The sequence below is a fragment of the Halichoerus grypus genome, chromosome 10 (assembly GCF_964656455.1).
Source record: "Halichoerus grypus chromosome 10, mHalGry1.hap1.1, whole genome shotgun sequence".
Taxonomy (NCBI): Eukaryota; Metazoa; Chordata; class Mammalia; order Carnivora; family Phocidae; genus Halichoerus; species Halichoerus grypus.
In genome coordinates this window covers 24096778-24382765 of record NC_135721.1, presented here as the reverse complement: position 1 = coordinate 24382765, position 285988 = coordinate 24096778, and the positions used below count along the sequence as shown (strand labels likewise).

General features: G+C 41.5%; 1 protein-coding gene and 1 pseudogene across 2 annotated transcripts; one reads left to right on the top strand and one right to left on the bottom strand.

The window, feature by feature from the left end:
* Window positions 1-65476: 65476 nt before the first annotated feature.
* Window positions 65477-257460, bottom strand: LCLAT1 (lysocardiolipin acyltransferase 1). Of its 2 annotated transcripts, none has more exons than XM_036119140.2 (6): window positions 257293-257460; window positions 190855-191023; window positions 183483-183681; window positions 147468-147614; window positions 141993-142109; window positions 65477-69419 (listed from the first exon to the last, which is right to left on the bottom strand). In XM_036119140.2, exons 2-6 carry the CDS (start codon window positions 191017-191019, stop codon window positions 68917-68919), a joined length of 1131 nt encoding a protein of 376 aa, XP_035975033.1. In that variant the 5' UTR covers window positions 191020-191023; window positions 257293-257460; the 3' UTR covers window positions 65477-68916. The 2 variants fall into 2 exon arrangements, with proteins under 2 accessions (XP_035975033.1, XP_035975034.1); XM_036119141.2 differs by lacking the exon at window positions 257293-257460 and adding an exon at window positions 257091-257236.
* Window positions 226072-226746, top strand: LOC118552615 (transcription factor BTF3 pseudogene; annotated as a pseudogene).
* Window positions 257461-285988: the final 28528 nt, after the last annotated feature.

The following is a 285988-nucleotide window of genomic DNA, read 5'->3' as shown; positions in this document are numbered from 1 at the left end:
ATTAATTCATTTATTTTTTATTGAGCTATAATTGATATTTAACAATGTGTTAGTTTTAGGTGTGCAATATAATGATTTGATATATGTATATATTGTGGAGTGATTACCACACTAAGTTTAGGTAACATCCATCACTACACATAGTTACACATTTTTTTTCCTTGTGATGAGAACTTTTATAATTTACTCTCTTAGCAACTTTCAAATACATATACAATATAGTATTGTTAACTATAGCCATAGTGCTGTACATTACATCCCCAGGACTTAATTATCTTATAGCTGGAAGTTTGTACCTTTGGACTACCTTCACCCATTTTGCCCACCACCCCCACCCCCCACTTCCAGCAACCATCAATCTATTCTCTGTATCTGTGAGTTTTGTTTTGTTTTTAGATTCCACATATAAGTAAGATCATACAGTATTTTTTTTTCTCTGATTTACTTCACTTAGCATAATGCCTTCAAGGTCCCTCCATGTTGTCACAAATGGCAAGATGTCCTTCTTTTCTATGGCTGAGTAATATTCCTTTGTATATATAATGATGTAATGTATGGTGATTAACATAGCAATAAAAAAATTTAAAAAAATATTCCTTTGTATATAAAATACATTTTCATTATCCATCCATCTACTGATGGACACTTAGGTTCTTTCCTTGTCTTGGCTGTTGTAAGTAACACTGCAGTGAACATGGGGTACACATAACTTTTCAAGTTAGTGTTTTTGTTTCCTTCAGATAAATACCCAGAAGTAGTTGCTGGATTATATGATAGTTCTATTGTTAATTTTTTGTGGAAACTCCATACTATTTTCCAGAGTGGCTGCACCAATTTACATTCCCACCAAGAGTGCACAAGTGTTCCCTTTTCTCTACATCCTTGCCAACACATTATCTCTCGTCTTTTCTATAACAGCCGTTCTAACAGGTGTGAGATGATATCTCATTGTGGTTTCAATTTGTACTTCGCTTATGACTAATGATGTTCCACACCTTGTCATGTACCTGTTAGCCATTTGTATGTATTCTTTGGAAAAATGTCTATCAGTCCTACTTGATTATTTTTGCTTTTGTTGTCTTTGTTTTTGGTGTCAAATCCAAAAAGTCATTGCCAAGATCCATGTCAAGGAGCTTATTCCCGATGTTTTCTTGTAAGAGGTTTATGGTTTCAGGTCTTACATTCAGGTCTTGAATCTTTTTTCAGTTGATTTTTGTATGTGGTATAAAATAGCAGCCCAGTTTCATTCTAGAATTCCTAATTTGAAATTCCAAAGAGGAAAGGCAATCACTCATCACAGGAAAGGCTAATGTGTGGAGCAACAGAAATGATAAGACCCTGGGGAGATGAGGGCTGGGTCCAGCCTCAGATCTACCATTGCCTCACTATGCAGCTGTTCACACATCTGTAGGCATCAGTATCTATACCTCTAGCATGAGTGTGCTGAAAAATTAATGCCCATGTCACATTTCTTCTACGTGTTTATGTTCAGGGAACAGACCCTAGAGACACATAGTCCATACCCTACACTACTGTAGCAGAAGCCCCAATAGTCTGCCAGAATCTTCCAGGACTGGGGTGCTCAATATTTGTGCTCCCCCTGATTGGACATTTCTAGGTGCTAGGTATTTTTTTTTGTCTAGGGGCAACAATCTACTTCCCTGGAACTTTCCACCCATGCTTCAAGTTCTACTCTGGACCACTGTAGAAAAAAGACTGCACAAGCCAGACCTTCACATCCCTGCAGATAGCTCTGCTGCCTCACCGAGGCCTCTCTTTTTACTTATTCCTGCTGATTCTCATCTGAAACCTATTGGTGACCATTTCTATATGCCAATGTCCCTTTGAAATACACAGTTCTGCTATGCAGCGGTCCTGTGATCAGCATATTTGGGGACCCGATAATTTTTGTAAACAGCATTTGTTTAATCTCCCAACTGTGTACCTCAAAATCAAGAGACAGCACTCTCTCCATAAAGAAATGATATTTTAGCATAAATATTTCCTGATGAACTCTTGGTGCTTCTTACTGAACACAGGTTAACAAACATTTCAGAGATCAAAGTTAATTAGATTCACCTGTATTTTCTTGAATTCCCCTTTCATTTCTTTTTAAAAATAGGGCATGTGAGTATTTCCATTCTGCCTGATTCCTATTCCAATCTGCATGATTTCTAATGTCAGGAATGATTCTAAGCTAATTCAACATGCAGGACCTAAAGTTTGAAATTTTGAAATAACTGGACTCTTTCTCATTATCCTTTCTCCTACACAGGGTCCCAATTCCCTCTTAACTAATTTTTCTACACTTCCTTTTCTGAACATTATGTAAGAAGGAAGTATGATATAAGATGTATGGTTATGTGTGTTTCAGTCTCTTTCACTAATGCCTATCATCATCCCTAAGAGTGTTCCCTTGTCTTCCTCATTAATCACAGCCCTCTGACATCATACGCTTAAAGTAGATCTACTCACTCTTGGCTGATGGGTTGCTGTGCAGAATTGGAGGCAGGAGGGTAAAGAAGTTCTGCCTCCAAATCTACAAACTCACTTTCATCTATAACCATCTCCCACCTTCCTCCTATTATGCTAGGGGGCATATGTCTCTGAGGATGTTCTGGATCTCATTACCTTCCCCCTTTACAAGGACCTGATAGAATGAATTCTCTCCTCTGGGTTCTGAATACTAAATCTTTCTCTCTCTCTCTCTCTCCTGGAGTCTTCCAATTCCCATTGAAACATGTTTATCTTTTTAAATTTCCTCCATCTCCTATTCCCTTCCAGCCACAACTCCATCTCTTCCCTTTACAGCCAAACTTCATACAAGAGCTAATTGTTTCCACATCCTCACCTCCCACATTCCCCTCAAACTTCTTCAATTTGGATTTTTCAGACATCGTCTCTCTCCCTGACTTTTGCATTGGCTCCCTAACTGATTTTCCTATATCCACCCACTTTGCTTGAGTCAATTTCTGCAGTCTAAGAACACTTTTTTAAATTCACATCCAATCACTGTACTCCCCAGGTTAAAACCCTTCAATGTCTTCCTATTACTATTTGGGAAATGTCTGAAGTCATGAATGTGACCTGTATTATCTGGCCGCTGCCCACTTACCTAACCATACCTTGTATCTCTCCTCTTTCCTGCGCTCTATTCCTACCATGCCAAAATTACCTTTATTTCCTCCAATGTTTCATTCTCTTCCCAACCTCGTGTCCTTTGCCCCTATTGTCTGCTCAGCCCTGGGGTTAGTTACCATAAGTCCCGATCCTTTGTGTCTTAACCCCATTGGGTTCTCGTATTATTTACTCACTATCACACAACCCTGATCATAACATTCAAAACTCTTTGTTGTTGTTGCCTACTCCTTACATTTTTTTAGGGTCGTATTGAAATGTAATTCACACATCATACAGGTTATCCATTTGAGATACAGAGTTCAGTGGTTTTCAGTATAGTCACAGAGCTGTGCAACCATCACCACAATATAATTTTAGAACATTTTTCATCACCACACAAAGAAACCCATGCCCAATAGCAGTTACTTCCTATGTTTGCCCCACCCCTCTAGTCCTGGAAAACCACTAATCTGCTTTCTGAATCTATAGATTTGCCTATTCTGGACAGTTTACATAATTGGACTCATGCAACACATGGTCTTTTGTAACCAGTTTCTTTCATCCATGTGGTAGTATGTATCAAGACTTCATTTCTTTTTAGTGTCAAATAATATTTCATTTTGTAAATATACCATCTTTGATTCATTCATCTGTTGATGGACATTTATTTAGGTTGTTTCTACTTTCTGCCTATTGGGGATAATTCTGCTGTGAATGTTTGCATACAGGTTTTTTCATGGATGTGTGCTTTCATTTCGCTTGTGTGTATACCTAGGAGTAGAATTGCTGGGTCATTTGGTAATTCTATGTTAACATTTTCAGGGACTGTTTTCCAGAGCCACTGCACCATTTTACATTCCCACCACCAGTGAATGAGAGTTCCGACTTGTCCACATCCTTGTCAACACTTACTATTGTCTGTAATTTTTATTATAGCCATCCTAGAAAGTGTGAAGTGATACCTCATTGTGGTTTTGGTTTGCAGTTCCCTGACTGCTTATGATGTTGAGCATCTTTTCAGTGCTTACTGACCATTTGTATATCTTCTTTGGAAAAATGTCTATTCTGGTCCTTTGTTCATTTTTAAATTGGTTTATTTAACCCTTTGTTATCCACTTGTAAGAGTTATATATATATATGTATGTATATATTATATATTCATTCTATTTACAAGTCCCTTATCACCTATGTGATTTGCAAACATTTTCTTCCATTCTATGGGTTGTCTGTTAAGTTTCTTGGTTATATCATTTATAGAACACAAATTTTTAATTTTGATGAAGCTTAATTTACCTACTTTTTTCTTGTGTCACTTACATTTTCAGTGTTGTGTACAAGAAATCATTGCCTCATCTAAGATCATGAATATTTACTCCTGTGTTTTTCTCCTGAAGTTTTATAGTGTAGCTTTTATATTTAGGTCTTTGATCCTTTCTGAGGTAATTTTTGTAGGTGGTGTGATATAGGAGTCCAGCTTCATTCTTTTGCAAGTATATATCCAATTGTCCCAGCACGGCTTGTTGGAACGACTTTTCTTTGCCCCATTTTATTATCTTAGCACCCTTTTCAAAAGTCCATTTATCATAATGTAAGGATTTATTTCTGAATTTTCTGTTCTGTTTCCATAATCTATACGTCTATCCTTATGTCAGTACCACACTGTGTTGATTACTACAGTTTTGTAGTAAGTCTTGAAATCAGAAAGCCTGAGTCTTCCAGCTTGGTTTTCTTTTTCAAGATTGCTTTGGTAATTCTGGGTTCCTTGCATTTACATATGAATTTTAGGATCAGCTTGACAAATTCTGTAGAAAACAAAAAGTAGCTGAGATTTTGATAGCAATTACATAAATCTGTAGATCAATTTGGGGAGTATTGCCAACTTCATAATCTAAAGCTTTTTGAGCGATGAACATGAGATTTCTCTCCATTGTTTTAGATCTTCTTTAATTTCTTTGAGCATTGTTTTATGGTTTGTGTCCTGCACTTCCTTTGTTAAATTTATTCCTAAGTATTATACTTTTGATGTTATTATAATTTCATTTTCAGATTTTTCATTGCTAACGTATAGAAATAAAAATGATTTTCATACATTGATCTTATATATTCTGCCACCATGCTGAACTCATTTATTAGTTCTAATGGTTTTTAGGGGATTCCTTAGGATTTTATATCTACAAAGTCATGTTATCTATAGAACTACAAGTACTTTTATTTCTTCCATTCCAATCTGGATGTCTTTTTTATTTTTCTTATCTAATTTTCTTGGCTAGAACTTCTAGGACAATGGTGACTTAAGGTGAAGGAAGCAGACCCCCTTATCTGCTTGGTGTTCCCGATCTTGGGAGAAAACACTCAGTCTTTTACCAATAAGGATAATGTTAGCTGTGGGATTTTCAGAGATACTATTTGTCAAGCTGAAGAAGTTCCCCTCTGTAGTTTGCTGATTCAACACACTTTTAATTACCTGCTTCATATAGGTATTCCCTGGTGGACTGTAAGCTTAGGTATGTCTTTTTGTTGCTATCTGCTTGGCACGTAGCAAAAAGCCTGGCATAGAGGAACCACACAATAACAGTTTCCCAAATGACTGAGAGAAACTGCCCTTTCAGCTTCATGCCTTCCTTTGTTTGTTCTTGTCCCAATTTTTGTAAATGTTGTCTTCAACCCAGTTCTTCCTGCTATCCACTATTTGTCTAGTTTCTTGCCCGTCAGGAGTACTGGAAAGCAGATAATTAACATTATCTTGTTATAATCTCTAGTACATCATGACCTATATTTTTTTTATAAAAGGCTTATTGTCTGACCTGTTGATCCTCTCAACCTTTTGAAATCTGCTTTCCTGAGACCAGGGCACATTTGTTTTTCCTTTTCTTTTTTTTTTTTTTTTATGGTTTTATTTATTTTTTTGACAGAGTGAGAATGAGAAAGTTAGAGAGAGAGAAAGAAAGCAAGCATGAGCAGGGGCAGGGGGCAGAGGGAGAGGGAGAAACAGACCCACCAGTGAGCAAGGGAGCCTAATGCGGGGCTCAATCCCAAGACCCTGGGATCCTGACCTAGCTGAAGGCAGATGTTTAACCAACTGAGCCACTCAGGCGCCCCCAAGGCACATTTCAACTCCGCCCAACATTCCCTTATTTTGCTACTACAAAGTCAAAGTTACTTTCCTCCAGGATTTCCATCACTCCCAGGTTAGCAAAGAGACTCTCACTATTGGCCAACATCCAACCCAAAAGAAAATTCCCTCCTTGTTCATCTGGCCCTCTGGGCAATGAAGCTGTCCCTGGAACAAGTGAAGGCCTTGTCAGATGAATTAAGTGAGCTTCTCCCCAGAGGCTGGGGTTGCTAAAACCCCCTCATCAGTCTTTTTGGACCCACCAGGCAAGCTGGCATGTACCCCCATTAGGAGAACACTTCTGTTCCTCTCTCTCTCTTCAACCCATCCTTTCTGCTCTCACTTAGTAAACTAGGGTATAGAAATATGCAACCAGACAACTCCTCTTCCTCCCCTCCCATCATACCTATTTCTTTTGAATGAAGCATGTATCCCCATTGTCCTATTGCAGGCAATGTTTATGTTAAAATTGTTTTAAAATATCAAGTTCATACTCAAAAAATGTTAATTGGCATATGGTGCTTGGAGAATTAAGGCTATGTTGATCTTAATTGATTTCAAGTCTAGAGGTTTAATGTACTGTAAGTCACACTCTGCTGAGAGTTTGTCTAGCTAATGTCATCTACATTCATGTAGATCTACTCTCAATATGGTATCAAAGTGCCTTACTCTAACAAAGTCATTATTTATAACAATTTACCACCATTTGGAAGTAAACTGTCCTGAGGAATGGGCCACTTTCTCCTACTCAGCATGAAGGTGACATATGAGCAGCAGTGGTCCTAATCTTGCTGATCTACCAACAACAGTTTTCTCCTATCCTAATAAATCCATCTCTCCTATCCTGCAGACCAAAGACATTCTTTCTGAGAGTTGGGAGTCTGGATTTCCCTCTAGAGGGGTGAAACTCCCTACTTGCTTTGGCCAACATACACCTGGTGATTACTATAGAATCCAGAATATCCAGCCTTCCAGATATGGCTTTTAAAGAGAACTGTATCCAACTAGAAAAAAATGACTTGGATACTCCAAGGGCATAAACCAAGAAGGAGGAAGAGTTGGCATCCAGGAAACAAGATCCAGCACTGGACGCTTCACTAGCTAGGGAAGCCCCACAGAAAGAGAGAGGAAGAAGACCAACAGGGAGCAGGAAGAGTAATCTTTGGGAAAAATGGAACAAGTAGTTTATCTGATTGCTTAATCATGGGTAAAATTGTGCTCAGAAGGATTTTAAAATTTTGCTGGAGAGTTTTGGAAGAATTATTAGGATAATGACATAGACTAAGCAGATTTTTCAAATGAGGCAATTATTAACTCCTGGAAGAACAAAGAGTTATAGAAAAAAAAAAGGAGAAGTGATCCTAGAGTATTTTTTCACTCAGCAGTGAACAGTACATACATAATTGTAATAAAAGAAAAATTGAATATTGATTTAACAAAAAAGATGTGATATAAATATATTGGAGAAAGGAGGAGAGAAGTGCAGGAATGGAATGTGTTAGGAGCATGCCAGCCCAATCTTCCAGCATAAGAAGTCAGGCATTTAACATTGACAAGTCCAGACATAACTGTGCAGGCACATCACCTGGAAATATGGGGGTAGGCATCAAAAGAAAGAATCTGGAGAGAGGAATTTAGGGCATGAATGGGACAGGAGACTGCTGTTTTTTCTTCCTGCCTTGTTATACTATTTGAGTTTTTAAATTTTATATATTAGGCTGGACTTTTATGAAAAATAAGCAAACTAGTAAATAGACTAAGACAAGAGTTTAAGACTCAAGAGAAGAGGAGGGAGATAGAGAAGAAGAATTAAGTCTTTACCTCGTGGCCAGGAAAGTTAGCTGATTATAGTTGTAGAAAAAAATGTCCATGCAAGAATATCACTTGAATCCAAGAGATGTACACTTGAGAAAAGCCACCCTTCTACAGGAATCCACAGCCAGCAGACCAGCACTCTGCCGGAACAGGGGACAGAGCTGTTGTCATTGTAGCTGCTCCTGGTCTCAGCCCTTCCAACCAGCCCAGGGGGTCAGAAGAACATCTCCCAAACTTACCCTCTACTTGGCCACAGGCATTCAGGTGCTCAATGGGCTGCAGTTTGGACTAAGGGCAGAGTAAGTTTGTAGGCTGCCTCAGAAGAATTTTGGAGAATGAGGTGGAGATATTACTGTCCGCTGGGGAACGATGGGTGTGATGGAATTGGTCTAGCCTCACCAGCATAGGGTCCATGTGCTTCCTCTGTTGTCTGCTGGTCCCAAACTGTATCTGTGGGAAGGGGTCTAGGCCTCTGTGGTCCCTCAAAGGAAGGAAAGGAAAAGCTTCTTTACCCTCCTCTGGCCTTCTGCATTTGAGCATCTGTATCTTTCTCTAGGACAAGCTCCCAGTGATCACTCAAGAATCTGGCTCTCCTTGCAACGGGAGGTGCTGCCCCCATGATTGGCATACATTAAAACCTGGCCTGCCTAAAATGTAGTCAAAGCTGCCTTCGAGGAACCCGGGCCAGGTCCTCAGCTCGCTCAGGCTCAAGTAAGCCCAATGTCACAGAGCAAGTCCTCTGACCACTTCGGGACACCAGCCTGGGACGCCTTGGAAGATGAAGCAGGAGGTGTTCCACTGTGAGAAAGAAGGGGAGAAGCTTCATCTCGGTCCCCTCCCTCCAATCCAATTCATTTCTAGGAAAAGCCAGAATGAGCCAGGCTGCCCACCCACAGGGTGCTGGGGGGGTGACCTGGGAGCGGTCCTCTGGGTGTTGCAAAATAATCGTACTTCCCACTGTCTGTATCCTGATTGTTTCAGAGCCAAATGGCAAAATAAAACACAGTTCCCATAAAGGTCTTGGACTCTGTGATAAGTAGGATCGTAATTCTGGATTTAGAAAAAAAATATTTGGGGAAGGAGAAATCCAGCCAGCAAGCAGGTATCTCCCTCCCTCTTTATCCATAAAGGTATCTCCAGAAGAGCATGGTCCCCTACAGCATATAAGAGTTTCCAGAGAGTGACCAGGCCAGACACCACTCGGGAGAATTTGTGGTTTGAGAACGCATTCCCGGAAGCATACCCCAGTGGGAGAATCCTTACAAATACGTGTGTCAAGAGGACAGTAGGGTGGAGACTTTCTGAGCGGACCCCACCAGAAGGCAGATGGTATGGGGTGGCGGTACACCATTGCAAACACCTGTGCTTGGGAACAAGGTCAGCCTTTGGAAGTGGACACATCCTGGCAAGAAGAACAAAGGCAGCCAACTAACCTGTGTCCCACAGGGACTGCTGCGAAGGGTTTATGATCATTTCAGCAACTATAGCAGAGACAGACACACAGCAAAGCTTGGGCCAGGTCATTTTGCCTCCGGGCCCTCCTCTTAGTTAACCAGGATGGACGGCCACGGTGCTCAGCATGGACTTAGGAGGCAGACAGAGTGAATGCCTGAGGACCCGGAGTCCTGGGCTGTCAGCCTGCTCTCTCACGTAAGGTTTTCTGCATGCAAGACACCGGTACCAAGAGATCAACACAGACTCTGCTAAAAAAGAAACAGGGTAGGGGGACTGGTGCCCAAAGGAGTGAATGAGCCCCCTCTCGCAGGAATTCACCTGAACGTCCAGGTGGAAAACCCAACAGACCTGCCTACTTTGCTGCCCCAACTGAATCACTCCAGACTTCTTCCGGAAGGAATTTTGCAGCCCTAGGCTTGGCGGTGAGCAGCCCAGGGGCGGCCGTGGTCCCTGAGCACTGCTGGAGTGCCGTCCACGGGATGCAGAGTAGTCTCCTCCCTCACAGGGCTTTGCTCAAGAACCAGTCTTTAATTTTCTCTTTAAACTAACAGGATAGAAGGGGAGAGTTGACTCAATTGATTAATAGAAAAGCTGGCCCTCACGGCCACACCGGGGCTGGAGGGCTTCCATGGCCTCCTCTCTGCGTGGAGCTGGGGGGACTTTGTCCCCATCTCCCCACGGGAGGGAAGGGCCTGGATCCTTAGCCCCGGCCCAGGGCAGACCAGGCTGCTTGTCCCCAGGCTGTATCTTCTCAGGGCCCCCCACATCCTTCAGCCAAGGTCAAGAAAGTCCCCCCCACCCCAAGCAGGGCTGAAGACGTCCTGGCTCGGCTACCTTCTGCTGTGGGTCCTGGGAGCAGGTTAGGTTGTGTCTGGAGATGCGGCAGCGGGCACGGAGCCCAGCTAGGGCCAGAAAGGGGGCCGGGGAGGGGAGGGAGCCCTCAAGGAACGAAGGGGGTGGCCTCCGACTCCCAGAGCCTCCACAGCGGCAGCCACTCAGTGAGGGAAGCAGGGCGGCCAGGCTCTCCTTGCCATTCCATAGATGAGACCCCCGAGGCCCAGAGAAGAGGTAGCCACCCGTTGCGGGGGGCAGATACTAGACTGAAACCCTCGTCCCTCCCCTCCGCGGCTGGGCCTGCGGCAACAGCTGGGCCAGGGCTGGCCCGGCCTGAGCGGGGAGGACAGCCTGGCTCCTCGGCGCTGGGGCTCTGCCCAGTGAGGGGGCACATTGGACTGTGGGTGCATGCACATGCACGCACACGCACGCACACACACACACACACACACCAGGGAGGCCCAGCCCCAGAAAGCAGCTCCACATGCCCACCCAGTGGCTTGGGGTGGTGTCAGCCTTGCTTCTATCCAGAGCAGAAATGGGCCCCTTTGCCGACTTGCTTCTTGCCACCTCCAGGCCCCAGGGGGACAGAGGCAGGATTTAGGGCGGGAACTCACAGGGGACTTGTCATGCCCGTGCTCTGCCTCTTCCCCACCCTGCTCCTTCCCTGTTGCTCCCTCGAGGGCCCTGAACTCCTTGGATAGAATCCTTGGAGAAGCTCAGATATCAGCTGCTCAGTTCAGTGGGGAGTCCTCGACCTCGAACGGTCAACTCGCCTATGTTTGACATTAAGAATGGAGATAATATAACTTATCCAGAACTAAGCATTTTAAACTTTCCATTCCATAGACCAGCTGGTTGGGGGGGGAGGGGTGGGACTAGGAAAAGGGGCGAGGCCTGGAATAGATGTTAAATGGGAAGAACAGAGTGTAATGGATGGCGTCAGGCAGGAAAAGGGGAACCAGTCTGTTCCTGTTTTAACAGGATTTAACCCAGGGATGGAGGTGCTTACAAAGCTGCTGGAGTGGCCAGAGGGGCAAAGACCAGAGAAGGGGGACAGTGACTCCCAGGCTTACCACTAGCTCTCAGTGCACGGGGACCTGCTGCCGCCCCCTGAGCCAGACATAGCAGGGAACGGCTGCCCACAGCCTTCGGTGGGGGACTTGCCGGACAGAAGCTCACATCTCCCGGAGCCTGCGTGCCTGCCCGCCCTGCTGGAGGCAGAGGAATAAGCTTCTGCCCCTCTTCTGTCTTCCAAATGTCACATAAGTGCATCTCACTGGGGGGGTCTTGATGTGTCTCAGGACCTCTCACGCTTCCAGCCCCTTCCAGACAGGAGAGGATACAGAAGGGGGTATAAGGAGTGCCAGGCGCCAACAGAAAAGAGAGCTGGGAGGAGAGAAAGACAAGCCGATGGATATGGAGAGCTGGGAGAAGGAAGATTCCAGGAGTGGGGCAGACAGACAGGGCGTGGCAGGGAGCAATAGAGACGGCTGAGTAAGATGGGAGAGGCAGAGGACAAGACCGAAATCAGGAGATTAGAACAAAGGATGAGGACCAGGGCGCATGGGTGTGGACGGGGTGTGGACGATGGAGCCCAGTCACTGGAAGCCGACTGCCAGCAGAAAGGACTTGCCCAACACTGATCAGGGTTAGGCCTGTAACTCTCAAACTTTATTGTGCATAAAAATCACCTGGAGTAACTTTGTTTAAAAAAGATTTATTTGAGAGAAAGAGAGTGCAAGCAGGGGGCGGGGCAGAGGGAGAGGGAATCTCAAGCAGGTTCTGTGCTGAGCACAGAGCCGGACGCAGGGCTTGATCCCACGACCCGAGATTACAACTGAAGGTCACTTAACCGACTGTGCCGCCCAGGCGCCGCACCTGGAATAAATTTTTAAAAAAGTTTCAGAGATTCTGACCCAGAAAGCCTGGGGCTAGGCCTGGGAATCTGCTTTTATTGAAAGCTCCCAGAGCGACGATGCCTGTGGTCCTTGGACGACCTTTCAGATGTCACTGCTTTTGTGACAAGTGCTCTTGGCCGCATCCGCGGTATAGCTGTGAGATGCCTCATGAATCCCAGCTTCAGAGCTCCCTCCGCACCACCCCGGCCACACTCTGCGCCCCGGGTATCTCCCGGAGTCCTTCCTCCCGGAGTCCTTCCTCCCCGCTCCCAGAGAACTGATGTTCTGGTTTATTTTTACCTCCAAACAAGCTAATTAAGCAATAATCCTAGAAGAATCCATCACTCTGACAAGGTTGTTGATTAACCATCCCCCAGCCAAGCCAAAAGTGCTTAATATCCCCGCGGAATGGTCAATAACGGTAGGGCAGCCCCGGGCTGCCGCTGAGCAGGTCATGGCTGAATCTGAGAAGACAGAGGCAGACGGGTAATTGGACCCGACTTTGCAGCCCGGAGAAGCTCAGAGGAGAGGCAGGGGGACTGGCTTGCCGCTCCACAGGCTGGGGCATCGCTAACGAGATCCCACGCCATTCTTTCCGAGACTGCCAAATGCCCCCAGAGCCTGCCTCGGGTTATGAACAACTCTGGACCACGGGATAAGAGCCAGCGGAGAGGGGGTTGGACCCCGAGACATAATTCTCCAGCTTTAGAGCCATGTCAAGTGTAAAGCTGCGGGCGTGAGACCAGAGACAGGTAGAACGATGAAGTCACTTTGAGAGATCATTTCAAGTCCAGACGATATATCTTACTCTTTTCCACACTTAGACTCTTATTGTAAACACCCCTCTCTTCCCTAAAAGATTTACTTTCTTCCGTCCTGGGAAAATAGGCTCTCTGCCGGCCCAGGAGGTGATGGAACACTGCCCCCTGGCGGCCACGGTGGTCGCAGCGTCTAAGCATCCACCTTCCAAAGGCTCTTTCCCACCCAAGCGGCCCCGCCGAGGCTGCAGCCAGCCCCACCCGAGCCGGCATCACCTGCGTGAGCTGCCACATCTGTGGAATGGTCCCACCGTCTGTCCGACTCCGTTTTTGTCTGAATTCTGGTCTCCTTTCGGCCGTGTTTTGCAAAAAGGGTAGATGATGTTGGCAAATTCTCTGGACCAGGGGGAAGGAAACGAACCCCAGCTGGGCCATCCTGCTTTGGTCACTGCCATGCCAGGTCATCTTACATCTTTAAGGGTATCCAATTCTGTTCAGCCACAAAAAAAAAAAAAAAAAGAAAAAGAAAAAGAAGAAAGAAGAAAGAAAGAAAGAAAGAAAGAAAGAAAGAAAGAAAAAGAAAAGGAATGGCATCTAGTAAGTGCTCAGTAAATGCTAAAGAGAATGAACGAGTGAGCCTATGTAAAGACAGGGAGGGTGGTGGAGGGGACAGAGCACTGGACAAGGAGTCCGAGTGTAAGGCTCCCGGTTCGGCCTCCAGCCAGCTGTGTGTGTGTGTGCTTCAGGGAATGGCCTTCTCTTTCTGGGCCTCCTTCTCTAAAGTGAAGGGCCTGAAGCTGGAGGTCTCTAAGGTCCCTTCCACATCACACTCGAGGAGCCGGGTCCTAAGGATTCGAATCCATCATCATCATTCAGGGGGAGCAAATAGCCAGGAAAAAAGAGGCCCCAGCAGCAACAGCTCTTACTGGGACCCACCCTCTGGAGAAAGAAACCCAACAGTGCTCTCCTCTGTCGGCCTGGGAGTCGCTGCTCTTCTGACAACTTGGTGAGCGTGGACATTCAAAAGCCCCTTCTCCCACCCCGCGTTGGCCATTGACCTTGGTATTTCTCCGGGCAGGTAGAATCAGGCCCCAGTGGGGCCGTGGATGGCGGTGGGATGGTGACCCCTGGTGGCCGACTCCAGGACTCACAGCCTGGGTCTGCGGCTCAGCACTTGCCAAGTCCCCACCTCTAAATGGGCAGCAGTGACCCCCAACGTGAGTAGAGCAGTGCCCTGGAACTGTCTCTCCATCTGACCTTAGTCAGGAGTTTGGCCTTTACGTCCTTTTTCCAACTGCCTTGTCCTCTGAGACTCTGGGACTCCACGGCTTATGGCTTACACTCAGGGATCCCAGGCCCCCCGTGATGGGCAGGCCATCCCCACTGGGAAGGCACAGCCCAGAGTTCACCACTGGAACCCTGGAGCTCCACCCGTGCGGTCATGCCCAGTCCTGCCACACACCCACCTCCACCCCGAACCATGAGACGGGACGGCACAACCAGGCTGCAGATGCTCCATGCCAAGGACTGCTCCATCCCGACCTGCAGCTGCCAAGGTGAGGGGAAGTAACAGAACCAGCCAGAAGGAAGCTTCACTGAGCTAACTTTCTTTTCTGTTGGGGGTGGAGGGCAGTTCAGCTGGCTTTGCCCACTTTGGGTGCCAGAATCTTGCCCTATTGATGGGGTCCAAAAGGGTCATGTATCCCCAAAGAACAATGCAGATGGGTTCTTTTTAACACACCTTCCTCCCTAGACTAACTCCACAAACCACAAAGAGCGGGAAGTGGGTTGTGTGCAGAGACACTCCGCAGGGCCCAGGTGTCACCCCATTGGGTTACGGCTGAGGACAATGAGGCTGAGCTGGTTGGGTCTTTCCTGAGTCCCACATCATTCTGGTCCTGAAAGAGCTGGGCTCCCTGCCTCTTGAGTCATGGCCCTTATCACCCATTTTTGGTCTTCGGTTTATTCATTTTTCTCAAAGTATAATCTTTGAGTGGTGCATGACTTCCACAGAAGACCTTGTTTGTTTGTTTTTTTTTTTCCGATATGCAAACTGCAAAAATGCTAGACGAGGCTGTCCCTTAACTCCTCGTGGCTTCCCCCATGCCGTCCCCAGGAAGTATAACGTGGTAGCACTCCGCAGTCCTTAGAAGAAGGAAGTTCACATTGGGGATGCAATTTCTAGGGTTGTCACAGCTTCTGGTGGTGTGTGGTAATCTTCCCTTGTCATGTGAAAACGCTTTCTTGGAGATGGAGAGCAGGTGAACTACTACTAGATATTAGTCACGGTCCAGTCAGGAGACAAAAATCACACCAGCTGTTTGCATAGGGAAAATTTAATACAGAGAATTATTAGCTAGTGAAAGGTGGTTAACCACTAACAGGGACCATAGAGCTCTAAGGAAGACAGGTGTGGAAGATGCAGGAATCAGCTGCCCCCTCCAGGGCTGAGGGACAGTACCCAAAGAAGGAACGAACAAGTTGGATGAGATTCAGACCACGCTGGAGAGCGTGCAGGCAATTGGGTGGTGGAGAAGTTCACTGGGGCACCAGCGGGGGGAGTGGAGCGCAGGAGGCCCCCCTGCTGGGTGCCGGGAAAACTCGTTGGAGAGAGCACCCCTGGGTGCGGGAGCCCAGATACCACCTGCAGTCACCCCGGAGGAGAAGGAAGAGAAAGGCACCCTGGAGCCAGGAGGGGGCGCTCTTGCTCCGTAAGCCTTGCAGTGTCCCTCTATCACCCTCTTCTGGCCACGCCTGGCATTGCACCAGCTGACAAAAGACCTTTACAGAGTCCAGAGTTACAAAGTAGGGCCAAGAAGCTGGGATTTGGAGTTAAACACCTACTCTGTGCCAGGCCCTGTGTTGTGCATTTCCCTCAGGAACTTCATATACTCTCAAGCATAATTCCTTGAAATAGATATTCTTCCTATGTTAATGTTGAGAAGGCACTAAAATCTAGGAGTAATCTGAGAAGGCTACGCTGCTAGCATAGGTGTGGGATGTGGCGTTTAACCTGATGTGTGGGTGGTTCTCCACCACGCTAACAGGACCTGTTTCTGTAAAGGGTAACGGACCGTAAGATCCTGTTCTCCTCCTCCATGAGCTCACCTCGCAGCCATTGCTTCTTGGACTGTCTCCCTAGGGAGGCAGGTGCCCAGTGGATGCTCTAAGGCAGAGATTCCCAAACCAGAGACACGGGGAGGGCTGGTGAGAATGGAGGCTCCAGGACCTACCTCTGCACTTTCCAATGTAATAGACTGGGGGAGGCTGGACTCTACATCCAGCGAACTCCCCAGAAGTCCGATGCAGTCCAAGAGAGGAGCGCCACCTCCATTGGGCCGGAGGGGGAAAGTGAGGAGCCGCCTGGCCTTTGATGGGGGAGGGGGCCTTCATGCTAACAAGCTCCTCACAGCCCCAGCACCCCGTGGAGAGGTCACTATTGATACCTGGTTTCTGAAATGAAAATCAAATACGGCGCATGGATCCGCGGCAGAGGTGATGGAGTTGTGGTCAGCTGTAACCAAGACGGAATTGATTCCGATTTGTCAGCTGGATAATTGAAGGCTGGGCTCCGGGCCCCCTTAGCCCCTTTGTCTAGCAGCCCCTTTGGGCATCTTTTCTAGACGGGAGGTATTTCGGAGCTAGAGCTGGCCAGAGGTATCCCATCTGGCCCGGGAATAGGACCACCGGCTTTGGAGCACCTGCCGCGGGCCGGGAACTCTGCGCCACCACCTCCCATCCTTACGCCTGGCTGGGAGGAGCAATGCCGGCTGGGAAACCGGAGGGTCTCACCCAAGGCCACACGGACGCAAGAGGCAGGGCTGAGATTGAGACGCTGGGGGGGTGTCACTCCAGAGCCGTGCTCTTTCCGTGGACCCACCTGACCTCGGGAGAGGAGGCAGCTCCGGGGTCGGGGTCCTGCCGGGGGGTGGGAGGGGGGGCAGCCAGGCCAGTCCCAAGAGGGGCTGAATGTTTGCTGCCCTGGGAGGGCTGGTCCGGGCCACTGCAGTGGGGAGGAGGGGGCCTACCTGGACACCCCAGCAGTGAGAGACGCAGAGAGGAAGCTGGGGGCGGAGGCTCCTTAGGGAACAGTAACTCAGTTCGGCAGAAAGTGGGGCCCATGGATGTTACAACACCTCGTCGGTCCTTCCGAGTCACTGTAGAAATGGCCACCTGTCGAATCACCTCCAGGAAGGGGGACAATTCAGACACATCTCGGGTGCCAGCCTGTTGAATCCCACAAAAGGGTGAGAACAGCTTAAACCCGACCACGTCACACGCCCGACCAGGGAGATGCAAGAAACTCCGTATGGGCTGACTGAGGCCTTGTACTACAAGGAAGGCTAGCTTTGGTGCCTCTGGGGCGCCCCCCCTCCCGTCTCTTCCCCCCCCTTCCCTCCCCACCCCTTCCCCACCAGCTCAGCCTGCTCTGGAGCTCCGCCTGCTCAGGCTTCTCACCAGTGGCCGGCTCTGCCCACAGCAGCTCCCTGCAAGAAGCCCTGTGGCCCTGTATCGAGTGGGACAGACCAGGCCCAGATTCCTGAGGCCTCTCGTCTATGCGGCCTGACCCTCACTCTCTGGGCCCAGCTGCCCTCCTTTGGAAACAGGTGCTCACAAGTACCACCTCTGGTCCAAACTCAGAATGTATGACACCAAGAGTGGACCCTCATGTCAACCTCAGACCCTGGGGGATGATGACACGTCAGGGTAGGCTCGTCGACCGTAACAAAGGTCCCACTCTGGTGGGGGGTGTTGCCGGTGGGGAGGAGGGGCGCGCATGGGGCAGGGGTATGGGGGAACTCTCTGTACTTTCCCTTCAATTTTCCTGTGAACCTAAAGCTGCTCAAAAAACTAAAGTCTGTTTGAAAGGGGAAAAAAAAAATACTTCCCCTTAAGCCTGTGGTAAGAATGAAGTAAGGTAGTGATATCGGAGGGCATGGCCCGTGGGGCCCACAGGGGGGCCCATGGTAGCTGAGAGAGGGGGGTTGCCTGCAGCCCGGCGCAGACCAGGAGGACCCTAATGCTCATCTCCATCACTCCCTCAGCTCCCTCAGGGAGCCCTCTGGGGGCTGGGGACAGGTGTAGGAATTGAGAACCAGACTGGGCCAAGTGACCTTGTTAATAAATCAGGAAACAGGGCAGCAAGTGTAGCCCAGGGCTGGACCTAATAACAGGCCTGGGCCCTAGGATTTGTAAGATCAGTTCCTCCCTCCCTCTCACCTGAAAAAGTTTTTTCATAGCCAAATGAAAGAACAGGAAAGGACTTGGCTATGTGGCAAAAGCATAGTTCTGGCTAGCAACTCCACTGCTCTAAAATCCTCACTTGCTCCCTGGTGCCTTCGCCTGGCACACCGGCCCTCCCTCCACCTGCTTGACCCTGCAGCCACTCTGGGTACCGTTCAGGGGGTGGAAAGAGAACGGGCAGGTATCGGGAGACCCAACTCTGTGGTAGCTCTGTGACCTTGGGAACATCTCTCTCCCTCTCTGTGCCTCAGTTTCCCTGGATTCCTTCCTTCCTTCTTTTACTGAACACACTACTGAGTGCCGACTCTCAGCCAGACAATCTCCGAGGTCTTTGCTGGTGATATTATTTTCCATATGATGCAGTTCAGATGCTCTGGGAGAAATATCACACGCAGAGAGACACAAAGCATAAACAGGAAAACTAAAAGGTTTCCTTAATCACGGTTCCCAGAGATGTGCATTTCCTTCCAGGCTGTGCCTTGGAATCCACATTTCTGTGCCCACCATATGTACATGGGACACTTGTTTGGAAACTGCCCCACTGACTTTGGAGATTGTAGGGCTGTGACCTCGAGCTCAGTCTCTGTCCAGGGCTGATCGTGGACAAAAGCAGATGCTTCCCGACCACAGCTCTTGAATCCCCTTGAGTCTCTGTCATGGTGGGACCTGTCCTCCCTGCCAGACCCCCCGTCCACCTGGCCCAGAGCCTGTGAAAGGATCGGGAGACTCTCTGGGGAAAGCATGTGGGGCCCAAACAAACATGAGCTTGGCTCCAAACAGAGAATGGTGCCAGTCCTAGCTCTGTCATTTCCTTGCTGTGTGACCTTGGGAAGTTACTTAACATCTCTGAACCTTGCTGCCCTCTCTTTGGTGGAGAGACTAAATCTTTACCCGACAGGGTTGTAGTGAGGATTAAGTAAAAGAACAGGAGTGCTGTTTCTGGCCACAAATAGCAGCACTTTATTCGCCGTGAGATGTTAGGTGTCTTGTCCTCAGACGAGATGCTCGTGGAAAGCATTATGGGACGGTGTGCGGGGAAAAGCTCCACATCGGATAGCCTTATCATTTCATCCTTTTGGATCACTGTCATTTCCTTCCCTGTGACCACCAGGTGGCAGCATGGGGTCGCGGAACCTTAGGCTGTCCCCTCCCAGTGTGTGAGCGGCATCCTTGACGACAGTCACCACGGGGCTGTTGATTGAGCTCTTACCGTGCTGGGCGCAGGGGAGCCGAAGGGACGCGTGGAGGGGCACAGGTGTCTGCCTCGTGCAGAGGAGGGACAGTGAGCGCAGATGGGGGATCTGCAATGGGGGCCGAGCTGGGGGCAGACGAGCACTGTGAGGCTCAAGGAGGGAAGGGAAGAGGAGCCAGGGCCCCGACGCCCTAAAGGTGCCCTGTGTGCAGAGCCCAGTCTCCAGCAAGTGTCAAGGCTCCCAGTGCCCAGAGGCCCAGCCTGGGCCCCGTGAGGGGTGCTGAGGACCCTGGGAAAGCAATGTCCTCTTGTCTCTGCCCCATCCAACAGGACCTCTTCTGATCCCCGAGTCATCTTCGCCACCGGCAGCCGCAGTGATTTGTGGGAAATTTCCTCCCAATCCCAAGCTAATCCTCCTTTGACTGAACTCCTTTAGCAATTACATTTGGGCTGGGTGGCCTCTAATCCCTTCAGCCCCAAATGTCCCCGGGAAGGCAAGTGTGCAGATGTGTGTCCTGCTGGGGCCTGGTGGCCAGTGGGTCTGGGCCAGAGCATGCCTGGGGCCACCAGCTTGCCCCCCGCAGAGTCTACCTTCTTTCCTCCCTCCTGTGGCCCAGTTGACAGCAGGCTGAGGAGAAGCCGCGTGTGCCCGTGGCATCTGGACAGGGCAGCGGGCCAGCAGCCGAGAAGCCGGGGCCCCCACCCTCCACGCTGAGCAACTGTCAGGGAGATGCTCTTGTTTGAAGTTAGGGCCTCGGTTTCCTCCTCTCTGACATGGGGCTGAAAATAGTTCTGCCTCGTAGGGATGCTTATGATGACTTACTAAGGTCATTTATGTAATGAGCTTAAATCAGAGCCTGGAGCCCAACAGACGATCAGAACTAGTTAGCTCTGGTTAACCCGGAGTGTCCACCTGCCACCCCCACCCGCTTCAGGGACGACCCCGACCCTTGTCTCTTCCCCACCGCTGGAGGTGTGGACCCCAGGGGGACAGCAGGTCTTCACAGAGCCACCAACATGAGAAACCTCTTTCCGTTGATCAGGAAAAGGTCTCTGAAACATATATTGCCAGGTGCAAACAGCAAAACAATAGAGCAGTATGCAGAATGCATTATCACTTGTGCAACAACGAGCAGGGAAAGAGTAGAGTCATTCTCCTGGGGTCACATAAAATACTCCTGAAAGGTTAGGAAGCAAGTTGTAACCCTGGCTTCCGAGAGAGAATTTGAGTGGGGGCGAGGGGGTTAGGGAAGGGAGGGAGACTTGTTATTGTCTGCTACTGAAGAGTGACCCACGGGGTAGCGTATCCTATTCAGAACTGAAATTAAGTAGATATACAAGAACGAAGAACAAAACGAAAACAGTCGCATGAGATAAACGCTAAGACCTGTACCAGTTTATTGCTTTAATGACACAGGGAGATTTGTACTCTCGAAGAACCCAAAACGTCCAGTCATCCATTCCATTTTTAAAGATGTCCCCACGTCACTCAACAAATTAAACTTCTAGACTCTTAATCTCAAAAGACTGGAGGAGTGCTGGCTTTTGCTTAGGGTCAGAATTCTGCGAAGCGCATAGGTCTGACCCTTATCAAAAGAAAGGCCAGATGCTCTACAAGATGCCCCCTTTCCTTGAACTCACCCAGGAGCTGAGGTGGAGGACAATCCGCTTAGCTGGAATCTTAGGGAAAGCACGTCCCTCTGAGAGACAACACAGGTACTCGCTTACCTGGTTCAGGTGTTGGACACCACACAAGTGGGAAAGAAGAATCCAACCCAACTTCTGAGCAGATTGCTAAAGGCAAAGTGTGGGGCCTGCAGGACGGTGCAGCCCCCTTGGGAGGCACAGACAGGAAGCCAGTACAGAGCTGCGGGCACTTCCTTCGCCCTGGACCACCCCAGGTGCCACAAGAAGGACTGTGGGGGAGCGGGGTGGGGGGCAAACAAACCTCCTGGGTCCCGTCTGGGGCAGGAATGGTTCCTTTAGGAAAAGCACAAAGCCTGCCCAGATCCTTCTCCTTGTATCCCTTAGAGAAATAATATAGGCCATTGGGAAAAGGACAGCAAGCACAGTCGCCCTTGGGGCACAGGTGAGGACCCCCTGCAGCTGGGAGAAGGGAAAGTAAACCCTGGGGAGGGGGTGGAAACACAGGGACCAGTAATCTCTGCTGGGGCACGGGCAGGGTCACGGAAGCAGCCCCCCTCCAAGACACAGGGATGCGGCACCTGCCTAAGGCTGAGCTGAGCAGAGCTGAGAACATCTCCCCACCCCCACCGGCAGACTTAGAAGTGGTGAATACCAACCAACAGCAAGCAATCGTGAGGGGGGATCAAGAGCGGAAAGAAAAACTTTCTCTGAGATACAGGCAGGAGGAGAAGTCCTAAGGTGGGGGCTTGTGAAGATGGGGGGTCACCCCAAGACGATGTGTGGGTTTAATGCAGTTTCAGTAAGACTCCCCCCTGCAAAACTGTGACTATAGACGGACAAGCTAATCTAACACTTCTATGGGAACGCAAAGGAACTTGAATAGCCAAACCAATTTTGAACAAGAAAAGCAAAGTTGGAGAAAACAAATGATCTGGTTTCACGGCTTCCTAGACTTACTGTAAAGCTACAGCAATGGGAAACAGGATATCCTGTTGAATGCACGAGGCTGAAACAATTGAATATCCATATGCAGGGGAAAAAAAGAGCAAACCTCAAGCGGAAGCTCCCACTTTATGCAAAAATCCCCTCAAAATGGATCAGAGACCTAAGTGTAAAACCGAAAGTTATAAGACTTCTGGAAGGAACTTAGAAGAAAACCTCATGACTTCACTCTCCGGAGACAGCACCCCGGACCAGTCCACGATGTAGCTACAGAAGCCAGATCCTGAGTGCAGGCTCCTACCTCCCCGATTTACTTCCTGGTTGTTGGTTATTTGAATTTAAAAGCAGAACTGAAGGTGTCACCCTTGTAAAGGGCAACGTTGTATTTCTCAAGCTCACTGGGCCATCCTGGGTCTTCCTGCAGATTTCTCACTCAGTGCTTGGCTTTGGGTCAGCTGCAAGCATGGGACGTCCGTCTGCTCAGCAGCCTCACCGAACCCAGAAAGCGAATTGCTCACTGAGACCTGACGCCTCCCACCTGCCCCACCCCATCCCCTGCCTCCCAGCCTGACAGGTGGCTCTCGGGGCCTTCTCTCCTGCCCTTGGCCCATTTCCCTCATCCTGAGTGAGTGTGCAGTCAAGTTGGAAGAAACAAATAAATTAATGATCAAGCCCACAATTTCTCCCATGCTTTTCTCTCCATTCCCTCTCTCTGTCTTTCTATCTGTCTGTCTGTCGTGCTAGATAGGCATGAGTCAACCACAGAGAGTCCTGGGATAGTAGTTGTTGAACCAAGGGTCTGCCTTTCTGTGTGTGTGTGCATGTGTGTGTGTGTGTGTGTTTGTGGGTCTGCGTGTGTGTCTGGGGGCATGCGTATCCATGTGTGCATGTATGTGTTTATACAGAAGAAGTGTGCGAGAAGCAGAGGCAGAGAGAGATGAATAGGAATGAGACCTTTCTTTTCGAGGGAAAGAGCCAGAAATTACATCCATTCAAAAATATCCTGTCTCTCTCACCGATAAATGGAGCCCCACGCGTCGATGTGTCTGTCACCAGACTCAACTTTCCAAACAGATCCTTGAAGAGACTACCACTGCTGGCTGCTCCCTGGCTCGCCCAGGGCTTCCTGGGGGCAGGGACACCTGTGCCCGGCCTCCCCGAGCATTCTGGCAAAGGGGAGGAGCAGGAACAATGTGCTCTTTTCTAAAGGGCCGCTGGCCAGAGCGGCCAGGTTGCCAGCGGTCCCCACGGCGAGGAAGCTCTCGAGAGGCTACGTCCGTCTGCTGCAGGGGAATGGAGGCTCAGCACGGGAGGGAAGGCCCACAGGGGCACATGTGCCAGGTGTTGTGGCTGGAGCAGGTAATGGGAGCTAAGATCATGTGACTTGGACCCTCCACCTGGGTGCCATCAAGATCATTTGGCCACCGTACAACAGAGGCACCGACCGGCCGGGATGGGCTCCGGCGCCTGACAAAGGGGAGGCCCAAGGCCCCGGGACTGCTCAGCAGCTGCGACTCGGCTCCCGTTCGACCCGCAGGCAACCGACCCTTCCGGCAGCCCTGGGTTAGGCATTGTCTTCTGGTTTTTCCGACCGGGAAACTCGGTGATTTATCCCAGGTCCCGTGGTTGGCCACGCAGAGCCGGGCTTTGCTCTTCGGAGAGTGTCAGGGAGGGCCACCGTGCCTCTCGGCTGTTCCAGAAGCTGTGCTGTTGGCCCCTCCAGCTGGCGCTGGGCACGGTGGGGAAACACCTGGGTCCTAATCCCTGTGGGAACACAGAGTTGCAAGTCCTCCAGGAGGGCGCCACTGGAAGTTGTGAGCGTCTCTGGCCTAACAGCGTCTCACCTCCTGACTCAGCCTGGAGCCCCCTCCTGGGCCTCAAGCATCTGTCCCTCCACCTCGGCTGCCGGCCCGGCCGCCTCCCTGACCTGGCCAAGCAAGAGCCCCTTCAGCTCCTGGGCTCCAGGCTGTGATGAAGACTTTCTTGGCATCTTTTGAACCTGTGGAGACAGACAGACCTGGGTTCAAAGGCCACCTCTGCCACTTCCAGCTCTGTGGCCTGGAGGAAAGCAATGCCTTGTAGATTCTCGTTTTTTATTGCCACTGAAACAAATGACCTCAAACTTCGTGCCTTCAACAACACAAAGTTATCACCTTACAGTTCTAGAGGAAAGGCATCAAAATCAATCTCACTGGGCTAAGATCAAGGTGTCTGCAGGGCTGTGCTCCTTCTGGCCTTAGGGGACGATCTATTTCCGTGTCTTCTCCAGCTTCTAGAGGCTGCCCATGTTCCCTGGCTGGTGGCCCGGCATCACGGGGACGTCTGTTTCCATCACTGAGCCTCTTCCTCTGACTCTGGCCTCCTGCCTCCCTCTTATAAGGATGCCTGTGATGCCATGGGGTCCAGCTGTATAATCCGGGATAATCTCCCCATCCCGAAATCCTTCATCACGGACGCAAAGCACCTTTTGCTAAGTATGGGAAACTATTCGCAGGTTTCGTGGATTAGGACATGGACATCTTTGGGGGGAGGGAGCATTATTCAGCCTTCTGCACCTCGGCTTCTTCATTTGTAAGATGGGGCGACGATCTGTACCTCGAGGGTCTGCTGGAGGACCAGCCGTGTTGCAAAGTGTCAGCTCCATCCCTGACAGCAAGGGTGGCCTCTGCCCTTCCCGCCGTCCGTGTCGGCTTTCTGCGGGACCCCCGGTGTCTGTCCCCAGGCCTGGCTCTCAGTGGGGACTCAAAGAATCCCTGTTGAAATAAACCTCCTGTCGATGGATGGCTCTGACCTCCCCAACGCTGGGCAGGGCAGCTTGCAGAGATAGAGGCTTCAGGCAGCCGGAGGAGGATTTGAGCAGAGACATGGAACCGTATGTGCAGGGACATAAATTCCAAGTGGTTTTTGTTGGGAAAGCTGAACTGAAAACCATTCCATCTGCTTTCACCATCAACTGCTGTCCTACGTTGGCTTATCCGAGACCCCTTCCGGCCACCAAGCTCCTCTCACTGGGGGCCGAGTGAGGCTCTCCTCGAGGGAGTGGGCTAGCCTGAGGGCTCCGTGCCCACTCACCACCCAGGCCTGGGAGGGCGACAGCTCCGCTGACAGGGGCTGGAGCCCAGCCTGAGCGTCCCCATCTTCTGGGAAGGCAGTCAGAGCATGGAGGGGGCTGTGTCCTTCACGGGGGGAGGCGTGAGGCAGGGAGGGGGGCAGATGCCGAGAAGCCCTCCTAGCATTCCCTCCAGCAGGAGGCTGTCACTCAGCACAGTTTAAACCCATCTTCATTCAATACTCTCATTTCTGAAACATCTTGCAACATGCCCTCCCATAAATGCATATTTATTTCTAAGTTAGACGGCATAAATTCCTGTACAAATCGCTTATGCACATCCAAACTTTCAGGAAATAGAAACAGAGTGAAGTAAAAGGCTATAAATACACATAAATAGAAAAGCAACATTTTGCTCCCACATCGTAGAACAAACGAACAGGTGGACACGCGCTCTCTGGAGGCCGCCGGTAGCAGAGAGGACGCTCGCACGAGTTGCTCTTCTTTCTTCTTTCTTCTTGTTTATTCATGTGTCTGATTCAGTGAGCACATCTCCTGCCAGGCAGGGCTGGTATCTTGCTTCTCTACCTGGCTTATAGAGCTGCCAAAGACAGGACATTTATGCTTTAGACAGCGCAGAGTGCATAGTACAGAGCTGGTGCGTAATAAAGTCATCCAGTCAATATTTTCTGAACACCTACTTTGAGCCCAGCTTTGTGGCAGGCGCAGGGGCTTCAAAGAGCAGGACGGGGTCCCGCCCTCGTGGAGGGAGCCCCACAGAGTAGCCGGTGTTTGAACCAGGCTGGGGATGGCTAGGCCATTTGAGGCAGATGAGCAAAGGAACAGCATCGAGCAGGAGAGGCATGTGTGTGAAGGCCCACGGTCCTGCAGGGGGCTGGTGTGTCGGGGGGGCTGTCGCTGGGCAGTTACGGCCGGAACCGCTGAGGGAACGAATGGAATAGTGAGTGCAAAGGCGAGGAACTGGGAGGAGGTGGGCCCGGAAGCTTCTAGGTGGGAAGAGTGTGCGGTCAGTCCTGCCTCTGTGGCTTTCCCAGCTGGGGGCCCACTCGAAGCACCCTTTCTACCATGTATCTCCAGCCCAAGAGGAAGAGGACCAGAGGGCTGGTGTGGAGGTATCTGGAACCACATAGGAAAGGAGAGGGTCAACCCTCTGTCCTCACCCAGTGCAAAGGCAGGTGTGGACCCAGGCCAAGGCCGGAGGATCTGGAGGTCAGGGCTTCATTCGGAGGCTGGCCCACGGCCTCCACAAAGCCTCCACTCACCACCCTGTGAAGCCACCAGGCCTCTAGGTTTGAACGAGGGGCTTTGTGTGGCTCTAGTAGGGGTTTCCCTCATGGAAGGCCTGCTTCAGGGCCAGTGAGCCCCACCCCCCACCCTCTGGTGAGTCCATGGCTCCAAACCCCTTCCCTGCTCCCCAAGGTTGGGGGCTTATGTTCTTTCCATTTTCCTCAGACCCCTGGGCAGTCTCCCAGAGCTGGGGGAGCTCCGAGCTGAGCTGGTCATGTCTGTTTTGGGTGAGGGAGCTTTAAATGCTTTCATGGGAACAAACCTCACAGGCCGGGGGGGACAGTGTGCAGACACTGGACGTCTAGAGTTGGGGGTGGGGGAATGCATAAGGGAAAGATCCGTAAAGAGGGAGTCAAGGGCGTCACACAATCCTCCCTGACACACTACGTGGCCTTGGGCCTGGAGAACTCGTGTGACCACCTGCCGCAAGCCCCAGACCTCAGTGGTTTCAGGTCTCAGAGTCCGGACGTGTGGCCAGAAGTGGACATGAGGTGTCAGATTGAGCCTCACTCCAGAGGCCGGGGGGAGTTGGGAGAAAGGTGGTTTACTCTCTACTCCCACGTGTCCATGCAGAGTCTGGAGGAGCATGGAGAGGGCAGGAGAGAAGGTCCGGAGGAGCCTGCCGGGGTGGTCAGTATAAGCAGCTGGTTCTGTGTCTCAAGGAGCTGAGCGGACTTGCAGACATTTGCAGGTGGCCCAAAATGGAGGGCTGGAGAAGGAGGTCTTGTGTGAGAGCCATCTGGAGCCAGGGTCGGTATGATCCATGCAAACTCAAAAACACAGGACGGAGGGGCCCATGCTGGACACCCCCAAACTATAAAGCCCCCGGGCGAAGTCACCTTGGCAGGGGGGTGGTTTGGGCGCTGGCTCTGGGCGGTGCTGGGACAGGGTGGGAGCGCCTCTGGCAGGACCACAAGAAGACAGTGGGCGCAGCACCGGCCCCGGCGCCTGAGGCAGGGAGAGATGCGGGCTAGAGATCTGTGGTCCCCGTACTGAGAGCCTCAGGGTGGGCAGGAGCTACTACACAGCCCAGAGGGTTCGCAGAGCCCTCGGGGGTGGGAGCCACCAGACGATCGGGCCGGGTCAGGCCAGAGGAGAGGGGGTCCCGGCTGCCAGTGTTGCCTCTGCCCGTGACCCACCGGCACCCAGCTTCCAAGTTCTTATCTGGTCAACAAGGAGAGTGCAGCCCTCCGGGATTCCTTCCAAGTCTGCCATTCTTGACACCAGCTGGGCTTCTCCAGGCCCTACTCGGCCCTTTTGCATCTTCCAGCCTGAGCCACAGGCCGTCAAATGGTGGGCCACCCTCCGGGGGATCCAGCACCACCGTGGGTTTTCCAAGAAACAGCTAACAACTGGCAGTTTCCTTCCTGAGAAGTAGGGGAGGCGTGCGGAACCCTGTTCCCCTACCTCACCCCACTGCGGGCCCTGGGGAGGAGGCACCCCCCCTCCTCAACTCCTGAGGCCTCTGTGGCATTCTGTGAATGAGCCTGGAAACAAACCGTCAGACCGAGAGAAAATAAGCCACTCATCCCAAAATAGCTCCCTGAAGCTCTGCCGGCTGTCTAACCCCACGCCTTTGCAGCAGCGATGTTCTGGTATTTTGATAGAGCAGAGAGGGCCCACCTGATGGATCCTTCTGGAGTCTCTCTCGTGGGGAATGAGTTTGTGGTGTGTGCGTGAAAACAGGCTATAGGGCAGGAGTGAGTGTTCTGGTCTCAGGGCGATGGGTCAAGTTCCGCAGACCTCTCGCAGCTTTCTCTGGCGGAGAGACGGATTAAGGGGCAGGCTCAGGGCCAGAGGCACGCGGATCAGAATTCAGGGAGGAGAAGTTGGAGAAATGTTCCTCCGCACTGGTCACCAGGGCTTAGAGCACAGAGTAAGCACTAAGGGCCCAGCTGAGCCAGAAGAAAATACCAACCCCCCCCACCCCATAATTAGGGGTAATAATTTGAATAGCTCACATATCCTGTGCTGACAGGTTTACTTTAGGGCCTGTGGGCAGAATTCAAAGAGTCGGTGAACTTGGATGGGAAAGGTTTTTACATCTTCATTTTCACTAACTTGACCAAAACGTAGCTTTCCCTGCTGTTATGAAGGTTCGCAAGGGACCTCCGACATTTTAGCAGCATCTATGATTTGTCACCGGTAGAAATCCCAGATACAAGCACCCTTGTTGCAGATAGCTGAAATGATTGTTTAGGCTCATCACGGCTTCAGAGTTACGGCAGTTGATAGACCTGTCACTCGATCTTGCTGACATGTTAACAAAGAAGCACGTGTGATATGGTATCACAAAATTGAGGTTTTAAAAAATATTTTGATGACTGCATTTCAATATAATTGGTTTCCTTTGTAATCTGATTTATTCTCTTCCATGCATTTAAAAATTTGACTCTGCAGAGGGGTTCATAAACTTTACCAGATTGCCTTAAGAAAGAAGCTAAGGACCCACTTCCCCCGGATAACCTGGCATCACCCTCCCACCCAACCAGCCAGTGTGGTGGGTCCAGGGCTGATAGGACCCACATGGATGTACAAATGTTTTGGGGGCACAGAACCCTCTATTCAAAATAAAGTGTGTCAGAAAACCCAGCCCATCCTGTGAGGGTGGAGCTAGCTGCTGGATTGGATTGGAGGGAGGTTTCTTGAGCCGCCTTACCCTTCCATCCACCCCTCGTCGGCAGGTGTCCTTCCTTTCTTTTCCCCATTCCAGAAAGCTCCTTGGATGTCCTAGGTTTGCACAGAGCACACCTGCAAACCATCACCCTCATGCAACCTCTCTCTGGAGGCCAGAAGAACATCACTAAGGTGTTGTCTTGGGTGGCGTGCGCACCTCGTCCTGCCCAAGGAAGTCCTGCCTGAAGGCAAGTCTGGGGTGCAGTCGGGGGGTGTCATTTATCAACGCCAAGTGAGGCCTCCGCGCGTGTGCGTGAAAGAAACAGGAGAGAATGGGAATCCTATCCCAGGGCACTCTGGGATGGAGCACAGGCTCCACCCCTTACTAGCTGTGGGGTCGCAGTTTTCACATGATAATCAGTAATACTAACCCCACTTTAAAAGGTTGTTTGGGGGATTAGAGGAAGCACTGCATGCAAAGAGCTGAGCTGGCTCCATAAATTCCCACTGCTATGCTTTCTCTGGGGAAGAGGTCTGTACCTGCCCTGGCCTCCTCCGGCCACGGCCACGGCCTCCTCCGGCCACGGCCATGGCCTCCTCCAGCCACGGCCACAGCCTCCCTCCCGTCCTCCGCCTCTGAGGCAGCTCCCTGATGGTGGTGAGCTCAGAGCTGGTTTTTACTGTCCAGGCCCGAAACCCTTCGTTCTTCCCCTCCTTGCACGCCTGTCCCTTGGCCTCCACGGGTGTTTTGGCAGTGGCCTGGCTCACCCAAACAGCACACACTGGGGCCACTGTCTCATCATCTAATAATTGGCTTGACATGTACAATGGTCCTCGAGGGCTCTGGGATGATGGTGCTGTTTTCAAATGCAAAGATACTGTAATTTTGCATCTGTGCTAGGCAAGATGCAAGCAGAAAGGAAAAGGGAGATAATGAAGTCTCATCGCAGGGGACCACATTGCAGTCCCCTGTTTTCTGCGAAATTTGCAAGAGTAGTACATGTTTTCCATAAAGACACTCTTCAAAATTGTATAAATTTCAGGCTCCACAAAACCTAACCCAGCCCTGGGTTCTCCCCTGGGTCTGTCCTGCCTGGAAGTGGACCCCTCCTACTGTTGCCATTCGGGACTGGCAGATAGATTTGGGGGTGCAAGTCACAGAGAGCATTGCACTTTGGGCTAAGGAATTTGATGATTTGCTGGAGCAGAAGGGGGCGCCATCCTCAGGGAAGCAGAGTTTCCCTCCCTGCTCTGCGGGTGGCTCTGAGCCTAGGAGTCCCCCCTCTGTAGAATGCCGCTGAGAAGCCTGACCCACCCACAGGCGCAAGATGGGTAGAAAGAGCAAAATGTATCCATTATCTGTCAGTGTGCTGAGGTGCCAATGTCCGTGATGATTGCAAAAACACACAAGACATTGATTTAAGGATGAAAAGGCCAGAGGTGAATCCCCCACCTCAGCCCCTGACAAATCACGGAACAAGGTGCGCAGCCTGTGTGTGCCTCACTCAACTAAGAAATAAAACGGGGAAATGTGCAACAGGTCCCTCACGGTTATTAGTGGGAGTCCAGGGGCTGGGAGGGGAAAACAGTCATCTCCCGTTTCTGCAGGCTCAGACCTCTTGGAGTAGCGCCTGGAACAGATGACCAGGGAAGAGCATGTGGGTTCAGGCAGGACATGGAGGAGAAAGGTGAGAAGTGAAGGACAGCTCCCATAGCAACAAGGCTGGGCTTTGTCATTACTTCTGTCCGTGGCCCAATGTCCCATCTGGGCTCACACCCCACAGCCCTCTGACACATTCCCTTCCTTGTTCCACACATCTCGTCAGTTGTTAAAATCTAAAATCCCTACCCTCGATCTGCTCTGCATGGTCCCCTCCTCTTACATCCTACAGGCCACCATTCTTTCTTATCTGGACAAGTGCCACAGACATCTCATGCAGGGCTTCCAAACAAACGGGCCAACAGGTGTGCTGTGAGTTCCATCTCCTCAGCCCTCAGGGTGCCCGACCAGGGCTGGGAAGACCAGAGCCTCCAGACCAGCACTTTGCAGCCGCAAGAAATCTCATTTGTTAATCTCACTGTGCAATTCGAATGTTGTCATTTTTTGTGTGTGTTGCTTCCGTGGGGGGAAACCAGGGGAAGCATCCATCTCCCAAGGGCTCCCCTCTGTCCACTCAGACCCATGCTAGGCACTGTGGTCAGATTCATTCATCTCCGTGGGGTCCAACTTCAATAGTGTAGCTTGCCTTCAGTGTGGCCATCAAGATTCTGAACAATATGAAAGTTATTGAAAGCTACAAGGGCGGGCCAGAAGACCCAGCCCCAGCATGAGGAGATGTGTGGAGAAAGGCAGCCTGGGAGGACATCTGGAAAGGTCACACCTGCTCCTTCGGCTGGGATGGTAGTTCTCAGGCTCCACAGTGTACAGCTGTCGCCTGCTGTACCTGTGAAAAATGCAGATTGCAAGGCCTCCTCCTGCCCCACTAGAATTTTCTTTCATTGTATTTGCAACCAGACCCAGAGGTCTGCATTTTTAGGAAGCACGCTGATTGTGCACACAGGGGTTGCACAGACCTTACTTTGAGAAACCGAATGGTCTCAGCTAACCGACACACTTCACCCAGTCAGCTCATATGTAAGATAAAACAATGGCATATGGGCAGGAATTCGTAGTAAAAACCTGGGTTTCAGCCTAAAACCCCAAATCAAACGTATCACTTTGAAAAATATATATATATATATATATACGAATAAGGGATCATTAAAATATGGAAAGCAGTTGAAAGGAAGACCATCTGGGCAAACCAAAGTTACTCATCCCTGAGAACATTCTCCCAGAAAGGCAAACTGCATGGAAAAGATTAAATGTAATCCCAAAGGAAAAAGAAAGTCTTGCAATTCTGGAAAGAAATCTTTTATCATCTATAACTCAGGCAGCCCATCGGGCAGATGAACACCGCAAAGTGCTCTCTAAAATGTACCCACACGGAAGTTGTACCGAAGACAAGGACTATGTATGTGGCTGAAAGCTGGCTGGGGGGACGTGCACATGTCCCTTTAGGTTTCCAGAACGGAGAGAACTTTCTTCATGGCATCATTATCTTCAGCGTGGGTGATGCCGCAGGAACAGTTCCAGCCAGCTCAGGAACCTGTCCCCTTACTCAGCTGGATGGTTCTACGGGTCGTCACGACTTGTTCTGATTCCCAGATGGAGGCATGGTAAGGCTTATAAGTGTGCCAGGAACTCATCAGGCAAGTGGCACCGAATGTTTGAAATCCAGGCGGACTTGAAAATATAGCTTGCCTATTCACCATGATTTTGGAGAGGTTTGGATTTTCCATCCCTTCTTCCTCCTCTGTCTCCTTGGCACACCTCTAAAACCATTTCCTGACAGGTCAAGACTCTGCTTAGAGCCTGGAGTGGAGCGGAAGACTCAGGAACTATTCTGAGCTGCTGATAGGCGATGGTAAAATCGAGACCCGGGAGTCACTGCTGGCTTCCTTCACCCGGGACAAGAGGCGTGGTCCTTCCTCTTTGCTGGAGGAAGACAAGGAGGTGGTTCTGGACGGGGCAGCACCATCTGGCTTCATAGACCTGATTTGGGCTGGCTGGACAGCAATGGGACAGGCACCCGCGACAGTTTCCCCAGAGGAAGCGTGGGATTTCTTGGCTTGCCTCTCCAAGAGATCTCAGTGAACTGGCTCAGGGATGATGATTCAGGAGGAGGCTGAGAACCAGCGTGAGGAAATGCTCAGAGAAGAAGCCTGTTCTCAGCTCTTGTGTGAAGAGCTATTTTTAACTGGGGTAAAATATCTGTCAAGGAAAGAAACACAAAAAGCTCAATTAGATCCTTTTAGAGGTGCCTGCATCCTCATCTTGGCCAAATGCAGAATGGCCAAGTATTAAAAACATTGAGTTGGGGCCAAGTGTTGCCATTATAAATACCCTGTGGGATACAATCACGAACAGGAAATGTTATTTTAAATATGTAATTGGTGCTGTCCTTTTGTTACAAAAATGTTTAACGTCCGGATTTCTAGTTTGACTCTAGAGGGCAGGAACAGCAATGCGGCCGCGCCGTCTGCTGCTAGATGACTCTGACCTTCACACTGCGATGCACACTTAACCACCCTCAGCGGACACACTTGTCCGAGCTCGTGATGGCCACGTCGGCCGGCCTGCCGAGCTAGGCTTTTTCTTCACCTGTAACCGGCGCAGGACAATTCCTCTTCCGACTCCTGGATGTAAAGAAGTCTCAACCAGGACTTCCTGAAAAATTCATGGTACATACAAAATTAAATATCAAAAATTTAATTAATGGAGCTTTTAAGGGCTAATTTATTATTTTACCAAAGAATTCTATCAGGATTAGAATTGTAATCTATTCTACTATTCTGCCTTGTGTTGTTAGTGTAATTGTTCAAAGGGCTCTACAGCTGGCCCCAATCAGATCCACCAGTCAAGATCATTTCACCACGTGCGGGCTCAGGGAGGGGCAGAGGGTGAGGCCTCAGGGGTCAGTCCTGCGCTGGCTTGGAGCGCAGAGCCCAGCCCCCAGCGGGCTGCCTGCCACTGAGCGGGCCTTCGGCACCCATTTGCTGAATGGTTCACTGGCTAAGTGAGCGAATAAGTTAAGGAATGGAAAGAGATACAAGTGGGAGCCAAGGGAAGAGGGGTCTGCACGTGAAGGCTATGCATGCACTAGGTAAGGTGAGGTCAAGGGGCAGACCTAGCGCCGGCAGCAGGATAAGGTCAATGCTGTTGGGAAGCCAGGATGCATACGGAGAAGACGGGACAGGAGGAAGGCTGTGACAGGGCAGTGTGGCCACAGGCCCGGGGTGAGCCAGCGTCCTGGTAGGCAGGTCAGTAGGCGTTCCGAGAGCAGGAGACACGGGCCTTGGGAGCAGGACTCCAGGCCCCAGCCAGGGTGAGTTGTAGAAGGAGTAGAACTTGGGCCAGCTGTCAAGGCCCAGAGCCCCCAGATGGCACCTAGACCAGGAGCTGGAGGCCGGGCTTGGCCACGGGAAGACAGCCTGTTAGTAGACCTGAGACCCAGGCCAGCAGAGGAACCTGGCCGGGCCAGCTCCAGGGCAAATCCCCTGAGCCACTCAGCTTTCATTTCTCCCCAACTTAGGAAAGAATCCACCCAGGGAGCACCGCAGGGATGGGCCCACACAAAGGTGATCCAGTGGTCCCGGGGAAGGAGTCTGGGAGGCTAGAAAAGCACGGAGCCAACAGGCCACGGCGCTCCGCAGAGAAGGTAAGCCTAAGCTTTGCAAGTTACTTTAGGCTTTGATTTGAACATGTGACCAGCTGTCCTGAGCCCTGAATGCTTTAACTGATAATTAACGGACCAACAATGATTTGGTTGAGACCTGCAAGGTGGCTAGCTTTGTGCTTCCCCTGTTAGGGGACTGGAGGCGTGAAACAGTCATGGAACGAATGAGTGTGTTCTAAGTATGCATACTGTGTCGCCATACACAGAGAAGGAAACAAGGGTGCAAGAGGGTTACAAAAAATGCTGCAGGTGAGCGTGATCAGGGAGAGCTTTCTGGAGGAGGTGCTGGTTCCTTGGGCCTGCTCTGGCTGAATTCCATTTCGCAGGTGAAAACCCTGAGGCACAACAAGGTCAGGGCTAGGAGCATCCAATGAGCGAGGGCACGCCAATCCTGGAGGCCCCAGGATCTTTCCTAACACAAAAGAGCTGCATTCCTTTCTCCTGCTAATTGGAGAGCTGGCTTTGGCTTTAGGGTGAAGGTTTTAGTTGGGTTTGTTTGGGCTTTTCCTTTGTTTTGTTTTGTAGGGGTTACAGAAGGAAGGAAAGGGGAGGAGATGACTTTTCTTCCTCCAGTGGTAGGACCGGTTCTGTGCTTAGGCACCGCGTGAGAAGGCCCGGCTCTGGGCCATGCCAGTGAGCAGGGCGAGACAGGTAGCCTCTGGCTGGGCCCCTCCCCACAGGCCAGCGCGCGTGATGGTGGTACCGGTGTCCTGTGGCTCTAGTCCGTGGTCACAACCTCAGTGCCTGAAACTGACGCAGATTTATCGTCTTAGGTCCTAGGCCAGAAGTCTGACTGGGTGTCGACAGGGCTGTGTTCCTTTCTGGAGGCTCGTGGGGAGAATCTGTTTCCTTGCCTTCTCCAGCTTCTGGGGGCCACCGACGTCCCCAGAGCCAATAGCAGCCGGTCGGGTGTTTCTCACGCGGCACCACTCTGCCCTTCCCTTCTGAGGACCCTGTGACCCCACAGGGCCCACACAGATCATCTATCCTACAGTCTCCCTGTCCTAAAATCAGCTCGTGAGCAACCTTAACTCTGTCTGCAACACTAATGCAACGTAACCTGCTCCCCGGTTTCTGGGATTCAGGCGTGGGCCTCTTTGGAGGGCCACTGTTCCGCCTCCACCTTGCCACGGTCAGAGGATCGAGTATATTCTATTTCACAACCTGCTGGCTGGGCTTATAATTGTCAGTATCTGGAGATCTGGTGTGTGTAGGCTTCTGTTCGTGCTCTTCTCCCGGCCCCAAACACTAGTGCTGCTCTGGGGGAGGCGGTGGCTGTCTGAGGCCCTCGGCGCCTGGGGGAAGCACCCCGTATACCCAGTACTCGCCTCTGGCCGGAAGCCGCCCCCCAGGGCACAGTGTCCAAGGCTCCCCCCGGCCTGTGAGTCTCCAGGGAAACGCGTCACCTTCCTGTCTTACCTCTGACTCCCAACACTGCTCTCCTTACAAGAGCATTCCTCCCAGCACAGCTCAATCTCCAGCTCTTTCCGCCTTTTACATAAGAAGGGCAGAAGCAAGGGAAGCAACCTCCTAATCATCCGGGCTCCAGGAGTAGACACATCAAAGGACTCCGAGCCCTCAGAAAACAGGAGCGGAGCCCCGCTTACATCATCCTGCAGCACATCGCTAAGCAACTGTGGGATCCACACCGGTTTCCATGGAGATGTCACTTCATCGCCATTCTCCAGGCCAAGCGGAGAAGCGCATCCAGGAGGAATGAGTACACTGGCCTGGGCCAGAGAAGGACAAAATCTGGTAGCACAAACCTATCAAGGTGAAAGGTTGATGCGAGAGAGCTCTAGAATGAGAAGAGGAAGGAGGATGGGCACCGGATGGGTCCTGGAATCAGCTCCCGGTGCACCTCACCTGGCCCACCCCTCTCAGCACAGGCAGCAGCCGAGAGAGGCCCCAGACTCCTGTCCAATCCTGCACAGTGGTTCAGAGGCCGAGCTGAGGCCAGAACCCAAGCCTCCCCGCGCAGGGCCCAGCCTCCATGGAGGAAGGCACCAGGGAGCAGGAATAAGCCTTTCTCCTGTTCGTTCAGGCAAGCAAAGATGGCCTTGCCCCTCCTGCTCCCTGTCTAGCTCCGGCCTGCCTAGCACCGACCGTGGCTTCCATGGACACGGCCCCCTCTCAGCAAACCCTAAGGCTGCGAGGGGCGGCCGTGGGAAATGACCACAGCGGAGGGGAGCGAGCAGGAGGGAATTCATGTTGACCGAGCGCTCGCCGTGCACCAGGCTTGCGCTTCGTGCTTCGTCCGGGCCACCTCCGCTAACGCTCAGGTTCCACCCATGGAGCGGGAGAGCCTACTTCACAGCTCGGGGCGGTGGCATGGCTTATTCAATGTGATGATAAGAGCAGACTTTCAGAAGTCACTTCCTGCGTGCCGGGCATTGTTTTAAGTTCTTTGTAAATATTAACTCATTTTGTCCTCCTACCAAACCTAGGGGGGACGGGGGCAGATGATTATCTACCCGCTACTAAGTGACAGAGCCAGGCTCTGAAGCCTGGGTGGCGTTTCTGCTGCGTATGCTGAGCCCACTGTTGATACTAAAGGTAACAGCCCAGGAGGTGCAGGGACAGGCACACACGGATGAGCTGGCCACGGACGGCTTGCTGAAACAGGATGCCCAGTGGGGTTTGTCTTCATGTTCCAGAACTGCAGCCGAAGTCCAAAGCTAAGGGTAAAAGGCACTAAGGATCCCATGTTCTGGGGTCAGAAATCCACCTGCAGTGGTGCCAACCCCTCCCTCAGACTCAGGAACAGAACTGTCTCCCACCAAACACCAAGTGCTCTGCCCACCCAACCTGCCGGAGGTTCCAGAAGGTGTAGGAAGAGGCCTGGGGGAGGATGGGGGAGGCAGGGCCTCTGGGGGTAGGCGGAGCTCACGGTGAGAGGTTCCTCCCCTGCAACCCGGCGAGGGGATTGTCAGAGACTCCCTAGTTCCTTGAGTGTCTGCGTCAAGGGGAGGATGCTGGCCTGTTCCGAGGCTGGGCTGATGTTCTCTGAGCTGCAGATCCCAAGCCATCCGTGACTCTGCTGCTGGAGTCCTGCAACAAGAGGAGTGCTGGGCTGTGTTCTGGGAACACTTGTCCGATGTAGATCCTCCCCTACTGTGGGGGAGCAGGAGGGTGCATGGCAGGTTCCTCTTACCCCCAAGATTAGTGCCAACCTTTGTCGAGATTTCCAAAGGCAGAGTCCTTATAACTTTCAAAGTTTCCCCATTCTACTTTGTAATTCCTCCTTCCTGCTTTCCCTAATCCCTATCTCCAAGAACATTTCCCCATTGATCTGTTTTTTAATCACTATACATTAGCTTGTGCTTTCTAGAATTTTTTGTAAATGTGGTCATAGATTGTATACTTGATATTGTTTAGCTTCTTTCATTCCACGTAATTATTTTGAGATACACTCATGTCTGTTCCTTTTCCTTGCTGAGTAGTAGTCCATCATATGGATATACTTTCTTCATCCGTTCACTTGTTGATGGGCATTTATTACAAATAAAGCCACTGTACATATTTGTATACAAGTCTTTGTTGTGGACATATGTCTTAATTTCTCTTGCTAAGCACCTGAAAGTAAAATGGTTGAATCACATAGTAACTGTAGGTTTAACATCCTAAGAAACTGTCAAACTGTTTTCCAAAGTAGTTATACTATCAGATTCCTACTACTAGTATCCCAGTTTCTCTGCATTTTCACCAAAACTTGACATGATCAGTCTTTTTTTCTTTTCAGCCATTTGAATAGATGTCTAGTAGTTTCTTGGTGTAGTGGTTTTCATTTCCATTTTAATGTAGTTTTAATTTTCATTTACCTAATGACTTCTGATGTTGAACACGTCTTCATGTGTTTATTTGCCATCCATGTGTCTTCTTTGTTGAAGTGTCCAAGTCTCTTGCCCATTTTTAAATTAGGTTGTTTGTTTTCTTATTACTGGTTTTGAGAGTTCTTTTTATATTCTGTATACAAGTTCTTTATCAGATCTATGCTTTGCAAATATTTTCTCCCAGTCTTTGGTTTGCCTTTTTAGTCTCTTAACAGTATTTGATTTTGATGAAGTCAAATGTATCAATTCTTTTGTTCATGGGTCGTGTTTTTAGTGTCATATCTTTAAAAAATTTTTGCCAAACCCAAATTTACAAAGATTTCCTCCTGTTTTCCTCTAGAAACACAACAGTTTTAGGTTTTACGTTTAGTTCTATGATCTATTTTGAGTTAATTTTCAGATATGGTATGGATTAGAGTTTGTTTTCTGCATATGGATATCTGATTATTCCAACACCATTGAAAAACAGAGTCTTTATTCTGTATTTAATTTTGTATACTTTCTTTTGCTAAGTCTTGAAGTACTCACATGCTCTTTACCATGACCCTCCACTGACTGCTTTCAGAAAGATTGGGGGGCAGGCAGAAGACCTTATGTTGGTAGCAATAGGCATGAAACCCAGGTAATCTGCCTCCATAGAGGACGGGCACGAAACCCCATTCTTATCCTGGACTCTTTTACAAGGAAAGAGCCTTAAGCCACTGGAAGGGCAGGTAACTAAATATTCTAGGCAAAAAATCCATGACCTTTGGAAGAAGATAGAAACAAAACCATTTGACATTGGAGAAAGGGTAGGAAACCCGTCTGTCCCCTGTCTAGTGCTGGTGAGTGGCAAGAGACCACTCAGTTCCAGGACCCCGCACTGATACAAAATGGACGGAGGTCTGCTGTCAGTGGGGGTGGGGCAAGGGGTGGGGTGACGCAGGAAGCCCTTCCCTGCCCAAGATGTCCCACAAGTACAGGCAGGGTTTGGTTTCCACAGATGTGAGAGGCAGCAATACTGAGGGCCAAATGCACACAGTCTGCCAAGGACAAAGGCAAGATCAGAAACCTGGGGACGCCATCTGCCCCAACAGGAGCCGCACACCCAACACTGAGGAATTACAGTCTATAGCTGGGGAAGAGTATAGAGAGTCTCCCTCTATGATTCAGGCATGCAGGACCCCCGGAAATATTGGCTGGTAGGAACACTGAGAAAAACTTTATAGCACACAGACATCCTACTAAATGCAAGGTAGCAGGTGGTCCACCACTGGAGGAATTTGAAGTCTGTGCTGCAATGAGGTAAACTATAATAATTACAGAACTAAAACTCAACACAACTGCTGATTATAATTGGTTCACCCACACACACTAACAGCCTGACAGAAAAAGAGGGACACCTACTTCCTGTCATAAATTCTATTTACCTCGGTCTTTACTGTTATTCGATACAGTGTTTGAAATACATTTAAAAATTATAAATGCACACATACATAATTATGAGACAATACAAAAGCCAGAAAAAGATACCAGCCTATTATCAAGAGATAATAATAATAATAATTCACAGAAGCAGACTCTAAGATGACACTAAAGTTGGGACTATCAGAGGCTTTAAAGTAATTATTATTTTGTGGAAAAGGATCTAGTAGAAAAGGTGGACAACATATGTGAACAAATGGAGAATTCCAGGAGAAAGATATAAATTATAAATAGAGTCAAACAGAAATATTAAAATTAAAAAAAGATAAAGAATTCCTCTGGTAGCTTATAATCGGACTATATATGATAAAGGAAAGAAACAGTGAACTTAAAGAACTTAAAGATAGTTCAATCAATAGATATTATCCAAACTGAAACACAAATTAGCAAATTATGGAAACAACAGATGAGGAAAGCATCCAACAGCTGTGGGCAATGTCAATATCAATGATTCAAAATCGGTATTTCAGAAGAGAGAGAAAATGGGGCAGAAGAGGTATTTGAATATATAATGTCCAAGGGTTTTCCTAAATTAGTTAAAAGCAACAAACCATAGTTCATAGTTCTGTGAAAGTCAGAGAACAATATGGATAAATTTAAAAACAAAACAAAATGAACAACAACAACAACAACAACAACAACAAAAAACACCTAGGCCCATCAGTCAAACTGCTGAAACCCAAAGATAAAGAGAAAATGGTGCAGGCAAACACAGGGGAGAGATATGACACATACAGGAGGGAAAGATTCGCATTACAGCAAACTTGTCTTCATAAATTCTGCAAAACCAGAAGTTGGTAAAACATCTTTAAAGTAGTGGGTCGGGGGGGCACCTGAGTGGCTCAGTTGGTTGAGCATCCAACTCTTGGTTTCAGCTTAGGTCATGATCTCAGGGTTGTGAGATGGAGCCCCACGTCAGACTCTGTGCTGGGCATAGAGCGTGATTAAGATTCTCTCCCTTCCTCTCCCTCTGTCCCTCCCTCCTCTCTCTCTAAAAAGAAAAAAATAAAGTACTGGGTGGGGAACAGAAACTGTCAACTCATAATTTTATACCAGTGAAAATATCTTTTGAAAACTAAGGCGAAATAAAGACTCTTTGAGGCAAACTTGAGCAAGTTCATTATCAGCAGATCTACACTATAAAAAATGTTTAAGGAAGATTCACAGATCAAAGGAATACGATATCAGATGGAAGTTTACATCTCAATAAATGAAGATTCCTGGAAATGGTGAAAACAAGGGTAAATATAAAAGACTTTTAGTTCTTATTTTTAATATCTTCACAACAAGTAACATGCATGAGAACAATAGCACAAGGATGGGAAGGGGGGAAAGAAAGTATCCTGTGACCCTCTTACACTATATGTGTAATGCTGCTATATTACTTGAAAGCTATTTATGATAAACCCTAGAGCAATCGCTATTTCAAAAAATTGGAGATATGAGTCAAAAATCAAAATTTAAGTAATACATACCCAATATACAGCTGATACAATTATTTTAAGTAAAGGGGAAAGGTTCAAAAGACTGAAAGGAGAGTAAGTTTGCTCATAGCCTCCTCTGTCACCTGTGGTCAGGAGAAGTCTGTGCATATTTAACGTGGCAAAGATAAATTCAAAAAGATACTTTTAAAACTCCACTCCTGGGGATATACCCAGAGGAAACAAAAACACCAACTTAAAGAGAAATCTGCACCCCCATGTTCATAGCAGCATTATTTACAAGAGCCAAGACGTGTGGAACAACCTAAGTGTCCATCGATGGATGAATGGATAAAGAAGTTGTGGTTTATAAATACAATGAGGAGCGCCTGGGTGGCTCAGTTGGTGAAGGGTCTGCCTTCGGCTCAAATCGTGATCCCAGGGTCCTGGGATCGAGCCCCAAGATGGGCTCCCTGATCAGCGGGGAGTCTGCTTTTCCTTCTCCCTCTGCCCCTTCCCCTGCCTGTGCTGTCTCTCTCTCGCTCGCTCTCAAATAAATAAATAAAATCTTTAAAAAAGAGAAAAAATAAATACAATGAAATATTATTCAGACTTTAAAAAACAAGGACATCCTACCATTTGCAACAACATGGATGGACCTTGAAGGCATTACACGAAGTAAAATAAGTCAAACAGAAAAAGACAAATACCATACAATCACTATTATATATGGAACCTAATTAAAGAAAAAAGACCAGATTTGGCATTACTGGAGGTGGAGGGTGGGAAAAGAGGGAACTGGAGGAAGGTGGTCCAAAGGCATGCACTTCCGGTTACAAGATGAATAAGCACCAGGGCTAAGACGTAGCACACGATGAGCACTAGACAGCACAGCTGTTAAGAGATTCGATCCTAAGAGTTCTCATCACAAGGAGAACTTTATTTTTTCTTTCTGTTGCATCTATAGGAGATGATGGATGTTAATTAATTAAACCCACTGTGGCATCATTTCACAACATATGTAAATTAAACCATTATGCCGTACGCCGCCTACAGTGATGTGTGTCGGTTATTTCTCAATAAAACTGGGGGGGATGCTCTTTTTAAAGATTTTATTTTATTTATCAGAGAGAGAGGGAGAGCATAAGCAGGAGGGAGCTGTGGGCAGAGGGAGAAGCAGGCTTCTCGCTGAGCAAGGAGCCCGACATGCAACTCGATCCCAGGACCCTGTGATCATGACCTGAGCCGAAGGAAGACACTTAACCGACTGAGCCACCCAAGTGCCCCAGGGAGATGCTTTCATTAACCAATGCAGTGTGGCAGAGGAAAGGGAGGATGGGAAGGGAGAGGAAGCCTGTTGGTTTTGTTCTTGTTTATAGAAGTAGATTAATATATTCTGTCTAAAGAAAGTTAAGGAAGTTACATAAAGTTTTAATCATAAAGATAAACACTAGAGAAACAAACAAATCACCTTTCTTACGTGAGAAGAATGACACGAAAAAAAACAAGGCCAAGAAAAAAAAAGGATAAGAAAAGGAAGCTAGTGTGTGAAAGACCAGAAGATAGATAAATAAAACGGAAAAGAAAAAATAAGAAACGTGACATAAAATTGCATGACAAAACTTGGAGCAATTATATTGTCATGTCCATAAGAGCAAACACACTAAATTCACCTCTTAAGAATATTTTCAAATAGGTGCACAAAACAAAACCCAATTCTGTACCACATACAGAAGACACACCTAAAACAAGGTGGTTCTGGAAGGCTGAAAACAAAAAAATGGGTGATGTTATGCCAGGCACATGCCAATAAGAAGAAATCAAGAGTCACGAAGCTAAAACAAAGGTCAAAGAAATCATCAAATAAGTCAAGAAAGCCAGTTCATAATGCTAAAGGTTATAATTCACTCAGATTAATTATGAATATTTATATGCTAGTCCACATACCAGAAAATTTCATACAGAAAAATTCACAGAGACTAGGAGAAAATTGACAACAACACAGGAGGATATTTTTATCTCAATCCTGGGCAGATTAAGAAAACAATGAAAAGATTAAGAAAACAAATGAAAAGAAATAGATCCAGTTACAGTCAACCTTAGTTAAATAATAGGGCAAACTCTGTACCCTGATAATAGAGAACACACCTTCTTCCCGATACCCAAGCAAGTATGAACACTCATGAAAATCTTACATAAAGCCACAAACATCAATATATAGAATAGGTGATATTCTCTAATCCCAGTGTAATAAAACTAAGAATTTGTAGCAATATCAGGAAAAAAATCCTTTTCATCTGGAAATTCATAAACTCCTTTTAAAACTACTCAGAGGTTAAAGGTGAAAATACAAATAGAATTTCTAAAAAAGCAATGAAAAAGCACATATATTAAATCCAGTGGAGTTACAAATAGAGCAGATCTCTGGCGAACATGAATAATGTTTGATCACTATATCAGTTAAAAATAATTAAAATAGATGAATTAAGAGCCAACTTCAGACAGATAGAAAAAGAACAAAAGATAAAGCAGAAAAAAGGAAAATATAAAAACCTGAAAGTAATTTGATGGCAGAGAAACATAGAACTCATCCATGAATCCAAAAGTTGGTGTTTTGAAAAGAGCAAATGAAATACATAAGGTATTAGCTAACCTAATTGCAAAATTAAAAAGAAGGCACAAAAAAAGCAAAAAAGAAAGATGGTAATAAATATAGAAGAGAATATTAAAACAGTCATGTGAAACTGCTTTGCGTAACTATTAAGTAAATATGTCTTAAAACTTTGTAGAACGGAAGTCGGCTCTGGCTTGGAGGGATTGCATGAGTAACGGGTAGAGCAGAAACGGTCCCCCAGTCTTGTGACTCCCAAGTCAAGGCTTTGTTAACACATCCACTGACCCCTGCCTCCTTCTTGGAACTCTTGGGCCAGAGGCTGCCCAGCCTCTGCAGGAGGGACGATTGGCAGGAAGGGGTGGCTCTGGATTTGTAGAGCCAGTGAAATAAAATCATGCATTATTGTCCCAGGGGACCCAAAGACCCAGCCAGGCAGGGTCCCCCTTCCTTATGGCAGCCCCAGTCCTGTCCACGAGGATCAGCCAGCAGCCTGGCAATAGAAGACTCTGCAGGTCACAGTGTACCCCGTATGACAGCCTTCACTGCATCCTCCATCTGCCTGGGGTCCTCCCTCAGACACAGCCCTCACCCCGCTACTTCCTCTGGCCTCCCACTTTGAGGGTTAGGTCCCAGCTGGCTGCCAGGCAGACCTTGGTCTCCCCCAAGAAGCTGACACAATAGCCCAGAGGTGAGGGGTCCCACCGGCATTCCCAAACCCAGTGTGGAGTCCACCCCGCAGACAGCAGGCTCCAACAGAGCCTGGATCAAGGCAGTGTAGACAGACACCAAACATGTTCCCCATATGTTACTCCGTGGAAGGGAAAGCTGGAACAATGTGATTAAGATGACCCACTTTGTAAACTCTTCTTCTGCTCCTTGTAAAAGCAAAATGGGGAGAGAGAGACTGAGGAGGGAGAGAAATAAAAGTATAAAGTGAAAATGAATTTTCTTATCACCCCAGGTTCCTATCCCCAGCCCGTGTGTCCAGGAAGCAAGCTCTTGTATGAATGTCGCATGTGTCCTCATTTTTTCCAAAGATATTCCATACATAAAACAGCATGTACGTGTATATCAACAGGTTACACACAGACACATTCTATTAAGTGTTAACACCAAATGGAGTCATTCATTCATTCATTCATTCATTCATTCATTTCAAACAGATGAGATGCTAAGGATACGGCGTGCCCAAAACCAGCCCAGCCCCTGGCTGTCACAGAGTCCAGGCGCTAATGCACACGATCCCCAAATAACCACGCAAATAAAGGCATGATTAGGAACCGAGACCTGGTGAGGAAATGCGCATGACTACTGAACTGAGAAGCCCCGCAGGTGACAGCCACGGCTGTCATTGTTTAAGGGACGGTCACCAGCGAGCTGGACGCCCGGACCTGGCTGCGGGCACATTCTCTTCGGGGCTCTACTATGCTTCCGATTAAGAAGCAGAGCTGTGACTCACTGCCCTCGGCCATCTGCTGCGCAGGACTCACATGACTCACGCCCCCGCCCCACCCTGTCCCCCAGGAGTGCTGCAGAGGGGACAAGAGACAGAATTATTCCATGTGACTCAGGCAGAGAAAGGCACAGCCTGGCCTGGCTCCCGCCCACTGCTCCCTCCCTGCCTGGGAAAAAACAAAAAAACAAAAAAACCGGGCGGTGGGCATTGCTCTGCCTGGGCCTCCCAGGGACACACGTTTTCCGCATGGTGCTGATGGAGGGACCGTCCCCTCCCAGCAGGGGTCCTCAGAACACAGGTCGTGATGAGTTTTCCAGCACCGGAGCTGATCTGGCCGGGGGAGAAGGGAGGGTTCCTGGTTCCCGGCCACCTCCTGCCTCTGCAGGACCCTCCCCGGACCACACCCTTCGGCCGAGAGTCCCCCATCTGGGGCTCGGCTCTGCTGGCCCGCCAGGCCCAGGCTGGTGCAGCCGTGCGTTTGCACCGGGCTGCCCCTGCCCCAGCACCTCAAACGCCAGACACCCCAGCAGAGCTCACCATCCTCTCCTCTGCCTCCTGACTTACTCCACCTTCCGTCCTGCACATACCTCCTCACTCCCTCACTCCCGGTCAGCCCTTCCTCCCATTCTCCTGCTTCTGCCCTTGTTCGTGCCCTGCCCTCCCCACGGACTCTTTCAGGAACCCCCTCACTGACTCCAGGCTACAGACTTCTCCTCGCTGGCCTCAACATACTTTCCTAAACACATTTGGTGGCAATCCCCCACCCTCCACTGGCCTCTCCTCCCACGGAGGGCAGGCAGGTCACATGGGAGGGAAGTGGACAAAGGGCCACACAATAGGGAGTGGTGAGGACTGCGGCAGACTGGAGAATGCTTGTCCTGGTGAGGGGCAGCCACCACCCAGTCATAGGTAAATGTGGCCACAAGAGAGCCAAGGTTTCAAGATACCAGACCTTCCAGGCTTTCACAAGAACCCAGATTTGCTCATGAAATCCCTGGATTTATAAAAGTTGGTACCTAAATCACATTTGAAACACTCTTAATGATTTGCCTATTCCTGTACTTCGGACCTTCCTCTGTCTTGGTCCCACCTACTCTTCCAGAACCATCTCCCATGGCAGCTGTCCTCCCTGCTCATGGCACAACCATACCATGCTCCAAGACGCACCTTGCCCGTCACACCAACGCTGTTCCTCACATTGTCCTCTGCTTTCCCTTTGATGTCCATCCAAATCCTCCCCACCTATGAAGGTCACCTTGTTGCCACCCCTTAGCAGAGTCTGATGACTCTGTCCCTCTCTGCTTTGGTGCCTCCCCTGCGTGTTATAGCTCCGTCCTTGCACGAGACACAGTCCAACCTGTGTTACCAGATTCGAGATTTTCCGATATAGACATGGTCCTAGTCACAGAACTGGTACGCATCAGGCGCAAAGAGAAATTTCAGGAACTGTGACAATTAGAAATGACGAACAACACAATGTGGGTCTGGGCATTTGGGGATTTGGTGTCCCAAACCCATTGCACACCTAGGGTCTCCTTCCTTGGCACAATGTCCTGGGCACACACCCAGTTTCTCTGGGGCCTCAGGCCCTTAGCCCCAGCCTTGAGCGTGAGCATGGAGACCTTGTCATTAGTAACCTGGCACACATCTTGCTTTGCCATCCCCCGAGTTTATGGCGAAAAACATCTGTATGAAAACGGGCCTTGCCAGAGTGTTTGGCCCTGCTCCCTACCCTTCCTCCTGCACCTGAAGTCCCGGTCCCCTTTGGGCTGTTTACGACTGCTTGCTGTGGCCCAGGAGGGAGCAGGTGCAGAGGAACAGGGAGAGCACGTGAGTCCCTGCAAGTCAATGAGCCTCCTTCTCGTTCTGACCCTGAGGAGGAGTGGCGAATGTGGGCCTGAGCAGCCAAGGGAGGATGTGGAACACAATAAAATGCGGGCTGGTTTTCCGGAGGTGTGAGCTGGATGTGAGATGGCCTCCAGATGTGGGTCTGAGAGGTCCCCTGAAGTTTGCAGCAGGGCTTTTGCCAGTCTTCCTTCGGGGAACCAGAGAGCCCTCAAGAAGCAGCAGCTTTGTTTCTTTGTGCTCAGACCAGGTGTCACGCTCTCCACCGTTGTGTGCCGCGGCTGGGCCCTGGGTCCTGGCCATTGACCCAGGCCTTGGTCTTTGAGACACTGGCATCTAGAAGGACACAGAGCCGTCCCACCCCCCACCCCCGTCAGCTCCCCTGTAGGGGTCCCTTTTGCCCCGGGTTTGGTTCACATTGACATTAGAGAAAAGATGGTGTGGGGACCAAGTGAAAGGCTTGATGGGCACTGGGGGCCACTGTTTCTTATTGGTGGTGGTATTCATAGGCCAAGGAGCTACCAAGGAGAGAAAGGGACCAGGGCCCACTAGCAAATGCTCTTATTCCAAGTAGTATTCAGATCTGTCACCCAACAGGCTCTTCTCAAGTTGCTCCTGTGTGCTGAGCCCAGTACTAAGCTCCGCAGGGGACAAGGTACCAGCCAGGGGTCCTCGTCCTAGGTGCTTACAATCCCTTAGGGGAGATAAACCAGACACATCACTGCAAGTGCTGCAGGCCCTAAGAGAAGAACTCAGGGGGAGAGGAGAGCATCTACAAGGACAGCAGACACAGTTGGAGCCTCACGTGCAGGTAGGTGCTGGGCAGGGGTGCCAGCAAGCAGGTGCCCAATGGCAGCGGGTGGGATGGGAGCAGAGTTCGAGCACATGAAAAGGGCCCTGGGAAGTCTGCCTTTTCAAGCCCACCTGGCCAGTGGCTTTTGTGTCTTTGGGAATTGGGGGGAGTCCTGCTTTGTGGGGTTCCCTGAATAGTCACAGGAGCTTGTGGTCAGTAAAGTTGGTTGATGAAAATGGGGGTCTCCTTCTTTCGGGCCAAGAGGCCGTTTCATAGTTACCATGAAATCACAACCCAGTCATGGGCAAATGAAGGACTCCAGTCCCACCAGGAATATCTGCTTTGGGACTCCAACACTATCAGTCCCTTGCGACCAGGGCACTGAGGTCACGGCAAGGCCCTGCAGCTTCCTCCTTAAGGAGATGGTCAGCTGCCAGGCTCTGCTTCCATGACTTTGGCCTTGACATTGCTGGTTCTTTCTGCTTTAAGAGGAAGGTTTTCCCTCCAAGCAAATAATCCCCTGGTCTCCATTGTTAGAGCCTCTGTAACTTCACAAAGTCATACCCTTCCTATATGGGAACTGCGCATCTGCCTGGATTGTTTCAAGGTCAAGACTCGAGTTACACAATAAGAACTTAGCCAATTTCTTGTTGGTAGTTGGGAGTCATTACCTTGAACAAGGGGAGACACTTGTCTTTAGCTACACCCCACTCCCCACACCCTCATACCTTCATGGTAAGTTCCTTGTCTTTTCTGAAGTACTCTTTCCCCAGATGTTGAGGGGCTAACTTCTGTTGGGGGTAGCAGGGGATTCCTAATCATGACATTAGAGGGCTTGATCACTGCTTCAAAGACTCCTTACCATGAGTTCCCATAAGGCCTAGGAGGTTTATGCAAATTTGCTCTCCCTCCAGCTCCCAGCCCTCACCACATGCCAGAGTCCTCAGGCAGGTTGGCAGATCAGGTGTGACTTTGACCCAAGGCCACATGTCTAAGGAGCAGTATCATGATTCAAACAGCATTTGTGTTTCTTGACTTAATGTCTCCCAGCCGGGCTAATAAAAGTTCTACCCAAAGAGGAGCCTCACGTGTCCTGAACTAACTCACCTAGCACAACAGCTATCAGGTCAGAGGAAGACGATATTCTATGCAGATTTCTTACTTCACGCTAAGAATATTCTAGATCTTGATTAGCTGCTTTTGTTATCAACTGCATACTTTCGCGCAAGCCCTCAGTGGGAATGATTAACTGCATGGAGTGTTCACATCAGAGGGAGGCCAGGTGTTTTTCAGAACAATCCCTTCTACCCTCAGGGAGGTGAGTACCGTTAAGGTCTGTGCCCCACATAGAGCTGTGAATGACCAAGATTCTGGGAGGGTCAGCATGCTGCCCATGACCATTGCACAAGCCAAAGGAGTCATGGACATCATCAGCCACACCTCTCTGCCTTCTTGCCATTTCGTATCCTTTGCCAGGTGCCCTTTTTCAGATCCGGAGCTGTACTACAATTCCGTTAAACCAGGACCATAGATTAAAAGAACCGCAGGCCTGGGCTGGACCTTTCTTTGGAAGGATACCAAAGGATGATTGTCAAACAACGTGGGGCCTCAAATAAAAGGAGCTGTTCCTCATTTCTTTTCATAAAAAGCCAACATTCGCTTTCTGGGAGCACTCAGAGTTGGAGCCTGGTTGACCAGATGGTATAATGGGCTCCATAATTTTATTTCCCTGACATGGAAAAGAGCCTTTTATTTTCTCTCCCTCCTACTTTCCAGGCTCTACTGGTGAGCAAGTTCACATCCACCCTATCCAACCGTACCTTTCATGATTTTTTGTGCACCTTAACCATCTTCCCCCTCGTCCTTCCTCTTCTCGTCACTAAGGCCCTAACTGCTCGAGCTCAGAAGGTACCAGCAGGAAATGCTGAGCATCTGCTGCCAGCCTCCCTCCCGAGGCATGCCGAGCTCAGAGTGCCTGGGTTAAGACTCGTCTCTATGGCTTGATGCAATGGACGCCTTCCTGCCATTGAGGCCTAACTGATTCTTCCTGGGTTTCTGGAAGTCCTCCAACTCCAAGGAGACATTGGCTGCTGTCTTCTGGCTCTGTGCCTTGTCCCTTCCTGGAGGATGATGCCAGAACCTGGGGTCCCCAGTTCACGCCAGTCTGACCTGGGGGAAGCAGGATGGATGAGCCCTAGGCCATGACTTTTGGGAACCCATGTGAGCCCAATCGGCACATCCCTTTGGGAGCCTGGCTTCCATCTGCCAGCCTCTCTTCCACCCTGGCTTCAGGGAGTTCATTGCCCTGTTGCTCCGGGGGCTTTTGCACTGGGCCCCCAGAGGTCTGGGCTTCAGCACAGGGGCTTTCTCCTTTGCTACGGAGGCGGGGCTGAAGGCCCTGGGCCTTTGGGTCATTATGAAAACAAAGTTTCTTCCAGAGGTGATCCCATGCCACAACTTAAATATAATGATCACAATGTGCACCCTTGCCTTTCCCCTGTGGCAGTGGTTAGCGAGGCACCTTAACTCCTCTGCGGTCTCTGAGCCTCTCAGAAGGCCTTTCAAGTGATATTCGTGTCTCTGCAGGCTTATTCTTTCCTCTCCCTGCATCCTGTCTCTACCCCTTCAACTCCACCTCCTCCCCACCACTCCTCCACCCAGAAAACGCCTCCTCACCTTTCAAGACCCAACTGGAAGCTGTTGCCACATCTTCCGCCTCCAGAAGGCATAGGCAGTGACCGCCTCCTCTGTGGCCCCTCGGGGGTCTGTGCCCACCCTCTCCAAAAGCCCTTACCACGCACTGATTGACGTGTGTGGCAGCCGGACTCCAAAGATGGCCGCAAACAATCCTGCCTCTTCCTGCACACACTTTCTCCTGCCCCCACTGAGAACTAGGGCCTATGTCCTCTCTCCTTGAATTTTGGCTAGGCCTGTGGCCGCTTTGAGGAAAAGACCCATTCCAGGACGGGCACCTTCTGCTCCTTCCCTCTTCTTACATTTGCTGTGGGGGTGCTCCTTGGAATCCAGCCGCCATGCCTCGAGAAGCCCAAACTGCGGAGCAGGCCACAGGTGGGCCCTCTAGTTGACCGTCCCTGTCCCACTCTCTGCTGCCAGCCATGCGAGCGAGTCATCTTGGACGTCCCCAGTCTGGCCCCCAGAGGACCAAAGACCCAGCCAACATCATGTGGAGCAAAAGAGGGACGGGGCTGAGCCCAGGCAACCCACACAATCATGAGAGATAATAAAATAATTGTTCACAGCCACTGCATTTGGGGTGGTTTGTTATGGGCCATGGATAAGTGAGACATTGTATCTCTATCATTTACGAGACTGTAAACCCCGTGAGGACAGGAGCTGGGGTCTTGGTCATATTCGTATGCCCAGCACCCAGAACAGTGGTGTAGCTGAATGGTTAGGAGCTCAGAATCTATGTTCAAGGGGCCTGGGGTTGAACCCTTTCTCCAGCCCTTACCGGTTAGGAGGCTGTTATCAGGGTTCAGGTGGGGCAGCAGAGCCACTAAAATGATTAGAGGACAAAGGGACTTATTATAGGGATTTGGCCTGAAACGAACACGAGCTGGTGAGACGGAGGTCTGGAAGGGGAGTCAGAGGATCAGAATCACTGAGGGGCCAGCCAGGACTTCCCAGGAAACCCGCGCCGCCCCGCACACCTGGCCCCTACGCTGGAGGCCGACGTATGCAGAGGTCTGTCGAAAACTGCCGCCTCTGTCTAGCTGCCACCTCCGGTTGAGAGTGTGGGGCCTGTCTTGGTTAGGAGGATCCGAAGCCAGAGTGACAAGCCTGATAGGAAGCCAAGGAGAACGAGAACAAGCTGGGACCTGCCAGATAGCTGTGGTCCAACACCACAGGATTCATGACAGCCTCCAGCGATCAGTGGCCACTGCCCCCCTTCCACCTTCCAAATCTCACACAGGCTGCTCTTCTGGTCAACTCTGTCTGGCTCCTCTAAGCTAGAGCCGTACAGGGAACGGAATTCACCTGACACAGCACCAGGCTGCCCAACTGCCTTCAGCAAATGACTTTCCTCTGAGCCTTGATTCCTTGTCAATAGAATAGGGAAATTAACACTTCCCAAATTCAGATTGTTGGAAAGGTTAAATGAGGAATAGAGGCATGGTTCATCAGATTCTAAATTGTCAACGCATACTAGCTATGCTGCTTGTCATGGAAGGGTGCGTTCGTGCTGATGCTTGTCAGAGGAATGAATCGGAACTCTTTGGAGGCGTACAGGGGGCAGGAAACACGGCATGGCCCAGAACTTCAAGGCCAAGCTGGAGAAGCCTGGACCTCTCCTGGGAAGCTTCACTTTCTATCTTTAGTGGCTTGAGGAAGGAGAAGGGGGAAGAAGGTAAGCACTGAGGTGGCTTCGTGGTCCCCCCAGGGCTGCCCTGCAGGCTTTGCTCTATAATGGGAAGTTTGGCCAATATGGAATACATCCTCCCCTGTAATTCTCCAAGCCTGCCCAGTTTCCGACACGCTGGCTACAGTGTGTCACCCCCAGGGTATCTACCAGCAGTGGCTGAGGTGGAGGACAGCTGTGGGTGTGAAGGCAGGGGCTCTGCCTTTGCCTGGGTCTGCACAAAGCTGATTTTGCCACATAGCAGGGAGTTATCTAGGTGGCTGGAGAATGGGTGAAGTCACCAGCCCACAGAATATCTAAGGGAGAGAGCTCAGAGCACGTTTGGCAGGGGATGGGGGGATGTGGGATGCTGGTGCTCCTTTTTATATGGAAAAGAGGTACCTTAGCCCAGTGGCCTCCCCTGAATTGATAAGCTGCTCACCCCAGTTCTACTCTTAACCCCTAGAACCCATCCTTCATAGAGGGCTAATGTGAGGTCTTTATTTAAAACATAAGTCAGGGGCGCCTGGGTGGCTCAGTCGTTAAGCATCTGCCTTCGGCTCAGGTCATGATCCCAGGGTCCTGGGATCGAGCCCCGCGTCGGGCTCCCTGCTCAGCAGGAGGCCCGCTTCTCCCTCTCCCACTCCCCCTGCTTGTGTTCCCTCTCTCGCTGTGTCTCTCTCTGTCAAGTAAATAAATAAAATCTTAAAAAAAATAAAAGCCAGACCATGTTCCTCCCCATGCCAACTCTCCAATGCACATACGAGGATATGCCATGGGCAGCCCAGGCTGTGGCCTGCAAATCCTGTGTGAAGTGGCCTTACCCCCCTCCCCTCCCCCTACGCTGCACCTCAGTTTCGTGCTGCAGAGCTGCTGCCCCTGATCCCCCCGTCCCCCAGCCCAGAGCTGACTATACAAATGCAGGCCAAAGTGGGGGGTGAGCACGCACATCTGAGCTGCTGACTGGGTCACGTCTGCCCCCTCCTTTTCTTTTCTTCCGGCTCTGTTGGAATATGATTAACATACAAAACACGTAAGTTTAAGGTGTACAACATAATGATTAGACACAAGTATATGTTGCAGAACGATTACCACAGAAGGTGAGTTAACACCTCCACCCTGCAGGGCAGCCCCAGGGGGACCACGAAGCCGCCTCAGTGCTTACCTTCTTCCCCCTTCTCCTTCCTTGATTTTGTGTGACGTATATTTACAATCTAATATAACGCAGTGCTGTTCATTATAGTCACCACACTGCACATTAGATCCCCAAAGTTATTTATCTTATAGCTGGGAGTTTGTACCCTTTGAACCGACGGCCCCCTATGTCCCCCACCCCCAGCCTCTGGCAACCACCATTCGAGTCTCTATTTCGATGAGTTCAGCTTTTAGATTCTGCATATAAGTGAGATCATACTGTATTTGTCTTTCTCTGTCTGACTCATTTCACTTCGCATAATGGCCTTCAGTTGCATCCATGTTGAAAATGGCAGGATTTCCTTCTTTCTGATGGCTGGGTCAGTTCCACTGTGGATATACCACATGTCCTGTATCCATTCATCCCCTGATGGACACTTGGGTTGCTCTCACCTCTTGGCTATTGTGAATAATGCCGCCGTGAAGAGTAGAAACTATCCATCTACGTGGGAGTGTGGATATCTATTCGAGGTGGTGGTTTTATTTCCTTTGGATATATATCTAAAAGTGAGAATGCAAATTCAAATGGCAATTCTATTTTAAATTTTTTGAAGATTCTCCCCCATACTGTTTTACACGGCGGCTGCACCAACTTACACGCCCAGCAAGGGGTCCCTTTCCTCCACATCCTCACCAATACTTGTCAGCTCTTGTCTTCTTGGTGACAGCCGTTCTGACAGGTGTGAGGTGATATCTCACTGTGGTTTCGATTTGCATTTCCCTGATGAGGAGTGAGATCAAGCATCTTTTCATTACCTGTGGGCCATCTGTGTGTGTTCTGTGGAAAAAATGTCTATTCAGGTCCTCTGCCCATTTTTAGTCAGATTGGTGGGGGGTTTGTTTGGTTTTGCAGTTTGTGTTGTATGAGTTCCTTGTGTATTTTGCTTATTAACCCCTTGTCAGATAGTAGTTTATTTTCTCCCATTCAGGAGGTTGCCTTTTTATTTTGCTGATGTCCTTTTGCAGGAGCCCCTCAGTCTTTTCCAACCCCTTCCTTCTGAGCAAAGGGACCTGACTTTGGGGATGTCCAGTTCTCCGCTGTTCTCTGACTAGGTTTGACCAAACTCCCACTCACTCCTCCCAGCATCTAGAAGTTCTTAGAGAGGCTCATCCAGCCCCATCTCTGTCACAATACAGTGAGCGTTTGAGTGCTGGAGCCGGAAAGTGAGTCGGCCAGGGTTAGGGAGAGGCAACACTGCCGCCTGGAGGGCCGTGCCCCCTGCCGCCCCCTGGGCTTTAGGGCCTGGGCTGCAAGATCCGGGGAACAGCTCCTCGTCAGTCCTCGGGCCCCCTGGCAGGCCATGACCCCGCCTGGGCTGCAGCCTGGCCTCTGCATGGCCTGGTTGCTGCAAGACTGCCTCTTGGCTGACCCTGAACCCCTGCTGCCACATGGGGCTTCCGGAAACATCTCGAGTCAGCCCCAAGCAGGATGGCCTTACTGTTCGAGGAGCAAGAGGGGAGCAGGAAGGAAGCTGAGGAGGATGCTGGAGAGGGGAGGGCATCTGAGCTCCCTGTGAGCGGGGAGAGAAAGTGGTTCCAGTGGGAGCATTTCACAGCCAACCGGAGAGAGGGTGTGGGGTGGGGGGTGAGGGAAGGGGACGCAGCCGCAGAATGGAAGCTTGCAGGCAGCGCACTGTTCACACCCCGCCAGTCCAGATAGGAGGGGGTAAAGCGGGGCCCTGGAGCCAGATCTGCCAAGCCTTCCAGCCTCAGCGATAAGTCAGGGATCTTGGCCAAGTCACTTGGCCCCTCTCAACTCCTTTCCTCCCTGGAAATGGTACCTAGACTGGAAAGTCAGCGCGGCAGTGGTAACCGAGGCTAGAGTAGACCGTTATTGGGTGAGCCGTGCTCCTCCCCTGGTGAAATCCCCTTCCATGCTGACTCGGGGTGGCTCGGTGAGGAGCTCCGTCCAAAGGCGCTGCCACGGGGCGGTGCACATGGAGGTCTGCCGAGCTCTTGCACATCGGAGCTCGTCCCCTTGGAACACTTCTCCGTGGGGCCCAACTGCCAGGCCGGGAGGGAGCTCAGGCAGGCATGCCGAGAGGCCCACGTGCAGGAGAGGCAAGATCCTGACCAACAGCCCCCCTGGGCTCCCAGCCGGCGGCCAGCACCACCTGCCAGCCCTGTGACCGCACCCCACTGAACAGCACGTGAGGCAGAAGAAACGCCTCGGCGGCCTACGGAACCGTGAGAGCCTGTGCATGTTGTAGATACATGTAGGGCTGCGGAGGTTTGTTACCCAGCGCTGGAAACCCAAACACCATCTCGTGGAGTTACAGTGCGGACAGCGAGTATGCAGCAAGCGCTCCATAAATGTCGCTGTTATTGGTCCCGGGGCCTACGCTCATCCTAGCAAGCCATGAAGTGTGAACCCTTGCTGCTGTCCACACGCACACACTAATAAGTAGCGGGCATCATAGTTTGCAGTTTGCAAAGCACTTTCTCAGGCTTGATCCCCATTATGACAACATGAGCCCCAGCGGGATGAAGGGCCATGCCCAGGATGACTCAGCTCCTGAAGGGCTGAGCCGGGACCGAAACGCAAGCTCCACATTCCAAGTACAGCGCCATTTAACACAGGAACTTCCTCGCGGGCGGCAACAACAGGTCCTGGCAAGAGATACAACAGCGCAGAGACTTAGCAGTTCCCTAGAAAAAGTGGACCTGGGGCCACTTCCCACCTGTGTGGTCTTAAGCAAAATACTTAAGGCCAGCCTAGGTCCCACATCTGGGAGATGGAGGTAACCCCATGGTCTGGCTTTGCCCCACCAAGGAACGCCATGAGAATCACAGCAAAGAAAGGGTGAGAAGGGGCAATGGGTTCTCCGCAGTTTCTGTAGAATTCTTTGACAGGTTCCGGTCCCCTCCCATCCCTACAGTGGTCATGCATCTCTCACAGGACAGTTTGGGGTGCACAGTACGCCGTGCCCTCTGAGCGCTTGGAGCCTGGGAACTTCTGACCCCCGCTGGTGGCAGGGGAAGGGTGCTGTTGGCCTCAGTCACTGACAGGGCCTGGTTCTGGCCCTGGGCCCTGACCAGGAGGAGTGGTGAGCAGAGGCTGCCCTTTGTTCTGCCTGATAACACCCCATTTGGACATTTGCAGGCCGCACTCAAGACTACTAACCCTTGACCTTCTTTTCATCCAGTCAAGAAAGATGACGCCCTGGCCCAGCCTCTCCCACCCTTGATATTTTCCTTCCCCGTCTCAGTAGGAAGATTGTGGGGATGTTTCCTAAAAAGTGGATGGGGCGCTCATGGCTTGGTTGAATGGCACTCTCCCACAGTGAAAATCCGATGACATCGCGAGCCTCGGCCTGTGTGCGTCAAGACCAGAAGGGCACGAATGGACAGGCCATGTGGCTATCGGGGGAAAGAGAGGTCTCAGCAGAAGGAACCACGAGAAGGATCCAGGCCTCCTCCAGCTCCGCGCCCCCCCACCCCCGCCCCGGCTTACCATCTCACATGACCAGGGCACAGGCATTGAACCCAGGAACCGAACATGGCTGCGAGGATGTAACGGATTCACAGCACATAGTCAGAATTGGCTGGGATCCGATCCACGATCCCACCTTGTGTTTAGTTGTCTCCAGTTCCCCAACCTGCAGCCGCTTTCAGTCTTGTCTCTCATGACCTTGACACTGGCTGGTTAGTTTGTAAAATGTCTCTCAACCTGAGATGGTCTCCAGTTTGCTCATGATTAGATTAAGGTGGTGCATTTGTGGCAAAAACGATGCGGGGCCCTTCTCAGGGGGTGCATGATGTCGGTGTGTCTTATAGCACCCTAGACCACCTGGCTAAGGCGAGGTTTTCTGGACTTCTCCGCTACAAAGTCAGTATTTTTCCCTCTGTAATTACTGTCTTATGGGGAGAGACTGTGAGGCTCTATGGATTTCCCATTTCTCATCACATATGTTTTACTCAGTGCATTTAGTATCCATCCGTGATCCTCACCCGCAATAGGGGCTGATGGTGATTTGCTCTTCCCATCCTTTCCTCCACATTTACTCACCGGAGTACTACTGTAAGGGAGCGAGGCCCGCTCTCCTATTTATGTGCGTATTCAATTGTTTATTTATACCAGGATGAACTCGGGAGCAAACCTTGACTCTGTGGGTTATCACCCATTTCTATCGGTTTCTCTGTTGCTCCAATCACTCCAGCTTTGACATCTGGGTGCTCCGGGAGGTTGGCTCCTGTGTGCTTTCCCCTGCCATGTGGGAACGTGTGGCAGACCTCCTGGTGTCATTGTTCTGGAGTGGGGCCTGGCTGTCCGATGTTCTTGCTGCTCTCCAGGTGGCCCTACCGTGCAGCCTGGGTTGAGATCTGCTGATGGGGGGGCAAGGCCTCATTCACAGACGAGGAAGCTAAGGCTCAGAGTGGGGAAAGCACTTGCTCAGAGTTAAGCGGTTGAGTCAGGGGGCCCCTGGGACCACAGGCCTGGGTCTGCCCACTCCTCCCTGGCTGCCAAATCACATGCCAGAGCAATCAGACGTTCTGGACAGTGGTGCCTATATCTGGGGACCCCGTCAGTCATTTCAGAGAGTCCATCAGGTCAAGGCGGTGTTGGTTCCTGAATGCCCCGCCCCCTGATCGGGTGCCATCTTGGAACAGCGCTAAGCCACTCTTCACTGTTTTCGCTCCCCCTCTTGCTCACGCAAGTGTACAGTGGGGTTTCCCAGAGACTACATGACAGGTGATATTCAACAGACTGGCTACAGCAGCAGATAGGGAAATTCAGACATGAAAGAGATTCGAACAATAAAACAACACCATGCTTCTCACTGATTTCTGTTTTGGAAAATATAGTTATCTGTCATAAGAAATGCATTATATAGGTTTATTATTTTGATGAATGAATATGTGAACATCTTAAGTATCTGTCACAGTAAATATAGATAGAGCCCATACAAAGTACTTTGGGCTTATCAATTTTTAAGAGTGTAAAGAGGTCTCAAGACCAAAATGGTATTCTAGAGTATTCTAGAAAGGGTTTTCTACTTTTCTAGAATATTCCAATCAAATGGGCTATAACATTAAAAAAAAAAAAAGACCTACCCTCTACCACCGTCAAATTCTCTAGGCACTGGTGGAATGTCAAGGGCTTTCTTGTCGCCTGCCTCACCACATTGTCAGGGACGTAGGCTCCTTCTCTGTGACTTCCACAGAAATAAACATAGAACTTCCCAGAACACACCCAAGCAAAGGGCAGCATGCCTCACGCGTTGTGAAAATAATGGAGATTTCAAAAATAAATGTCAATTTTATGTTTATGAAAAATAGTAGGATAACTAAAATATCTGCTAAGGAGTTAGTCTTTGAAGGGACTGTGATGCAGATGGAATTCTAGAGTTGTAGCTGATCCAGGGAGAATGGAGAAATCCAGCCAGAAGCCCGAGGCCGCCTTTATTGCCCTGTACTCTGGAGGTAGGAGCAGCATGCACCGGGGAGTCTGTGATGTCTTAGCCCCAAGGTTTCAAGAGGCAGCGATCACAATGGAGATGGCATGTGGGTTCTTAGTTCAAAGGATTTTAGGGGGAAGAGGTGTTTGAGCACCAGCTGTGGTCGGTGCAAAGATTAATGAGACCCAGTCTCGGCCTTCAGGTATGTGTGGTGTCCGGGGAGACGGAAGGGGTGAGGCTTTCATCATGTGGTGATGCTGCAGGGCTGCAGAGGCCCTCTGTGAGAGGAGGTGCTCACGTCTCAGCCGGGACTTCCTGCGGGCTGCGGGCCTGGGTGAGCTGGCCTCCTGGTCTGCCTTCTGGGTAACCTGGCTGTGCATGAAAACCACCAGGGAATCCAATGCAGATGCCCGTGCCATGCCCATTCTGGGGAGGACTGGCTGCCTGTAGTTTTTAAAAAGCATCTGGTGCTTTCTATGTGCAGCCAGGCCTGAGGACCATGATTCGGACTTTCCTGGGTCTGCTTATGGCCTCCAGCAAGGACTGGCCGCAACATTCATGGGGCCCAGTGCAAAAGGAAAATGTGAGGCCCCTTGTTCAAGAAACTAGTAAGAGCTTCCAGAGGGTGACAGCAGAGCACTGAACCAAGTGTCGGACCCTCCCAAGCCCAGGATTCCCTGCAAGTGCCCAGGGTGCACGCCTACGAAGCCACACCTGTCTCTGCCTATTACTTCCCTAGCAACCTCCTTAGAGGGACCCATAGCTGACTTGCCATCCTCAGTGACTGTCCCGCGTAGAATCAGGGGCTGGCTCTTCAAGGCAGCTGGCCCTCCAGTCCCATGTATCCTCAGAACAAATGAAATCACCCCCAAAGCCTGAGGCAGGCGGGGAAGCGCTGGGCTCCGTGTCCACCCACTCTCCTTCTCAGAATGATCTCATTCTTCCTCAGAGCCCCGTGCACGGTGGCATCTGGCTGCAGCCCCAAGCATGCCTCTGTCACTGTGCCCTCACACCCTCTGAGCAGCCCGGCCCCTTCCTTGGCTCACTCCCTGGACCCAGAGGGGCCAACCAAGGGAGCCGAGTCTGCTGCTGGAGTCCCTGGCAAGGGCCGGCCACTGATGGCTATTTCCCAGAGTGCAGAGATTAAGAGAAGATGGGCTCTTTTTCTAGCTAGCCCATGGGATGGAAAGTTCCCATTGTGGGCTGTGGCTGTCATTTCACCAGAGTCTCTGGAAACTGAACGGCCAGCTGCTGTGCGAATCACCTGCTGGGGCCTATGCACAGTGGACAGAGCGCTCACAGGGCTGGTGCTTCTGTTTGCCGGCTGTGTTCAGGGAGCCTCCAGTCCCGTGTGTGCCCAAACTTTGGCACCAGGGACAGGGCTATGCCTTGGACAGGATGACTTCTCTTATTTACCCTCTTCATTTCTGTCTGGTTTGCTTCACACCTGGAAGGTGGTGCTTCATAAACAGTGGTTTTGGGGAAAGAAAGAAAGCAAACATGTATGTGGTCAGGAAGGGCAAAGAATAAAGCTTATTTATCTTGGCTCCCTCCCCAGTCCTAAGCCTGGGCTCTACATCCATCCAGTAAGTAGTTAATAAATATTTACTGACTTAAATCACCTCATAAATCATCCCAGATTTCCAGAACATCTAAGACCAAATGCTCATTTTTTGGAGGAGGGCACTGGGGCCTAGAGAGTGGATGCCCTCAGTCTGAGCTCGAAGAAGGTAGATGCACTCATTTCAGTCACCTGGGGGGCTTTGACAGCTCCTAATGCTCAGACTGCACCCCTGACTGATTAAATCCGAGTCTCAGGGGGCGGGGCCTGGGTACAGGTATTAAAGCTCTGCAGGGATCCAGGTAACCTGGTTGGAGAGGCCTGGCCTCAGAGGGAAGCCGAGGCAGAGCCTATGCCTGGGGACCTGGCCAGAGGGAGCACTGTCCGCGTGCCTGCATGCTCCCAGTGAGCAGGGGTGCCTGGGAGGCCACTGCAAGGGGACTTCCAGGGAGAGTGCAGGTGGACATCTTGAGGCAGAAGAGCTGGGTATATCAATGCACACTCATCTTGTACCTACCTGGCATTTTGGCTGGAAGGCCCAGGACAGGCTGAGGGGCAACAGCTTGCCCTGAGACAGGCCCTGAGCCTTAGAGTAGGGGATGTGCTGAGAGCCCACTGCTGCGAAGAAGCTTGTACTAGATGGGGCCCCTGCACGCCACGCCCTGTTTTCTTCTTTAGACTCATGCTGCTTTCTTCAGTCAGTCAAGGAAGCTGAAACATGTATGGATCTCTTGAGGTGGATTATCTGGCAGCAATTTCTTTTAATCGTCTATATTCAAAGTGGACACAATTTAGAGGGACCAGACAGATGCACACTCGTACACCCATCACGAGATACATGACCATCCGCTCAGGGCTCTGCTGATCCATTCATCATTAATTCATTCTGATTATTTTCAGTTCAAATTTAGAATTATGGGGATTTTAGTTAAATTTAAAATTTTTATATCTATGTATTTTTTCTTTGACAATGAAAATTTTGGTTCCAAGCAACATCATCATAATTACGCGTATGATTTATCTTAAAATAAATGCAATAACTTCAGAAAATAGATATCTCATTACTACCAATATGATGACGACAACAATTTGAGGTTTTTTTTGTAATTCTTTTTGTCCTTAAGATATATTCTATTAAGGATATACCCCATAATTACCTGAAGTAATTCCTCTCTGCAAAATTAATCCACAAACTTAATATGTTAAGTTCATTTGCTTCATGTTCCTTTTGATTTTTAGAAATTGCTTTCTTATTTTTTAATTTAATTTTATAATTATGTAAGACATCAACTTGGTTCCCAAGTCAAGCACACAGTATAAAATACAACTCAGTCAAAGAAGTCTAGTGTCTACTGCAGTCCTACCCATCATGTTCCCTCCTTCCTTCTGTACATTGCCATTTTTACTTCCATGATTTATATTTTAAGATTATTTAGTAACTAGTTTGTAACGTAAGCATATGTGTGTGTATCTGTGTGGCCTCACCTTCTTCGATAAAAGGCAGCATGACTATACATATTGATCTCTACCTTTCTTTTTTTCACTTAACAGAATATTCTAGAGAAAAGTCCCCTATCAGTGTCTATAGATGTTCCTCATGCTGCTGGACAGTTCCACAGAACTCAGTCATATAATCACGCTCTACTCGGTCATTCCCAACTATGGGCATCTAGGTCGTTTCTAGTATTTTATTCTCACAAATGGAGCTACCATGAAAGTTTTGTGCATGCATATTACCATTCCTTTTGGCCAGTATTTTTGGGATAGATTTCTCAAAGTGGGATTGTGGGACAAGGGTAAATGCATAATCATTATGTTAGATGTTGGGGAAGTTTCCTCCATAGGTGTAGTTGGAGGAAGATAAGATTAGTTGGACATCTTCTTGAAGATGTTACAAGTTTCTACTTTTAAGAGTTAACATGCTAATATATTTTGGTAAATCATATCCTCAATCAAAATGATTTGATTCTTGTTAAAAAAAAAGAGATGGACAGGTTTGCATTTCAATTTTTTTTTGTTATTTTAAGTTTGTAAATTTTTGCACACAGCTTTAGTTTAGAACAGGATCCTTTCTGAATGACTTCCAAGGAATCACCAGTAAGAATTTACTGTGCAAGAAGAATGGATAAGGTGGTGGGCTAAATGCTGTTTGGGATAAGAGAAATGTGAAGCATCCTTATCTTGGCTTTCCAGAAGTTAATACTCTGGCTGAGGTGATAAGGCTGAAAAATAACTATAACATAAGACAGCCTGTAATGTAGTCAAGTGCGAGTTGCAGAGAAATGACTCCGTGGCCGGAGGACATGTCAAGCTAGATTGATTGGGACAAACTTCAGAGAAAAAGTGGGATTTGACTGGCTGTGGGCTGATGACAGAAGAAGCTCTCACATGGGAGGGCTCTGTGCAAAGCTGGGAGAGGGCAAGGGTTCCCTGAGGTGTGGGCAACCAGCACATTCATATGGAAAGGTTCATGCCTGGGGACTGGCTGGCTGGGTTGGGAGGAATTGGGAGAGGTTGTTTGGCAGTCAGCCAGAAGCTACTGGGGGCTGTGAGGAGCAGGTTCCATGATCAAACTGGGTCGGGTGTTCTGAGGTCGGCGTGTGGAGAACTTGGAGCAGGGAGAGCTGGGAGCCGGTCCCCGGACTTGCCCAATCTAATGCACCAGGAAGGAAGGGCACACACGGAGGCAGGTGAAGGGAGGGATGAGTCACTGCAGGGGCAGGTGCGGTGCCGGGAGACAGAGAGATGGGAGAGCTGCAGTGCTGATACTTCGGCAGATCCCGATGGAAAGAAAAACGTTGTCAACACTGTGTTGCTTGAGTCTGGGTACTCTGTGGAAGCAGTGACTGGAGAATTCAGATGGACCATTGTTGATGAGATGGTCTATGCACCACTATGGAGAACACCTGGGTTCCCAAATACCCCCTGTGTTGATGGAGAAGGCTCCCATGGTGCAGGGCTCGGAACCCTGTCTGGAAACCACGCTGACCTGCTCCATCTGCACTGGGAGGTGTGGGAGGTTTCACCGTTGGGGTGGACGTCCCACCATCCAGCATCATTCCATCCTAACAGTCCTCTTCAAATCTGTCCTTCCTCGACACTGGTCCCGGGGACCAGGGAACAAACTCCATCCCTGCTCCAGGAAGGAGGTGGCAAACAACCAGGGACACAACCCATATAGTATTTCTGGGCAAGTACGTGGTTCAGGAATGAGCACCGAAACCCAGTTTAGGGTTTTTGTTGAGCCACTGGGGCAACGGTCCCCTCCCTTGGCTCCTCCCCACTGCGGTTGCACCTGAGCGGGTACAGGGATGAAGCAACTGCGGGCATCAAGTCACCATGGGGACCCTGTGAACCACGTCAAACAGCCAGGAGAGCGTAGGTTGCCTCTTCATAATTTATTTTAAAAATGTTTCGGCCTGAAGAGCGCATTGCACATGTGTAGATAAGCTTCTGTGCACATCCTAGGGCTTACTAGCTGGCATTTGAAATGCATCAGAAAGCCACACTTCACAGGGAGTTTCTTAAACCCTTTCTACAATTTATCAGTGACGTGAGCAATGTGGAAGACGAGTGGGCATCTACAGAGACTATGCTCTCCTCTCTCCCCTTTGCATAAACAGAGTATAGAAATCGCCCTAATCTGTGTGTTAGTAGTGTTACAAAGACTGGACCAGCCTCCTGGCCCAGTCTTTGAAGCCAGCTCTCATGGCCTGGGCTCCTCGGGCCCTGCGTGCCCCTTTCCCAGAGAATGACATTGTGGGCTCCCCTCAGAGTGAATCCTTCAAGCAAAGTGCTTGTAGAACCTGAAGACAGAGTGGGGGGCATGGCAGAGCATACAAAGATAGGTTCTGCAGGGGAGGAGAAATAATTTTCCCTCTCCCCTTCTGAGTTCTTGGCTGAGACTGGTAATAAAAGATTAACAAGAGGAAGACAATCAGAAATTTATTAACATGTATTCCTCAGGTATACATAGAGATAGCCAAGGAAAAATGAGTAACTCCCAGAGGTGGCTTAGAATTCAGGATTAGAAAACACCTTCCCTGGGAAGGGAGAGGGGAGGGAGGCCTCTTAGGGGAGAGTAAATGACTTTGAGGAAAGATGAACTGGCCCTTAGAAGAACAGATGGGAAGTGTGATGCTTTGTGACAACATTTATCTGGGTGTGGTGTTGATTTTTATCTTCTCTCCTGCGACAGGAATCTATCCTCGCTGGTTGATGAAACTCCCAGGGAAGGAATTTATGGTCATTGAGTCTTTTTTTTTTTAAACATTTTTTTATTTAAATTCAATTAATTAACATATTATTGGTTTCAGAGGTACAGGCCTGTGACTGATTCATCAGTCTTATATAATACCCAGTGCTCATTATATCACATGCCCTCCTTAATGCCCATCACCCAGTTACCCCATTCCCTCAGCAACCCTCAATTTGTTTCCTGTGATTAAGAGTCTCTTATGGTCTGTCTCCCTCTCTGGTTTCATCTTGTTTTTTTCCTCTCTTCCCCGATGATCACCTGCTTTGTTTCTTAAACTCCACATATCAGTGAGATCATATGATAATTGTCCTGATTGACTTATTTCGTTTAGCATAATATGGCCATTGAGTCTTTTTGGAGAACTGGTCTTCAGGCAGATGGGGGCAGTTCAGAGAAAGCCTTTCCCTCCAATTGCTGCTTTTCAAGTGCCTACAGCTCAAAACCAATATACCAACATGGTCTATTTTGGGTGGCACGTGCTTAACTAGTCATATTTTGGGGTGGCATATTCTGCTACCCTTCAGTTCCATGATTTTCATGTGCGTGTGTGTGTGTGTGTATTTGCTAAGCACATTTTCATGCATCTGTCAAGCTTTGCTAGAAGATTTGCTTTCACAGTTACATACTCCCTGACAGTCACGGGGGATGCATAGAGTTCCATTTACCTCTTAAATCTGGTGGTGCTGGTATTTGCCATTACAACCCCACAACTGTGAAATGACCAAATTGCCCTCCGGGCTGAATTGACAGAAATGGAAGAAAACCAAGTTCTCATGACATTCATTGAGGCCTGAATTCAACTGTGGCCCCTAGACTTTTTCAATTATGGAAGCGGTATATTCCCTTTTCGTGTGTGCATTTGTTTTTTTTAAACATCTGTGAAAGAGTCCTAACTGATGAGCTCTTCCTTAATACTACATACAGTAAGGCTGTAACAATGTGGGAAAACACAGGAGCACGCAGTCATTCGGGCAAAACCAGAAACAGGATACACGGGCAAACTCGATCTGATTCATTCCACTTTATTCTGGGATGTAAATTACAGATACCACAACTCGTAAACATACTAGTGGACATTGAAAACTAAGGCCATTCTGTGAGTTATTTTTAAAATTTGTTTTGTACATAATCTTTTAAAAAATAAATTACCAAAACCGAGATTCTCTTCTGAAATAAAAGCTTAAGGTTGGTACAAGACAACTTTTGGGCCATCTCCAATCTGAAGCTCATCGTGTGACAAGCCCGTGTTTGTTTCCTACAGCATAAATAATAGCTCTAAGGCAAAGGCTCTCCTCTCCAGATGTCCCCACAAAGTAGTGTTTACCACAGTGACCAGTGTTTACAAACCATTTTCCTCCCAGTGAATAGCAAAAAGACTTTTACCTAAGAAACACATTGTAAAATTCTTGGAACAAGAAAAAGAAAGGGACCCATAACTAAGGCACTGAAAGCACATTATTTATACAAAGAAATGTAAACAATTTAATACCAACAGGCTCCCTCCATTAGAGTCTCTATTATAAAAGTGCACAGGGGCATCGCGGTTGGGCCCAGAGCCTGCAGGCCAGGTGCAATGGGCATGTCACCCTTTCTGCAGAATTCAGTCTTGGCCTCCAACATACAGCTCCTGACGTGGTGCTGGGAAGTGACTAATGTCAAAGTGATGTGAGTGGAAGCGGGTATTTCTCCCTAATCTGTGTGTTAGTAGTGTTACAAACAAGGAAGGGTTTTAATAGGAGTTTGAAATTATGGCCTCTGCTTAACATTTTCCTCTGGTCTTTTACCACGTTCGTCTGATTTGGGCCTCTCATCAGAGCTTTCTGGTGGAAGAACCTGTGACCTCGTCAGCGCCCTTCCCCGTAGTTTCCTATTTTAAGTATAATGGTTCACATCCCATACAAACCACATTTGCTTTGTTTACAACGTTTCTGAACGGTAAAGACTGAACAGTTGGAGAGATGGTACTGTAAACGTTTTGCAGCCCACTGAGCTAATCTTCAAAGGACCGAAAGAGCGTCCAGTGGGAAGCGTGGGCTAGACTCAGCCGCACACGCAGCTGCTCTGAGTGCAGAGCGATGAGGTGGGAGGGGGTGGAGGGCTCATTCCTGAGGTGGATCACAACATTAAAGTTAATTTCTACTGAACATTTTTTTTTTTACCATTTTTACAAAGCTTAAGTTCCAAATCATTCACTGAATATTTCTTTAAAAATTTTTAAAAGAAAAAGGCAAATACGTAGGAACATAAAGAATTATGACTTTAAAAGAAGCCTTACTGCAAAAACACAAGACCCCAAAAAACAAAACCAGAAAAAAAACAAAAAGCAACTTTTTTCTCTTTGAAGTTATCACTTTTGATTCTGAAAGCAGGTACGATGTCTGTATTCCCCAGTTTGGGTACATATGAATTTTGGGTAGTAAAACAACGTTTGCATTTTATCTTAAACATGTCTTTTGTGATCCAAAGAAAACATTTTTTTAAAAAGGAAAGAAAAGAGCTTTCCTCTTGTACAGGTTTCCTGCCATCCTATGGAGGTTACGCCTCGAACGAGGAGCCGAGAAGCGGCTGGGGGGGCTACAGAGTCAACACGTGTGGGGCAGAAGACGCGGCTTTTCTCTAGTGCCCAGGACAAATGCAGGGCTGGTTGTAAAACTGTGTGTTTCCAAATATAACCAAAAGGCGGTCTGAGAGAGACCTCAATTAGAAACCTCTTTTATTCAGGAAAAAAAAAAAAGGTTAAAAAAGAAAAACACCTTAAAAACCATGGGATTAGCCCACTGGGTCTGGAGCAGATGTGCGTAATAACTCCTGAGGAGCTCCTGGCAGGCGTGGCAACGGCCTGGGGGAGCGGTTAAATACAGGCTGGGGCCTGTCGGCGCGCTCTCGGTCGTGACGTGTCAACGGAGTTCTGCGCGCAACCTGGACCTTCTCTGTAAGTTCGGCTCACCGTGTGCTTACCTCTCCTGGCAACGCACGTTTCAACTGTTGGGTAAAAGTCACCATTGAGCAAAAATGGGCTGTAATGAAGGAGAAGGCATCCATGCCAAAAGGGTACATATAGCAATAGCCTCTGAGGCTGGTTGAAGGCAGGAGTAAAGCAGACAGGTTTGCGAACAGCTCAAGGCTTTTAACTGCCTCGCGTTTCCTGCCGCTCTGACCAGCGTCCCCATCATAGGACAAAAACATTAGTGCACAGCTCCTCCGGCGGGGTGGAAACCATGACCACGCATTTCTTCCGCCTCAGAAGGAGACTGGTGCTGTTAGTTTGCTGGATTTTCCATGGACTCCAAATGCCAGAAATATTTCGGCAAACAAGTGGTCAAAAGTGGATTTAAATTTTAGTACTGAAACAGGAAGGCTGGGACTAAAAAGAGAGAGCGAGAGCCCTCATCATTAAAAAGGGGCTCATTTTCCTGTTATCAAATCTGTCGAGGCTGCGAGGGCCGAGTAATTGAGGCTAGGCCATGACTACCCGGGATGCAAGCGCTGTCGCTGTTGCTTTAACACAGATCTCAGATACCCGTGCACCTACAGAAAATACAATAACCTTCCTTTTGGGGCAGGTTTTAAAGAACTATTTCAAAGGACACCACTTCAAGAATTTCTGACTGCAGTAACAGGACCTTCCACACATTCCTTTAGAAAGGTAAGTGACATGATGTCACGCGGTAAAAGCTACCCCTGCCAACGAGCGGTAAGGAAACCAGCTGGGAGCATGCAAGAGTAAGTAGAAGTGAACTAAACTGTCTGCATTCCTATCTGTACAAATCCAAACTAAGGTTTCCAAGTGGAGAGCCTGTGGTTGCTCCCTGAGAAATGTCCAGGTCTTACTATCCATGGGAAGAAAGGGCACAGGTGGTCTTCTGATGTCTCAGTGAGTGCAAGGCTGAAGGCCAAGGTTTTATGAATAATGAAGGGCTTCCTATCAAAATGGGTCGTTGGTTGAAGGACGAGGGATTTCCGTTTTCTGGCCTTAAGGAAGGATGCACTGGTTTGACTGGCAGAGAAATGAGCCTGGGGAGGGAACTGGGAGGAAGGGCTCTTACCTCCACAGTCAAGTGCCAGCACTTGATCTGAGCCCGTGCTCCCAAGCCCCGGATCTGCCTCTTGTCTGGGGAGTTTGTTAGGAAATAGGATTGGGCCTCTAGGAAAATCTTGTGTCCCTTGTCTGCTAACAGCCTGGTGGTTGCTTAGGAATACTCTGGCCCGAGTTATTTTATAGCGATCGCTCCCTGCTATGCGTATTGAAATTACATTCAGAGATTAAAAAAAAAAATCATGTATGTAGCAATATTTTCCCACAAAACTAAGTGCAAAATATCTTTAACAAATAATGATGGTAGTAGAAATATTTGACATAGTCATGCAAAAATGCATCTCCGTTTACAAAGGCTCGACACATTTCCAAAACATCCCCTTGGTTGTTACACTGTGAACCTTATGATCTCACTCATTTTTCCTTACATTTAAACGTGGCTGTTTGTGCAAAAACCGGTAACATGCAAGTTCAACGATCTCCAGTCCACCAAATATTCTCTCTAACAGCACAAAGATAACCGTGGTGATTATAAAATACCACCGAACAGGACTGCACAGATACAGGAGCAGGCACATTGCAGGGCTGAACAGGGTCCAGTAAAGTATGGAGAGCAATTTGAGCACAAGGACCCTGAGCTCAGACTTGCAAGGTGGAATTACAGTCTCTCCCGTAAACTGAAAGTTCTTCTCCCCTTGATAGAAGGAGCGCAGCCTCTCTTCCTTTTCCTCCCAGCGCCTGTGGCACCAGAGCTGGAGGTCCTCCCTGGACTCAGGGAGGGCGTCTACTGGGTACCGGTGCACGTGGAAGTGGATCTCCTTGGGGAAGTCCCCGAGGAGGAGGTGCCTCTCTGTCTGAGGAATATTGTGCGGGTATGCCACCGTGATGTCGTGGACGGCGTCGAGGTTCTTACCTAGGTTTCAGAAAAGATAAAAATACAGACTAAGGATCAATGGGGGCAATAAGGCTGATTCAAACGACAAGGCAGAACCAAACCCAGGAAAAAAATTCAGGACAGAGTGAACAAGCAAGGGCTATACATACTGGCGTTCCTAGGCATTGGGGTCACTATGTTCCAGTCATTTTTAGTTTTTTATTTGCTTGCTAATTACCACAAAGACCTTTAGAAAGAAATTATCTTCATTCATAGAAATAGTAACCTGCCATTCTAGGACTAAATGGATAAGCACATTAAGTCAGGTTTGAGGTAGAAATAAATTTTAATTTAAATTCAATTTAATTAACATATAGTGTACAATTAGTTTCAGAGGTAGAATTTAAAGATTCATTAGTTACATATAACACCCAGTGCTCGTTCCACCAAGTGCCCTCCTTAATGCCCATTACCCACCTCCCCTCCAGCAACCCTCAGTTTGTTTCCTAGAGTTAAGAGTCTCTTATGGTTTTTATTTTTCCTTCCCTTTCTTAATTCCATGAGTGAAATCGTATGATATTTGTCTTTCTCTGACTTAGTTCACTTAGCATAATACCCTCTAGTTCCATCCATGTTGTTGCAAATGGCAAGATTTCATTCTTTTTGATGGCCGAGTAATATGCCATTGTATATCTATACCACATCTTCTTTATCCATTCATCTGTCAATGGACATCTGGGCTCTTTCCATAGTTTGGCTATTGTGGACATTGCTATAAACATTGGGGTGCAAGTGCCCCTTCGAATCACTGTGTTTGTATCCTTTGGATAAATACCTAGTAGTGCAATAGCTGGGTCATAGGGTAGTTCTATTTTTAACTTTTTGTGGAACCTCCATACTGTTTCCCAGAGTGGCTGCACCAGTTTGCATTCCCACCAATAGCATAAAAGGGTTCCCCTTTCTCTGCATCCTCTCCAACATCTGTTGCTTCCTGAGTTAATTTTAGCCATTCTGACTGGTGTGAGGTGCTATCTCATTGTGGTTTTGATTTGTATTTCCCTGATGCTGAGTGATATAGAACATTTTTTTTTTTTTATGTGTCTGGTGGCCATTTGTATGTCTTCTTTGGAGAAATGTCTGTTCATGTCTTCTGCCTATTTCTTGCTGGATTTTTTTGTTTTTGGGTGTTGAGTTTGATATTTTTTTTTTTTAAAGATTTTTGGATACTAACCCTTTATCTGATAAGACATTTGCAAATATCTTCTCCCATTCTGTTGGTTGTCTTTTAGTTTTGTCGACTGTTTCCTTTGCTGTGCAAAAGCTTTTTATCTTGATGAAGTCCCAATAGTTCATTTTTGCTTTTGTTTCCCTTACCTTTGGAGACGTGTCTACCAAGAAGTTGCTGGGGCCGAGGTCACAGGGGTTGTTGCCTGTGTTTTCCCCTAGGATTTTGATGGATTCCTGTCTCACATTTAGGTCTTTCATCCATTCTGAGTTTATTTTTGTGTATGGTGTAAGAAAGTGGTCCAGTTTCATTCTTCATGTGGCTGTCCAATTTTCCCAACACCATCGGTTGAAGAGACTTTTTTCCATTGGATATTCTTTCCTGCTTTGTCCAAGATTAGCTGACCAGAGAGCTGAGGGTCCATTTCTGGGCTCTCTATTCTGTTCCATTGATCTGTGTGTGTGTTTTTGTGCCAGTACCATATTGTCTTGATGATTACACCTTTGTAATAGAGCTTGAAGTCCAGAATTGTGATGCCACCGGCTTTCGTTTTCTTTTTCAACATTCCTTTGGCTATTTGGGATCTTTTCTGGTTCCATACAGATTTTAGGATTGTTTGTTCTAGCTCTGTGGAAAAACGTTGATGGTATTTTTAAAGAGACTACATTGAATGTGTAGATTGCATAGACATTTTCACAGTATTTGTTCTTCCAATCCATGAGCATGGAATGTTTTTTCCATTTCTTTGTGTCTTCCTCAATTTCTTTCATAAGTGTTCTACAGTTTTCAGAGTACAGATCCTTTGCCTCTTTGGCTAGGTTGGTTGTGCTGCTTTTTTAATGATTTTTTTAAGTCTTCTGTAAATGTCCACTATCTGTCTCCTTTACTCCGTGATTTACTTCAGTCCAGGTTTCAATTTGTTTTCATAACAGTCTTATAAATATAATCAGCCCTTGATAAGGACTATAGTCTGAAAAATGAAAAGTACCTATGTCAACAAGGCTTAGAATCAGAATTGAAGGGATAGTCTGGTTGGGATGCTGAGCCTTGTTTACATGAGTGGAGGTAGACACAAGGTCCGTGCGGGAAGGCTGTAGTGGAGGTGGATCTGAAGGCCTCGAGGAAAGGGGAGGCTGGACCTCTCGGACTCCAGCAGGGAGTCCACTTCGTCTCACAGTGGAGGAAACGTCACTTCCTGTCACTTGTCATGCCGCTTAGCCTCTTATTCAGAACTAAGTGCTCGTTTCATTTACTTTCAAAACTCCCCTGCAGTCAACATTTCTGCTTCACCTTCTGCCTGGACCCTTCTCCGAAAGGGCTGTGGGTCTCCTCAGACTCGCTGGTCCACAGCCTGGAATCAACCCCTTCCCCAGGCAGCTCCCACCATCCTCCTCCTCAGTCACAGCACCTTCACACAGCTCCTCCTCAGCAGCTGCTCATGGGAGCCAGCCTTCTTCCACAGGTGGTTCTTAATGTTCACAAACTGCTATCAAAAAGGTTAGGGCTGTTGTAGTAAGAAACCAAACTGCTTTTGCTTTCCACTTTCTTCTGGACAACCCATAGGGGAGGGCGGTGTGCATAAACACATGTCTGTTCACAACAGAAACGGCAAGTTTTGAGACCGTGTCAGTACCACTTAAAGAAACGTTCCTAAGTGAAAAATTCTAGAAACACTGCTGTGTGGAACATGGAGGGCTGTGGAAGCAGACTGCCCACGTTCACATCCTGGGTTCTGCCTCTTACTGACTTGTCTCTGTTGCTTGCTTGGTTCCTGTACCTACAAATACCTCAGAGTTGTGGTGAACATTCAGTGAGATAGTACATATAAAAACACATGAATTAGGGTCTGATACATAGTAAGTACTCCATAAATGTTAGCTACTAACATTGCTTACTGAATCCTAATACTAGCATGTTGGGTTCTAATCTGTCCCTCTAACTTTAGCTCCTATTAGCCCACCGACGTCAGCATGGTATTTGCGGAAGGGGGGGGTGGGAACGACGACACCTGCATTCACATACCATCTCTATACTACTGTTCAGGCTGTTATTAGCCTGAGCCCCTATGATGCCAATGAGGGACCTCATGCCTTCTACACAAGACAACTATTCAAATTGCTATTTCACAAAATTGCCAAGAATATTCCCTTCGCCTTAAATGTACAGCCTGTTTCCCTGAAATCTTTTCTCTCCACTCTCTTCAAAGTCCATCTCCAATCTCAAGGAGATTGCATTCTAAGAATAGCTTTCTTTGAGTATCCAGGCCCATAGTGGTCTTGTCCCCTGACATGCTCAGGACACATGTTCTGTGTGTTTGTTTGGGTACTCATCTGCCATCCTGTCTACTATTACTGGAAGTTCACGGAAACCCCGTCTCCCAGGGCATCATAAGTACCTGAAAGGGAAAGGACCAGGTCTCTGCTTTAGATCCTTAGTACCTAGCACAATGCCCTGCACTTAAAACAGTCTCCAGAAATGCTTGCTTGACCAATATTTTTACAGTCTGATATCCTCTCACCTAAAAATACAGGAGGGAATTATAATGCCTTCTACATGAGGTTGTCATAAAGCAGTGAACTAATGTACATAAAGCGCTTTGCATAGTGCTGGGCAAAAAGAAAGTTCTTAATGTTAGCATGACTACAACTTCTATATTGGGTTAATGAGACCTACCTACTGCATGGGATTTTTTTTTTTTTTTTTTTTTTGTATGTTATAGATTCTTGGTTTTGAAAGGTTTACAACAATCTTGGGTAGTGGGGTGTCACCTTACAAAAAGGCAATATTCCAAAAAATTTCCAATAGATTGTTTTTTTTTTTTTTTTTTAATTTAGAACTTTGGAATGACAGAACTCAACATAACTAAAATACTATTTATATTACAAACAAGAGCAACACTGTAATGTGAGAAACTAAAGGCAATGAAGTGTGAAAGGAAGAACAGGGGAGGGGGAAGGAGAGACAGCTTACACTTTGTTGCTCACTGCCCTGAGCTGTACTGGATCCTTAAGCATTAGAGAGACTCAGAAATGCATTCAAACCAGAGCAAGAGAGGAGGAAAGGGACAAAGGCTTTTATGCCCTGAGGTATCTTGAAACTTGTAAACTTTACATTGTTTCTTGTCTCCAGACAACCCAAGGCCACACAGAACTCTTTATTGCTAAGAGAGGAGCTGACTTTTCACATTACCCTCTCAAGACTTCCTGGCCTCATGGCCTCAAGCCTAGAGGAGCTGTTCCTACCAGAAAGTTAGTTTGCTCTTATAAGGTAACAGGAAAGGGTGAGCAGGGCTTGCTTCATTCCCAAGTGACGGTAATGAAATGGATATTCAGAAGTTGAAATGTGCCTTTATTTCATTTACCAGCTTGTAAGAGGGCTAAAATAATGCAACAGAATTAGAATAAGAATAAGAGAAGTTCCTTCAAGGACACAGGAGTTGTAGTCTTGAAATCTTTTGGTATGAAAACAACATCCTCTTAAATATGCAAAGTAAGATGGCTGCCATCAGTAAAAGCCATTTTTAAAAAATCTCATTGCTTTTTAGATAGCATCTAGATTTGTAATCTCAACTATCTAGCCACCTGTCATCTGCCTGTATGGTGCTTAGAAAATGATCTGTTCCCGATTCTGTGTCTTCTGGAAAGTTTCAAACTTTATTATTATGTTAAGCTACCAGTATGTTATTTATTTATTTTTTTATTATGTTAGTCACCATACAGTACATCATTAGTTTTTGATGTAGTGCTCCCATGACTCATTGTTTGCGTATAACACCCAGTGCTCCATGCAATACATGCCCTCCTTAATACCCATCACTGGGCTAACCCATCCCCCAACACCCTCCCCTCTAAAACCCTCAGTTTGTTTCTCGGAGTCCAGTCTCTCACGGTTCGTCTCCCCCTCCAATTTCCCCCCCTTCTCCTAATGTCCTCCATGCTATTCCTTATGTTCCACAAATAAGTGAAATCATATGATAATTGACTTTCTCTGCTTGACTTATTTCACTTAGCATAATCTCTTCCAGTCCCATCCATGTTGATGCAAAAGTTGGGTATTCCACTGGGTTAGACCAACCACACTCATGTGGGCCTATAAATGTTTCTTTTTTCCCCCTGGAAGAACAGGACAAACACTTATTATTTCACATCTTAATTTTTAGTCTAAGACTGAGACTAAGGGAATTTTTAATACTTCTGTCAGGTTTAAGTAACCAACAGAGGCTTAAAAGATATGACTGGAATTTTCAAATGTAATATGCAGAAGGGAGTGTCTCCAAGCACATCAAGTTGAGCCCATGATTATTACAAGAGGCCTATTCAATATGAAAAGCTCACTGGGAGTGGGAGAGAACCAATTCTTTACACATTTGTATGTTTCAAATGAAAGAACTGCATGAAGAAATCCTGGTTTGCCCAAAGCTGCTAAAGAACACACATCCAATTATATAGTTCAGTGGCAGAAAAACAGAAACACAAACTTTTTCTTTTTCACCCAAAGTGGTCTTAAATTTCAATTATCAACTCTATTATTTTCTTTCCCCATTCTACAGTAAAACATATGCAAAATACACAAATATAAATTATTTTGATTTCAACTTTAATACTTTAAAAAAAAAATACACATAAGCCTATTTTCTGTTAGCCAGATCTAAATCCATAAATCTACATATATTGGAGGGTTTTAAATAAAGTAGCTTGTCATCTAAGATGCATTTTTGTTAAAAGGAAATGCTGAGGCTGCTGGATTTGTGCACTGTTTCTCAGATTAAAAAAAATATTACCCCAAAATGATAAAAGTTGGATTTAGTAACTCAACACTCACTCACTGTGTCACTTTAACACTGACCTATACTAGTACATGGCTAATAATAAGCATGACAAATTGGCACTCGTCAGTACACTTTGAAGAATGATTCAGAATGGACAGATTTAGATAGACAAAAAAATACCAATAAATAAGACACCTTTCAGCTTCAAAATAAAAGGGTATGCATGAACCACTTAAAATCAGCTGGTATTAGGACTCAGAACCATTTTCTTAGGGGAAAAAACTGCTTCCTACTGAGAACATTATTCATTTGTCCTTCCGTATAAGCAGAGTACTTACTTAAGAGACAGAAAGGAGAGACAGACCACTGCTGGTCCTGCCCCACATCAGCTCTCTGACCTTAGCATGTTCACCATAAGCCTCATCTATAAATGCAGATAATAACACTACCTACCCTCCTAGGGTTTTGTAAAGATCAACTAGGAGAAGGGCTGTAAAATGCTCGGAGAAGTGCCTGACATATGGTATGTGCTCTGATTCTTGTTTTTATTCCTCCAGGTGGGTGATAACCTATAGCACCTGTAGGGAGTTGAGGTTTAAGCTGCTACTTTTGACCGTCCTCTGTCTCTGGACTTGCTCTTCCTCTGGGGGAGACTCCCGTCTGCTGGGGCATACCTTGTGGTTCATTCTCTGACTGCACTCACGCCTCTCCCATAGCACAGAAGCATAGCGTTGAGGAGACTGGCCTTGGCTCTAGGGGTAGGCTCTAATTCATCACCCAATACACATTTCTGTCCACCCCTACCAACTCATCCTCAGGCATTTTCAGCTAAATGTAGATATTAATCCTTTGATGGCATTCAGAATTAGAAGGTGATGATCTGTGCTCTCGGACTGTTGGCCTCCTGCCCCATCTTGCTTTTATTTTTTTAAAAGTCAAAATTAGTACCTCCTCTTTTTCTAAGAAAGAACCATCCTGCGCTTAAATATCAACTTTCAGCGGGAAAGGTGAAACTAAAAATGGTATTATTTGTGAACAGTCTTGCTTATCCAACCTGAATTTGGTTCTTACAGGTAATTTCAGGGACATAGATTTTCACATTCCTATCTTAAATCTGCTGAACTTTTGGTGTTTTGTATAATTGAATGGATCTTTTCAGTTCTGAAAATCTCTCCTGATTGGCATCGATTCTGAGTCTTCAAAATAATTTTCTAGATAGAATGAAAACATGTTGACGTTTCCCACAATTTACAATATTGGTGTATTAATAGATCATCAAAGGCAAGATCAGAATAGTATATACTTGTTGAGGCCATATTCACATATATACACACACATATGCATATAAAACATATGTCTTGAAAAAGAGATCTATAAACTTTTAACAAATTAGACCACATTATATGTACTCTTTGATAACTTGTTTTTTCATGCATCTTTACATACATGCCATTAAAGATTTTCTAAAATGTCACTTTATGGATGAATAATATTTGCCTATATAGAACTCTTAAAAATTCCTTTGTTTTGAAATTAAGTTGTTTCCATATAAACATTTAAACTGATCTATTTGTAACTAATCCTAGTGATTTTTCTAGGATAAATTCCAATAAATTGAATTGCTGAATCCAAAGACATAATCACCGTAACAGGCTTTTTGCTACATAAAAGAAACTGCCCCCTGGAATGTTCAATTTAAACACAAGAAATGTATGACAGGGGCACCTGGGTGGCTCAGTCATTAAGCGTCGGTCTTCGGCTCAGTCATGATCCCAGGGTCCTGGGATCGAGCCCCGCATCGGGCTCCCTGCTCGGCAGGAAGCCTGCTTCTCCCTCTCCCACTCCCCCTGCTTGTGTTCCCTCTCTTGCTGTCTCTCTCTGTCAAATAAATAAATAAAATCTTTAAAAAAAAAAAAAAAAAAAAAGAAATGTATGAAAGGGCTTTCTTTTCACACTTACTAATGCTTGGTGTTATAATTTTTACAAAGTTGCCAAAAGTATACCATTTTTGTTTTAATTTGTAGGTCTTTGATTAGCTAAACAAGTCCACTGAAAGTATATACTGGTAGATTGCCTCGCTCGCCTTTTTGAAAATTCAGTTTTTTTACCTTATGGTTTGTAAAAACTCTACCCTCTACACCATATGTTATAAATCTCCCACAGTGATTTTTATCAGCTGGTCACTAGTGTTTCCCTGGCCACAGTGAACTGATTTTGTTGGATTTGCTGCTTTGTGAAAGCAGCCTTATTTCTTCTATCCAGTCCCTATATGTTGTTTGTCTCTTTTAGTCCATTTGCAAAGCTCCTTTATCATGAATTATTAATCCTCTATATTTTTTGTTGCAAATATGTTTACAAATCCATGATCTATTGCCTTTATTTATGGCATCTTTTCCAATACTTGCGTGCGTGTGTGTGTGTGTGTCTATACAAGTTCATTTCTTTTTCTATTATAGCTTTTGGATGCCTATTTTTATCTCCCCTTGCCTCTAGATTGTATGTATAGTTTTCATTTTTCTGCAAGATGAAAAACCCTTTTCCATTTAATTATTTATAATTTTATTTTCTTTCGGTAGATGTCAGTTTTTCTAGCATCCTTTATTAAATAACTCCTCTTTTCTCCACAGTTTTGAAATATCAACTCGATCATATATTAAATTCTCAAATACGGAAACCTCTAATTTCCCTTCTCCTGTCTGTCCCACTTATCTGTGTTGATTTCTGCTCCAAGATCATATTGATGTCCTTAGTGACTTATACCTGGTAAAGCAAATCTGCCTCTTTTCTTTTTCATACTATACTTGATTCCTGCTGGCAACTATTTTTGCAAGATAAACTTAACATTTAATTCAATTCTAAAATAACCACCCCCCTAACTTATCCTGAAATTGCATTTGCATTATATTTACATTATAACTTTGAAAGAATGGATGCTTTTATATTGTCTTTTCCTCTAAGAAAAAAGTATGCTTTTCCATTTGCTCAAATCCTATTTTAGGTCTTTCAATAAGATTTGTTTTCTTCACACAGCTTCTGTGACTTCCTTTTAAAATTTATTCCTAAATAATTTAAGAATTTTTGCCATTGTGAATGGAGTATGTATTCTGCTTTTAGGCAATCACTGCCTCAGTAGAGAAAAATCTGTTTGCTGAATATTTATATGTAGCCATCTTAACACATTTTCTTATTTGGTTGTTTCTTTTTTACTACATTCTTTTTGACTTTTTAGATTTTATATCAGCAACAAAAATTTTATGTTCAATTTTCTCTTCAAGGTGCTTAGTGCTTTCACTAGCATTTAATTTTAATAAAAAAGACAGTGGGTTTAGGTCTTGAGTAGGAGATCCTTGTTGAGTTTTGGTTAAAACAGTAGTCTGTTTTATTAATTTCTATTAGGAATGGCTTAAAGTTTATCAAATATCTTTTCAGCATCTATGGATAAGATAAAACTTCTTCTTTGTTAAAGAAAATACTGGTCAAACATCTGTATGAACCAAAGTCATGGATATTACTAAAAGGAAAAATAGAAATGCAAAGAGAATTTAAAATTATAGTGTAGGCTTCTCTGCCTTTCATAATAGGTCATCAGTAATAAAAATCAATTACATAAAATAACTGAATAACTTGATAAATGTGACTTAATAAGATTATATAAATCTATGTCTTTCAAAAATATTTTAGAGGAGGGTAGTATCCATGGAACACTAATAAATATTTGATTATTGGTGACAAGATTTAGACACATTTTGTAAAAGCTGAGATATAATCTACATTCTCACATCAAAATCCCATAAAATATGTGTGTATAAAAATAAGTGTCCCCCTTTAGAAGAACACTTTTAGATACCCCTTGATGAAAGGTGAAATCAATAAGAAAATTATGAACTACTTTTAAAAGAATGAAAAATGGAATCAATGGGATAGAGTGAAGGCTATACTCAATAATAAATGCTTCCTTATTAAAGAGGAAAAATGAAAAAGAAATTACTAATGTTGGAAATGGCAGGGGGCCAGTGCAGGGGGTGTACCACAGGGAGAATCCAAAGGGAAATATAGGGAAAAAAAATATTACAGATAAAAAGCAATAGTTAATGAAACAAAACTAAGAAATAGTGAAAATAAGTAAAAAAGCTAGTTATTTGAGATCAATAAAATACTAAACTCTATGAATGTGATTAAGGGAGGAAAAGAGCATGCATATTTAAGCTTACAGATAGCAAAGGAAACAAAATCATAATACAGAAGAGATTAAGTGATGTGAATCGACACATGATAAAACTACATAGATTTGCATACTATATACACACAAACTAGAGTATGCATGTGCGAATGTACTGTGCTTGATATATAGTATAGTGCTTGATAAAATTTTGTGTTCAATTAAAAAAATTATCAAATATCATTATCAAGTCTACTTTCACCAGAACTGCAAACTATTATGTCATTACTGTGTAAGAGGGACAAAGGGCACAGGTGCTAGATTTATAGGCAGGCCAACCTAGCAGCTGTCCTCACGTGCCACACCTCCTCAATCACAGGGATTTTAGTGCAGAAATTACAAAGCAAAAATAGACAGCAAGGGACAAAACAAAATAATCTGCTATGAAGTAAAGGAACAAGAATCCTAGTTCCAAATTCATTCCAGGACCTATTAAGCATGACTGCCACTTATACTTGTGCATCTGTAGATTGTATTACTGATGACATGAACTTATTTTGACTATTCTTTGAAAAATTCATACTCTGTTCATTACTCTTCAAAAGAAAAATATGTGCTAAAACGATGAGAGAAGCCATTCAAAATGCAATGGGAAAAACAAGAGCAATGACAAAATAAAATGTCATTGCTAAACTCAACAAACTTTAGATGTTCCAAAACCGCGGGATGTGAATCAGTAACAGATTAAAAGATCCAAAGTGTCAGCACATGCACACTCTACTAATTTGCTGGTCTTCAAATTAAATGAGACCAAAGACCACACATTATTAGTCTCTACGCTCTGATATTAGGGTTGAAGAGGACTGATAATGCACGTAGACGTTACTATTTATTGAGTGTCTTCTAAGTGCCAGGCATTTTTTTTTTTTTTTTTAAGATTTTATTTATTTATTTGAGAGAGAGAGTGAGAGAGAGTGAGCACAAGAGGGGGGAGCGGGAGAGGGAGAAGCAGAATCCCTGCTGAGCAGGTAGCCCAATGCGGGACTCGATCCCGGGACTCCAGGATCATGACTTGAGCCGAAGGCAGTCGCTTAACCAACTGAGCCACCCAGGCACCCGTGCCAGGCATTTTTAATTCAACAAGCTCTCTTTTGAGCACATACTCACTATACCAGACACAGCTGTAGGCTTTGGGGTTACACTGGTGAACAAAAAGGAAGATTTCTGCCCTTGTGGAGCTTATCAGGATACAGTCACTTTAAAATACCATGATCTTTAACAACCCTTGTGATATTATCCCTCTTTTATAGCTGTAGAGACTGAAGCACAGAGAAGTTCAGTCACTTGCTGAAGATCACATTTAATCAGCAATCAGTTGTGTTTGACTCAAAGCCTTTCCATTACCCTACTCTGCCTTCTAAGAACTGCATTTTATTTTCTTTTTAAGATTTTATTTATTTGACAGAGACAGCGAGAGAGGGAACAGAAGCAGGGGGAGTGGGAGTGGGAGAGGGAGAAGCAGGCTTCCCACTGAGCAGGGAGCCCGATGCGGGGGCTCGATCCCAGGACTCTGGGATCATGACCTGAGCCAAAGGCAGACGCTTAATGACTGAGCCACCCAGGCGCCCCTAAGAACTGCATTTTAAAAACAGGAGCTACAGACCTGGTTTTATACCTAGGCACAGTGGTTTTGTACCTAGGCACAGTGACTTATTAACCATGTGACCTTGGGGAAGTTATTTAACCTCCGTGGGCCCTGAGGCTCCTCCTCTTCAATCTGGGAATAAGACCTCCCTTGGAGAGAGAGCAGAAATAAGAGAAGGTGTGTCGGTCAGCAGTTTATAAAGGCAGTCTACTGTACTCAGTAATGAAATCAATATTATGCAAATGAAATCTTCAAGTTTTTATTCAAGTTTCTTTTAATATTGCACTATTTTCATCTCTTAAGCACATCATATACATGTTTTGATGAAGAGTTTTGCTATGGTTTTATTCAAAGTATAAATGATTGGATCTTACGTGAAGTTCTGTTATGCACTCCTGGAATAAGTTCAATTGACTGATCCACCCAATCACAGGCCAGGCCCTACCACCCACTCTGTGGCAGCTAGCGAAACTACAGTGGAGTACCTAAGTTACAATCTTGTAAATCTTTAAAAATTTATGCTAATAACAATACAGCTCAACTTGGAAAAAAAGATGCCCATAAAGCAAAGGCTAATGTTACTACTCTTGCTATATCTTTATTGTGTAGGTGATTTTGCATAGAACAGAGTCTTCTCTGCAATTTCATACTTCTCTGAGACAAAAGTTTGGCTGAGGATGGGGTATTATTAATGGGGTGTAGGGCAAGTTGCTGTCTTCAAGAGCAAGACAAATCTTAGAGTAGAAGGTGCAGGTCTCTGGTTGCAGATGAGTTCTGTCCTTTCCCTGGCCCTGGGCTCTGCGTCTGGAGCCACACTGGTCTGTCAGGTGGCTGGGAAAGTCCCTTAGCCTTGTGCCACACCTCCTGTGTCACACCTTCTCCTTAGATGAGCCAAGAACTAAATTACCTTGTTTTTAATCCCTTAGGAATCCGAATTCCCATTCAGTGAGCTTGACTTCAGCCTAAGGTTTAGGGATCTCAGTAAAACAAGGCTTCCCTGACCAACCAGGAGTGATCCAACCACAGCTGTATGCACCCCACAGTAGGGGCTTATTAAACCACAAGACCCTCTGGCTGATGGAAGGCATGTGGGGAGAGATTTCTGGGCACAGGGCTATGTCTGTGCCTGTTCTGAAGGCTGTGTCCCACTTCTTCAATCCACCACAGACTGCTCATACTGTGTTCTCCCAAATTAAATATTCCACCAAGGAATATATTTTATGGTCTTGTGCTTTTTAGTAGAAATAGTCATAATTTGTTCTTTCTTGTCTTTGTACTTTGTTTTAACAAGTCCTGTAAGGTGAAGTATAAAGCAAGGTGGTGGTAGTGGTGGTGAAGAAAATGGATCAATATGGGGAATACCTGGGGCACCTGGGTGGCTTAATTGGTTAAGCATCTGACTCTTGGTTTCAGCTCAGGTCCTGATCTCACAGGGTTATGAGATCGAGTCCTGTGTCGGGCTTTGCGCTGGGTGTGGAGCCTACTTAGGATTCTCTTTCTCTCTCTTTGCCCTCCCCACCCCTTCTCTCCCTCTCCCCCCCTCTGCTCCTCCCTCCCCTCAAAAAAAATATGGGAATACTCAAAACTTCAAAAGATGAATTCTCAACTATAGGTCTTCTGTATGCACAGTTCTCACTTGTGCAAAGGGTACCACTACTGGGATGCAAGGGTAATCCGACAGGACTGTAACCTCCTTTCTACTGAGAGGATAAAGAATCAGGCTGTGTGTAGCTCAACCAAAGAACAAAAGTCTCAGGTTCTTCCAAGATGGCAAAAGAACAGGAGGCTCTATTCTTATACAGTATATGGAGTATCTTTTGAAGTTTACAACAAAATAAGAAAAAGTAAATAGATTTTATGTAGTTCAGAAGGATGTGTTTCAAAGAAGGAGCTGACCTATTGATAACATTGTATACCATTTTGATACTTCTGGCCAAAAGAGATTAAATTTTTCTCTTTTTTGGCATGCTGTCTTCCTTTTTGTACTTCTTTCTTTTTAAATTATGTGGATAAAGCTCAAAGACAGATGGTAACATTACACAGAATTGCACACTAACCCAAGTACTCTACGCCTTTTTAAATGCTCAGAATACTATATAGGTGGCAGTCTACATCTGTAGACTTACATTCTTGGTTTTGAATAACTATGGCTTGCTATGTGCTCTGCCAGGCAGAAAACTCATTTGCTTGCATCCCATGGAGTCTGCTAGAATCTAGTGCTGATTGGGGAAGGGAATATTCCATGTAACAATGTTCTTTCTCTGTATTTTATGCCTTAGATGAGAGAGGATCAAAGATTCTTCTAAATATTCCCCACACTTCAACCAGAACTTCCTTAGTGTTGACCAAATTCTCAAAGCAATACTCTCCAAAGCATCAATGAGGACTGGGGGTAGGGAAGAGATATTAAGGGTGAATTTATTTTCTAGTAAACTTTGTTGATTTTCATCAGAAAGCAGAGGTCAGGGCTGATAATCAAGCCCAGTTGTTTGGTAAATAACTCTATTACATTTGAGCAGCAGAGGGCTGAAATCAAGACTGGGGGCCAACAAGGTAAACCAAGTATTAAGAAGCAGATGCTTTCTTTGAAACAGTCATCAGGAGACAGGAATTAGAGGGTGAAAAGAGTTTCTACCTAGGGATCAATTCCTATGAATCAGCATAAAAACAGTCACTGGAATAATAACTGGACTTTCTGTTTAAAGTCAGTTATAAACACACTCATCACCAGGGAATTGCAAGTCAAAACTACAATGAGATATCACCTCACACCTGTGGGAATGGCTAAAATAAAAAATACAGGAAACACCAAGTGTTAGCAAGGATGTGGAGAAAAGGAACCCTCATGCTCTGATGGTGGGAACGTAAATTGGTGCAGCCACTGTGGAAAACAGTGTGAAGGTTCCTCAAAAAAATCAAAAATAGAAATATCATATGATCTAGTAATTCCACTACTGGATATTTAACCAGAAAACGTGAAAACGCTAATTCAAAAGGTTATATGCACCTCTGTTTATTGCAGTATTATATACAAGAGTCAAGATATGGAAGCAACCTAAGTGTCCATCGATAGATGAATGAATAAAGATGTAGTGTATTTATATACACAATGGAATATTATTCAGCCACAAAAAATGAGAACTTGCCATTCATGATAACACGGATGGACCTAGAGCATATTATGCTAAGTGAAATAAATCAGACAAAGACAAATAACATATGATTTCACTTTTATGTGGAATCTAAAAACAAAACAAAACAAAGAAGAAACAGACCCATAAATATAGAACTAGTGATTACCAGAGGGGAGAGGGATGGAGGATGGGCAAAATGGGTGAAGGGAACTGGACGATACAGACTTCTGGGTAGGAAATGAATCAAGTCATGGGAATAAAAGGTACAGCATGGGGAATATGGTCAATGGTATTGTAACAATTATATGCTGACACATGTCAGCTACACTTGTGGTGAACACACCATAAGGCAGAGAGCTGTCAACTCACCGCTGTACACCTGAAACTGATATAACCTTGTGTGTCGACCATACTTCAATAAAGTTGAAGAGTCAATATCTGGATAAATAGCTACCAATCCTGAAATTTAAACTGGGAGAATAACAATATATTAGGGAAGCAAATAAATATATGTAGTGGGATGAATAGTGTCTCCCTGAAAACTCACATCCACCAGAACTTCAAACAACCTTATTTAGAAACAGGGTCTTGGCATCTTGGCAGACATAATTAAGGACTGAGATGAGATCATACTGGATTCAGGTGAGACTTAAATTCCAATGGGAATGTCCTTAGAGACAGAAAAGGACACAGAGATACGGAGAAGATCTTCATGTGAAGAAGGAGTTATGTAGCCACAGGCTAAGGAACACCAGGCGTGAAGAAAGCTGGCAGATGGAAGGAAGAATTCTCCTATGGAGCTCTGGGAGAGGGGTGGCCCTGCCAGCATTTGATTCCGGGCTTCTGGCCTCCAGAACTGTGAGACAATAAAGTTTCAGGGTTTTTTTTAAGCCACCAAGTTTGTGGTGATTTTATTAATGGCAGCCTAGGAAACTAACATAGTATACATTAAGAAATATCAAATGTCAAGGGTTATTTTTTTCATTTAAAAGTTTTATTTTTATTTAAGTAATCTCTATACCCAGTGACCCCAGATCAAGAGTCATATGCTCCTCTGCCTGAGCCAGCCAGGTGCCCTTGTTTTTTCTCTTTCTTTTTCTTTTCTTTAAGTCTTCATTTTGGGGAAGAAAAAGTTTTTCTCTAAAGTTTCATTTGCGTTCTGAGTTATGAAGTAGCGTTTTGAGAATAAAGAGCAAAGTCACCTGTTAGAAACAGCTGCACAGAAAAGGAAGACTTTATTTTCCAAATTTATCTGAATAGGTTGACTGCAGGTTCCTATGGAGAATGCAGAGTTAAAATTTTATGGCCGTTCTTACAAACTGCAGAGATGCATTCCTTAGTCGAGGAAGAGAGGCTATGACAGTGGTTCTCCACCTTCAGTGGTCTAAGAATCACCTGGGAAACTAGGTGAAAATGAAGAGTCCTGGGCTTCATTCCCAAAGATTCTCATTTAGCATGTACGGGTGAGATGAAGAAATCCACATTTTAACAGGCACTCCAGGAGTCTGACCTGATGGAGAGGGCTGGAGGACCACACTCTGGAGAACACTGGGTTACAGGGATGGTTCTAAGCAGAGGAGGCCATGGGGAATTATGTTTAAGAGGTGGGTTCTAGAATCAGATAACACTGTGGGTTCTTTGTCTAATTACACTCCTTGTTAAACGTGTGGCCTTTGAAACACACACTACCTCTGGGAGGATTATTTGAGGTCATCCTTAGTGATCAGTGAATGTTGTCTATTACAGTTATTTTTAAATTTATTTAAGATGAAACAGTTTACTCTAATTCACATTACACAGTGACTTACTTATAACAGTAACTGCCTTAAGTTGTGTCCCTATAGGAGATTTAATTAGGGTACTGAAAAGAGTTTATTCTTCCTTTGGGGCACTGGAGAAAGATCTTGCTGGATTAGGGGACAGTGAGAGGGCACAAAATGACTGGGACTGGGCAGAAAGAATTTTAAAGGGAAGAAGGCAAAGACCAGCTCTGCCCAACATTGCAATTTTGCCTGAAAACTCTGGTGGCTCCTAAATTTACCACAGAAAATCCTTTCTCACTGCAGTTGACCCAGTCAGGAAGTTATGAACCTGGCTGGACTGGAGAGAGTTGCCTGCCTGAACTCTAATTCAGCCGAGTTTCTCAGTCAATCCCAATACCTTCACATACCAGGAAAAGAACAGGAATTTTTTAAAGAGGTGCGTGAGAAAAGTCCTTTTCATTAGTAGAACACCTAAGTTTCCTATTTGTAGAAATCTGCAGCAGTGGGATAATGGGGGCTAGGGGGTGCTGCTGAACTTGAGAATGCAGAGGCCTAATAGAGGTTTCCTGATTATGGCACGGGGCGCTGAACTTCTGCTGGTCTGCACCCTCAGGCTAAGGAGAAAGCTGTGGCCCGAGTCTTAGAGCCATGTGCTAGACAGATTACCACTTTCCAACACCGGTATTCACTCAGCTGAGGCTATACTTAATAGCGGGGTCTGGCTTTTTTACATTCCAGTGTTTGTAAGTAGTATGTAAAGACCTAAAGTTTTAACGTATGATAAAAACCAGTGGTTCTCACCTGTTTTCCTAGACCTAGCTAGAAGCTCACCAGCACAAAGAGGCTCAACAAGGGGTTAGGTAGGGAGGGGTGTCTGAAAAATCAACCCAAATTATTAGAATATTCCTGGTCTCTCAATTGCACATACCTAATATCTGTACTTCATTCATATGATAGCACTTATTACCACACATGTGGTATTAGAGGTCCTAATCATTGCAATAGGCAAAAAAGAAAAGGCATACAGCTTGAAAAGGAAAAAGTAAAACTCTATAGGCAATATAAAAGACTGTGGAGTATCTTTAGGATTCTACAAAAAAGCTACTGGAATAAGTGGATTTAGCAAAGTGGCAGGATATTTGTTCGTACTGGCAATGAACTATTAGAAATTCAAATTATAAAGATTGTCATTTATAATATCAAAAATATGAAACACCTAGAAGTAAACTTAACAAAATAGGTGCAAGACTGCAAACTATAAAACATTGCTAATAGAAATTAAAAAGACCTAAGTAATTGGAGAGATATACCACGTTCACAGATTGAAGATTCAATGTTGTTAATGTTTCTCCTCCAAACTGACCTATAGATTCAAAGCAATCTTAATTAAAATGCCTAGCATGCAACAATTGATTCTAAATATTATAAAGATATGCAAAAGAACTAGAAAAAAACAATTGTGAAAAAGAACAAAGCTGGAGCCTTCCACTAACTGATGTCGGGACTCGACCGTAACGGTTTGGTGAGGTACTGGAAGAGGGTTAGATGGACAGATCAGTGCAAGAGCGCAGAGTCCAGGAACAGAGTCACACTTACACTGTCAATTTCATTTTCAACAAAGTTGTATGGGTGACTCAGTGGGGGAAAAGATGGTCTTTTCAACAAATGGTGCTGGAACAGTGGTATCTATGCGCAAAGGCAAATCTGATGCTTACCTGACACCATACCTAAAAAGTAACTCAAAATGCATCATAGGCCTAAGTGTAAAAGCTAAAACTATAAAATTTCTGTAAGAAAACATAGAAAATCACTGACTTGGGGTAGGCAACAATTTTAGGATAAAAAAACCACAAAAACCCAAAATTTAAAAATGGAGAAACTGTACTTCATCAAAATTAAACACTTTGGCCCTCCATAAGACAACCTTAAGAAAATGAAAAGGCAAGTCACATATAGTTTGCAGATATTTTTCTCCCAATCTGTATGAGAAAGGACTTATAACCAAAATATATGAAGAACTCTTACAACTCAACAAGAAGACAATCCGGTTTTTAAGAATGGGTAAAAAGACTGGATTTGACACCTCTCCAAAGAAGACACATGAAAGGCAAATAAGTCCAAGAAAAGCTACTTAAACATCTTTAGTTATTAGGGAAATACAAACTAAAACCACAATAAGACACCACTGCACATTTATTAGAATGGCCAGAATTAAAAAGGCTTTTTTGGTGAGGTTTTGGTGAGGGTGCCAAACAACTGGAACTCTCTGGTTCTGCTGATGGGAATGGAGGAGAGCACAGCCACTTTGGAAGAGAGTTTGGCAGTGGCCTAACAATCACCCTCCTAGGTTTCTACCCAAGGAAACATAAGCCCATACAAATTCTTATACACAAATGTTCATAGCAATTTTATACATAATATTCTAAAAGTGGAAGGAACCCAAATGTCTGTCAGTCCATGAATGGGTAAACAAATTGTGGTATATTCCATATAGCAAAATACCACTCAGCCATAAAAAGGAGTAAACTGATAAATGCTGAGTGAAAGAAGCCAGACACAGGAGACTACATACTACTTAATTCCACTTATATAAAAATCTAGAAAAGGCAAAACCAGTGACAGAAAGCAGATAAGCAGTTTCCAGCAACTGGGGTTCAGGGGAGATGTCTGACTGTAAAGGGGGGGAGGGCATAGGAAAGAACTTTTGGGGGTGATGGAATGTTCTAAAATTTGACTATAATGGTAGTTATGTGAGACTCTACATTTATCTAATGCATCTAATTGTACGCTTAAAATGTACTTGCCATTTTACAGCAAGTAAATTGTACCTCTAAAAGCTGTTGTTTTTTTAAAGCTTCTCAAATATGTGCCCTAAAAAATACTTGAAGTGATAATATATCATAAATTTGTAAAATTAGTCTAAATAAAGTCTAAACAGAGCTTTACTTAGGCTAGTTGGAGTCTAACCAAAATGTTAGAAAACAAAGTATTTAAAGTTTGAAACTTGGCCAAAACTTATTCTCATGCACGAATTTTTAATGATTTTTTTTTTTTGGTATTAGCATTTTGTTGGAAGCAGAACATTTTCCTATTCATTCAAATGAACATTAACATATCCATATGCTTTGCATTATTGTTTTGTACCATTTTTTCCTTTCCTGGCTAATACAAGATATAATTTCCTAATTAAAAGATTACTCTAAGTGCAACCTGACATTTTAAAATTTCTACCACCCTAATTTCTTTCCAGTCCACAAATAATACCTAACATGTTTTCTTGCTGCTATCTAGAAAGGAAAAAGATCAAATCAACCTGCCTCTGAAAAAGTCACAGATAATTCAATTAGGACTGACAAAGAAAAAAAATAAAGATAACAGACAAAGACAATGTGTCTTGAGATCAATATTTTAGAAGCAGGTATCTCTAATTCATTAGATTACCACAACAGCAGGTTTATCAAATGAAAACACACACACACACACACACACACACACACACACACACACACACACACACACACACACACCCACCCCCCCCTGGTGCCCTTCAATATTATAGTAACAGTATAGCATCTAATCTGCTTAACAGCTCAGATTTTGGAGGATAGACTTCTGCTTTTAATACTATGACACAGAAACTTATAAAACATTTGGGAACTAGTTTAACACACCCCCCGTAAGCCCCCCCAAACACTCCCTCCTCCACCACCCAGAACAGCAATCCCTTCACATCCCACAGCAGCTCAGTAGCAGCGCTCTCTTGGCTGTGCACACGGTGTGACACGTGTGTCCAGATGACCCTGCACAGCTTCAAGGACTCTTGCAGGGCGGCTGCGGATGAGGCTGGGCAGACTGCGAAGATGCCTCCTGCTCTGTAACTAGCGCCCTTCCCTCTACTACACAGCGAAGGTCTCCTTTCAGTCCTTTACACAGTGATCAATGACTGATTATATTTTTTTATGAGTAGATTTTAAGAAGTCCTAACCATTCACTTAGGCTTAAGACCTAGCCAGAAAGTAATCTGATTTTGTCCCCCTGATGTATAATTTACCATTCTTTCCCTGGTAAAAATTCTCCACTGTACCTCCACAAAGCAAATAAATGAAACGGAACTGGGGCGCCCAGTTCCTAAAGTTTTATCTCCTTTCACTTCACCCATTTCTGTAACCCCTCTGGCTGCCGAAGGTTTTTGAGTTTGCTGCCTCCCCCTTCGCCCAGAAATTCACTTGAGCCTATTAGGTCCATGTTTCGGTGGGCGTACTTTATTTGATTTTTTGGCTGGGAATGGAGACTAGTGGAAGGAAGTCCTTGGTAGATTACTGATGACTGGCCAGAAGTGGGCCCCCAGTACTGCTTGGCAATCACACATGTTTCCGTAGACCATTCTGTGTTCTATCTGCCCAGATTTGAAGAAAAGCCTTAGCTTTTCTCTCAAACCTCCATTACTTCCTCACCATCTCTCATTCTCATCCTATTTCTCTGAGAAAATAATTAAGAAACTTCTACAGGCTCTTACCACTCCATCTACCCACCTACTTGCACATAAGTCCATGTACTTACTTTGCCTTCTTTTCTTTGGATGATGATACTTGTGTTTAGGGCCAATCCCTTCCCCTATATGCTTGATCTTATCCCCTCTTGTCTACTCCATGATACTGCTCCAGCAAATTTCCCTCTCTCCTACATCATCAATTTCCCCTTTAATCAGTCATTCCTGTCTTACTTATTAACAAGCTCATATTTTCTCCCATCGTTCATGTGATGCACATCTCCTCCCAGCTACCACTCATTTCTCTGTTGCCCACACAGCTAAGCTGCTTGTTGTCCATACTCCCTGGGTTCAATAATCCTCTCTCATTTCTCTCTTAAATCCAAGCCAGTTCAGCTTCTGCTCTCACCACTCCACCAAAACCATTCTCATCAAGGTCACTGGTGGCCTTCATATAACCAAATCCAATGATTCCCTCCCTCCTTGAAAGACCTCTTTACTTGGCTTACTGCCCACATTACTCTCGGTGCCCTTCCAGCCTCACTGGCCACTCTCCAGTCTCCTGTGCGGGCTGATCTCTAAATACTGGAGCACCTCAGGGCTTGGGTTTTACTTCTTTCTCCACACTCCTTCCCTAGGCTACCTTATAGCTTTGAATTTCAAATGTGTGCTTATGCCTCCCAAATCTGTATCTCCAGCTTGTCTCCCTCCCTTGCAGACTCACATCTGTGACTACTACATCTCTTGGATGTCTAATTAGTATCTCAAGTCTAACAGGGCCTAAACTGAACTTCTTCCTGGTCTTTCCCCCCAGACCTGTGCTTCCCACAGTCTTTGCCTCAAGGGCAAAGCTGTCCTTCCTCCAGTTCAGGCCAATAACCCTGCAGTCATCCTTGTTTCTTCCCTTAAGCTCCACATCCAATCCATCAGAAAGTCCTGTTGGTTCTACCTTAAAATATACCCGGGATTCAGCCAATTCTTAACACCTTACCAACTTTACCTCAAGCCACCCCCTCTCTCACCTGGCTTATTGCAAAAACCCTTCTAATTGTTTCCCTGTTGGCCCACTCTCCCCTCTACAGACTTTTTCAACATAATAGTAGAAAACAGAGTAATCCTTTTATAATGTTATCACTGCATTACAACCCCCTTCATCCCCTCACCCCAAAGGCTGACCACCTCACCCAGAGAGAATGCCAAAGTCCTTACCATGCTCGATGCTCCACCAAGCCATACACTCCCTGGTCACCTGTTACCTTTCTGCCCCTCCTTTTCTATGACGATGTACCTACCTCCCTCTGCTCTAGCCACACGGAGTTTTGTGTCCTTGTTTGAACACACCAGGCACATTCCCATCTCAAGACCTGTGCTGTTCCTGTACCAGAGATGTTCTTCTGTCAAATTCACCTTTTCAGGGAGGCCCAAGTACCCCACTGAAAATGGCAGGCTTTCAGGGCTCCTGGGTGGCTCAGCTGGTTAAGCGGCCAACTCTTGATTTTGGCTCAAGTCATGATCTCAGGGTCCTGGGATCGAGCCCTGCAATGGCTCATCAAATTTAATTAAACCCAAGCCAGTTCAATGGCAAATAAATGTCATTGGCAAATCAAATTTATTTATTTGAGGAGGGGAGAGGCAGAAGGAGAGGGAGCGAGAGAATCTCAGGGAGCCTGCTTGAGATTCTCTTGCTCCCTCTCCTTCTGCCCCTCCCCCCTCAAATAAATAAATAAATCTTTAAAATGGCAGGCTTTCCTCTTTCCTGATTTATTTTTCTCTATAGGCTTTGTCACCATCTGACATACTATATATTTTACTTATTTGTTTATGGTCTGTGTTTCTCCTGCTAAAATGAAAGTGTCACAGGGTAGTAATTATTGTCTATTTTATTCACTGATGTATCCCCAGTGCTTCCTCAATGTGTTCAGTAAATACCTGTTTACGAAATAAACTGAATAAGCAAAAAAAAAGAGAAACTGAGCTGATTCCCTCTCTGGCAGATTTCCGCTTAGAAGAGAGCCTGAGATTAGAGCCTTTGCTCACCAGGTACAGGAGAGGGGCACTGAAAGACTGTGGCTGGAGAGTATTGTGACTAATGGTCCTCCAGAGCATAGAAGGCAGACCAGAATCTATGCTTCTGTTCTTCAGCCCTCAGACACTGTGCTTCTGCCATCCTCTACCTCTGTCTGTGCAACCGCTATCTTATTGTTAGAGCACCGGGGTGCATGAGCTCTTCATGAGTTCTTAGGCATATCTCATTATCATGAGATAATGAAAGGTTACAAGTGATATATTGGGAAGTCAAGGTCATGAGTGTGCTAACAATAGGTCAAGGGAGATAAGCGACCAACAGCAGGACTCCTACAGGGTGCCACAAGGATAAGAAGCTAGGGAATCTATCCAATGTGGACTGCACGTTTGAAGAGCTAAGTGAGTTTGATATCCCCCCTCTCCCACTACCTTCAAACCCCCAGATGAATATTTTCTAGTTGATGGCATATTTAACAGTGTTAAATCCATGCTGTTTTTAAACTGAAATTCTTTTCCTGAAATTCGGAATGCACTGCTGAGTGCTTTCTGTATCATTTCTCCCTAATAACAAAAGACCCTTCGTTGAGCATGCTGGAATGCAGTCTCTTCATTAAATGAGGTTATTATCGTAGAAGTATTTGTTTCCTAATCAATTCTCAAAAATAGGTCTTGAAATAGAAGAATGAACCTCCTCAAAGAAAGCCTTGTAATTCTCTACCGTGCTGTTTTTCTTTCTGTCCGTGAGACACATGGAGTTCCCACCAGCTTGAAAACTCTGAGAGCCGGCAATTCTATCAGTGCAGACGTTCTTCTTAACCAGTACTTGCTGCCTTACTTACAGGATGCTCTGTTTCTACTTTGGTTCCAGGATGGAGGCGGGGGGTTCTTTGCAAATGACCAGAGTATTTCAGCAGTTACAGTTTATCATTCTATTGGTTCATGTGGTCTGCTAACCGGTTCATCAACCACCTCCCTCTGCTGACTCAGACAAGAGGCCCCTTTGCTGCTGCTGAGCGGCTCAGCTGTTCAAACCATGCCCAGACCTGTGAAGAATCTTAGCCAGACTTGGTCTGAGACCCCTCAGCTTCAGTCCTGACTCCAAAGCACCTCCCATCATCCTTTGCCCTACTGACTCAGGTTCCTCCTTGCCACTGTTTTCAAATGGGCGAAGGGCTCAATGGGGGCAGAGTGAGGAGAGGGGGAAGGGAAGAATCAGCTACTCTCAGGATACTGAGGGCTGAGGGACAGGCTGGAAATGGGACCTCAGAAAGTTCAGGATGTGGAATGCCTTTCTTTTCCTTTCATGGCTTTCCTCCTCCCCCTCCACTGATAATTGTGTACACACACATATTTTCTCTCTCTCTCTCTCTCTGCCCCCAACCCCAGGATTTCCAAAAACTGGAGCAAAATTGTGATCAGAACACATCATTTAGTTTGCTTCATAATGGACTTTCTTGATAACACCAAAAAAGACCATATTTTCAGGATTTTTTTTGACTGCAACAAATGAGAATCTATGCTTTGGCTCCCTCTGATTAGTTACTATAGCTGTAGTCTATTCACATGCAGACAACGGTGCAGACTTTTTCCTGTTCACACAGCAGGGAAGGAGGAAGGACTAAACAAAAATAAAAATAAGTTGGACAAAGGGATCAGAAGAAAAAGGCTAAAAGTGTAAGAGTGAATGGTGAGGTTAGACTTGAATAAAGTATGGGGGAATGTTGGGGGAAAATGGTTAAGAAAGAAGTAAAAAAAAACCCAAACAAAATTAAATTCAATACTTAATATCTATTAAATACTCATCATTGGAAAATAGAGGAAAAGCTGAAGAAAGGTAAAAGGCAAGGAGGCAATAAGGAGTCCAAGTAGTTAATACAAAACAAGTTGCATTCATGTCCATGGAGGCCCTTCATTAAGCATATTTATCGATGGTCTGCTTGCTTCTAGTTATTAGTTAACCCTGAAGTTCTGGTAAAACCGAAAAGGCACATTTGATATGTCGAACCAACTAGTTGGAATGAAAATTGAATCCCAAACCTAAGAACACAAGAATGTCCTAAGTCTATGTGCAATATTTTAATACACAATAGAATCAGTGTACTATTTTCAGTAGTGGCCCATTACAGCACTTGTGACACACGAGAATTTATTAGCTGAGACATCAGACCTAGGTGGACAGAACAACTCAAACAGCAACACCTTAAATACTTGAGAGATCTGTGAATATCAAGGTGATCTTAATATTCTTAATCCTCTGGTGTTAAAAACAATTTCCACCAGACCTTGATACACAAGTGGATAAATCACATTAAATCAGTCTGTACTTGGGGAGCTATCTTAATCAGAAAGAGATTTAATGAAAAGCCTTAGCTTAGATGAATACTCTAATTATTACAGGCTAATATTTGCCCACAAAGAAGAATTTGTTTCAGGATTAGTCAGAGACCAGGAGAAGCCAGAGACACCAATTCAATAATGGAATGCCTAATTAAATGATAATGGAATCCTAATTATAATGTATTGTTCTCCCTTGCACATGATTTATTTACCACAACTGCTTTTTGCTCAGTTCATTAAGGAAAACTAAATAAAACGCAATTACTAAAAATAAAGGGGGGGGGGGAGAAAAAAGAATTGTAAATTAAAACTTTTTTAATATGGAGAAATTGAGATAAAACAAAAAGTCTAATGTTGGAAAAATCCTGCCACAGAAGATATGGTACATTCAATTAGTGCATGTCGACACTGTATATTTGTGCTCGGTCCTTCGTAAGTCAGTCCCTGCCTGTATATGCTTATGGTTCTTTTTTAAGGAGACACACATCCGGGCACCTGGGTGGCTCAGTCGTTAAGCGTCTGCATTCGGCTCAGGTCATGGTCCCAGGGTCCTGGGATCGAGTCCCACATCGGGCTCCCTGTTCCGCAGGAAGCCTGCTTCTCCCTCTCCACTCCCCCCTGCTTGTGTTCCCTCTCTGTGTCTCTCTCTGTCAAATAAATAAATAAAATCTTTAAAAAAAAAAAAAAAGACATCCATCAAATCAAAAGTACTGATGTAAAGTCCAGTATTACAGATCCTATGCTAGTTACAACTACGATAGGAGGTATAAAGACGTGTAAGCAATCCTTGCCTTTTGGAAGTTTATAATCTAGTTGGAATATGTGAAAGCATATGAAAAGTTAAGCAGTAACACAGGAAATAAAAGTTAATACAAGGGGGCGCGAGGCTGGCTCAGTCAGTTAAGCGGCTGCCTTTGGCTCAGGTCATGATCTTGGGGTCCTGGGATCAAACCCCACGTTGGGCTCCCTGCTTGGCGGGGAGTCTGCTTCTGCCACTCCCCCCGCCCCTGCCCACTCGTGCTCTCTCTCCCTCAAATAAATAAATAACATTTTTTATATTAAAAGTTAATGTAAAATTTTAACAGAAGTGAAGTGAGTATAACAGAAGAGGAGTATTGCGAGTTCAGAGGACAAGATCACTGTGGGCTGAAATGCCTAAACAGTGAGAGCAAGGAGGCTATTCTGGTTTAATACATGCATAAACTAGTTCCTTGAGAAGAAACAGGATCTTTAATAAGGAAAATACATTCTAAAAGAATCCGTTAGTTAGGAAAAAACAAACACCAGATATCTCTTGAAAAAGGACAAACTAATGCAACAGAATAGAGTTCAAAGCCATTCTGATGATGTCTGGGAACTTAAAATGATAAAGGTGACATCACAAAGCAATGGGGGAAAGACCCATTGCTTAATACATGGTGTTGGAGAAAAATAAAACTCGGTCCTCATCAACAATAATGGAGGTTTCAAGATGGATAAAAACTAAATGTAAAAGGTAGTTCCATAATTAACAGAGAATAGAAACTGTTTTTATCAGAAATGTAAAAGGTAGTTATACAATTAAGAGAAACTAGAGACTGTTTTTCTGATAAGTAGCGAGGAAGATTTTCTTAAACTTCAAGAGCATAACTTCTAAGGTAAAAAAAAAATTATGATTTTGATTACATTAAGAATTTCTGTTCAATGAATATGTAACTGGAGAACATATTTGCAATGTCTCAAACTGAACACGGAATTAATATCTAGAACATAAGAATTTGTACAAATCAGTAAATCACTATGGTAATCTCAAAAGAAAAACAGGAGTTATAAACCTAGAAGAGGAAACCCAGAAACATAATAGGCACATGAAAATCCTCTGTAATCCAATAAAAGCAAATCAAAACAACAGGGTACCCACTTTATACATATTCAACTGGCAAAAAGGAGAAAGCGGGATAACACCAAATGTCTGTAGGAGTGAGACCAGATAGGCACTTGCACAGATGGCCAGTGGAAGTTCAGAGGGCAGGAACTCATCAGGTTGGAGAGCAATCTGGAGCTAGCCAAATTAGGGTCTCAAAGTCCTAGGACTCAGCAGTTCCACTCCTGGGCATCTATCCCTAAAGAAATTCCCACATGGACATCTAAGAGAGCCTTTATAACATACTCACTGTGGTACTCTTGTGATGGTGAGAACCGGGAGCTTCCTGGGGGTACATCTTTGGGACTGTTGTAAATGAGATGTGCAAAGGACATGCCATGGAGAAGGTGGCCAAGGATTAGACACACACATAACAACACGAATGTATTTTAACAACAAAATGCTAAGTGAAAAAGTAAGAAACAGAATGAGATTTAGAAGAGTCGTAAAAATATAGGAACATAAAACAAACAGAAACAGAATGAGATTTATCAGTCCTTAAAAATATAGGAACATAAAACGAAGTTTTATGTTTGCCTATGGAATGAATGAAGAAGAAATGGGAGTAGGGTACAGGGGTAAAGTAGAATAAATAACAAAAGAGAAGCTTTGCCCAAGACCAATGATAATATCCTCATAAACTGAGTATGATTAAATCAATCATCTGAACCTGAGGTCTTCATTAAGTAATACAAGTAATCTTAAATAGTTAACAGATACTAGAAAATACAAATCTGGCCCTTTAAAATAACACCCCCCCCCCAAATCTTTAAACTAGCTACCCTATCCAATCAAATAATAGCTAGCAAAACATTTTTGAAGCAGAATTTAAAGGTCAATCCTCATTGCCATGGAATGCTCTAATTTTAATACACATCATGGGATGGGGAGAAGGAGGGGATGGTTTGTCTTGGCCGGTAAAACCTGTTCTAAACTGGCATACTACAAATTCTGAGAACATTATTTGGATCTCTTTGGTTTTTATGTGCATCATTTTATTTTTCTGGTCGTGGGTCAAATGAAACCTGTCAAAAAAAATTTTTAATTTAGGAACAGCTTTGCTGTGACTGCTCAGCTTCTCTTAATCCTCCTGTATAAATCTAAAACAGATCTTTACTTGAGCTATGTGAATCTGCAAAGGATTTATACTATGAGGATGAATTACCTTGCTGTTCTTTTTAAATTTATTTTGAAATAAATTCAAGCTTATAAAAAATATTATGAAATACTAAAAAGACTTCCAGTAAACTTGACCTTATATGCCTTCTATATGTTAACATCTTCTACAACCATAATACAATTAAGCAAAATGAGATTAACACTGAGACTTTACCAGTAATCTAGAGGTCAAATTTTATTCAAATTTTGCCCATTGTTCCACTATTGTCCTTTTTTTGCCTAAGGATCCAATCCAGGAACCAACGTTGGTAGTTATTTTGTGGACTCTCAGTTTGGTTTGTCTGATGTTTTCTTGTGACTAAATCAAAGGTATGCATTTTGGCACGAATACTTCAGAAGTGATGATATGCTCTTCTCAGTGAATCATGTCAGGATCCATTATCTTTTGAGTATCAATCGATGCAGCTCAGGATGGGCAATATCCACCTCTTAGGTACACATCGCCATGGTCTGGGTTAATAATCACAACATCAGAGACCATGTTTTATTTCCTCGCACTCCTCTAATCTCTGGGATTTCATGATATTGTATATATTGTCTTCCTTCTCTAAACTCCACAGCCCTTTATGTGGCCTTCGCCCACAGCCACTTACCATTTTTCTAGTTTATACTAAGTGTTTATTCAAAACCAGAGGTGATTACTCCATTAGAGCAGGCTGCATGTCTTTCTCATCTTTGTATTCTCCACATTGCTTTGAACATACTCTTCATACAAATACCTGTTAGAAAAATGGTTCCTCTGTATTACAAAGACTTAAAAAAAAAAATCCCACTGAATGCCAAATGGTAAGCTGGGTACTATCCGGTATTATTCAACACTCATAATAACCCCACGAAGTGGGTCTTGAGACTCAGGTTACCTGAGTAATTTGTCCAAGGTTAAAAGCCAGTAAGGGACAAGATGATGGTTCTAACCTAGATCAGTCTGATTCTAAAGCCCCAGGGTTGGGGTTAGGAGTTTAATATTGGGAGACAGTTGAGGATTTCTCATTGTCAGTTTGGTAAACAGAAGATGTGAGAAATTAAGTAAATGTTCAAATAGGCTTAGAGTTGGCTGAATAAATGGACTACATTTAGGGGTGCCTGGGTGGCTCAGTCAGTTAAGCATCTGCCTTCAGCTCAGGTCCTAATCCCAGAGTTCTGGGATTGAGTCCTGTGTCGGGCTCCCTGCTGAGAGGGAAGTCTGCTTCTCCCTCTCCCTCTGACCCTCCCCCCTGCTCATGGTCTCGCTCGATGTCTCTCTCAAATGAATAAATAAAAAATCTTAAAAGAACTACATTTAGAAGCCTGGTTTCCTGCCTCCCAGCGGTAGTGTTTTCCACTGCATAAAAGGACTGGAGTGAAGGCCCCAAAATTGTACTTTGCTATTCTCAATAAGCACAGGTTTTAAAATCTGAAAGAATACAATTGGTCTTTACATTATCTTTTTAAAAGTCTCTTAAAATGTTAAGTTTGGCAGCAAAAGCCCTTTAAATAAACTTAAATATCTTAATTTTATTACACTGCAAATATAACTGAAATTCTTTCCATTTCTGAAACCTATTACAAACAAAACATCAATTAATCAACATTTACCCACAGCAGAAAAAACACACTGTTCTAATTGAGAATGTGTCCAATGGAAAAGGACAGGGCTATGGTATGCTTTCTTGCATGCGGTACTGAAATGGCAAGTTTCCATTACTCTTCTAAGTATGATTATGAATACCTAATTCAACTTGAAAGAATAATGGGCTCACATGTAAATTTTTAAATGCTTCCTTCATTGACCTGTAATAAACTGAGAAATGGTACGGTCTATCACATTCCTAGGGTGAACCAGGGTTAGCTTTTATTTCAGTGAATTTACTTTGCTTGGAGTACTTGTTACTTTACTAAAGGAGATTTATTCATATTATCTTTTATACCCAGCCTGAAAGAGAAAACTAAAAGTTTTTAAGTGAGGAGGGTGACCATATAAATGAATATTCTCTTGTGGATCATTTATCTCGGTCTATAGTTTTATCTTTATGGTGCTATACTACCATCCATCATTCTCAGGAAAATCTATCAGTGACTCTTGGGCCAACATTTCCTTTTCCCTCTGCAGACCTAGCAACAGAGCTACTCTCTTGTAGTTGTGTTACAGCTGGCTCAGCTATGGTCACAGTATGACTTCAGGTCTCTCTGACTTGACTCACTCCAAGACCCTCCCAGACGTAGCCTCCACCTTTCTAAACCACAGGTATATAGGTACAAAACTACTGCCCACACTGAGAAAGTCAGGCAAACCAACTAGATAACAGAAGTACATTCAATAAGACTCCCTCAGAAGCACTAGCTTGCACATTTAAAATGAAGGCTAAACTTAGGCTCTGGTATATTTGTCAGTCTAGAAAAACAGTTCAGTCACTGTAAGGCTATTTATTTGCCTCATATACTGCTGCGGGTACAGCTTTTAGAGGCTGTGTGTGTGTGTAGGGGGGGGATCATGCCCTAAGTTGCAAGGTCAAAGTTCATTTCAAAGTCAAACTAAGCTGTCCCTGTTCTAGGGCGGGGAGGGGCTAAGAAAACATCATTCCTGATCCTATTAGTGTTTAGAATGGCTTAAAAGGAGCTCTTCAGAGAGAGGGGCAGAAGGTATAATGGAGCAAATTATAGCAGAGAACTTCCCTAATTTGGGGAAGGAAACAGGCATCAAAATCCAGGAAGCACAGAGAACCCCTCTCAAAATCAATAAAAATAGGTCAACACCCCGACATCTAATAGTAAAACTTACGAGTCTCAGAGACAAAGAGAAAATCCTGAAAGCAGCTCGGGAGAAGAGATATGTAACCTACAATGGTAGAAACATTAGATTGGCAACAGACCTATCCACAGAGACCTGGCAGGCCAGAAAGGACTGGCATGATATCTTCAGAGCACTAAATGAGAAAAATATGCAGCCAAGAATACTATATCCAGCTAGGCTGTCATTGAAAATTGAAGGAGAGATAAAAAGCTTCCAGGACAAACAAAAACTAAAGGAATTTGCAAACATGAAACCAGCCCTACAAGAAATCTTGAAAGGGGTCCTCTAAGCAAAGAGAGAGCCTAAAAGCAACATAGACCAGAAGGGAACACAGACAATATACAGTAACAGTCACCTTACAGGCAATACAATGGCACTAAATTCCTATCTTTCAATAGTTACCCTGAATGTAAATGGGCTAAATGCCCCAATCAAAAGACAAAGGCTATCAGATTGGATTAAAAAACAAGACCCATCGAAATGCTGTCTGCAAGAGACTCATTTTAGACCCAAAGACACCCCCAGATTGAAAGTGAGGGGGTGGAAAACCATTTACCATGCTAATGGACACCAAAAGAAAGCTGGGGTGGCAATCCTTATATCAGACAAATTAGATTTTAAACCAAAGACTGTAATAAGAGATGAGGAAGGACACTATATCCTACTTAAAGGGTCTATCCAACAAGAAGATCTAACAATTGTAAATATCTATGCCCCTAACATGGGAGCAGCCAATTATATAAGGCAATTAATAACAAAAGCAAAGAAACACATCGACAACAATACAATAATAGTGGGGGACTTTAACACCCCCCTCACTGAAATGGACAGATCGTCTAAGCAAAAGATCAACAAGGAAATAAAGACTTTAAATGACACACTGGACCAAATGGACTTCACAGACATATTCAGAACATTCCATCCCAAAGCAACGGAATACACATTCTTCTCTAGTGCCCATGGAACATTCTCCAGAATGGATCACATCCTAGGTCATAAATCAGGTCTCAACCAGTACCAAAAGATTGGGATCATTCCCTGCCTATTTTCAGACCACAATGCTTTGAAACTAGAACTCAATCACAAGAAGAAAGTCGGAAAGAACTCCAATACATGGAGGCTAAAGAGCATCCTACTGAAGAATGAATGGGTCAACCAGGAAATCAAAGAAGAATTAAAAAAATTCATGGAAACCAATGAAAATGAAAACACAACTATTCAAAACCTTTGGGATGCAGCAAAGGCAGTCCTAAGAGGAAAGTATATAGCAATACAAGCCTTTCTCAAGAAACAAGAAAGGTCTCAAGTACACAACCTAACCCTACACCTAAAGGAGCTGGAGAAAGAACAGCAAATAAAGCCTAAACCCAGCAGGAGAAGAGAAATAATAAAGATCAGAGCAGAAATCAATGAAATAGAAACTAAAAGAACAGTAGAACAGATCAATGAAACAAGGAGCTGGTTCTTTGAAAGAATTAACAAGATTGATAAACCCCTGGACAGACTTATCAAAAAGAAAAGAGAAATGACCCAAATCAACAAAATCATGAATGAAAGAGGAGAGATCACAACCAACACCAAAGAAATACAAACAATTATAACATATTATGAGCAACTATATGCCAGCAAATTAGATAACCTGGAAGAAATGGATGCATTCCTAGAGATATATCAACTACCAAAACTGAACCAGGAAGAAATAGAAAACCTGAACAGACCTATAACCACTAAGGAAATTGAAGCAGTCATCAAAAATCTCCCAAAACACAAAAGCCCAGGGCCAGATGGCTTCCCAGGGGAATTCTACCAAACATTTAAAGAAGAATTAATACCTATTCTTCTGAAACTGTTCCAAAAAATAGAAATGGAAGGAAAACTTCCAAACTCGTTTTATGAGGCCAGCATTACCTTGATCCCAAAACCAAAGACCCCATCAAAAAGGAGAATTACAGACCAATATCCCTGATGAACATGGATGCAAAAATTCTCACCAAAATACTAGCCAATAGGATCCAACAGTACATTAAAAGGATTATTCACCATGACCAAGTGGGATTTATACCTGGGCTGCAAGGTTGGTTCAACATCCGCAAATCAATCAACGTGATACAATACATTAACAAAAGAAAGAACAAGAATCATATGATCCTCTCAATAGATGCAGAAAAAGCATTTGACAAAGTACAGCATCCTTTCTTGATCAAAACTCTTCAGAGTATAGGCATAGAGGGTACATACCTCAATATCATAAAAGCCATCTATGAAAAACCTACAGCGAATATCATTCTCAATGGGGAAAAACTGAGAGCTTTCCCCCTAAGGTCAGGAACGCGGCAGGGATGTCCACTATCACCACTGCTATTCAACATAGTATTAGAAGTCCTAGCCACAGCAATCAGACAACAAAAAGAAATCAAAGGCATCCAAATCAGCACAGAAGAAGTCCAACTCTCACTCTTTGCAGATGATATGATACTTTATGTGGAAAATCCCAAAGACTCCACCCCAAAAGTGCTAGAACTCATACAGGAATTCAGTAAAATGGCAGGATATAAAATCAATGCACAGAAGTCAGTGGCATTCCTATACACCAACAAGACAGAAGAAAGAGAAATTAAGGAGTCAATCCCATTTACAATTGCACCCAAAACCATAAGATACCTAGGAATAAATCTAACCAAAGAGGCAAAGGATCTGTACTCAGAAAACTATAAAATACTCATGAAAGAAATTGAGGAAGACACAAAGAAATGGAAAAACGTTCCATGCTCATGGATTGGAAGAACAAATATCGTGAAGATGTCAATGCTACCTAGAGCAATCTACACATTCAATGCAATCCCTATCAAAATACCATCCACTTTTTTCAAAGAAATGGAACAAATAATCCTAAAATTTGTATGGAACCAGAAAAGACCCCGCATAGCCAGAGGAATGTTGAAAAAGAAAAGCAAAGCTGGCGGTATCACAATTCCAGACTTCCAGCTCTACTACAAAGCTGTCATCATCAAGACAGTATGGTACTGGCACAAAAACAGACACATAGATCAATGGAACAGAATAGAGAGCCCAGAAATGGACCCTCAGCTCTATGGTCAACTAATCTTTGACAAAGCAGGAAAGGATGTCCAATGGAAAAAAGACAGTCTCTTCAACAAATGGTGTTGGGAAAATTGGACAGCCACATGCAGAAGAATGAAACTGGACCATTTCCTTACACCACACACAAAAATAGACTCCAAATGGTTGAAAGACCTCAATGTGAGACAGGAGTCCATCAAAATCCTAAAGGAGAACACAGGCAGCAACCTCTTCGACCTCAGCCGCAGCAACTTCTTCCTAGAAACATCACCAAAGGCAAGGGAAGCAAGGGCAAAAATGAACTATTGGGACTTCATCAAGATAAAAAGCTTTTGCAAAGCAAAGGAAACAGTCAACAAAACCAAAAGACAACTGACAGAATGGGAGAAGATATTTGCAAATGACATATCAGATAAAGGGCTAGTATCCAAAATCTATAAAGAACTTATCAAACTCAACACCAAAAGAACAAAGAATCCAATTAAGAAATGGGCAGAAGACATGAACAGACATTTTTCCAAAGAAGACATCCAAATGGCCAACAGACACATGAAAAAGTGCTCAATATCGCTCGGCATCAGGAAAATCCAAATCAAAACCTCAGTGAGATACCACCTCACACCAGTCAGAATGGCTAAAATTAACAAGTCAGGAAATGACAGATGTTGGCGGGGATGCGGAGAAAGGGGAACCCTCCTACACTGTTGGTGGGAATGCAAGCTGGTGCAGCCACTCTGGAAAACAGTATGTAGATTCCTCAAAAAGTTGAAAATAGAGCTACCATATGATCCAGCAATTGCACTACTACCCCAAAGATACAAAAGTAGGGATCCGAAAGGGTACGTGCACTCCAATGTTTATAGCAGCAATGTCCACAATAGCCAAACTGTGGAAAGAGCCAAGATGTCCATCAACAGATGAATGGATAAAGAAGATATGGTATATATATATACAATGGAATATTATGCAGCCATCAAAAGGAATGAGATCTTGCCATTTGCAATGACGTGGATGGAACTGGAGGGTATTATGCTGAGCGAAATAAGTCAAACAGAGAAAGACATGTATCATATGACCTCACTGATATGAGGAATTCTTAATCTCAGGAAACTGAGGGTTGCTGGAGTGGGGGGTGGGGTGGGAGGGATGGGGTGACTGGGTGATGGACACTGGGGAGGGTATGTGCTCTGGTAAGCGCTGTGAATTGTGCAAGACTGTTGAATCTCAGATCTGTACCTCTGAAACAAATAATGCAATATATGTTAAGAAAGAAAAAAAAAAAAAATGTAGCAGGAGGGGAAGAATGAAGGGGGGGAAATTGGAGGGGTAGACGAACCATGAGAGACGATGGACTCTGAAAAACAAACTGAGGGTTCTAGAGGGGAGGGGGGTGGGAGGATGGGTTAGCCTGGTGATGGGTATTGAGGAGGGCACGTTCTGCATGGAGCACTGGGTATTATGCACAAACAATGAATCATGGAACACTATATCTAAAACTAATGATGTAATGTATGGGGATTAACATAATAAAAAATTAAAAAAAAAAAGCTCTTCAACAGATGAATGGATAAAGATGTGGTCCATATATAAAATGGAACATTACTCAGCCATCAGAAAGGATGAATACCCACCATTTGCATCGACATGGATAGAACTGGATACTATATTCATCACTGAACCATATGGAAGCAGGAAGCTTTTAATCTCAGTTTTTTTTTTTTTTTTTAAACTCACCAACTCAATCAGGAATTTTACTAAATTGTATAGGTTCCTCAAGAGTAATGTCTGAATATTATAATGCCTTTAGATGTCATATATCACTTAGTTCAATGCTATCTCATTTTAGACATTCAATAAGTATTTGTTGAATGAATGGATAACTGTTATAATTGGTCTAATAAAACTGTCTCAGTCTTAACTTCATTTTCATTGAAGTATCAGTGAGAGAAGTTAAATTATATCTTAAAATAATGGCTTTAAATTCATGACTTGTATGTCCCAGTCATCTGGGACAATCACTGATAATGATGTCAGATGGACCAGAAAATTTGGTATACTCACTCTTCTTACTGAATCTGTATTATAAACCCAGTTGTATTTGATCCTCAGTCATGTACTGAGAAAAGAGTTGCATGAGCCCCTCATCCAAGAAACAGAGTGGAACGTCACTTACTAAACTCCTATTTTAGAAAGTAACTAGGGGAGATCTGTTTATAGCCAGTAAGTAGCCAATAGCTCTGGACTGATGCTTTGGGCCATCCTTCATCTTATGATGCTTGAAAACAGTGTAATTTCAGGACCTTCTGGGAATTTTGTCCATTTTAATTAAAACTTCAAATGACTTAGAAACTGTTGATCAAACTAAATCTCTATCCTCCATGTCTAATGACAAGCACCATGAATCTCTGCATGGTGGCCATGGTGGAAGTTGAGGGTGCCTGACTGAGGGCTAACTATAATTTCACTGGGTCATTATTAATGGAATTGATACTCATGGGTATGCTTGGGCTGAGAAGAAAATTCTATTCAACTGGCCTTCAACAAGACAAATTTTTGGCATTCCTCAAAAGGAACAGATGAACTAGTCTTTGCTTTTCTACATTAAATCTTTGTGGGCCACCTCCTAGAACATTTCTAGCTTGAGAGGATATAAGAACGGTGGCACTGTTGAAGAGAAATGAAGATGATGGGAAAAAAATGAGTTTGGCATTAGACATATCTTGTGATAGTGACATATCTAAATAAAATTATCCAATCCACTTACTGGAGACACAGGTAAGTCAGACGCAGGAGACCAATTAGCCAGAAGCATAAATTTGGAAATTGTTAGCTAACAGATAGTGGTGGTAGTCACAAGCATGAGGTATATTCTAAGGGAGAAACTACAATGAGAGAAGAGCCAAAGTGGACAAAACTTTGGTGAATGGTTTTTCCACTGGAGATCAGAAAAGGAAAAGGAAACAGCAAAAGAGGGCTAAAAGGATAAAACTGTTATGAGGAAAATCAGCAAAATGTAAAGGTACTGGCAAGTAGGTGAAAGAAAGGTCCAAGATACCCTCAGGGTCTAGGCTGTAACCGGTTTAGGGGCATTGATTGGGAGAGCCTTAGTTTGTGTCAGGGCAGCAGTGGATTCTAGGTTTTCTCTCTTTTTTTTTAAATTCATTTGAGAGGGAGAGCGAGAGCAAGCACTCAAGTAGGGGGGAGGGTCAGAGGGAGGAGGAGAAGCAGACAACCTGCTGAGTGAGGAGCCTGATGTGGGACTCAATCCCAGGACCCCGGGATCATGACCTGAGCTGAAGGCAGAGCCCAGCTGACTGAGCCACCCAGGTGCCCCTAGGTTATCTCTTTTGATTAATCTCCTTTGGTGGTAAATCAGTCAGAATTCAAGATTCTGACCAAACGTGAACTTGGTGTTTAAATGTTTATGGCACTTTCAAAACATAAAAAATAATTTAGAGGACTTCACATGACATAAAAGATTTTGTTCATCAATTTCCGGAACTATCTAAATTCATTCTGATCATTCACTAAAACTGCCACTGCACCTTTCTTTCTCTAAAGGTGGAGCTTTGGGGGCGCCTGGGTGGCACAGTCAGTAAACCAACCGACTCTAGGTTTCAGCTCAGGTTGTGAACTCGGGTCAGGCTCTGTGCTCAGGCAGAGTCTGCTTGAGAATCTCTCTCCCTCTCCCTCTGCTCCCTACCCCCCACCCCCAAAAATAAATAAATCTTAAAAAAAATAAAGGTGGAGCTTCAGAACTATAGGTGAAAAAGGGGAGGCATATTTCACTCAAAGTAGGAATTAGGTCACTGATAAAACCGCTTTCAGAATTATTTTAAAATAAATTTTGCTATGCTGAAATTGCCTTAAATATCTAAATATTGTAGATATTTGAACACTTTTTAAAAGCCAAAGCAATTCCTAAGAATAGCAATACACTGAGAAATCTGGAGAAATAAATACACTAAAATGCGACATGTAAATTGGTCTAGTTTTGAATAAATCTGCATATAGAGTCCTACAGCGGTACATTTTACAAAGGGAATTAAAGCCATGAAATTATCACTTTAATGAAGCAGGCAGACTATTGACGTCAAGACTACTCACTGATTGCAGCTTCCAGGTGGCCTAATGAGATGAAAATGAAGTTTATACCTTCCGCTAGTCTAGGCTAGGGCTGTTTGGAGATTATGATTGAATTTAAATTAGAAAATACTGCTGTGTGCAAACATGTTTAGGCTAGCAAGTAGTCTCTGCAAACCTTGGCACCGTAAATGCTTAATTTAAGATACTTAAGAACACACACACATACACAGACATAACTTTTTCTAAGAACTGTCCGAAAACCCACGGGAAGTGACTATACTTTGGAAAACATTAAAACAGCTTTATCAGAATGATTCCTCTGAATTGTGTTATAGGGCCACGAAATGCAAGAAGTAAAAGGGAGCTGAGCGGTCATCTAATGCAACCTCCCATCTCTGTATGAACATTTCAAGCCCAGAGACACCCTGAGGCAGGCTTTTTCATTGCAGGCAGCTCTAATTTGTAGAAATGCTCTCATTATGCGGGGAAATTTGAGGCCTAAACTGATGCCCCTGGGACTCCCACTCTTTAGTTTCAGTTTTGTCCTATAAAAAACAACAGTTGTGCTACAGTCCATCGAATATTTAAAGTGGGTCAGCCAAATCTCCCTGTGTTTGTATAGCCTGTAGGCTAGTAAGAATGGTTTTCCCCATTTTTAAATGGCTGGAAAAAACCCCAATATATTTTATGGCACATGAAAGCTATATGAAATTCAAATTTCAGTGTCCATAAATAAAGTTTTACTGAAACACAGACCCACTTCTTCATTTTCACTGCAATGAATTCATATTTATTATCTGGCCCTCTATGGAAAAGTTTGCCAAATCTTCTCTTAGTCTTCTCTAAGCTAAGAAGTCACAGTTATAAAAAAAATCATAGGAAAGATTTCCAGACCACTGGATATATTCCAGTCTGTCCTTGTTCCCTCCAGGTTGCTGAGGCATGGGAAGAAGGAGCTGAAGGGTCACGGTGTCACAGTGCTCTGTCTAGGCCAGAGCTAGTCATATGGCCCTGACTAGTCAGAAGGGTGCTTAGACACCTATATGCTTCCGTTTGCCCGAGAGAAGAACCACATTGATGAGTATTAGTAATGTTTGCTGTGGCTTATAATCAACACAAGAAGCAATCACCTGCTTGATGCCTCTAATCTGTAATGTCACTCTCCAAAGATAAGCATTTCCAACATTCTAAGCTTTTTTTCCCCCAGGTTTACCTCCCTATGGCTAAATGCCTACAATGACTTTTTTTTTTTTCCCCCAGCCTTCCTGTTACCAACTTCTTACTATGAAAAATAGGGATTTTGCTCTCACAGTATTTTCTTCCCATACCTCCCCTCCATGGCTCCAATATAGTTAATCATAATTCTTGGTAAGGTTAGTATTTAGTCTTTACATTATATAATGAGACAGAGATTCAGTGTTGTTGTCAGTGGCTATTACATTTCTTTCTTGTGCTACTAATCATTTTCCCTGGAGTTAATAATGTCCTCATTTTTCTCTTCGCTTACTTTTCTAGAAACCTGCCACTAGTTCATCCCCAAACTCGGCTAGAAGCACAAATCTCTTTCCAGTACATTCATACACATCAGACCATCTAGCAGTTTCATCTTCCTGGTACCCTCCATGTGGACCCTGCTCTGATCAGGATGTAGCGCACAGCCTTCATCCTGGGGACACCCTTCCTATACTATTTGCCTGGTTTCCCGAATCCACAATCTTCATCTTTTTCCTTTACTCCTTTGTTAGAACACCTCCTTCAGTAGCCCCCTAAGAAAGGTGCATGAGAGGTAAATTTTGAGATCTTGAATGTTCAAAAATGATCATTCTGGTTTCACACTTGGTTGAGGATTTGGATATATCAGAATTCTTAGTTAGAAATGAGTTTCCTTCAATAAAAAATTGAAGGACTTCCTCCACTTTTCCCACCAGTGTTGCTTTGGACAACGTGATGCCATTCTAATTTTTGATCTTTTGAATGTTATTTCTCCTCTTTGGAAGCTTATAGGATCTTTGTTTTATTGCAGGTGTTCTGAAATTTAATATTATGATTATGTTTTGTGGTAGGTCTTTTTCTGTTCATTGTATTGTGTACTCACTGGGCTTTCTCCATCTAGATAGTCATGTTTAAAAAACCTGGGATCATTTCTTGAATAATTTCTTTGATAATTTCCTGTGGCAAAGACTGCAACGTTCAGGAAGCAATTTTTGGAGTGATTACTCTGTGCCAAGTACTATTTCTTAAAAACTTTGTTTCTTCTATATTTTGCATGATATATTAATGTTAAGCTTCTTAAATATATTTTACTGAAGCAGCAGCACAAGTAAATCTTAGGTAAAGCTTTATTATCCTCATTTACCAATGAAATGTTAAATAAATCACCAGGATCACATGGCTAGGAAGATATGAAATTGCAATTCTTGCCCAATTCTTTCCTTACTGAAATGCTCTCAATTATTATGTTTGACTGTCTCTGAAAGAAAGATGAGACCTCATCTTTTTCTATTTCTAGAGACCTCATCTTTCTCTAAATTTATGTGTAATCAATCTAAAGACAAGAGATGGGAAATCAGGGTTGACCTTACGCTGAGTGAGTATGGCTGGAAGAGCACCACTAAAGGATCAACAGGCTGTCTAAGCCTCCCGAGTAGATGTCCATGATGCTTAAACTTTGCACCACTCTTATTTCAGAGCATTAAAAGAAAAAACTCTCTGTTATTGGAAGTGAATAGTACATAGGAACAAAAAGACAGGCTTTTAAAAGGAATAGCTGATTAGATGAACTGGTCTGAAAAAACTTTTAAAGAAAAGAGACAGAACTGATGCTTTTGGACAAGTCCAGAGGACAGAACAATCTACATTGCATGTGTGTCCAGGTAGAAGCCTTAGATGGCCAAAGAACAGTAGGATCTCAGTCAAGGATGTGGAGTACAGAAAGGCTAGGCAATGCCCTCTGAAACAAATCTCCGCTCCTTAACCATTTTACCAAAGGCTGGCTTTATGAAATAACTTCTCAAGGCTCTCTTTAACTGTCGGAGTTGAAATACTTTGGACCTGGCTGCCTGCAGGAGGAAATGAACTATACACTCTTTTGAGGGGAATTTTCCAAGTTGCTGATAAGTTCCAGTAAGATCTATAGTACCAGAAAGTGTTTGGGATCTTACAAGCTCAGCAATCTGCTCTGCTGTTCTGTTAAAACAGCTGCAAGGATAATCTCTCTTGAGCATACTTATCAACCCACTACTTCCTAGTCAAAGCCCTACAGGTCATCCACTTGTCTGTCTGATGAACTCTAACTACCATAGCCTGGCACTGGAAATCCTTTTGAGAAAGAAGCTGGGTGGATGACAACAAACCACTCCCCTTGACCTAAAAAGAGAGGTCTACCAGGTGCCTCCTGTCCCCATCACTTCTGGTCACCCTAATAGCCCAATGCTGGCATATGCCCAAATTTATCTTGTTCTCAACTTCATGCTATTCCTTTCTTCTGCATTTAAAAAAATTTATATAGTTAAATCACTTTATATTTATACACCAATTGAATTATACTATTTACAAAGCACTATATGCAACATTCATATCACTTTGTTGGTATGTCTCTGGCACTGCATTAAAAAAAAAAAAAGCCAAATAACAAAAGCTTTCATTAAAATGTATTATTTTCTGCATATGCTAACTTTGGGATATGAAGCTTGCACCACTGACCATGATAAATGGGTCTGTGCTAAACTAGCCCTATTCATGTGGATACTGAAAAGTATTGGCTTGTGGGAAGTTAACTGGCCCGCATGGGATTAAACCCACAATCTTGGTCTTATTGGTCTTTAACCCAAAGAAATAATATACTGAAGTGAAGTTAGTGTTCTGCTTTGGTTGTTTTACCACTTCAACAATTCTCTTCACTCATGGCAACTTAAGTGTTGAAAAGTCGCCCAGAAATATTACAACATTTCTTGGCACGTAATAAAAATATTTGAAAAGTGATAGCATACCATATTCAAACTCAGAATCCTAAAATTCAGGCTCTCTTCTGGAAAACTATGCAGACCTATTATTTGAAACCTTTGGTATAAATATCACCTTGATATAAATGGCCTTTCTAACATACTATTTTTAAATGTACCTCTTAAGGTCAGCAGAAGCTCAAAGTAGCTGGGTCCTCATGGGTGCTGTTTAAGAATGAAATAGGATAGATGGATTAGAATGGCACTGCAAACAAGGGTAAATGTGATGGGTGGGAAAGGACACAGTGTGTGCAGGACACACCAAGAATCTAAGCTAAGCAGACTAGGGAGATAGGGTGGAGGCATCTTTGTGGCTCCTGTTAGTCCTGGCACATAATTACTCAATATATTAGTGATTTGAAGGAATGACTAAAGCTTGAGAGAAGAAAAATTCTGGGTCTACTATAAAAACCAGAAAGAAGGTAGGCCTGAGAGAAAGATAAGGAATGGGAAAGCTAACAAGAAGGGGAAAGGTCAGAGGGCTGATGTACACCAGTAATAAAGTATTACACAGAACAGTATCTAGAAAGAAAATAAAAAGATGGGAGAAATTCTGAGATAACAAATGGGTGTATACCAGACAACACAATGAAAACTGATACTCTTTAAGTTTCAGGGAATAAAAGAAACATAATAGGGCGCCTGGGTGGCTCAGTCGTTAAGCGTCTGCCTTCGGCTCAGGTCATGATCCCAGGATCCTGGGATCGAGTCCCGCATCGGGCTCCCTGCTCAGCAGGGAGTCTGCCCCTCCCTCTACTCCTCCCCCCTGCTCATGATCTCTCTCTCGCGCTCTCTCAAAAAAAAAAAAAAAAAAAACCATAATAAACCTCATTTTCAAAAAGGCAATGGTTAAAATTGAAGGAACATAAAAAAGAAGGAAAAAAGATCAAAGGCAAACCAATAAAATTTATAGGCAATCATTTCTGAAAATTAGTGTAATCAAGGTGAGAGCCTTTAGGTTCATGATTTATGGAGGAAATACAGATTATATAATGCTTTTATGCTTGATTAAAATATTTGAGGATTATATAACAAGATTCCTATACGGTATAAACTTTGTAGACAAATTTAAAAATATCCAATAAAATCTGCTTCATTGCTTTTTTTCCTAGGGAAGCATTAATTATAAACTGTTTCATTTCAACTAAAATAAAATTCCTGAGACAAGAGTAGAAAGAGAAGGAGAGATCACAATTTTATACACTGTGCTAAGAAATGAGAGACCTTCCCACATGATGGTTAATCCAGGAGAAATAACTGGTCACTTTGGTGGGAACTCTGGCTCTGAAAATGTGTGCATTCACCCATACATACACACACACACACACACACACACACACGGTCAAAGGAAATTAGTAAATAAGGCTAAAGGAAACAACAATACAGCCTGATGCAAATCAAGAAAAAAGCCAAAAAGGGGAATTCGTAAAAGAGCACTAATCAGGGATTACACTCAACTAACCAGGTGTCTAACAGATTATCTAACAGGTACGTGATCAAGTAGAGTAAGATGTTTGAGGTAGAACCTTGATGGTGCTGTATGGATGTTCACTGTAAATTTTTCTGCAACTTTGCATGTTTGAAATCTGTCATAATAAAATGTTGGACCAAAACCAACTAGGTGAATCTGCAGGACTATGTGAATATAGAGAAAAAAAACGTGTATTCTGGCAAGAACAAGTTCATGAAAGTTTTGATTATTTTCCCTTAATGTTCATTAGAATAACATATATACATGGATTAAAATATCAAATAGCACAGTAAGGCTTATAATGAAAAACAGCAGGCCTCTACTACATCCGAGTTCCAAGTCCTAAAGACACTAGTGTGAAACTATAATTTCTTATGTAAGTTTTTTTGAAAATGAGTTTGTGTGGCAAATAAAATGAATTGGAGAGTCACAGAATTATAAAAATTTTAGAATTAAAATTTTACACATTCTGATAGAACTTGCAGGAACTTGTCTTCTAAAATGTCACAGAAATGTCTTCTGCATGTAACTGGAGGGAGTGAAAAATCACAGGGAGCCTAGTATGGCAGGAGTTTCTTAGTGGGGCTTATTCCTTACACAAGAGAAAGAAGAAAGCTCAGCCAATTAAGAAGCCACACAATGACTTCAATGTTGAGACCTGAACATTTCATCATTGCCCAACCCACTGATTAAAAGCCCCGCCTGAGTGAAATACTACATGGATTGGTATATTTCCTTGAAATTAGTTTCAGGCAAAAATTTCCACTCTCTAGATAGATGCCACGATCAATCCCAGGTAAAATATAAGATCGATATGCCATTTTGCCAGATTTTAAAAAAATTTTCATATGGAGTTTGCAGACTTAATACCAGGATTTAAGTTGTATGCCCAAATTCTTGATTAGCTAGTCAGGGTCACTCTTTTTAAAAAGTGATGTTAAATTCTAATTCATTCATTCTGCCAATAATTAAAATGAACAGTTTACCAAGCATAGAAGTATTTTCTTGAATGTGACTAATTCACTGAAGTTTCAGTATAATATTCTCTTGATATTTTTAAGGTCAAGACTTCCTGCATTTTGCCTTAAGTAATTTAAAACAACTGGAAATAGCAATGGATTTCTTGGCTATTAACTTATAAGAGCCGAAAGAGTTCAAGAAGATAGCAAAGAGGATGGGTAGGCAGGGAGACTAATATGCAGTTAAATAACATCAACAGAAACCTAGGAGATCCAAAACAGATTCCAGTTCTATCGATTTTTTTTTTTAATCTAGTCCAACTCTGACATATAAAAACACACACTATTTTAGTATAAATGTGAAATAACCTTAGTTTTCACATAATAAATATAGCCGACCAGGAAAACCTCCCAGAGACTTAGAACATTACCCTAAAATATTTTGGTAATGTAGAATCATAGAAAGGGCAACATTAAAACAAAAATCAGCATAAGTAGTAAATGTAATTCTTCTTGCTTAAAGAAATCCTAGGTCTAGCTCATTATCTAGTTGCAGCTCCCAAAAAGTGGACTTTCAAGTGTTGAGAATGATTTTTAAATATTAAGTTTTATGATACATACCTACTAAAATCCTTATAGATAAAGCATTCATTGGTGGTTAATTTTATCATAAATACTGAATATTGGTTTTGAGGGGATATATAGAATTTATGATCCATATGCCAGAATATACTGATCTGTATTTGATTTTAAATTATGAAAGTCCTTCAACTAAGCATTTATTCTACAGCCACTCAACACTGAGGGTAGGGAGTTCAAAAGCACTCTAATTTGGATTAACTGGGAAGATGAGGAACTATTTTCCAGTTCAGACTTCTTCAAAAATGGCATTTTTGTTGCTTCAAGTGTATTTTGCTAAAGGAAACTGCTAGTAGCAGGCTGGCAAATAATAGTTCCTATTGGATGTACTTAAATAGGCAACTCTTCCATTATCATTTGTAATCAATGTAGTAACTGAATATAATCAAATGAGTGCTATTAAAATGTATGAAATGGATTAAACAATCATCCAGCAGTTTTATTCACACTGTTCTCTGCTTGGCAACCTCCTTCATCATACATGAAAAAATGATTTATTTCAGATCTGTTCTATAAACAACATAACTCATTCTGAATTGAGAAAGTCACATTAATAGGGCTTCATCATACATGAATACAACTATTAAGCTAGGAAAGAAAATTTTATCAATTTCATTATTTAATATTCCTTTCTACTAATGAGTTTTGGTTCATTTTTTTGATGTTTCATCACTTTTCAAGGTGCATGGTGGAATATGGGAAAGGGATTGGAGAGGGGAAGAAGAGTAGACAGTATCCATTCATCCACATTTATGGAGTGCTTGGTAGGTGCTAAGCGCTGTGCTAGGAGCCGGGATCACCAAGATAAATGAGAACTCCCATGATGTTAACAGTCCAGTAAAAGAGATAGGCATGGAAATAAATTACTATCCTACTGATGTAAGAATGTATGAGCTACATTCAAAGAAAGGAATGAGTAACTATGGTAGAGGGGATAGGGCAGGGAAATTTCTAGGAAGAGCAACAGTCAAGCCCCATTTTCAAGGTGTATAGGTATTCACCTCTAGACTAGAGGGAGTATTTAAGGCAAAGAGAAAGAAAGGTGAAATGGTGTACAGTATTGTTCAGATGTTTGTTTCCCTTAATAGCCTGTGGGCTTTAGGCTATTAGTGAACACAAGTCTATATTTTACTATTATAGTTTCAGGGCCTGATTATAGGAGGTGCTTAATAAAACTTTGTAGGATTATTTCCTCTATCAGTTATCATAACATTCCAAGTATAACACATGAATTATAAAACATTGTTTTCAACATTTGTAGACAATGATAACCTAAATTTAAAAATTGAAGAAATATATTTAACTTCATACAATAAAAATAGTTCCAGAAGGACTTCCATTTGTTGACCTTAGAGGATGTAACACAAATATTCTATTTCTTAAGTTCAGTGCTAAACTCAAAGCTCAGCAGCTGAAACCTGTACTTGAACAGATAATTAGTAATAATTATGATGATGTATTTATAGAACACCAAGCGTAGTCCAAGTACTGAGCCAAGCTTTTTACACAGATTATGTCATTTATTCCTGACAATAATCCCAAAAGGCAAGTATCCTCATTTTACAGATGTGATGGGGATAATTTAGCCAATTGATCATCACATCCTAGTTTGGAAAGTAACATGTTTTTCTCCTGTGGTTGTAATCAATACATTTCAGTTATACAAACTGTTTTTACAATGCCCTAAACTGTGACAGTAGCATGCTTTCATGTGCTGATTGACAAATGCAGAGTAAACTGCATATCAGCTATCCAATTTTACTTTTAAGTTAAAGGACTGAAAAGGGGGGTAAATTTTAGCACGTTAAACCTGTAACATCACAGCATGCTTTGATGTTACAAATCATACAGTGTATTGCATTAGTGATATCTAGACAAGCAATGGGTGACATAGTAATTAGCCTTGGCTAGGCATATCCTTGCTGGTTTATTAGTACTATTTTTTCTTGTTTTAATATGTTATCTGGCATCTTTGAATCTTGTTTTATTTGTGCAAAAATAAACTGACCTGGCCCTTTTGCATTTGCATACAAATAAAACTTTGTATGCAAAACAGTATCTGAGTTTTCTATGTATATTTATTTCCATGTCGCTACCTGCTGCTATATAATTAGTTCCTGGAACTCTTACTGAATGTCAAACAGTAAAACCCAAGATGATCTGTTTCAGTGTCAAGTTTCCGTTGCAAAGAAAATTTGTAATTTGCCTATTAATTTCCCTCCTCTGTGTAGGAGTCATGACTTATCACTCCCAGAATATAGATGAGGCCCACCTTCACATAAGAGTAGGTAAAAAACAGGTTTATTGCCTCTTGGTAGGGCAAATCAAATCGCTCATTCTTTCTAATGCATTCTTCACTTCTTTTTAGAGACCAAGTGATTTCCTTGCCACCTATACAACTGCTTCATCTAAAGAATAAGCAACTATCTTTTTTCCTATTTAAAAAGCAATCTCTCAAAAGCCCTCATTATAGTGTTTTAAGGTCAATAATGGAAGTTTAAAGTAAAGAGCTAGCAAAAAGCTATTTTTAAGTGACGTTTTAAGCCATATCTTCACCTCCAAAAGTTCTAGAATCTCTAGGAGTTTATTTGGACAAAGGCCTTTCCTATGCAGAAAGATCCAGAATTCTTAAAGACACAGCAGGTTCCAAAAATCTTCTCTAAAGTCTAAGAGTAAAACAATTATAAGTGAAATCAAATGCACCAGAAGGTCAGCACTGAAGGCAGATGTCTTTGAACTCTTGTTCATGAGGAAACATAATTATCACCTCTGCTTCAAAACAAACAATTCAATAAAATAAAATTGAAAATGCCATACAGAAGGCAGAAAACTTAGTCTGAATTGCCTTTTGGATGCTGAGTTTTATTACAAGGGACCCTTTTCAAATGCTGAATGAACAAAAAGAAAGAATCCTGGCCCTACTAAATATTTGCCAAAGATAACAAACGGGACACAAACGCTTGGAAGAATAGCAGCAGACCCAAAGGAAACTACAAAATTACTGGGTGAAAGTTCATCCCTCACCACTGGATGCTTTAATAAGCTTGCAATAAAACAACAAAAAACACACACGTGTATATATATGTATCTAAAATAACTTTTTGTTTATAGTTGTACCTATGTATGTGTATATACAGTTGTGTTTTGTTTTATTGCTTTGTGGGTTTTTGCTTTTTTTTTTTGCAGTGTTAATATACAAATTCGATTTGCTCTAATACTAGCTTAAAGAACAGATATCAGTCGTTCTATAATTTAGGAATTAGGTGAACAGGAGAAAAAATATATTCTTACTCAATTGTAGGTCAAATTTAAATCTTTAGCAGATGGTAAGACACTGTGCCTTTTCTCTACCTTTTCTCCTTCACATGGTACCCCTCAGTTACGCTTCGAGCTTAGGATAAACACATTCCAACTATCACCCTTTCCTCAGTTTGTCCAATTAAAAATAAATGAAAATAAGCTCAGCATCCAGCTGTGCTGCAGAGTACTCTAACTCTGTATCCTGGAAGAACTACTGTAATTGGGTTGCAAACACCGATTATAAACCCCAGAGTGATGACAACATTTTGTTCTCAATAAAACTAAATGTGGAACAACATTTCAGTTGGAAGACATTACATAATATTTAAAAAGGTTCTGAAGCCCATTGTCATGAAAGAGCTATGGCAGGAGGAAGTCCCAAGTGAACCTGAGATTTAATATCTGATGCACTGGAAAGCAGGCCAATTTGCTAAAGGATCAATTTGCCAGATAACCAATTTGCAGAATTTACAAAATGTACTGTTTACCAAAATCTTGTTTAGCTATCAAGTTTGTAGTAATTCATACTGGAAAGGAAAGATATATTTGACTAAATTTCTTTGGGTATTTCATTAATTTGCTACAGCTGGACAAAATGGGGGTTGGCAGACTAAAATGTTAGGGGAGAGTTTGAAGCCTCAGAACCCTGGAGTTGTCAGGCTCCCAAGAGCTCTAGGAAAGTCTCCAACAGGACTTTTACCTCCACTCCCCTGCCCCTTGCACCTCCACTTATGTGCATGGCAGTGCCAAGAGGACTCTGCAGTGGATGTTTGGGGCCCAGCCACAGAGCAGAAACTGCTAAAAAGAAGGCAGAAAAGGACGGCAAGGTGTTTTCCCCCAAGGATTAGGTCTGAGTCCTAGAGGGAGAGAGGATGCTAACTAAAAGCTGAGGGAACTCTTTCCAGGAGGGCCTTGGGTCATATCTGAGGGAGTGCAGGGCCATGTTGCCCTTGCTGAGCGGTCAGGATGGGGAGCTCTAGGCATAGAAGCCATATCCATGGCCCTTGTCAGCCATGAGATGACCTGGTCAAGCAACTTCCTTGAGTGGACTGCAGAACGGACTTCCACCAAGAAGTCAGACCCAGGAGAAATATTTGGAATTACTGGTGAGAAACACCTGGAGAGAAATGCCGAGGTTTGGCAGCCAGGCTGGAGGGGCTCCAGGACAGGACTTTGTTGGTATTTATTAATAAGGTTCTCATCTGCATCTTTAGGCTAAAAAGACTGACACATTTAGAATAACTACAATGCCATAAAGACTGGCCAGTTATCTTTTAAGCACTGCTCTTGGGTAAAAATCAAATTGCTCCATTTCTTTTTTTTTTAAGATTTTATTTATTTATTTGATAGAGACAGATAGAGATAGCGAGGAAGAGCACAAGCAGGGGGAGAGGCGAAGGGAGAGGGAGAAGCAGGCTCCCTGTGGAGCAGGGAACCGGACGTGGGGCTCGATCCCAGGACCCTGGGATCATGACCTGAGCTGAAGGCAGACGCTTAACAACTGAGCCACCCAGGCACACCAAATTGCTCCATTTCTAATAGAGTCAAATGGTTTGTCTAAAGGGAGAGAGCTATTTAAAAAAAAAAAAAATTTACCATAAACAACGCAGTTCTTCATACTATAGATATTCTTAGGAAGAGAGGAAATTCTAAACTATTCAAGTTTTGCTGAACTCTTATCACACTTAGTTTCCATTTTCTCTTATATTACTTTGTCATTCTACCCTCCAAAAAATTAGGTAATAAACTTATTTTTATAGATATAAAAACCTTATATTACAAGAGGACTTTTCAGACTTCAGAACTTCAAAAGATAATACATCAAATTCAGTAGTTAGTTTCTATTTAAAGTTTCTCGTGTGTTTTCTATTTCTGAGAAATTTTATAACAACAAATACAGTTACTAAAAATAATCTCTTTGAAATTACAGTAACCACAAGAGAGGGATGTTGCATTCTGTAGTCTCAACTTTTTTAAAAGCACTACCATGTTTAAATAACCACAAACTGACTAGAAGTTCTATAAACAGAGAACTGAAGATTCCTAAAATCTCAGAAATCATCAAATCTTAGAATTGGAAGAGATCTCAGAAGTCTTGTAGTTCTAGCTGTGAATGGGGGAGGAGAATAAAGGCATTAAGTGAAGGGGGATCTTAATGAGAATAGCTATGGTAGCAGTAACTTACAGACAGTTGTAATATAACAAACTATGGCCAGAAAATGAGGTGGTATTTTTAAAAAAATTTTAATTTAAATTCAATTTAGTTAACATATGGTGTATTATTAGTTTCAGGGGTAGAATTTAGAAATTTATCAGTTGCATGTAACACCCAATGCCCATTCCATCAAGTGCCCTCCTTAATGCCCATTACCCAGTTACCCCATCCCCCAACGCCCCTCCCCTCCAGCAACCTTCAGTTTGTTTCCTAGAGTTCAGTGTCTCTTCTGGTTTGCCTCCCTATTTTCATCTTATTTTTCCTTCCCTTCCCCTATGTTCATCTGTTTTGTTTCTTAAATTCCACATATGAGTGAAATCATATGGTATTTATCTTTCTCTGACTTATTTTGCTTAGCATAATACCCTCTAGTTCCACCCACGTTGTTGCAAATGGCAAAATTTCATTCTTTTTGATGGCTGAGTAATATTCCTGTGTGTGTGTGTACACACCACACCTTCTTTGTCCATTCATCTGTCGGTGGACATCTGGGCTCTTTTCATCTTTTGGCTATTGTAGACAATGCTGCTATAAACACTGGGGTGCACGTGTCCCTTCAAATCACTATATTTGTAGCCTTTGGATAAATGCCTAGTAGTGCAACTGCTGGGTCATAAGGTAGTTCTATTTTTAACTTTTTGAGGAACCACCATACTGTTTTCCAGAGTGGCTGTACCAGTTTGCATTCCCACCAAGAATGTAAGAGGGTTCCCCTTTCTCAGCATCCTCGCCAACATCTGTTGTTTTCTCAGAAAAATGAGGTGTTCAAATGTAATGTTTCATAGGTGGAGCAGCTCCAAAAGACAAAATCCGAAGTATGAACTAGTGTGGATAAGGGGGGGGACCAGGACATGAAGCTAAGAGTGCCCATGTGTGGATGGGGAGGTTGACTGAGAGGATGGCTAGACCAAAGGTGGGAGGAAGCTGAGCCAGGTGCTAATAAGTCTCTTCCCTCCAGTGAAGTGAGGCCTGAGGCAGAGGATGGAGGGAAAGGCTGACTACTATCTGAGAAGAGTAAAAATTGCTGTATTTAGATGCAAAAGCCTCAAATCAGAATTTTTTTTCTTTAATTCCAAGATGCATAAGTCAGAGGTGAAGAAAACATCCTAAGGTAGACAAGGAACAGCTTTCACTTGAGAGGGCACCAGGACAGAGCATGAGATCAGGAGACGGCTATGTTTTAATGAAGGCAGTAAGGCAAATAGAATGGCTAACACGAAGATGGTTATTCAAAAAATGACCATCCCCCTGATGACTGAGATTCTTATTTACCCCATATTTATTTTATACAGATTATACCGTGGCTATTAGGAAGTCATTGTGATATCTGAAACTTTACTTTTATTCATGTCCTGTCAGGAAGCCTAGAGTTTCTGAAATACAGTGATGTTAGTTCCTTAACTGGGTAGCAGTTGGTTTTTCCTTTCCCAATCCCTAGTTCATGGGCACCAAATGAGAAGCAAAGGATATCACTGAAGTCATAAGTTCTTTAAGATTTATTTATTTTAGAGAGAGAGCACGCATGAACAGGGTGACGAGGGTCAAGAATCTCAAGTAGACTTCCGGCGGAGTGGAGAGCCTGACCTGGGACTCAATCCCACAATCATGAGATCATGACCTGAGCGGAAGTCAAGAGGTGGATGCTTAAATGACTGAGCCACCCAAGGTCACCACAAGATCTATCTTTCTTTTCTTTTTTAAGATTCTATTTATTTGAGAGAGAGAGCATGAGCAGGGGGAAGAGGGAGAAGCAGGCTCCCTGCTGAGCAGGGAACCCAACATGGGGCTCTATCCCAGGACTCTGGGATCATGACCTGAGCCAAAGGCAGATGCTTAACCGACATAGCCACCCAGGTGTCCCAGAAAGGTTTTTTTCTAAGCTGCATCAGCAACTACTGCTACTTGAAAAAGACACTGTCCAAATAAAGACAATGAACTAGAAAATTAAAACAAGAAATCCAGAGAACCTTCCAGAATACCATCAGTATGGCCATATGCCAAAAAGCTCTACACCATACAAAGTAGTGATCTCCTGTGGCATCTGTACCTACAAAACATTATGTCCTGAATGGATTAATTAATAATATTAAAGCCATTCTAGATATGAATTGGCCAACCAGAATAATTAACAACAAAACAACATAGCTATTGTTGGCTGTATGTATTGAAGGCTGGAAAAAAGGAAGCAAGCACGGGGTAACCGATGGGCTAGTAGCGTAGAAGAGAGGTTTATGTTTGCAAGTACGTTACAAACTCAAGTGTCTTAACAAAAATAGAGTTAAAAATGCTATAGGAATTGAGGAAAGGTAAAAACTATTTCCAGCTGACAGTATCAGGAAGCTTCATGGAAGAGGTGGCCACCACTAGTAATGACCCTCTTCTTCTCATCTTCAGATATCCCAACATAAGAATTTCAGTAGGAAGAAAACCAAAGCTAAAATCCTGAGCAATTTTCCAAACAAAGCACTATGAATGATCTGTATTTATATACCGATACATAGCAGCCTAAAAAATCTGATGAGTGGAAATTTAACAGTACAGGCAGAAACTGCCACAAAAATGATGGCAGTTGGCTTGGGAAGATTTCTTTTCCTCTTTTTTCTGCATTTTCTTCTCTTCACATGATGACACATTGGCCCACCCTGGACAATCCCTGCAGAGAGATGTAGAATTTGAGGGTTTGATCTGTTTTGGCCACCCTTCCCTGAGGTAAGAATATAATGTTTTAGCAGTATCTTGCCAGAGACCGCACTGGGGGTTGATATGGATATAAGTGGGTGGACCAGGATCATGAAATAAGGAAAACTTCAAGTGCATGCTGTCCTGGCCTTGAAGGGGCAAGAGCGGTCAGAGGAAACGCTGCTAACTGCAGTGGTGAGGTCGAAGACTACTTTCATTCCACCTCAATGAAACAATGAAGCCCACAATCTTGGAATTTACAGAAATGGAATCTGAGTTACGACTGCTATCTGAATCTCTATATCCAAAATGGCAAAAGAGGCATTAGAAGCCTCTGAGAAACGTTTGTTGGTTTCACTCCTCAAATAAATAATGCCAAATACAGCTCTGTAATGTAAATTAAGATCTAAATACAGCTGACTCTTGAACAACACTTTTGAACTGAGCGAGTCCATTTACACATGGATTTTTTTTTTTTTGATACAGTACTATAAATGTATTTTCTGTATGGTTTTCTTAACATTTGCTTTTCTCTAGCTTGCTTTATCCTAAGAATACAGTATATAATACATGTAATATGCAAAACATGTGTTAATTGACTGTATGTTATTGGTAAGGTTTCCAGTGGCTATCAGGTGGTTAAGTTTTTCAGAAGTCAAAGTTATATGTGGATTTTTTTACTATGCAAGGGGGGTTGGGGTAGGGTGGGGGGGATGGTGGCGCCCCTAACCCCTGTGCTGTTCAAGGGTCAACTATACTGAGCTTTATTTTAACAACAGGCCACAATAATGTCCTTCTAATTAATACCCAATAAATAGCGAGTTATATCTGTTAGCTAACTTAGCTATATCTTAAATTTGTGTAGGCCAACACTTAAGATAAAAACACCAAACAGCTAATAAAAGCATAAAATAAAATGAACTGGTTTATAGGGCAGGAAAAATGGTCAGCAGTATGCAAAGATCTGAATTATTAAAATTTCTGAAGTGATATAAAAGAGGATGACCTTTATGTGATAGTAACAACGTGCTTCAATTTATGAAACTGTTATGAGAGTATCTAGCCAATGGGAATCAAGGCTTCATAAAAGCAAAGAATTCTCAGGCATGCTCCATCATCCTTTGCTCTCTCTAACGTTTGCCATTTTCTATAATTGCTGCCTCTTTGTTTTCAGGGTGAGTGTCCCTCTCCTAGCCAAACCCGGTAAAATGCTCAACTTAGTACACAAAGTTCCTTCAGCATAGTACAGTGAATAACTGAGCGAGAAACTAAAAAGGAATTTAAAAAGGAAGCCTAATCTTTGGATGGGTGGTATATTATGGCATTAGCATCCTTACCAATAGAAAAGGCAAGGTAAAAGCTGCATAATCAACAGTGGTGGACACATTAGAGATTGGGAAGAATAGAGATAATACAGGAGAATACAAATAATCTAAACACTAAATAACCTGAGCCACCAAGTTAGAGTAATCACCTACAAATAGAACATACTTTGCTGTTAGTGTGAGAGGGAAAGTAAATATCTCGAGGAAATAGCATTCTCTGAGTTGATTAGCCTGGTAAAGAATTCTGACAAACTGTCTTTCTATAAAAGGCCACCATTCTCTTAGACAATTTGGTTGTAGTGGATCTGCCTTAATTTAGTCATTCAATATTTACTGAACAGTACAGTAGCACTGAAAGAGAGAGGGTGACAGAGAGGGAGAGAGGGAAGGAGGGAGGGAGGGAGGGGGTGCATGCGGAAGGCTGACAAACCCATGATTCTTACTCCAAAGGAACTTACAATCTAGGAAAGAAGATAAAATATATTTGCAAATTATGTGATTCTTAAGAGTGGTTCAACTGTTGTAGAAGACTGGAGGGATCGGTCTTCCAGCTGAAGAGCTCAAGAAATGATCTATCTGCACTAGACATAAAAGAACCGGTAGATCTGATCAGAGGCAGAAGAGACCGAAGTGTTGCAGGCGGTGGGGAGGAGTGAGGCCAGCGCAGACAATGTGAGCCCCCACTTTGGATGGAACTAAAAGCTGCGGTGGGAAGTCAGATGGGGCCTCTAGCCTGAGGTCAGAGAGCTCAGCAGCGCTTTCACTTGTTTTTATCAGCTTCCTTTTCTCATTTTCCACAGCAACTATTCCAGACTCTCATTAATCACCTCTGTGTCCTACACACCCGACCGGCCTCATCAGATTACCTAACCTCTGATGTGACGGAGAGAACCGTCTTCCATCAAAACATGGCTCCCTGTCTTGCCACCAGTCCCCTAAACCAAATACATATTCAAGTTCAGCACTGCCTCCTGCCTTAGCAAATGAGGAATCCCCTTATCTTTGTTTCTGTTCTGTCCCCTTGTGATTTCTGAGAAAATCTGCTCCATCATGAATCCATTTCACTTGTAGCTTTTCCTCTACTGCATTTTCTCCACCTCTGAAACTCCTTCCCCGGTCGTCCTTGATGCTGCCTCCCGCCTTGTGATCACTCCAGCTCTGCCCTCTCCTTTAGCAGCAACCTCCGGTAGGAGTCACCTGAACTTGTGGTCTCCATTCACATCCATCTTCACTCCACTCAAATCTGGCTTCTGGAACCCCCATTACTGAGAAACTACTCTCACCAAGGTCAACAAACACCACCTAGTTGTTGCACCCAAAGGCTCTTCTCAGACTCTGCAAACAAAGTGTCTAGGGGCACCTAGAATTTCAGAGAAGTTGCAGATGTTTCAGAGAATGAATCCATTAAAGTCCATGAGCATCTGACCTTGCTAGTAAGGTCAATTACTGCTGAAAAAGACTTATTTAGATAAATCAATATTTGCAAATATAAAATTATGTCCATTTACAGCTTTATACAGAAAAGCCAATACGGTTTTGTAAAGACACAAACAAGACATTTGTCCAATGATTCTTTCTTAGGAAACAGCTTTGTAATTAGGATGAGTCATATTTTTTCCCTACTATATGTCATCATGCAGCCTGTAAATACCTCACTCATGGATCAAAAGAGATGTTAAAAAAAAAAAAAAAAAAGATGCAATTACTTTTACTGAGTCTTCCTTTAAACTGCACATAATTAATGCAGAAAGCTCAAAATAGGACTCTTTGGCAATGACTATGATGACAAAGCCAACAGATCTTACTTTACTGAGAACAAGTAATAAACTGCTTTCCAAGATAATCAATTATTTTAGAATACTGAGAAGAGAACCATTTACTCCCCAGCCGCCAAGTATTTATAAAGTTATAAATACTACTTTGAAACTCTCACTATTTGATTCCCTTTAGTTTCTACTCTGTTAGAAGTGAGGCTTCATGACAACTAAGCCAACCTTTCTAACTTCAGATCTTACCACTTGGATGAACTCTGGCTTCCAGTCAGACCAGTCTCCACTGTTGGATCTCCAACGCTGACCTTTCAATTTCTTTACCAAATCAAACCCTGCTATTCCTCAAGATCTAATTCAAGGTCCAGTTCCCTAAACTCTCCCCCTTATTCTGCCAGCTCACTACAACCCTTCTCTACTCTACACTCATAAATTGTTTCTGTGGTACTTGATCATACACTGACTTTCCAAATGTGAGCATAGGGATGTGCTCATAATTTTTTATTCCAGTGCTGTCACAGCATGCCTTGATCACATAGTATTAAACATAAAACACAGGCCTTACCTAAGATTCAGGTTACATACACTTAACAAAAAAGGACACTTTCTTTAGAATATTTAAATATAAACACCTTTAGTCACAATTTTAATAAAAGTACATTACAGGACAAACTTTTTATGTTTCTCTTTGCCTGAAATCTATTTGTCTGTCAAGTCTAAACAAAAATCAGCATTTCCTATCAAGTCTTTCCTAACTTCAGCTCTTACCAATGTCCATTCCTAACCTATTAAAATAGAAGCCTTCGTTATGACTGATTCAGTAACATAAGCGGTGGCTACAGTCTATCTGAATTACTAAGGAAACTAATATTGGGATCAACATATTATGTTTTTACTGATAAAGTTTATTAATAATTTTTTGAACAAAAATTAATTGGTAAACTATTTGGAAACTTCCTCTGGATCTATTACGAACCTAGTGTGCTTGTTAAAATTCTGTACTAGAGGAAAGCAAGTAAGTCTTGGGACACAGAAAAGAATGTGCAAAGTAATTTCCATGTACTCCCACCAACAGTGTGAAGTTCCTCTCTTAAGCAGAAGCATAGCATGGCCAAGTGGTAGTCCTTCTATAACAATGACATCTAAGAGTGTGCAAAAATGGGGTAGTTGGTTGTCCAGCTTTGAGGAGTGCTGGTTAACTGGTTGAGGAACCCAGATCTGCCAGCCAGGAGCAATGATAACTATGGCTAGAACAGACACTGTCTAACACTTCTTCTGCTACAAATTAGTTCATGACCATTATAAATCACCAAGAACTTCACGCCCAATGAGTAAGGTGTAGGAAGGCCCCCTGTGCCTTGACTTTTAAGAAGGTCACTGCTAAGGTTCATGTTTGACTAGAGCAGTTTTTCTCAATTTGGGTAATAATATGCCTTCCCTTCAAGGCCTATGCACACATATCCTCTAATACCTGACTTTGGCACCGGAGGCCATGTTTTACTATTTGATCTTCTGCTAAAGGCCATTTCAAATCTGTGAGGAAATGGGAAATACAAATCATAAACTATGAATATAGGGTTTCAAAACTTTTGTACAACAGTCTCAAAAGTTCTGTCAAAAGTGTCCACATGAAACCCCAAACTACTTTCAGACTACATTTACACAGTGCAAAATTAATCCAAAGAATGAACAGTGTTTGGCGATACAATCTATCACTTCAAAGAAAGCAGCTATTAACCTACAAATAAGACAAACAACTCTCAACACAAATATCTCACATTATCTAAGAAATTGTAAAACACCCTCACAGTATCAAAGGCTAGTTGTTTAAATAAGGAATCACAGATGTTTACTTAACAGTACTGAAGTATTTGCTGGAGAAGTATTTTAGTCCCCACAACAGGCCTGTAACACGAACAAGAGAACGACGACAAAAAAGTGCACAAACAGGACGCCTGCTGTCCAAAGATTTAAGACAGCTATTTTTCCCATGTAAATATTAGAATGAAAAGAAACTAGCATATCGTGGATTACTGTTAGTTTATACATTCAAATAAGACTATAATGGAAGAAGTACTTAATAAAACAAAAATTGAGAAATAAATGTAAGTCTGTGGTTACTTTAGTTTCTCTTTCAATTATCATTTCCTATGAAAAAGATGACTAAGCCACAATGAAAAATATTTGCCTGAAGTTATTATCACAAAATAAGCACACTAAAATGGGCATGTGGAGTGTACATGCATGCTCTAACAGATTCTCCAGGGCAATAATCTTACCAAGTAGCAGAATACTTGGAATTTCCTTGATGTGGTCAAATGTAATATGCAGAGGGAATGAAAGCCACTGAGGACACCTATGCTTTCTCTCCTACATAACTTTGTTAGGAGAAAGCAACTTAATTTTAGAAAGTTACTAACATACTTTCATCTTACCCTTCCTGCAGTGCAGAGGAACTGCCTTATAATAACTGCAGCAGGACAGGGCGCCTGGGTGGCTCTGTCAGTTAAGCACCTGCCTTCAGCTCAGGTCATAACCCCCCCCCCCCCCCCCCCCCCGTGTCCTGGGATAGAGCCAGGCAGCGGCATCGGGCCCCCTGCTCCTCCCTCTCCTCCCTGCTTGTGCTCTTTGTCGCTATCTCTGTCTCTGTCTCTCTCTCAAATAAAATCTTAAAAAAAATAACTGCACACCAGGACTTGTTTTGCTCAGAACAGATTCTATGACAAAGTGAATTCGGGTGTTCTGAGCAACTGGATGATAAGTACAGGGTGCCTATGTTATAATATATAATGACATTATATACAAGTATAATTTATATCACATATAAAAATACCATCTATGCAGAAAAGAGGGAGAAAATGATTCATTCAGAAAGCTGCCCAGACACTTTTCAACATTACTAAGTAAACAATTTCTGTATTTAGTTCCATGTTCTTGTGGGACTGATTTTTATCAGAATCTATTTTTAAAAAGTGAAGGCACATGAACTTGGTTTGCATGTGCACATGCACAGCACACACACACAGTGTTGTTTTAACAATACCTTTGCATTACTCAAAACAAACATCAAAGTATTTAAAAACAAGTAAGGTCCTAGCAAGTGGAAAAAACCACAGAAAATACTTTTAATAAGAAAGAAAAAATCTATAAAGCTAAAAGAGAAAAGGTACAACCTTTTATAAATAATGCAATGGACACATGCCCAGAATAAAGGAAAAACAAGGTAAAGCTTTTTTGGACAAACCCAAAAAAGAAATATAACACATCTGCAAAGAAATTACATACTACATAAAACCAAAAGGCAGTCATAAGTTCCTGTTAAAATGCATTTCTGGATTCAAGGATCCCAGAGGGTTTAGATTCAGGCCAACAAGTGAACTTCCAGGAGAATAAATGTGATTTTCACATGAACAGGGGAAACAAAAGCATATTGTTACATCCATGCTACATTTGCATTGAAATTCTTCTCATTTGCTTCAATACAACATGATAAGGACATACAATGTCATGTGTAGCTGCCACCCAGTGACGGACGGAACAACTACCGTGTCCTCTACTGTTGCTCTGTGTCTCTCCCCTCTGCCTTCAGAGGGAAAACCGAAAGAACATTTTAATGTATGTAACAATATTCTTCGCAATCGGGGTACAGTCTGCAGAAAGTTCTCACTCAAAGGCAATTCCATAAATTTTACTTACACAGCGTCTTCCACCGTGGTGAATTTTAAAATAAACATTTTGTAAGTGTCATAGTTATAAGCATTTTTCAGCATGTTACTCTTAAAAAAACAATATAAACATTGTAACAGAGCATCAATATTTAGGCAAAGATAAGCCTTTTGAATGAGTAAAATATACCATTGTATATAATTTTCACTCACCTATGAAAATGATAATCTAACCAATACTAAGAATATATATTTTGATAATCTTTATTAAGGGTGCCATAAAATATGTACTCATTTTCATCCTGGCCTGCCTTCCACACTAGCAAGCATTTATCACAGCTGGCTGGTGTTAGATAAATAGTAGATAGCCCCAGGGCAAGATTTTCCCCCTACTTAAGTCAAACAGTACAGAGAGGCCCTAGGCTGCAGTGACTGTCTCCTTAGCACCATCTCAGAATCTGAACCTCACTGAGGAGAGAACTACTAATAAACTGGGAAACCCTACTTAACCCCAATTCCATACTGATTTTTACATGATCAAATGCCAAGACCTTGTTCAGTTAAAAATAACAGGCTCTTGTTATGTCCCTTATAAAAACATAAGTTATCTAAAAAGAACAATAACAATAAAAAAAATCAGCCTTACTTTTGTTCTTTGGTAATTAAAAAAGAAAACTGTCTTAAGACAGCATTTATTACTGTACACCTGCCTTATGTGGCCCTCTAGCATTGTCATAAATCTCTCCTCTACTGCAATGAAAGGGTCCATGTGAGTTAGTATCTGCTGAGTGACTGATCACTAGCCTGAAGGTGGTATGGGCATTACTAATCAGATGTGCACAGATAAGCATACGCAATGCATATGTATGTAAGATGCTGAAAACAGATCATCTAAAAAATTTGTACAAACCATAAATATACTGAGTACCTGTAATATTCATGACCGCGCACTAGGAGCTCAAATAGAAAAATAAATGAGACAGTTATCTACCCTAAAGGAGCTCAGAGTCCAAGGGAGAGAGAGACAAAACAAAAAAACCTGATTATAAAAGAGAATGAAAGAAGTGATTAAGACAAATGCATAAATGAGAGTAAGAAGAGGGAACCCCAATAACCTGGAGAAGTCAGGGGACTGTGAAGTTGAAAAGTCATTTGAACTATCTTGAAGAATCAACAGGAGATACCCAGATGACTGGGACAGTTTAGGAAAAGGAACAGCATGAGAAAAGTATGTTCCATATGGCTGGACTGAAGAGAGGGCAAGGAATCACACAGCAAGAAACAAGTCCAGAAAGGCCAGATAGGGACTGAGTTTTGGGCAATGGTCCACTGATGTGCAAGGCACCATTTTGTTAAGCACTGCAGAGGACACAAAAAAACCTAAATCCCAGCTGTCTTGTGAGAAACACACTGGCCCACCTCAGTTCAGAGGTGAGGTTGCCTTTACTTCACATAGGAGGCTTCACTCAGTAGGCTCCTCAATGTCCCTAAGAGAATCCTACTAGTAAAAGCCCCCGGCCCCATACGTCAACTCGAACTACAAGGTATCTGTAGAACAGATGCTTTAGGAAGAGTAATCAAACTACAATGTGAACAATTTCTCACCTGAATCTCAGTGAGTGAAATCCCATTCATGGAGAATGGGTTGAAGATGTGCAGGCTCTCCCAACCTTTAGAGTTGAGACACTCTAAATCATACATAGCCTGATGTTCTGGCCTCTTAGGAGACTGCGCTGAACTGCTCTTTCTCAATCACCTGTCAGCCAATGTGGATGGACGCCCTGAGGCTATGTGGGACTTTTTTTTTTTTTTTTTTTTTAAGATTTTATTTATTTGATAGAGTGTGCATGCACAAGCAGGGGGAGTGGCAGGCAGAGGGAGAAGGAGAAGCAGGCTTCCGCTGAGCAGGGAGCCCGATGCGGGGCTCGATCCCAGGACCCTGAGATCACCTGAGCCAAAGGCAGACACTAAACCGACTGACCCACCCAAGTGCCCCTATGTGGGACATTTATCGAAGATGCAGTAAGGGCACTGGTCACAATAGTGCACAATGTCCTCTGTGAGGAACCACAGGAGATCCTTCTCCCAAGTCCTTCAGAAATGGTCATACTTTTTCTGAGCATGTGATTTGCTTTAATCTTATGGATCTTGTCAATGATACCATTCAGTTTCCCTCTACAGAAGATGCCAGAAAGCTCAGAGCCAATTTATGGACCCGTATTTTATAGGAACATAGAATCTTATATATTTTATATATTAACCTTGTAACACATATTTTGTATACCAACCTCACACCCTTATTTACCCTTTAATTCTCTAATATTGTGGTGCTGCTGTCATTGTAGCAAACATACTTATGTGGGCCACTTTAAATCTTCGTGGGAACATAGCAGGGTACAAAAATACATCAGCCAGTTAGCTGATAGGTTCAAAAAACTTAAAGAGGATTATATGCTAGGCCTATGCTGAAGCCTGGGGATAAAAATGGTCAATGACACAGACTGGATTCTAAAGGTCAGGAAACTGAAAGTTAATAGATGAAAGAGACAAACAAGAATAAGACAGTAGCGAAAACATTTATACAGGGCATACGTATAGGAGGTAAAACACTCATATGGGGAACACAGAAGTCTAAGACAGCTGGGAAGGCCTCCTGAACGAACTGCTAGCTAAGCTGTGACCTACAGGCTAGTAGGAGGGGCTATGCCCTGGGAAGGTTCCGGAGTACTGTGCACTCTGGGAGTGGGAAGCAGTTCAGGAAGGCGAGGACAAAAGGGACGACAAAGGAGATGAGAGAGAGGCCAGAAGGGTAAGCAAGGGCTGGGTCATGAAGGCCTGGTAAACCATGTTGAAGTAAATTTAACCTTGGAGCATTGTGAAACCCGGGACAAGTTTCATCCAGAAGCTGACACAATCAAATTTGCACTATAACATTTACTGAGTGCTAGTTCTTTTCCAGGCACTGTGCTGAGTGCTTTATATACTGCACTGAATCCTTACAAGAGTCCTAAAAAGTAAGCATTGTTGTTATTCCATTTTACAGATGATGAAACTAAGGCTCACTGAGGGACACACTGCTCATTCTGGTGTTGCCAGAATTCTAACCCAGGTCTTTGGACTCCAGAGCCTGAGCACCTAACTTAGCATGCTGCCACCCTCATTTAGAAAAAGGCTTGACGTTCCAGTTCAATGTGCAGAAAGGACTGGTTAAGGCAAGCCCAGAACTAGGAAGATCAGCTGAGCCACTGTATGATAGTTCAGGGGAGATATGATGGCAGTGAGAAGGAAAAGAATGAACCTGAGAGACAACGAAGAGACCGAACCCAAAGGCACTGGTTGGGATTTCACTGTCTGCAAGAAAAGCGAGGGGGCTGATCCAAGAATGACACCCAAATTGTAACTGGAGTGAGTCAATGATACATATTGGTTAAGGCAAAGGCTCCACAGCTGGATTCCCAGCTCTGCCATTTCAAAGGTGGACACCCTGGACTATTATTTAGCTTCTCTGTATCTCGGTTTCCTTATGCATAAAATGAAGATGATAATAAAACCTCCTCTAAGAATTAAATGACTGAGTTCATGTGAAGCATTTAGAACACTCCTGGCATTTAAGTACTCCATCTTAGCCATTATTATCATTATCATCATAACACCACCAGCATTCTGCGGTGTGGGGAATATAGGAGGAAAAGCAGTTTAGGGGGAAATGACAAGTTCATTTTCAACACTGAAGATGAAGTGCCGACAGCACCTCCAAAGAGACAAAGGTCACACGTATAGCTCTACACTAAGGAAGGGCTTTATGAACAGAAGATTTAGACTCAGGAGCCATGAGCATATGGAGGATCATTTAAGCCACCAACCTGAGTGACACGGCCGGGGAGAATATGTGGAGTGAGAGAACAAAGGAACCCAGGAGAGGGGAGAATGTGTGGAGTGAGAGAAAAAAGGAACCCAGGAGAGCCTTATGAAGAACTTAGACACAGAATGGAGACCTAGGTAGGAAGAACCTGCACAAGAGTCTTGAAAAGTGGCCAGAGATGTAGGAGAAAAAATGAGAAGCCCAGAGGGGGAGAGTATTTCAATAAGAATCAACAGTGTCAGCTATTGCTAAGAGGGGAGGTAAGATACGGACGGAAAGGTATTCAGTGGATTGAGAAATAAAACCTTTGCCCTAATGGTCTAGGTGACATGGCCACTGCTGTCCTTTTAAGAAGCTAGGAAATAAAACGTATTAGAGCAGCTATTAGTAAAAGGTCCTCTATGTTGAGCCCTACTAGAGAGGAAAAAGAAAGATGCTCAGTTCAGATGACTGCCAGCCAGGGGAAATAGGAATGGACGCTTAGAAGAAGATCATTAAAGGAAGAATAGTATTCAGAGGTTAAAGAAAAGAGCAAAGCACTGCAGGTTTTAGCCTGGACGGACTTAACCAGAGGCAAAATTCAGAAAGCATAAGACACAGCCAAGAATAGTCAATTAATTCATATAGGTTGGCTCGCATGGCCTGAAGGGGGTTCTGAGTGGTAAAATTTAAAAAGTAGACTGGAACCATATTATAGAAAGTTTTGACCAAGGAATATGGAAGTAATGCAAATATTTAAATGCCTTTCCTCCCTGGAAAATGCCAATTATTATTTAATTCTTAGCTCATATGCCACCTCTTCAGTGTCACTATAGGTAAAGAGAGACTAACCTTTCTTTATGTCCTCAAGATAGTTTCTATTCATATCTCTTATGACACTGCATTATGATTGTTTTCTAAACCTTATGATACTCACAGGAATGGGCTGTCTTGGTATCTCAGCAAACCAAACAACGTATGTACTCAAAAAACATTTTCTGAACAAATAAGCACATACACAGTTACGTTAGAGTGACTCTTTTATGAAGAATGACTGAAAGCTGGGTGCAATATGGATTAGGAAAGAAGAAACTAGAGGCAGATCAGTCAGAAAGCCAGCAAGTAAAAAGGAGAAGTAATGGGATCCCATTCATTCAGGCCTGTGAAAACGGAGGAAGGGGGATGTCTCTCTAGAAGGCAACATCAATAGAATTTGGGGGCCGACTGAAATAGGACAGAGTAGGAATAAAATTTTTCAAAACCTTTAAAAAAATGTATACTCTTTGACTCAGTAATTAGACTTGGAAATATATTCCAAGGGAAGAATTACAGAGATTTATGCATACTTTGGTATTATTTATAAGGGTGGTAAATTGGAAACGGTTTTAACTTTGAATAGATGACTAGTTTAATAAATAGTGGTCCTTCTATCTGATATATGCATATATTAACATATACTTATAAAAAATATTTAAGGATAATGAGAAAACATGAACATAAGTTAAAACTTTCTAAAGCAAAATATTCTGATTTTAATTTGGTTTGCTATATATGAATACATGTGGAAAAACACAAGAGTTTCTGTCAAAAGGTATGCACCAGTATTTCTGAGAAGTAACCGACCAGACTATGGGTACCTTTTTCTTCTTTATAATTTTCCAATTTTTTATAAAAAATATATTTTTATAATATCCTGTTTTTATAGGAAGTGAGCTAGTACTGAGAAAACTCAGGTCATCAGGCTATTTTTTTGAGACTTGGTGGCAAAAAAAGAAAAAACGGAACCACAATTTGAAAGGACAGATAGTATGAGTGTCATATTTCTTTGTTTTAAGGATTAGAGAAATGGAGGAGGAGCCGGTAAATATAGGAGCCAGAAAAATAAAGGACGTGCTTTACAAAAAGGAAACCCTTGATATATTTTTCTGTCTAAACAAAATGCACAGTATAGCCAAGGGTACCAGGGAGAAGTCTTGGAAAGAGAAAAAGAAAAAGAAAAAAACAAACCCTACAAAGATTACATTTTTGTAGCATTTGGCATAGAAAAACTGTTAACTTACTACACAGTGGGAAGAACATGGGCTTTGGCATCAAATAGAGCTGAGCTGAAACCATGTACCACTCAGCAGCCATGTGACCCTGGGAAAGTTGCTAAAGTGAGTCTATCTCCTCAGGGCTGGCATGTGGCAAAGTGTTGCCTAGTGCAGTCACAAAAATGAAGTGGTCTGTAGGACATGACTAGTGGGGTAGCTATGAGCTCAGGACTCCACCTTCACACTTTGATTCATTCAGCAGGTCTGAGCCCAGACCTGAGCATCTATGTTCTAAATAGCTCCCTGGGTGTTACCACTGCATGGGCAGGGTAGAGAAACACGTGAACGACTCAGTGCCTGGCACATGGTAGGTACTTGTTAGATGGTTGTTTTTATGTACAGAACATTGGGCTTCTGTCACTTTTCATTAAGGCTGTCATGACTTGTTTTCATTAACACAATGCCAAGATCTGTCCTAAATGAGCAGCTCAGATTTTTTGCTAAAGAGAACTAAAATGAATAAAGAAAACAACAGAAATGCAATTAAAGATCTAAAGGCATACCATGGCATTCAGAGATTCGACCTGAGAGGCTCCAAAGGTCTTTGACATGTAATCACGTATAATTTTGCTGAGGCAAATTTAAATCCTTTCTGCTTCGTGATGTGTGGGACCAAGTCACTTAGTTGATCCATGTGCTTTCCTACTGATCAGTATCCAAATTTAATTTAGGTTTGTCGTATTCTATTCATCACCATAAATAGATAAAAGCTTCGTACTCTGTAAAACAGTCTCAAAAGAGAGTCAACTGCTATGCTACAGAGATACTGGCAAATTTGGGGAAACGGAAAAGGTTTCAGAAAATATTCTAGCAAATGTCAAAGAGCTACTGTATAATTACTTTTTTTTTAACATAAGGGAAAGGTCTTACCCTTTTTCATAGTTTTCAGCAATAAAAAGTCACAAGAAAAAGTCAGAGTGCATGGCATTTAATGCACCCAATATTTCAATAGTTTGTCTGTCTGCCTTTCTTCCTGGCCTGCTAGAATATGCTAGCTGTTAGGAAGGGTCACTGAAATGCAATCCTGGGGGAGGCTCATCAACTAGGGTAAATGCAATGTGAGCCACAGAGAGTGATGGCTCCTACTGGCCATCTTTGGTCCCTCACTATAACATTTGTTACAGGCAAGTCATGCTTAGTAGTGCACTAAGCAGAAAGTCCAAGAAATTAAAACAGTCTGAAAACACTGAAGACTGAGCTATCTATGGCATACTGCTTTTACTTTCTAGGCAACTGCCAACTTTCTTGGAGCAAATGAGAACTACTGTAGACCAAAATGAGGGAGCCAAACATAGGACTACCAGATACTATACAGGTAATCTGGGGGTTCAGTAAGCAATTCTTTCTCCCTGAATACAGACTAAAGAGTTTGATCAGATGTGCTGATCCAATTACCTAGTGGGAGTTTTTTTTCCCTTAGTGACTAACCCTGTATCCTAGATTAGTAGAAAGAAAGCATCTTTCATATTTAGACTTTAGGCATATGAGCTAAACATAGATTAAAATATGGATTATTTTAGGGGCGCCTGGGTGGCTGAGTCCGTTAAGCGTCTGCCTTTCGCTCAGGTCATGATCTCAGGATCCTGCTCAGCAGGGAGTCTGCTTCTCTCTCTCCCTCTGCCCCTCCCTGCCTGCTCATATGCGCTCTCTCTCTCTAATAAATAAAATCTTTAAAAAAATAAATAGAAATAAAGTATGGATTATTTTACTTGGAATTAAAAAACCCAAAACTTAAATATATGTGATGTTTCAGAGCCTTAACATATGAGGTGATTTGCCTGAAATGGCTTCAGCTAGAAATATATGACTAAAAACATGATTTTTTGTGGGCAGGAGTTAAGTTTTTCAACAATGGCTCCAAACAGCCTTCTTAACTATTGTCTGTTATTCTACAGTACAAGTCTTCAGCTGGATCACATTCACTGTGCCTGTTTACTGCTCAGCCTGCTACTGGCCCAAAGTCCATGCCCTCTCTTGTACCCTTCCTATCCTGCCCTCAGCCATCCTTGTTTCTGCCTGTCCAAATCACACATAGTCTTCAAGGTCCAAGGGAGATGCAGCTTCTTAAAGAAGTGAAGTGTTTCAACACTGTATGATCTCTCTTTACTGAACACTCCTATAATTATTCAGCAAAACATTTATATATACTATAAAATTTAGCACGTAATTATATTGTATAATACTATTTTTTTAAGATTTTTTCCATGTGTATTCTTATCTACCCATGAAGACTATAAACTTCTTGTAGGCAAGGTCATATTTTAAACAACAAATATTAAGTGTTTTAGTCTCACCCCCAACTATTTCAACCTAACTTCAGATTGTTTGAAATGTACACATTTGTGCCGCCTAATGGTGAGAGTAATTATTGCATGGTTACAGCTCAGTAATTGCTTACAAAACATTTAACAAAATCAAGTAATGGTGGGACCAAATCTTTATTTATTTAAAATCAAAGAAGAGTAAAGCTATCGTTAAAAATGATGAAGCACCAGAGATGATGATGATGATGATATAACTAATTTTTGGTGAGAATGAATTACAAGTTTAAAATTGTGATAAATTTATTATAGCTGTCAATTAAAAAAAAAAAAACTTTCTCATATAAAAGCCTTTCTTCCTCTAAGTTAGAAAATTCCTCTTGGGGGGCACCTGGGTGGCTCAGTCGGTTAAGCATCTGCTCAGGTCATGATGCCAGGGTCCTGGAATCGAGCCCTGTATCGGGCTCCCAGCTCAGCGGGGAGTCTGCTTCTCCCTCTGCCTCTCCCCCTGGTTTGTGTTCCCTCTCTCACTCACTCTGTCTCTCAAATAAATAAAATCTTGAAAGAAAAGAAAAAAAAAGAAAATTCCTTTTGGGTTTGGATTAATCTAGTACTGAAAAAACTTATATAACCATACTGAAAGGTTGTGATTAGAGGTACACCTAAAATCATCCATGACTGAGATCTATCAGTGTTAATATATACTGAGGAGAACATGCTAGGACACTATGCTTGTCTTATTTTTCAGATAAAAGAAAAAATATTTAACTCAACTAATACTGATTGAGTCACTATGTGCAGAACACGCCATACCTTCAAGAAGGTTGTGATCTAATAAAAGTATAAAGCAAGCACATTAATGGTGAAATTTAAGGTACTCAGGGTAAATTTCTTGCAGTTACTACTACAGAAACGACACATCTGTATAACGTTATATAATGCGTGCTATGTTTCAGGATAAGTGTGTGTTTTCTAAATGTTCTTCATCTCAGTGAAATATATTCTGAACAGAGGCGCAGAAGCTACTTTCCTCGTTTTGCATTTTCATTTATTCAGTTCTTCTTGGTAAGACTTCATCCTTAGCTTCTTGATGTCCTAAACTTCTCATGCGCTTATTAGTGCTGATTGCCAAACAGATGTCAGCAACACTGAATTTAGTTATATTCGTGAGCAGCGAAGATGATACTTTATGATAATTCATTTTAATACATGGTCTCTAGGATTCCACTGGAATAATTTATTTCTAATGGCCACTTAACAGAGAGCTTCTTTTTCCCATAACTGATTATCAAAAGCAGATCTCAGGGACCTAAAGATCAGAAAGTTGGGTTTGGCCCTTTCTGAGGTTTCAATTTCTTTTCTAGGAAGGGTACTCTGGACTAGATGGTTTCTAAGGTCCTCTTCACCTCTGATCCCTGATGAAACTGTTTGTGCTCACTTGACACCACCCCTGCTCCCTGAGAGTGGAGCTGACTTTGACTCTCCACCTGATGCCTCCTTAGGTGTGCCTGCTACCCTTATCTTAGGCAGAACCATAATCTCCTCCTTTGGGACCACATCCCTCCATGATCTGGCCATTTCACTTCTTTTTTTTTTTTTTTCTTTTTAAAACTCTTTTTTGAGGAAAACCATCCAGTTCACTATTGTTACCAAAGTGCTTTATGATTTGGAGATTCTGTTAACTAAAATCATACTTCAAATACAAGAGGCACCAAGTTTATAGTAGAAAGAGCACTGGATATTCAGTCAGAGGAACCAGATTCCAATAACTCTGACAAGCTTTTTCACCTGTTTCTGCTTCAGTTTTGCCCTACAAGTTATTAGTAACAGTAACTACCATGTATGGTTATTGTCAGGATTAACTGATCTTATGCATACAAGATACTTAGCACAATGCCTGGTACTTAGTAAATGCTCAATAAATGTTAGCTGCTATTACTATTATAATCATAATATTTATTATTATATAGTGTATAAGATATCCTACTTTTCTAACTGAAGTAAACAGAAACATCTAACTGTGGTTCTCTTTTTTTACTGATATGGGGGGGAATCAGCTGCCAGTTCTAGCAGGAAAAATTACACACTGTGGTTGTTGACTAGTGCTTTGAGTGATGACTAAGTAACACACATTCCCCAACGTTATAAATCAGCTCACTACTAAAATATCTTCCAGATTTCAGAACAGAGAGCTCTACAGATACATCCTTATCCACTATAAGATAATCTACTATCCTGCCTACATTTAGGAAGATCTTTATTAGTACAAGATGTGTTCCAACAGCATGCTTGTGTTTACAGAGAAATCTAGTAGATGAATGTGTTCCATGATGTCAGAAATACCTTTACAGAAATCAAATACTACAAGCTATCAAATTAGCGAGGAAATAGAAAAACGTACTGTTGAATGAGAAGGGTGAGCCTAAGCTGGATGCCACAATTAAACGGTACCACATTTAAAAAAAAAAAAAAAATCACCACTTGAACGTCTCAGTGCCTCTCTGACCCATTCCATAGGCATGAAGAACTGTGTTCTGCAGGGGCTTCATTGGGTAGATGGATACTTACTATTCATGTGCAATAAGACCATCAAGCCCACAAGTCCATTTCATATCAGTTATGACCACAGAATTTCAAGAGCAACCCAAACTAACAGGGAAAACATTTTTAGTTTACCAACGTAATTTTGGATTGACTATACATTTTTTTTAAATCATGGGTACTTAGTTGTAAAGGTGCTTCATCCTGGCAGAGTTCATTAACTGAGGTTATACTTTGTACTTTAAAGTACATTAAACCCTAAAGGAACAACAGTGATGCTATCTAGGGAAAGATGCAAGAACTTTATACCTTTTCTTACATAATGGGGTTCAACATCTTTCATGTTAACCACAAGCAGTTTTACGACAATGTAGAAATTATCAGATAAGGGTGATAATTTGTAATAGATGTCAACATCATACAATATGACTTGGTAGAAATCAGAGTGGAGAGCAGAAACATGCAAACAAGATTTTTCTTGCACTAGGTGACTCTGGGCTTTAAATCATTCTTGTAAAATTAGTATCACTTCAGCATGTTTCTGTATAGTTCCTTTCCCATATATATTCATACGTGTTATTTGTCTCAACACATGTATGTATCAATATATAAACATACAAATAAGATGTATAATTGGTTTTTTACATAAAAATATGAAAATGTACACATTTAAATGGATGTGATACCATCAATGGAATCACCTTGTCCTGATATGCCCATCAATAGACACGGCTCTTGAGGAAGCGTGAGGTAGTAGTATGAGCTACAAACTAGGAAGCAGAAGAATGCCATTCTGTCCCTCACCTACAGAAATTTACTAACCTCCCTGGATGCCAGTTCTACTTAACTACAAAATGGAGGTAGTATTTGCCTTCCTACTAACCAGAATCATCTGTTGGAGTGAGTGGAATAATAAATGCAAAAATACTTTTTAAGCTATAAAGAACAATAGTGTAAGTGTTAAGATACTTTCAAGACAGTTTTGGTGTTTTGAGAAAAATTTAAAAATGGAATGATAGTCTAATTGTATTATTTTCTGTATTCTGAGAGGAGAAAAAAAATTTTATAAAGTTATCTCTGATATATATATATTTTTTATCTCTGATATTTCTAAAGAATACATAATAAGACATGTTAGCGCATGGGGTCAACTTAGTATAAAAACACAGTATTTTTTATCTTCAGAAAAAACATAAAAAAGTGCTTTGTAAATTCTGAAGGGCTACATACAAAGTTTAACAATTGTTGCCACTTACATAAAAACGTAGCCTTTTGAGATGGGTGCTTACCTTCTCTTAGACGTTCTACCACAAAAGTAAAGCCTGTGGTTCTTGGGTGTAAGACATACTCATATTTCTGAAGTCCATTCTTTTCAGCAAAATCATTACTTCGAGCCTTGCTGTTTTCTAAACAAAACAAAAGGCTATTAGAAGCCATAAAATAAAGGAATACAAGTGAGATAAGGAAATAGTGGAGGATTTTTTTGATAAAATGGCAGTTAATTCATCTGTAATTACTGAATATAGCATATATGAGTCGAATGAGAAGATACAAACACTTTAGTCCCTAACAAAGATCGCACAGTTTTTGGAATTTTGAAATTTTTATAATAAGGTATTAATAGGACTTTTTATAACTGTTTACTGAAGTTCATATTGAAATCTTTAAAATTATTTAAGGGATTTTATAAAGTAGTCAATGTACAACAAAAACGAAATACAAATAAAATATGAATAAACTAAAATTTTCATAAAATAGTCTTTACATAATAAAAATTGAAACACTAAAAGATGCTAATATAACTAAGATACTAATAAAATATAAGGACCGAGACACTCAGAAAAAACAAGTAGCCAATACGCCAAATATATCAACTCAACATTTTTTTTTTTAACCTAGTAATTTAGGGCTTCATTGCAAAGTGAAATGTCTGCCTTGCTCAAGCATAGAGCATGCTAATATTACTAACCAAAACCACTCCCCAACAGAATGGGCACATGATTAGCACATCTTGTTCAAACATCTGAACATGGTTTGGCTGAATATAGTTACAGAGTCAAGTATATGTTCCAATTATTGGCAAAAACTTCTTTTTCCATTCCATGAGGTAACTTTATAAGTTCCAAGAAGAACCAAACCCATTATTCAGCAAATATATTTGGAAAAAGTAGTGTTCAGAATTTTGGCCTCAACTGCTGGGAGAGATCATGAAATACCTTCTGATGACAGCAGATGTTAGAATCTGCAACTCTCAGCTGCATCCTGAAATTTACAGACTATTCCAAGTCACAAGAAAAAAAAACTTTCTCTATATAAACCCATACTTCTTAGGAATAAATTTAAGATCACGGAGTCCTCAAACCTCAAAAAACCATATATGGATTCCACAACGCTAAAATATTCAAAGAATATGCCTCTAAAAAGTGTCACACTATTTTTTAATTGAGGAACCGAATTAAAGAACTAAATATTCACAGTCCCCAGCAAGCAAAAGTATAGGCTATAAACATGAAAAGGAATAAGCTCCTCTCACGTTCATTTGAGGAGAATATCCTGGGCATGGGACTCCAAAACAGTGTTTGATAGACAGCTAGAAGGCCCTTCCATGGAATGAGGAATCCTAGGGACACTACAAAGATAAGTAGTTAACTACTCTTCACTTTCTTCTTCCAGTTCATCACAGACTTTGGGGATCTGACGACAAAGTTGAACTCTGCTGTAGAATGGGAATACAAGTAGTTCTAAAAATATAGTCACAACGTGGGGAGGTAGAGATAATAATCAGAGACACAAAGAAATACAGATTCTTCCTTCTATCCCCCCTTCACCTACCCATCCCCGGACTCTGATTATTAGTAACTGCACTAGCCTCCCTCTTTCTGACCACAGCCTCCTGTCTTGTCAGCTCACTGCTGGTAACACTCCAGTGCCAACACTCCTTCCACTCGGAAGAGAGTACGGGCTATTCTGTGTTCTCAAACCAGCTAGGCATGTTTTCACTTCAGGGTCTGTGCAGATGTTCTTTCCCCTACCCAGAATGCCTTGTACCCAGACACCTGCAATGTTTTCTGCTTTGTTCAGTTAGTCTCTACTTACACAGAAATTAAGGGACTTCTTTTAACCACCTTATATAAAAGAGTACTCTGTGCCCTATCTACTCCTCTCCCTGTCCTTATCTTGCTTTATTTCTCTGCACAGCATTTATGAATACTTGACGTATTTTTGTTAACCGACTGGTTTTTTATTCTGTCTTTCCTCATAGAATGTAAGCTTCATGAAAGTAGGGGCTTTGTATTGTATATAAAGCTTCAGGGCACTCATTTATTAAATGAAGTTTTATGTATAAGAATGTTTAATTACATGTAATATTATAATTGTTAAAAACTAGAAAAGCTTTCTTTTCCAAATCACGGTAACAGAACTCAAAATTACAGTATACCAATTGTTATGATTAAGTTTATGTATCAAACTGGCCTAGCCAGAGTACCCAGATAGTAGGTCAAACATCATTCTAGATGTTTTGTGAAGGTATTTTTCAATGAGATTATTTAAATCAGAAGACTTTATATAAACAGAGTACTCTCCATAATGTGAGTAAGCCATATCTGATCACTTGAAGGCTTTAATTAAAAAAAAAAGACTAATCTCCTCAAGCAAGAAAGAATTCTGTCAGCAGACTGTCTCTGGACTTGAACTGCAACTCTTTCCTGGGTCTCCAGCCTGCTAACTTACCCTGCAGAGTTTTGACTTGCCAAGCCTCCACAATCATGTGAGCCAACTCCTTAAAATAAATCCCCAACTCCCATCTCATTTTCTCTCAAGCTCAATCTCCAATCTCCACACACACACACACACACACCCCCAGTGGCTCTGTTTTTCTGGACAACCCTACCTAATAAACCAATATAATATAAAACTGCCCAACCTTTGAAACACATGTTTTCAAAGAATAAACAATGATAGGAGAGATAATATAACATTAAGTGCGAAGAAATGTGTAATTCCATTTTTACAGTTGTTTAAAACTATGTGTGTGTTTATGCACATATGTTTGTGCGTGCACGTGTGCATTTGTGACCAAAGGATCCAAAAGCAATGGACCAAAATTACACTAGTGTTTGTTTATGGGCAGTGGGATTATAGCAACTTTTGTGCTCTATGTTTCTAAATTTCCCAAGTTCACATATACGATTTCCATAGGCAAAAAAAAAAAAAAAAGTTATAACCAACAATAGCATATGAAGAGAAAATATATGTAAAGTTATATTTAAGGGCGCCTGGGTGGTTCGGTTGTTAAGCGTCTGCCTTCGGCTCAGGTCATGATCCCAGGGTCTTGGGATCGAGCCCCACATGGGGCTCCCTGCTCAGTAGGAAGCCTGCTTCTCCCTCTCCCACTCCCCCTGCTTGTGCTCCCTCTCTCGCTGTCTCTCTGTCAAAAAATAAATAAAATCTTTAAAAATAGAATTATATTTAAACACACTAATTTGAAAATGTGCAAGCAGGTTGGACTCAGAACTTAAAGAGGGTTATAGAACATTCCCCTTGGGCTTAAAAATCCGAAGTTTCAAGTTAACTGTGGTAACTAAAAACACCCTTGAATTAACAGACACTTTTTCAAAGATAACCATTTATCCCAGATCAAAACTACCTGTATAATCCTGTTTAAAAAAACAAAAACCAAAAACCTTTTGAAAGCTTCAGGATCTGTTTTCTCTATTTGGCAAACACTCTAGCTTTTCAAAGTTGGCTTTAAAATGTAAATACCATTTTAACTTAAAAAATATGCAACTACATCATGTAATGGTGAGTACTCTGGACCCTGAAAATATGCCACTAGATGTTAAGTTCATCACGTAAAAAAGACACTTGAGAAAAAAAATACAGACTGAAAAAAGTTTTAAATACATATTTTATAGGCTCTGAAGATCTAATGTATAAACATTTTAACACTAAAATACCATAAAGTAGCAGCAATCCCAGAGCTTTTTTTCCATTAGCTTTTAATTACTAAGTAACTTCCAAAGTTGCCATTCTTTAGTGTCCGCTTTGGCATTCACAAATATCAATCTATCATCTCAGTAAATTACTTTCTATAATATAGCTAGTATTTCAACACCCAAATTTAAGTATTATACATTCTTAAGTAATATAAGATTTAAATACAGCTGTCTGTCCATCAGAACTTCCTAATGATAGTGTAGCTCTGAGAATCAATTAATTTACAACCTATAATATATTTTTAAGCTTAAACAATATGCAGCCAATATTATCCTCAGTATTATCCTCTGTGATCCAACTACTTTTAGAATCTTCACTATAAAAATCAAACCTATGTAGTAAGCATATATTTTAGTACATAATACTATTCAATAAAACTTGTCATGGTTCATTTAGTTCAGTTCCATCTGTAACGGATAAGTCAAAGAGCTCTTCCTTGGTATCAATGGTAAATGTTTCCCAAAATACCTGAATTTCCCTCAGCACAGTATGGCTTAGCTACCCATTCACTTAAATAATTGTGTAGTTTGTATTTTTCATCTTGAACTCTTTGTAGGTACTGGGTTCCATGATTTCTTATGTCCACATAGTGAACTAGTATGTTCTCCCCTCTGAAGCTCTAAGGGTTGTCCTTCTCAGTAGCTCTCAGTTGCCTCCATCTGGTATTGAGGATTTGGAAGACAAGTTCATGTTCTAGCCCTCCATACGATGTGATTTTTAGACTTCAGTTCTACCCTGCTTCAGTCTGTCTTCTCTTGTACAGCAGACCTTTATCTACCGGATCCTTCTCAAATTCTGCTGTATCTTTCCTGAAGTAACCAGGGAATTATCAGTTTTAAAATTTTGCTCTTTTGAGTTGGATTCCACAGAACTGCTTCCTGTCCAAGCTTATCCCTCCCTGCCAATATTCAACCACAACACTTCTTCAATCTGTCTTAAATCCCAGACTGCAATAGGCACCTTCATCTGCAAAAATGACCTGTGCTTTAAAAAAGTGTGAGAACCACTGATTTAGTAAGGAAAAAAGACTGTATTTTGTTTTTAATCTTTTAAAGAATTCCTTGAGATCCACTGGCATTCTTGGCTTATGTATGTAGTTTAGTATCTGGGAAGACAGAAAAGTTCTAAATATGTCCTCCTGTGTCCCCTCCACAACTCAGTGGTGGCTAAATTTTCTTGAGGACAGACAAAGCCTTTCCTGTTTAATTAGGGATAAGGCTTTAAAATACCCAGAGAAAGGCAACATATTAACTTAAAATAACAATAAATGAAATTGGTTACTATCATATCCTTTTCTTATAAAAAAGTTGAGAAAAAAGGGCCTAATGGATATATATGTATCTTGAAAGAGGACAGAGAATATACAGAACAGGAAGGGGATTTTAAAATTAGGTTTTGTTATTCTTAAGATTTCACTGGCTATTTGGGGGTTTTTATTTTGTGGTTCCATAAAAATTATTTAAAAATTATATAAAAATAAAAGGCTGATATTTAAAATATATAATGCAACTTAAAATATAAAGCTCTAGGATGGCAAGTATGAATAATAATGACCTCTTGGGGTTGCCCATCATAAATTCTATGGTCTGGAAACCAGAATTCTAGGTTCTGATGTGCTATGGATTCACTAAGTGAATGACCTTAGTGGTGGGCCATTAATCTTACTGGTGTTCAGTTATTTCATCTGAAGAATAGAAGTTTAGGCTAAGTGATTTCTAAATTCCTTCATGTTTTAAAATTTTGTGATTCAATCCCAGGCTACCTACCTGTGAGATCGGTTCCTTCTGGGAATATGAGGAGTTGAAGTGGTTCACGGATATCACAAAAATAATCAATTATGTCTTCAAAATGGCTCTGGTCATCCTTCCATTTCCTATGAATGAAGATATAGGCAGCAGCCTGCATGGCCCAACCTAGAACCAATTTAACAAGCATTTACATAAAATTTTATTGCTAATATCCACATATTATTGAATATTTCAATTTTTTATCATGAATTATTTACTATCCTAATAAGCATCTCATGATATACCTTGAATTCAGCACTGATCTTAGGTTAAGTAACGCATATACCGGAGAATATTCTTAAAGGAGTTTGCTAAATTCATTGGTTTGCAAAAATCTCAAAAACCTCTTTTCAAGTCAAACCTAGCTATTAAAATAGCAAGGGAAAAAACTTCCCTAATATTTATCAGTAACTCCTCCAAAGTTTTAATAATCCTAACCAGACATTTTAAACAAGCTATCTACAAGAGATATACAACATGTTATCAGGCTTACAGAACAGTAAGCAAGGGACTGTTCTCAAGTCATGTACACAAGCATTCCCTTCAGTATTTCCCCCTTCTGTACTACTCAATCTCTAAATTCAACTACTATTTTCAAAGCTAGCCACTTTAGATTTTATTTAAAAGGGAAAAGGTGTAAGGGGTACTAAACACATTAACCAGAATATATACTGTGATCACATTTCCTTTACATTTAGGGCAAATCAACCTTGCTACTGAAAGAGGTAGCTTTAGATGAGCCATGTTTTACCTAACCAGGCATCCCTCCATGGCCAAAAATGACTAGGACTACCGTGGTAAAGTTGACTCAGCCAATCTATAGTCTGTTCAATAGTCTGTAAAGCATGAAACACTTGGCCCAAACACAATAACTACCATGGCCAATCAAATGTTCTGTCAGAAATTTTACCTGGGACTATGGAGAAAATACGCGAGCAATATAAAGGTAAATAGACGGACAAAACAGCAGATAATATAACAGCAGCAGTTGAGGGAAGATAAAAAACGGCACATTGTAGTAAAGATTTAAAATCTTGCTGCTGAGATGCCTCTAGTTGATTTTAATCTGGAACAGAAGACATTTTTAGTCTTCACAAATGCTGGCCAGTATATGGATCCACCTCTTGGATATCCACAGGAGTCCATCTCCCTTACGGCCATGTGTATCTTTACAATATACTTCCACTATTTCAACTAGAGGGAATAAGTGATAGCTCCTTGCAAACAATGAACATAACTAAAACAATAGCTATCATCATTTGGTAAATACAGTGGCACCCTGGGAATATATCAAATTATCATTAAATCATTTGTTAATGACTTAAAAAATTTTAAGACTATTTGGTTTGAGTAAGTCCAAACTAGAACACTGTAGTCTACAAATATAAATGAACATACACTCAACAAAAAAATCCACTTCAGTATAGGTCTTGCTCCTATATACCCAAGTACTACTCACCCACTGTACTGTCAGTCATATCCATCAGTGCTAGACTGGATCCCACACTTGGCCTTCCTACATGTCTCTTCTCCTTCACCTGAGGACACCTAGGCCCACGGTGTAGTGTTTGTAGGGAGGGTAGCTCTGGAGTGAGACTGCCTGGGTTAGAATCATAGCTCTGCCACAAAACAGCTGTTCGGTCTTTGTCCCTCACTGACCCCAAATGTAAAAATGAGCATAATGCTGTGATAGTATTTACCTGACAGGGATTGTTGTAAGAAGTAAGACTGCTTAGCACAAAGTGTCAATAAATAATAACTATTATGGTTACTGAGATTAAGAAGTTATAATAATACTTTTACATCAAGGAACATAAAAATGTAACGAAAAAAGTTCCCATTCACAGTAGCAAAACAAAAATGTACAAAAGTAAAAATAACCTGTAGGGAGTCACATGAAGACAACTACAGAACTGGGAGGAAATGGTGAGAAACATAATATTTCTGAACTTTGACCCACATACCAATGATCTCCAAATTTACAATTTATTAGTTTCATGTAATTACAATTAAAATTTCAATGGCATGATGGTGTGTGAGAATTTGGCTATTTGATTCTAAAAATTATCTGTAATAATAAAGTGAAAATATCCAAGATAATTTTGAAATAGAAGAATAAGTAGGAAAGACTCACACCATTAAACATTAAATGTATCATAAAGCAACAATGATTAAACCAGAACAATGCATCTACAAAAACAGACAAATGGAAAAGAATGTAATACCTAGAAAAAAAGCCCTTGAATACGTTAAAAATGTGGCATATGATAATGACACAATTTCATATCAGAAGGTAAAACATGAGTTGGGGTTTTCTTTTTTAAACATTTTTTTAAAGACTTATTTATTTGAGACAGAGAAGGAAAGAGAATCCCAAGCAGACTCCCCGATGACTGTGAAGCCTGGCATTGGGCTCAATTCCACGACCTTAAGATCATGACCTGAGCCAAAATCAAGACTCGGACACTTAACTGACTGAGCCACTCAGGTGCCCCTTTTTTTAAACATTTTTATTGAAGTATAACTTACAGTAAAATATGCAGATATTAAATGTGTAGGTGTAGAGCTTGATGATATGTGGCCACCATCCAGATTAAGGTGTTGAACATTTCCAGCATCCCAGAATATTCCCATTTGCCCCCCTGCGTTACCGGCTCTGCTGCCCCCTCCCCGCCAAGGAAACCATTATTTTAACTTCTTTCACCATAAAGCATATAAATGGAATCACACAGTAGGTATTCTTTCGTCTTTGGCTCCTTTTGCTCAATTTTGAGTCCATGAGATTCATCCATGTAGTTATAGGTAGCAGTATTTTCTTTTTGCTGTACAACAGTCAATTAGATGAATATACCACAACTTATTTATACTCTTGATTGAGAGATTTCTTAGCTATTAGGAATAAAGTATTCTTCTATCTTTTGTTGAACATAAGCACCTAGTTCTCTTAAGTGAATACTCGGGAGTGAAGCGACTACAGCACAGGATTTATATATGCCCAGGCTTAGTACACAGTTTTTGTTTTTTTGTTTTTTGTTTTTTTTTGAAGTGATTATTGACACCCCCAACGGCAACGGAGGAGTTTCTAAACTGATCTATCTATGCCTTGCCAACACTAAGTCTTATGGGTCCTTTTAATTTTAGCCATTTTCTTTAAAGATTTTATTTATTCATTTGACAGAGAGAGAGCACAAGCAGGGGGAGCGGCAGGCAGAGGGAGAGGGAGAAGCAGGCTCCCCGCTGAGCAGGGAGCCCGATGCGGGGCTCAGTCCTGGGATCCCGGGATCATGACCTGAGCCGAAGGCAGATGCTTACCTGGTGGGAGCCACCCAGGTGCCCCAATTTTAGCCATTCTAATCCAGGTATAATAGTGTCAGTTTGCCTTTCTCTTATGATTAATGATGTTGACTGAGAGCCTTTTCATATGCAAAACAGCCACTGATGTCTTTTTTGTGAAGCGCCTCTCCAAACTTTCTGCACACACAGATACAGAAAATATATATAATTCTAGGTTTCAAAGACATAATATGCCGGATATCGTCTCTCAGTCTGTAGCTTGCATTTTCTCTCCCTTAATAGTGTCTTGTTATGAACCTAACATCTAATACTAATGAGGCTTAATTTACAAGTCTTGTCCTTGTGGCAGTGCTTTTCATGTCTTGCTTAAGAAATTTTTGCCTCGGGACGCCTGGGTGGCTCAGCCTGTTAAGCATCTGCCTTCAGCTCAGGTCATGATCCTGGGGTCCTGGGATCAAGTCCTGCATTGGGCTCCTTGCTCAGAGGGGAGCCTGCTTCTCCCTCTGCCTGCAGCTCCCCCTGCTTGTGCTCGCGTTCTCTCGGACAAATAAATAAAATCTTTAAAAAAAAATTTTTTTTGCCTACTCCAAAGTTTCTAAGATACTATTCCATGTATTCGTCTAGAAGCTTTACTGTTTTAACTTTTACATTTTGGCTTATAACCCATCTAAAAATAATTTTTGTATATCGTGTGAGGTAGAGGCTAAAGATCCTTGTTTTCCATATGGATATTCAATTGCCAAGTATTGAAAGGACCATGAGATCATTAATTTAAATAATAAAATATTTAAAAAACATTACACAATAAACGAAAACATACTGCTGTAAAAAAAAAAAAAAAGTCAAACAATACAAAACTATGTAGAGTCAAACAAGAAAATACTCCATGTCCTTCAACCCCAGGTCCAACAATCTTAACTTCTGTTTTGTTGAACCACGGTTAATGGTTTGATGTGAATTGTTCCACATTTTAAAAATTCATTACACACACGATTGGTATTTTAAAAAAAACACTTAAAATCATACCTTGTATACTGTTTTGTGATTTGCTTTATTCATTTATCATGTATACATATGGATCTACTTCATCTTTTGATAGATACATTGTATTCTCTACTACTGCTTCTCAAAGCAGTTTTAATTTCTAAACCATTATTGACTAACAGTTTTGTAAAATGCAATAAAATGAATTACTAGAACAACGATCACACACTTGGAGGTTATAACAATGTCACAACACTCTAAAAGTTTCCAAGTACTCTTCTTCCCTGCTCCCTTATCTCAAGGTGGTCGGGTCTTGACACTTCAAGTGGCACAGTTCCGTACAGCTATGCCATGACCTATTATCATTTAGGATGTACCCAATCTGAGAATCTGCCTGCACTGGAAAAGTCTACTCCATTCACATTTATTAGGGGAACTGTTGTTTCTTTTACTGACATCATCGTTTATGTTTCATGTTTGTTAGACTTCATGATTTCTGCCCACCTTTGTCCCCTTTTCTGTCTTTAGTTGAAATTATTTTCTCTGCCCCCTTCCTTTGTTCTCTGATGCAGAGGTCAACAAACTATGGACCAAACCCAGCTCACTGTCTTTGAATGGCCCACAAGTCAAGAAGAGTATTTTACAATTTATGAAAATTATATGAAATTCAAATTTCAGGTTTATGAACAAAGTCTGATGGGAGCTCAGCCACACGTACTTGCTTACAGAGAGGTCTATGGCTGCTTCCGTGCTGCAGCGGCAGAGGGGCACGGGCTGCCCCCAGAGCCTTAAGTATTTGCTACCTGGCCCTTTATGGAGTAGTTTGCCAGTGGTTTGGAAATTATATACCCTATTTTGTTCTTTTAATGGTCATCCTTAAAACTTTTTTCAACTTTCCATTTTTAACATTTAAACTTCTATAATTGTATCAACATTGAGTTAAACAATAATCCTCCCCCCTCCCAAAAAACTATGCTTTCCTCTTGCACTTTTTAAAAATCTGTATAAATCATCCAATAGTTCCCCAAAGTTGCTATTATTATTATTATTATTATTATTAATACATTCCTTATGCCTCACAGAAACAATTTTAATTGCTTAGACTTGACTCTAAGTTCAATGGCTTCCTTATCACTGTTTCTTTTATCTTGTGTCCTTCTGTTAGTTCTCCTGAAGGAATTCCTTTCAAAACATGTTTGAGTCTTCACATTCCTGAAATGTATTTATTTGTTCTCAATATTTTGGAGGCTAGTTTGGCTAAAAACAAAACTTAAAATTCCAAATCATTTTCCCTTGAGAATTTCAAAGCTATTTTTCCACGGTCTTCCATCACATAATATGGCTGCTAAGACATCTGACATCAATCTGATCTGTGTAGATAACCTAATCTTTTTTCCCCTCTGGAAGCTTTCATGGTTTACTCTTGGTTTCATGGAATGTTCCCCGTGTGAGTCTTGGTATGGGATTCTTTTCTTTAATTCTGCTCAGCAGTTGCTACATTCTTCCAATATGAGTCTTTCTTTAACACTGGGGATATTCTTTCAGTTAGTTAGGAAAATACATTGTCCTCTTCATTCTAACTTTCTATCTGGAACTTACGTTAGCTAGCTAGCTGTTAACTTCTGGACCTGTCCTCTCATATTTTTCATCTCCTTTCAACTGACATTGTGCTCAAGGAAAATCCACTGGTTTGATCATCCACCTCACTAATTTGATTCTCAGTCTGGTCTACTAACAGTTTATTTCAGCAATCGTCTCTTTAATTTTTAGGATTTACAATTGGTTTTGTTTTTTTTTTTTAAGATTTATTTATTTGAGAGAGAGAGAAAGAGTGCACACAGTGTGAGGGGGGAGGGGCAGGAGAGAGAGAATCTCATGCAGACTCCCCACTAAGTGCAGAGCCCAATGTGGGGCTCCATCTCACGACCCTGAGATCATGACCTGAGCCAAAATCAAGAGTCACACACTCAATCGATTGAGCCACGCAGGCATCCCCAATTGGTTCTTTTTATAGCAGCCAACTGTTATGGACAAACAACAAAAAAAATATAAGTTATGACAAATGCGAAGAGTAACAATTTTAATAAAAATGCTTACTGATGGTTGCTATGTGCCCGATACTATTCTAAGCATTTTTCATTAATTCGATGAATTCTCAAGACAACCTTATGAATTAGGTAAATGATCCTATTTTATGGATGAGGAAACTGAGGCACACTGAGACTCAAAGAGCTCATCAGTGGTAAAGCCCAGTTTCAGACACAAGCAGTTTGGCTGGCTCCAAAGCTGATGTTTTTAAACCAGTGCACTAAATAGCCTCTCTGCAATATGTACTTGAATCTCTCTAAAAGTAGTAGGTAAACATAGTTTAAGTTCTCCTAGGGGAATTATGTATTCCTTGGAGGTTAGACTTTCCATTTTTTTATATTAGACTCTCTTTAAAGCGGTGCATTTTCCACAAATGTTAATTCTAGATTATCTTCATATGTATAAAGAATGTTCTAGACCGAACAATACTGACAGGTAGAAGGTATTTCTCCATTCCAAGTGAGAACATCTGTTGCTCCCCTGGGGGAAGGGAGCTACAGAAGCAAGAGCTCTGGGGTTGTGCCGTGTAACTTTTTCGAATAGTCTGTATGTTTCAGAAATCGCAGAAAGGGAAATAAAATGGCTGCATCAGTCTAGCTCTTGGACCTCTCCTCTGAAGATGATTCTTCCCCTCTGTGCCTCTGTCTTCTCATATCCAGTGATATATCACTTATGCTTCTGAATCTTTTCTACTCCCTTGACCTTAAACATTTTTCTCCCTCTCATAAAAATCACAGGAACAAATTCACAGTGAATTTCTTTTTCCACGCCATTGCCATCAATGCATACTTTGTGTTTAAAGCAATACCCAGAGTTTTCTTAACATTCTGGAGATCTTCAAACATCATTTTTGTGACTTTTATTTCATACATCTATGGCTGGATAAATAACTGTGCAACCAATCCTGTCCTCTGAAATTCATCTGTATTACTTGTCTTTTTCAAACTTTTCCATTCGAGGACATTCCATCTATCACCTGAATTTCTCAGACAAGGGCTGGGCGTCTGGCAGGTTTATAAAAACAGATTCTGTGGATGCTGGCATGGCTCTGTTACCACTGTCTTCTTTCTAAAACCCCACTGAAGGTATCAGCATTGCCTTCTCAAAGCAGACAGGAGTAATCTCTGAGCATACTCTATTGTTGAAAACTGCATAATTTTAGAAGCTGGTTTTTCTTGGCTTAAATTCTCTTTTATTGAGTTTTCTCTAAAAAGAAAAAAAACCTAATTGTATTTTTGACATTATACATTCTAATAAAAAAAAGTAAGCTCTGGGGTGCTTGGGTGGCTCAGTCGGTTAAGCGTCTCCCTTTGGGTTAGGTCATGATCCCAGGGTCCTGGGATTGAGCCCCATGTTGGGCTCCCTGCTGAGCAGGGAGCCTGCTTCTCCCTCTCTCTCTGCCCTCCCCCCCTGCTTGTGCTCTCCTGCTCTCTCTGTCATAATAAGTAAAATCTTAAAAAAAAAAAAAAAAAGTAAGCTCTTGGGGCACCTGAGTGGTATAGTTGGTTAAGAGTCTGACTCTTGGTTTCGGCTCAGGTCTGCTCTCAGGGTCATGAGATCAAGCCCTGCGGTGGGCTCTGCGCTCAGTGAGGTGTCTACTTGGTTTCTCTCTTCCTCTCCTTCTGCCTCCTCCCCCCACCAAATAAATAAAATCTTTAAAAAAAAAAAAAAAAAAGGTAAGCTCTTCACACAATTTTTTTTCCTTTTATCCTTTTAGTGTAGATGTATATCATTAAGGGAATCATAAAAATATCTGTACTACTCACCTAGTGCCCTAAAAACTCGATTTCAAAGATAAATTGATCTGATGTATCACTGTTGTCCATATATTCATTAATTTATTATGGTATCTACCATGGGACTATAAATGCAACACCAGAAACCAAATGCAACATGGCATAGACAAATTGTTCTCTTTATCTGCAATCCTGAATAGAGGGTATGGATGCAATCAAGGAAATGCTATCCATAGGCCTCTATTAAATGAGAATGAGTGATATAAACAGATGCAAATTTTTGTATAAACTTAAATCACAGCAATCATGAGCAAATACTGTATTTACTGAGGGTGTAGTTATGCATAACAATAATTTACATATAAATCCAAAACAAGTAGTTATTCCTCAAAATTTCAACCTCGGTCAGAGTGCTAAATACTACACAAAGTTAGGGAAGCTCTATCTCCTTTGAACTCAACATTTTATATTATGTAATGCTGTCTACATCCCTCTTCTAAGTTGATTAACTTCCAAGATAAAAGCTACCTTCACTGCAAATTTCATACTCCACAAAGAGATTATCATACCTACCTGCAGAGAGTAGAAAGTCCTGCTTGACACTGAAGAAATACCTAATTACTGATGGCTTTTGTTGGCAAGATAAGGCTCCTTGGTTATGATTTTTGGGTTCACACTATTGTGGAACTAAAATTTGTCTTTCATACTGTGCAAGATGTGCCATTTATTGAATTTTCTAGATGAAATGCCATCTTAGAAATCCATTCCTATGGAAAATGAATTTCCAAGATAAGTACATTACTAGTTCTGTACACTGAGAGGGCTGGTAGCAACTAGCATGTAGTAGGCAGAATAATGTCCCCCACAAAAGAGGTCTACATCCTAATTCCCAAAACTGTGAATATGTGACATGGCAAAAAAGAATCAGCTAAATTTAAGACAGAAGATTATCCCAGATTAGTCTACAGGGCCCAATGTAATCACAAGGGTCCTTAAAGGAGGAAAAGGGAAACAGAAAAAGACTCATGTTAAAGTGAGAGGGATTCAACTGGTCCTTGCTGGCTTTAAAGTTGGAGGAAGGAGGCCAAGAGCCAAGGACTGACTGAGCATCCAATTGAAGCTGGAAAAGTCAAGGAAAGAGATTCTATACAGAGCCTAGAGAAAGAAACCAGTCCTGCCAATACCTTAATTTTAGCCCAATGGGCGCCACCTCAGACTTGTGACCTCCAGAACTGCAGGATGATAAATGTGTACTGTTTAAGCCACTCCAATCATGGTACAAGCACTAATAGGAAACTACTACAGAGCACCATCAGTGCCGAGATCTTAGTTTCTAATAGCATTCTTTAAGAAATGGAACTAGGATTCCTTAGAGAAATGCTGAGCCAAGGGCTCTGGTAGGGAAAATACAAGAATCTTGTACCACTAGAAAGTTAAAAGGGGGAAAAAAAAAATGGAGGCCCAAAAGGACACAGGAGCCAACCTGCAAGACATCCCACTGGCCCAAGTCACACAATGTCAACAACAAAATAAATAATACTGAATTATAACTGGAAGAAAAAAATATCAACAAGTTGGTATAATTAAGTGAATAAATAAATGAGAAGGGACAAATCTTTACAGAATTACAAATAAAATATGTAGATACGTCTCATTCTAGGAGGTAAAGCTTAGTGCCCCCTCCCCAGCCATTGTATGTGGGCTGTTGTTAGTGAATAAAAAATAATAAAAAGGAAAAATAGCAACTTTATAGTGGAGAAAGCTGGCAGGCACCACCTTAAACCAAATGATTACAGTTAACATCACCAGTGATAAGCCATGTTGATACCATGGATCTCCCTGATGACATGAGAAGAGCACTTCATTTCTGTGGTGCTTTTCCCTAAAACCCATAACCCCCATCTAATCATGAGAAAATATACAAACCAAATTGAAGAACATTCTATGAAATATCCAACCAGTACTCTTCAAAAGCATCAAAAGAAGGAGACTGTCACAGAATGAAGACTAAGGAAACATGGTGACTAAAAGAAATTACAGGATCTTCAACTGGATCCTGGAACAGAAAAAGGGCATCTGAAATCTGAATGAGGTCCGTAGTCAATTGTATTATACCCATGTTAATCTCTTGTTTTGACACATGTCCCATGGAATCTGGGTGAAGAAAATAGAAAAAATTTTTTGTGCTATCTTTGCAAATTTTCTATAAATCTAAAATTCCATATGAAAAGGTATTTAAGAACCAACTATTTGTTGATTCAAACTTTTGCTTCATTTAAAAAAAAATATATATATATATATAAATAAATAATGGCCACTTTGCATTCTAAACTCAAAGACCTTAATATTCTTAAGATTCAGTTACTATACCATAATAGTTAAAGATTATCAGTAATAACATTTCTAAGATACAGTTTTGGCATTATTTTTATTGTGGAAGAACATTCTAATTCTTGGCTACATCATATGTCCCTGCCTGGTGTTCATTACACAATAGTATAACACTCAGAAATATCTGACTTCAAGCACAAGGGAAATATTTTCTGTATGATTTATGATAAGGAATAAACAAGGGAAAAACCAGGTTTTTTTTAACTCCCTTAATGATGACATATATAATAAATCTAACAGCCAATTCATTTTTTCCTTATTGCAAAGTTGCCTTTCTCTGTAAAAAAACAAAAAACAAACATTTGCAATGGAGGGATACCTCATTTAGCCACAAGTGAAAGGACAACTGAAGGCACTGGAGTCAAATTATCTATTGACATCAAGGTAAAAACACAAACTATAGGGTCCACTGGGTCCATCTCTCCTATCTTTTTACCATTATTATAAAGTACCCTTTTCAAAGTTGGCTCAAACTGATCACTGAAGGATTTATTTTGTTTGTTCTTCTCCACTAAATGCAAAACAGACACAAAACCCTAAAGCTCCCCCCAAATTCTTTTACTGCTTTCTCCTAAAAATCACTCTGTCATAAAAGCATTCTTTTTAGATAATTTTTAAAGCCTACTTATTAATTTAAGCAAAGGAATTCCTTCATTTTCAGTAGACCTAGGGGTACTAAAAGGTCTAGAATCAAAATATGCTTCATAACTTAACATTTGGGATGCCAAGCAGCCTGAAGCAATGCAATCAGACTGGGGTGTTAGAGACAGTGTACATCAATGGGATATCCAATTTAGGTAACCAGTTTTTTTAATAACTTCAGTAACTGATTGAGTGGAAGACCTTAAAGCCCAGAGCAATTTCTCCCACCCAAAGAAACTGTAAACTTCCAGACAGCACAGGACTTGAGTTTTGTTGAGAAGTCAGCTAACAAATTCAAAACAAAACCTTCATTTAAATTACTTAGATCTCAATGCAATCCTAAAAAATTACTTAGTTCTCAGTGTAATCCTAGAAAGGAGTATAATCCTAGTATACTGCCTGGCACATGATTTAACTGAATTGAACCTTTGTTCCCAATGCGTTTCCCTCCCTCCCCAACAACAACAAAAGCATCAAAACTCATCTCAGCCAAGCAACTCCGGCAAGTGAAACTATAAAATCAACAATTATAAGAACTTAATTTGCAACTAGCAGAATTGCGAAGATGAAACTGATCTTCGCTTTGTATTTGAAAATACACAGGTATGAATGTGGTATCTAGCCACAGAACTAAAATATGTTTAACATACTCTATTTCATTTGATGGTTTTTATATAAAGATCTTGATTCATGATAAGCATTTAATAAAACTTACTGAATGAGTAAATCAATCACTGGATACTTTTCTTTAAGAGCTTGGTGAAATGAGGAAAGCAAATTTTTGGCTGTAAATAACAGAATACTAATCTGGAAGTCATATAAACAATCTGGATTTATGTTTCTCACATAAAATAAAGCTGGCCTCAAGGCTGGTTCAGAGGCCAGGCTCTCACATTCTACTCCTCCATCCTCTTGGACACAAGACAGTTGCAGCAGCTCCAAGTATGATGTACTCTAAGAGTAATGTCCCAAGTAGGAAAGGGGCAGCTCCAACCTCCCTTCATCAACTCTTGCCCTTTGATGAAGGAGGAAATCTTCCCCAGAGCCTCCTGACAGACTCTCTCCCTTTGGTCTCGAGATTGGCTATTAGGAGGCAGAGAAAGCCAGTATCAGGTACTTTTATCTGTCATGGGATGTGTAGATAAAAAACAATTCACTGTCAAAATTAGTGAAACATCATCTCTGGCCTTTAGGTGTTTAGTAATAAATGCAACAACACAGGGAAGAAGGTTGATGCTGTGAAATCTTTTATCATTTAGATACAACAGGAAGCCAGACACTAATCAATTTCTTGCGGCTAAGCCACAAGAAAGTTTGCTATGAAAGTAACAGCTACAGTATAGTTATTAAGTGCTCGGGATCCTTGACTAGAAGCTTCCTTTAAGAAAAGGTCACAGAGGGAGCTTTACATATGCTCACTGAAGAGATTTCTTCCAGGAAGGCCCAAGCAGTTGTTAGCTTGGATGATGAGCACACTTATCCAATATAGGTAATAAAACTGATGTCTTGCTTGTACCAAAGAAACTAGTGGGACTGGAGTGTTAGTGATACCAAGTCTTGTGAGAGACTTCTCCAATTAGAAATTTATTCCTCTTCTGAGTCATGAAGCAACATTAATAATTTTGTTAAGTATAGTTGACACACATTGTTACATGAGTTTCACAGTGATTTGACAATTCTATCTTTTAGCTGTGCTCACCACAAGTATAGCTACCATCTGTCACCGTACAGTGCTGTTACAATACAATTGACTATTTTACCTATGCTGTACTTTTCATCCCTGTGACTTATTCATTCCGTAATGGGAAACCTATACCTCCCATTCCTTTTACCCATTTTACCCAACTTCCACCCTTCTCATCTCTGGCAACCACCAGTTTGTTCTATTTATGGGTCTGTTTCTGCTTTGTCCATTTGTTTTTTAGATTCCACACACAAGTAAAATGATACAGTGTTTGTCTTTCTCTCTCTGACTTATTTCACTTTGCATTATACACTCTAAATCCATCCATGTTGTCATGAATGGCAAGGTTCCATTTTTTTATGGGTGAGTAATATTTCATTGTATATATACAACATTTTCATTCATCTAGGGATGGGCAGTTGGGTTGCCTTCCTATCCTGGTTATTGTAAATAATGCTTCCATGAATATAGGGTTGCATATATTTTTTCAAATTAGTGTTTTTGGTTCTCTTTGGGTTAATACCCAGTACTGGAATTACTGGATCATACTTCTTTTTTTAATTTTGGGGGGAAGCCCCATATTGTTTTCCCCAGTGGCTATACCAATTTGCATTCCCACCAAAAGGGCATAAGGGTTCTTTTCTTTCCACTCCCTTGCCAACACTTGTTATTCCTTATCTCTTTGATACTAGCCATTCTAATAGAAGGTGATATCTCAGTGGTTTTGATTTGCATTTCCCTCATGATTAGTTGAGCATCTTTTCATGTATCTGTTAGTCATCCGTATGTCTTCTTTGGAGAAATGTCTGTTCATGTCTTCTGCCCATTTTTTAACTGGATGATGATGATTTTTTTTTTTGGTATTGAGTTATATAAGCTTTTTATATGATTTTGGCTATGAACCCCTTATCAGTTATATCACTTACAAGTATCTTCCACCGTTCATTAGGTTGCTTTTTCATTTTGTTGATAGTTTCCTTCACTGTACAAAGCTTTTTATTTTGGTATAGTCCCAACAGTTTCTTTTTGCTTTTGTTTACCTTGCCTGAGGAGACAGATGTAGAAAAGTGTCGCAAAGGCCATGTCAAAGAGATTCCTGTCTGTGTTTTCCTCTAGGAGTTTTACGGTTTCAGGTGTCACAATTAGGTCTTCAATCTATTTTGAGTTTATGTTTTGTGTATGGTGTAAGAAAGTGATCCTGTTTCCCCAGCACCATTTATCTGTCTTTTCCCTACTGTATACTCATGCCTCCTCTGTCATAGATTAGTTGACTATCCACCTGGGTTTATTTCTGGGTTCTCTAATTAATCTATGTGCCTGTTTTTGTGCCAGTACCATACGGTTTTACTACAGCTGTGTAATATATCTTGAAATCTGGGATTATGATACCTCCAGCTTTGTTTTTCTTAAGATTTTTTTTTTTTTTTGAGGGATGGCTATTTGGGATCTTTTGTGGTTCTATACAAATTTTAGGATTTTTTATTCTAGTTCTGTGAAAAATGCTGTTGGTATTTTGATAAGATTGCACTGAATTTGTGATTCACTTTGGCTAGCATTGGCATTTTAACAACATAAAGTCTTCCAATCCATGAGCATAAAATATCTTTCCATTTGTTTGTTATCATCTTCAATTTCTTCATCAATGTTTTATAGTTTTCAGAGTACAGGTCTTTTACCTCCTTTATTCTTTTTGGTGCAATTATAAATGGAATTGTTTTCTTAATTTCTCTTTCTGCTACTCTGTTACTAGTGTATAGAAATGCAACAGATTTCTGTATATGAATTTTGTATCCTGTGACTTTACTGAATTCATTTATCAGTTCCCACAGCTTTTTGGTAGAGTCTTCAGGGTTTTCTATATATAGTATCATGTCATCTGCAAGTAGTGACAGTTTTACTTCTTCCTTACCAATCTGGATGCTTTTATTTCTTTTCCTTATCTGATTGCTGTGGCTAGGATTTCCAGTACTATGTTGAATAAAAGTAGCAAGACATCTTTGTCTTGTTCCTGATTTTAGAGGAAAAGCTCTCGGTTTTCACCATTCAGTATGATGTTAGCTGTAGGTTTTTCACATATGGCCTTTATTAGTTGACCTCTAAACCTACAGAGTTTTTATCATGAATGGACGTTTAATTTTGTCAAGTGCTTTTTCTGCATCTATTGAGATGATTGTATGATTTTTATCCTTCATTTTGTTAATGTAGTGTATCACATTGATTGATTTGTGGAGACTGAACCATCCTTGCATCTCTGGAATAAATCTCACTTGATCATGGCGAATGATACTTTCAATATATAGCATGAAACTGGTAAAATAAAGAGTCCACCAAACTGGATGAAGTCAAAGACGATTTTAGTTTTAGAGAATGTCAAAGTAGGAGGAAGTTGGGTAAGAGAGAATTTTCCCTCTCTTAGGAGATTGGTATTAAGTTTGGTATTAATAAACTATAAATACCTCAATAGGAAAATATCCATTCTTTGTACTTAATATAGAATAGTTATAAAAGCTAAGGTGACATCAATTTAGTAATTCTTAAAACTACAGGAGCAACATCTTTTTCAACAAAATATACTTTACTAATCCTTAAAATACATTAATGAAGAACAGTTAAAATGAAAAACTTCACCACATAAAATGATTATCTTTGCATCAATACCACCCTGTGTTGCAGCACCTCCATGTTTACTAGTAAGGTACGCTATAATTATTGTTGCTGTAGGCCACTGGTGAGGTGTACAATAGATTTTAACAGACTGTTTTTATTCAGGATCTTCAAAAACAGAAATGCTTTTATAACACCCCTTGGTGTTTAAAATAAAATAAATTTAAAATAAATTTAAAATAAATTTAAAATAAAATTGCAGTAAAAAAATAAATAAAACAAAATAAATAATTTAATTAAATTGCAGTTATTTCTGTAAATCAAATTGAGCAAAAAATATTTAATGTTTTAGCAAACAGATTAATATTCTGGGAGCCGAACTTATGAGTACCCTCCTACTCAGTTTCAATTATTCTACTAAAGCAGACCACCACAGGAGCTTCGGACATACACTCACAGTCTCCGCAAGCCTTTAACAAACTAAATGCATAGAAGCATTCATCAGAGGCCAAGCTGTCACTTCTATTTCTCCCTGATCTCATTCCGAACAATCATATTTCACAATTTTACATATTTCCTAAAAGTTTATGTCACAATTTGTGATTTTCCCAGTTTTCACCATTCTATTATGCTGCAGTTTTGGAATTACCGAATTGTATGACAATTTACTTTGAAACTAATGTCAGGTCAGGAAGATTTTAAATTTAATACACAACATGGCCACTTGTTAAATCACTATCTCTCTAATATTTATTCCTCTTTATACTTTGGAAAGACCTCAAACTCTTCTGCCATTCAAGTATAATTAATAACCCAGAAAAATCAAGAAGTCATGAGTTGTGTGGGCACAAATGGAACAAAAAGTCCATTTGCCTGGTGATTCTGTACCAGGCAAAAGGACTTTTTATGACATCTTCTGGTTAATATTTCATTAATTGTTACTAAGTGGTTACAAAGTTGGCTAAAATGAAAATCTTTGGATATACCACCATTACAAACCGCTGAAATCTAACTACAGGACTTTTTGTTGTTGTTGTTGTTAAAATTTAATTTCTTATATCTTAGCAAACTCTAAACTCTTTAGTTAACTTTACCAAAGCTCTTTATAACCTGACCTGGAATCTAAACACTGTTACTGATTTCTTTCCTAGACTGTTACATTAGTCTGTTACTTTTATACTCTAGGAAAAGAACTTCCAAATTCCAAACTCTCATTCATTCTCCAACCTGGCACCACAGATATAAAATATTGTTTTTCTTTAGTCACCTGCAAATGAACTAAATAGACCAGAAAATTCTAAACATCTGGCAAGCAAACATTTATTTTAGAAATAATAATTATAAAGAGCAATATTAAGTACTCCCTGAAGTCATGCCCAACTGTTAACAAGCTAAGTCTAGCACAGTCTGAAGCAGGAGATAGGTGATCACTAAGATGTTTCCATTCTTTTCCCTTTCTTTCATTTCCTCCTGCAAACTCCAGCTTTAATACTCTCATTTGCAAACTGCTCTGTTGGGGGTTTGGTTTGTATTTTGTGTTTTGTTTTGGTTTCTTGCTGCCTACATTTTTGCCTTGCTTAATTTTCTTTGCACTTCTTTACAGGTTCTAAAATCTTTTTTCTCTAATCCAAAATCAGTTCTCATTAAATTTTGCATTTTCATGAAATCTCATCAAGTCTACAAATTTTTAAGAGCTAACAATGTGAAAGACCCTCTATAAGGAGCTTATAACTCATGTGGGGGGAAAATGTACAAATGGAAAAGCTAAGAAGAAATACTTAAATAGGAACTCATAACAAGAGAAGAGAAAGGTTTGTGATGATAAAAATGACTATACCAGTGTAGAGTAGGAGGAAATACAGGTTAGGTGGTGGGAGAACAGGTCTCTGAGACACTGGAAAAATGAGAGGTCTAACATGGACCTCTATAAGGCAAGAGGTGGAAGGGTAGATGTTCTGAATGGGACTAGAAAAGTAACAAGCAGCAGCAAATAACACTCTACTGGAGCTTAATCCTCATAACTACCCAATAAAGCAGTACTACTTTTTAAAACTGAAATGTAACGGATATATAACATTCATTTTAGGTATAAAACAAACTGATTCCATATGTATATGTATTGGGAAAGGATCACTACAATATGTCTAGTTAACATCATTACAAATAGATACAACTGTTCTTCTGATAGAACTTTATTCTCTCAGCAACTTTTAAATGTTCAATACAGTACTATTAACTATAGTCACCATGCTGTACATTTCATCCCCATAACTTATTTATTTTATGACTGGAAGTTTGTGCCTTTTGACCACCTTCATGTATTTTGCTCAATCCCCAACCCCCAGGCTCTGGCAACCACCAATGTCTTCTCTGTATCTGAGGTTCAGTTTTTGCTAGTTTTTGTTTTATTTTGTTTTTAGATTCCACATATAAATGAGATCATATGATATTTGTCTTCCTCTGATTTATTTCACTTAGCTAAGGCACATCCATGTTGTCTCAAAGGCAGGGTTTACTTTATTTATGGCTAAATAATATTCCTGTGTGTGTATGTAACTCACACCATTTGTTTTTGTTTTAATTTTAATTCCAGTGTAGTTAACATACGGTATTATCTTCATTTCAGGTGTACGTTATAGTGATTCAACAATTCCATATATTACTCAGTGCTCACCATGATAAGTGTACTCTTAATCCCCTTCACCTATTTCACCTGTCCCCACCCCTCCTCCTCTCTGGTAACCATCTGTTTGTTCTCTATAGTTAAGAGTCTGTTTCTTGGTTTGTCTCTCTTTTCTTTCCCCTGTGTTCATTTGGGTTTTTGTGAAATCATGGTATTTGTCTTTCTCTGACTTATTTCACTTAGCATTATACCCTCTAGAATCCATCCATATTGTTGCAAATGGCAAGATTTCATTCTTTTTATGGCTGAATAATATTCCATGATACACACACACACACACACACACACACACACACACACACACAATGGAATATTACTCAGCCATCAAAAAGTAATATATGGAATTGTTGAACAGATTTCTACACACATATCGTGTGACTTTACTGAATTCATGTAATAGTCCTAGTAGTTTTTTGGTGGAATCTTTAGGGTTTTCTCTATATAGAATAAATAAAAATGGTGAGAGTGGACATCTCTATCTTGTTCCCGACCTTAGTGGGAAAGCTCTCAGTTTTTCCCATTCTACACATTTTCATAATATTTTCTTATAGTCCTTTGTATTTTTGTGATATTGGTTATTTCTCCACTTTCATGTCTGATTTTATTTGAATCCTCTCTTTATTTTTTTGATGAGTCTGGCTAAAGATTTATCAATTTTGTTGATCGTTTCAAAGAACCAACTCCTGGCATCATTGATTTGTTCTACTGTTTATTTCTGCTCTAATCTTTTATTACCGCCTTCCTTCTACTGGTTTTGGGTTTTGTTTGTTCTTCCTTTTTCTAGTTCCTTTAGGTGTCAGGGGTTATGGGTATTTTTAATTTTTTTCCAGATTTTTCTTGCTTCTTGAGGTAGGCCCATATTGCTATAAATTTCCCTCTTAAAGCCGTTTTTGCTATGTCCCAAAGATTTTGGACTGTTGTGTTTTCCCTTTCATTCGTCTCCATGTATTTTTTTTATTCCCTCTTTGATTTTTGGTTGACCCATTCATTATTCAATAGCTTCCAGATATTTTCTTGTGGCTGATTTCTAGTTTCATAGTGTTGTGGTCAGAAAAGATGCGTGGTATGATTTTGATTTTTTTTTTTTAATTTGTTGAGACTTGTTTTGTGGTCTAATATGTGATCTGTTCTGGAGAATGTTCCATGTGCATTTTAAAAAGATGTGCAGGGGTACCTGGGTGGCTCAGTCAGTTAAGCATCTGCCTTCAGCTCAGGTCATGATCCCAGGGTTCTGGGATCAAGCCCCGCATTGGGCTCCCTACTCAGCGAGGAGTCTGCTGCTCTCTCTCCCTCTGCTGCTCCCCCTGCTTGTGTGTGCGTGCTCTCTGTCAAATAAATAAATAAAATTAAAAAAAAAAAAAAGGATGTGAAGTCCACTGTTTCAGAAATGAAATGTTCTGAATATATCTGTTAAATCACCTGGTACAAGGTATCATTCAAAGCCACTGTTTCCTTCTCGATATTCTGTCTGGATGATCTGTCCATTGATGTAAGTGGGGTTTTAAAGTCCCCTACTATTATTGTATTACTATCAACTAGCTCCTTTATGTTTGTTATTAACTGTTTCATGTATTTGGGTGCTCCCATGTTAGATGCACAAATATTTACAATTGTTATATCTTCTTGGATAGTCCTCTTCATGATTATAGAGTATCTTTGTCTGTTACACTGTTTTTGTTTTTTTTTAATATTTATTTATTTGACAGAGAGAGACACAGCGAGAGAGGGAACAGAAGCAGGGGGAGTGGGAGAGGGAGAAGCAGGCTTCCTGCTGAGCAGGGAGCCCAATGCGGGGCTCGATCCCAGGACCCTGGGATCATGACCTGAACCAAAGGCAGACGCTTAACGACTGAGCCACCCAGGCGCCCCTACACTCTTAAAGTCTCTTTTGTCTAAGTATTGCTACCCCAACTTTCTTTTCATATCCACTTGCACGACAAATTCTTCTCCAGTCCCTCACTTTCATCTGTATGTGTCTTTAGGTCTAAAATGAGTTTCTTGTAGGCAGCATATAAGATGGGTCTTATTTTTTTAACCAATCCATCGCCCTGTGTCTTTTGCCTGGAGCAATAGGTCCATTTACATTTAAAATAATTATTAATAGGTATGCATTATCATTTTGTTACTTGTTTTATGGTTATTTTTATAGTTCTTCTCTGGTCCTTTCTTCCCTTGCTCCCTTCTCTCATAAGTTGGCTTTCTTTGGTGATATTCTTGGATTCCTTTCTCTTTATTTTTTATATATCTATTACTGGTTTTTGATTTGTGATTACCACTAGGTTTGTAGATAACATCTTCTGCGTATAGCAGTCTATGTTAAGTTAACAGACCCTTAAGTTTGAACCTATTCTTTACTCCTCTCCCCCCTACATTTTAGGTATATAGAGTCATACTTTACCTACTTTTTATTTTGTGAGTCACTTGACTGATTTTTTTCAGGTATACTTACTTTTACTGCTTTTGTGCTTTCTACTTTTATTACTCTTACTTATGGTCTTTATTTTCCACTCTAAGAGTCCCCTTTAACATTTCTTGTATGACTGGTTTATTGATGATGAATTCCTTTATCTTTTGTTTGTCTAGAAAACTCTCTCCTTGTATTCTGAATGATAGTCTGGCTGGACAGAGTATTCTCAGTTGCAGATTTTTTTCCTTTCAGCGCTATGAATGTATTATGCCACTTTCTTCTAACCTGCAAAGTTTCTGCTGAAAAATCCACAGATAGCCTTGAGGTTTCCCTTGTATGTAACTTTTTTTTCTTGCTGCTTTTAAAATTCTTTATCTCAGCTTTTTGACATTTTAATTGCTACGTGTCTTGGTGTGGACCTCCTTGGGTTGATTCTGTAGGGGGATCTCTGTACCTCCTGCATCTGAATTTGTTTCCTACCCCAGATTTAGTAAGTTTTCAGCTATTATTTCTTCAAATAAATTTTCTGCCCCCTTTTCTCTTCCCCTTCTGGGATCCCTATAATGCAAATGTTACTGCCCTTGATGGAGTCACTGAATTCCCTAGGTCTATCCTCTATTTGCATAAACGTTTTTCTCTTTAATCTTGATTACTTTCTATTACTCTGTCCTCCAGGTCACTGATTCCTCTGTTTCCTCTAGCCTGCTATTTATTCCATCTAGTGTATTTTTAATTTCATTTACTGTGTTCTTCATCTCTGATTACTTTTTTTCTTTTTAATCTCTTTGTTAAGGGTCTCACTGATGTCCTCCACGCTTCTCTCAAGTCCAGTAAATATCTTTTTGACTATTACTTACCTCCATTTCACTTAGGTCTCTTGCTGTGGTTTTGTCCTGTCCTTTCACTTGGGACATATTCCTATCTCCTCATTTTGTTACCTGTGTCTGTTTCTATGTGTTAGAAAAGTCAGCTATGTCTCCTACTCTTGAAAGTAGTGGCCTTATGAAGAAGAGGTCCTGTAGTGCCCTACAGTACAGCGTCCCGTTTACTGGAAACTGGTGGCTCACGGGCAGCTCCTATATGTGGTATGTGTGCTCTGCTGTTTTGAATAAGCTGCTTTTTCCTTCAGTTCAGTCATCTGCAGCAGCTCTCTGCCTGTTTGGTCCCCGTGGTGTTAATGGGCCAGTCTGAGACTGCCTTGGGCTTGAGTTGAGTCAGACTAGGCATCTGTCAGAGATGCAGTGGCACCAAACTGCAGGGTGATATCCCCCATGTTGTCCCCTGAAACGCTTTTGTTGGTGGGCAGGGCCTGCAATCAGACCACCTGTTGGCCCCCAGCTCACTGCTGGGTCTGCAATCTGAGTAGTGTCAGGGAGGGCAGGAGTCACTTTGGAGTGGTGGTGCACCCTGTTGTGGCTGTTTGCACACTGCCAGGCTTATGGTCCTGGTCTGAATGGGCTCCAGTCAAGAGTGTATTAGATGGGGTGGATCTGCAATATGCTGGGGGTGGGGCACGCAGTTTTAACAAGGTTTATGCACCAGTCCTCCATAAGAGGGAACCCACTACTGCTGTGGGTACCAAGGCCCCACAATGAGGTATTGGCAAGGTTTGTGCTGTCTTCTGGGGAAGGGAAAGAGCAGTTGACCTGGGACTGAGGCAAGTCTAGCTGGAAGGGGAAGATCCGCAAAGCTAAGCAAGTTAAGTAGTAAATTTCTGCACTGCAGGTGGTCATGTGTTTATGCTGGGAGATGGGAAAGGGAAATAACTCCTGCCCACTCCTTTGTATCTGGAGGAGTCTCCCAGTGATCTCTGTCCCTCAGGGATCCTATCTGAGATTAGTAAATAATACTCCATCCCATACACCTAAGGCATTTTTCAAACTGCTGCTTCTACGCTCTCTCTCTCCAGGCTATTTGTTATGCTGTCTCTTTAAGGGCATGGACTCTGTTTTCTCTCACCTTCTGCCCTCCCAGTTCTCCAAGAGCTGACCCACTGATTTTTTAAATTCCAGGCTTTAAGCCCTGCTGGTTATAAGAACTCACAAAATTAGGGCCCTCTGGTTTTCAAAGCCAAATGTTATGGGGATTCATCTTCCTTGTGAGGGCTTCCTGGTGTGACAATCTCTTTCTCTCCCCCTCTCTGTGCCCACAGGTCCCTCCCTCTCTGAGACAGTCCTGTGGTTTCCCTCCCCACTGCGTCTCTGCCCTTCCTACCCTCTTCAATGTAACCTCTTCTCTACATTTAGTTATAGAGTTTGTTCTGTCAGTCTTTGGGTTATTTTCTGGGTTATTTACCCTAATGTGAGTGTTATCTAGTTGTATTAGTGGGACAAAGTGAGCTTAGGGTCCTCTTACTTCCCCATCTTCCCAGCAATCTCCTATCTCACATCTTTATCATTCATCCACTAATGTGGATGGTAGGTTGTTTCCATATCTTGACTACTGTAAATAATACTGCGATGAACATGGGGGTGCATATATTTTTTCAAGTTAGTGTCTTCTTTTCCTTCAGATAAATACCCAAAAGTGGAGTTGTGGGATCATATGGTAGCTCTGTTTTTAATTTTTTGAGGACTCACCATATGGCTTTGCATAGCGGCTGAACGAATTTAAATTTCCACCAACTGTGCACAGGGGTTCCCTTCCTTCCATATCCTCACCAACTATTTTTCATCTTTTTGACAGTAGCTACTCTAATAGGTGTTTAATGATGTATCATTATGGTTTTGATTTACATTTCCCTGATGATTAGTGATGTTGAGCACCTTTTCATGTACCAGTCAGCCATCTGTATGTCTTTTTTCAAAAAATGTCCACTCAGATCCTCTGCCCATTTTTTAAATCAGATTTGCTGGGGGTTTCTTGGTGTGTTTTTTGTTTGTTTTTACTTTGCTACTGAGTTATAGGAGTTCTTTACATATTTTGTATACTAACCCACTGTCAGACATATGATTTGCAGATATTTTCTCCCATTTGGTAGATTGCCTTTTCATTTTTTGATGGTTTCCGTCACCTGTACAGAAGATTTTCAGTTTGATGTTGTCATTCTTTATTTTTGCTTTTGTTGTCAAATCCATAAAATCATTACCAAGCAATGTTCAGGAGCTTAACACCTATGTTTTCTTCTAGAAGTTTCATGGTTTCAGGTCTTACATTCAACTTTAATCCACTTTGAGTTAATCTTTGTGTATGCTGTAACATAGTGGTCCAGTTTAACTCTTGCATGTTAATGTCCAGTTTTCCCAACACCATTTATTCTTCAGTAATGTGTATTGTATATTCTGCACTCCTCTGTCATAAATTAATTGACCATATTTGCATAGCTTTAGTTCTAAGTTCTCCATTCTGTTCTACTTATCTGTCTGTTTTTATGCAAATACTGCTCTGCTAACTATAGACTTGTAATATACTGTGAGAGCAGGAAGTATAATGCCTCCAGGTTTGTTCTTTCTCATGATTTTGCTTTGGCTATTTGGGGTCTTTTTTTGGCTCCATACAAATTTTAGGATTGCTTATTTCTGTGAAAAATACCATTGAAATTTTGATAGAGATTGCACTGAATCCGTACATTGCTTTGAGTAGTATAGACATTTTAACAACATTAATTATTCCAATCCATGAGGACCAAATACCTTTCCATTTGTTTCTTTTCAATTTCTTTCATCAATATCTTACAGTTTTCAGTGTACAGGTTATCTCACCTCCTTTGTTAAATTTATTCCAAAGTGTTTTATTCTCTTTAATACAGTTATAAATGGGATAATTTTCTTAATATCTCTGATAGTTTTATTATATAGAAATGCAAAAGAGAAATGTGACAGATATTTGTATAATGATTTTGTATCCTACAATTTTATTAAATTCAAGGTTTCTACGTATAATATCATGTAATCAGCAAATAGTGACCGTTTTCTTCCTTTAATTCAGATGCCATCCATCCATCTTGCTGTGGCTAGGATTTCCAGTATTATGTTGAATAAAGGTGATGAGAGTGGGCATCCTTGTCTTATTCCTGATTTTAGAGGAAAAGTCTCAAGCTTCCAGCATTTGGTAACTATGATGTTAGGTATGGGCTTGTCATATATGGCCTTTATGATACTGAGATACATTCCCTCGATACCCACTTTGTTGAGAATTTGTATCATAAATGGATGCTGAATTCTGTCAAATGTTTTTTGGCAACTATTGAGATGATCTTATGATTTGTATCCCTCATTTTGTTAATGTGGTATATCACATTGGTTGATTTGCAGATGGTATACCATCCTTGCATCCCCCAGAATAAATCCTACTTGATTATGGTGTATGAGTTTTTTTTTTTTCTTTAATTCTCAGACTGTGGCATTTATTGAGGACAAAACTCTCATCCAAAGGTAAAATGATCACCAAAGGAATTTGTTTTATAAGCATGACTCTTAATGTAAAGTCTAGTGAATACTGAAGAGAATATTCTGCTTTGAGAAATAAGCAGTGCATTAAGGTAGCCTGAGGATAAACGCCATTTCCTTCATGTCATATATTCTTTTAATTTATTCTTAAGCTCACTTTGCTCATATTTTGTTGCAGATTTTCACGTGTGTTCATCAGGTATACTGGCATGTCCTTTCCTTGAGGCATCCTTACCTGGTTTTGGTATGAGGGTAATGCTGGCCTTGTAAAATGACTTCAATAGTGTTCCCTCCTATCTTTTGTTTGGAAGAGATTGAGAAGAATTGGTATTCTTTAAATGTTTGATAGAATTTACCAGTGAAGCCATCTGGTCCTGAACCTTTGTTTATTGGGAGGTTTTGGATTACCGATGAAATCTTACTAGTCTGTTCAGATTTTCTATTTCTTCATGATTCAGTCCTGCTAAGTTTTACACTTCTAGGAATTTATTGGCATATAACTGTTCATAGCAGTCTCTTATGATCCTTTGTATTTCTGTGGTATCAGTTTTTACAACTCTTCTTTCATTTCTAATTTTGTGATTTCTTTTTCTTGGGTGATTCTAGCTAAAGGTTCGTCCATTTTGATTACATTTTCCAAAAAATTTGATTACATGTCCAAATTGTCTTTTTATTTGGTTTCATTATTTGCACCTGATCCTTATTATTTTCTTTCTGTACTAACTTTGGGCTTCATTTGTTCCTCTTTTTCTAGTTCCTTGAGGTATAAAGTTAGGTTATTTGACATCTTTGTTGTTTCTTCATGTAGGCATTTATTACTATGAACTTCCCTCTTAGAACTGCTCTTTCCACAGCCTGGAACTTTTTTTGGTTTTAGGATGTTATATTTCCATTTGCCTCAAGGTATTTTTTTTATCTTTTGATTTCTTCTTTAAACAACAAGCTACTGAACAACCGGTTTGTCAATCTCCACAAATTTGTGAATTTTCCAGTTTTCTTCTTGTAATGGCTTTTAGTTTCATATTGTTGGGATCAGAAAAGATGCTTCATATGATGTCAATCTTCTTAAATTTAGTGAGAGGCAAACCAAACAAGAGACTCTTAAATATAGAGAACTGATTACCAGAGGGAATGTAAGTGGGGGGGGATGGATGAAATAGGTGATGGGGGTTAAGGAGTGCACTTGTGAGGAGCACGGAATGTTGTATGGAAGTGTTGAATCACTAAATTGTATACCTGAAACTAATATTACACTGTGTTGACTAACTGGAATTTATTTATTTTTTTTAAATTTTATTATGTTACGTTACTCACCATACAATACATCATTACTTTTTGATGTGGTGGTCCACGTTCCATTGTTTTCGTAAAACACCCACTGCTCCATGCAATATGTGCCCTCCTTAATACCCATCACTGGGCTAACCCATCCCCCCTCCCCTCTAAAACCCTGTTTGTTTCTGAGTCCACAGTCTCTCATGGTTCATCTCTCCCTCTGATTCCCCCCCCTTCATTTTTCCCTTCCTTCTCCTAATGTCCTCCATGCTATTCCTTATGTTCCACAAATAAGTGAAACCACGTAATAATTGACTTTCTCTGCTTGACTTATTTCACTTAGCGTAATCTCCTCCAGTCCCATCCATGTTGATATAAAAGTTGGGTAGGGTATTCGTCCTTTCTGATGGCTAATATTCCATTGTATATATAGACCACATCTTCTTTATCCATTCATCTGTTGAAGGGCATCTCGGCTCCTTCCACAGTTTGGCTATTGCGGACATTACTGCTGTGAACATTGGGGTGCATATGGCCCTTCTTTTCACTACATCTGTGTTTTTGGGGTAAATACCCAGGTGTGCAATTGCCGGGTCATAGGGTAGCTCTATTTTTAAATTTTTGAGGCACCTCCACACTGTTTTCCAAAGTGGCTGTACCAACTTGCATTCCCACCAACATTGTAAGAGGGTTCCCCTTTCTCCACAACCTCTCCAACATTTGTTGTTTCTTTCCCCGTCCATTTTTGCCATTCTAACTGGTGTAAGCTGGTATCTCAATGTGGTTTTGATTTGAATATCCCTGATGGATAATGATGATGAACATTTTTTTCATGTGTCTGTTAGCCATTTGTATGTCTTCTTCAGAAAAGTATCTTTTCATGTCTTCTGCCCATTTTTTGACTTATTTGTTTTTTGGGTGTTGAGTTTGAGAAGTTCTTTATAGATCTTGGATACCAGCCCTTTATCTGTAGTGTCATTTGCAAATATCTTCTCCCATTCTGTGGGTTGCCTCTTTGTTTTCTTGACGGTTTCCTTTGCTGTGCAGAAGCTTTTTATCTTGATGAAATCCCAAAAGTTCATTTTTGCTTTTGTTTCACTAGCTTTTGGAGATGTATCTTGAAAGAAGTTGCTGTGGCCGATGTCAAAGGTTCTCCTCTAGGATTTTGATGGATTCCTGTCTCACATTGAGGTCTTTCATTCATTTTGAGTTTATCTTTGTGTATGGTGTTAGAGAATGGTCAAGTTTCATTCTTCTGCATGTGGCTGTCCAATTTTCCCAGCACCATTTATTGAAGAGACTGTCTTTTTTCCATTGCATGTTTTTTCCTGCTTTGTCAAAGATTACTTGACCGTAGAGTTGAGGGTCCACACCTGGGTTCTCTATTCTGTTCCATTGGTCTATATGTCTGCTTTTGTGCCAGTACCATGCTGTCCTGGTGATCACAGCATTGTAATATAGCTTGAAAACGGGCAACGTGATGCCCCCAGTTTTGTTTTTCTTTTTCAACATCTCCTTGGCGATTTGGGGTCTTTTCTGATTCCATACAAATTTTAGGATTGTTTGTTCCAGCACTTTGAAAAATGTCATTGGAATTTTGATCGGGATGGCATTGAAAGTATAGATTGCTCTGGGTAGCATAGACATTTTAACAATGTTTATTCTTCCGATCCATGAGCATGGAATATTTTTCCATCTTTTTGTGTCTTCTTCAATTTCTTTCATGAGTGTTCTGTAGTTCCTAGAGTATAGATCCTTTACCTCTTTGGTTAGGTTTATTCTGAGGTATCTTATGGTTTTTGGTGCTATTGTAAATGGAATCGTTTCTCTAATTTCTCTTTCTACAGTTGCATTGTTAGTGTATAAGAAAGCAACTGATTTCTGTGCATTGATTTTGTATCCTGCCACATTACTGAATTGCTGGATGGGTTCTAGTAATTTGGGGGTGGAGTCTTTTGGGTTTTCCACATAAAGTATCATGTCGTCTGCGAAAAGAGAGAGTTTGACTACTTCTTTGCCCATTTGAATACCTTTTATTTCTTTTTGTTGTCTGATTGCTGTTGCTAGGACTTCTAGTACTATGTTGAACAATAGCGGCGAGAGTGGGCACCCTTGACGTGTTCCTGATCTTAAGGGAAAGGCTCTCAGCTTTTCCCCATTGAGGATGATATTCGCTGTGGGTTTTTCATAGATGGATTTTATGAACTTGAGGAATGTTCCCTCTATCCCTATACTCTGAAGAGTTTTAATCAGGAAAGGATGTTGTATTTTGTCAAATGCTTTTTCTGCATCAATTGAGAGGACCATATGGTTCTTCTCCCTCCTCTTATTAATGTGTTCTATCACATTGATTGATTTGCTAATGTTGAACCACCCTTGCATCCCAGGGATAAATCCCACTTGGTCGTGGTGGATGATCCTTTTAATGTATTGTTGGATCCTATTAGCTAGGATTTTGTTGAGGATTTTGAAGTCCATATTCATCAGGGATATCCGTCTGAAATTCTCCTTTTTGATGGGGTCTTTGCCTGGTTTGGGGATTAAGGTAATGCTGGCCTCATAGAATGAGTTTGGAAGTTTTCCTTCTGTTTCTATTTTTTGAAACAGCTTCAGTAGAATACGTATTATTTCTTCTTTGGTAGAATTCCTCAGGGAATCCATCAGGCCCTGGACTCTTGTTTTTTGGGAGGTTTTTGATCACTGCTTCAATCTTGTTACTGGTTATTGGCCTATTCAGGTTGTCAATTTCTTCCTGTTTCAGTCTTGGCAGCTTATAGGTTTCCGGGAAGGCCTCCATTTCATCCAGATTGCTCAGTTTATTGGCATATAGTTGTTGATAATAATTTCTGATAATTGTTTCTATGTCCTTGGTGTTATTGTGATCTCTCCCCTTTCATTCATAATTTTATTAATTTGGGTCCTTTCTTTTTTCTTTTGGATAAGTCTGGCCAGTGGTTTATCGATCTTATTAATTCTTTCAAAGAACCAACTTCTAGTTTCGTTGATCTGATCTGTGTTTCTGGTTTCTAATTCATTGATCTCTGCTCTAATCTTATTTCCCTTATGCATGACTTAGGCATCGTTTGTTGCTTTTTCTCTAGTTCTTTAAGGTGTAGAGTTAGTTGGTGAATTCGGGATTTTTCTATTTTTTTGAGTGAGGCTTGGATGGCTATGTATTTCCCCCTTAGGACCACCTTTGCAGTATCCCATAGGTTTTGGACCGATGTGTTTTCGTTCTCATTGATTTCCATGAATTGTTTAAGTTCTTCTTTGATTTCCTGGTTGACCCAAACATTCTTGAGCAGAGTGGTCTTTAGCTCCCAAGTGTTTGAATTTCTGCCAAATTTTTTCTTGTGATTGAGTTCCAGTTTTAAAGCATCGTGGTCTGAGAATATGCAGGGAATAATCTCAGTCTTTTGGTATTAGTTGAGACCTGATTTGTGACCCAGTATGTGGTCTATTCTGGAGAAAGTTCCATGTGCACTCGAGAAGAATGAGTATTCTGTTGTTTTAGGGTGGAATGTTCTGTATATATCTATGAGGTCCATCTGGTCCAGTGTGTCATTCAAAGCTCTTGTTTCTTTGTTGATTTTCTGCTTAGATGATCTGTCCATTGCTGAGAGTGGAGTATTGAGGTCTCCTACAATTAACATATTGTTATCAATATGACCCTTTGTTTTGGTTAACAGTTGGCTTATGTAGATGGCTGCTCCCATGTTGGGGCCATAGATATTTACAGTTGTTAGATCTTCTTGTTGGATAGACCCTTTAAGAATGATATAGTGTCCTTCTGTGTCTCTAATTACAGACTTTAAAATCTAATTTGTCTGATATAAGAATGCTACCCCAGCTTTCTTTTGAGGTCTGCTGGCATGGAACATGGACCTCCATCCCTTCACTTTCAGTCTGGATGTATCTTTAGGTTCAAAATGAGTCTCTTGTAGGGCGCCTGGGTGGCTCAGTCGTTAAGCGTCTGCCTTCGGCTCAGGTCATGATCCCAGGGTCCTGTGATCGAGTCCCACATCGGGCTCCCTGCTCGGCGGGAAGCCTGCTTCTCCCTCTCCCACTCCCCCTGCTTGTGTTCCCTCTCTCGCTGTGTCTCTCTCTGTCAAATAAAAAAAAAAAAAAAAAAAAAAAAAAAAAAAAAAAATGAGTCTCTTGTAGACAGCATATGGATGGGTCCAGTCTTTTTATCCAATCTGCAACCCTGTGCCGTTTTATGGGAGCATTTAGGCCATTCACGTTGAGAGTGATTATTGAAAGATATGAATTAATTGTCATCATGTTGCCTGTGAAGACATTGTTTATATAGATTGTCTCTGTAAATTTCTGTTGTATATTACTCTTGGGGTCATTCTCCTTTTATAGGACCCCCCTTAATATTTCTTGCAGGGCCGGCTTAGTGGTCACATATTCTTTCAGTTTCTGCTGAAACTGGTCTTGGAAGCCCTGCATCTCTCCATCCATTCTAAATGACAGCCTTGCTGGATAAAGTATTCTTGGTTGCATGTTCTTCTCGTTTAGTACCCTGAATATGTCTTGCCAGGCCTTTCTGGCTTACCAGGTCTCTGTGGATAGGTCTGAGATTATTCTGATGTTCCTCCCTCTGTATGTAAGGAATCTCTTCCCCCTAACGGCCCTTAAGATGGTTTCCTTGGTTCTAAGATTTGTGAGTTTTACTATTACATGCTGGGGTGTTGGCCTGTTTTCCTTGATCTTGGGAGGGGTCCTCTCTGCCTCTACGACACAAAATGTTTGTTTCATTCCCCAGATTAGGGAAGTTCTCAGCTATAATTTGCTCAAATATATCCTCTAGTCCTCTCTCTCCACTCCCTCCGGGATTCCAATAATTCTGACATTGGAATGCTTCATGGTGTCACTTATTTCTCTGATTCTATTTTCATGGATTCTGAGTTGTTTTTCCCTGGCCTCCTCTTTTCCCTTTTTATCTATTAAATTGTCTTCCAAGTCACTTATTCGTTCCTCTGCCTCAGTTACCCTAGCTGTTAGATTATCTAGATTGGACTGGATCTCATTGATAGCATTTTTAAGTTCTGCCAATTCACCTTTCATTTCTGCCCTTAGAGACTCTATGTTGCCATTAATTGATTTCTCCATTCTAGCTATTGTCTTTACAATTGCTAGCCTGAATTCCATTTCCGACATCTTGGTTATATCTGCATCCATTTGTAAATCTGCTGCAGAAGTCATAATCTTTGAGTCTTCTCTGTTTTGGGGGTTCCTCCTCCTAGTCATTCTGTTGATGGGTGGTTGAGGGCATGTATAGAGTCCAAATTATTGACCAGAACCCAAGCAAGATGTACCTGTTTTTAGGGACCTTAGGGTTGCTGACCTCTTGTTCTCCCAGCCTGTCTTCTGTGGGAGGGGCCTGCGGCGCTGTTGCTCAGGCAACCCTGTTTGGGCAGAGTTGCCCTGCCCCCTGTGGAGGGGGATGGGCTCAGTGGGAACCAGTTTTTTAGGGCTTTTGTTCTCTGGCGGCTTTCCGCGTCTCTTCCGAGAGTCAGAGCAGAAGAGACTGTTTCCAACCCTCTGCCTCAGAGCAGAGAGATTGCAGTCTGTTCTTCAGTGAGCTCTCCAGGCCACACTATCTCCATTTCTGTCCATGCTGCTATAAACTGCAGCGTCCTGGGTAGTGCGCCCCTCCGCAGCGGCCCCAGTCCTGCCCCGGTCGGGGCACATCTCTGCCCTTTGTGCTTCTAAAACCGCCAGCTGCTTCCAGTTCGCACGCACGACCCTACCACTCCGGGTTTCCGTCCTGGGGGTTGCCCTAAAGTCCTTTCCCCTCCACTACCGGTCTGGGAGTCTGTGCCCCGTCCCCAGCACGCAAAGCTGTCGCTCACCAGAGGTGTAGTATCCCCAAAGCCAGGCTCCCTCCCGCTGCTGTTTATCCTCTGATATCTGCCCACGGAATCATGGCTCCCCGCTTCATACCTCGAAACCAACCGCCTGAGATACTCTGTTTGTTAAAGATCCAGATCTATTTTCTTACATTTCAGGCGATTTCATGGGTGCTCAGAGTGGTCTGGTAGATATCCAGCTCAATTCCAGAGACCAGATGGAACAGGGTCCCCTATTCCTCTGCCACCTTTTCTCCCACCCCGACTAACTGGAATTTAAATAAAAACTAAAAACCAAACCAAAACAAAACAAAAACTTGTTTTGTGGCCTAACAATTGACATATCCTACAGAATGTTTCCATGTGTTACTTGAAAAGAATGTGTATTCTGTTGAATTTGGATGAAATGTTCCGTATAGGTCTGTAAAGTCCGTCTGGTCTATGTCATTTTAATGCCAATGTTTCCTTATTGATTTTTCTGTCTGGATGATCTATCCATTGATAAAAGTGGGTTTTAAAGTCCCGTATTATTACTGTACTGCTATCTTCTTATTGGATTGACCCCTTTATCATTATATAATGACCTTGTCTCTTAATTAGTCTTTATCTAGCTTTCTTTAGGTTTCCATGTGCATCTTTTCCATCCCTTCACTTTCAGTCCGTGTGTACTCTTACATCTGAGGTGAGGTATTATAGGCAGCATATAGATGGGTCTTGTCAGTCACTGTCTTTTCATTGAGAATTCAGTCCATTCACATTTAATGTGAATATTAATAGGCATGCACTTATTGCCATAGTGTTCATTGTTTTCTGGCTATTTTATAGTTCCTTTGTTCCTCTCTTCTTCTCTGGTTCTTTTCCTTTGTGATTTGATGATTTTCTGCACTGGTATGCTCTAATTCCTTTCTCTCTTTTGTGTATCTAACTACAAGGTTTTGCTTTGTAGTTACCATGAGACTTACATAGATTGTTACAAATGTAAGTAGTCTTATTTTAAGTTAGTAGCAACTTAAGTTAGAACACATTCTAAAGCTCTACATATTGACTCCTCCCCCCTTTGCTGTAGCATGACCCACACATGCTCATCATGTTCATTTTTTGTTTACATAGTTTTTATATAAGCTCTTAAATAAATGTGGACCCGCCAAGCCTGTTAAATAGTATATACGACATTAAAAGAGAAAATTTAATGGTTCCTAGATCCTGCCTAAACATGTCTGCTCTAAAGTTAATTTCACAATAGGAGATAAATATTCTGTATTTAGGTTCGAGTCAAAGTAATACCTAACTGGAGAATGCAGGCTTTAAATATGTTATGTACTATATTAAATGGAAATAAAACTTTGGCATTAAGTGATAATGCAACCACTTTTCTTGTACTTCAAATTCATTGTTCCTTCATATACAGATGTAAAATTTTTATTTTACCACAGACTTCTAGCTTAATTTGCTTTCTTGAAAACCACAGAGCCCAGTCATTGTATAATCAATATGAAGTTATTCCAGTGAAGATAGTCAGGACTTGTGGAAGAAAGCCATCCAATGAGGAGCCAGAGAAGGAGGGAGGGAGGCCTGTTTTTTTTGGCTGTGTCAGTCTGGAGTGAAGTTTCTGTCTGACTAAACTGGGGGGTAGAAGGAAAAGAAAATGTGTTGTTTCAAATGCCACAGATTCTCATTGTTCTTAACAAATCTTGGTAAACTTTCTTGAATTTCCAATGACTTGTTTTAGAATTTTCACCATTTCACTGGGCAGCTGGTCTGTGGAGCTACTCATGCTGTCATCCTGGAAGTGCCTCTCATGTCCTCATTTATGCCCAAAATGTTTTCTTGGGTTATATGTCCAATTGTCTTCTTTAGGGGCTCTAATTATATATATGTCAGACCTCCTTTGACTACCTTCCATTTCAACTACTTTCGGATATTTTTTTTCCTCATTTTAATTCTGTTTTCCTATACATTTCTGGTAGGATTTTGCCCTCTTGTCCTTTTTTTTTTTTTTAATTCAATCCATTCCCCTTATATTTTTTTCTTGTCTTCTTGACCATTATTGTTCTTTGTATTTCTCAAAGTGGTTTTTTGCCCCCATACTCCCAAATGTTTATTTGATGACATTTCATTCAGTTGAAGAGTGTCGTGTTACAGTGTAGGTTTTGGATTTTTCAGTTCTGCCCTTCACTTAAGAGATTTCTTTTATAGATATACAATTATTTTATGGCAGTTTTTTATACGTTTATTGGGGGAGGAATGAGGAAAGGCTATTATTTTTTGCCCCTCTTTTTCTTCCTGCAGGATCTTTAATTTCCTTGTTTTCCTCACTGCCACACCTCTATGGGGAGCTAACTCTTCTCTTTGTATCTGATTCTCCTTCAAAAGCAATGCTTCTCTGAGGCTGCATCTTCAGGTCACACTCTCTTTCTATAATCATTTCCGTATAGCATGTGCTGTGAACCAGTATGTCCTGACCTGTGTTCAGTATTCTGGAACTTAGTATTAGGCTTTTTCTTTTTGAGGATGCTTTTGCTTGTGCTATTTCTTAGTTGTTCATGCCCCTCTACTCTTAAGCCTTTAGAATTTATTTCTCTAGTTAAGGCAATTAGAAGGTTATGGTATTGTTTCCTAGTCATTCTGAAGAGATGAGTGATACACTCTGTTCTTTTTTTAAGTCTGAGAAAAATCAGGCTGCTGTTGTTTGGACAAAGGTCCAAAAACCTTTGTTAAGAAGACTTTTAATTATGGATTTAATCTCTATTAGATACAAGACTGCTTAAATTTTTTGTCACTGTTGACAAAATTGTCAGTTGTATTTTTCTGTATGTAACTTCCTGATTTCATATAAATTTTCAAACTCATCTGCATAAGGTTTTAATATTCTGTTCCTATATTTTATGTAGAATCAAGAACAAACAAGACGTTATTCTTGCTACTGGTAACATGGGTCTTCTCTTTTCTTTCTTCATCAGTCCTTTTAAGGGAAGTGGCAGTTTTGGAAATACTGGTAAGGTCTTCGACATTTCTCTCTGCTCTCCCCTAGAATCTTTGAAGATAGTGACTGCCTTTGCCAGTAATGTATTGCAGATGTGACACTATATGAATTCTGAGGCTAGGTCATAAAATGCCTTGCAGTTTCATGCTAGTTTTATGGGGATGTTAACCCTAAAGGAAGTTGCCTAAGAAATCGGGAGTGTCCCAAGAGTATAAACCTCCTAACTAGTCCATCCTGAGGAAAACACCTACCTTTTTGCCCTCACAAATCCTCAACCATTTCAGTACACTGATAAGGGCATAGTTTAGAAAGCAAAGAATTCAAATAATCAATGTTACATTGGAAACCACAGAAGTAGAGATGTCACAGAAGTAGAGATGTAATAGATAAAGCTGTCAGGGAGTTTTCATATACCCGTATGTGAATAGCTGGTTTAATACATATGTAGTCTGCTCCCCACCCCATTTCACATTAAGTGGAGGAAGATTAAGTTGTAACATGCAATGCTGAAATATCCCTACTTGTCTACCATACGACATGTTGCACTGCTAGGAATTCTTAAAAAAAAAAAAAAAAAAAAAAGCTATGGATTAGGAAAGTTCAGAAAATACCAGCAACTAGTAGTATCCAATTAATATTTGTTAGATGAATGTGAATGAATCAGTTCATTTTTTTCTGGCCTGAATTACCACAAGCATAACATACAATAAAAAGTTACTGAACTATTAATTCACATTCTTCAAAGTGTTGGTCTCTCTGGGACCCTTATCTTGAGAAGAGCTTATTTTCTCAACATTAAATATTTCAAAAATTAAAATAATCTGTTGGATCCATGTTTTTAGGCTAGTGAGAAAAAAATGGGAATGACTTTAATACTTAAGTGGAGTTTAACAAGTTATTCTGTAGTTTTAGGGTGGGGGTCTGGGAGTAACATATTAAATGAATGAACAACTTAAAATAATTTGTGAATAACCTACCAAATCCAGGAACACTTTTGAGACTAGCTTTGAGGCAAATTTTCTCCAATCTGAGGTAGCTATATCTCATCAGACAGTTCCACAGGAACAGCCAGTCCATTCTTGTCCGATGATTCATGATAATGACACTTCTTTCCCCAGGAACAAACGCATCACCTGTTATAATCACTTTTATACCAAACATGGTCTCCAGCAATGCCTAAGGAATAAATAATACAGACATGTAACAATTGAAAATATGGTTTCCCATAGGTAAATTTTATCATATCCTGTAAATAAATCGGACTTCTAATAAGTCAAAGGCATAGTGTTTCTCAAGATTATTGCTTCTATAATAAATCTGGAAGAATGAGAATACAAAGGCCCTGTTTCTATTTTTAGTTTTATTAATTTAGGTTTCTGACAGTTTCCTAATTAAATGCTAACTTTCACTGAAATCTTCAGGATATATTAAGTTAAAAAGTGTAAAAGACATGCTTTTTAAGGTTATAGATATATAAGATTATTACTTTCTAGAAAGGATAATTAACACTGGGTATAGAGCTGAGGGAACAGAAAGTCAAAATTTTCATTTTATACCTTTCTGTATTATGATCTTTTTAAACACATATACATATCTGCATAACAATATATAAAGAATAAAATAACTATATGTTTATAAAGTTCTGCAGCCTGGCATCTTCTACGTAGAAGATGCTCAAGTATTTGTTGAATTTGTTTAATGAACTTTTCTGATAACCAGGCATATAATATATTACAGACTGGTTTTGTGGAGGAAAAAAAAACAGAAGATAAGAAAACTTAATTATTGATTTCAATCCCTTATTTAAACTGCAAATAATTTTTAGGTAAAAAATTTACTAGTTAAAATATGACTTCCCTATTAACAGAGAGAAAACTGGTCCAAGGCAGAGAAAAGACATATAGAAGTGTAGAGCCGTATAATGGAATATGAAGCAACAATGAAAGTAAATGAACTACAGGCATCTACAACACCACGGATGGCACACAACAAGCATAATGCTGAGAGAAGCAAAACAAACAAGAAGTGTCATATGTAAAATTATAAAGAACAGCAAGGAAATGACTATCTTACGAGATGGTTGTAACTTCTCAGCCCTCCAGCAAACCACCTACCTTCTGATACTCTAGTTCTTGACCTGTTTGATAGTTACACTTTAATAGATCATTTTAAAGTGTGCATTTATGTTTTACTAACTTTGGATACATATGACACAGATGAGTGGACCAAGAAAAAAAAAGGTTAAAAGGAATATTAGCTAAGGAAAAGTCAGGAATGTTTTATGTCCAAAGAATTATGGAATCAGAGTGTTAACATCTTAACAGAGTAAAACAGATATCCCACAGATCCCAGAGCTGAGATTCACTTTAGGGCATGAGTGTTTAACCTAACATCAAGTCCTAGAAGGATGGCCTTCAAGGGGTAAATAAATACGAACACCTCTTGAAAATGTATACACAGGTACTTTGCTCAATGCCTGCAGTTTTCATCAGATTTTCAAAAGGGTCCATAACCACTCAATTATAACCCCCACTCCAAAGTCTTGGGAAGCCAAGTCTCTATGTAGAAAGACTTCCTGATGGAGAGGATCATGGCAGAGTCCTCTAGGCTTGGACCCACAGCAGGAAATGTCTCTAAGTATATAGGACCATCACCTCCCAAAATGAATCACTGAATTACGTATCTATCTCAGCCCAGAAGACAAGTGTGAAGTCACCATCTATGGCTTATTAATTTGGATCCGCCCACTCTGCTTTCCAAATGATACAGTTTTTACAAAGAACTGAAATGCACAATGCCCTTCCCTTAGTAGAAAGATGAATTTGACTGCTAATTGTGCGTTGTACCACAGAAAAGAGTTAAAAATCTTAAAGCCTATAAATCCCAAACCTTAACCTTCACCTTTCAAGTGCAATTTCTAATACGTGTATCCTGTGGGTCCCAAATGTCAAAATAAATCCAGACTGTTTGTCCAGAAGCATATCGTATGGCATTCTCTCCCTTGCCATCCAGCACTTCATCAGAATGTGCCTGAAAGTTATATATAACCTTTTGGACAGCCTAAATCTCAAACTCACATTAATCATTTGTAATACCAGACAAGACCTATCTAGTCAATGTTATTTATAGCTCCTGCAAAGGCAGAACTACAAATATTTACTACACAGAGATAAGGTTGTAACGTCTCTAAACTGCAGAATTCAAATAATCAGATTAAAACTGATTAAACATTAAAAGCTGTTATAGAAAAAATGTGAGAATAGTGTCTTTTTTTCTAGTCTAGAACATAAACTAGTATAGAAGAAAAACTAATCTTATAAAATTTAATAATGCTTTACAGAAGCAATTTCTGAGGATCTTATATAGACCACTAATCACTACCTCCAAGTGTCCCACCGTGTCTGAAAACACAAAGATGAGAGGTTCCCCATCATGATCACAGAGAATCAGTTTTGACATCATGCCCCAAGCTCTCATTTATCATTCCAATGAATATTTAGTCTGAGGTAAAATCAACTCTCTGGCGCTCCCCATCTCCACTCCACTTAGGCCCAGCTCCTCAAATCCTTAGCTATTTAAGGCGCTGAATTCCCAAGTCATTCATCAAACACGGTACCCCTTCTCTTAGCAGCAGTCTAGGCAGAAATTATACTCTGAACACCTGTTTTGTTCTAGGATTGGACTGGAATCAGCAGGCTGTGGAAGAGACTTGTGTCCTAGGTGGGGAGTTAGCAAATGATCTCTCAATTCCTGAGTCATGACTTAGGGTGAAAGGACAGAACTCCAAATAATTTTCATAATCCCAGGTTATTAAATAACAATTGGACTGTTGGAAAGAATCCGAATTTTGAGACGCAAAAAGTGCACTGGGCACATGCAAAGTCTGACCTTGACAATATTGATTATGCTGAACAGAACTGCCCTAAAATGAAATGAATAAAGACCTACACTCCCCACTGTAGGTATGTACCAAGAGAGACTGGTCACTCTGCAGACTGTTCTGGAAGGAATTCTTACACAGATAGGTTAGACTAGGCGACCTCTAAGATTCTAGAAGATTTTACTGTGGTACTGCATTTAACACAAAAAAAATGTGCTGCTTAAAAATGGTGAGAGAAGAAAAATCTTGCCAATGAAATAATTTTAATGCACACGAGATGCTTACAAAAGAGATCGTTATGATTATTTCTGTGAAGCAATAACTTAAGTGCATTTACCTAATCTATTATTAGTGAACATTTTTTTAACTGTTTGGGATTGCTTAAAATAAAGTACGTGCATAGCAAAGACTAAATTCTCAGTGAGTAAAAAAAAAATTATTTGCTTCTAATTAAAACTCCTTTAGCACCCTGTAAAAGTGTGAAATAAAAGGTCATAAAAGACACCCTGACAATTTTTTGTAACCTAGTTATAAGGCATTCAACTTCTATAAATTTCTTAGCTGAAAGACTCTGCTTGAGATGCCCTTACTCAGAATCAAGGCAGTGAGTTAAACAGGTAATAGAAGTTTTTTCAAATACACACTAATTTAATACTACAGTGGTGGTTGAATTTTGCGTGTGTATTATGTTCTGAACTCAGGTAATAAAGCAAAAGTCAGGAATAGCTGAAACTTAACCCTTGAAAATCTCTCAGAAAGGTACCTCAGGGAGACCAGTACACTAAATAAAGCCAGTTTTTTCTGAAGACTTGCAACAGCTTTCTCCAGCTGACCATCAGATGAAGGGACTGGTCTACATGCTATTTGAAACACAAGAATTATAGTACAGCACCCCTCACATCCTCTCACTTTCAGTGGAGGTGGGGGCAACCCTAAATTTAAAAAAACAAACAAAAAAACGGCATTCTTATCTTTCCACTCTTCCCTCATCCACCCTAGTGCATGTAATTGGAGTTGTATAAAGACTTGTACCATAGTGTATGGTGTAATGCTGTGTGATAGTAACAGTACTAAGAGTAATAGCAGAAGCAGCTATGGCAGAATTTGTCGAGTGAAGTCCAGCATTTCCTCCAGAGTAAAAGATTTTAGTTATGTACCTAGCTGCCCAAAGACCATATTTCCCAGATGTTATTACAGCCGTTCGCTGTTCCCTCCAACACGGTGAGCAAGAGAGATTGGTGCTATTTGTAATTCACTGATTTAAAGGAAAGCACTTGCTCTGGACTTCCTCCCAGACCCACTTCCTGCAGAGTGGGGCAAAAAAGTGGTAGTGACCAGTCCTGACCATATAAAAGAGTATTATGCCAGGCTGGGTGGAAGGAATCTGAGTCCCTGAATGACATCAGGGAGCAGAGCTACTTCTGAAAAGGCTATATTCACTACCTCATTTAGTCGTCAGAATAACTAACTGTCTGAGGTAAGCAGGTAGTATTAGAACCCCCATTTTTCAAATGAAAACAGAAGTTTAGGGAGGCTAAGTAGCTCCGCCAAGTTCAAACGACTAGAAAGTGGTAAGACCAATAGTGAAACCAAATGTCTGTACCAATAAGCACTCTACTTATATTGGCTCTCCAAGGAAAATAGATTGATCGTGGACACTAAAGCTTTGCAACTGCAATGATTCCTACCAATGTAGTAACTACAAGAAAATTTTCAAAACCCTTCAGGTTTCGGTAGAGAGAAGTAGCCAAAAATGTGATTCATATTCAAAAGATTATACACTGGAAAATTTAAGACATTAAATGAAATGTAAAACCATGTATGATTACTACCAAAAAATCATTTACCTCCAAATGTCTGCCTTAGAATCAGATACACAATGCTGAATCTGGAATGGCTCACTCCGATTTCCTTATAAATCTTAAAAAAGTTATGTAATTGACTTGAAAAAAGTTAAAAGTTTTCTAAATGAAATGTCTCTGGGTTTTATAATGACTATAAATAGAATTAGTTAACATTTAGATAGCTTGTAGAGGACTTTTTAGAAATATCTACTTTTGACTGTTAACCTTATGTGAACTGGGCATTATTGTGCTTATTTAAGTATGATATTTTATGGAAAAATACTCATTTTGTAAATAACACCACAAAACAAATATTCCATATTAAATGGTCTGTTTGAAGACTGCAATGAAACAATGGACTTCATATCCTTAAAGCTAATTTAAAAATGTACCTCTAAAAACTTCATGGTCTGAGAAGTCACCTTCTGTCCTCTAACAAAGGAGGCAGTCTCTCAGGCGAATGAAAGACAGAAACTAGTCAAGCTGGTGCATATCTACAAGTAGGCAAGATAGCTTAGGCAGAACACTATTACCTCCCCGAGGCCAGAAGTCCTATCTGTCCTGTTCGTCATTACCTTCTAGCAATATGCTTGGCACACGGTGGACACTTAATAAATAGTTGCTGGATGAATGTTCCAGGACCCTGCTGCTTACTTTTGCCATAAACAACAGTTAACTTACCAAAAAATCCTTCCTTCTATTATGAAAGGAAAAAGAATTTTTGCATAAATGTATAAGGAAGATCCATACTGATAATGTAAGAATATTACAAATATTCAATACAAAGTACTTCCTACAGGAAAAAAACAGATGAGGAAGCTCAGAACATAATGAAACCAACAAAGAACCCAATATAAATTCTAGAACTTGAAAGTACGGTATTTTAAATAGAGGTAGCAGAAGAGAGGGTCAGTGAACCTGGTGACTTGTGAGAAATCATCATGCCACTGAGACTGATTTTATTAGTAGTTATCAGTTTCTCAAATTTTTTTCCCTCCAGGCATTCCTTGGCTTGAAAGAACTCCAAACCTCCTTCTTTTGAAACAATCATAAGGTCCCAGTGAACTTCTTACCACTGGAAGTTAAAGTGCCATGTGACCCTGACCAATCCTTCAAGGTTTTCCTATCACCTAAGGCTCTAATGGCAGCAAAGTGAGTTTAATCTCAGCTCTACTTAAATAATTTGCTTATGCATGTGACCTCCAGCAAATTATTTAATTTCTCAAAGCTTCTACTACTTCTGTAAATTGGGGATAATGGTAGTGCCTGGAAGGAAGGCATCCTAAAGTACTTATTAGCACAGTATCTGCCACATAAGTGCTTAACAGCTATGACCATCATTACCCTTTAACAAAATCTTATAATTCTTCTCCGTAATCTGGATTAAATATGCAACCATACCAGTTATAGTTATTTATCATCTACCAGTTATGCTATAGTCCCTTTCTTTGTGCTTACAGATTTAAGTGCAAAAACAGAAAAGAAAGGGGGGAGAGGAGAGAAGGGAGGGACAGACGGAGAGACGGGACTACTTTTAGTTTAACGTGATCACATTTCATAAGACAGTTATCTGAATAATTTTTTTAAAAAATTAACCTTTGACAAAGGACAAATGCAATTCTCAAAATTAGTCACCAGAGGAATCCTTTTTAAAATATGAAGAGGGTGCACTGTAATAGCTCCCCACAGCATTAGCGTACTTTCTTCTCTGCAGATATAACAAGGGCGGGCTGCCTGAGGGGAAAAGCATAACGCAGTTCAAAAGACACAGGTGGAAAAAGATCCTTCAGCAACTGAAGGACAAGGACTCCCTCCTTGTTTTCCTGGTCAGGTATATCCTCATCACCCCCACCATGACTGCTCCATAAACGCAGTAACATTAAGTTCTAGCTGTTGCTCAGGAAAAAGAAAGAACAGAACAGTCTCAGGAAATATAAGCTATTCAAGGTAAAGGCAGTGCATGGGTGTCACTCCATTTCTGGAGAAGGCATTACTGACTAGCAGCAACATGGAAGGGCTAAAGCAGCTTTAGTCCAGATGAGGGACGGGGCTGGACTGGAATCCTACAGGACGTTGCCAGTTGCCAGCTCAGAATCAGGGAGATGTGCTCAGAGCTGTATGCACTGACCTTGCAGAGAATACCTGTCTGTTCCAAGAATCTACCACACATTTTGTACATACTTTTACCTTACAGATGCTGTCACTCTAGCTCACAGATGGGAAACCACTTTATTCCTAAATTCTGTGGTTACTGGGAAGAATTAAATCAATCACATCAATATCAAGAGTTCAAAAAAACAGTTTATCTCAATCTTAATTTTTGCCATTATCTTGTAAAATAAATGGAAACACAAAATTAATGGTGTAAAAATTCTTCAAAGTACACCTCGATGAAGGAAAATAAACTTCACGAGGAATATAAAAGAAACTCGTAATTTTGGAATATGGCTCTTAAGATATTTTACTTCAAGGACATGAATTATATTTAATTCTCTAGTTCCTGTATTTCCTCCAGAAAGGATTTATAGGTTTCTTCTAACATTTGACTAAATCTGACTCTAACAAAATAAAAATTGGTCAGCTGGGCCACTTTGGTCCAGTCTCCTTATCAGGCAGGTAACTTACCACAGGCAGTGTGAGCCAGGTTGCCACAATGCGGTTGTTGATCCAGCGATACCAAGATGGGCTTACAAACATCAAAGGTAAAAAGGGGCCGAGCATAAAAATGCTTCCAAAAAAGCTTCCGCAAAACAGAGTGAGTATAAAGTAAATCCCTTTCCATGACACCATGATTCTGAAAGATATAAAATATATATATATATTTTGTTACTATACATATATCTGCCCAAATTGAAAATGCATAAAATAACCTTTCATTACAGGGCTACAGAAAAGCCTCAGATAAAGAATATAAGAGCTTGAATACCATAAAGGTAACCCTCATACATGTCCTACAGGTCTAACAAACTTCCAGTACATTAGAAATCCATATTCTCAGAGTAAATGTCTAACCTAAAAAAAAAGCTGTCTCGTTTAAGAAGGCTTTGTTTTTTTAACTGGTTATTAGTATTAACATAAACCTGTAGAAGTTACCCAACACAAAACCTTAAAATATTCCAGAGGTTTTTTTTGTATCCTACTATAAAGAGTAGACTTAGTGGACCAAGAATTACAGAACAACTTCCTAAGAGTAACTATGCCTAAAAGTGTTGGCAATTTTAGAGTGCACTAAATTTTTTTTAAAAACCTAGATATGTTAATTCTTCACATTAAAACCTGAAAGTAGTATCTTTGGGCAACTCATCTTAAACTGGCTTTTTCTTTATGAGCTGAAAGATTAAGTAGAAGTCAGATTCCTCACTTTCCTAAACTATTTGCCAAAAGATTACTTTCAGGGTCCTCATAACCAGAAATGCTTAATATTGACATTTTTAAATAAACTGTTGGAAACACAGTTTAAAATGAATAATCAAACATTTGATTTTATAACCTAAACAAGAGCAAAAATATGGGTTGCCTCAGGATAATAAAACTGTTAGAATCATTAAAATTATGAAAACAATAATGGCCTTAAAATTTTTAAATTACAAAAGGTATTCAAGGCATCAAGAGCTGTGATTCTTTTTAAATATTCAGAACAGGAAACAAAATTTCAAATGTCAAAGTGCTTTAATAAATGTCAGACAAACAATAAAACAGGTCAAATCCCTTACACAGATTCCAGTTTACCTGGGTGTGGAGCAGGTTTTTAAATCTCTACCAGTACTTGAGAGTATGTATACAAAATCCTATCAAGTACAGAGAATGAATATATGCTGACTGGTTTTTTGCTAAACTCACAATCTGAACTTCGAAGTGAGGGCGGAGAGAAAGACCACTGAAGAGCAGAAGTGGAACACTTGGCCGGCCCAGGACGGTATGTGTTCCTCCGCACCCTCCGCCTCGCTTTCTGAGGCCCAAGCTCTCTTCTTTGCACTGAAAGAAGACACTTAGGCAGCTTATCTCCAGTCTTTACAGGAAAGCTTTTTAAAAGAGGAAAAAGAAAAAGACAGGGGCGCCTGGGTGGCTCAGTCGTTAAGCGTCTGTCTTCGGCTCAGGTCATGGTCCCAGCGTCCTGGGATCGAGTCCCACATCGGGCTCCCTGCTCCGCGGGAAGCCTGCTTCTCCCTCTCCCACTCCCCCTGCTTGTGTTCCCTCTCTCGCTGTGTCTCTCTCTCTATGTCAAATAAATAAATAAGATCTTAAAATTTAAAAAAAAAAAAAGAAAGAAAAAGACAATCTGCAGCACTGCTCCTCTGCCTGAAACCCTCTAAGGACCCTCTGTTGCTGTTTGTTTCTGCCCTCGAGCCATTTGCTAGCTGTCTAGACACCTACCCCTAAACTCCCTGAAGAGCTTGGCTTCACACTCTATCTGCACACATCCATCAAAGCCTCAGACATGCTTTTTCCTCGCTTATTAAACTATTTCTCATTTGATGTGATTAAGCTCCTTTATATTTTTTTCTTTTAGATATTGATATCATCTAATAAAATCTTTTCATTTTACATCGATCAAGCGAAGAACCAGAAGAGTTATGATGACTTACTTTCCTAAGTCCCCATAACCAGCTGGTAGCACCAAGTTTTTTCTGCCTTCTACTTCCTTCCAGGATATTACGCCACCTCCCTCCCACTGAGGGGCTGGGAATCAGAGACTCGAATCAGCTTCTAACCACGTGTTTGTAAACAAAGACTCAGATATAAAAGGATGTGTCCCATGAACATACTGGGGTTACTCAGGCCAAGTCTAATCTAAAATTACTTTTCCATCAAGCTCCTGCCTTTTCCTTAACCTCTTGATCATTTGTTCAATGACTCAATAAACATACAAAGAGATTCCTGTGTGCGCAAGGCCCTGTGCTAGTTACTTGGGGACACGACCGTGAGTATGACAGACATACCAAGCTCTCGCAAATCTGAGCCATTCTACTGCCTCCTCAGGAACTCTTCCTTGGCTCTGTATTTAATCCAGCTCCATTCTGCCTACTTCCAAGTCTCACGGGTTTCACAGACAAAATGGTTAACAATTATGACAGCTACACACTTATTTAGAATCGCTAATATTGAAAAAGACAAAACAAAAACCTGGTGATAGCACGTACTGATGAGGATGCAGAAGAGTAAGAACTCACACATACTGCTGGTGGCAAGGCAAAGTATTATGTATGCTTACCGGATAACCCAACAATCCTACTACTGAATATCCAGGACAAATGAAAATTTCCGACAACACAAAAACCTGTATACCATTGTTCATAGCAGCATAGCAGCATTATTCATAACTGCCAAGAACTGGAAGCACCCCCAAACGGGGTGGGGGGAGATGGGTAAACAAATCCATAGACCAGATGCCTTTAGTTTCTTGCTCAGGAAGGAAACCTCTTTTCCTTCATAAAACGTCCTTATTTAATCACCTCACAATTGAAATGTTAACTAGCATTGCTCCCATAGTCTAAAATGTATACTAAGAAGTAACTGCAATTAATTCAATGTGCTGCATGCTACAATAGAGGATATAATGGAACAGGCAGCGTGTGTTAAGGATAGATCAAAGTAAGGCAGGATGAACTCTGCTAAAAGGGATTAAAAAATGCACTAGACTTGGAGGATGTGAGGTTGGGGAAGGGAAAGATAATTCCAGGTAGTAAAACAGAACATGCAGAGTCAGAGAAATTTGAAACAACATCACTTAAGCAGGGAACTGTAACTCATCAGATACTACTGAGGTACAGTGTACACAGTGGGGAGCTGCAAGAATCACAAGAGCACAGGTCCTAGGACAAAGTACACACACCCAGGCCTGCCAAAAATACCACCTTTGACATGTCACCAAGAAAAAACCTAAGGCCTATGACTCCTATTTTGGGATAAGTGATAATGGTGCATATAAGCATCAATGCAATGAGTGAATGGATTGGTTTTTTTTTTTTTTTTTTTTTTTTTGACAGAGAGATAGCACAAGTAGGCAGAGCGGCAGGCAGAGGGAAAGGGAGAAGCAGGCTCTCTGCTGAGCAGGGAGCCCGATGTGGGGCTTGATCCCAGGACCCTGGGATCATGACCTGAGCCGAAGGCAGACGCTTAATGACTGAGCCACCCAGGTGCCCCTGGATTGGTTTTGTTAAAAAACCTTAAGAGCAAAGAGCTTCTCTTCTTTTTAAAATGGGCAGGTACATGGAACTTGTTGGCAAAAATCCTAGCATTGACAGATGCTGGTATCAGAGCAGTCTATGAGCCAAGAGCATCCAACCCAGCTCCACAACACAAGAGCTGATGATCATGACCACATCACTTAACCTGGATGCTTACAGATGGGGAGGTTGGAGAAAATTCTCAAAGGCCTACCTTTTGAGCACCTAATATTTGCCAGGCACTTTACAGAAGGCTCGTGGTAGTTACATATTCAACACCTACGGATTCAATTATTCATGAGCAACTAAAAGGTCCTTAACATGTAAATACTCCAAAATTTTGCTGAAACTCAAAATTTGATTACTCCAAGGCTGGGGTCAAAAAAACAAATCATTTAGGTAATAATAATTATCTGGTCAAACTGTCCAGTATCCTAACCTCAGTGGCCCTTTATTCTGTTTTACTTACCTCATAAGCATGTGGTGGGGCAAGTCAGATGCATAGTGGATTTGTAAATTTGAGATTTTAAAAGAACCTTACTCTCTACTTTGATAATGTCAAGTGTGTCTTAAAATAGGCACTTCACATTCTCATATAATCCCAACAAGAGCCTCAAAAGTAAGGTAGCAATAATATCAGCGGTATTTCCAGCTAAAGAAATAAGGGACTTGGTTCCGTAACGCTGTTCATACTGACAGAGGTGAGATAAAGAACCTCTAACCAGGGGCACTCCCAGAAAATGCAGTGGAGAGTTTGGAACCGGTACCAGAAAGATTTAAAGGCCAAAAAGTAAATAATGAACAATAAAAGTAACAAAGAGTTAACCCTGAAGAAAGTAAAACTAGGCTTCTGGACTAGGGGATATACAGTGGGATTAAGTAACCATACACAGAGAATCCCGAATCTGAGACCTAGTCTTTCCTCGCTGGGCTTTCCAGTGGCTGGGAACAAGATTTCAGTCCTACTCCAGCGTTCTCCAATAAAACTTCCTGCAGTGATGGAAATGTTCAGTAGCCATGCTGTCCAGTATGATAGCCATGCTATATGTGGCTATCGTGCACTTGAAATGTGGCTAATTCAACCGAGGAACCATTCATTCGATGTGGTGAGTGGCTACTGGAGCGTCAGTAGATCTGGTGGATCTGGGGATCTCACCAGATTGTGAAGAAAGATCAAATACAGAAGCACTGAGGGCTCCTTAATAAATGGTCCACCTAAATCACCCTACAGTGAGGCCCAGAGTTCATGGAAGCCTCACTTACATACAAGCTCCTAATTGGCTTTTTAAGTCCCCTATTTTTTATTGTGAGCAGATAATGAGCCATCTGAGAAAAGCCTTTAACATGACATTAAAGACTAAGAAAAAAGTATACTTGAGGGAAACTATTCAAGAAGAAGAAAACTAACATTTCAGAAAGACAAATACTGCATCTAGTAAACAAAAACATGTTCTTTGTTAAATAAAACAAAGAAAGGAAACATTCAGAGAATAAACGAGCTATTGGAAGTTGGCAACATAGCAATATGTTCAGCAAAAATTAAACACTCAAGAGTTGGAAAATAAAGCTGAGGAAATCCCCCCAAAAGTCAAGAAGATAAAGAGGTGGGAAGTAGAGTATTAGAGGACCAAGACAGGAGGTCCCATATGCAAACCATACGAGTGCTAAAAAGAGAGAAGCGAGGAATTGAAGAAATCAGCAAGAAAATAATTCAAAAAACTTCTCCAAATTCCACATTAATGGGGCCTGCTGAAAGCTAGGATAATGGATGAAAACAGATGCTCACCAAGGCACAGCACTGTCACTTTCAGGACAGAGGAGACAAAAGGACATTTTAACAAAACTTCTAGAGGATATAAACAGGTCACAAAAGATCAAAAATTAGATTGGCTTTGGACTTGTCAGTAGAAATAGATCTCAACAGTAATACCAGAAGCAGGATAAAAACAACAATGCCTACAAAATTCTCAAGAAAATTATTCCATCTGGTCATCAATCAATTAAATGTAAAGATAGTAGAACATCATCATCATACATGCAGAACCTCAAAATAACCTCCCATATAATCTTTTTTCAAGAAACTATTTGAAGATGGGCTTCCTAAAACACAGGAGTAAATAAAGACTGATGGAGATGAAATATGGGAAAGAAGAGATCCCACCTAGGTGAGAGGTCAAGGGAATCTCCAAGATGATCATGAAGGAAGATCCTAGGATGATAATCATGCACAAGACAGAGAAGGTGTCCAGTCCAAATTAGGGATGGGTGACTCAAAAGAAAGACCCTTTGAAAGCTGTATCACCAAATTCCTCGCTCCTAAACAAATTATCTTTTTGAGCCAAGGACAGAATGCCCATATGAACCTTGGCACAGATTCTAATCTACACTTGGCTTCTTGAACACATTCTGATAAAATTCCTGCAGGCCAGTTGATGACACTCATTTTATCTATTTTAAGTACTCTGCTTTGACCTACTCCTAAGAGACAGAGGGAGGGCATGGAGAACTTAGGAGCAAAAAATATTCCTACCAGAGAGCCAGTACCTGCCGAGTCCAGCCAGATGCCATGACTGTGGTGAGCCGTGGACTGTGGTTTTTTCAGGACTCATTATGCATGAATTTGCCCACAACCTTACCCAGAAATGGATCTGGTCAATGCTCTGGGATGCTCAGGTCAGACCCAGAGATTCTGCACCTCTAGGAGCCTTCATCTAATGATAGATTACGCTTACTTCTCAAGTTTTCACCAGGGGGCTCTCAAGTTATGTATATATACGTATACATATATACCTATATATTCACACATATGTACATATATATTGAGGAATATATACACAGGTGACAAAATTTTAAAGAAAAATAATGACTAACACAAAAGGATAATAGTTGTCACGGGGAGAGCACGGGAGACTTCTAATACTGACAATATTCTATTTCTTAAGCATGGTGGCTACTTATACGTTCACCAACAATGACATTTAGAATAATGTTCTTTATGCACTACTCTTGCAAGCTAGATGAATAAACACTTCACACCCAGATACAATCACACTGATTTAGTTCTTTCATAAACATAAGTGAAATATGTATGAGCTGATTAATTTCTTTTAAATCCAACAAAATTTTTAAATCCCTGGATGCTTGTTAATTTGCATGACCTGATTCTGATGAACATTTCTGTATTTTTCAGAATTTAGTAACATACACACATCTGTCTTGCCTGATGAAATGGTTTGTTGCTCAATTCCCCAATGAGAACCGTATTTGTTCTCTTTTCCAGTCTCAAAAGACAGAGGCTCATGGCTAAATTTAACATTCAATTCTAGAAGCAAAGATTTGTGTTGTTATTATCTTTCTCTTCTTATAATCTTTTTATTCTTACTGGTATTATCATGTATGTCTTTTATTGTAAATCACTTTAAATTCTTTTAGGAAGCAGACTACTAATTAAAAATAAATTTAAAAGACTATCACCATTGGTAACTTATTCACCTTTACTTATTTTACTTAAAAAAAGTGTCTACTATAGTGTCAAGAAATCACTAGAAAATTTACGAATTTATGTTCAAGACACTCTGAAGACAAAAAGGTATACTCCTTTAACAAGCAAATTACCAAAAGACACAAATTAACAAAAATAAGCTGAAGAGACAGAAGTAAAACACCTTTCCGTATCACCTAAGCATTCATGAGGCAGGCAGAGGAAGCTGAAAGGATAACGTATAAAGTTTGCTCTGGCACCTTTACCTGTTTGGGAAAAGGATACAGACAATAACAGGAAAGAGACAAACTACAGCTTCATTCTTCCTAAAGCAGCCCAAGACAATAATACTCTCCCAGATACTAGAAGAAGGTACAAGGTAAGCAAGCATTCTAGTTAAGATCATTTAGTTAGATGAAATAAAACCACAGTTTACCAATTCTGATTAACACAACAGACAGTTCAAGAGCAGAATGGGGTCAAACCTCAGTTAGATCTACCCAAAATGAAGCAAGAAAAACTTTCAACAATCAAATGGATTTCAGTAAACAAGTCTGCTAACTCCCTTTGGTGGGGAGAGGGTCCACTGAGAGTTCTTAGCACTGTACAAGGACATCTAGTTAAAATGGCACGATTTTCTCTTATTAAAGTTTAGTGAGAAGAAATTATCTGTGTAAATACTCAAACACAGTTCTCTAAATCCTGATGCAATTCTTTTACTTAAAATGTATTTAAAAGTTAATACCTAGAAAGAAGCAAAGAGTATATACTGTATGATTCTATATGTCTAAAGTTCAAAAACAGAAAAAATAATTTTTTTTTTTAAAGATTTTATTTATTTGACGGAGAGAAACACAGCGAAAGAGGGAACACAAGCAGGGGGAGTGGGAGAGGGAGAAGCAGGCTTCCCGCCGAGCAGAGCGCCTGATGCGGGGCTCGATCCCAGGACCCTGGGACCATGACCTGAGCTGAAGGCAGACGCTTAACGACTGAGCCACCCAGGCGCCCCAGAAAAAAATAATTTATAAGATTAGAAGTAATATTAATGGTTATCTGGGAGGTGTAGAGCAAGAGGAATGACTGGAAGGGACACGAGGGGGCTTCAAGAATTTTAGTCATACTCTGTTTCTTGATTTGGGTGCTGGTTATATGTGATGTATTCACTTTACAAAAATTTAGTGAGCTATACATTTGTGACTTATGTACTTTTCTATATGTATATTTTACTAGTATTTACCAAGAAATATTTACCAAAAACTGTTATATATGCAGTTTAAACTAGATACCTTGTAAGTAATCATTTATATGTATGCAGTCCTCAGGAAGAAAATACAAATGGTCAATACACATAAAGAAATGCTCAGGGCCCCTGGGTGGCTCAGTCAGTTGAGCGCCCGACTCTTGGTTTCAGCTGGGATTGTGATCTCAGGGTTGTGGGATCGACGTGGGGCTCCATGCTCAGCAGGGAGTCTGCTTGAGATTCTCTCTCTTCCTCTCCCTCTCTGCCCCTCCCCCAGCTTGTGCATGTGCACATGTACTCTCTAAAATAAATAAATTAAAAAAAATGCTCAACCTATTCTCAGGAAAATGTAAATTAAAATAAACAAAACACCATATTTTCTCACCAGATTGGCAAAAATGTCTAAGTTTTGCCTTGATATTCTAAAAATCATTTGTTGGTGTCTTTGCTCTCACAGCTGGAAGAAGTATAAGTTATAGAGGGCAAACTGGTAAGTGAGTTATAATAATACATATAAGCTATAATAATTTTGAATATGCCTGCCATCATGAATTCCTTCTCAGTATTTACCCCAGAGAAATACTCAACTGCATGTACAAAGATGCTTCACCACAGCATTGTCTGTAACCAAAATATCAGAAACATAAATGTCCACTGATAGGGGAAGGGCTAAACCGCGGTGCAGCCAACATTATGAAACACTATGCAGCAGGTAGAAAGAATGCGGTCAAGCTGTATTTTCTTAAAATGAACAGTTCTCCAAGATGCATTGCTAATGAAAAAGAGTGTGATACCATTTCTGAAAGGTACCAAACCCCTAGAACAAAAACCCCTAGGTTATATGGTTTATATAAATAAATGTAAATACACTTAAGTCTGTCTATAAGGACACACAACATTTCCATCATCATCTCCATAAAGATGAAGAGGCTGTGACTAAGGATGGTAGTCAAAGAGAAACAGACCTTTCTGTAATTTTTTTTTTTTAAAGATTTCATTTATTAATTGGAGAGGCACAGAGAGAGAGAGAGAGCTGGAGAGGCAGAGAGAGAGAGAGAGCTAGAGAGCACAAGTGGGGGAGAAGGAGAAGCAGTCCCCCCACAGAGCAGGGAGCCTGATGCGGGGCTTGATCTCAGGACCCTGGGATCATGACCCGAGCAGAAGGCAGATGCTTAACCAACTGAGCCACTCAGACCTTTCTGTAATGTTTTAAAAAGGGAAGAAGGGGGAAAGGGAGACAGAAGAGGAGGAAGGAAAAAAGCAGCAACGTCAACGTCACTGTAGCCAAAGTTAAGTCAGCTTGTCAGTAATGTCAGTAATGCGTGTTGCTGCATGATCCCATAATCAAAGTAAAATGATTAAATGTTGAGGTAGAAATACCTCTTAGCATTACTGCTTGTCATACTTCAAACTCAAATTTTCACAAATTAAAAGCCACAATTAAAAACATACATTGAGATAGGAATGATAAAGCACCCCAGGTAAACTAAAACGACACAGGCACCCCCCCCAAAGGTCACTCAAAACCACCAATTTATTTTATAGCATTTATCTCTGTTAACTTGAAGTTTAAGCTCCTGTTTTGTCTTTCTCTTCACAAGACACAGAGCTAACCAGTAAAATGTGCAAAGAACTAAGCAATGGAGGTACACAGACTGTCAGAAAGCAAGCAAGAAGTTTCCTGAAACTCTTCATATACACAAAATATGAGCCCATGAATATATGTGCATAAAAGTCTCATAAGGATAAAGTTCTAGCAGAAAGCAGCTATTTTAAAAGTTTCTAAAAACAGAATGTTCATTTCTGACTTTCCACCATGGCTACTTTAATCAAAAGCATACTCTTAAAAAGACAGAAAAGGGAAAAAGTTAAAATAGCTGTCTAAATTTACCAAGTTATTTTGACCATTTACTTCTGATCATTTAAACCGAGAATAAGTACCAATTAGAGTCATTCCACAGTCAATAAAAACTCATATAATAATATATGCATTATTAAACACTAACCATGGAGTCTTTGCCCTCCTTGGCCATATCATCTAGGTTGAGAGAGAACACATTTGAAAAGGAGGGAAGGAAGTGATACAAGGAAGTACATATTAAATGCCAAATTCATGAAAAATCAGTAAATTTGACAACCAGTTTGTAACATCTTAGAAGTCTAGAGCTAGACTTAAGATCACTAAGCTTTAAACATCTTTCAGTCTCACAGATGATTCTCTCATTATACTGATGAAGAAAGTGGGGAGCAGAAACGTTGAGGGACCAGACTTGCACTTACAGCGGCACAGCCAGTGGTGTTGGAGCTAGGCTAAGACCGTCCATCTCCAGTTGCCAGCTCAGTGTTCTTTGCATTAGAAGAGAATCATAGATGGCTAAGGCAACCAACTAAAACAAGAAGAAGGAATTAAGATGCAAACGAGGTCTGGGCTTAGAGGAAGGATAGCAGTCAGTCAAGCTAGGACAAAAAGAAAGGCAAAGAGGCTACCTCTTAACAATATTCTTCATGGTGCACACTGTGCAGTGATTGGGTTAGTCATGAGAAAGTTCTTCCAAAGTCTCAGGATTTCTGTTGGGTTTTGTTTCTTCCAAATTATTTCAAACAAAATGAATTAACAGCAAGCATTTTTTTTTTTTAATGAAAATGCCACTAATTCTTTTTCTGCATAAATGGCAAGCACACTCACTATATTTCAACAATTTCCTGTTGTTATATAAGGTTTCCTTATAAGATGTAAAGTTAAAACCACATACACCCACACTAAGTGGAACACTACTATATGAAACCATTTCAGAAAGACTGGTTAGTACAACTCTCTTATACCTCCTACCTGATATTCAAGAGACTACCTTCTGTTCAAATTACTTATTATAGTCCTCAGAATGTTAGAGTACCACATAACCCAGCAACTCCACTCCTAGATATATATACCTAAGTGCAATGAAAATACATGTCCACATAAAAACATATGCATGAATGTTCATAGCAGTGCCATTCATAAGTCAAAAAGTGGAAACAACCCAAATGTGTTCTTCATTTGATAAAGGGATTAAACAAAAGGGGTTTAGCCATCAACAAGAAAAGAAATGAAGTACTTGATACATGCTACAACACAGACAACCTTGAAAATATTAATGCTCAGTGAAAGAAGCCAGTCACAAAAGTTCACATATTGTATGATTTCATTTATATGAAATGTCCAGAAGAGGCAAATCTATAGAGATAAAAAGTAGATCAGTGGTTCCCTAGGGCTGAAGGCAGGTGTCATGGGAGTGACTGCTAATGAGTATGAAGTTTGTTTGGGGGGGGGGGGTAAAAGAATGTTCTGAAATTAGACAGTGGTGATGGCTGCACAACTGAACAGTCTAAAACCACTGCTTGTACACTACTCTTGAAATGGGTGAACTGTAATGGTGTGTGGATTCTATCTCAAAACAAAAAAAGTTCATTAGCTGGGAGACTACCAAGACACGAATAACTCTAACCATTTTACCCTGGCAGCCATGAATGGATGGGAAAGGAAAAGAGAAATTATAAGAATAACTACCACCTCAAAAATTAGAAAAAGCATACACAAGCAAAGCCGGAGTACAAAAGGGAACCAAAACCTAGACAGAGGGCGCACAATCACTGAACAGAAAAAAGCCTCGACAGACACATAACAAAATGTTACCAATGACTATTCTTGCGTAGTGAGACTATGATTTTTCTTCCAAATTGTGCACAAAAAGTCTTATTTTCGCACTATGAAAAAAAAATCCCAGTAACAATAATTTCAAAAGGAAAAACGAGGAGCCAGGATTTCTTATACTAAGGGACTGGAGAGGCCCCATTAATAATAAACCACTGAAGATAGAGTCAGCCACGAATAAGAAGCATCAACTGGGGATTTCATAATATTGAAACACTGGCTCAGTGCTTTTCATATGTTAAAACTGCTGATATTCTGACATCAGTAACTTGTCTTTTCTAAGGTAAATTACTGGTATTCACTAGAAGGTATAAAATACCACTGCTTCAGGGCAGCATCGAACACGTGTTTTGACTGGACAAGGAATAAAATGTTTTTCTTCCTGTTTCACACATTACAATTCTTCAAAACAACACAAACCGATCACATTATTTTTAAAATGTGTAGTTACATTATCATCTTTAATAAAAGACTTTTTACAAATTAATATACACTGAATAAAAACACTACCATTTTGTCAAATAAAGTCAACTATCATTCACAGTAATTTTCTTTCAATAGATAAAAGCAAAATGAAAAAAAAATTAAATGTTTCCTTTCTACAATTTATTCTTCACACAACAAAGGGTAGTTTACCCAAAGATGATTCATGGAATGTATTCAAAGGTTCATAAACCCCCTAAAATTGTATGCTAATTTACGTATGTGTGTTTTTCTTCAGAGAGGATCCCGAATTTGTCTTAGAGGGGTTTGTAATTCAAAGAAAGTTAAGACACTACTGGTTTAGAGAAACAACTGAACAGCAGCCTAAAATGGTCTTCTGTTGTAAAGGAATTCTGGAGACATTCTTAACTCTCAAGAAACTATACTGTGTAATTTTCATTCATGAAACACATTTATCAAGTATCTGGGTAATGAGGTAGGACCAAGGATAAATCATATATAACAACACTACTCTAGAAAAAAACTTTAAGTTGTGAAGTCAAAAAACCCAGAAAATATTGTAAGCAAAGGCACAAATATTACATATTATAATACTATTTTATTTGTATTTATTTATACCAGGCTTTGTTTTAAAAATATTTGAGATATCTTTATTATTTAATACCTTATAATATGAATGGAATCAAATAATCTTGATTCAAGGTATTTCAGACTGAATTTCATAAACATGGCTGTTATTCATATGTCATGAAATTCTGAGTGAATGCTACAAATGTATAAAACATTTTTTTCTAACTTCTTCTGAAAGAAAATGACGGAGATTTGGTTCATGTGTAAAAGTCTATTTTGTACAAATAACAACAGGGTTAATATCTGGAACATCTGTTTTGCTATTAAAACATTACTTCTGTGACCTTTTTTTCCCTAGACTTGCAAAAATCAAAATAAATAACAGATGGAGAATGACCTTGGAACTCTCTCCATGTATTTTAAAGTGTTTCATGTAGCATGTTCTTGCCATTAATAAAAACACAGGTGGAGAAATTAATATGAATGCCAATAAAAATATTTGATAACAGAAGCTCATGAAGACTTAAGATCAGCAATTAATATTTATAGGATTTTTTAAATTATTTCTAGAACTTACAAAAGTAACTACTCTATTTGATGAAGAAGGAGGTAGTTTTCAGAACAGTACAACGCATAAAATAATATTGAAAGACATCTCTGAAAACTCAATTTAAAAACCACACCACCTATAAAATCACCTATCATGGAAAGTCAGAGTTGTGAGAGGCTTTAGGGATCATTTAGTATACTGGTTTAGAAACTTTTTGGCCATAGGACCCTTCATTCAAAAATCTCACCAAAAGGTCTCATGTAAAACACAGCAGAACAGCTGTGGTTCAGGGTTGTCCCCACCCCCCAGGCCCCCCAGACCTCACTCCTCACCTTCATCTGGACCTCTCTGTTCTAAAGGATATTAAAGAACGTCGTTTGGAACCAGTGGCCCAAGCAAACCCTTACCTCAGATGAGGCAACAGGATCCAGATCGCTTTTCCTTAGTGATAAGCGAACTCCCCATCTATACTGCCTAACGGTTTATTTTCTCTTCAGACGACCTCACCTCAGTCACGGACTCATATAATCGAGACAAAAGGGGCCTTAGGGCAGGCCAGGACTTCTCACTCTCAGTTTGGTCTTTCCTCTATTCCACTCTGCCTCTTTTTTCAGAGACTATTAAAAGACACAGGAGAGAAATACCCTAACAAATGCTTTACATACAATATTTCTTATCTCACAATTCTGAAAAGTAGGTAAAAGTATACCCTTTTTACAGTTGAAGAAAGTGAGCTCAGAAACATTCAAACATGCCCAAATTTAACTGGCAGGTAGCAGAGCTAGGATTTAAACCTGCATCCATTTAACCCTAAAGTGTGTGCTCTTTCCAATTAACCACTTTACATTTGCATAGGACAAATATATAAAAGAAAGGGGAAAACCTACTGTCCAGGCAGAGAAAAACACCTATATAGTCTCCAAAATAGTATCAAAGTAATAGATACCCACTAACATGAGCACCCTAATTTAGCAGCACTGAAATGGAGTTGTGAAGAATATGGTCAACAAGGCTTTAAGAAAAAGGAGAAACAAAATAAGCATAAGAGCAACAAAACAAAGCCATATTTAAATTAATGAGGCAAAGCTGCTGAGTGTAAGGAAAGATTCACGAACACATATTCAGGAAATCAACAATAAGAAATGAAATTGTTGCACTTAAGCACAAGCATGGAGTCCAAAAAAGAAAAAGAAAAAAATTACAAAGTCAGAAGGCTGCCAGGAAAGAGTTAAGTTACACTCTACTTAAAATAAAAATATACACAGAAGAGTAATAATGTCTTTCAGATGCTTAACAAAACTCTACCAAAGTATTAGTTCTTAATGCAAAGCCTACCACAAAATAAACAAAATCTCAGTTTTTCCTCTGTAACATAATTACCCTTGATTACCTGCAATCTTGATGAAAAAAGAACTCAGTGTATAGTCTAAAGTCAAAAGTATCAGTTTAATTATTACAGAATTCCACATAATACTTCAGAAGCAACATTCTAGAAGTTACAGGGGACACTGCTCCCTCAAGAAATTAAATGACACAGGGGCGCCTGGATGGAGCAGCTGGTTAGGCCTCCAACTCTTGATTTCTGCTCATGAGACCCAGCCCCGCGCTTAGCTTGAGATTTTCTCTTTCCCTCTCTCTCTCTCTGTCCCTACCCCCACTCATGCTCTCTCTCTAAAATAAATAAATAAATAAATAAAATCTTAAAAAAAAAAAAAGAAAAGAAAAGAAACTAAATGACACAGTACAAAGAAACTTGAACTAGTTGGTGCTGGGACTGCTTCCTATCGTGTTCTACTGCAAGCACCTCTGGAAACACCAGATTATTTTAGGGAGGGTTGCGACTGGAGGATAAAGACAACACATCTTCCCTGAGTGTCAATTTGACTATATTTTGGAAATATCACTTTTACCTACAACACAAGCACATAGGGCAGAATACAAAATTCTCATGGAACCCACAATCCAGTGGGGGAATCAATACTCAAAAAAGTAAACAAATGATACTGTAATAAAGGTTATGAAACCTTTGGTTTTGGCTGTGTGTGTGTGTGTGTACACGAGCGGATGAGCAAGCAGGTAGAGACAGGAACTGGAGAGGGCACATGTGTGGCATCCCAGGTCTCGAAGGCAGGTAGGTGTTTGTTGGGTTCAAGGAACTGAAATAAGATTCAGATCAGAGTATTTATTACGGTAATATACCAACTGCAGGGTATTAAAAAAGGACTGTATTCTCTATAACCTTGGAGGAGGAGGATGCGAGGCTTTTAGCAGGGATCCACTGCATCTGCTATACAGTTTACCACTTCCTTTGACACCCTTTCATTTGGTCCTTGTGAGAAAGAAAAGGTAGGAATTTTACAGATGAAAAGACAGGTTTGTGCCCAAGGCCAAAAAGCCAGAAAACGGGAGCTCTGGCAGTATCTCTGAACCTACAGGATGTCCTCCCGGTATTACACACATGTCCGCGTATCTATTACCTATATATCTGTGTACCTCTACAGCAAGCAACAAGTCAAGAATAATACGCAGTTAACTACCTCATTTAAAAATGAAAAATGTTTTCATACAAATTTTTAGAAAAATCATGAAGCAAAGTTTTTACCTACTAACTATACTATTGGGCTCATTCTCCTCTTAGAAGTAATGAGCAACAAGAGCAGCAGAGCAACTCACAAAACCTGGGATTCCTGTTCAAGCTCTACTAGTAACCACACTCTTTGTCATTCTGCAAAAGTAACACCAAGCTCTGTCCAACACTGCCCTCTGCCCCTTCACTCTGCCCCTCATTTTCTTTACCTATGATAAGAGAAGACTGGGTCTGGATCACGGTTCTCCCTGGGGCAGTGCATGCCTTTAAGGGCATTTTAGAAATCTGTTGAGCTGTTTTCTGTGGGGTTTTTTAGTTTTGTCTTGTGGAATAATCATACCTCATATTATGCTTTAAATTATTTTCCTTTATATTACAGTTAGGGAATTATATTGATTTATTCTAATTATGTGAGTAAAAAACTTTCATTAACTATTAATTTTATCTCAGGACACTAAAGAGAGTATTACAAAATATTTATTATGAAAAAGGGGGCTTTGGGTTAGATAGAATTAGGAATTAATTGACTAGAAGATCTCAAAGGTTCTTTCCAGTTCTATAATTTACTGATTCTATTAATATTTTGAACACTAATAATAAGACAAAGAATAGTGATAAAGACAGCATACATGAGGACTTGTGGGCAAGAACAGAAACTTCTAAATCTGCTTCTGCGCTTGGTTAAATAATTAAATTTGTGGAAAAGCAATTATATCCTACTGCCCAGGATGTTATATATCAGAATACTATGTACTTCACTTTTAAGAAAAAGATTAAAACATCTCCAAAAGTCACTATTACATTAGGGGCTTAGAAATATGAAGTCAAAAGGAAGTCCTGGGGTTAGCAAAGATTCAGCCCATACGTCCCAATCATCAACTTCAAAAATCACATTTTATGAAATGGGCATAATGTGAAATGAACCCTGAAATATAATAAAGTTAAATAGATTTGGGTACTCCTCTCTCCAAACCAAAACAGAGAAATTGCTGACACATTTCCAAAAAACAGAAAGATAATGCTTTGAGAATCAACCTTCCCACTCTAAAAGCTTTGGTTGAGGGGGTGGGTGGAGCATCTAGATATCAAGACGACATGATATTTCATTACCAAACTATCCTAAAAGTAACTGTGAACTATATTATTTATAAAATATAATCTTAAAAAATTGACAGGGAAACCTACTTTGGGCCAAGCCACACATAAATACATGCATGCCTATGTATTTATATTCATATATATCATCACATTTTAACAACTCTTCAAGGTAGATATTATTGTTCACTTTTTCTCTGAGGAACAGGAGGTTAAAAGACATTAAATAACAGAGATTTCCAGCAATCAGGATGCTATGGAACAAAGCCTTTCAAAAATAAGCCTAAAAGCCTCTAAGCAAGGAGAAAAAAAGTTGTTAAAGATTACACAAAGTTGACTCTATAGAAGACTCCAGTTAAGCCTCACCTATTGACCTAATATTCTGTATGAAGCAGTTTTTTATTAAGTACCTGATGCCTCTATCTGCCAAGCACTTTCACATACATTATCTTACTTGATGTTTCTCATATTTTATCTTAGTTGATATCATATTTGATAAGATATTTATCATGTGATAGCCTCCACTAATCTATTCATTAAGGAAGAAATGGAAAAGAGAGCAGTGGTTGCCAGGGGTGAGGGAAAGGATGTGACTATAAAGGGGTAGCACAAGGGAGTTTTTTGGAGTGATGGAACTCTTCTGTTTCCTAATTGTGATGGGGTTACACAAATCTAGACCTACATTAACATCCATATATGTACACCAAAAGAAAAAAAGGCAACTTAAAAAAAGTTTAACTGCATTTCCTTAACAACATGATGCAGAAAATGGTTGATAAAGAATATTTCTCCTGAACTGCATTTCCTTTCTTTCTTTTTTTTTTTTTTTCAATTTTTTTTAAAGTAGGCTCCATTCTCCATTCCCAGTGTGGAGCCCAACATGGGACTTGAACTCATGACCCTGAGATCAAGACCTGAGCTGAAATCAAGAGTCAGGTGCCAGGCACCCCCTTTTCTTTTGTTTTTGGGGGCTTTTTTGTTTTTATTCAAATTCCTGTTAGTTAACATACAGTGTAATATTGGTTTCAGGTGTACAATGTAGTGATTCAACACTTCGATACATTACCTGGTGTTCCTCACAGCAAGTGCACTCCTGAATCCCCATCACCTATTTCACCCAACCCCATTCCCACCTCCCCTCTGGTGACCATAAGTGTGTTCTCTATAGTTATGAGTCTGTTTCTTGGTTTTTCCTCTCTCCCTCTCTTTTCCCTGTACTCATTTGTTTGGTTACTTAAATTGCCATATGTAAAATTTAAGATGCATTTCCTTTCAATGCCACAGAGTATGCTTTTAGTTCATAAAATAACTTTGTAGAAACACCTTAGTCCTTTGATAGTTCAGGGTTTTATGGAGATTCTAATTAAACAACTACAAATTTATCTTTAATAAAACATCAGTAAGTTCTCTTGGTATATCAACATTTTTTTTAAAGATTTTATTTAGTTTTTGACAGAGAGAGACAGCATAGAAGGAACACAAGCAGGGAGAGTGGGAGAGGGAGAAAGGCAGGCTTCCCGCTGAGCAGGGAGCCCGATGCGGGGCTCGATCCCAGGCCCCTGGGATCATGACCTGAGCCAAAGGCAGACGCTTAACCAACTGAGCTACCCAGGCGCCCCGGTATATCAACATTTTAAAAATTCAAGTTATTATAATAAATAAAGCCAGATTTTACAAAAGTAAACGCCTTCCAAATTTCTTTGAATTCTGCTACACAAAAGCCTATATTTAAAGCATATATGTAATAAGAAATCTCTAGTCACAACCATTTCAAAATCAGGAAGGAGGTAGAGAAAATTTACTAAGTATATACATCCAATGTCTCCAAAGGTTACTGCATTCTCTTTATAAACTGTCTAATCTCACTGAACAATCTCCCCACCCCTGAGAGACCAAGATCTTCCCAATTTTATGAAAAAAGAACATGGAGTCAGCAGGTTAAACAAAGCAGCCCGCAATCGCTGGGCTAATGAGACAATGGAGCCAAGATAAGCCAGAGCTTTAAAATAAGAGCACGTTTTAGTGTGCCTGTAATAAGGGTATAAATTCACAGCATATGGAAATTTAAATGAAATTAACAGTCAGTGTAAAATACTGATTTGTCATCTCTAAAAACAGACAACTGTCAAGTATTTGCTATGTGAAACAAAATTTTTCCAACCAAGAAGTCTGAGATGGTGCTAACAAGCCAATTTGATACACTGGATTTGACTAGTAACCAAGAAAGCAAGCTCTTCAGTATTTCTCGGTACCAACAACTAAAAACATCGACCATGTTAAGTCAAGAATATAACTTATTAGGGATGTCTATCACATAAGTAGTAACTTAAGGATAAATGATCACATAGCCAAAGATTTCTGTCTCCCCTAAAAGTCTGAACTTCTTAAGAAATTCAAATTCTTCCACCTAGAATTCAAGGTCTTTTCTGATCCAGCCCAAATTAATTTTTCAAAATTTCCCTGAGTATTCAGCTTCCTACACACTTCACTTTAGCCACAAGCTGAACTCTCCCTGTTCCCCTAAGCCCAACGTGTACCTCCTCGTGTCTAAATTACACCCTCTACACTCCATGTAAGGAAACGACTCACCCTACAAGACAGCTCAATTCTCTCCTCCTCCAGCAACCCTTCCCAAACTACTAGTTCAAAACAGTTTCTGCCTTTCCTCAGAACTCCTATAAAACTTTTGTCCATTCATGATATACATAGTGTTATTTTGTTGTTGTTGTTGTTTTTTTAAAGATTTTATTTATTTACTAGAGAGACTGAGTGAGTGAGCATGACTGGGGGGAGGGACAGAGGGAGAAGAGGAGGGAGAAGCAGGCTCCCCACTGAGCAGGGAGCCTGATGTGGGGCTTGATCCCAGGACTCTGGGATCATGACCCGAGCCAAAGGCAGACACTTAACCGACTGAGCCACCCAGGAGCCCCCATAGTGTTATTTTATTGAACTGGATTTACTTCTTTTTTGCATGTATGTCTTATTTCCACAGGACAGACTTGTGACATCTGTGCTTGTATCATCCACAGCATTTCATTCCTAGTTGATAGCCAGAAAAAAATATTTCTTTTTTATTTTAGGTTACAAACTAACTTAGGATGATACTTAAATATATTTGTGACATATGTGATATAAATACCTAATGTATGTTTAGCCTAGACACAGTATTACACTTTTCCCTTGAGAATAAAAACTTTTAAAACATGTTATCTTTCCTAAGGCTAACATCTCAATGATAGCTTCTAGGCAGAGAAAACCCAAATTCCTGTATTTCCTTTTGATACCACACATTTAAATTATTAAAAGCTTATTTTTTTTTTAATTTGTCCATATACGTTTCTCCCCTGAAAGTCCAGGCAGATCTTTTATAATATACAAAACGTATGGAGCACTACCACAAATGCAATTAACAGGCTAAAATTAAGGTATAAACAACCAACCTTGCAAATGGAAAATGTAAACAAAAATCATTCACTTTTAGTAAATTAAAAAACAAATCTACAAATTATAAATACAAGCTGACACGAAGGCCACCTGTTAAGCTGGAAAAAAAATTCCAGTGGGTTATCCATGTACACACTACCACACTAAAGCATAAGATTAAAAAATACCAGCAAATCATAAGGTCGTACAGCTTAAAGAGGCAATACAAGTCTCCCTCCCACACCTGAAAGTAGAACTTTCCTATGAAACCTTTCATAAGCCAAAATGGCATAAAGTGAAGAAGTAATTACCATTACTTCATTATGAAAATATTTTTGAGCATTCCCATAGCCAAAAAATAACCTCTCTCAGGCTTTTTTGATACCTCAAGACACATCTTGCTAACAGATGCGCAAAGTAAATCGAGAAAAAGCACAGATGCTCACAGACACACTTCAAAGCCATGGCGGCTTGAGACTGAGATGCTGAGTGTAGTTCCCCGGAAAGGAGCTTGGTGGCGCTACACTCACTGCTTGGGGGTGCCTGCTGCCTCTGTAAGGGTGCGCTGCCAAATAAATGCTGAACGCAAACTTCTTTTGATTTCTTTCAGCTAGCAAAAACAGGTACTAATGTAGGTCTTTGGTAAAAGTAAGGTGATATAACATGAACTTTCAAAAAGCAGGGGATACCGTTGCACCACAGTGGTTAAGAGCAGAGTCTCCGAAGTTAAATTGTATAGACTAGCACTAACTCCTTATGCGCTATACTGTGTGGCCTTAAGCAAGAAGCTTAACCTCACGGTGCCTCGGATCAGTAACAATAGAACCTGCCTGGTGGTGTCAGTACCGGTATTGAGTTAACATATATGTCAAGTGCTTAGACAAGTGGCTGGTATATTTAAACGCTCAATGAATATGCTACTGTATTATACATGGTACAAACATATCTGTTCTTTCCATTCATTTACTTTACCAAATATGATAAAGTTTAACTTATTATAACAAATATATATTCATCATCCATAGCTAAGTGGGAGACAATATACTTACCAATCCACTTAGGTTTACCAGATATGCACTACCACTCCTGTCTACTTCACTAGTCAGTCTCCTACCCATAGTAACCACACCTTCTTTCTCTCATTTAGGACTCTCTACAATAGTACTGCCTGATAGAAAAATAATGTGAGCCATGTATGTAATTTGAAATCTTCTAGTAGCCACACTTAAAATGTAAAGAAAAACAAAATTAATTTTAAAAGATTTAACCCAATATATACATAAATTATTTCAATGTGATCAATCTTAAAATAAATGATTAAGAGGGGCGCCTGGGTGGCTCAGTCGTTAAGCGTCTGCCTTCGGCTCAGGTCATAGTCCCGGGGTCCTGGGATGGAACCCTGCATCAGGCTCCCTGCTCGGTGGGAAGCCTGCTCTCCCTCTCCCAGTCCCCCTGCTTGTGTTCCTGCTCTCGCTGTCTCTCTGTCAAATAAATAAATAAAATCTTTAAAAAAATAAAATAAAGTAAAATAAATGATTAAGATACTCTGCATTCATTTTTTCATTCATTCTTGAGTCCTAGGCCTCCTACAATAAAACTTACTCCTCTTCTGCATCAGGCTTGCCCCTAAATTAACCAAAGCCTGTGGTCAGACAGACTATGGGTTTGAATCCCAGCTTTGCCACTTAATAATTGTGAAACTTCCAACCTGTTACTTCCGCAATTGTAAAAATAGGGGTAACAGCAGTACCCACAGGTCAAAGGGATGTTGTTTAAAATCAGGTGAGTTACCACATGTAAAGTGCTTGCGGCAGCAACTGGTGCATAGCACATACTTAGTAAAATACTGGTTGTTACTGTTGTTATTAAAAGCTGAGTGACAGTAGCTAGATGAAGATGCATCTGTATGAATTTAGATACAAATGCTTCATCGGAAAGGTAAGTGTATGACCACCTTTTTGCAATGTTTTAAGAGCAACAGTGGGTTTCCCTGTACATAAGCAGCCAGAGCCTTGAATGGCTCTCTTCAGACCAGGCTGACTTTACAGAGCACTCCCCACCCGTGTCTTACAAAGACCTGCGGGGCAGAACTGCCCTTTCTACCTAGAACCATTTGACACAGAGCTGGTTCTTTCCCCACTGCACCGGGCTGTGCGGTAAGAAGCTGTGAAGGGCACTCCTTCTTGCAGTGGGGATCCCTCCCCTTCCTCCCTTCCTCCACACAGGGTCCTGGAAGGTAAAACACGTAACATTTCATTTGTTTTCTGTCATTTTACTCACACCTTGTGAGTTGTATTCTCTGTATAAAATCCCTTCATGGGGGGCGAGGGGAGTCCTGCTTATCAAATCTACCATTTACCAAATCCACCTCTGAAATACAAGTTTTGTCTTTGGTCAGATTAAGCTACTTGCCAAGGTCACGGAGTGAGTTAGTGGTACAGCCAGGCCTAGAACTACACGGGAGGTCAACTGTTCTCAACTCGACAACAGAGTGACTTGATAATTTAATCAGCACAAAGGAAAACTGGTCCTCTGGCGAAGAGTAATTACACACTGAGAAAAATGATTAGATGATTTTTTTAATAAGATACAAATTTTAAGTCTATAATTTTAAACATTGTAACAGAATCTAAAGAATCTCCTTAGGGTCAACAGAAGCTGCTTTATGAGCATTGTTAATTCCTCATGGAAATACACTCATGGTATTGGAAAAAGACCTCAAGGACAGAATTAAGGACTGGTAAGAATCTAATACAAGCTTTGCACTGACTATAGATCTATTAACTCTGAACTTTTTAGCTCTAAGATTCTAAGTATCTAAGAGGAAAGATCTAAATCCATGCTGCCTAGGTGGGTGGGATCTAGGTGAACTTGTGATACAAAGGAAACAATATGTTAAAGATTATTTCCAGAGGAAAAAAAAATGAAAGATAGTATCTAAGAGCCAGGATCTGAAAAAGCAAGATCCAGGGAGACAGCCTACTACAATCAGGCTGTTCTGAATATAAACCATCAAAAGCAAACAGAAAGCAAGCATGATTCTAAAAGCAGAACTCTCAGGCAACTGCCCTGCAAAGTCAGCACGGTCTCCATCCCCAAATCGGTCATTACTGAGCACAAAGCCGACATTACCTTTTCCCCCCAAGTTATTATTAAAGGGACAATAATCAACTATTACTTTAGCAGCAAACCATAAAAGTGCACATACATGACCAGATTTTAGTGTTGGGATTTTTAAAAACTTACGGCCAAAGTATTCTGATACGAATTTACTAATATTCATAATGATTATTGTGCTTCACACAGTACCTGGGTCTGACTGGAATGTAATTCGTGTGATTTACGGTAGTAACTACTACTCTACAGCCGAACATTTCTAAAGACAGCAGTAAGGAGAAGGGTTTCCCCCTGGGTTGATGTTGAAGACCTCTAAAGCTCTGATGTTTTCTTTTTAACCACTTTACTGAGATATAATTCACATATACAACATTCACGCACAGAGTGGTGCAACATCACACAGTCAATTTTAGAACAGTTTCATCACTCTTACCTCAGGCTGAAGAGCACTTGTGGTCTATTCACTCGCTCTTCTTCCAGTTAGCCACATCATTTCTATTCACCTGGTGAATAGACCTTAAGTGACTTAAGACCTTAAGGGTTAAGTGACCTTAACCCAAAGGTCACTTTCCCAGAAAGGTCTTCCCTGACACCCAATTGAACACTATAACACCACGCCCACGCAACACACACTTCGAGCATCATCTCGCCTGCTGCCTGCACCCTCAGCCCCTACCCCCCACTTTGTTTTTCTCTAGATACTGATCACATTTAGCATTCCAAATGTTTGCTGTTTATTGTCTGTAAACTCCAAAGGGGGTAATGATTGTTGTCTTACTGGGCCTAGAACATGACCCTGCTGTAAAAGTTTAATGATTATAGAGGGAAAAGGGGAAGGAGAGGAGAGCAACGGAAGTAGCTTCACTACTACAAATTTCACTAGCTTGTAAGACCTTTGTTCTAATTTATTAAATTATGGGTTCTCTGTAACATTTTTCTCCTTTATTTATTTTTTTTAAAGATTTTTATTTATTTTTGACAGAGAGAGAGCATAAGCAGGCAGAGCAGCAGGCAGAGGCAGAGGGGAGAAGCAGACTCCCTGCTGAGCAGGAAGCCCAATGCGGGCTCGATCCCAGGACCCTGGGATCATGACCCAAGCTGAAGGCAGACGCTTAACCGACTGAGCCACCCAGGCGCCCCAACATTTTTTTCCTTTAAAATAAAAGTCTAACTAGAGAAAACTAAAATAAATGAAGTTAACTAATTTAACACCATTGCAGATGCCAATATCTATGCCACATTTAAAGATTTGTTCCGAAGTTTTCATTCCTTGAGGCCTTTACTGAATGCCTAACCTGTGTACCATGGAGAATATCAAAGAAATATAAGACAGTCATTTTCTTCCAAAAGCCTACAGTATGTGTGAGCCAGTCGTGCACAAATTAAATAAATGCTACCTTTGTTTTTCTGCTTTTGTTTCTCATTTTTTAAAAAAATATGTGAATAGCAAACACCTTCTAAACACCATAGAATGTGGGGAGAAAAAACAATAATCTATGTGAACTGGAATAGTCAGAAACTGGCTCCTAGAGGAAGTACGGTTATCAGAGTCCATGAAACCAAGGTAACAACAGAACCAATGTGCAATGGCTTCCCACACTAGTTTATTTCTTCCATATACAGTAATAATGAGGTAGGGAGGAAGGTTCAGGCTGGCAGACAACTCTCTTCCACACAGTCATTCAGGGATCTAGGTTGCTTCCACTGTGGCTCATCCCCCTGGTTCCACATTATGGTACACATCCAGCCAGCAGAAGAGGAAAAGCACCAAGAACAGCAACACATCATTTCTACTCACATTCTAGTGGGGGAAACTCAGTCACACGGGAACCAAGAGCTACCTCCGGGCTTAGGAAGAGGGGAAGAACAAGAGTCTCTGCCACAAGGAGGATTTGAAATGAACCATGAAGGATAAGTGGCATGAAACCGGAAACGAAGGAACCACATGAACAAAAACAAGCAAGTCAAAACTAAGCAACAGGCCAGAAGAGCGAGAGGACAAGCCTGGCTATTTCTGAAGAGTGGTGAGAGAAGACGAGGTTGGTTAGATCAATGGCTCCCAAATGTAAACTGAAGATGAATCCCAATAGATGTCAAAGTTTCTAACAGTCTACAGCGAAGTGAAAAAAACAAGTACAAGTAGATAACCCGTTAATGATGCTAAATTAATTACAGCATGTTTCTAATACAATTTTCTATGACTTACATAAAATGTGACATCAAACTTTCATGGTTTAATTTTTATATTAAAAAATGCTTTTAAACATGACAGTTAAGGCTATCAACAGTTCTAAGATAATGCCCTTTCCTGACTATAACAAATTCAGTCTCTGCCTTGTAGGCAATGGGGATTTTACTTGCACTTTCCAGTTCATTATATAATTTTAATGCTTAATATTTTCTAACAAATTAGAAAAGACTTATTACTCCTAAATAGCCATAAGAGTTTAAATATAAAAAACAAGAGTTACCTGAGAGTAGGGAGAAAGTCTTACATATATAAAATGTACTCAAAACACGTGCCCCAAAGATTGGGAAAAAAAAAAAACAGTTGACTCTTCTGGACCCAACTTCAAACTAATATATAAATATATAACATATATGACAAATATTAAACTCAAAAATGGGGGCTTAAGAAAGCAATAAATTGGCAAACTAAAAAACAATCTACTATAGAATTAACTCAAAATTTCCTTTTCTAAAATAACTACTTTTAATCTAAAAATGATATAATACACTATTCTAATTATTTACCATAGATTGGGGGGGAATGTTAGATACCATTAAAAATAGCAATAAAAAAAGTAAAATTCTCTTTTTGCTAGAGAAATTCAAATGTCATCATTCAACCAGGAGATAAAAATAAGAATTTTATTTAGAATAAAAGAGTGTTCAACACTAAAGAAAGCAAACCCTTAGAACTACTTATGACCAATGGAAATATGTGCTTATTAAAGACAGAAAGCTAATTTTTATTAGCCTCTAATAAAACCAAACTTCTATAAAAAATCACTTTTTCTACCTTATCCCCTATATACCACAAATGGCAAGGTTTGAAAAAAGATGACACTGCACAGCATACCTCCTTAAAAATAAAGAGAAAAAAAAAACCTGTTAGAGAAATATAAAAGGTGCAAATTCCATTTATTGGAAACCTGCTATATGCCTCAGTAAGTTCCAAACATTTGTGCAAATGTTAGCCATGCATCTTTCCAGTTAGTTTAGAATTAAGCTAAGGAGTGACCAAACTAAATGAAATCAACCATGCAAGGAAAACATCTGCTGATAATTTCTAAAGTTAATGGTTTCCAATAGTCATATATATCTCTTATCACAATGCTTTCCATGGAAAATATTCAATATTCATTGGAGAAAGATCAGCCTAAGTCGAATTATTATCAAAAAATACTTCTACCACATAGCAGTCTGTTAGTTTGGATAATTTGTCAGGTTCTAAAGAACTTTCTGCTTAACTGAGAGTTACTGCTCTTTAAAAATTTAACACACACGTACCATTACTGTGGCAAAATTATTTCTACAAATAGAATTTCAGCTTGCTAAAATTTAACTTACCACATATTTGAAAAAATGAAATCGTATTTGATAAATACTTAAGTTTAATTATTTAAAAATGAAATCACTTTTTAAAAACTATCTGGCAAATATGTTACTCATATGTACTTAGACATGCACATACTAAACATGCTGATCATACCAGTTTTAGTCATATTAAAATTTGATGGCTGAGATTTATTAAATGTATGGGTAAGCTTTAGCTTTCCCTTAAGCTCATGGACAAAGAAACAGAAACTAGATGTACACTAGGGATTTTATTCTGCACAAACACAGCTCTTGCCTATCATACTCTTCTAGTGCTACTATCTTAAAATGACAATAAAAAATATTGGTTATTAGAAAATCTAACAGTTATATGACATTGAGTAAACACTGAAAATTTAAAATAGTCTCAAATCTAGGGTCACAGAGTACAATGGAAGTCCCATAAAGTAAATCAACTTAAAAGGAAATATGAGAAGTCATTATTTCCAAATGAGGCCTGTATGCTTCAAAAAGACGGACTTGGGAGGCTCTAATACTTATTCCAACAATGCTATACTTAAAATATTTTTCCAACTTCTTTTCAAGAAATCCCTACAGAACCTTTAGCGCATTCTAGTGATTATCCTCAACGAATAGCAACAAATCTTCAAACTTGGAAAGCGGGTTTGAGGTTTTAAAGCAATTAAGGAGTCACGTGGGGCCCGCTATAGAGAATATAATGAATCATCAAGCAGAGTAATATACAGCTGATTGAAAATGAGATGTAAACACAAGGCAAGGACAATTTTCTTGTGAGGCAACCCTGGAAGAGTAAAGCCTCCCAAAGAGCTCTGAGTGCACTTCTCAACTGGATGTCAATGTAAGTCAACTTCACAACTACAAATCATTTAGTCCAATCTCCTATTTTACCAATTAGAAAACTAAGTTTCTAAAGGTGAAAGAAACTGCCCCAAACCTAACTATTTAAAGCCAGACTTGGGGCTAAAAGTGAGGTCTCCTAATTCCTTGTTCAATATTCTTTCCCATGTCTATGGTCTTCCAGGCTTGAGAAAAGGAAAGCAGAATTGCCTTTAAAATCCATTAAGGGTTTCAGTTTTAAATTCAAATTAAAGCAACCGGGAATCTCCAAAATTCTGTAAGAATATGCAAATTACATTTTAAAACACATGCACATTTAGTGTTGCCAATTCCAACTACTACATGGAGGAGGCAGGGACAAACTGCAGAAAAAAATAAGGATGGATGATATAGTAGTTCAGGTTCAAAGTGGTTAGGCCTTAAATTAATTCTAATTTGGCAAAGCCAAACTTCTTCCAACTCCATCAAATATGAATATGCTTTTTTCTTATGCAGACATTTAAAAAAATTTTAAATGAGTTGTCACCATTCATTACTGTTTAATAGCATTTGTTGAGCATTTACCATGCCAGACAGTATGCCAGGCACTTGCATTACCTCATTTAATCCACACAACAACCCTATGGAGGGAAGTACTATCATAACTCCATTTTAAAGATAAGGAAACTGAGATCCACCAGAGTCCTAAAAGTGTGATGGGCTGTATCTTCCAACAATGTTTATAAAAATATTTCCTACCCCACATTTTTTTAATAAACTTTTTGCTTTAGAAGTTTTAAATTTACACAATTATATTGATAGTATAGAACTCCCATATACCCCATAGCTAGTTTCCCCCATTATTAATATCCTATGTTAGTATGGTACATTTACCACAATTAATGAACCAATAGGCACATTTTTATCAACTAAAATCTAGACTTTATTTAGATTTCCTTAGTATTTATCTAATGTCTTTCTTCTGTTTCAGGATCCCATCGGGATACCATATTATATTTAGTCATCATGTCTCCCTAGGCTCCTTTTGGCCGTGACAGTTTTTTCAGACTTTCCTTATTTTTGATAACCCAGAGATTAAAAAACTGAGACCCCCAGATGTATCTTACTCCAGAGAAGATGCTTCTTAACAAGTCTCCTGAACAATTTCCTATAATCCAAACTACCCTGTTCTTAGAATTTAAGCAAGTCTATGTGTTGGTCAGTGCAGTGGGCCTGAATTGGCAGGACAATCACATTTGGAAAGTAGATCCTACAACAATACTTTTCGTCTGGGTAACTGCATTAATGCATTCAAGAGAATTTATGAATGAGCTGTCGTGGTATATAAGATCATGTGTCTGCAAAACATAAGTTATATCATTCCCAGTGACAGGACCAAGCAGGCAACGTATTAACTTCTTTTTAGGTAGCCATACTAGCTTTTCCACACTGTTACGAAAAAACAGGATTTTTTAAATATTCAAATAATTTCTACTTGCTTTCATTTAATGGAAGGAGTGCTTATAAGATATTATTAAATTTCGGGGCGCCTGGGTGGCTCAGTCGATAAGCGTCTGTCTTCGGCTCAGGTCATGATTCCGGGGTCCTGGGATCGAGTCCCGCATCGGCCTCCCTGCTCGGTGGGGATCCTGCTTCTCCCTCTCCCTCTGCAGTTTCCCCTGCTTGTGTTCCCTCTCTCACTGTCTCTCTCTGTCAAATAAATAAAATCTTAAAAAAAAAAAAGATATTATTAAATTTCTCATACACATTTTAGGATTAAGTTGTAGCCAGTACTAATTATAACATGCCTGGAAAAAATTTAACCTACATGGATTAAAATTCTATTTATAAAAGAAAAGTCTAAACCGCAGAAACAGTGCTTAGTTTAGAACAAGAACATGTACATAACTGCCAAATGCAATCCCTGTTTAGACGTCTCTCTTACCGAAACACTGTAATTACAAAAAACCAAAATGAATTTCTAAGTGTTTCAAGATGAAATAGTCCTTGCATAATTTCCAAGGCTTATAATTACTTTCCTGAAAAGGTAAATACTCCAAGTTTTAATTTAATACAATACTAACTCTACAAGTTAACACAGATTGAACATTTGATTTTACTCTAAAATGGAAGCCACCTATGAAATTCAGAAGCTTTTAAAAATGAACAATCAAATGTTAACCAAAGGAAAATTACTGGGAGGCTAAAGGCCAATGCTAACTTCCTACAGCCATTTATGGGGAAAGAAAGCAAACCCCCAAGTTTACTGACTGGCTTTTTAAGATTCCTCATATACGTTTCGTGACTACCCAACAGAGAAATGCACCACAACACACACAGTCTCTCACTTCCCATTCCCTCTTCAGTCCAGCTTTTGGCCTCTACCATTCCACTGAAACCACTTCAGGAGAAAAGTCCACTTCCACGCTGCCAAATCCAATGGCCACTTCACTGTCCTCATTTCACTCTACCTCTTGGCAGCATTCCATATGAATGGCCACTTCTTCCTTGAAACGCTAGGCTCTCCTGGCTTTTGTGAACATCGTCCTCCTGGTTAGCCTCTGACCCCACTGACCTGGCCCTCCTGGTCTCCTCAGTTGGCTCCTGCCCCTCTCCTGGACCTCAAAATGCTGGGGCTGCCTAGCGGTCGGACACCGGTTGTCTTCTCTCCATCCTTTTCCTCTTTCTTCCTTCCTCCCCATCATCCTCCTGCTGACCTTTCCAAAAGATATCTCCAACACAACTGTCTCCCCTGAGCTCTGGACTCTCAGACTGAGCTGATGACCTGACACTTGGGTGTTTCAAAGTCCTATCAAACTGAACACATGCAGAATAAATGTCATCATTTCCCGGGCCTTCCTCCACATCCACTCCGCCCTCAGTTCTCTCCAGCTCCATAAACAACATCAGCATCCACCCCAATTCTCTACGAGAAATCCAGGAGTCATCTTTCATTCTTTCCTTTCCCTCACACTCCCCAAATCCAATAAAATCAGCAAGAGATCTGTCAACTCCATCTCCAATACCCATCCTAAATCCAACATGCTGCATCGACGGCTATTGCCACCACCTTAATCCACGCCATCATCATCTTGTGCTTGAACTGTTGTGACTGACTTCCTCTCCTTCACTCTTGGCCAAACCATACCCCCACCCACGGCCAGTCCTTTCCCCATACTGTAGCAAAAAAAAAAGTAAAACGTCAACCCGATTATCATTTCCCTGTTTTAAGACTCTTTAATGGCTTTCCACTGGGCCTAGAGTAAAAATCAAATTCCCACCCAAAATCTACAAGTCTTTTATGAGTTGGCACCCACCTCTCATCTTTCCAAGTATATCACCTCACCCACATTCCAACCACTCTCTACTGTCAGGTTCTCCTACAGGCTATTTCCTGCCTCCGGGCTTTATGCAAATTGTCCATGATGCCTAAAATGGTCCTCTCAGACTTGCTGCTTAACCATCTTCCTTTCTTCCTTTTAAGTGTCAGCTTAGTGTTGTCCCCTTAGAGAAGCGTTCACTAAGGCTGACCACTACTTTCCCTTGGTAGAGCAAGTTCCCATTGGTAGTACTCTTCCACCTCAATCCTGATTGCTTCCTTTATGGCTCTCATTACAACCTGCAGTTATTTTGTTCCTTTATCTATTTTCCTGTTTTCGGCCCATCACTCCTTCCAGAATTTTAGGTTTACAGTTCTATGGTTGTGAGAACTATGTTGATATTGTTCACTATTATAGACTCAGCATAAAACCCAGCACACTTGGAAAGAGCTCAATTACTACTTGCTGAATGGCTTGGTATAAAAAATGAGGAAAGTCAGATGAATTGCCACTACTATTTTATGGTTTTTTTTTTCAGGAATTCAAAAGCAGGCAGAAACAAATATGGTTCAGTTGATCACAGTGTCTTTCAATTCTTGGTCCTTTTACCACTTCTGAATTTATATGGGGTCCTTTCTATTTAAGAGAGTAACAATACAACACAAAAGTATAACAGAAAAATAATGTCACCTTACATTCAGAGAGCATTTTCTAGTCTCCAATGTGTTTTCAAATGTTTATTACCTCAACTGAAATTCAGAAAGCAGGTATTACTTCCATCTTATAGAATCATTAAGATTCAGGGAGGTCAATGAATTGCCTAAAATAATTTTTTAGTGGTATAGCTAAGATTCTGAACCTTGTTCAAACCTTTTTTTTTTTTTTAAGTTTTCTTTTTTTTAAGATTTTATTTATTTATTTGACAGAGAGAGAGAGATAGTGAGAGCAGGAACACAAGCAGGGGAACAGGAGAGGGATAAGCAGGCTTCCCACCGAGCAGGGAGCCCGATGCAGGGCTCGATCCCAGGACCCTGGGACCATGACCTGAGCCGAAGGCAGATGCTTAACCAACTGAGCCACCCAGGCGCCCCTCAAACCTTGTTTCTTTTACCTTTTTCTTTTTTGTGTTTTTAGTGCACAGTTTCAACCTTATTTTAACTGAAGCATAAAGCACACAGTGAAGCGTACAAATCCTAAGTATATAGCTTGATGAATTTTTACAAAGTGAATATACCCAGATCAAGATAGAACATCACCTGCAACCCAAAAGCCTCCTTCATAAATGCTCCCTCCCAATCATTAACTACTCCTAATCAGACTGTAACCACTATTTGACTCCTAGCACTATAGTTAGTTAGTGTTATCTGTTTTTTAACTTTACTAAAATGGAATCAACAAGTATATACTCTTCTGTATCTGGTTTCTTTAACTCAAAACTATGTTTGCAAGATTCATCCATATTAATAACTGTGGGAATGGTCCGTTCTTTTCTGTTACTGTATAGTATTTAACTGTAAAAATATACCAAAATTTATCTATTCTGTTAGACATTAGAGTATTTTCCAGGTTTTAGCTATTATGAATAATGCTGTTAATGAATATTCTTATTTTGTAGATCAAGAAGCTAAGGCCTAGAAAGGGAAAATGACTTAGTCAAAGAAACACAGCAATGGGGCAACCCAACTAGACCCCAGAAGGCTTGATTTCCCTTGCCTATGTGAAACAGTCAGCACTCAGAAGCCATCTGAATCTTCAGAGATTTTTTTTAATGCTTGCATAATATAAAACCAAATCTTAAGTTACAAATACTATGCCAAATATTATTGTAGTTTCTGGTTACCAAAGTTACTTCAGTAAAAATTTTTTAAACAAATGTAATCTTCTCTAATTTGTGGCATTCAACAAGATTTGATGTTTGGGGGTAGAAGTCATTTATTTTTATACATATCATTATTCCACAGGGGTTTATCTAATTTACAGTCAAATAAAATTTTGGTTCCCAGATTAGAAATGCCTCAAGTTGGGAATTCTATCAAAGTATGGACAAATACAACAGTCTCAAATTATGAACAGGTAGCATTCCAAAACTTTGCATTTAAGTCAGAGGTTTAGAATTCAGAATGCACTTTCTCATAGAAATTGTATAATACATAGTGATCAAGTTTTCAGATCAGTATGCAAAAGCCAACTTGACTTAAACATACCTAAAAATAGCACTAGTAGCAACAGTCTTTAACTACTATGAACACACACCTAACTTGGAATAATAATCTATAAAACTCTATCTTAATACCACCAATCTCTTACGTTAACTCTCATAAACCATGAGAGACCCACTCCTATCTCCCTGTCTTTTCTTCCAAATGCCTCTATGACCAGTTTATGCCTATTTTTTTAATCCCTCACCAATACTCTTCACTTTATGTTCCCAGATCCTGAGCCACAGAATTCAAACCACAACTTATCCCATAATTTCTATCCCTTAAATAACCCCTTGAGATTTTCAATGCTATAAAAACCCTTGGGAGGAGAAAGACAAAGAGAAATAGAGGGGGAAAAGAGGAAAATCATAAAATCTCAAGAAACTCCAAAAACTAGGGGCGCCTGGGTGGCTCAATTGGTTAAGTGTCTGCCTTCAGTTCAGGTCATGATCCCAGAGTCCTGGGTTCGAGCCCTACCATCTGGCTCCCTGCTCACCGGGGAGTTGGCTTCTCCCTCTGCCCCTCCACCCCGCTCATGCTTGCACTCTCAAGCATGCTCTCTCTCTCAAATAAACAAAATCTTAAAAAAAAAAAAAAAAAGAAAAGAAAAGAAAAGAAATCGTATAAAGTAGTTCTTCTATCTTCACCAAAAGGCACATGGAGTCACATGGAATTTTTCTAAGTTCCTACATTCACTGAAATATTCTTTACTAGAGCCCTATTCAATCCTTCTAGCCTTCTTAAAAGCCTAGGCTGGGTACTTCTGAGCATCTCCCCTTGCATTAGGAAAGCTTCCTGTTTCATTCCTTCTCACATTCTCTCTCATTTTTCACTTAGATTCTAAATGGAAAGATAATGCTGCATGTTGATAACATCAAGTCTTTAGGTCACATAAAACTAAAATAAAGGAGAGATGGTGCTTCAGGAGTAGTCAGGTCATTAAGGTCACTATTAATATATAACATGATATATACAAGTTAGGAACTACATAGGAAAGCTCTGGAGCAAAGAAATAGTTTCATGAATGGACAACAAAGTTTCCAGAAATGAGAAAAATTTATCTCATACATTACAATATAACATTCCTTTGTTCTTGTGGCTCACCTTATCTTTCTAATAATTACAGTGAAGATGTATGCTATATTGTCTCGGTACAACGAACACTGACCCCAGTATACCACAAATAGGTAGAATCCAGGGTAATAAAAAGCCAGTTCCCAACCTGATGAAATTATTTACCAACAAATGCAGAAATCAATTTCTGCTTAGTCTAGGTGATGAAAACCAAAGGACAAGAGCTATATTAGCATTAAAATCCAATGAAGAAGATGGTAAATGACTCTGAAGGCCAAAAGAAACCTTAAAAGTCAAAAATGTCCTCAAAGAATTCTTAAGCACAAGAATGAGTGGTAGAGTCTCTAAACTTTGAAGAATGGATATTTTACAGAGCTGCCATCTTGCGTGCCCGTGTGTGTGCACCTAATCTCAGCTCGTCCGCTCAAGACCCCCTGAGCGCCAACCCTATTCCCCCACGCAGTCCCATTTCCACTCCAACAAGATGAAAGAAACTATCATGAACCAGGAGAAACTCACCAAACTGCAAGCACAAGTGCGCATTGGTGGGAAAGGAACTGCCTGCCGAAAGAAGAAGGTGGTTCATAGAACGGCTACAGCAGATGATAAAAAACTTCAGTTCTCCTTAAAGAAGTTCGGGGTAAACAATATCTCTGGTATTGAAGAAGTGAATATGTTCACAAACCAAGGACCAGTACTCCACTTTAACAACCCCAAAGTTCAGGCATCGCTGGCCGTGAACGCTTTCACCATTCCAGGCCATGCTGAGACAAAGCAGCTGACAGAAATGCTACCCAGGATCTTAAATCAACTTGCTGTAGACAGTCTGACTAGTTTAAGAAGACTGGCTGAAGCTCTGCCCAAACAGTCTGTGGATGGAAAAGCACCACTTGCTACCGGAGAGGATGATGATGATGAAGTTCCAGATCTTGTGGAGAATTTTGATGGAGCCTCCAAGAATGAAGCAAACTGAATTGAGTCAACTTCTGAAGAAGATAAAACTTGAAGAAGTTACTGGGAGCTGCTATTTTATATTATGACTGCTTTTTAAAATTTTGTTCATGGATCTGATAAAATCTAGATCTCTAATATTTTTAAGCCCAAGCCCCTTGGACACTGCAGCTCTTTTCAGTTTTTGCTTATACACAATTCATTCTTTGCAGCTAAGTAAGCCGAAGAAGCCTGGGAACAATGTTTTAAACAAGGTTAATAAAGTTCTTCACCTAGGATACGATTTTTTTATTTCATTGACACTGATTTGTACACAGAAAGCAAAGTTGTTTATAGAAAGGTAATCATGGAATGTAATATGGCTGGTAATTTATGAAATTTGATTAAAGATTTTAAATGGCTGTACAACATAAAAAAAAATGGATATTTTACAGAAAATAAACTAGGAAGGTAAGATTGTACCATTCTGTCAAAAAAGTCTTTAAAATAAGTACGTGATAGGCCAAAAATCTTTTTTTTTTTTTTAAGATTTTTTAATTTATTTATTTGACAGAGAGAGATAGCGAGAGCAGGAACATAAGCAGGGGGAGTGGGAGAGGGAGAAGCAGGCTTCCCGCCAAGCAGGGAACCTGATGTGGGGTTCGATCCCAGGACCCTGGGATCAAGACCTGAGCCAAAGGCAGACTCTTAAGGACTGAACCACCCAGGCGCCCCTAGGCCAAAAATCTTAAATGGACTAAAAAATTTAGGTACAAACTATAAAACTACCATTGAAGTTAACAAGAAACCACACACAAAAGTGTAGCAAAGATGTAAAGGTAATGTAACTTTGTACAATGTAAAGATACTGTACCCAAAAGTAATCTGAGATAACTTGTTACAGACAACTAAATACCCCATCAGAGAGCTGCCAACTATAAACAACAAAAATTTACCTTTACCTACCCACTATTATTTTCTGTAAGCTGGTCCTGGTTCCACGACTTACTGTATGACTTTAGGCAAATTATTTAACCTCTCTGGGTCTCAATTTCTGCACTAGTAAAGTAGAACTAAAGATGCTACCTACCTCACGATTATTGTGAGGATTAAATGACATAAAGTAAACTGCTGAGTAGCTCCAGGGACAAAACAAATATTCCACAGAGGTTAACTACTACTGTTTTCTCCAAACTGATGTGTTCAAAAGTTACCTGAAGTCACATCCATGACTTAACACTACCTTTAAAAACTTCACAACCTTCAGAACAGTGCTAAACACTATGTGGATGTTCAATATTTATTGACTGGAGACTAACGACACACATGGAATCTAGAACCTTGAAGCTGAAGTAGATTTTAGAAGTCATCTGGAACAATTTCACTTAATTCAACAATAAGAGTCTTGGGAAATTATCAAATCTTTGCTGAAACACTTCCAGGGACAGAAACCTGCCATATCAACAAGGCATACAGGAACAATTCTAATTACCAGAATATAAGATTTTGTTGTACTGATTACTCTCATAAACTTCTTATCTGAAAGGCTGAATTCACTAGAGGGCATCACAATATTAGGAGAAATCATCTATCAGAAAAAATCATTCAACATTTATTCTAAGAAACACTGCACCCAGTTGTATAATACATGTATGTTAATTTTTAAGTTATTTGTTTAAATACACATTAATATACATGTACAGGAAGAATTTTTTAAAAAGGTTATGAAATCATTACTTACATGTCCCTGTCAATAAGGTAAGTAATTCAGATTATCATAAAGCCTGGTTCTTTCCGATCCCATAATAAGGCCTCCTAACAATTTTAAGCAATTTTAATAATTATATGTTTAAAAAGAAAAGCATACAAAACCAAATTACATTTATTATTGCTCCTTGCAGCCATATTCCAAGTAACCACCAGCTTTCCATAAAAGGACCCAGTGCCAAAGAAAAAATTATCAAGTTCTGTAAGAAATCCAAACCTGGACCCGTGTATAACCAATTATTTAAATAATCTAAAACCAAATTATTTTTAAATGTTCACATTCATTACCAAAGTAATGGTACAACTCTAAAAGTTCATCAGGCTCCAGGATGGTCCAAGAGAACTATCTTCAAATATCCTCTAACTCCCACTCGTAATTCACAGCACCTACTCACTGTAATAGGTAGAAAGAAAAAACAAGGAAAACAAGGAATTGTCTATAGCACACCCTTCCACCTTATCATATTCCAATTGTATGTGACATTTTACAGCTCACATGCAGATTCTATCCTATCAGGTAGAGTGTTCAACTGACTTCCCTCACCCACAGACCACTAATGTCTCCACTTGCAATCCATTTCAACATTCCTTTACTTGATATACATTTGTGGGTTTTTTTTTTTAATTTTTTCCTTTGAATCAGTTATACCATTTGCCTGATTCTCTCATTTATTATGAATTAAAATCTTTAGCGTAGGTTTATTTTTCTATCTGGGTAAGTCATTGTATTACCATTTAACACACTAGTCAACTTTTTTACTATTGGTAAGACACTGTTCAATACTTAGATGCTGTTTGGTACTTAGATTATCAACACAAAAAGATACTCTAAACAGTGAGTATAATCAGAGTGGAAAGGTCCATCTGCCCATGTAAATTAATAAACAGGTTGTTGGCTTTTGAAAAATCAATCCCCTATGAAATTCACTGGCAGGAACGAAGTCATAAGCCCTGGATGAAACAAGGAAATTGGGTTTCAGAACCTACAAAGCCCATCTTCAGCATGTGGAAAATGGTCAAGCCAAGCCAGTAAACCACCACCACAGCAAGCTGCTGTCCACTCACCTCCACTATCCATTTAATGATTCCCTTTAAAAAGTTAAAACAACCAAGAATTCATGTCAGAAGACAAATAAGTTTGACAGTCTGTGCTCTATAAAGGATTCTCAAAATTTGCCATCCCTTTGATGGTATCCACATTCATCTACCATCCATAAACATAGGTAAATGTTTATATCATTTTAGCAAAAAAAAAAAAAAATCAACACAGAAGTCTTTGGTTTTGTAAATTATCGAGAATTATGATACGAGAATGATAAAGGGAAGTAAAGGAATGAGAAACATACAGGTAACAGAGTCAAAGCAGATATTCCAGATGTAAGTGACCCAAATCAGGACAATTGGTGGTTTCTAAAGCCACCAGATTCTTCTCCATCTACCTGCTCCCTTTATATCCCAAAGATACTAACTAAAACAAAAAGGATCATAACAGATATCAATCCCTTCTACTGATAAGAAGAACAATGGGATGGCTAATTTTATATGTCAATTTGACTGGCCAGGGAGTACATTATTTCTGGATGTGTCTATGAAGGTGTTTCTAGATGAGATTAGGATTGAATTGGTGGACCTCAGTAAAAACAGATCTCCCCCTCCAATGTGGGTAGGCAACATCTAATCTGTTGAGGGCCTGAATAAAACAAAATGCAGAGGAAGAAGAATTCCCCCCTTTTTTCCTACCTCACTGAGCTAGATGAGACATCTCATCTTCTCTGGCTCTAGGACTGGAATTTACACCATCAGTTCCCCTGGTTCTCAGGCCTTCAGACTCAGACTGAATTAGGCCACTGGCTTTCCTGAGTCTCAATCTTGCAGACAGCAGATCATGGGATTTCTCAAACTCCATAATCAGGAAAGCCAATTTCTCATAAATTTTCTCCCTCCCTTTCCTCTCTCTCTCTCCACACACACATATATGTATATACATATGTAATAATAAATAACATAACATTGTTAAATTATATATGTAATGTGTAATAATATAAATAATAAATATATATAAATACATTTTTTACACAGAGATATATACACATATCTATCTCCTACTGGTTCTGTTTCTCTGGAGAAGCCTAACACACACACATACAACTGATACAAAAAGAGACACAGATCAGTGGAACAGAATAGAGAACCCAGAAATTGACCCTCAACTCTAGGTCAACTAATCTTCAATAAAGCAGGAAAGAATATCCAATGGAAAAAAGATGGTCTCTTCAACAAGTGGTGTTGGGGAAATTGGACAGCCACATGCAGAAGAATGAAACTGGACCACTTTCTTACACCATACACAAAAATAAACTCAAAATGGATGAAAGACCTAAATGTGAGACAGGAATCCATCAAAACCCTAGAGGAGAACACAGGCAGCAACCTCTTCAACCTCGGCCTCAGCAACTTCTTGCTAGATATGTCTCCAAAGGCAAGGGAAACAAAAGCAAAAATGAACTATTGGGACTTCATCAAGATAAAAAGCTTTTGCACAGCAAAGGAAACGATCAACAAAACTAAAAGGCAACCTATGGAATTTGTAAATGACATATCACATAAAGGGCTAGTATCCAAAATTTATAAAAAAACTTATCAAACTCAACACCCAAAAAACAGAAAACCCAGTCACGAAATGGGCCGAAAACATGAACAGACATTTCTCCAAAGAAGACATACAGATGGCTAACAGACACATGAAAAAATGCTCAACATCACTCAGCATCAGGGAAATACACATCAAAATCACAATGAGATACCACCTCACACTGGTCAGAACGGCTAAAATGAACAACTCAGGAAACAACAGGTATTGGCGAGGATGCAGAGAAAGGGGAATCCTCTTACAGTGTTGGTGGGAATGCAAACTGGTAGAGCCACTCTGGAAAAGAGTATGGAGGTTCCTCAAAAAAGAACTACCCTACAACCCAGCAGTTGCACTACTAGGTATTTATCCAAAGGATACAAACATACTGATTCGAAGGGGCACATGCACCCCAGTGTTTATAGCAGCAATGTCCACAATAGCCAAAATATGGAAAGAGCCCAGATATCCACCGACAGATGAATGGATAAAGATGTGGTGTGTATATATATATATATACACACACAATGTGTGTGTGTGTGTGTACACACACACAATGGAGTATTACTCAGCCATCAAAAAGAATGAAATCTTGCCATTTGCAACAATGTGGATGGAACTAGAAGTCAGTCAGAGAAAGATAAATACCATGATTTCAGTCATATATGGAATTTAAGAAACAAAACAGATGAACATGAGGAAGGGAAGGGAAAATAAAATAACAAAATCAGAGAGGGAGGCAAATTATAAAAGACTCTTAACTATAGGAAACAAACTGAGGGTTGCTGGAGGGGAGGTGAATGGGGGGATAAGGTAATTGGGTGATGGACACTAAGGAGAGCACTTGATGTAATGAGCATTGGGTGTTATATACAACTGATGAATCACTAAATTCTACCCCTGAAACTAATAATACACTGTATGTTAACTAAATTGAATTTAAATAAAAAATTTTAAAAACAAATAAAATTAAAAATTAAAAAAACACATACATCCTGCCCTTGTTCAGAACTTTCTCATACACACACACACACACCCATATGCACATACACACACCCATATGCATGTATGCGTGTGTATGTATGTGTGCATGTGTGGTGTGTGTGTGTGTGTGTGTGTGCAAACTATTTTCCAAGAGGAAACACCTGTTCTCCATTGACTGGTGAGGCCATGGATATACTGCACATCAAAATCAACTATATTCGAGGCAAAAAATCGTGACACTATTTTTTTTAACTCCAGTGAGGATGGAGAGAAAGATATAATTTGTTTAATGCAAAAATAGTTTTAGGCAACACACTGATCCACATCCACAGCTAATCTTTTCCTCATCTCTGATTTAAAAGTCTCACTTAATGCATTAGCTTACAAAGGGACAGAAGATTTCAGAGGGTAGGGGAGTTGCTGGCAAGACTAAAAAAGCAAAATTATTCTAATAGGGTTCTTTTTTCCCCAAAGATATTTAAGAAAACTGAAAATATCTGAAATGAGTATGAAAGGTAATATCTCCTGACTCTCTGCAAAACAATATTTCTAAGATCTGGCCTATCAAAAATATTTTGCACAAAACTTACCCGAATGCCCTTAAAATGTCTATAGAGAATTCATGTATTAAGGCAATTTACCAAGTACAAGAACAATGTGTATTCTGACTCTAAGGGCACTTCCATTTTTATAACAAAACAAACAAACAGGTTTCCATTTTTCTGAGCAATTTCTGACGCATCCATAGGTCCATGGTCCTTTCCTCCTGTGTAGGCCTCAGGGGGAAAAAACAACAACAACCAATATTTATAAAAATTTATTCCAAATTAAGGAAAAAATTAACACATGAAAAACTTTTAAAAGTCTCAATCTTACTTTTTCACAACCCAGTAATAAAAGCGAAGTCTTAGAAGTAGATGTAATTGTCAACTGCAACAGTTCAGGGAGTAAAACCCTGTATTCAATGAGGTCTGAAGGTCCTGTCCCCTTTTTCCCTCTTTTCCATAAATATTTTCTGTATATTCCTGACCATGTATGCACTAAATACAAAAATTATTAACATGTAAAAATTTCTTCTGTTCTCAATTTTGAGACTACCTCCCATAAACTGGCAAAACTTTTAAACAAGTTCAAAGTTTTACAATTAACTCCATTTTGAAAAATTTGTTTAAAAGAAAAAAAAAAGGGTATTTATGAAAAGCCCACAGCTAACAACATCCTTAAGAGTGAAAGACTGAAAACTTTCCCCCTAAGATAAATCTACAGATTTAATGCAGTTTCTATCAAAATTCCAATGGCCTTTTTTTGCAGAAATAAAAAAGCTGATCCTCAAACTCACATAGAATTGCAAAGTGTCTCAAGTAGCCAAACAGTACTGAAAAGGAAGAACAAAGCTGAAGGATCACACTTCCCAACTTAAAATCTTACTACAAAGCTTACAATAATCAAAACACTGTGATACTGGCGTAAGGAGAGACACGCGTATCAGTGGAAAAGAATTGAGAGAATCCAGAAATAAACCCATACATTTATGACCAATTGGTTTTTAACAAGGGTGCCAAGACCATTCAATGGGGAAAAAATAGTCTGCAACAAATGGTACTAAGTGGACACCCACATGCAAAAAATGAAGTTGACCTCTATAACGTACCATAGACAAAATAAATGGATTAACAACTTGAATGCAAGAGCTAAAACTATAAAACTGTTAGAAGAAAACATGCAGGTAAATCTTCATGACTTCAGATTTGACAATGGATTCTTAACTATGACACTACAAGCCCTAGCAACAAAAGAAAAAAGTTGATAAATTGGACTTAATCAAAATTTTAAAACTTTTGTACATCAAAGGACACTATCAACAAAGTAAAAGACAACCCACAGAATGAAGAAATTTTTGCAAATCAAGGGTCTAGTATCCAGAAAGGAACTCTCACAACTCAAAAACAAAAAGACAAACAACTTTCTAAAATGGGCAAAGAATGGGGCACCTGGGTGGCTTAGTTGGTTGAGCGTCTGACTCTTGATTTCAGCTCAGGTCATGATCTCAGGGTTGTGAGACTGCACCCCGTGTCTGGCTCCACACTCAGCATGGAGTCAGTTTGAGATTGTCTCTCTCCCTTTCCCTCCCTTCACGGCTGCTCATGCCCCCCACCTCTTAAAGAAATAATCTTTAAAATGGGCAAACAATGTAAATAGACATTTCTCCAAAGACAATATACAAACAGTCATTAAGCACATGAAAAGATGCTCACAGTCATTGTCATTAGGGAAATGCTAATCAAAACCACAGTGAGATAGCACTATATACCTAACAAGGATGGCCATATTTTAAAAATGGAAAATAACAAGTAATGGTGAAGTCATGGAAAATGTGGAATGCTTAAACATTGCCGGTGAGAATATAAAACACAGCTGCTGTGGAAAACAGGTTGGCAGTTCTCAAAAAGTTAAATATAGAATGACTAAATCACCCACAGCAATTCCACTCCTAGGTATCTACCAAGAAGGACTGGAGAAACAGGTACTCAAAATATTTGTCCACAAATGTTTATAAAAGCAGCATTATTCACCACAGCCAAAAGGTAGGGACAACTCAAATGTCCATCAGTGGATGAATGGCAAAACAAATTGTGGTATATACATGGGAAATATTCTCAGCCTTAAAGATGAATCAAGTACTGATATAAGCTACAATATGGATAAACCTCAAAAACATTATGCTAAGTAAAAAAAAGCAGGAGTCAAAAGGTCACATATCATAGGATTCTATTTATATGAAATATCCAGAATTGGCAAATCCACAGAGACCGAAAGCAGATTAGTGGTTGCCAGGGGCTGGGGAAAAAAGAGAAGTACCTGCTTAAAGGTATAGTTTCCTTCTGAGTTGAAGAAGTGTTTTGGAACTAGACAGAGGTGGTGGTGGCACAACACTGTGAATGTACTAAATGCCACTGATTTGCTCACTTTAAAATGGTGAATTTTAGGATATGTGAATTTCACCTCAATTTAAAAAACATCAATAGACAGATACCAAATATCACAGCCTATCTTTTTTCCAAGTATCCAGAGTGGAGGTCATTTATAAAAACTGATTGGGTTTTTTTTTTTTTAAGATTTTATTTATTTATTTGAGAGAGAGAGAATGAGAGAAAGAGAGAGCCTGAGAGGGGTGAGGGGCAGAGGGAGAAGCAGACTCCCTGCTGAGTAGGGAGCCCAATGAGGGACTCAATCCTGGGACTCCAGATCATGACCTGAGCCAAAGGCAGTCAGCTTAACCAACTGAGCCACCCAGGCACCCTAAAAACTGATTGTTAAGCCATAATGGAAATCTCAATTTTACAGGACACATTTTCCAATTACTATACAACAAAACTAAGAATTAGTAATAAATTCAAAACAAAGAACCCTAATGATTTGGAATTTTTAAACTCTCCTAAATAATGAAAAAAAATTAAGCATAAACAAAACTTGTAGTTCTCAAACACATATGATATGTATCCAAACTACCTGGGGAGCTTGTTTAAAATTCAGAAGTTCTACATACACATGTATATATAGTTTCCTATAGCTGCTATAACGAATTACTTGATAGCTAAAAACACCAGAAATCTATTCTTTCACAGGTCTAGAGGCTAAAAGTCTGAAATCAGTATCAGTAGGGCAAATCAAGGTGTCAGTGAGGCCAAAGGCTCTAGGGGAGAATCCATTCCTTGCCTCCTCCAGCTTCTGGTGGCTGCCAGAAATCCTTGCCTTGTGGTCCCATCACTCCAATCTGTCTCCTTGGTCATCACATTGCCTCCTACTCTTCTGTGTTTGTGTATAATATTCTTCTGCCTCCCTCTTATAAGGATATACGTGGGTCTTTAGGACTCACCCAGATAATCCAGAATAACTTCTGCACCTCAAGATCCTCAACTTAATCATATCTGCAAAGACCCTTTTTGGCCATATAAGGTAACATTCACAGGTTCCAGGGATCAGAACTTAGATCTCTTTTTGGAGCCTACCACAGCACGTCTCCTTAAAAACATATGCCAAACCTTTTGATCAGGAATTGATAATCTTATTAGTTTCCAGATTTTATAATACAACATCACAGCCTTCTGACCCTCAGAACTACAAACACTATCTCTGAAATTACCTCAGGAATCTATCACCAGGTGTGCAGGAGACTATTACGGCAGCACCCATTTGTCTCTCAAGAATATAAAAGAAGTCTTACATGTCTATTTTATTGTAAACATGAACAAATGATATGCAAATTTCGTACTCTCTCCTGAACAATCTACATGCATGCAGCTGGCATGCATACTCAACAATAAATTGAGTTTTCTCTCACTTCTATGTTGGTAAGGAGGGGTCTTTTTGTTGGCAGGACTTTCCTTATTTCCCCAACACACTTCATAGAGTTGGGTAATAATGAATTACGTTGTTTTTTTTTAATTAATTTGAAATGAACTACTTTCCAAAAGCAGCAAAATTTATTTTTATCTTCTAAATTTTTCCAGATACGTGATTTCAAGGCCTACTAGCCCATGAATCTCCTCCAGAATCAAGTAGTTTTCATTTCACAAAATCAAAATAAACCCCAGATGAATTAAAGAGTTATATGTAAAATATGAAAGCATTTAAGAATTAGAAAATACAATAGGATAAAATGAGCAAAGAATCAGTCACATATGAAAAGAAACTAAAAAAAGAAAAAGAAAAAGAAATCAAATCAAAGCAATGTGATGCCACATTTCCCACTATCACCTCTTCATGTAGGACAGTGATAATACCTAGCAAAAGTGAAGGCATAGAGAAACACGGATCCTTAAAACATACTATTACCAAGAGTAAAACTGACAGAGCCCTTTTGAAAAGGCAAATACATTTTTACCTAATAATTCCATTTCTAATACTCTATTCTACATAAGTACTCATACAAGTAAAAATACGTATGAAAATGCTCACTGAAGCACTATTTGTGGGTGAAAAGTCGAAAGAGTATAAATGTCCACCAATGGAGAAATGCCTACCTAAGGGTCTATGCCTACAATGGAATATAGGCAGCCACTGAAAAGAATGATTTACACCAATCTAAGCTGTCATTTAGAAAGCTAGCCATGATACATTAAGTGAAAAAAGTACTTTAAAATGGTAATTAAATTATTCTGGTTTTATTTAAAGAAAAACAAACAAACTCATAAGATACATAATATGTTTACATATTAATAGAAGCTGTATTTTCAAAAAAATCTTACAACATGGGAAAATCCTCATAACAAGACTACAAAATTGTATAAGCAACTACATAAGCAAAAGTAGTACAAAAGGATTTTGAGCTGTATTTTATACATTTCTTGTTTTCTAAAATGCATAAATATTACTTATAAAATTGAAACAATCAATTAACATTTTTCTAAATGGGGACCCAGATGACCAATAAATCGTTAACTGGTCAGGAACCAATAGAATCAATTCAAACTCTACAGAATATAGGAAATTGAATGTAAAACAATGTAGTGAGTTCATGTACAAAGAAGACTTTTAAAAACATAGTCACCCAGGGGCACCTGGGTGGCTCAGTTGGTTGAGCGACTGCCTTCGGCTCAGGTCATGATCCTGGAGTCCCAGGATCGAGTCCCACATCGGGCTCCCCGCTCAGCAGGGAGTCTGCTTCTCCCCCTGACCCTTCCCCCCTCTCATGCTCTCTCTCTCTCTATCTCATTCTCTCTCTCGAATAAATAAATAAAATCTTTAAAAAAAAAAAAAAAAAAAATAGTCACCCAAACTTACCCAACATAAAGAATGCTATTTCCTTCGGACTGGTTATTTTTAATCTATTTATTCTGACGTTGCACTACTAAATATACTTTCAAACTTGTATAGTTTGAAATACCCTTGGTCAGCTCAGGTGACAGATAAAAAGGTAATTCTCAATTGTATTTACACCTTATTTTTAAGTAAAATTGGTATTAACCAACATGATCGCCTGTCCTGATCACCTAGGTTGGCCTGAGGATGGCTAATTTCAAACAACTCTAGCTTCAAAGAACAAAGTTTTAGCACAAGTTCAGTTAGTTAAATCAATATGCTGGAGCTTTTGAAGACATATTTTGAGACAGGTAGCAGGTCCTGGCTTCAGAAAACATTCCCCTCCAGATAAACTGACGTCTTCACTGCCATCAACACCACCTTTCAGTATATGTCCATCAACCTCCTCCATTCTTTTTTTACTCATAGGCTTCCTGCCTAGAAGGATACTCTTCCCCAGCCAATTATCAAAATCCTACCATCTCTTCAACACCATACTCAAAATACATTTGCTCCATAAACTGCTCTTTTGAATTCCAGAAGCATTTCATTATCTGTACGGCTCATTTGGTCATCATGTGCTATTTTTATACTGACATTCTTTTAATATATTCTGACTTCTCTATTATAGTTTATAAGGAACTGGAAGATATATCCTCTATTTCCAATGCAGTTCACTGGAGATACACACTGAGTGGCCAATCCAAGAAACACAAGACATGTTTGTTTTCTTTTGTTCTCTATAAAGACTGGGACAGTATTATTAGTTTGAAACTGATGAACTGTAGTGAATCTTGAACAGCTAGCTGCCTAAGGAGTGTGGGTTCCATCCTACCATAATGGAAAATTGCAAGTGCCTGAGCTCAAAAGTGATGTAAAAAAGCAGTCCTCAGTCCACAGCTCCCAGACAGGAGAGATGGTAAGGTTCCAACCCTCCAATTGAGAAGGGGCTCAGCATAAAGGGTTAAATAAGGACTTTACAAACAGAGAGCACTGGGTTTCTTACTTCCAGCTCTGACTCTGGGCAAGTTATATGACTTTTTAAAAACTTCACTTTATCTATAAAACAAGGATGATAAAACCAGAAGCTACCTAGCTATAGTGAGTATTACATAAAATAACACATGTCACAATGCCTGACAAAGAATAAACACTGCATTCTGACACCAATTCTCTTGACACCAACCGGGTGTCCTACAGTTTAATTTAATTCTGGCATACTACCTGGAGTTAGCATCAGATCCCATAAGTTAAAGGGCAAGATACCCAACAAGACTGCCCTTGCATCACACGTCCCCAAGCTATCATAACTTCTGTCTAACCTGGCTACAGATTCAAGGGTTCCCACAACCCTCCTTCAAGTGCAATAATTTGCTAGAATGACACAGAACTTGTTGAAAACACGATACTTAAACAATTACTTTTTTTATTATAAAGGATACAACACAGGAACAGCCCAGTGGAAGACATGCATAGGGCAAGGTCTAGGAGAAGAGAATGGAGGGATTCAAAACTTCCATGCCCTCTCCTGGAGAAATTCAGGTGTCATCCTTCCAGCACATCCATGTGTTCCCCAGCCTGGAAACTTCAGTGGTCCCAGAGTTTATATAAGGGGTTTCATTATGCAGGCATGGTTGATTAAATCATTTATGTGCGACTGAACTCAATCTCCAGTCCCTCTCCCCACCCCAGGGACCAAGAGGTGGTAAAGTTCCAACCCTCTAATTCAGAGCTAAGTCTTTCCCAGATCCTCCCCTGAAACTACCTTAAGGGCCCATCCTGAGTTACCTGATTAGCATAAACTCAGGTAAGGTTAAAGGGGGCCCATTATGAATAACAAAAGATACTCCTACCACTCAGGAAATTCCAAGGGTTATTGAAACTCTATGTCTGGAATCAGGGACAAGAACCAGACACAGTCTTTATTATATAACATGCACAATAAATGGAAGCTATTATTTTAGAAACCTAGTAGTAGGCTATTAAAATAATGCAAGGATAAAGATGAAAAGGGGGGAACATCAAAAGCATTACAAAAGAAGCAATAGAAAAAAGGGGGGGCGGGGCTGGGGTCAAATTGCGTATAATGATTTAAGCCTGGACGACTAAATAGACAGAAACAGATCCAGCAGGGAACTGAGGATGGGATTGAGGATGAATTTAGTGTTAGCCAAGTTGAGACTGAAGGCAACAACCAGTGATTTCGAATGGACACACACAGATGAACGTGTGCCTAGAGACAGAGGAAAACACGGCTGAATCAGTTTTCAGAGTTATCCACACAGATAAGATTCCCTACTCACCCTCCAAAGGAAGCCCTCACTACTCAAGGGAGGATACCTGCTAGTGGTGTCACATAACCATCTAGAGGAGCCAAATAAAAGCAAGTTACTGCACTCAGCAGAAAAGGTAAGGGCTGAACTCTAGAACATATTCCATTTAATATTTTGGACTCGAAAATGGTACTTCATTTCTAACATAAAGATTCAAAAAGAATCACATGACCAAATACCAAACAGAAATGCTGGTCTTGTTCTTTGACAGAAAAGGACCATTACCTATCAACCGGAAACTTACCATGCATCTCACAGAAGGGTTTATTTTTTTCAAAGAAAAGTTTATGGAACAACCATAGTACATTTCAACAACACAACATAAGCAGAACAACTACAATCAATTCAGAAAAGCTTTCTGTTCAGATACATGAAGCAGGATAAACACGGACACCATTACACAGACTTACTCAAAGCTTTTACAGTCCAGCTTTTAGAAAGTACATTCAATACCTAGAAACTGCCATGTTAATGGCCCAGAGTTCAAAGGATCACAATTTATTCTTCCCCACAATGTACATATCGTAGAGGCTGCTTTTACACAACAGGCTTGAGCAACGGAAACTTGAACAAGGCAAAATGGCCCACAGTGACCCCCTGGCTGAATACAGATGGGCCCATCATGGACCCACCTCAGAATATCCATAAACCCTAACTAACCGAGGGCTACTTACAACCAGATGGTTACCAAAAAAGCGAAATTTCTGTTAAGTCCCCATACCTCCTCACCTTCCCTGGTTGGAAACAGCCCCCAGCCACCACCTAGTGGCAGACAGCCTCTCTGCTGTCCTGCCCACTGCTCCCTCGGGATGTATTCAGTAAACTTCTATCTCCTTCGTTCTGTCTTGGGTGAATCCTTTCACTGCCCGTGCCACCAGCCCCCACCCAATCATTGCCCCACATTTGGGGGCCCCCATTGGATCCTGACAGACACCATACATATCATCTCATCCTCTTGTTGCCAGCATCGCAGAAGAGAGTCCCAACTGTCTTTCAGCCAGTGAGGGTGACAAAAGGGAGAAGAAAGGGAAAGCATACTGGGGCTAGTCAGATGGTTCATGGTGTCAAAAGGTTAAAATGGCCCTATGGAAGGGAGATATTCCAGTACTGACAAGATTAATGAACAGGCGTATTGACTCAGGAATCCGGGAGGACTGTGCTGGGTACAGTGCTAAATAAGGATGGGAATGCCAGAAGAGTGCAGTAAAAGCCCAATGTGTCTCATGTCCAAAAGCTCCAGACAGAAAGGGAGGCAGCAATGTTACAATCCTCCAGGTTCTCGGAGCTTTGGTTTTTCCCACATAGCAACACCCACAGCCAGAATATGGGCAGTGAGGGCAAAATCTAAGCCTAGATCCCAACCTCCAGAAGGAATGCGGTAAGGGGCAGCTCCCCTCCCCACACTCCATAACATTGGGTATATTCAAGTTCCAAAGATAGCTAGACCTTCCTAAATAAAGAAAGCAGGCATGACACACTTTCCCCACTTCTTGGATTCTGAGTCAAAAGCCAAACTACAAGGACCATTTTATTTTGCATAAAACTTTAAAATATGTTTGCATTAGGCAGACTGTTACTTTTGTTTATAGTAGTACTTAATTCCATTATAATGTGTAAACCAATTATAACTATAGTTATCTACCTATGTATAAACTCCTTGTTCACAAGCTAGGCATTTTGCATTGAGGCTTATTTTCATTATCCTAAGCTAAGAGTAGCTGAGGATGCCCATGGCTTGAACTATCCCCCAACTTGCTCCAATTACATAACCTACAGAAAACCAAGGTCTTCCCCCAAACCACTGTTAATTTCTGAGAGGCTTAAATTCTCTTAGTCTCTAAAGATCGCCTCTTTTAACTCAACCAATTCACCAAGTCTACCCTGTTCCCAACATCTGAACCCCCCAAAACCCAAAAAATTCTCAAGTAAAACATTTGTAAACACTGAGGGTCAGAGGGAACGGTCAATTTAAATAAGAGATATCCTTGAGCCATCTGAAAGCTCTTCTCTCTTCTTCAAACATCTGGTGTCCCTACTCACCCAAAAATTACCTTTGAAACTCCAAATAGTTATCCCTAGGTTAAGCAAAATTCAGCCCTTTCCAGCTCTAATCCCAGGCGAGCATGCCCACAAACATCAAGGTGCTGAGCTCTAAACTTAGTCTTCCATCTATCAGGATCCATCCTCCACATTTTTTTAAGACAAAAGGATAATATTTCTGTTACCTTGTTAAGCCACATTTCCAGCCCTAATGTTTCTTCCCAGTACAAAGGAAGGCAGAACAGGGTCTCCTCAATCAATGTTTACTGAATTGAATTACCAGGCCACTGTTCTAATTGCTCACCAGATCAAACTGTACATTTCCCTTTCTCAGAGCAGCAAGGTCACTTGCATGTTAAAAGTATCCTCACTTCCAAAAGCAACTATTTCCAGTTGCTTTGTTGCGTTCTTTCCAATTATTGCCAGTGAAATCTATGACCTAACAACCAAGTAAAAAGTCCCCTCATTTTTTGTTACAAATTAAGAAATTAAGTCTCAGGGGCGCCCGGGTGGCACAGTCAGGCATCCAACTCTTGGTTTCAGCTCAGGTCATGATCTGGGGGTCCTGGGATCAAGCCCTATATTGGGCTCTGCTCTAGGTACAGGGTCTGTTTGGGATTCTTTCTCCCTCCCTCTCCCTCTCTCTCTGCTTCTCCCCTTGCTTATGCACGAGCGCACGCGCACTCTCTCTCTCTCCCTCTCAAGTAAATAAATAGTTTTTTTAAAAAAAGAAATTAAGTCCGAGGGAAGTAAAACTAGTTGTCCACAGCCTTCTAACAACAAAAAGCAGAGTTCTGAAGATGTGGAAGGTACTGCGAGAAGTGTGTTACTTGCAACATCTCTTTTAACCCTCACACCTCCCAACCATAGCAAAAAAACAGCACCATGACCCCTCTTTACCGTGGGTAGACAGGTTAAAAAATAAAATCCCCTGCTCCAAGTCACCATGACAGTAAGTGCTACCATGGGATTCAAGCCCAGCAGGCTAAATTCAGAGTTCAAGCTGTTAATGGATAATTTAAACAAACAAAAACATAACACTGTGTCTTCTGTACAAATATAAAATGAACACCTATGATTTTATTTAACTCATTAATTAAGAACAAATAAGATGTTTCATTTTGGTTCAAAAGCAACTCCAAAGAGCACAAACATACAGGCAATCAGAAATAGTGAAAAAAATTTGCTTCATAGATCCAAAACTGCTTCTTCCAGAAAAGAGGAAGAGAAATCAATTACATCACCAATCAAAAAAAAGTTAATTTGCATGTCTAAGGACAAGAATAATAACTTGCATTGCTGTCAATTATTCACAATTCTCAAAGTTGTAAAAAATAAATGAAAAAACAATAAAAGCTACAGACCACGTAGATTAGATCTACGGGAAAAGTGCTCTAGATATCACCTAATTTCCAAAGAAGACCCCCAGGAATCCTTTTGGTTACTCAAAGACTTTCGAAGATTTTTCTTACATAGCTCTTAACCACTATGCATAATGCCTATCTCTCCTTTTAGAAGAGAATACACAGCTTCAAGATCTCTTGACAGCCTCTAGAAAAACTGAGGCTTCTCCAGAAAACTAATTTTTCACAAAAATATATTTTTCTCTTTCACATTCTAAGCCAGAAATTTAGATTCACTATGAAATTATATATAAATTTATATATATATATTTGTATAGATAAATACAGAAATAATTCACTGGATTGTCAAGCTTCTTAAAAGATCTGGAGGGACGCCTGGGTGGCTCAGTCAGTTAAGCAGCTGCCTTCAGGTCGGGTCGTGATCCCAGGGTCCTGGGACCCAGTCCAAAGTCCTGCTCCCCGCTCAGCGGGGAGTCTGCTTCTCCCTCTCCCACTCCCCCTGCTTGTGTGCGCACGCTCTCGCACTCTCTCTCTCTGACAAATAAATAAACAAAAATCTTTAAAAAAAAGATCTAGAACCACCTCACACCAGTCAGAATGGCTAAAATTAACAAGTCAGGAAATGACAGATGTTGGCGGGGATGCGGAGAAAGGGGAACCCTCCTACACTGTTGGTGGGAATGCAAGCTGGTGCAGCCACTCTGGAAAACAGTATGGAGGTTCCTCAAAAAGTTGAAAATAGAGCTACCATATGATCCAGCAATTGCACTACTGGGTATTTACCCCAAAGATACAAAAGTAGGGACCCGAAAGGCTACGTGCACCCCGATGTTTATAGCAGCAATGTCCACAATAGCCAAACTGTGGAAAGAGCCAAGATGTCCATCAACAGATGAATGGATAAAGAAGATGTGGTATATATATACAATGGAATATTATGCAGCCATCAAAAGGAATAAGATCTTCCCATTTGCAACGACGTTGATGGAACTGGAGGGTATTATGCTGAGCGAAATAAGTCAAACAGAGAAAGACATGTATCATATGACCTCACTGATATGAGGAATTCTTAATCTCAGGAAACAAACTGAGGGTTGCTGGAGTGGGGGGTGGGGTGGGAGGGATGGGGTGACTGGGTGTTGGACACTGGGGAGGGTAGGTGTTCTGGTAAGCGCTGTGAATTGTGCAAGACTGTTGAATCTCAGATCTGTACCTCTGAAACAAATAATGCAATATATGTTAAGAAAGAAAAAAAGAAGAAGAATGTAGCAGGAGGGGAAGAATGAAGGGGGGGAAATCGGAGGGGGAGAAGAACCATGAGAGACGATGGACTCTGAAAAACAAACTGAGGGTTCTAGAGGGGAGGGGGGTGGGAGGATGGGTTAGCCTGGTGATGGGTATTGAGGAGGGCACGTTCTGCATGGAGCACTGGGTGTTATGCACAAACAATGAATCATGGAACACTATATCTAAAACTAATGATGTAATGTATGGGGATTAACATAACAATAAAAAAATTAAAAAAAAAAAAAGATCTAGAACTAATGGGGGTTTGGTTTTACTGAACAATGACACAAAATTACTCACTGGAGAAATAAAGACCAAGTTAAACTGTCACTTCCAAATAACTGACCTAAAATTAACTTAAGTATCTTACTGGCCAATTAATGTATCTTAATTTCCACCCTATATTTTCTTCCATAAAAAAACCAATCCCAGTCCAACTTCTACCTCTAGTAAAATCAATTAGATGTACTACCCCTACTATTCCCGCTAAGTGCAACTAAAAATCCTGGACATCATATAGAAGACAAACAGAAGAAAACTCTGAAGGTGGAGAGAGGAAGGAAAGCCAGTTGGGGAGCTGGAACGCATGGAACAAGAGGGTGCTGAGTCCCCTCGGTTTTCCTTTTGCCTCATATGGATGTGGAGATGAAGAAGCCAGTTATCCAGAAATGCCAAAGGGGGTTAGAAAAAAAGTCTCTGCTCTTTCAAAGGACCAAGAAAAGAGCAGCACAGCAAAACAGAAAACTTTTAGACAATAACTACTGCACTCCAGCCAAAAATCACGGACAAAACTGTGGATCATCCCAGCACAGGCCAGGTAGGGAGCCTAAACTTTCACTCTCACCAGGCTGTAATGTCAGGTCTCAACATGACTGTCCTTCCCTTACCCAACCCCTGACCCCTGCAGGGATGGTATCAAAGGCTGGACTTTCTTCCCTGCCAGGAGGGTTTAAAGACTCCCTTCCCCAGCCACACAGTGTCTGTGGAGGGCATCTAGAGAGCGTGGACGTATATTCCCATGACAGTTACAAGGCACTCCTTCCCATCCCCTTGGGGGTGGTATGAGGCAAGGCCTGGTAGAGAAGCAGGACTTTCACCACCCTTCCAGGTAGGAAGGCCATCCCCTCCCAGCAGTGTCTGCAGAGGCCGATGGAAGGGGTGGGGGGAGGGGGAGAGATAGTTAAGGATGCAGAGTAGTATTCAGGGGAGGCCTAGAAGGGAGCTGAAATGCCCACCTCTGTCAGCAGCAATGAGGAGTCCCACTTTGTGTGTCAATGGACAGATTCCTGGAAAGCATACAATTCACCCAAAATGAAATAGATCATTTGAATAGCCCTGTAACTATTAAGGAAATTGAACTCATAATTAAAAACCTCCAGAAAAAGAAATCTCCTGGCCCAGATTATTTCATCAGAGAATTATAACAAATTTTTAAAGAGGAATTAACACAATCACTTCCAGAAAACACAAGAATAGGGAGTATTTTCCAATTCCATTTACAAAGCTAGTATTACCTTGATACAAAAACCAGAAAAAGTACAAAAAAATGAAACTACGGACCAATACATGAATATAGACACGAAAATCCTTAACAGTATATTAGCAAATAGAATTCAGCAGTACACAAAAAGTTGAATTTAATCAGAGATGCATGGTTAGTTCAATATTCAAGAATCAATCAATGTAATCCACAATACTAACAACTGAAAAAAAAAAAAAATCCACATGGCCATACTAATCTATACCAAAAAATCAACTGATAAAATTCAATACCTGTTCATGAGAGAAACTCTCAGAAAAAAAATGGAATAAAGGAGAACTTCCTCAACTGGGTATTGAGCATCTATAAAAAACCTACAGTAAACATTACTACACTTAATGACAGAAGACAAACTGCATAATCCCTATTACTGGGAACAAGGCAGGGATGTCCACTCTCACCACTCTAATTCACCATAGTACTGGAAGTCCTAGTCAATGCAAGGAAGCAGGAAAAGGAAACAAAGGCCACACATAAGGAAGAAATAAAACTGTCCCTATTTGCAGACAACATGATGGTTTCCACAGAAAATCCCAAGAAAGCTACTTTAAAAACCTCCCAGAACTAATAAGTGAGTTCAGCAAAGTTGAAGACACAAGATAAACATTTTAAAAAGCAACTCCATTTCAAGTGAAAAGGCAACCTACCCAAAAACAAATTTTTGTAATTTATCATATATATATATATATATATATATATGTAAGGGCCTTGGATCTAGAATATATAAAGAACTTCTACTACTCAGTAGTGAAAAGGCAAACCAATTTAAAAAATGGGCAAAGGATCTGAACAGACATTTCTCCAAGGAAAATATACAAAATGACTAATAAGCACATGAAAAGATAATCATTTGCCATCAGGCACATGCAAATCAAAACCACACTGAGCCATCACCTCACACCCACTAGGATATTATAATATAACTTCCCTAGAATGTCCCTATAATCAAAAAGACAGATAATAATAAGTGTTGGTGAGGCTGTAGAGAAATGGGAACACTCACATACTGCTGATGGGATTGTAAAATGGTACAGCCTGGAAAAGAGTCTAGCAGATCCTCAAGAGAATAAAATAAGATGAAAATAGAGAGGGAGGCAAACCCTAAGAGACTCTTAACTATAGGGAACAAACCCAGGGTTGCAGGAGGGTGGGTGGGAGAAATGGGGTAACTGGGTTATGGGCATTAAGGAGGGCACTTGAAGTAAGGAGCACTGGGTGTTATATGCAACTGATGAATCACTAAATTCTACCCCTGAAATTAATAATACACTATATGTTAACTAAATTGAAATTAAATAAATTTTTTTTAAAAAAGATTAAACATGTTTACCATATGACCCAGAAATTTAACTCCTAAGTATATAGCAAAGAAAAATTAAAACATATATCTACACAAAAACTTGTACTTGAATGATCATAGCAGCATTATTCATAACAGCTAAGAAGTGTTCATCAACTGATCAATGGACAGATAAAATGGGGCCTATTAGCCTATCCATACAATGGAATACCTCATGATTCAGCCCTAAGGAATGACACACTGATACATGCTACAACATGGATGAACCCTGAAAACATGTTGAGTTAAAGAAGCCAATCACAAAAGACCACATACTGTATGATTCCACTTATAAGAAATGTCCAGAATAGGCAAATATATAAAGACAGAAAGTAGATTAGAACTTGTCTAGGGCCAAGGTTGGGGGAAAGGGGAGTGTCACTCCTAATGAACAGAGGGCTTCTTTTTGAGGTGATGAAAATGTTCTAAAATTAATTGTGGTTATGGTTCTACAACTCAATGAACATATTAAAAATCACTACCAAATCAGGGCGCCTGGGTGGCTCAGTCGTTAAGCGTCTGCCTTCGGCTCAGGTCATGATCCCAGGGTCCTGGGATCGAGCCCCGCATCGGGCTCCCTGCCCAGCGGGAAGCCTGCTTCTCCCTCTCCCACTCCCCCTGCTTGTGTTCCCTCTCTCGCTGTGTCTCTCTCTGTCAAATAAATAAAATCTTTAAAAAAAAAATTAAAAAAAATTAAAAAAAAAATCACTACCAAATCCACGGCTGAATTCTTTGTAGAAATTGACAAGCTGATTCTAAAATTCATATGGATTTGCTGGGGAACCTAGAATAGTCAACACAAACTTGAAAAAGAAGAACAAAGTAGGAGGACTCATACTTCCTGATTTCAAAACTTAACCACAAAGCAACTGTAATTAAGACAGTGTGGCACTAGCATAAAGACAGACACATAGATCAAATCAATAGAATTGGGAGTTCAGAAATAAACTCATTTGTCTATATAACCACGATATGACCCAGCAACTGCACTCCTGAGCATTTATCCCAGTGAAATGAAAACTTAAGTTCACACAAAAACCTGTACTTGAAATGTTCTTAACAGCTTTATTTAAACAGCCAAACACTAGAAATCACCTAACATGTCCTTCAAAGGATACATCCACACCAAATACTAAGGATCATAAGGAATACCAAGCAAGAAAAAAGAACAAACTATTGATACTTGCAACAACCTGAATGAACCTCTAGGGAATTATACCAAGTGGAAAAAGACAATCCCCAAAGGTTACACACTGTATAATTCCACTTACGTAACATTCTCACAATGGCAGAATTCTAGAAATGGAGAACACATTAGTGGTTGTCAGAGAAGGGGGTGTGTGGCTATCAAAGGACCACATAAGGAAGGAACCCATATGGGGATATTGTTCTGAATCCTGGCTGTATCAATGTCAATATTCTGGTTGTAATACTGTGCTAGTTTTGCAAGATGTTACCATTGGGGAAAACTGGGTAAAAGGTACATGGGTTCCTTTTGTACTATTTCTTACAACTTGAAGTAGCTCTACAATTACCTCAAAATAAACAGTCTTAAAAAGAAGGCGGAGGAAGATCTGACCACAGACAGAAGAGGAAAAGGCAATGTGGCCACAGACACAAGGACTGGAGTGATGTGGCCACACCAAGAAATGAAGGCAGTCACCCAGAAGCTAGAAGAGGCAAGGAACATATTCTCCCCTGGAGCCTCTTGAAGCGGCACAGTCCTCCCACACTTTGACCTCAGCCACTGATTCTGATCTCAGACCTCTGGCCTCCAGAACTGTGTAAATACAAATTGCTGCTGTATTAAGCCACCAAGTTTGTGGTCATTGTTACAGCAGCCACAAGAAACATATAAATACCCATCTCCTAGGAATATAAAGAATTAACAAATATGTATGGAAAAGACCCTTGAGAAGTCTGAATTGCAATTGCAAAAGAAAACCAGACACAAATATTTTAGAGTTCTTAATTCAAAATAAGAATATTAACACCCCTAATTTTGAGAGGTAAAGAAATCTGAAATAAAAAGAGAAATAAATATAGCTTTGGGAACAATTATGTCCAATGTAGACTGAGTTCCCTGAAGATTAGCCCACTCAATACACAAGAACTATTTATAACAGTAGCTCTAGGAAAGATTCAATCTTGATTAACTAACTTCTAAGGTATTTCTTCTCAGAAGGAAAGAGAAGGTAAATTGAGCTGGTTTCATTACAACTATAAATAAACTAAGCAAAATAAGGTTACTCTAGCACCCCCTAGACTACTCTAGATTATTTCAGTCCTGCTTCTACACTTCTCTTCCATTCTCACAGAAAACAAAGCAAACATAATTCTCCCTTTAATTTAATCAATTGGTCCTAATTAACAGCCATGCTGAAAATACAAGCTTAAATTCATAGTTATTCACATTAAAAGTATGTTACTCCAGTAATTCACAAACTCTCCAGTTTGAATACTACATCATAAAATATCATTATGTGTATGTTTATAACACAAACAATAAAAACCAGTAATACATTTTACCGAATTTCAGAATGATATAATGACACATGCAGGAGTATTAAGAGTGCCAAAACAATCGCAACACAGGAAAGGAGAAAAGGGCAAAAGGCTGTCTCGTTTAAAACTCCTACGTCAATAGGGGCACCTGGGTGGCTCAGTCAAGTTAAGTGCCTGACTCTTGATTTTGGCTCAGGTCATGTCAGGATCATAAGATTGAACCCCACATGGGGCTCCTCAATGGGCATGGAGCCCGCTGAAGATTCTCTCTCTCCCTCTGCCCCTCCCACCCCTTCTTCCCCTCTCTAAAAAAGAAAAAACTCCCACATTATAGAGAGAATCACCCTAAGCAGCTACAGTAAATTATGTTCAACATGGATATTCAGAAACTTTGAGCATAACTTGTAATACAAAGCATACTCTTATTCAAATAATAATCTCTTACACTTAAAGCCACATAAGTAGAGTGGCTTTAAGTTTTTTAAATTTAAATTTTTTATTATTTTAAATTTAAACTGAATTAAAACAGGCATTACAGCAGACTCTGGAACTAGACTGCTTAAGTTCAAACCCATTGTTACTTAATCTTTCTGGGCCTCAGTTTCCTCAAAGGTAAAATGAAGATTATAATAGTATTTACCTCATAGGAGAATTAAAGGAATTTGCAAACTTAACGCACTTAGAACTTAACCCAGTATGTAGTAAGCACTCAACAAATATTAACTGTTACTATTACTATTAATAGCTACTAGAAGAGACTGTCACCATGACTGCCTATGCACCTCATGTTTCAGAGCTGTCATGCTCACCTTTCATCATAGAAAACCTAGAGGTGACAAGAGGTGACAGAATCTCAGTGATCTTTGTACAGAAGGCCCTGATTTATCCCCCCTCTAGATAGTAAACTCAAGGACAGGAATCATGTCTTATTCAACTCTGTCCCCCTCACCAAGTTCATGGTAAGTGTCCAAAAATGTTCAGGGTAAGTAAATAAAATTTTGGTGTTCAAGCCGCTCCTAGTTACTATCATTTTCCTCTGTAAGCCCACACAGGCAATTTTTTATTTAAAGGCTACACAGTAAAAAGAAAACACAATTCTAAGAAAATATCTGTATTAAAACAACAACAGGACGGCAGAAATAAGAGCCACAGACAAAGCTGGCTTCCCCAAGGTACCTAAACATTCCTGTGGGGAAAGAGTTGCTGTCTGAGCTAAAAACACCCTTTTCCCTCCACACTCCGGGTCACCCAGAACCCTACGAATGGCTGCCACCACTCACTTCTCCTCCTCCTCATTCTTTTATTCCTAACTTCCGTAGTCATTTGCTTTGTGACCCCTGTAGATAGCAGCTCACCAACACTCAAAATTCCTGCTTCATGCATTCTCCCAAGGGGATTAACTATACACTTAAAACATAAGGTGGAAGTGAGCTCTTATTTGAATTGGAAAACTATGGGTAGCATAAGTCTTCCCTTTACTGTCCCCAGAGCAACAATCCACTTCCTGTGAGGAAGTGAACAATTTCAGTTTTCAGAAACCTCAACTGTGAAAGACTGCTGATAAAGTGGTTAATCACCCCTGGTCAGCTTTCACTGATGGTGCCCCTCAGACAGCCCTTCCATTTGCCTCTGGGGTTATCACAGTAGGATCCTCGTGTTCCCACTGCCAGATAGAGAGGACTGGGTAAAGGTCCAATGAACACTTTCTGTCAAATCAGTTCACCAAGGCCTTTTGTGAGCTTTACCCCACAGCTACAGGGAACTCACCACGGGCTTTCCTCAGCTCCACTGTTAAATCCAAAACCCTGCAGCCAAAGGGATCGCAGTAGTCCTCCTAATCCAAGAGCAATTAGCACAGAATAGAAAAAACCACACAGTAATTTCTCTTAAACAGGGACATTACACAATGATGAAAAAGAGACTGGGTTAGAATTTCTCCCCCCAAAATGAAACACAATATAAATCAATTTATTTTCATTATGTATCTGATACTAACCAAAATTTAGGTTACACTTGCAACTATGCACCAATTCTCAGGACAAGGAATTAACAAAGAATTGGGACATAACTTTGCGGCCAAACTGTAAAACGGCAATAATATGAGAACCTTGATTTCACATTTGCCTTTTGCAAGACAATTATAACAAAGAAAAATTCTAGGTTTCATCATTTATTCCTCTGAAGCCTCTCATGCTCTTTTTTAAATTCTTATAAAGCATCTCTTTCATCATCATTCCTGCTGGGTTTCCTCATCAAAAGTTAATTGGTCTAACATTGCCAAATTCTCACTAGCACCCCTTTAAAGTATAACAAAAGTGCATAAATATTAGGTGTGCAACTTGAATTTTTACATATACATACACCCAAATAACCACCGCCCAACTCAACATACGGGACATTTCCAACACTCCAGAAGGTTCCCGAACGCAGCACCATTCTGACTTCTATCACCAGGAAATAGCTGTACCCTATTTTTGGACTTAATTTAAATGGAATCATATGGTATGCAATCTTTTGTCTGGTTCATTATGTCTACGAAACCCATCCATGTGGATATATCAGCAGTTCATTCTTTAACTGCTTTTGTAATGTTTCCTTTTATAAATATACCACAATTTACTCATCCATTCTGCTGCTAATGTACCTCAGGTTTTATCTAAATTTTAGTTATTATGAATAAAGGTTATATGAACATTCTTTTACCTTTTTTTTTTTTTTTTTGGTAGACATATACATCCCTTCCCCTCAGGTATATATCTAGGAATGGAATTGATGGATTATGGGTAAGATTAGACACAGCCAGTTTTCCAAAATGGTTGTACATTCCCACCAACATATATGAGATTCAGTTGTTCCACAATATTGGCATTAACAATCTTTTTAATTTTAGCCATTCTGGAAGGTGTGTAGTAGTAGCTCACTGTTTTAATTTCCATTTCTCCATTGGGAGTCTCCATTTGGGACTAAAAATGTTGAACACCTTTTTATATGCGTACAGACCATTCAGAGATCCTCTAGTAGAAAGTGTCCAGAACTTCTGTACATATTTTAAATTGTTTTTCTTATTAATTTTATACAAACATACACACACATATATTCTGGGTAGGAGTCCTTGGTCAGATATATGAATTGCAAATTTCTTCTTCTAGTCTGTATTCTGCCATTCATTTTCTTAATGGTATCTTTAGATGGGGAGACGTTCTCAATTTTAATGAAGACTGACATCAAATTTATCAATCACTGTTACAGTCATTGCTTTCAGAGTCCTTTTTAAGAAATTTACTCTAGTAGTACTACAGTACTAGGTCTTTGACTTGTGCTTATGGTTTGAACAGTTCTCAACCTTGCTCTGAACACATGAAATCCTGCATCTTTGCAAGGTTTCCAGTTTCACCTTGCAATTTAGAATGGGTTCATTCATGTTATGTTGTCAGATGCTAGACAACTCTAGTGTTCTGAATGCTTGAGTGGAGATCAGTTTTACAACTAGAGAATTCATTTGATTACTTCCATACTATAATGGACTTCTGTACAAGTATGTTAAAAACGTAATGTAAAAACAAATGAAAAAATTCTCTAATAGCTGTCATTCTAGCATTTTACCCCAACATACATTAGATGATTCTTCCCACTCCTTTTGAGCGGCTTTGCTCCAGTGGAGCCACCTTTTCACTAGACCCTGCTGACTTGTACAATATAATTGAATTTTCTGTAGTCTTCGAAACCAGAAGCCTACAGGAAGGTATAAGCCTGGTTCTATTAAATCTTATTGACCTGGGGCGCCTGGGTGGCTCAGTTGGTTAAGCAACTGCCTTCGGCTCAGGTCGTGATCCTGGAGTCCCGGGATCGAGTCCCGCATCGGCTCCCTGCTCGGCAGGGAGTCTGCTTCTCCCTCTGACCCTCCTCCCTCTCATGCTCTCTGTCTCTCATTCTCTCTCTCTCTCAAATAAATAAATAAAAAATCTTTAAAAAAAAAATCTTATTGACCCAACAACCTCAAAGGGTTTACAATTCTCCCAAAACCCAGTAACAAAGAACTTTCTACTCTATCCTTTTCTTAAATTAACAATATCTCCAATCTGCAACCATATTGTTCCCAAAAAAACAAAACCAAAAAACCACGTGATTCTTTACTTGCTTACCAAGTGTTCCCCTCTCCCACCCTATTGTTCTTCACACTTAATCAATCTTCCATTCTCCTTTCAAAATGTGTGTGGTGGACTCTGAACTCTGCTCTGCTAGTGAATGCCCTGGTTCACTCTCTCACCACCTCTTGTTTGGAGTATGGACACTGTCCTTAACTAGTCTCCTTACATTCTTTCACCCTGTCGCTAGTCATCTCTCTCCAGAACATAAAGTTGATTGTATTACTCATTTGATTAAGATCTTTCTACAGGTCCCACTGCCCACAAGATAAAGTCACTCTCTCAGCTGAGAATTCACAATCTTTCCCGTGTTCTCCCTCAGCAACTTCTGCAAAACTCTGGTCTGATCCCTGGACACCCATGCACTCTCACTCGTCCTGACTCTCTACTGCTAACTCCTTTGGCTGGAAGCACTTTCTCCTTTACCCTGCAGTCAGCTCCCTTCCTATCTTGGCTAGGGCCACCCCAACAAAACCAACTGTTCCCTTGTATATGTTCCCACAGCTCTCTGTACCCACGACAACTATATCTGAAACCTTCTCGGACTGCATTAGTTATTTACTTGTTTGTCTCATTCACTGGTCTACAAACTTCTGGACCTGGGACTTCTCCCTGGATTTCCTGGAGGATAAGGTCAGGAATTAATCTTTACACATCAAAGACTTGGCAGGGCAATTCTATAAAGGCTCAAAGAAAGAATGAGGGGCGCCTGGGTGGCTCAGTCCGTTAGGCGGCTGCCTTCGGCTCGGGTCATGATCCCAGGGTCCTGGGATCGAGCCCCATGTCAGGAGCCTGCTTCTCCCTCTCCCTCTGCCTGCCTCTCTGCCTACTTGTGCTCTCTCTCTCTCTCTCTCTCTCTGTCAAATAAATAAAATCTTTAAAAAAAAAAAAGGCATTAAAAAAAGAATTAATGTCCTAGCCACTTTTATTCATATCCTTTTTTTCTATAGAGACTTGAATACTTTATACAAATACATCAAAGTAATGAACCTACCATAAGTTTGCTTTCAAAAGTCACCCAGCAAGTTATTTTTTTGAGAGTTTAATAAAAACTAAAATCTTCCTTAATTATTGATTTGTGCGTCCTGTTAGAAGTTAATCAACTCTGTTTTGAAATAATTTTTAAAATAAAGGGCATTAAAAGTAAAATGAATATACCACCTAACCAAAGTAACTGTAGTCATCACCATAAAAATCACTATTGGATGCCAACAGAATGAAACATGGTTATTACTTATGCAATACAACCAAAGGATCACAAACAAAATACTTCATTGAAAATTGTGTTCCTATATATCCCCCTTAACACATAACAAATCTGTATGATATAGGAAGATGGTATGCACGGTGGTTAAGACCACAGTTGTTTGATTTGGTGCCTCAGTTTCCTCATCAGTAAAACAAAGATGAGAAAGTACTCACTTCACCAAGTTGCTAGGTGACTAAGTCAGCACACACAACGTCGTTGGCTGAGGAACCGTATAGTAAGAAATGTCAACTGTCAACCCTGTATTTTTCACCTTTGTAAGCCCTTTCATATATACTGTCTTGGTTTTTTTTCTCACAAAAGTACAATGAGATTGTTTGGATAAGAATTGCGTTGCCCATTTCAGAGGTAAGATACTGACAAAGAGGTTATATGATTTCCCTAACATATTTTAAGCGGCTGAGTAGAAACTAGAAACCCCACCTACCCCAGCCCCTGGCCAAACTGACCAAATCTCCAGGGAGCAGTCTGGAAGAAAGTCTTTTGGGTTTCCCCCCCATTATTTCCTCTTGGTGGTGAGCAGCCAGCCTAAACACCTGGTGAGGGCAGATGAACTAACCCATTTGCTCGGATTAAAAGGTAGGAGATGGCTCACTTTCACAATGCCTGACACACAGTGAGCACTCCAAAGACAGGAACCACTGATGACTGAAACACAAAGTGCTACTGTGCTTTCTCAATGACAGAACAAGGCACTCCACAAAATCAAGCCTGCTATCAAATAAAAAGTCACTTGATATTATGCTTATCCGTCACATCAAAGTACAATGTGGCAACAAACTTTTTTAAAAAATAACTTTTATAAAATAATTTTTACTCTCAAAAATCAAGTTTTGCAAAAAGAACTATCATTAAGACACTTTGAAAACTAATTATATTTTATGACATATGTTTGCCCAAATAAGCAACATGAATAGACAATATTTCATCTCTGAAAGGCCTTCACCATACTTTTCATTACTTCCCTAGACTTAAACGGAATCCCAAGCCTCAGCCTTATCTACAGCCACGTGCACACGAATACAATTAATGAGCTTCGAAGGCAGAGACAATATTCCAGGGAACCCACCTGAAGCAGGTTAAGTACAAGGAAGGAAAACGTCTCTAAGGCACTCAAATGCGCTTTTTATTTTTTGTCTTCAGCGAGCAGGTAGAAGCTAAGACACACCTTAACGATCAGACTTGACATCAGCTTCTGGCTGGGGCCTACCTTTCCTTCCGTGGCACTGCCACTCTGGCACCTGTGGGCAGGCATCTGGAGCCTGAAGGATACACAGATTAGGGCTCGAGAGCCCAAGTCCAAGCCTCGCACGTGGCGAACACTTGGGGACGTTTTGCACATTAACAGAGGCAGAAACAGAACTATGTTCGGGGCGAGGCAGCTCCCGGACCCGTCCAGGTCTGGAAAAGGAAGGTCTTGATACTAATCTATACCACCGACGGGGCACCTGGCCCGCCAAACCCCGCAACAGCCTCGCCCTCTCCCCGCTCGCCGAGCCGGCCCGCGCGGCCCCGCAGCCCCCAACGCCTTCGCCTGCCTCTGCGAATCGCTTCCCCGCGCCCCCCCTCACCTGAGCCGGCGACGCCGCCACCTGCGTCGGGCCTCCAATTCCTGGTCAAGTGACCGTTACCGGGGCCGCAGCCAGGGCAGGCCCGTGGCTCAGGGGGAAGAGTCCGTGGGGCTGTTCCCCCTCCACCAACTCGGGGATCCCCCGGCCGCCGCCGCCATTTTACGGCGCTAAACCCCCCACTTGACAGTTCCCGGCCTCCCACCTGTGACCAGCAGAGGACGTCGCGCGTCGCCGTGGGGGTCGCGTGGACGAACTGGAGAATCCGTGGGGGGCACAACCTCCGAGCAAAACCCGCCGCTAATTCATCCCGAAGCGGGAGGCGTCCGGCCCGTCGCCCTAGTAATGCGTCCCGGCAGGCTCCATCCTGATTGGCTGCGAGCGCCGTGACGCGACGGCGTCCCCGGCTGCGTGGGAAGCCCGGGTCCCTGGCGCCCCGCCCCAGCCGGGGGCACCCCCGGCGCCCGTGGTCGAGGGCTCCCTTAAAGGGGCCGCGCTCAGTTCCCCGTCTGGCCTCGGCGGGGAGCGGGGCGGTGTAGGGGAGAGAAACAATAGCAATAAGAAACCGAGGAGGGCATTGTCCCAGGGAACCTAATCGTCCAGCCGACCCTTCTCAGAGTGGAAAACAGAAATCTGGGGAATTTAATTTATAAGCCTAACTTACAGCCCGAGGTCCCGGGGCAAATCAGTAGTAGAACCAGTTGTAGAACTCAGGTTCCTGATGCGCATACCAGGTTCTCCCTAGCAGGCACAGTATTTCCCCACCCCTAGAGAAAATTCCCCTCCTCTGAGTACCCCCATCCCTTACATCACACCCGTTGTGAAAAGTGTTCATTGATGTAGGAAAGACCTTAGGGTTCGAAGCCGACCGCCAAGAAAGAATTCTTGATATGTCTTTGGTACAAAAAGGTGATTTTATTAAAACATGGGGACAGGACCTGGGCAGAAAGAGCTACAATGGGGTCATGAGGGGTGGTGACTATATACCTACAAGGTGTGTGTGGGGGGGGGGGGTTGTAAGGATAGGGTAAATCTCTAAGGAATTTTGGAAATAAGGTTTCCAGGACCTTGAGGGGACTAGCTATTGTTAGGAAAAGGTCATTTATTACCATCTAATAAAACCTTAGTCATGAGACCCTTCAGATATATATGGGTGGGCCATATGCTTGGGGGATGATTGCCAACAGTATCTTAGGGGGTTTAGAGAAAAAGGAAATTTCTAAAGACATTTTTATTTTTTAAAGTAGACTTATAGGATCCTGGAGGAAGGGCTAAGATTTCCTTTTGCCCTTAGCAAAGTATTAATATCGAGGAAGTTGAGTCCCTAAAGGAATGTCACTCTGCCTCTTTTTTTTTTTAAGATTTTTTTTTTTTAAATTTATTTGACAGAGAGAGAGAGCACAAATAGGCAGAGCGGCAGGCAGAGGGAGAGGGAGAAGCAGGCTCCCCGCTGAGCAGGGAGCCTGATGCGGGCTGATCCCAGGATGCTGGGATCATGACCTGAGCAGAAGCCAGACATTTAACTGACTGAGCCACCCGGGCGCCCCTAGAGGAATGTCACTCTGCCTCTTTCAAGTACTTGCCAATAGGCTGTAGATAGTAAGGAAATTTAATAATTTTTCTTCTGCCTTTGTTTCCCACATTCTTCATCACTTTCTACTGTGGTGTATCTGCCCCCTAACCTACTAGACTCTAAAGCTCCTTAATGGTGGGGACTGTGATTAAACCTCTTTTCATTTCCTGCACTACACCTTCCTCCTATTGGCCTTCAACAAAGATTCACAGGATAAAAAATCTTAAAAATAATAAACATAGCCACTTGTCACACACATAGCCACTCAAAAGTCACTCACGCATGTTTATGTATTTTATTTGTTGATTCAACAAGGCATGGTGGGGGTGATTTTTCTTTTTTTAAATAGAGGATTGCTGTCCTCACAAAATTTATAGTGTAATAATAATGGACATCTAGATCTGGGATGCATAGCTTCAATACAGCTAAATTATCCGCCCCCCCCCATTTCTTTGTGAATCAAAAGTTCCTGAGCTCCCTTCCTTTTTTTTTTATTATTATGTTATGTTAATCACCATACATTACATCATTAGTTTTTGATGTAGTGTTCCATGATTCATTGTTTGCATATAACACCCAGTGCTCCATGCAGTACATGCCCTCCTTAATACCCGTCACTGGGCTAACACATCCACCCACCCCCCTCCCCTCTAGAACCCTCAGTTTGTTTCTCAGAGTCCATAGTCTCTCATGGTTCGTCTCCCCCTCCGATTTTCCCCCCTTCATTCTTCCCTTCCTGTTATCTTCTTCTTTTTTTTTTAAACATATAATGTATTATTTGTTTCAGAGGTACAGGTCTGTGATTCAACAGTCTTACACAATTCACAGTGCCTGAGCTCCTTTCCTAAATCAGCTTCACAAACTCTCCAATACTGTTCAGAAATATTGAAATATTTAAGATGTGCTAAAATTGCTGCATAAAATGATGATAAACAGCAGAGGGAAACACCAGTACAAAAGTCAGCTCTGCCAATTATCTCTATAATCTCAGGCCTCATTTTTATCCTTAAAACAAGATTGCTAGAATAAAAGATCTCAATTTTTTTTTTTCCCACTCCAACAAGTTTTTAAGTTTCTTGGTGTCAGAGACCAGGGGAAAAACCCTGAACCTAGAGCTGGGTTTTGATAGCAGGGACTATTTAAATAGTTTATCTTTGCATCTCTGTAACTCCTAGAACTGAAGAACAGAATTCTATGTATTTGAATACAGCAGATATTGCATAAAGATTAACTGACTTGAATGAATCATCTGGGTTTTTGTTTTTTTTTTTCGCACTATTTCACCTTCTAGCCTTTGGCCTTTCTTGGGGGTGAAGGTGGGACCTAACAGAAAGGATAGAAACTGTGGAATCTGAGGGTATTCACTCTTTTTTACCCAAAATACTTCTGACACCCACCACATTTGTGAGTTTTCCACACCAAGCAACTCTCCAATGCTCTGTGGACACCAACGGGGTGTCCTCCAGTATAACTCAATTCAATACTAACTCCTTGGGGTTAATGCAGACCCCAAAGGTTAAGGGCTCAGTCCCACAAGACGGCTCCCCACTTCAGACACCAATCAAAAGTTGGGGCCTCCAATACCTCTGACCATCCAACTATTAACTTGGGGTTCCCACAATCCCCCTGCTCTGGTTATAATTTGCTAGCCCCCCCTCCCCCCAGCATACAGTGACCTTCTGAACATTTCCTGTAGTGTATATCTGCCAGAACTTTCCACACTGACCATTCTTGTACTGTGCACTTAACTCACTGCTTAAAACACATGAACTTTTTTTTTCTTTTCTTTTCTTTTCTTTTCTTTTAAAATTTTTTATTGTTATGTTAATCCCCATACATTACATCATTAGTTTTAGATATAGTGTTCCATGATTCATTGTTTGTGCATAACACCCAGTGCTCCATGCAGAACGTGCCCTCCTCAATACCCATCACCAGGCTAACCCGTCCTCCCACCCCCCTCCCCTCTAGAACCCTCAGTTTGTTTTTCAGAGTCCATCGTCTCTCATGGTTCTTCTCCCCCTCCGATTTCCCCCCCTTCATTCTTCCCCTCCTGCTACATTCTTCTTCTTCTTTTTTTCTTTCTTAACATATATTGCATTATTTGTTTCAGAGGTACAGATCTGAGATTCAACAGTCTTGCACAATTCACAGCGCTTACCAGAGCACATACCCTCCCCAGTGTCCATCACCCAGTCACCCCTTCCCTCCCACCCCACCCCCACTCCAGCAACCCTCAGTTTGTTTCCTGAGATTAAGAATTCCTCATATCAGTGAGGTCATATGATACATGTCTTTCTCTGTTTGACTTATTTCGCTCAGCATAATACCCTCCAGTTCCATCCACGTCGTTGCAAATGGCAAGAGCTCATTCCTTTTGATGGCTGCATAATATTCCATTGTATATATATACCACATCTTCTTTATCCATTCATCTGTTGATGGACATCTTGGCTCTTTCCACAGTTTGGCTATTGTGGACATTGCTGCTATAAACATCGGGGTGCACGTAGCCTTTCGGGTCCCTACTTTTGTATCTTTGGGGTAAATAACCAGGAGTGCAATTCCTGGATCATATGGTAGCTCTATTTTCAACTTTTTGAGGAACCTCCATACTGTTTTCCAGAGTGGCTGCACCAGCTTGCATTCCCACCAACAGTGTAGGAGGGTTCCCCTTTCTCCGCATCCCCGCCAACATCTGCTGTTTCCTGACTTGTTAATTTTAGCCATTCTGACTGGTGTGAGGTGGTATCTCATTGAGGTTTTGATTTGGATTTCCCTGATGCCGAGCGATATTGAACACTTTTTCATGAAAACACATGAACTTTTAATACAGTTAGGCATCACTGATCATAAACTTTACAAGTTAGGTAAATACCAAGGAAGAAGAGAGTTCAAATTGTATAGAGGACACTTCTGTTCTACTTCAGGCTATAGCCCTATTAATAACTTATTACTCTTGGTAAAGAAGGTCCTTTGCACTAGGAAGGAGGTCCACTAGGCTAAAACTGTTCTTGAACTCCAAGCCCTGATGGAATTATAGTTTTCTTAGTTTCTCCCCATAGAGTTTTCCTAAAATGAATCTCATCACCAATCCTGCCCCCAGTAAAAGAACATGTAAGTAGTACAGAGAAAGCTCAAATACTGGCTTCTTCCCTTTACAAGTTACATGGCCTTAGTCAGGTCATGCAATCTCTCTGACTACAGGGGTGTTCATCTGTAAAATAGGGAGAATAATCTTTTGCTTTAGAATTGTCATAAAGGAAAGAGAGAATTCATCCAATAGCAAGCTCTTGTCTTGTATCTCACTTCTAAGTGCAATTCCTCCAGCACAGAGTGTTAAAGCCACCCATGGGCTTGGAAGCCAAAGAAATCTTACTTTTTTTTTCATTTTTTTAAAAGATTTTATTTTATTTATTTGTCAGAGAGAGAGAGGGAACAAGCAGGGGGAGCGGCAGGCAGAGGGAGAAGCAGGCTCCCTGCTGAGCAGGGAGCCTGATGCCGGGCTTGATCCCAGGACCCTGAGATCATGACCTGAGCCGAAGGTAGAGGCTTAGCCACCCAGGCGCCCCAAGAAATCTTAATTTAAATTCCATTTCTGACACTTGGTAAACTGAAAATTTGGTTAGTCATTTAAATTCCTTGGGCCGGTTTCTTACCTGATAAACTTGGCTATTGGTGCTTATTTCTTAGGATTGTTGAGCATATTGAATGAAATAGTAACAATTATCGCCCTTATTGAGTATTCTCAGTGTGCCCTTCATGCACATCATTTAATTCTTAAAATGATGAAGGATAGTTGGAAGAAAGGCAGGCAGGGACAAGCCCCCCACCCTAAGAGGAAACCACCCTTAAAAGGATTTTACATCACCTGGAAGGAGCCTTCCACCCTTTCCCCCATGATAGGTAGATGACAAAAACCTAATTGGGTGACAGGCACAGGGAGGGTTAATCAGATTAAAACAGCCTGCCAACAAGCCCATAAAAACCCCTAGATCTAAACACCAAATCAGAAACCCTCTCGGGTCCCCTCCCTCTTTGGGATCTTTGTACAATCGCTCAATAAACCTTGCTTTACTATCACTCAATAAACCTTGCTTTGCTGCCCACCATTCTGTCTGGTCTTCCTCTTTATTCTTCGATGCGGTGTGACCAAGAAACGAGGGCACTGAAGGAAAAGAAATCCTGTAACAAAAACATCCTTTTGATGGGTGGGGATGATGAAACTCAGGAGGGTTAAGCCCCCTGCCCAGGGGCTCACAGCCAGTGGGGGTAGAGTTGAGGATTGGAGCCCAGGTCTCTCCAACACTGACGCCCCTGTTTCTAACTCTTCTGCCCAGCTATACTGAACGTTCTTTGGGGATCATTAGCATATGATTCAAAGGTCCTCACAATTTGCCCTGACTACCTTAGGGGTCCACCCCAGTCTTTCAAGCTTGCTCCTTCCAGGCCCCTGACCAGCCAGCTAAGCCTTTGTCCCTGTACATCCTCCTCTTGAGCCAGTTCTCTCCCCCACAACATAAATGACCAGGAACACGGGCCTCAACTGTGCCCATTGGGAAGATTACTCTCACCCTGAGTAGGTCTGCAGGGAAGTAACAGTCCATTTTCCTCTTACATCTGCAGACCAAGCCTATCAACCTTCAATCACTCAGGGTTTTCCTCCTCTGTCATCTGGTCAAGGGAACTTCCCAGGGATGAAGGAAGAGGCCGTGGTGCAACATTAGTAGGAGAAATGAGGATCTGGGCCATCTGTTCATGCAGCTCACGTGTGTCCTCTGGGCCTGCTCATATTCAATTTTGGATGTACTGTTTCCATTTTAAAAGACTGCTGCTAGGCCCCCACTTAAGAGCTGGTGGATCTGATATTGCCCAATTCATAATGGACAGTTGGAGTTGCATAGTCATTTGCCCCATGGTCAGATGCTCAGATAGTCAGGGCTCAGTAACATGCCAGGAGATGCTTTCTAAATATACGTGGCTCTTGGGGGCACCTGGGTGGCTCAGTCATTGAAGCGTCCACCTTCGGCTCTGGTCATGATCCCAGGGTCCTGAGATCGAGCCCCACATCGGGCTCCCTGCTCCGCAGGAAGCCTGCTTCTCCCTCTCCCACTCCCCCTGCTTGTGTTCCCTCTCTCGCTGTGTCTCTCTCTGTCAAATAAATAAATAAAATCTTTTTAAAAAATAAATTAATTAATTAAATAAAAAATAAATAAATACACGTGGCTCTCTCCCGCAGTTGGCATGGCCATGCTCTAGAACCCTAGGGGGTTGCTGCACCGTGACTCCGGTTTTGGGACTTGCCAGAGGCTCCACATGGTCTTAACCCTACAGCAGATGCCTCTGGTTTCATGAGATGTGTCAGGTGGTACGGCCCAAGTGATGGGGCTGCTTGTACCATGGGCTGGACATTCTGCGGCATCCTTTCTTGATCTGAGCCCTACTTAAAATGAGCCACCTTCCACAATCTTTCTTAGTGGCAGAAGATACAAGGTGCAGTAAGTTGTCCTTGACTTTGGAGGAAATGTCCTGAGGTGCCCCAGACCAGTGGACCACTTCACTATCCAGATAAGGTCTGTACTTCAGATAATAGCATTGTGTCAAAATTATTTTCTTTGTCTTTATATATGTTCTACACTGATGTAAGATATTAATGTGAGGACAAGCTGGGCTAAAGGCATAGAGAAGTTTCAGTTCTCCCTTTGCATCTGTCCTATAAGTCTAAAGTTATGTCAAAAAGTGTTTTTTTAAATAATAACTGTTATTTAAATTTTTCATCAATATAACAGGCTTCTGAATTTTTCTCGGGTTTATCCACTCTCTGGAATGTATGTGCCTCATCAAGGCATCCAAAATACTTGCATATCTGCTCATTAGATTTGACTAGCATGATATTTCAATATGCTAGAACAATGAGGTAATGTGTAGAATGGCCAGATGGTCCAGGTCTCTTTGGAATATAATATGACAGAAAACAGGAAAATGAACAGAGCTCTAGAGCAAGATAATAAAAGTGTAATATTAGGGATGCCTGGGGGGCTCAGTCGGTTGAGCATCTGGCTTTGGCTCAGGTCATGATCCTGGGATGGAGCCCTGTACCAGGCTCCCTGCTCAACCAGGCTCCCTGCTCAGTGGGGAGTCTGCTTCTCCCTCTCCCTCAGCCCCCACCTCAAATAAATAAATAAAATCTTTTTTTTTAAAGTATAATATTGTCTGTCTCATATGAATGTCATTTTCCCCTGAATGTGATACCATTTTTGTTTATTTTCTTTTTCCTGGGATGGGGAGCAGTACCAGGGGCTCTGTTTGGCTTTTCCAGCTACAATAGCTCCTATGCGATGGGTTAAAAACCAATACGAGGGTTCTGTCAGCTGCTAAATATGTCCATTCCAATTATACATTCAGAAATCAGGGAAATGATCACCAGGTTGGTAAGTGGACCCAGTGGACCCACTGTGAGACAGACCTGAGAAGAGACTTCATTTATTATCTGACTCCAATATGCCCCGACTTTAACGGGGGGCCCATGATGGTGCTTTGGACCCCTGGGTATACCCATCAACTTGGACCCTGAATCCAACATCTCTCAAAAGTTCAGGGTATTCCTCTTTCCCCAGTCAGTGGTTATCCAGGGAATAAGCATAAATCACTTTGGAGAAGGACTGAAGACATGTGAATACACTTGCTGTGCTGTTCTAGGTCCTTCCTCATGGACACCCAGCCTCCCCTTCAGTCCATGTGCTCTAGGTCTGACAACAGGCTTAGTTCTTGAAACCAGACAAGAGATCATGACTTGTCATTGCAGTGAGATTGACTCCAGCCATCCACTCATGTTTTCTTAATCTTTTCTGATTATATATTGAGCAGTACCCTTTCTTGCTACTCATCTACTTCTTGTCCTTAGAAATACTGTGTTCTTGGGGCACCTGGATGGCTCAGCGGTTAAGCATCTGCCTTCAGCTCAGCTCATGACCCCAGGGTCCTGGGACTGAGCCCCACACTGGGCTCCCTGCTCAGCGGAGAGCCTGCTTCTCCCTCTTCCTCTGCTGCACCACCCCCCGCCCCTGCTTGTGCTCTCTCTCTGTCTGTCTCTCTCTCTGTCAAATAAATAAATAAAATCTTAAAAAAGAAATACTGTGTTCTCTTACTCATCTCCATAAGATCAGCTCAGTCTCCCTGGCTGCCACAGGGGTCTCTGCTATTCTAGGATCCTGTTATCTCCATTGTACTGGGGGATCCTATTCTATAACAGCATCTTCCACAATCAGCCCTGGTCTACAGAATTCGAACACCACTGAGCTTCTCAATGATGCTGGTGCCCCCTCTGGAGCATTTGCTATTTGGCCTCAAACATAAGCATTTGACCTTAATAGCCATCCAGGCCCTCCTGAAGAACATAGCTGAAAGGTTTTCTGGTCTTATTTGGTCAATGTATTTTAGCACACTTACTTCTCAAAGCTTTTTGATTCCTATGTCTGCCTTCCGCCATGACAGTTCTGGCATCTCTACTTTATTTGATGTGGTCGTTACTTTCCCCAGTTTACAAGAATCAGCCCAGCAGTGTATTAGAACTGGTTCCAAGAGCTCTTGCCACCATATTAAATACTGTCATGGGAATGTGCCTCTTCTTAGCAAATTCCCCTAAACCAGCTTTATAGTCCACCTCCCTTAATCCAGTACACCCATGATCCCACACCTAGGCATAATCCCCCCTATCATGAGCTAGGTCCTTCAGCCCCTGTGGCATATAATCTTTTCTCTCCTTTATAGTCCCAGAACCTTCCCCATCAGATCAGGGTGAGATTTGACCCATTTTAAGTGAGGTGAGCTTCTACATTCCAAAAGGCAGAGAGGCCCACTTCTGCAGGTATAGATAGTTCAGGGAATCTGAGGGTTCAAGGTTCTCAAGTGTGTCTACTCAGTTATCCGAACCCTAAATCTCAAGGTTCCTCTTTTCCCCAGTTTCATTGATATATAATTGACATGTAATGTTGTGTAAATTTAGGATGTACATGATGATCTGATACACACATATATTATGAAATGCTTACCACAATAGGGTTAGTTGATACATCTATCACTTCAAATAGTTGCCTTTTTGTATGTGTGTGTGGTACTCTGGAGCATAAATTATACCACAAGGTTATTCAACCTTGAGACAAGGGGGCTAGCCACATATATTCCTATATCAGGCAGTGATTGACTGCAGGTTGCCTGAGGGTGGGGGGTGCATAACCAGCTGGGCAAGGTGGTTCCTACTTGGCCGAGGGGAATCCTTGCAGAAACGGGGAAGCTGTGAGCCATTAGGAATCAATGCTCACAACAGCAGGGGGATGGGTGACTCATCTGGGATGGGCACCAACAGAATTCACTACAGATACAACATAAAAGGTAAATCAGTGTTAGCCTTTTCTTTTCTTTTCTTTTCTTTTCTTTTCTTTTATTTTATTTTATGTAGGCTTCATGCTCAATGTGGAGCCCAATGCGGGGCTTGAACTCACAACCCTGAGATCAAGAGTCAATACTCAACTGACTGAGCCACCCAGACCCCCCAATGGTAGCTTTCTAAAAGAATACACATATGATCACACATGTCTAGAATATCAGGGAACCCATCGCAGTAGTTGCCGCTGGGAAGAAGGCTTGAACACCGCTGAACCGACACATCAATGTATTGCCTTTTGTACTGTCTGAATTTTAGCCAGCTGCATGTATTACCATTTTAATTTGGGAAGGGAAAAACTAAAAGTCCCTTTAATGTGCCTAGAAGATTAGGACATGCTATGAAGCTACTGTACTGCCCAGAAGGTTAGTTTTCCCCAAGTTTTGGAATCCTTCCCGAAGCCTACATGAGAGTATCACAGCTGATGAATTACTCAAGCCCATGAGCCATTGATTTGATAGTCACATTTAATAGGGCACTCTCTGCAATGCTCAGGGAAACACTATGACAAACAGGAAATCCCAAGTCCTCGTTCTTATTGTACTTTTATTTTGGGGGCACTCTCTATGCCCACGTAATTGCTTCCTCCACTTCAAAATGGGATAGTAATGAGGTAGAATATGTACTCAGTCACAGATCTCAGAAAGAGGCAAGGAAGCTTCAGCCAGTAAAACTGGAATAACTCTCCTCAGTGGCAACAAGTGGAAGGAACACACAGCCCAATGAGGGCAGAGGCCACAGTACCTAGCAGGCGCCTGAGAGCTACCCATTTCCTACAGCTCGGTTTCCCCGTTTGCAAAAATCCCTGTGACTGAGACTTAGCATACTCTTAGTTACCCGGCGATATTCTGGAATTCAAAAGGTATTTGAAAGCAAAGGTTCTGATGTCCTGAGAAGGCACTGTGTCTTAGGGAGTTCAGGAGTCTCAGTGCTGGAATGAGTGGCTGGGAAGATGTGATACGTTGGTGGTAACACAAACCAGTGGTGGAATCTAATTCTAATTGTTCTCTTTTTGCTCCTCTAGCTCTAAAAGGTGTGTGTGTGTGTGTGTGTGTGTATATCCCCCTACCGCACACACATACACTTTTTGCTGACTTGTCCTGCTTGCATCTCCTGGCTCCATGGCCCTTTGTCTCTGGTGGAGTTCAGCTAATGAGAGGTACCGACAGGAGTCTGCAGGGTGGACTGAGAAAAAAATCAAGCCTTTGGTTCCCTGGGCTCCCTCCCTGTGGGGCTGTGGGCTGACAATGGCTTTATACTCCACCTAAGGCCATAGCTCCTCTCCTACAGCTCAGCTCTCCCTAAGTCCTGTGACCCATTCCCTCCCCCTATCCCTTCAGGATGTGTGGCCTGCCTAATTTATCAAAGCTAGCCCTGGGGTGCTTCATCATCCTCTATTAATCTCCCTTAATTCCACCTTTATAGTAATGCCTTTAACTCTCTCCAATCATCCCTTCTGAACATTCCATTTGTTTCTTGCCAATATCCTATGTGATACATCAATGGACCAAAATTTCACTTGGGCTAAAAAGATTAAAATGCCAGAAAGTAAATTTAGAATGCTGGTGATGAATCTCTCATCCAACAAACATAAACATTTGTCCTCCTGCTTTTTAACACAAACCCTCCGGTATCAGTAAGAAATGCTTTCAGCGATAAGTGACAGCAAATTCAATTTACAATGGCTTAAACCACATGGGTATTTATTATTAATTACTCAAAGGATAGATGTAGGCAGTCTTAGAATTGGTTTTATAACTCAAGGAGGACAGCAAGGACCCTGGTTCTTACCATCCTTCTCCTTTGCCTTCCTTAGCATGTTGGTTTTAAATGTTCACACTTGTTGCCTCATAGCCACAAAATGGTTGCCACAACTCCAGTCATCAAAGGCAGGAAACAGTAAACAGAGTAAAAGGTGTTCTTCTTATGAGGCTTTATCTTTTTATCCAGGAAGAAAAATCCTCTCCAGAAACTTCCCCACAAATGTCCCTGATTGTCCCATTGGCCAGAACTTAGTCACGTGGCCACCTCTATCTGTAAGAAGTGTGGGAAAGCAAGCATCTGACTTTCCAGAATCTATAGGGGGAGGTGACAAAAGAAAGGAGAGTTGGGAATAGAAATTTAGTAACCAACCAACACTGTTTATCACATCCTATGCTGCCAGTGAATCCCTCAGCCCAACTGTCCCTCTCTGAGAAGCTGCTTATGCTGCCCCGCAATAAGAAATGTCTGTTACCTCTTCCCCACTGTTTCTCTAAACGGTAATGAACTTTAAGGCCCAACTCCAATTCCTTCAGCATCTATTTATAACCTTCATTGAATCACCCTGACATCTACATAATCTGTCTGGGATGGCCATCCAGAAAACTGTACTAACTATATTTTCTTAATTTCTTATTCTTGCTGCTCTGGTATCTGGGGCCTCATTCCTAGAGAAAGCAAACAACTTGCCTGGGAGCCTGCCTTTCATATGTACACTAACCAATCCAGAGCACAGACCCCCCCCTCCCCCCATCTCTTCTCTCTGGCTCTTCTACTCCAGGCTAATTTCCCTGCCCTAATCACCCCAAGGGCCAGTACCAGACAACTTGGGACATCCCCTCTACCCCAGAGCCTGCTCCAATTACTCAAACTAACCAATCCTAAGCCTGCTTACTCTGCCTTGCCTGTCCCTTCCCATGGAAACCACAGTAAAGCCTTTGCCCACATTTTCTTCCCGCTGCTTCACCTCCTGACTGAACCTGGTACTTTCCCATATGGCCTCTGGGCTGGGCAGTGTCTCCTCCTCTTGGGAACTATGAATAACAGTTTTTTCAATGGCAGTCTTATGTGTTGATCTCACCTTACCCGAATAATAATAAAAGGTACATTTTTAATGAGTTTTTTTAAGATGTTATTTATTCATTTATCTGAGAGAAACAAAACCCTTCTCCATAATCTACTCCCCTTGGTGGTTTCCTACCTATTGCCCTTTCTATCCGGGGACCAGCTATGTAGGGTTATTGTTCCTGGACTGCAGTTGGTCACATCTTACTGTCCTTCCCTAGAATAGACACATATTCCCCATGGTCTTCCCACCAGAGCTCCTACAAGACAGATCCATCTTTCCCCGCTAATGTTGCCACTGCTGGGAAGTATAATTTAAGGTAGGTCAAGGACCACATGCTTTCAGCCTTGTGGAAAAAGACACAAGGGGCATTATAGGAAAAGAACACCATCTGCTACAAACTAAATTATTTAATTTTACTATAACCCCAGAAATGATATATTGTTCTCATTTTACAGATGTAAAAATGAGACTCAGTGTATAAGTTTGCTACTGTTGCTGTAACAAATTATCACACACGTGGTGGCTTAAAACAGCAGGGATTTATTCTCTTACAGGTGTAGAGGTCAGAAGTCCAAAATCAGTTTCACTGGGCTAATGTCAAGGTGTTGGCAGTGCTGGTCCCTTCTGGAGGCTCTGAAGGGAGAGCCCACTTCCCGGCCTGTTTCAGTTTCAAGCGGCCATCCGCACTATTGGGTGTATGGCCGCACTATTGGGTATGTGGCCCTGTCTTCCATCTTCAAACATATCACTCACTGGTCTCTGCTCTCCACATCTCATCACCTTCTCCTGTTACTATGGAAACATAGTAAAATGTCCCTCTGCCTCCCTTTTACTTTTCTTCTTTTTAATCGAAGTGTAATTGACACACAATGTTACATTAGTCAGTTACAACATGGTGAGTCCACAAGTTTATACGTTATACTGTGCTCACCACGAGCGTAGCTGCCGTCTGTCACCATATAACGCTGTTACATTGACTATATCCCCTGTGCTGTGCGTCTCATTGCCATGACTTATGCATTCCATAACTGTACCCCCACTCCCCTTCACCCCTGCCTCCCTCTTATAAGAACACTTGTGATTACATTTAAGGCCCACCTAAATAATCCTGGATAATCCTCCCATGTCAAAATTTGTCATTTAATTATAATTGCAAAATCCCTTTTGCTATCTAAGGCAACATTCATAGGTTACAGAAATTAGGACTGCATAGTTTTGAGGGCAATTATTCAGCCTATCACACTGAATTTCACTGAGCTGAAATCATAGTGTCAGCATTCCTGCATGCTGCAAGGACTGCATCATTCTGGAAGGTCTAGGGGAGAATTCATCTCCTTACCTTTTCCAGCTTCTAACAGTCACTTGCACTCCTTGGCTTGCGGCTGCTTCCTCCTTCTTCAAAGCCAGCAGTGAAGCATCTTCAAATCTCTCACTGACTCCAACCCTGCTTCCTTCATCACTTCCCCTTCTTTGACCTGACCCCCCTCCTCCCTCCCTTTTTCCCTTATAAGGACCCTTGTGATTGCACTGGGCCCAGGAAGACCTCACCTGCAAAGTCCCTTCACCATATAAGGTAACGTATTCACACTTAGGGGTTTAGGACCTGGGCATCTTTGTCTTTGATGGGGCCATTATTTCTGCCTCCCCCACTCAGGCAGAAAGCAATTCAGGGGTTGCTGGAGACAGGGGTGGAGAGGAACAGAAGAGAGGGCCTACAAAGGAGCAGGAGAAAACTTTTGGGGGAGATGTTTGTGGTCATCAGGATTGGGTGATGGTTTCATGGATATACACATATGTCAAAACTTATCAAATTGTATGCTTTAAAAAAGTATGTGCGATATGCTCTCCGTCCATTATCTCTCAATAAAGCTATTTAAACATTAAATGTGAAAAAAAAAAAAGCAAACCTCAGAGGCTTTGGCCAAGTGTAGGAGCTAGACAGTCATGTAGCCAAGATGCATCCCCAGTCCATCTGATGTCAAACCCCATGCCTGTGAGAGAGCATCGCTTCCTTTATCCTCTCTTCTGTATGTTTGGTACGATAATGTTTGCCCTTTAGGGCTATGAGTACATGGTACTTGCTCGATAAATGGTCACTTCCTTCCCTTTCTCCATTTAGGCTTACTGACTGGTCAGAGTTTCTGAGTATCCTGGCCCATGTTCTATGTCAAAGAACCTGAAAGTTGACGTTTTCTTTATGAGAGAGAGAAAGGCATCTGAGAAAAAAAATGCCAAATGGAGCCAACAGGATGGTAAATAGGCCTTATCTTCAGGGACTCTCAGCCACAAATCCCCCAGACTCTAAAATGCAAACCAATGCCCAGGATCGGATGTAGGGTGTTATTTGAATCTCTCAGAAATGTAGGCTGGTTCTTTTTGTTGCCTGGTAATGAGAGATAATTCCCATGAACAAGTAAGAGGCAGCAAGCATGTAGAAGGTGCCTGTGTCATAAACAAACAATGGCATGAGTAATGCTTGCTGTGCCAAGGTCACAAAGCCCTCCATGCTTGGTCCATGGGGATGAAACACCACAGTCAAGATACTCAAACCTGTTTCCAAGGTTTCCTCAAAAGAAGAAAATGTACAACTTTCCATCAGTTATGTATTTATGTGTTTAGGACACAGTACCCTCAATTCCTAGATAAATGAAACTGTTTTGAAAAAAAGACCTACGTTTCCATTTTCCCCTGGAATTCTTCATGGGACACTATATACCCTGGGCCGCCCCACCCTTGATGGCACCTGTCGTGGGCTTCAGATTCAGGTTGTAGATTTCACCTTGGATCCATTTCCTTAATCTCTGTATCTACCATTTCCACCCAAGGCCATGCATGTCAGATGATCATATTCCCCTTATGTTGGTCATATCCATCAATGTAGGGAAATAGGAATAAATAAATGAAAAGAGTGATGGGAAAGAGAAGAGGGGAGAGAATAGGAGATCTGCAGTCCTCAGTTTACCACTGGGAAGCACTGTCCAGTTCACAGACCAGCAGACAAGCTACTAACATGTAATGCATTTAATACAGATAGTCCTGGTTTCATGGTAAATACAGTAGAGACCCAGACATGGTGACTGAGTTGCGCTGCCACTTGTCAACCCTACGATTTGAGGCAAATGAGTTTAACTTCTTTGAGCCTCAGTTTCCCCATCTGTTACATGAGAGTAATAAGTAGTTTCTGGCTGTGGAGCTGTTGCAAAGAGATGCTTAGCAGATAGAAGTTGTTTTCTCTTCCCTTCTTTTTCTTCTGTCTGCCTTTATCTAATTTAGCTTATGAATTTGTTCCAGCTAAATGCCTCTGGGGAGACAAAAATGTGAATGTCAATCAACCCAGAAAGAAAGTGCTAGTACACTGCAACCCATGGTGAACCATTACTCCTCAAAAGCACTGAGAGTAGGCAGTTCTGGCCAGCAGCCATGTTTTGGCACTGAATCATGTCCTGTTTTGCATTGCGCTCTAATTGTTTCAAGTCATTTCCCCTCTCTCAGAGTCAATTTCCTAGCCAGTTGAAGCCTGAGCGTGAATAAGATAATCGTATGTCCTGTCTAGTTCTTCTCAGTTCCCTCTCCTACCCATCTACCTCTGCTTGCATCATAAAAACCCTGCAGATAGTAATGGTGACAGAGAGCTAAGCAAAGCCCTTTACTCAGAGCAAGTTCTCTGCAGCATAAGGCTGAGGCCATGCTCCAGGCCTCTGGTTGCTGCCCAGAACCCCAGCTATCCTGGCCCATCCTAGTAGAGTCATGACTCGCTACACTCAACTCAATGTCCACCCCTCCGAGAGCGTCTGATGACAAAAGAGGAAGCTCTGAGCTCAGGTAGCTCAAGACTGGCATTCAGAACAGTCCTGTTAGAATTAGGTGCTTGGCAGCTTCTGTTGCTTCCCCCCAAGGAAGCTGATGATCATGCTTTGTGCTCACTCTCAAGAAGCATGGTTCTCAACTTTGGCTACACGTTAGAACCTCTCCCTCCCTCCTCCCTCCCTCCTCCCCCCGCCCCGCCCTGGGGGAGCTTTTAAAACAGCAGAGATTATAATTGTATTGGTTTGGGATGGGGTCTGGGCCCTGGTATTTTTGAAAAGTTCCCCAGGCAATTCTAAATGCATTCAAGATTGAGAATCATTGATCTAGGTCAGAGACTGGAGTGTAATTATGGGGGCCGGTACCTGATTTTCTGGAGACGTCTACAATAGGCTAGTGATAAGCCCAAAGTGGGACGGTTGAAAGAGTGAATGACTTTGTGTCTAAATTCCCAACACTTAGCATAGTGCCTCCCACATAGTAGGTGTTTGTTGGACAAATAAATGGGTGAAAGAACAAACAAGTTTGAGATAGTATAGTGGAAAGAGTATTGGACTACAGGCCAGAAAACCATGTTCCCTGCTGTGATATTGTGGTTCATAATAAGAAATATATTTTCAGTCTTCCTCCCTGTCCCTGGTACAGAGTTCCTAAAACACTTGGAATTTCCTAAGCGATGATAGCAATCTTTCGTTATGTTAGTGAGGTGATTTTTGGACAGCTCCTAGGTCACCTTTGGCTGGGGGCTGCTTGCCAGGGCAGCAAACCACAGGCTCAGGGGGTTGGAATTTTCAGTCCTAGCCTTCCCTCCTGCCCTACCTCTGGGGAGGAGAGAGGAGTTGGAGATTGAATTCTATCACCACTGGCCAATTACTTAATCAATTATGCCTGTGTAATGAAGCCTCCCTAAAATCCCAAAAGGATGGGGTTTGGAGAGCTTCCAGATTGGTGAACACGGGGACATACGGGGAGCGTGGCATACTTTGAGATCATGGAAGCTCTAAGCCCCTTCCCACACACCTTGCCCTCTGCTTCTCTTCCATCTTGCTGTTCCAGAGTTCTGTCTTGCAGCAGAGCTGTTCCTCTGGCCCCCAGTCTGATCCCGGCATGACAGCTCTTCTTAGGGATCTTGAAGCCACGCTGCCTGACCCACATCTCAGCCCTGCCAGCAAGCCCTGAACAGCAGGTCCTTGTCTGGGTCCTCCCTGGTTGCCCTTGCTCCCGACTCCCTGATTCCCAGCGCAGTACTGGCCCAAAGTGGGTGCTCAATGGGTAAATGAACGAACAAATGTGCCTGCATTTCTGCCTCTGAGTGCAGCTTTAACATACGCATCTGTCTCTTGTTTTGTCAGCTCTCTAGCCACCCATCTGATGGCTGTGGACTTGGTTTCTTGAAAGCGGTGTGAATGTGTTGGCTCCTCAGTTTGAACGTCCCCCTGCTGCCACCTGGGAGAAGCATCCGCTCTACCACCCACAGCTCTTTGGGCCTCCCACCAGCCAAGCCAGACCTTGGCCCTTCATGTAGGGGTATTTGGAATTCAGACAAAACACATGGTGTTTGCCCAGGATCTTGCTGTTTTTATTTATGCTTTTAAATAACTTGTTTTTCTTATTATTACAAAATAACACATGTTCATTTGAAAAAAAACTGGAAAAACCAGGCAAGCAAAAATTAAGAAAGTACAAATCTTTCATAAACCTCTCAGTCTCAGAGAACCACTGTTAAATGTTCCTAGTTGTGCATGCATGCGCACACACGTGTGTGCACATGCATACATATTTAGAACAACGGGGCCATGCTCCAGGCCTCTGGTTGCTGCCCAGAACCCCAGCTATCCTGGCCCATCCTAGTAGAGTCAAGACTTGGTCCGTGGGGATGAAACGAGTAATAATGGGGTCATCCTGTACTCACTTAGTGATTCATAACCTGCTCTTTTCACTTACCAGTGTCTCACTGCTTTAAATTGTCATCTTGCACTATGATTTATCCCCACCCCCAAGGGTCTCCTTCTGCTGTCCTTAGTTGCTTACAGCTTTTTACAAAATGAGCAACCTAAGTCAGAACAACCCAAATCAATCGGCAATGCAGAGGACTTTTCCAGCTAACTAACGGATGCCAGTGGTGATCTGCTTTGACCAGTGGTGTCTACTCAGACAGAAACCTTACATCCTATAAAATGTTTGTTTCATCCAGAGCTCCAGGGCTCAGGCTTTAATAGAAACAAAGAGTTTACTGAGCAGCCATAACCTTAAAATTGCTACAGTTTCTATGAAACTGGAAAATTCCATCACCACGGCCAATGTCAACAGCACAGGCAAGAAAGGAATGTAGGAATTCAAAGGAAGGGAAGAATTTGATTAAGAGCGACTACGGGTAACTGGCAAAAACTCTACGAAAATGACCAGAAGGCGCCGGCTTCCAGCATAGGCGTCCAGAAATTAGATTATAGGCACTGGCCCTCCCTGAGGCGGGTAAGGTGGCAGGCATGTACCACGCGTTTGTACAAAGAATGAACCTAGGCTGGATTTCAGGTTCTGGCAGACGTGCAACTGGCTCCCAGCATCCCAGGAAGCTCCTCCCCCTCAGGGGACTACAGGTCAGGGTCCCCTTGTGACTCCCACAAATGTTGTGCCTCCCAGTGGAGAGCAGGATGGCTGGCAGGAGGGCGGGGGCAGGGGGGTTGCAGGGAGAGCACTAGGGTTCAGACTGAAAGAGAAGTGAGGAGGTGTAACTCGCATCACACATCAGACAAGAAGAGCTTAAATTGCCATAGCTTCCAGGTCCGTCCTTCCCACCGAGAGTATTGCAGAGGACTCCAAACTGGGCTCCCTTCTTTTCTGATGCTGTTCCTACATGACCCGCTCACCACCATTCTGCCCAGAGTAATTTTCATAGTCTAAGTCTACAGTTTCGTGTCTTAAATGGTCTCTGTTCTCTTTTTTTCAGTTACAAAAAAATTTTCATATGAGGACGTTAAAGATTTACTCTATTCCCTTTCAAATATGCAATTCAGTATTATTAGCCATGCTGTACATGACATGCTCTTTCCTAGTATTTATGAAAAGCAAGGAATACTTGCACACTGTTTACAAATCCAACAGAACCAAAAGGCCCATGGTGGAAAACATTAGTCACTTGTTTCGGCTCCCTACCAGTTCCCTGCCGCCCTGCCCCCATTGTGGCAATTCTGTCGGAGCTGTGTTTCTCTCCTTTATTATCTAATATATTTGTAATGTAGTTATAGCAATAGACAGCATTTTCTAATTTACCATGTGCCAAGAACCATGGATTATTTAGAGATTTATTTATTTATTTATTTAAAGATTTTATTTATTTGCCAGAGAGAGAGCATGCAAGCAGGGGAAGCAGCTGCCGAGGGAGAAGCAGACTCCCCGCTGAGCAAGGAGCCCAATGCAGGGCTCCATCCCAGGACCCCAGGATCATGACCTGAGCTGAAGGCAGACGCTTAATGAACTGAGCTACCCAGGCGTCCTGAACCGTGGATTATTTAAAGATTTATTTTTTAATTTATTTTAGAGACAGAGAGAGAGCTCGTGCACATGAGTGGGGGGAGAGGTGGAGGGAGAGAATCCCCAAGCAGACTCCCTGCTGAGCATGGAGCCTGACACTGGGACTCACTGGGCTGGATTTCACAACCCTGAGATCATGACCTGAGCTGAAATCAAGAGTCGGATGCTGGGGTGCCTGGGTGGCTCAGTCGTTAAGCGTCTGCCTTCGGCTCAGGTCATGATACCAGGGTCCTGGGATCGAGCCCCGCATCAGGCTCCCTGCTCCGCGGGAAGCCTGCTTCTTCCTCTCCTACTCCTCCTGCTTGTGTTCCCTCTCTTGCTGTGTCTCTCTCTCTGTCAAATAAATAAAAAAAAAATCTTTTAAAAAAAAAAGAGTCGGATGCTTAGCCGACTGAGCCACCCAGGAGCCAAGAACTGTGGATTATTTAATTTAAATCTTATAAAACCTTACCAAGTAGGTACTGCTATTATTCCCATTTCACAGATAAGGAAACAGAATCAGAGAGGCTGAGTGACTTGCTCCAAATTGCACAGCTAGTATATGGTGGACCTAGCATGACTGTATAGTGCTTTTATAATTTTAAGCCTGGACTCTGTGTGTGTTCTCCACATCTAATCACTCCAAGTTAAGCTTTATTAGGGCGAAATCTCACTAACTACACCCATCCTGCCAGCTAGCTCCAGCGGTCCTTAGATGAGAGAACCAGTGGAAGAAAAATTCAAGAAACTGAGGAAAGATTAGCTTTAAAAGACACTGTAGATCAGGCCTGTTTTGCCTGTCGAGGGGACCCCCTTGCCTTGGGGCCTGTAGTGTGGAAAGGTGGTTTCTTTTCTCTCTCTCTCTCTCTGGCAATTTTTTTCTTTCTCTTTTTATTTATGTATTTATGTTTTATGTATGTATGTATTTAGTGCTTCAGAGACAGCAGAATTAATAAGACTATTTTTGATTTTTGATTTGATTTCTCTTTTGTTCAAAAGAGAAGCTGCAGAGCAAAACTCTTCCCTTGCTGATGAAGCCCACGTGGAGCTGCGAGATTACTACTATCTCTGAGGTTTTTAGAACACCTAACCCTGGAGATCGCTTCCAGGTGTCATTTTAATTCCACGAGTCCCCTCTGCACTCCAGGGTCACTCCTGCAATCAAGACAAGGAGACTGAAACAGAGTAAGATGACCTCCGGAGAGTCCTGGAAACCAACTCCTTGTATGGAGAGCGTGTTCTTTACAGAGTCTGTTGGAACCTGCAAGCACAATCCTGCTCCTGAGAGTTACTGGCACACAGGAAGTGCACCCTGCGCCCCAGCACGCCGAGATTCAGGAAGGAGAGAGTGCATTTGGGGGCTGCTGAAATTTACCATGACTTCAATTTGATTTAGACAAGTGGAAAGTTCCAGTCTGTGTCAGAACACCCTCACGGGGACAGGAAGATAGAACTGGAACTTTGCGTTCTGACATGATACAATTACTTCACAGATATTGTCTGGTACTCAGCTCTTGAGACCCAAGAGCCGGCTTCAGATTGAAAGGAGTACATAGAAAAAGACAGGTTGGGACCCCTTGGAGATTTCAGGTGTACAAAACAAAAGCATCAAGCGTAACTTCTGACAATCAAATCAGAGAGGAGGGTGCGTGAAAGCAAGCAATGGAATTTCTCCATCATTTCTCATCATCCCCATTGATAGGTAAATAGCCAAACAGTTCTGTTCTGGTTCATCAGACTTTGAAGTGTACAAAAACAAAATTCCAAAAATCCTATCAGAGAGAATCTGAACATGAACAGGGCACTGAGCAGAAAGCAAAGCAATTCCACAAGGGATGAAGATGGAGGACTCAGATAGCATGTGCATGAGAGCTCACCTCATCAGGCAGACAGCTCTGGATCGAGATAAAGGAGACAGGGTAGTTATTGCCTGGACTTGGCCATCAAGATAAAGGCTGGTGGGGACACGGGGAAATTGCAAGCAAGATATTGCACCTCAGTGAGGGTCTCTGCCGGAAAGCAGGCAGGAGCTGAGTAAAGTAATAACCTCGTGACTCGCATATCAGGGCCCGAGATGACAATGGCCTCTGAGGTTGGGTCTGAGGAGCAAGAGAAAAACTGGCACCAGCAGAGCAGGGATTGGCCCAATGGCAGGAAACAAAGGGGAGCAATAAAACCAAACGTTTCAAGGTAGGAAGAGATCACCGGTGATGAATGGCGGGAAGAGATTTGTAAGAGCAACATTTTATTACTTTTGGATGCTGACAGCCAATGTATCATATCCAAGTTCCCTGATGGTAGAGTAACAACAAAGGCAAAGCAATAATAAAGGACAAGGCAATCAAATAAATTAAAAAAAAAGATTTCTTTTGCACGGTCACTAGGGTTGGCAAACGCAGATGTAGTGCTACGCACATGAAGGGTAGAGACGGATGCCACTGGAGACAAGGGGAAAGTGTGTGAGCCCGCTTGGAAATCCAGTTACTTGAAGCAGAAGGACAAAAGACAAGAGGTTAGAATGGGTAATTTGGGAAAAGAACAAGAAAATTTTTTGAGACATTGGAAAGTTGGAAGCATTCAGAGGTCTTGGTCCTTTTCCAGAAAAGAACCCTACTGTTCTTTTTTTTTTTTTTTTTTAAGATTTTATTTATTTATTTGAGAGAGAGAGAGCACATGAGAGGGGGAGGGCCAGAGGGAGAAGCAGACTCCCTGCTGAGCGGGGAGCCTGATGCGGGACTCGATCCTGGGACTCCAGGATCATGACCTGAGCCGAAGGCAGTCGCTTAACCAACTGAGCCACCCAGGCGCCCAGAACCCTACTGTTCTTTATTGCTCTGAGTGTGAACACAGGTGGGGCTCCCAAAGCCAGGGATGATGGCCCACAGGATCCAATGACAGCCGTGCCAAATGCCCACAGAGCACCTCAGCTTCTGAGGTCTCAAACCTTTATTGTTCCTGTGCGAGGACACGGAGGAACAGCTGGAGCAACCTCAGCAGGGTGGAATTGAAGTTGGGCTTCTTTAATCCCTAGAAATTGAACATATGAGACTTCACATGGACTTGAACTCTGAATATATCTGACTTGGTGTTTTTTAGATTTTGCCTCCCTCTCCTCCTCTTCATCTAGGTCATTGTTGGGCCCCTGGCTAGACACTGGATATGGCCTCCCCACACAGGCCCTGGACCCCATCCTTCTAATCCTGCCTTCAGACTCCACTCTCCCTGGACGCACTGGTGATCCATCCTAGGGTCCTCATTTCAGCATCTCCATCACCATTGAGTACTTACTGGGCAACCACAAGGTACAAGACCTTACTGTTTACACTCTGAGCTAGATGGAAAATGACTTAAGGTTAGGAAAAGGATATATTTGCAAACAGATACTTTCCCCCATGTTCTACAGAAAATCAAGGACTTCCCCCTCTTAACCATTATCATTATCATCATCATCATCATCATCATCATCCAGATATTGAGCACTTGTCACTCAACTGGGCTAAGAGCTTTATATTTAATGTATTATGTGATCTTTATCTCACCTCTACGAAGAAAGCACTCTTATCAATCCTATTGTTCAGATGAGGAAAGTGAGGTTTAGTTTGCCCAACTCAGCATCTGGGAGCTGGCAGATCTGGCTATCATATCAAGAACCTGCACTATATCCATTAGCTAACACTCCTGCTCATAATCTCTTTCTTCTCTGTATCATCTTCTTTTTCCTAGCGAAAAAATGTCATGAATTCCCCTACAGGTTTGGGCTAGGTATATAGTAGGTGCTCAATAAATGTTCAATTTAATTGAAACCAGTGAGCCCTGAGCTCATGGTACTCATGGTTGCATTATGAACCCACTGGCCCCACAGACCTTGCTTTGGAGGATTTTATCTTGATTACTTCACCCATTAGCTCATGCTCTTCAGTCGGCCAGCCAACCTTGTGTTGTGTGAAGTCACACTTTTCAAGCTTCAAGCCCTGGCCCACTGTGACCCAGTGAGGGGAGAAGGATAGGGTAAATTCTCATTACTGGCAGTTCAGTATTTTATCTAAAGCAGGAGGGGAATGCTAAGGCCCAGATGCTGGGAGGCGGCCAGCTTGACTCGGTGTCTTGGCATCCTCAGTGATGGTCGTGGAAAAGCTGAATCCAGAATGAACATCTGCCCAGGCTAGTCAGAAAGGAAACAGCTTTTGGTTAGCTAATTAGCTTTTCATCTACATCAGATGATTCCATTTTAGCACAGTGGCTTGAACACAAGGGCCTGGGAGCCTGGATTCATTCTTTTTACATTTCCCAGGTAGTGCTAGTAGATCATTGTGCTTCCCAGCCCATGTCTGCTCCTCTCTGGCTGGGGCCTTTAGAGGAGGACCTTGCATCTGTCTGGGCTGACTTCAGGGCTGACTTACTCTTCCCTAAAGGCGTGGGCATCAGACCTGGAGGCCTTTCTAAGAAGCCTAGAGTTTCTGGTAGTGAGGCCCACATGAGATGATTTCACTCATGACGTATCAGGCACACATCACACAATATACAATGGAGGTGCTCACTGCTCTTCAAGGGCTTACAACCCAGGTTGGGGTGTGTGTGTGTGTGTGTGTGTGTGTATGAGTGTGTGTGAGTGTGTGTGTGTGTGTGTGTGTGTGTATAGTTGGGGGTGGGGCATGGTGGATAGATTAATATACATGAAACAATGTATGATCAAGAGCTAAATTGCTCTACTGTTGTTCAGAAATAGGAGAATTCTGTTCGGACTGACAAGTCCTTGAAAGATGAAAGAAATTCAGAGAAGCCAAGAGGACCTTTCTGGAGGGACAATGTGTACAAAGGGATGGAGGTAGCAGTGAGAATCATGAGTGCAAGGAAGGTTCAACTCTATGGTATAGTCCAGGCAGTTAGAAGACCAGCTGCAACGGAGCCCATGGTTCGTATCGGGGAATCTGGTTTCCTTCCTCCCAGCTTCTTTCCAGAGCCCCTGAGATATTACTGAGCAGTACACCCATGTGCCCTGCACATAGCTCTCTTGAGCTACTTCTGACACCTCGTTGTTTTTATCTCTTTATACCTGCGTTCCCCATTTCTAGACAGCAATCTCTTCAAAGCTGAAGACTAGGCTTCTCTGTCTTTGCGTGGCACCTAAAACACGCTCAGTAAATTTGTGTTGAATAAAAGAATGAATGAAGACATCATTGGAGGTGAGCTTGAATAAGTGGGCTGGTTCTAGAATGAAATGGGCTGTAGGTGCCCCACATTCTAACTGATTCTGCCTTCAAAGGACTAGGTGTGGCGAGGTGGGCTTACATTAATTTATTCACTCTTTTATTTATTCAACAAATATTTATTGAAAGCTTTCTATGTTCCAGGCGCCGTACAGAAGCTTGGATACAACAATGATCAACACAGACAAAATCCAGCCCAGGCAGAGCTTACTTTCTAGTGTGGGAGACAGACAATGGGGTCTGGCGACATCGTCTGTGAGGCCAGTGGAAATGTGGGGCCTCTCCTCCAAACAGTAGGAAAACGGTGCCCTTAGAGGTACTCAAATGTAAAGTTTTTTCCTCTTATTTCTGCATTCGCCCTCTCAACTTATCATGGCATTTTTAATTTACCATTTAATATCATTCTAAGAAAAATGATCACTTAAAAATTATCAGCATGAATTTCACCATTCCTGTTTATCTTGTGCAATGCCAACTGTAATCCCAGAGAATTAAACTCGTGTGTGTAATCATGAAATCACATAATGTGTATTTCATAGCTCACACTTGCATACCTACTTAGTTCTTCCAGAACAGGGGAAATGTGGCATAACTCTAATTCAATTGTTTTTATTTTGTTTCTTGATACATGACATTTTGCTAACATGCTCTCCCTTCAGCTTCCTGATGAGTAAGGAAGGACTCTAAGGAGAAAGAACTATGGGTTGCTCTAGGTATCTCTTTGTCAACTTGTGTGTTATGGGGTGGGGAGGGGGCGCTAGCCCACCCCCACCCCAGAGGCCACACCAGAACTTGCTTTGAATGCAGAAATAGGCAGTGGTGTTCTAACAAACACAAAAAGCCAATAACCCTATCATATCCTTTCCTACTCATGTTACTTCCCTGTATTAAGGAAGTAACTATATTAGGATTGGGTTGGAATGTGCCTTTCTAGAAGTGTTGTATACTTAAAAAGAACCACAAAACCTTTGACCTTTTTTCCACTTTGTCGTTTCCATTATGCTTTCTCATAAAAGGGAGCTCTGTAAAGCTCATGACAGACTTGCAGATGTGCATCAGAAAAGCTTAGACCCAGAAAATATTTGCTCACTCCCCTGGCTCAGTGGTACAGGAACTGCAGGATTCTTGATTTAAAATAATGTTTGTTTGCCTTTGTGGTGACATCTTTGGGGCGATGCTGGAGGATATGTGGTGATGTGTGGGTGGTGAGCATGTGGTGCGTCTACAAGGTTTAGAGGGGGTGGTCAATATGTGTGTACGTGTGTGCGATCTTTGTGGCACGCATTTTGTGTGTGTGTGTGATTTGTATGTGGGGTCTTGGTGTGTTTGTGTGTATGGGCAACGTGAAATGAATGTGAGTTTAAGTGTTCTCAGCAAACTTTTCCTCTGGGCTGTAGAGCGCATATCTTCTGCTTTCCCCCAAAACGCCAGTCTGTTCCCATGTTCTTCTAAGTAAAATAACATGCAGCTTTTTGACATTCACAAACAAAACCCAGTGGTTTTTATCTGAGTCAAGTGCTCCCTGGGGCTTTGTTTTTTTCCCCTCCTCCTTCCTGTAAATCCATTTTATGCGTTGGAGTCAGAAGATGACATCTTGTTACATCATGTTAGGCAGCAGCATAATTTTTTCCAGCAGACCATTTCCAATCTGGCAAAGCAGACAGAACTGAACAAAGACAGACAACCCAGCATACATAAAGGATCAGTTCATGGCCCTGTGGGATGGACCCAGAGGAGGCTTGTCCCCGAATCCCAGGCCGACTTGCCCTTTTAAGTTTTAACTCCTTACACTGGAATGGAGAAATGAGTTGAGCTCGCTATGCTTCCAGTGAAACTGTGCAGTCCCCCTGCTGGAAGGAGGGTGCCTGTGGGGGAGGGGTACTCAGCAGCAGGAGGGAGCAACAGAGGGATTGATGCTCTGCCTGAGGTCCTTTCTGGACTACTCACAGGTCAGGCCTGTCTTTTGCTTTCCAGCTGCAGCTGCTATTTTTAGTCCCCTCCCTGTTTGCCATTCTGCCTGTGACCTGTGGTCAGCTCAAGGCCTGTATTTAAACAGAGCTGTTCTATGCTCAAGTTCAAGTCCACCGTTCTGACTTTCCTCTAGCAGTCTGCCATCTGAAACTCAACGATGAGGGCTCCTCAGGTGCCCTCCGCAACCCCTGGTATGTCGCCTATCAGACTGGGTGTCTGGCTTCCTTCAGCCCTGCCACGGACCTATATCCACAGCTGTGCTGTTGTCAGAACTAGTTGTGGGTGGGGAATGGTGCTCTCTCAGATCTTAGTGGGGGTGATCTGCCAGAATGTTCTAAGCATCTCGTCATTGTCAGCCTTTGGCCAGAAAATACTGACTGGCTCACAGCCCGTACCACCTAGGTAACTAAGGCACGAAACCCTAGGATCTATAAAATCAGGAAGTCCAGAATACTGGACTTAGAACAGGATGATTCAGATTTGAGTCACAATCCCAAACTGTGTGACCCTGGGCAAGTGGGCGAAACTCTCTGAGCTTCCCCTTCCTCCATGGAAAGAGAATGCCTGCCTCTTGTGTTTGTTGTGAGAACCAAAATGTGATCCTGCATGTGAAGCCAATCTGGAAACGTGCCCACTCTCATATTCTATTATTTCAACTTCTCACACTTCTCAAAAGAATGTGGCAAGAAATGAAGGTGGGAAGGAATCGAGATGCTCGGGAGATAATAGAGAAAAAGACTCCGAGGTGTCACTCAAGTCAGCCAGGAAAGAGAGGTAAAAATTATTTCTTCTTTAATTAAAAAAAATACTCTGGATTGAAATTTAGGATGGTGTTAGTATACAGTATAAATTCAATATGAATAAATATTAGTTGAACATATACTACATGCCAATCAATATAGTTGGCACTGGAGATACTGAGAAAAACAAATAATTAAAACAGTGATTTTTATCGTTAAATAGGGAAAAGAGATAATACAGAAGAAAAGAGAAATCAGCACTCCATCTCACTATATAAATGTGATATGTGATAAATAAGAGAGTAGAAAGAGTAACCTAGTAACTAATGTGGGTATCACTGATCATAAATTTGGAAAATGTTTTATTTAGATCAGTACTTTATATCATATTGTATCATAAAGGAAACTCCAGTCGGGCTAAGAATTATATATAAATAGACAATTTATAGGGCAAAACTACACAAAAAAATCAGCATAGACGCTTTGCTGAACCAATGGAGAAATAGCTTTCTCAATTTGGAAGCAATAAAGGAAATCATTGAGACACAAATAATTATTTTAAGAGTTTTAAAATAATGAAAAATGAAAAATAAAATAACATAATGAAAAATGGTAACTGTAATATAAAATGCCATGAGAAGGCTGGAGAAATATTTTTAGCAATCACGGCAAAGAGTATATATTTTATAAGTATGTGATACTTTATGAGTAACTCATTAAAAATTTAAAACTAAACATTAAGATTTCACTAAGGGGAGAACAAGATGAACAATTAATTTACAAAAGAGAAGCTATAGATTGCCTATAAACTGAAGGAAAAAGG

Bases quoted from the DNA above. Each gene is read 5' to 3' on its own strand.
- LCLAT1 (XM_036119140.2), bottom strand. From the start codon at position 191,019: ATGGTGTCATGGAAAGGGATTTACTTTATACTCACTCTGTTTTGCGGA. The intron at 147,615-183,482 runs GTAGGTTATTCA...AATTGGTTCTAG, and splicing joins CAAAAGTGTTCCTGGATTTG to GTTGGGCCATGCAGGCTGCT. The intron at 69,420-141,992 runs GTAAGCACCCAT...TCTGAAACCTAG, and splicing joins GGTAGAACGTCTAAGAGAAG to GTAAGAACCTCGACGCCGTC.